The sequence below is a fragment of the Eupeodes corollae genome, chromosome 3 (assembly GCF_945859685.1).
Source record: "Eupeodes corollae chromosome 3, idEupCoro1.1, whole genome shotgun sequence".
NCBI lineage: Eukaryota > Metazoa > Arthropoda > Insecta > Diptera > Syrphidae > Eupeodes > Eupeodes corollae.
Window position 1 is genome coordinate 82930289 of NC_079149.1, and position 288358 is coordinate 83218646.

General features: G+C 34.3%; 11 protein-coding genes and 1 long non-coding RNA gene across 14 annotated transcripts; 7 read left to right on the forward strand and 5 right to left on the reverse strand.

Moving 5' to 3' along the window:
* Positions 1-1182: 1182 nt before the first annotated feature.
* Positions 1183-23364, reverse strand: LOC129950916 (protein piwi). Of its 2 annotated transcripts, none has more exons than XM_056062866.1 (11): positions 23239-23364; positions 23039-23181; positions 17920-18151; positions 7760-8259; positions 7490-7682; positions 7297-7424; positions 3445-3599; positions 3184-3387; positions 2934-3125; positions 2691-2801; positions 1183-2631 (listed from the first exon to the last, which is right to left on the reverse strand). In XM_056062866.1, the coding sequence occupies exons 2-11, from the start codon at positions 23150-23152 to the stop codon at positions 1746-1748; spliced, it is 2715 nt and encodes a 904-aa protein (XP_055918841.1). In that variant the 5' UTR covers positions 23153-23181; positions 23239-23364; the 3' UTR covers positions 1183-1745. The 2 variants fall into 2 exon arrangements, with proteins under 2 accessions (XP_055918841.1, XP_055918842.1); XM_056062867.1 differs by having other exon boundaries at positions 23252-23324.
* Positions 23365-34194: 10830 nt separating this feature from the next.
* LOC129950150 (ATP synthase subunit g, mitochondrial) lies at positions 34195-34873 on the forward strand. The gene is made up of 3 exons (XM_056061987.1): positions 34195-34334; positions 34395-34450; positions 34509-34873. Exons 2-3 carry the CDS (start codon positions 34411-34413, stop codon positions 34766-34768), a joined length of 300 nt encoding a protein of 99 aa, XP_055917962.1. The 5' UTR covers positions 34195-34334; positions 34395-34410; the 3' UTR covers positions 34769-34873.
* A 26304-nt stretch (positions 34874-61177) lies between these two features.
* LOC129950652 (uncharacterized) lies at positions 61178-63123 on the reverse strand. Its single transcript, XM_056062579.1, has 2 exons — positions 62751-63123; positions 61178-61495 (listed from the first exon to the last, which is right to left on the reverse strand). Exons 1-2 carry the CDS (start codon positions 63117-63119, stop codon positions 61178-61180), a joined length of 687 nt encoding a protein of 228 aa, XP_055918554.1. The 5' UTR covers positions 63120-63123.
* A 14788-nt stretch (positions 63124-77911) lies between these two features.
* LOC129952831 (uncharacterized) lies at positions 77912-78590 on the forward strand. Its single transcript, XR_008782396.1, has 4 exons — positions 77912-78039; positions 78103-78318; positions 78373-78438; positions 78489-78590. It is a non-coding gene; the product is annotated as an uncharacterized LOC129952831 (long non-coding RNA).
* A 2894-nt stretch (positions 78591-81484) lies between these two features.
* Positions 81485-81976, forward strand: LOC129952342 (dolichyl-diphosphooligosaccharide--protein glycosyltransferase subunit DAD1). Its single transcript, XM_056064878.1, has one exon. It carries the CDS (start codon positions 81581-81583, stop codon positions 81917-81919), a length of 339 nt encoding a protein of 112 aa, XP_055920853.1. The 5' UTR covers positions 81485-81580; the 3' UTR covers positions 81920-81976.
* LOC129952341 (DNA-directed RNA polymerase II subunit RPB11) lies at positions 81958-92098 on the reverse strand. Its single transcript, XM_056064877.1, has 4 exons — positions 91917-92098; positions 91772-91861; positions 91536-91710; positions 81958-82128 (listed from the first exon to the last, which is right to left on the reverse strand). Exons 1-4 carry the CDS (start codon positions 91967-91969, stop codon positions 82093-82095), a joined length of 354 nt encoding a protein of 117 aa, XP_055920852.1. The 5' UTR covers positions 91970-92098; the 3' UTR covers positions 81958-82092.
* A 6751-nt stretch (positions 92099-98849) lies between these two features.
* On the forward strand, positions 98850-141839 carry LOC129948806 (restin homolog). The gene is made up of 13 exons (XM_056059853.1): positions 98850-99357; positions 107948-108100; positions 108156-108359; positions 108417-108582; positions 108642-108813; positions 108886-108951; positions 109050-109160; positions 113192-113302; positions 118423-118489; positions 123736-128825; positions 128885-129015; positions 141367-141587; positions 141653-141839. The coding sequence occupies exons 1-13, from the start codon at positions 99189-99191 to the stop codon at positions 141700-141702; spliced, it is 6711 nt and encodes a 2236-aa protein (XP_055915828.1). The 5' UTR covers positions 98850-99188; the 3' UTR covers positions 141703-141839.
* Positions 141840-147680: 5841 nt separating this feature from the next.
* LOC129950164 (leucine-rich repeat and calponin homology domain-containing protein) lies at positions 147681-172724 on the reverse strand. 2 transcript variants are annotated; one of them, XM_056062008.1, is made up of 10 exons: positions 172290-172719; positions 166224-166601; positions 165676-165812; positions 165370-165601; positions 165082-165310; positions 164444-165013; positions 164265-164373; positions 159498-159635; positions 159362-159439; positions 147681-149048 (listed from the first exon to the last, which is right to left on the reverse strand). In XM_056062008.1, exons 1-10 carry the CDS (start codon positions 172477-172479, stop codon positions 148884-148886), a joined length of 2226 nt encoding a protein of 741 aa, XP_055917983.1. In that variant the 5' UTR covers positions 172480-172719; the 3' UTR covers positions 147681-148883. The 2 variants fall into 2 exon arrangements, with proteins under 2 accessions (XP_055917983.1, XP_055917982.1); XM_056062007.1 differs by lacking the exon at positions 147681-149048 and adding an exon at positions 153343-155208 and having other exon boundaries at positions 172290-172724.
* Positions 172725-180901: 8177 nt separating this feature from the next.
* On the forward strand, positions 180902-192793 carry LOC129951874 (out at first protein). Its single transcript, XM_056064223.1, has 4 exons — positions 180902-181190; positions 186721-186834; positions 190149-190467; positions 190546-192793. Exons 1-4 carry the CDS (start codon positions 181080-181082, stop codon positions 190827-190829), a joined length of 828 nt encoding a protein of 275 aa, XP_055920198.1. The 5' UTR covers positions 180902-181079; the 3' UTR covers positions 190830-192793.
* Positions 192794-230038: 37245 nt separating this feature from the next.
* On the forward strand, positions 230039-253746 carry LOC129951715 (sialin). Its single transcript, XM_056064012.1, has 5 exons — positions 230039-230342; positions 251354-251589; positions 251661-252450; positions 252506-252792; positions 252867-253746. The coding sequence occupies exons 1-5, from the start codon at positions 230303-230305 to the stop codon at positions 253074-253076; spliced, it is 1563 nt and encodes a 520-aa protein (XP_055919987.1). The 5' UTR covers positions 230039-230302; the 3' UTR covers positions 253077-253746.
* Positions 253747-262383: 8637 nt separating this feature from the next.
* LOC129952224 (5-methylcytosine rRNA methyltransferase NSUN4) lies at positions 262384-272035 on the reverse strand. The gene is made up of 3 exons (XM_056064711.1): positions 271895-272035; positions 271646-271832; positions 262384-263669 (listed from the first exon to the last, which is right to left on the reverse strand). Exons 1-3 carry the CDS (start codon positions 271955-271957, stop codon positions 262423-262425), a joined length of 1497 nt encoding a protein of 498 aa, XP_055920686.1. The 5' UTR covers positions 271958-272035; the 3' UTR covers positions 262384-262422.
* A 3186-nt stretch (positions 272036-275221) lies between these two features.
* Positions 275222-286997, forward strand: LOC129950206 (general transcription factor IIH subunit 3). Its single transcript, XM_056062051.1, has 6 exons — positions 275222-275347; positions 275417-275597; positions 275661-275853; positions 275909-276290; positions 286630-286666; positions 286735-286997. Exons 1-6 carry the CDS (start codon positions 275338-275340, stop codon positions 286793-286795), a joined length of 864 nt encoding a protein of 287 aa, XP_055918026.1. The 5' UTR covers positions 275222-275337; the 3' UTR covers positions 286796-286997.
* The last annotated feature ends 1361 nt before the right edge of the window (positions 286998-288358 follow it).

The window sequence follows — 288358 nt, forward strand, 5'->3', positions numbered from 1 at the left end:
AACTTTTAATTTAATGATAACTTTAAAACATGTGCGTTATTTTCTACGCATAAACTTGTATTTGGGCTTGAGCTAATTTAATGTTACCTTGTATTTGATGCAATGTGTGTAACACTTCCCTGTTTAACTCAATCACATATACATCGTTCAGATAGCGTGATGACATCATCTACAACAGCTCCTCTTGCTATTTAGTCCTCTAACAAAAAAGAGGACATTTATTTGATTTATATACATGTAGGAACCAAGTATAGCCAAGAAGTGAAGTTCCATTGCGTCCGTTAACCTAATGTCCATACTACAGCTCTGTCTCTTTGTATTGAATCTTAAAAATAACTCTTATTGGAAAAGCCGCAATGTAAAGTCGAGTCAGTTAAGCAAAGTCGTATATTATACTTTTTTTTACATTTTTACAAAATTAATTAAACTAATGTTTGGATTTTTGAACTAAATTAAATAATTAACAACTAACTTTAAGTGTTAAACTTAAAATTTAAATTGAATAAAATGAATCAAACGATCATTGATCGAAATTAATGTTTTCTGATTTAAACTACATACATACATTTTTCACCCCTTCTGATCTGGCTATAATCTACAAAGCTTTCATCCGTCCAAAGCTTGAATATAATTCGAATATCTGGGCAGGTGTCCCTAAACCAAGTTTAAATCTCTTAAATAGAATACAAAAAAGGCTTTAAAATGATAGACGAGAGAACTATAATCAAAAGATTTACATCGCTAGAACACCGCCGCAATGTTCATGCTTTTCGCTGTTTTTTCGACATTTTTACAAACAATATTCTGTCGAATTAGCCACATGCACTCCAGCCCTTAAACTATTAAGGCGTAATACTCGTACTTCTAGAAATGCTCAGCAGTTTACCCTTGAGCTGAATTTCGGGCGTTCTGTCAAGTATAGAGATTCTTCCTTAAATCGCACATCGAGAATGTGGAATGCTTTGGCCAGCTCTAGTTTCCCTCCCATTTTGATGTTCAGAAGAAGTCCAATGTGCACCGGTATCTCCTTTTAAATCCCCCTATTTTCCTAACGCTCGCACTTTTTTGTATATATAACCATATAAAGGGTACTAATAACTATTTGAGTGCTTGTGAATTATAAAAAAATACATGTAGGCGAATATTAAAGGTTTGTCCGATTGTAAAAATAAAATATTCAACTCTTTGTAAATAATGAATTTATTTTAATCTAAAAAAATACAAAATAACTTCATTAATGATTGTATTCAATATAGTATTTTAGACCAGGATGAACACATTCAGTCAATACATTTATGATAATTTTTAATGTGAAACAAAGTTTTGCAATGCCCAATATCGTTGCTTAGGTTTAAACCCTAGTAATTAGATTTATGTACCAATACATTGGAGTTTTTTTTGTTAGATTTAAAAATTGTACATTACTTTACTTTGTCCCAAGGTGGTTTTTTATAAAGGTTGATAAATTTTGTGAAAAAAAGAAAATAACACAAAAGAAAATAAGAGATTTGGGGATTATAATAATTGTATAGGTTTTTAATGGAAACCATGTTATAGAAACGAATGTTTATAAATTGTATTTTATGATTTAAAAAAACAAAATACTTAAATCTTATACAATTCATAAGTTAGCACAGTTTTTTTATAATTCATTTTTAGTCCTTGCTCATTTGAATTTAAAAATATAAGTATCTTAGTCTGTAATCATGTTTTTAAAACTTTAAACGAATAAACAGTTCTCGGTATTACAAGTAATACAATTTCTTTTCTAAAGCATTAGACGGAACCTGGAATATATTTTGCGACACAAGAGTGGCAAGTTTTTTAGCGTACTGACAGACGGCTGGTACTCGAGTAGTTCCTGACCAATTGTAGTACAAATGAGTCATTTTGTACGTTAGAACTTGTAATTGGTCTGGAGTTAATTTAATGTTACTGTATACTACATTGTAGCAAGTGGGTGAAACAGTCCCCTGTCGAACTGACTGAGATACTAAATAAAAATCGTACCGTTCGGGTAGCGTAATTACATCATCTACAACTGTTCCTGGTGGGGGATTTCTACCTCTAGAAAAGAAGCGGGTATTTATTTGCTTTGAAACCACAATATAGGCGAACATGAGAGGTTTGTCCGATTGTTCTTTGTAGATTTTCTCTAACTTTGAAACAAGTTCCTTAACCTCGTGCTCAACAAGTTGATTTAGCGAACCTTCACCAACGCCATCACGATACATGAGAATTCGGGCTGGTAGTTTATCATGTTCCCTTTGGTATTGCTTGAGTGCCTTCATAACACTTATAGTAAGTTCATTGGATAGTGAATCAGCACTGTGGCAAGGAGATACTGTACTGTAAAATGTGGCATTTGTTTTCATGTCCATGGACGCCACAAGAGCTCCGTATGCCTTGCTCTTGTCTCTGGTTGCGCGAGCAATATCATAACCAATGGTCATTAGCCCACTGAGCGGAAGTTCAATCATCCAAGGAGCGTATCCCAATTTGCAGTTTATTTGGATTGCAACTTTTGTCGCCACGGACATTAATCCACGTTGGTTTGAGGCAGTTTTGTGTGTTATAACTTGAGTGGGAATTGCTCGTTCTACGCAACTCTTTTTTTTTATTGAACCGTACCTGAGGATGATAAAATATTGTTAAACTACATATTTCGTTCATTAAATCTTTTCACGTACCTATCGGCGTTATTATTCGGCACCAAACATAGAATCAATTGGGGATCATCATTAGCACAATCTTCAATAGCCTTAACGTAGGAATGATTTCTATCGTCAAAAATCATGTTCCTAGAAAATATAACAATAATTCATGTCATTCTTTAAATAAATGAGGAATCTTTTTGTTCCTTATTAATGGATAGGATCTTAATAAAATTTGAGGTAAGTCTTTTAATTCAATCAATAAATACAAATACTTACTCTCTTGGCCTACGAATTTGGAACTGCATACCCGATGCTGCCCGAATCAGGCTATCAACGAAATTCCTAACATCACGTGAACTGCGGTTCGGCGCAATGACTGCCCAACGATCGAGACCACGAGAAGGTGTGGTAAACATAGCATTATCCCGAAATGACCTTGTCCAATCAGCTTGTTCTCCAGCTGTAATTCTTTAAGAAAATTGTGTAAGTCTTCAAAGAATAAATTTTGTCCTCAATTCAGTCTTACTTTCTCTTGTCGAAGAACACAATATTCTGTGGTTCCAAAACTCGACCTTTAATTTCTACCATGTTTCTATCTAATTTCATATTCCAATCAGTTAAGACTTTAACACTGGACTCTGTTTCAAGAAGACGTCGATTGAATACTCGCAACCTTTCTATCCGACGATCTGGGTTCATTCGCGTATGATCAGCCATTGCTCTCATAAGCCTGGAAAAAAAGGAAAATATTTCAAGCATTTGTCGTGTTTCATATAAGGTTACTTACTGAAAATTTGAACGCATCGTGTCTGTAAGTCCAGTTGCTCTGCAAAGCTCAGGAATGAGGATAACGAACTCATCACCACCACCTCGTATTTGTCGATCTTTTGACTTTGATATTAGAAGCGGTTGTTTTGCATCTCTTATACGAATTTTATATTTCTATTTAAAAAAAATATAAAATTATTATTTTTTTTCTTGTTTATTTTTGTTACCGATATTATTTTTCGGATATAAATTATTAAAAAACAAATAAAATACAATTGAGCCAAAATGTTGGAGTGAAACCCTTCACTTGACCTTGAACACATTGAGAATGCTCGTCATGTTAAACCATTATCATTGTACAGGGTCCAGCAAAAAACCTAAAGTATTTTTAGACGTTTATAATTAAAGCTATTTATAAATAAAATGGTATTCCGGGTATAGATAGATAGAGGTCTACGTGCCGTTCTTAGTAATCAAAATGGCGTGGCACGGTGAAAATCGCGCATTTGTCGTAGAGGAGTATATCCGTAATGGTGGTTCTGCGATTACTACTCAGCGAGCATTTCGCATTCGATTTCAACTTGGACGACATGATCCTGTTCCGGATAGAAAAACAATTCAAGTTTGCTTATCAAACTTTAGAGCAACGGGTTCTGCGCTAAAGAGAAAATCGTCTGGCCGACCTTAACCGCACCTGTAAATGCGTCTATCTAGCAATCTCCAAGGCTTTTAGCACTTAAAACATGCAGCAGCCCTTTGATTGTCTGATAGGAGTGTAAGACGAATTTTGCTCACATATCTTCATATGCATCTCTACAAAATGATGATCGCACAAGAATTTAGTGAAAGATTTTGAAACTCGCAGGGCTATTTGTGAAGAAATTCTTCAAAACATTCCCGTTGATTCTGTTTTAATATCATCTGATGAGGCCCATTTCCATTTATCGGGTACTGTAAATAAACAAAATTTCCGATACTGGGCAACAGAAAACCCTCAAGAAATTCATCAACGACCACTTCACAGCCCTTATGTGACAGTTTGGGCAACAAGTTACAGTTAACGCGGATCACTACTGTCACATGATTGAGACCTTCCCCTAACCAAACATAAATCAGTTTACTAGGAACCAAAAAGAAGTCTGTTTCCAACAAGATGGAGCCACAGCACACACTTCACGGCGTTCACTAACCATTTTGAGAGAGATTTTTTCAGAGCTTCTTCCTTCTTTACGAGGAGACACCACCAAGGTCCCCCGATTTATCACCTTTAGATTTTTTTCTTTGGGAACATTTAAAGGCCCAAGTCTACACTCATCGCCCAACATCTTTGGAAACACTTAAGGAGGCAATCGCTCAGGAAGTGGCAGCCATTACACCACAAATGACTGGACGAGCAATGGAAAACTTCCGGGAAAGGCTTCGTAAATGAATTAATAATAGAGGACAATATTTAACGGATATAATGTTTTAAACTAAGTAATTATTTTATTTAATGTAAAATGGCATAGTATTTAATTTAAAAAATTTAGTAAAATTTTTCTGTTAAATTTTTTATTTGTTTGTCATTGCCTTTTAAAATATGGGAGATCTTTTTGCCGGACCCTGTATTACCGAATTAATTTTAATAATATAAAAAAATGGACCTTAGACATAAAAAATACAAAGGGCGTTGTTTCAATGGTTGTGGCGGTTTACGTAGCTGATGATTATTTCAATTGCAATGAATAAGGAGCTGCCGTAATGGAAAATGGCGGGCGCTATTGAGAAATGCTGACTGATTCTTTTGTTTCCAAAAAATTTATCAGCTAACTTCGGATATATTTGGTCCCAGATACACGCCGCAGCTTTTCAATTGATTGCAAATCAAGTTGGTGATAAATTTATTTCTAGAAAAGGTCCTTTAACTGAGCCCCTCACTCGTACGACTTAACATTCCTTGTTTACTTTTCATGAAGATAATGTTGCCGACAAACCACCAAATTTTGAATCATTTTCAGGCAATAGTGAAGCCTTTAATGTCAAGCTAGGGAGGGAAGATCTCTTTGGTGGAATAATCAGGAAATACAGCCTGCACGACAACACTTCCGACAACGGATTCACGCCCATAGATTTTGCTTTGGACAAAACCAGTACGCGTTTTCCACAATTCAACATCCACAAAGGAACTTGGACTTCTCCAGATCAATCTACCGTCAACCAGATTGACCATACTGCGATCGATGATAGACACGCTTCCAGCATCATGGATGTACGAACTTTAAGAGGAGATAACATCGACTCGGACCAATACCTCGTTGTAGCCAAGGTAGCACAACGGATTTCCATACCCAAGGCAAAACAGGGAGGTGCTGGGAGAAGGTACAACGTTAAACGGCTACAATCGCCAGAGATCGTCAAATCCTTTTCCGACCGAGTTACAAGTAACCTCTCTCGAAGTTCTCTGCCGCCAACAGAATGTATCGAAAACCAGTGGCAACATTACCAAGATGCAATCAGAGAAGCCGCCTCTGATTTGCTGGGTTTAAATAGCCACCAACAAGGAACCTCTGGTTTGTTTAGGAATGTCGGCACGCAAAGCGGTGCTGCATAACAGGACTAGAGCTGCTCATGAGCTCTATGACCAGAAGAGGCGATAGGAACACCGACTTCTCATAAGGAAAAAGAGAGGGCATGAGGAGCGTGCGTTCGAATATGTTGAGAGGTTTAAAAGCAGGAATGAAATTCGAAAGTTTTATGAACAGGTGAAACGAAATTCACAGGTACATAAACCTAGAATCGAAGGCTGCAAAGACGAAAGTGGAAAAATCATAGTGGAACCGCAGTCAATGCTGAGAATATGGAAGAACCACTTCTGCAGACTGTATAACGGCGACGACGAACCCAATTCCGCTGTCAGGCAGGATGATCCATTCAACATAGACGACGAAAGCCAACAATCCCGACCTCCCGACTTAGACGAAGTAAAGATTGCCATATCTAAGCAGAAGTCTAATAAAGCCGCTGGAGCGGATGGCTTGAATGCCGAGCTCTTTAAAGCAGCTGGAGATAAGTTGGTTAGGAGCATGCACCAACTTATCTGTAAGATAAGTTGGAAGAAACCATGCCCGATGAATGGAACCTCAGTATTTTTTGCCCGATCCTGAAAAAAGAAGACCCTCTAAACTGCACCAACTATAGAGGAATCAGTCTACTTAACATCGACTATAAAATCTTCTCTGTGAACGTCTAAGCCCATCGTCAAAAACCTGATTGGTCCTTATCAGTTGGGTTTTAGACCAGGAAAGTCCACAGTCGATTAAATATTCACATTACGGCAGATCCTGGAAAAAACCCAAGACTTCGTCTACCGTCTTTTAAAAAATGTACTGTTTGAAAACTAATCTATATTAAAATCACATCCGCATAAGTACAACAAAGATCTTCAATTCGATCTCTTAAAAAATCACAAAAAACTTGCCCTGGTGAATTTATTCTGTGTGGCGATCTATAAACAGCCACTAAAATTATACTAATATTGTTTTTACACACTTTTATTACTAACCACCAAATCATTTTATCCATGGCAAATATTTAAACCTACAGTACCTTTCAAGTATTAGGTTTCTAATAAAAATTAAGCCATCGAGTACTTAACATTCTTTGAAAACAGAGAGTTTTGTCTCCATTTAACACAATTTCTTTTCTAGTATCATATTTTTACTTATTATTATATTCCTAATTTTTGAATGCTTTTTAAATATAATCACAAATAAGACTTTAAGTAATTGAGTTTTTCTTTTATAAAATCTTAACATATATAAAGCGGTCATTACTACGATGATTGGTAAATAATAGACATTTAAGAAATCGTAATGTTATATTATTAACTTACCTGATAGTAGTAGTCAATGAATGACAAGTCCTTTTCTTTGCATTTGAATGTCTTCTTTGGATTAGCAGCAAAATCAATGTCGTTAATTCTGTAGGTTTTATTATTGTAATCCGTCAACACAGTAAGCCCTTAATCAATAAAATAAACTTCCTAATTAATTATGGTCCACAACAATTACCATACCAATTCATACCTAAGACATGCTTTTTGAAATTCTCTTGATAGTCACGGGATTCCTGTGTGCATTTCATCAAAATATCGTAAACAGTCTCAGTGCGCATTACTTTGTGAGTGATTTCTGTGCAGAGCAATATGTCCTGCTCATGTTGCCTGATTGATGTCTGATAACCAGGCCAAAGTTGCATGCGATGTTCTCGCAAGTCAATCTTAAATAGTATTATTAATTGAAGTAAGTAAGTAAAATAATTTATTCAACTAGTATAGTATAGTAAAAATATTATACCTTAGCTACAGCATCGAAAAAGTTTCTTCCAACTAATTGTAACTTAAGACCTTCCATTGCACGACGAAGAATTAAATTTAAAATTTGTAGTGATTGCCATTCTTTCATAGAGATAACTCCAACATATTTCACAGTTATCATGTATTTTTCTCCAGATTTGCTTGTTGTTTCCAATTTTAACAAATCATCACGTAGTTTGGTTGTACTAAACATTTTCATTCCATCGTAAATGTAGCCACCGAATAGTCCTTTGTGTTCTGAAAGAATTCCTCCCCGAATGCGTCGCAATTCGACATCAGGTGAAAAATCAACATGATATTGATAAATCCGCCAAGTTGGAGTTGTAAGCAGTCGGAAATAATTTGCTTGGAGGCTGATTGGTGCACCTGACTTTCCACACTTTGAATCGATTTCTTGTGGACGAGTATGAACGATTTCATAACGTTCGCGTCTGTCTGGTCTACCTCTTTCAGCTTGTCCTCCAACCGAAGGACGTGAACCTTAATATAGGTACAAAAAAAAATAAAATTAAAATTAAAAATATTCACTCACATATTTGTTTTACAATTTTTATTAATTTTATTGCATTAAAGGTCAGTCACAATATTTTCGATGAAAAGATAGCAAAGCTAAGTGTGAACGTCTAAAATCACACGACGTCTTTTCATTAATTTGGAATAAAGTAAGGAAACTAAGCAGAAAAATGAAATCTCATGCAAAACCAATTGGATATGATTTTTATTTTAGTTCAAATCTTCACGAATTTTTGTAATTCAATGCAAGTATGAAAGGAAAATCTCTTGTGGAAAGTTGAAAGGGGTTGATTCGGAAATACAGTCAAACTTCTTTATAACGAATCTTCAAGGGATCAACAAATTGCTTTATTATAAGGAAGTTTTATAAAAAAAAATCGTTATATAGACATTTTTTCTTTTTTTAACTCTGCAAGTGTTATTTTATATTTTCAAAAAAAAATATACAAGAAAACTCATTTTAAAGAAATGTAAAAAATATGCATTTCTCCCCTTTAACGAAACAGGTTTGCGCTTCGACATTTTGGCAACAATTCTTGAACAATGCCAACTCAAACAATTTACCCTGGTTACAAGAGGAGATCGAGCAATCGAATCGAATCGAATTGAGATTTCGATCCAGGTATATGGTGGCACTGAATCGAGGAATCGAATTCAAATGGAATCGAAATGACATTTGGGTTGTATTTGTGTGCGTACTGCTACGTGAATAACTTTCAAATTTTATAACGATGCTCTCAACACAAAGACGAGCGTCAAATTAAATTCAGCTTAGAACCAAAAATACTCCATTTAAATAGAGTATTTTTGCTTAAAACAAACAATATGGAAAAAACTTATCGCACGCACACAAGCAAGACCTCACACACAAATAACTCGATTCCCCGATTCAGGTTTACAAACAAATTTTCGATTCGATTCACCTCTTTCAGTGGGATCGGATAGAGTAATCCTATTTCGATCGGATCCAGGTCTATACGGCGCTAAATCCTAATTCAATTCGGATTCAATCCTCCTTGTAAACGCGGTAATTGACCTGTAGATATGCACACGGTTGCCAGTTCATAATTTTCTTCCTTGGTCGCATGATCATTTCTTATTCCATTTGGTGCTTTTCTTAAGAAATTAAAAAAAAACTCGACTCTTTTCTGAAAAATAAAATGCAAGCCTAAAGTACTTTTCATTTGAAAACGGTACAATAATGTATTTAATTAAATGCACCCCAAAACAAATGCACGATCAGTGAATACACACGCTGAATGCATTCATTTCACAATTTATTGACAGATGGACCAACACACGATAAACAAAAACAAATCTGTTTATCGTGGACCAACATCTCAAAATCATCATAATCTTACGAATAATGGACATGTCAGAATTTTGCGAAAAGGTCGGTTATCATAAAAACAATTTAAATGAATATTGGTTTCGAAAATGAAGTAAGTTCGTTTAAAATTTGATGTTACTTCCTCACAGATGAACATTTTTTAAAATTAATTAAATTAAAACAAAATATAGACTTAATTTTGATACCATTAATAATATAATGCTTGCCAAAGAGCTTCATGTTGAGAAAAATAACTACACCGTTTTTTTAAATCAATTTTATATAAATTTTATTAAGCGATAATATTCGATCTCCTGACATAATGTTAGTATATTGTGGTCTTAAAAAAAAGAGGCTGGGATGCGACCCACACGGATAACTTCCGATCCCGTCTGCCGATTTTCTTGCTTAAATGGTTTGAAAGTTTTCATGTTTTGTTAAAAAAGTTGTCAGTTGAATTATTCTAACAAATTTAAAAATTATCAACACTATTTTCAATATGTAATAGTTTGATTTCAAAATCTATTTTTGTAACGAAATTTTCTAGTCAAAAACCAATTTTAGTAGCATTTAAGTACTATTTTTTTAAATTTAAATTTTTTATGAAAAAACTGACTGTTGGATTCTTAAAAAAAAATTACGGAATGTCGGAAACATTATTTTTAAAAGAAATTAATTTGAAGGCAAAATTTTTTTAATTGTTGAAAAAATATTTGTCGAAAGTAAAATTTTACGATCTTTTCGTATTTTTTTCAAGTTTTTATATTTTATAAAAAAAAAACTATAAATTCGAATTTTCTTAAAATTTTAACGGATGTCAACAACGCTTTTCTTACAATTTCTTCAGAGATATAACCATTTTTGTTCGTTAACAACAACAAGGTAACAATTTTTTTGATTTATAAAAAAAAAACAGTAAATTGTAGTTTTTCCAAAAAATACGCCTTTTTTATCACGATAATACACAATTTAAATCAAGTAACGTAATTGGTTCGTGAGTTATTTTGGGTAAACCATTTTTTTTTTTAATTTTTAATACACACACTCAAATTTTCAATTCGACAAATTGGACCGATTGCAATAATTTACTTTGGGAAATTAAAAACCGCTGCGGATAAACATTATTTTGGTCCTTTTTTGGAACGATTGCTCATTTTATTTTCAGCTTTGGTCATGCAATTTTTTTTTCATGTGGCAACCGTGGATATGCGTAACATTTCTACTACACATCTATGCATACACACATTCACTTTAAAAAAATTCTTCCCAAAACGAGTTCCCTTTTAAAATAAGGAATACAAATCGTAGTAAACAGTGTATCAATTTCATATTCGTACCCCTTCAATAAAAAGTTTGAATGCTTTCCTCATTCAAAATGACCTCAGATACAAAAGTAATAACAAATTGGAAATTAAGAAAGTTCATGGTTGATATATTAAATAGAATTTTTTATAGTTGGTACAGTTAATTTTTCTTAAAAAAATTTAAAGAAAAGAAAAAACTATAGTAATACTGGGTCAATTTCATATTCGTACCCTGTTTTATTCAGTCAAAAAATTTGGCTTTAATATTTTGTAGCATAACCTTTGAAAGTAATTACAGCTTTTAATCGTCTTGACATTGAGCTTACTAATTTTTTAGTTGCTTCCGAGGCTATTTGTGTCCATTCATAGAGAATTTTCTCCTTAAGGTGGTTTTAGTTCTTAATGGTGCATTAGCGGATACTGCGTTCCATAAAATCTCTATCGAAATAATGTCTGATTCCTTCAATTATGTGCAGTTTCAAAACTCCAGTTGCTGAAAAACAACCCCACACCATTACCGACCCACCACCATGTTTAACGGTTCCTCTAGTATTTTGCGGAAGGTATTCAGTATTCGGCTTACGCCAAACCATTTGTCTGCTATCCGAGCCATGAATATTGAATTTTGACTCATCTGTGAAAATAACCGTTTTCCAGAAGTCAAAGTCTTTTGCTTGGTATTCTTTTTCGAATACAAGCCGTTTAATTCTGTTTACATGACTAATAAATAGTATTTTGCGCGATACTTTTCCGTTGAAACCATTTTCACGTATAAAATTCCGCAACGTTTCAGTGCAAAATGGTTTTTCAGGGATTGGCGAGATTTTGTGCCAATTTTGGTGCACTTATCTTTGGATTTTTATTTATTTTACGCACAATTATCCTCTTGTCCTGCGTGTTGAAAATACTTCTTGTCGTATTGTGAGGCAGGTTTTCAATGCTTTTTTCCTTGACAAATCGGTTAACAATACTTTAATTAGCTCGGTTTACTAAAGATGAAATCTGTTTATAAGATGTACCTTCTTGGTGGTATTTTACGATGAGTTCTCAAAGTTCTTTAGAGGTTTTACTTGCTTTTCTTCCCATTGTTGTTAAAATCTGAGACAAATTGTCTACAACGCTTTTAAAAATTCTAAATAAGTTAAGAATACTTTAATTAAAAATGTAATTGAAATTAAAGCTGTTTGGCAACTTAGAACTAACCTGCATGTGGTATTAATGTTCTACATCAAGCCATTTAGGATCAGGAGAACATTCAAAGTTTAAATAGGAGGGGTACGAATATGAAATTGATACACTGTATGTATATTTTCTATTTATTATTTCATTTATTTGATCATAATATTGGTTTAGTTAAGCAAATAGTTTTATTTAAAATGGCCGACCGACTGGCCATTGACCTATAGCAGCACGCTTTGTTTCTATTGATATTTTTGACACTGCTCCCGTTAATTCTATTTTTAGAGTTTAAAACTTCTTTAAAACCTACTATATTGAACCTACGGCACTTTTGTGTTGTCTTGGCGTTGTTTGTTTCCCTACAATCTATCTTCATTAGAAAGGGTATTTGTTAAATAATTTACCAAGCCCTTTATCACTTTTCTATAGTACAACTTGCCAACTGAGTTCACTTTTGCTTTTTGTTTTCGTTTTCTTTGTTTTAAACTTCTTCAACGTTAAAAATCTTTTTATTCGAAAATAAGAATTATTTCATGGTCATTTCTCGGGTGCCACAGAGAAAGTACTTTGACTATTTACACGATACATTTTTGGAGTCGAGGTTTAAACAAATCTACCCGCCGTATTTATAAAAAAAAAAAAAACAGTTAAAATTAATTATTTTGAGATCCCGTGTTTAGGAAAACTCCACAACGGAATACCACTGCCTTTAGTTGAGTTCGAAAAGTTCTTTTATTTCTTCTTATTCCATGGTGTAGTTTTCTAAAACACGGGAGCTGAAATAACTAATTTTAACTACGCTTTCTTTTAAAATACAGGTCATGATCTTTAGAACATAAAGAAGAGTACGATAACGATTTTATAATAAATGAATGGCATAAGCAACAAGGTTTTGAAGTTTTTAAACAGAATTTATGGCACGACTACGTATATTCTCTTTTCAAAAAGACAGGATTCACCAATTTTATTTGTATTTTTGTTTGGTAATTTTTTTGTTAGTACATAGGTAAACAAAGCAATTTTTTGGCTCTTCTTCGCTGGATTTTTAAAAATTATTCAATTCCAAATTAAAAAAACAAAAAACAAATACCTAATTGAAACGGGATAAGTGATTGTCGTCTCGAGAAAGAATAGAAAACTCGAGTTTAGAAGAAACGATCGAACCACTTTTGCCAAAGGGAAATCATTGCTCTTCTTTTTAAATTATTTTTATAAATACAATAAAGTATATTACGAACAAACAACTATCATATAAATAAAGATTAAAGGAAACTGAATAGTAATATTAATAGCCCGGCAACACCTAAAAGGTGTAGGGGAATTCGGTACAAGAATCCGGCAACACCTACAGGATGAAGGGAATACAGTCAGGTGACCAGAAAAACTTTAAGAGTGAAGAGGAATACTGTGAGATACCCAGAAACACATCAGGTGCCCAGAAACACTTTAAGAGTGAAGGGGAACACGGTCAGGTGCCCAGCAACACTTTAAGAGTGAAGCAGAATACGATCATGTGCCCAGCACCACCTTAAGAGTGAAGGGGAATACGGTCAGGTACCCAGAAACATTTAAAGAGTGAAGGGAATACGGTCAGGTACCCAGCAACACTTTAAGAGTGAAGGGGAATACGGTCAGGTGCCCAGCAACACTTTAAGATTGAAGGGGAATACGATCATGTGCCAAGCACCACTTTAAGAGTGAAGAGGAATACGGTGAGGTACCCAGAAACACTTAAAGAGTGAAGAGGAATACAATCAGGTGCCCAGAAACACTTTAAGAGTGAAGCGGAATTCGATCATGTGCCCAGAAACATTTAAAGAGTGAAGGGGAATACGGTCAGGTACCCACCAACACTTTAAGAGTGAAGGGGAATACGGTCAGGTACCCACCAACACTTTAAGAGTGAAGGGGAATACGGTCAGGTACCCAGAAACATTTAAAGAGTGAAAGAAATGCGGTCAGGTGCCCAACAACACTTTAAGAGTGAACCGGAATACGGTCAGGTGCCCAGCAACACTTTAAGAGTGAAGCGGAATACGATTATGTGCCCAACACCACTTTAAGAGTGAAGGGGAATACGGTCAAGTACCCAGCAACACTTTAAGAGTGAAAGGAAATACGGTCAGGTGCCCAGCAACACTATAGTAGTAAAGGGGAATACATTTTGTTGTTACAACACAGCACGCTATGTTACAGCAGTCCAGCAACTCGAGTAGAGAAGGGAAATATCGTGGGAAACTTATGCTTTGGTATCACAATCCTTGGTCATCACATCGACGAATAATTTTCGGAATTCCTTGTATTTGTTTGATTCATAAGGCAATTTTTGTACTAGAACAACAAGTAAATTATAAAAAATTAATCAATTTTGTACTTGGTTTTTGAAATCGGGTATGCTGATGGTATGTTTGTATTTTGATTTGGGAGACAGAGGATGTTTTTTTGTGTATTCCACCCGTGTTGGCATTTGTTTATTTTTAGTTGTTGGGTAGATACGTTCTATAAGTGTAACGCTTTGTTACAGTTTATATAGGACAAAAATGCATCGGAGCTCTTCAAAAACAATGAGGAAGCATAAAGATGCCAAGACCTGGTAGTCAACCTTCCAAAGCGTTTTGCAACCGTGATTAAAAATAAGGGTTCAGTAAACATACAAATAAAACAACGGGCTCAAAAAAAAAGAAAAGAAGAAGAAAAGTAATTTTTAAACTATCCAAATTGAAAAAAATTGAGACTGTTTATAATCGTGATTTCCCATGATATAATCGATTATCAGTATTACCCGTGTTTTGTTGGAAAATGATCCATAGCATAGTAGGATATTACACGAATGACAAAAACAATATCCATAGTATGAATAACATCTTACTGTGGATGGGTTTTCGACATTTATACAAGTCTCGCATGGATTTTATGTGATTTTGTTCTCAAATGTTTGTGCGATTGATATTGCATTCGTATCTCTATAGCGGTGTTCGTTGAGTAGTTCTGCATTTGGAATTATGTATGTATGTGTTTTCCATTGGGGAAAAAAATCAAGCTTTTTCTGTTAATATTATTTAGTTTTGTTAATGAAAATATAATTACTTGGCTTATTTAGCAAGAGAAAACAATAGAAAACATAATTAAGTTTTGCTATGTATCCACCAAAGGTTTATCTCAGTTTAGATTAAATAAATCTTTTTGGTGTTTCCACCTCACAAGAAGATTTAAAAATGATTAAGTTTGACAGCACTTTATAAAATGCAATTGGTATTTCGATGGTTATTATGAAGTGCAAGTGAGATAGTTTGTTTCTTGTTAAACAATGAAGAACTGAATAGTTCAGCAACATATACAAATTGCAATTTTTTTTTAATTTGAATAAATCAAAACTATATTTCTTGTACACAAACATACAAATAAACAGACCATAATAAATTATCTGTCAAACCTACTCCTCCGCACAGGTTTTTCTTCTCAAATTTTGTCTCGACTCCGATCTATGACGGGAATCGAGTCAAATCAAGCTCATTTCAACTCGATTCAGGTATATAAAGACTTGTGGCGATCTTCAAGCTCGCTTCAATACCACATGTTAATGTAGTGGTCTACAATCAAACCCCAAACTTGAAGCAATTGTTAAATTAATTTTTTTTTTATAGAATCTCAATTTCCAGATGTTTTCTTAACATTTCTTCTTGAAAATTGCCCATTTTATAAGTTTTAGTTGTTTTTTTTGCTAAGTTAATTTTGTTCTTCTATTCTGATTACTAAGGATCGTTTTGTTGGCAATTTCTCACTGTACTACGAGTATATACGGAATACCAAAAAAACCCATTTTGCATGTCGTCATTTATAAAATAGTCCAATCAAAGTGAGAACGGGGATTTCATTTAACTTAACACCTTCCTTCCTGGAACAAGAGAAATATGAAAACTATTGTTGCTCTCATATACACTTCACAATTGCACAAACAAAAAAAAGTCACAAACATATGTTTACATCATTGGGATGTAGAAAGGTCTTAAGTTCACATATGGTGTTTCTTTTTGTCCGATTTTGTATAGTTTTCTGCAAATTTTATTTTCGGTCAATTTTCAAATGCATCCCTTTTTTTCTATTCTTTAAGTAAAGCAAAACAAAAGCGATGCAATTATTTTGGTGTAACACCATAAGATACTTTCAAAAATTAAAAATTCCTTTGAAGGGTGTAGGCGTGTAAATGTGTATTTTTAATTTGCAAGGTCACTCGAGAAAGTATTGAATACGTCAATATGTGTTGAAGGCATCCTTACAAATTTTTAGTTATTGGAATTTTAATTTCTATACAAAACAAAATATAGGAATAATCTACAATTATTTCAGAATCTGATAGACGTAAAATCATTCGGCGTATCTTATGTAAATTCTAAAACCTTCATATTACAAATCAAATTCGCAGGATGCCAACAAAAACTTGTGTTTGGCCCCTTTTACAATTTTATTTTATCGGAAAGGCTTTAACTTCTAACCCAGAGATAACACAGATGTAAAAGCTACTATAGAACAATTAAGCTTAATGTTCAAACCACTTAAATGTAATTAATTCAGAACATTTATTTAAACCTGAATATTTGTATTCGCCTTATATTTTTTAAAAATAAAATATAAGAAAAGAAATAGAAAAGATTCAAGAACTTTTAATTAAGACATATTTCATCATAGAAAGTGTGCCAAATAAAGCAAATATTCCAATTGATTTATTGTGAACTTTCGATCGCGAAAACTTTATAAATGTTTGGTTCTTAGAAAAATCTATCTACAAACACATTGAAAATTAAAGTATTATGTATTCATGAACTTATTCTGAAAATACTGTAAATAACACTAACTCCTATTACGAGTATTATCAAGGTAATAAGTCCATCTTCCTTTATTTATAGAAGGGTTTTTTTTATAACTAAGCCAAAAACACAAGACTTGCCGGTCTGCTTATCCAGAACATTGCAATGACAGCGAAATACAGAGCTTGGTATGGCACTACACATTCGCGTAGAAGGGCAAAAGAACTTGTCTCTGTACTTAGCCCACCTCCAGGGTAAACTCTGATAGACATTGCTAGAAGCGCAATTATTAGGGTTAAACTGTCAAAGGGGACAAATGAAGTAAATTTTGCAGAAAGCCCTGGCAGCTAACTCTACTTTAAGAACTAATCGAATTTGCAATAAAAATGCTAGTCTGTCATTACAATTGGTAAATATAAAACTTGCAATAGGAGGACCCGTGGCATGATGATTAGTGCGTTGTACTGAAAATAGATCTTAGGGCCGAAAGGCATTAGTATTAAGTGTTATAGTTTAACTTAGAGTGTCCCTATGGGACCAGTAAGTTAGTTGTAAGTTATGGTTAACAAGGCTAGTTTTATGAATTTTTGTCTAGCTTTAAGATAGGTTTAAGTTCGAATTAATAAAAATGAATTACAAAAAAAAGAAAAAAAGAGCGACCTCTCATGCCAAAAGGTCTTTGGTTCAATCCCTGCCCGTGCCACCTATAGTTTTATTCACGGGTACTGCCGCTGTAAGGATTTAACAAATTCTCCAAGAGTAATTCTTGTCATGAAAAAGTGCTTTCTCAAGTTAACCGTTCGGATTCGGCATATAAATTGTAGGTCCCCTCCATCCCTGCAATTACTCACTCACTGGAATGTTTGAGAGTTGTTAGTCAATAGACCCTGGTTCTCTACGGTCTGTTGCACCACCTAATTTATTTATTTATTTTATTGGAAGGACCTTAATCAGCGATGCGATGTTCTACAAAACAAACAATTTTAATTATACCATTTTAAGGACTTACTTTGAGATAAAGAACGTTCTTGGCGTTCAGGTTTATCAGATAGTTCACTTCGTTCCCGACGCTCAGGTTTTTCAGAATGTTCACTTCGTTCTCGACGTTCGGAATGTTCTCGACGTTCAGGACTTCGTTCACGGCGATCAGATTTTTCATGGCGTTCACTGCGTTCATGATGACTTCTTGAAGAAGTTGATGGACCTTCTCCAGGGGAAGATCTTTTTTGAATTTTATGTCGCTAGAATGATAATTTTATGTTTAATAATTTAAAACATTAATTTTAATATAAATTTAGTTTTATAATAATTAAACCACTGTAGACATTTTAATTATAGATGTTTCTTGTTTCTTTAAGTGCATTATAATATAGAAGTTCATATATGTATGTATATGAATTTGATGGCTAAGATGTGCATGCATACAGCTACAAATGTGCACTTTTTTCTTTATTTTGTACGCGTACTCAAGGGTACCCTTATAATGATTATACACAGTGCGAATAATTAGGTAGGGAGGATAGGATTTAAAAAGGGATACCGATACCACATTCATGTAGTGCGACTAAAAAAAGAATCTCGTACTTTATACTGTGTCCGAAATTGGGCTAAAGGGTAAACTGATGGGCATTCCTAAAAGAACGAGTATTACTGTTGAATCGCTTTAGGGGAGGAATGCAACTTGCTTTTTCATTAGAGCATTGTTTACGGAAGTAGCGATAATATAATGAGAGACATGAAACCTTACGACGGTGCCCGAGAGATGCAAGTTTCAGTCAGACAACGGTCACCTATCATTTTTAGAGCTGCCGTTTAAATTCCACATCCGAAGAACAAGGATGTGAATCTAGAAACGAGTATGAGAAGCTGAGGATACTGTCGTCAGCGAAACAGTTTAATGAATTAGAAGTAGCAGACAAAAGATAGTTTATGAACATATGGAAGAGAGTCAGAGACAAAACGGAGCCCTGGGGCACACCAGCGTTTATTTTGTGAATATCAGATTTGAACCCGTCCAATAATACTCGAATTGGAATTGAACGGTCCGAAAGGTAATTTCTAACCCAACGAAAAAGGGATCCATCAATACCAAATGCACGCATTTTCGATAAGAGAGCTTGGTGTCAAACTCTATCAAATGCTTTTGAAATATCAAGTACAATAATCTTACTTTCTCCAAAACGATGTAAAGATTTGTTCTACTGTTCGGTGAGATATACCATGAGATCACCAATGGACCTATCGCTACGAACGCCATACTGTCGGTCATTAAGAAGCTTCCGTTCTTCTTCAACTCAAATTTCGCAATTGTTCAAATGTTCAATGAAAATAGTGTACAATGCAATTAATTCGGTAAATGCTGACCCTCAGTTAAAAGTTAAAAAATTCGGTTGTGGAGCTGTAGGAGTGTTTCGAAGAGATTGTAGGTGTTCAGAAAATGGCAATCGGGCCTTTGTATCAGCAGGACAAGGAGTCCATCGGCGATAGGTAGGTCGTCTGCTGACGATCAGCGTGTAGGAGTTCATCTGAGTTTCACGTTAGCGGCAAATGGTAGGGACACTAGACCATATTTAGGAGTTAGTGTTTATGGGATCAAGTTTTTAGGACTTCTTGATTCAGGAGCCACTCGTACCATTGTGGGTGGTGACGGGTGGAAAATTTTTAAAGAGTTAGGGCTTAGGTTAGGAAAGAGTAGTGTTGGGTCAGTAGCGTTAGCAGATGGAGCAGGTGTAGGTGTAGCTGGATCTGTTTCTCTACCAGTGGAGGTTGAGAACAAATCCTTTTTGATAGAATGTCTAGTCATTCCGAATCTTCCACACCAGTTGATCTTGGGTGACGATTTTTGGGCACTATCGGGCATAGTCCCGGATTTGAGATCAGGTGTGTGGAATTTTTCGAGCTAAGAAAGATTGGCTTCGATGACAGACATGGTAGCGATTAGGGAAAAATCGGATTTGAACGATTTTGAAAATAGGAAGTTAGAATTAGTGTTAGAAGAACTTTTTAAATCAATGACCGAAGGGTTAGGGTGCACCAACTTAGTTGAGCACAAGATAAGGACGTCTGCGGAACCGATAAAACAACGATATTACCCTGTTTCGCCGGCGATTCAGAAACATATCGATCAGGAGCTCCAGGAGATGTTGGAAGCTGGAGTGATCGAGAAGTCGAAGAGTCCTTGGGCATCGCCGATTCTTCTGGTTAAGAAGAAAGATGGCAGTTATCGGTTCTGCGTTGACTATAGGAAATTGAATGAGGTTACAGATAGGGATGCTTATCCACTACCATTTATTTCAGCTATTTTAGACAAGCTTCGAAACGCGAAGTACTTGTCTTCTTTAGACATTAAATCTGCTTATTGGCAGATTCCAATGGAAAAAGAATTGCGCAAGTACACAGCCTTTACCGTGCCAGGCGTGGCCTGTATCAATTTTGCAGGATGCCTTTCGGCTTGCACAATTCCCCGGCAACTTGGCAAAGGTTTATTGACGACGTTTAAGGTCCTGACTTAGAACCGTTCGTCTTTGTGTACTTGGATGACATTATCATCGTCACCGATTCTTTCGATAGGCACCTAGAAATTTTAAAAGAAGTTTTTAAAAGGTTAGGAGAAGCAGGATTAAACTGAGAGGGAAAAAGTGTTCGAGGATTGTGTTAAGGACAAAGAAAAGTCGAGAAGGAGGAAGTACAATTGGAGGTTATCGAGGAAATCGAGAAAAGAAAAAGGAAATTGGATATTCGAGGATAGAGGTGTGAGGATTTTGAAAGGAGTTAAATTAAAAAAAAAATACAAAAGATAAGTAGCTAGTTTTGTTTTGTTCTTTGTTCTTTTGTTCGGTACGCGTCCGGTGGTTAAAGCCCATTTTTTTTTAAATTTGCTTTTTTTATTATTTACATTTTTTTTGTAATTCGCTAAGTTTTATTTTGAAAACATTTTAGGTTTTAATCCAGGGATCTTCAATCCCACGGTTTCCCAAAGAATAAATTTATAAATCAAAAGTCAAACGTTTCTTATTTTTTTTATTCGCTTCACTCATCATAAGAGTTTTGGAATTTTCTTCTTCGGTTTGTTAAAAAAAATTCCTGGCGCCCACTTTTATTGCAAAGTACCCCACTGTAGATACTTGTACTAACATATTTCTAAATTATAACAATTTGATTGATTATTATAAATCGATCAATATTGTTATAATTTATATAAACAAATTCTTCCAAAATAACCCAGCCCAGCTGAGCAGTCGCGGTTACAGCTTTGTCAACGAGCTGTATTGTTGCACTTTTTTTCGTTCTCTTCTTTGTGTCGCATTCGTACTCGGTTGAGTGCGCGTTGCTGGAATCGTTGCGTGCGTCGTCGTCGTCGCTACGCAGCCGTCGTCGGTTTCGTTTGTTTTAATTGTGATTTTATAATATATTTATATAATAATAAGAGAAAAAAAAAGTGAGAAAGTGTAATCTCGACCCATTTAATACATCTCGTGTTATCATGATCGAAATCAACGAAGAAGAGGCTTGTAAAAAACGTGACTGAATGATTCTCAAATAATTGGCATAAGCAACAAAAAACCGTTGCTATCTAAGAACATGAAGGCTCGATTGAATTTCACGTTAACTAACTAAGGATGGGTTTACATTTTTGAAAAGAATTTTATGGACCGAAGAAACAAAGATAAAACGCATCGGACCTGACGGAAATACTTTTATACATTGCCCTAGAGGTCAAATCTCCAATCCATGCTTCGAAGACGGTCAAACAGTCTGATAGTTTGTGAAGATTTTTCTTTGTTTGGTGTGGGTCCGTTGGTAAAATAAGGTAAAATTAAAATTAAACACATTGAGAGACAATATGGAACTATATGACCAAAAACATTCCAAAATTCAGAGGAACTTTGGATTAGAACTCAAGAAGCGTGGGATTAATTTCAAGCTTTAATAAGTTTGAATTCGCCTTTTTGTTTACTGTACACGAATATTTAATTATTTTATTTATAAATACAAAACAAACTACATCATTTTTTGAAAATAAACAAAGAGTGTGCTATGAGAGCTAAAATATAACCTCAATTTTTTTTTTTAATCGACGCGTCACTTTAACATGATTAGCGTGTCAAAGCCCTTCAAGCTCCCCCAATGGGAGCGAGTAAGCGGAGGTGTAAGAGTGATCTTACTATAATAGTTATTTTGAAACATACAGTACATTATTCTGGCATAATTTTTAACTTTCCATCTAAAGAAAAAAAATCAAAACGTTAGAGAAATTCTAAGATTGTTTGTTTTTTGAATAAACCTTTAAAAAACCTCTTAGAGTTATGTACTGGCACTTTTCAAGACAAGAATTATTTTGGACGAATTGTAAATTCCTCGCTAAAGGCAGTACCCGTGGAAGAGAAACTTTATATGACACAGGCAGGGATTGAACTCAAGACCCCTGGCTTGACGACCCTATGCACTAACCATCACTCCAGGCGTAGATTTATTTTACATTGAGTGATATCGGGAATCAAATTTGAATGAAAGAAGTCCAAGATATTAAATTGTTGTTAGAAATAAAGTTTAATCCATATTTCGATATTATTCACATTGTTAGTTTTAAAGGATAACACAAATGTTGAGGAACATTTTATTAACGATAACCCCGAATTATTGTTTCTATAAACATCCAACTACAAATAAACAACAGAGCTTCTGACTTTTTTTCAAGCACTACGTTTTGATGTTTTTTAATAGTTTTGCATCTATAAATATTTATATTAAAAAACTACTACTGTACAGTTTGTAATCCTAAACACACTTTATTCCCTGCAATTGATCAAATTTCAAGAAACTGTTTGGGTATCACTTTCATGGTACCAATTAAGTCACATCAATTTTGCTAATACTAAGCATATTGGTAGGCATAGCTACATAATTGTCTGAAATATATGCATGCATAATTAAAAATTGTTTATGCAGCACATATTCTCAATACACAATTTTAGGACGAGTGGAAATCAGTAGTACCCAATGTTAATCCAACGTCACGTGTTGATCCTCAAATCATACTCGAATTCTTATTAAAAACATTGACCGCCATTAAAATATCGGTACTTTTATTTTGTTTAGATGGAAATTTAAGGTTCTTAATTTCTTACCGGTTCTTCTGTTGTTGGGGATAAAGTGGATCGTGGACGACGCGATCCCGCATAGTCCCTGTCTCTACTTTCCTCGCTTGAGGTCCTCCTACCTCTGCTTTGACTATCGGACATAGTAAAAAGCAAGCTTTACACAAATAAACCTTGAAAAATGAAACAAATTGAATTTATTTATTAACAAGAATATATTTATTACTTACCAAAATAACTAACTTTCTTGTTTACTCGAATCCCAAATAAAAAAGGCGACGCTTTTCAACGATTGAATACATCTATCTGTCTCCTCTTCTAAGTCTACGAGCTAGCAGCACGACCACTGAAAATAATTCCAGATGGAAAACATTTCTACAAAAGTAGTGTCTGATTTCCAAAATTGAACCAAATAGTGGAGACTAGAAAAAAGTTCTATGTCGCCATCTATATGAGAGAATTAACAGGCAAACAAATGTATGTGCCTTACCAATAATTAAAATTAAAGCTCACTTTAATATTTTACTTGGTTTTAAATATTTTGGCATACAAATAGACTTTTTAATAGTAAGGTTAAGGGCTAACGACGAGTTAAATTGTATTGTTGGGAAACTCAACTATAAACGGACAGTTAAATTAAACTCCATGGTTTGCACTGTCATTTTGACAGCTCATCCAACAAATACTTTGCAGGTCACAAGAGTTGAGATTTGTTACGATTGTTGTCTGAGGATTGTTCGTGGCAATATGTTATAAAAAATAAAGTCGAATAATATTTGTTTTTATATATAATTGTGATTATGTTCTAATAAATATCCATCATTTTAGAAAGTGCTGAAAACCATAATTTAAAAACGGAGGAGATTGTGGAGGAGACGATGGCAATGAAGGAGCTACAAGTCGAAGCAGCTCGCCCACTTGCGTATGTTAGTCTGCTATTACACGATGCCTCAAGACTCACATGAGTGCGAAAAAGAAAGCAACTATAAGAGAATGAGATGCAAACAAAAATTTCCGGTGAGTCTCTGGGCAAATTTTTAGTAGACTCATTTTGACGTTTCTTTTTTCTCATATTCATTTTATGCTTTTTTTTTCATTCGATTTTCTTGTTGCTGGGAAACCAGAAAACTCCATACCGAATTTTACAGGAGAGCGAAAAAACAAAACATTTTAACGGTTAATGTGAACAAAATGGGGGTTCCCAGTTTGAGGGATTGTAGTACCTACTCGCTCAAAACTAAACAGATGGCATCAACATTTTATTTTCGGGTGATTTGGAGCTAAAAATTATTCACATGAGCACGACCAACGAATGAATGAATATTCGTCGATTTTGACATTTCTTTCACATGAGAGTTTTTAATTCGTCGCAAATAAAGTTTGACTTTGACCACCGAAACCAAAACAAGAATGATTTTTTTAGGTTAAGTACGCGCGATTATTTTATTCGTTGGGAGTGTGGATAATGTAGAACGCGAATAAAGTTTGACAGTTCGTATCAACTTCAATTTTTTTCGCGAGAAATAAATTTGTTTTCTTAAATTTATTAATAATATATGATATTGAAAAGTAAAAGTATGCATCATAAATCAAATAGAAACTATATTGCTATCGTTTTGTTAAGAATTTGTGTGGAAATATGTCTTCAAACGTATATAAGCTCACATTTTGTAAGCCATTCGTCGTTCGTTGTTCGCGCTCATGTGAATGCTGCTTTACACACTTTTCTGTTTTCACCGACGATATTTGAATTTAAAAATGTCTGCAGGAATTTGGACACGGGAATCCACATTGGATCTAATAACATTTTTTGAAATGCACCATAATCTTTATAATCTTTGTCACAAGGATTATATTTATAGGTTTGAGAGATGCGATTCTTTACAGTCCATTGTGGATTCAATGTTAACGAACATCCCAAATGTTAACATTTTGCATGTTAAACGGAACCAATTTAGTCGCGAGTTCCGTGAAATAGAAAAAAGTAAGAAGAGTGGCGCAGGCTTGGAAGATATCACCAAACCTAAGCTGTGGTGTTTTGACCAGTTGCTGTTCTTAAAAACATTTTGTCAAACGAAACCTTCGGTTTTGAATGTACAAGAGGTAATAAATTGGATTTTAAACAATTTAGTTGTAAACTTTATTATATTTGGTCTTTTTAGAGCCACGAATTGGAAAGCAGCACTAGCCAAAATTGTGAGACGCCAGAGCCGGATGATAATGAATCCTCAAAAAGAAGTACAAAGAAAAGAGTAAGTTTTTTTTTAAAGTTAAAACTCATAGTCGGTAATTTTATTAATTATTGAATTGCCATAAATATTCTTTATTAGTAGTTTTATTCATGACATTTTTGTTAATTTTTCAGTTGTCTTTCTTAACACTCCACTTGTCCCTCCTGTGTGAAATATTCTGCAAAGCTTTGTCGAATCTTTTCGGCTATGCCTTACGGAAAACAACAAGCTTGTGTGACTAGTTCAACATTCTCAACGCTCTGGATAGACGAAGGTTGTAAATTCTTTTTCTGTCACACCTGGTTGCAAATGGGTATGGCTTCATCAAGTGCTTTTGAAGAGAAAAGCATCGTCTCCAACAATAACAAATGGAAGAATTTTTCCATTTCCAAAAATTTTAATGTCTGGGTATTGATTGTTCGCATCAGCAATGACATCCCTCAATTTGCTTTGCAACAAAACACATGCGTCGTTGGTCCTTCCATTACACCTAATGTCTACATAGATTAACGGGCAAATAGTATCCGCTAAGGCTAATAATGTTATGCTATTGGAGCCTTTGTAATTATGGTAAAGGGCTTCATCTTTTCGAAGGCTTCGGAATAATATATGCTTCCCGTCTAGAGCACCCAGGCAATTTAAGAACTGCCAGCGAATTGCCAATTCGTCAGCAATTCTCTCCCACTCCGATTTTGTTGATGGAAACTTAAAGCAAAATAAATTAAAAAAATTATTCATGATAATTTCTGTTAATAACATATTTTTTGTTTTTCTTTTTAGTATAAAATGCAGTCATCCATTTCAAAGGAAATTGCAGCAGCAACAGGACTATTGCAAAAGAAAGTACAACACAAATCTCAATACGCTTGGTCGGGGAAACAATTCGTATTTGAAATGGATAGGATACAGGACGAACGCGTCAAAAGGAACGCGAAGAACATTTTTTGCAAAGAGAGCGTGCTGGATGTACATAGCTCTTCATCAAACGAACGCCTGCAATCTCAACAAAATGGATCGAGGAGAACTTCCACACCAGATTTACTGGAGCAATCGATGCAGGGTATTTTTGATGAAAGCGACTTTCTATCTTGAATGTATTGACTATTGACTATCTTAATATTATTATTACCATTAACAAAAAATTAAAATTAAAACCATGCTCATTTTTAAATATATAGGGCATAGATTTTTACACAGAGCTCGGCAAACTTCAGGTACAGTTCTACTTAAAAAAGGCTGTGATAGCCGGGTCTGGTAGTTGGTAGTCATGTACGACTCGCCTGTTGCAAGGAACCTCAAGGTGGCTGCTAGTTTTTCTGCCGGTGAGATTGCGTCCCTCATCAACGTGTTGCTTTTAGCTATGTCACCACTGACCATGCCCAATAACAGCTGTGCCTCATCTTCACTGCTATTCGTGTTCATTTCATTAACGGCAATCGATGCACAGTTCAACAGCTTTAATAAATTTTCGGAATCCATTTCCAAAAGCCTATTTATTTTGTTTTATAAATTTTACTTAACTTCCAAAACTATCAAAAAATTAAAGACAACGAAAGGAGCATTCAAAACAAAACAAACAATAATTGTCAAATTTAAGGCATGGGGCAGTCAACGTGTAATAGCGCTTGCCTCACCGAATACAAATTTAAAAGAAACGTCAAAAGTGAGTCGTGAGCCGTGAGTCAACGTGTAATAGGGGAATTATAGATTATTAGCTAAATAATGGCAAATCATCAGTCAAGTGGCTTTGAATTAACGCCGAAATAAGTAAGGGACCGATGGAGCCGCTACAAGCAGGATCGATCTCAGAGGGTGACCGGTGGTGGAAAACCTCCTATGGAACCTTCTGAGATCGATTCTTTTACTTACTCAAAAATTTGTTACTCTCGAACATTTTGGAATCATTCATTATTTCGAACTCTCAATAATTTTAATTTAAATATTGTATAATCTAATTTTAATCAAATATTTTTGTTTTTATGTTTGCAAATTTTACTAATATCAATTCAATGCTGTCTTTTTGACCGAGAATATAGTAGATTTTGCAATAGAAAGCTAATTAGTAAAAGAGGTGTTTATTTTGCAAATTAACTCGCTGTTAAAATTTAACTCAACGATACTTAAACTTGTGTTTAGCGTTTTATTATTGGTAAGGCACTTAGAATTAACATACGAAATAATTTTTTTTAATGGTAGTTGAATATTAATTAAGAAAAACAAAATGAAGTGAGTAGCTATTAGAAATATTTTAGTGAAGGAAAGTTTCATATTGTAAGAAAGATGCCAAAATAAACATTGTTGATATTTATTCCGTTTGGTGCTTCGTCTACATAATTATTAATAAACGCATTATATCCATTGCACAAAGCAGGTAATAGCTATTAGTAAAATCCATCAGTAAAATTTGAAACAGGAGGATTGTGAAATGTTGAAATGATGAGCGTTTATATCAATCAGTAAATTTACGTCATTAAATTTGAAGTTTCTATTTGAAGTATTTGTTATTTACTGTTGCTTTTATCAGTAAAATTTTTAATGATGTGATCGGAACAGTAACAAATAAAAACACCAACAATAAAGCGAAATGGAATTTTGTAGCGTTTGGCAATCAGCTTGTCAGTAAAATTAAATATTAAAATGGATTTATTAATTAAATTAAACTTTAAATGCATTGTTTTGAATTCATCTTATTGCATCAATCTTTTGCTACAAATAAATCTGTAACATGTTCAAAAATTTAAAACAAAAAATTTACTGATAGCTTTTAATGATAGCTATTACCGACCACTAAAACGTTATTTATAAAACTCATGCAAAGTTGAATAGGGCTATAATATACTAAACATGTTTGGAGGTCGAAAAGTGACTTCATAAAGTTGTTTTAATATCTAAATGTCATTTTGGAATGACATTAGACAAAATATATGAAAACGAAATAACTTTTTACTTTGCAAATTTCATAAATAAATGAAATTCTTTAAATTACCTGCCTCTTAAATCAAGAAGTAAGACAATTCAATCCAATGAGCATTAGAAATGAGGATCAAAACATATACAGGCTTTTGAAAGGAAACAACAAGAAAGCCACATTCCAGTATATCTGCATGCAAGGTGCAAGGACTATTACAGAGCCAATACGATGAAAATGTATCTTCGAAAAATTTCCTGAGAAGAAGCGTGGCTGTACGCATCGATTAATGCAGAGCTGCAACTTTAACAGATGTGCATACTTTTTGACATTTATGATGTATAGTTCTGTCAAATCGAAAGTGACAATTGATTGTTTTCATTGAAATTAACTGAGCGAAAGTTTTAGTTATAAAGTAAACAACATTAAAAATTTAAACTATGAGGAAAAAGCAATTCTTATAGGTTTTTCACACCAAACCGAAAACACGGTTTTCGCGAAATTATCTGTTTTGTGCGCAAACCTACATCGTAAACTTAAGTTTTTCCATACATTTTTGGTAAACCACGAGTTTTCGTAAGCCACAAGTTTTGTATAAAACCTCTCGAAAACTAGTTGCAATTCAAAGTTGAACTTAACAAACAAACCTTTCGAAAAATTTAACCCTCAAATTAATGTAAACAAAACAGTCAAAACAAATATTCCATTTTGAAACAAAGTTGGTCGTGGTAAGTAATATTATTTATACAACTTCCTTACAAAATAAGAATAACTGCTCTTTGTTTTTCATTTACAGAATATGAAAAATTTGCCAACGTCGAGAATAAGAGCCCCGGTGACAATTTGCGGCACTGGCGGTTCTTTTATGATTTAATGATCCTCCAGAGTTTCAAACGATCTTTGTTAAGCGAGGAACCGGGATTCACTAAGGCTACTGGCATGACTACCCCGTCTTCGAACTCGTCGCTACAAATATGTTCGACGCTTTCGCTTGCTACCTGGAGAAAGACTTTCCGGTAACTTTGTTCGATTACAAGGGTTTGGGAGAATTGAGAAAGGCGATAAGTTCATTTATGGAGGAGAATAAGTATGAAAGAAAATCTCTTGTAGAGGCTAAGTCGCAGCGAGCTAGGAACATTTGCGCCAAAACATTCAACAATGTGGGAATCGTTATTCCAGTGAATAAAACCACAACAGTGGGCTATCGCCCCTCGATGGACATTGATGCCAACATCAAGAAGATCCTCAGTGCTTTGGACAAGCCAGGCGAGTCCTCAAAGGAAGAAGTCAAAGAGATAGTTATGGAGATATTGTAGCTCATTATAAAAGCTTCAGTGATCGCCTTGGATGAGTGTCATTTTGGTACGAATCTGGAACTAGGAATTGATGCATAAGAAAGGAGACCCTCTAAACTGCGCCAACTACAGAGGCATCAGTCTCCTAAACATTCCATATAAGATCCTCTCTGATGTATTATGTGAACGTCTGAAGCCATTCGTCAACAACCTGATTGGTCCTTATCAGTGTGGCTTCAGACCAGGAAAGTCCACTATCGACCAAATATTCACACTACGGCAGATCTTGGAAAAAACCCAGCAGCTTCAAATCGATACCCACCATCTCTTTATCGATTTTAAAGCCGCGTATGACAGCATCTATAGGGAAGAGCTCTACAGAGCAATGTCTAGTTTTGGCATCCCTGTCAAACTTATCCGTTTGTGCAGAATGACGATGGAGAATGCACGCTGCTCTATCAAGGTCGGAAAAGATCTTACCGATGCATTTGATGTCAAAAAAGGTTTAAGACAAGGCGATGCGACTTCTTCAACATCGTTCTGGAAAGAATTGTGCAAAACTCAACCGTCAACACTAGAGGCACAATCTTCCAAAGGTCCATCCAATTACTCTGATACGCAGATGATATTGACATAATTGGACGATCAAAGCGTGATGTCAGTGGAGCGTTTTTGAGCATTGCGACGGAAGCGAAGAAGGTGGGTTTAGTGGTCAATGAGGGCAAGACCAAGTATATGCTGTCATCAAAAACGGACACTGAACGACGACGTATTGGACAAAACGTGACCATGGACAGCTATAACTTTGAGGTAGTTAAGGACTTTGTCTACCTAGGCACCGCTATTAATGCAGACAACGACACCAGCGCTGAAATCAAACGAAGAATAACTCTTGCAAATCGCTGCTTCTTTGGACTTAGAAGGCAATTGAGAAGTAAAGTCCTCTCTTGAGCATGTAAAATCACCATCTATAAGACACTCATCATCCCGGTTCTCATTTCTGGCGCTGGGCCTGGACAATGTCAAAGAAAGATGAGAGCGTCTTAGGATCCTTCGAGAGAAAAATTCTTTGGGTGATTTTTGGTCCCGTACGCATAGATGGAGAATGGAGGAGAAGATATAACGACGAACTGTACGGGCTGTACAGCGACACTGACCTAGTTAAAAAAATTAAAGTCCAATGACTTAGAAGGCTAGGTCATGTAGATTGGATGAACATCAACACTCCAGCCCGGAAGGTCTTCGAATCCAAACCCAAGGGACGGCGCAGTAGAAGAAGACCGTGACTCAGGTGGCGCACCCAGGCGGGAGAGGACCTCAACCAACTAGGGATTGAGCTGGCTGGAGACGCATGTTGGTTGAGGCCCAGGTCCACCCCGGGCTGTAGCACCACCTTAAGTAAGTAAGCAAGTAAGAGTTCTGGGTTTTATTTAGAGATTCTGGGTTTTATTTAGAGATTTGGCCGTGATTTCCGTTATCCTTACTTACTTACTTAAGGTGGCGCTCCAATCCTGAGGTCACTTTCCACTTGTTCGCGCCACCTGATCCGCGGTCTTCCTCTACTGCGCTGTCCTGTGGATGTGGATTCGAAGACTTTCCGGGCTGGAGCATTGGTTTCCATGCGCTCTACGTGACCCAGCTATCTTAGTCGTTGGACTTTTACCTTTATGGCTAAGTCAACGTCGCTGTACAGCCCGTACAGCTCATGACTCCATCTTCTTTTTCACTCCTCTTCGATGCATAGAAGAACGTTTCTCTCGAATCGACCCAAGGTACTTTCATCCACTTTTGTCATAGTCCATGCTTCTGCACCGTATATCAGAACGGGGATAATAAGGGTCTTATATAGCTACACTTTGGTCCTTCGGGAGAGGCCTTTGCCACCTTAATTGCTTTCTTAGCCCAAAGAAACAGCGGTTAGCAAGAGTTATTTTGCGTTTTATCTCAGCGCTGGTGTTGTTTTCTGTGCTTAGAGCGGAGCCTTGGTAGACGAATTCCTTGACTACGTCAAAGTTACGTCTGTCAATGGTGACGTTTGACCAAGACGTCGGTGTTGTAGGTCCTTTCTTGACGACAGCACGTACTTTGTTTGCCATCATTAGCCGTTAAACCCATTTTTGCCACCTCTGCCTCAATACTCACAAAAGCCCCATTGAGTTGAGTTCTTCCGATTATGTCAATGTCATCAGCATATTTCCGTGATCCATATGTTTTAAAATTACTGTTTGTTTCATTTGTGAGAAAAGTCCTGGATATGCGTGTACAGTATGGTCACCTTACTACACCGTACACGCCACAAGACTCGAAGCCATTTAGAAAAGATTTTTGGGTTTTTGTCTACGATCGCTTCCGTGATTTCACCATATTGATACATTACCGCCTTATTCACAAAGACTTTATCTGATAAATCTTCCTTTTTTGAAAAATCAAAGGATGTACTTGCAGTTTTGTTTTATTGTTGAAATAATAAATGGACAAATTTCATCACCATTAGGTCTTGGTATTTACTTTAGTTGTAGTCGTTCAGGTATAAGACTCCAGAAACCATTGAATATTAATTTTAGCAGATCAAACTATGGTGTACATATTCCCTTAAATCAATTAATTGAAATCTATAAATTTCACTCTTGCATTAATTTACCAAATCTATATATATAAAAATCAATGCCACTTTTCGTTGTAATGTTATAACTCAACAATGTCTTTACTGATTTCCATAATTTTGGTCTTAAATTATTCGTGGCAGTCCAGAGAAGGTTTGTCCGTAGAGAAAATTTAAAAAAAAATCTTCAAAAGGTGTTAAATCAACATCTTTCTATACTCCCATATAAAAGCAATTTGTACTAACACTGATATAAATACCGATTTGTTAATTACCTTGGAAATGTACAACGAAGCTGTAATAATAATTGAAGATATTTGTCTTATGATTGTAAATAAAGCATTAGTACAATTGGTAATGACCGCACCAAATACTGAGATACATGATTTTTTTGATCGTGAATTCCAACGTGAGCAGGAGTTCTATTGTAATGATTTACGTTTATTTGTACAATCGAATATAACCAAATTGAATATTCAACAAAAACCTGTGTAAGCCACAATCATGCAAGCCGTTTCCAATAATACAGGTGGATTAAACAGAAAATTGAATAGGTACTTGCAACTTCGGGAATTGCTGCTACATTATTAGAAGGTGATCGGACCTCATACTCTGCATTAAAATTGCCATTAAATGTACAGGCGATTGATACTGCAACTTGCAATATTTCGAGAAATTCTGCTATGGCAAAAGTTCTGCGATTAACGTCAATTGTTATATGGAATGAGTGCACAATAGCGAATAAAAAATGAATAGAATCATTTAATCGAACGATGCAGGAATTACGCGATAATCAACAGCTGTTTTGGTGGTGCTCTGATATTGCTGTCAGAGGACTTTTGTCAAACATTGCCTGTCATTCCTCGATCAACTCGTACTGATGAAATAAACGCCTGTTTGAAGTCATCAAATTTTTGGAGATATGTACGAAAATTGACACTGAACATTAATATGCGTATTCACAAAAAAAAATAATGCAACTGTCCATGAGTCAAAACAATTGTTAGAAATTGGTGATGGCAAAATATCAATCGACAGTACGAACGCATCGATCACTTTACCGGACAATTTTTGTACAATCTATAAATGAGTTTATTGAATGTGTTTTTCCGAACATTCTTTAAAATTAGAGAAATCATGATTGGTTGAGAGAACGCACAATTTAAGCACCAAAAAACATTCATTTCAATGCCATTCATTTTTAAATTCAAGCGAAACTGCCAGGTGTAGTCACGACATATAAATCAATTGACAGTGTTTTTAATCAAGATGAGTCAATAAATTATCCACTTGAATTTTTAAATTCATTGGAACCGGCTGGTATACCACCACATTGCTTGAATTTGAAAATTGGTTCGTTGATTGTATTATTGCGAAACATTAATCCACCAGATTGGTGGTAAAAAAGTTCTTGCCAAATTTGATTGAAGCAATAATCTTAACTGGTAGATGAAAAGAATAAGTGTGTTTGATACCGAGTATCCGTATGATTACAACTGATATGCCATTTGAATTCAAAAGATTGCAAAACCCTGTGCGTTTATCGTTTGCGATGTTCATAAATAAGGCCCAAGGGCAAACACTTCACGTTTGTGGTGTCAATTTGGAGGAATCATGTTTCAGTTTCAATCAACTTTATGTTGCCTGTTCCAAAGTCGATCTACCCAACTTTTTATTTATTCATGCTCAAAATGGAAAAACTTATCCAACTTTTTTAGACTCATCCCTATAGACCCACCATAGTAAGAGTACCCAATTCTTTTTTATTTTTTAGTTTTTACTCCTTGTTGATAAATATAATATAAACAATATATCATTTGGGTCACTTGGACTTTAAAATAGCTAGCAATTCAAAATATTTGTTTGTTTGAATAAATGAACTTAAAAATAATTATTTTTAATTACTATGCCTTATACGTAGCGAAGCACGTACCGAGCCGCTAGTGATAATATAAAAAGCATATATTGCAAATTAATATTTTTCAACAATCTAGTTTAAGTTTCTAGATTTTAAGTATATATTAAGATTTGTTAAAGTTAGTATTTAACAAATTATAAAAAAAATAAATAAAATGATTAAATATTGAATTCTCCAAAGTAACAATTTGTACGCATGTAAACGAAGAACAACTGGAATTGGTATTTATAAGACTGGAATGTGTTGAAAGGGAAATTTTTATCTATACTGGAAAATTTACAATTTTTTCGATTTTAAACTCAAGTACAAATTTTCAGTACCCAAACTGTCAAATTGTACTGTGCCGTGATTTCAGTTTCCTTGAAGAAAAAGGTAAGTTTTCTTTTATTTAAGAAAAACGCATTTATTTAATCCAACAAATAAATTCTACAGAGTTAGCAAATTGAAAATGGCCAGTATTGCTTCTAAAGGATCTGGTTTGGTAAACCGTAAGTAAATTTTCCTTACCTAACCCCAAAGTGTTATGTAATTATTCGATTTCCTTAGAGCTTATGGTCCAAGCTAGACCACAGTTGGACGTTTTCTTGAAATACGCCAAAGTGGAGCTAACACCACCAACTCCTGCTGACATCCCAGCTATTCGCCAAGGAATTAGCCGACTCATCACCGGTGCTCGCACTGGTGCATGGAAAAATGTTACTGTCCGCGAAGGATGGTTGAACACTTTGGTGACAATGGAAGTATGTTTTTGGTTTTATGTTGGTGAATGCATCGGAAAGCGTCACATTGTTGGATACGATGTTTAAATTAGTGCTTTCGTAAGCCATTTCGTTAATTTGTAACTCTCAGCATCCCATTGTTGGGATGATTTTTTCCATGAAAAGAAACAATAAAGATATAAATTAAACAAACATTCTAAAATTATCAATTAATATTTTAGTATTTAAAGCCATGGCGTTTAAGTTGTTTCAACTAAATTCACCTTTTTTGGAATTATATATGAAGAAAATCTGTGCTATGAATTTCAACCAAAAAAAGTGGAACTTTCTTCCAAACAAAAATATGTTTCCCTAAGTTTGGAGTTACTGAAAAGTGGCATCGAATTTGTTCTTTTATTTAGGTTATGACTGAAGCTACGATATATTAGACTTTTGTAATACAAATATTCTTTTCCTAGTTAGTAAACAATTGACATTTTTAGAATAAATCTATTTATATGCAATTTGTTTAGCCTTGAAATAAGATTCTTCATTGTATGAGCTGTTTCTTTTTCCCTTGATTTTTTTTTATTTTACTTCAATTACTTTCCTATAGTATGAAATTTTTTGTTTTCATGACGTGTTTTGTACTTCTTTGAGTCCAAGATGTTAACAGTAAATTGCTGGACTATTTACTTGTAAGCTTGACCTATCTAAGGACACACATTTTATGAGCATGTGCCACACCCTTTCGTCATGCTTAAAAATGTTATTAAGGACGTTGTAGATAGTTTCTATAATTTTATCAAATTTCAATATAAATCCTTGTTCAAAAGCTCTCTAAAGTCTATTTTTATAGTTTTTGCTTTTATTTTTAACTTGCAATCTTTGTTTCAACAAAATTAAGAGGGATATGAAGATAAACTTTTTAGTAATTTTGACTTTATGCATACAATTATATAAATAGTATGCTAGACCCTTTTATTCAAATGAAATACCCGATGCACCTTTTCCTTATGATGAAATAAACTAAGTTTTGAAAAATCTTAAAGAGCAGAAGTCACCAGGTTTAAATGGGATTACATTTGAACTTTTTAAATACGCTACAAATGAACTGAAGGAACAAATGACAACTGCTTTTAATAATATCGTCGTCGTTCTATGAAAACTCCCTAAGTCCATTTTCCGTAAAAATGAAATAAATACACTAAGTTCATGCAAATGACAAAATTTATATTTTTTCAAAACTCCTAAGCTTAATGATGTACCATTTTTAAATTATAAAAAATTAAAAATCCCAAAATCTATTAATTTGCATGTTGATTTCTTCGTGTGTTTTGGTTTTTGTGTTTCTTTTATTTGCAAAGGCTGGACATTTCAGGGTAGATTATTGTAATATTCGTGGGCTTAGATCGAATTTTCTTTCTGTGTACTCCCATACTGCTTTAAACAGGCCAGCTGTATTGGCACTAAGTGAAACCCAAGTGGGTGAGGATTCCGATCCCACTGAATTCTTTATTCAAGGGTATAACTTGGTGCCTTTATTCTTTTCCCGCCATGGTCTCGCCATATACATTAGGAATGATGTTGCTTATCAGTTTTTGCCACAATATGGTCTCTGCACCAATTCTTTTTTCAATTTTATGTGGTTTAAATTTTCCGTGAACAAGCAAATCATTCACTATTGCTTCCTTTATCGAAGCCCAAATCTAGAAAGAGTATCAACTTCTCGTGAATTTGATGCTTTGTCTGATTCCGTCCAAAGAATTGTTTCGTCCTATCCTCGCACTGAAATCGTTGTTACGGGCGATTTCAATGTATACAATTCTTCATGGCTTCAACATTCGGGCCAGTCAACACCAGAAAGAGTGTATGCTGAGATCTTTGCTTAGTTAAACCACCTAACTCAGCTGGTCAACGAGCCGACTCGAATATCGAATATATCATATCAGCAAATTTCTCGTGTAAAAACTCTCCAGTTAAAGAAAGAGCTCCTAAGAGAACCGTTTGGCAATGCGAGAAAGCCAACTGGGACGGTCTCAATAATTACTTCAGGATCTTTAACTGGTCACTATGCTTCCTCGATAGTGACGTTGACGCCAGCGCTGATATGATCACAAGTTTGATTCTACTGGGAATGAGAACTTTTATCCCGAATAGGGTTAATAGCATCAAACCTATGAAAAACGCATGGTTCGATGCGAGCTGTAAAGAGGTTATTAGGGTTAAGAAGGTAAGTTTCCGTTGTTTTAAAGCCAATCCAACTGAGGAAAACCGGAATAAGTTTAAGCAAGCCAGGAAGGCCTGCAACGCCCATATTCGACGGACCAAATTTTTACATGACCAACAATTACGGCAAAAAATACTGCAATGTCCCAAAGGCAGTCAAAATTTTTGGTCATTTGTAAAAAATATGAGGAATTCTTCCTCTTCCTCGGTTCCTACGCTCGTTGTGAATGACACTCCATTTGTTAGCTCTTTAGAGAGAGCAAATCTCTTTGCTAGGCAGTTCGCCGCCAATTCAACTCTACCAGTGAGTGTTATGACTCCGCCTGTACTTGAGCGAGTTAATGATTCTATGGGGCAAATCTTTTTTCGCACTCGCGAGAGTCCTAAAAGATCTTAACATACACAAATCTGCTGGTCCGGATGGTATCCCCGCTATTGTTCTGAAGAGGTGTTCTTCATCGCTGGCAAAACCTGCGTAAGCTTTTTCATCTGTCCTACTCCTCAGGTCTCGTTCGGAGCGGATGGAAAACCGCATTTGTCCAGCCTATTCCCAAAAAAGGTGAATCTTCCTCACCGTCTAATTATCGACCGATTGCACTTACGCCCTTCTTTCCAAGGTCATGGAAACGCTGATTAATTATCAGCTCAAGAAATATCTTGAAGAACGGAAGCTTCTTAATGACCGACAGTATGGCTTTAGGAGCAATAGGTCCACTGGTGATCTCATGGTTCGACTCACCGAACAGTGGAACAAATCTTTACATAGTTTTGGAGAAAGTAAGATTATTGCACTAGATATTTCAAAAGCATTTGATAGGGTTTGACATCAGGCTCTCTTATCGAAAATGCGTGCTTTCGGTTTGCATGAATCCCTACTTCATTGGATTAGTAATTACCTTTCGAATCGTTCAATACAAGTTGTATTGGATGGATTCAAGTCTGAAAACCACAAAATAAATGCTGGTGTGCCCCAGGGCTCTGTTCTATCTCCAACACTCTTTCTCATTTTTATTAATGATCTCCTGTCTGCAACATCTAATCCAATACATTGTTTCGCTGACGATAGTACTCTTAGCTTTTCATATTCGTTTTCAGATTCACACTCCTCTTCTTCGGATGTGGAACTGCAACGACAAAATATGATAAGCTCATTAAATTCCGACCTAAACAGCATTGTACAATGGGGAATAAGAAACCGCGTGGAATTTAATGCTTCGAAAACGCAATGCTGTCTTGTATCGTTAAAGCGAAATATACCCCCACTGCCATTATCCATGAATGGCACTTGCATCGAGGAAACTGAACATCTCGATATTCTCGGTATGTGTATCACCAACCACCTTTTGTGGAACGATCACATACGCGATGTCGCCAAAAATGCCGCAAGATGTTTGGGTTTTCTAAGGCGATGCAAGAAGTTTTTCTCCCCCTCTGATCTGGCTGTTATTTACAAGACTTACATACGTCCAAAGCTTTAGTATAACTCCCATATCTGGGCTGGTGCTCCTGCAACTTACTTAAGCCTCTTGGACAGTATTGAACGTAGAGCATTTAGACTGATTGGTGGTATTACCATCATAAGATCATTTACGTCACTTGAACATCGTCGAAATGTTTCTTGTCTCACCCTCTTTTACCGTTATTTTAATGGTTTATGCTGTAGAGAAATAGCCAGCTGCATTCCTCCCCTTAAACAGTTCAACCGTAATACTCGCGCTTCTAGGAGTGCTCATCAATATACACCCGAGCCCAACTTCGGTCGTACTGTCAAGTACAGAGATTCATTCTTTAGCCGTACTATGCGAATATGGAATGCCTTGCCACACTCTGTCTTTCCCAGCTATTGCAATATACAGGAATTCAAAACCAATGTGCACCGGCATCTCCTTTCAAACCCTCTCTCCCTTTAATAGTGCTCAGACTGTGTCTACATAATAAGGGTAATATATCCCTTTGAGTGTGCGCTTATTATAAAAAAAAAAACTTTAAATGCAAATATCCCAAAACACAAAAAATGGACTTAGGGAGTTTTAATAGAACGACGACGATATACTGGATACGGGAGCTATACCACCACAGTTTAAAGAAGCAATAATGTTCCTCATGCATAAAAAAGGATATATAGCCGAGCCAGCTAATTATAAAGGAATATCCCTTCTTAATGCATCCCATAAGATATTTACAAAAGTCTTGAATAATAGATTGGCACATTGGATTGAAAGTCAAACACTTATTCATGAAAATCAAGCTGGTTTCCGTAATGGTTACTCAACCGTAGACAACATTTTTGTGCTTCAGGATATTGCTGGCACATTCCTAGAACAAAAAAAGAAATTATTCGTCTTCTTCATTGATTTTATGGCAGCCTTTGATAACATCGATCGAAGAGCTCTGTTTTATAAGCTCTACAATACTGGAATGAGTAATAATTTTGGAAGGGTACTCGAAAACACGTTTGAAGAAAACCGAGCAGCGGTATGGTGTGGAACTGAGACTTTGGAGTGGTTCGCAACAAATATGGGAGTAAGAAAAGGATGATCCTTAAGTCCTTAACTGTTTTCGTTGTTTATCAATGACCTCACAGACTGTCTACCAGGAGGAATAGAGTTTGCCGGGGTGTTATTTAAAGCACTTTTTTGCAGACGATGTGGTATTATTCGCGTACTCGTCCGAATCATTACAGTTGATGATAAAACCCCTTTATATGTGCTGTCGAACTTGGAATTTAACAGTTAACCCTGGAAAGTCAAAGGTGATGATTTTCAAAAAAGGAGGTGGTAGATTATGTAGAAACGAGCAATGGCATTTGAATGGAGAACCAATTGAAGTTGTAAAAAAACTACAAATACCTTGGTAAGCTTGTAAAAGCAAAAACTGCAATATGTGCCGCATGGAAAAGATGTTTTTCAAAGAAATTCATTGACCATACCGTTAAATACAATGTTTTCGTTGGAGGAGTAGAATCGGTGATGCTCGCTATGGTGCACAATCTTGGGGACACAGTCAACATGAAACCGTAGAGAAACTCATGAAATATTATATTAAAATAATTTTTGGACTACCAAGTACAACACCCAATTATATGCTGATAATCGAAACAGGCCTTTCCCCATTATTTGTTAAAACTTTGAAGCTCCTCGTAGATTACATACTGAAAGTTCTTGAGATGCAAGAAGAAAGACTTCCCAAAATGTTTCCCATGAAAGGTATTTAAGGAGAAATTTATGGTTTGGTAAACTTAAGGATATCAAACGGAAGTCCACTAAAAGATATGCTCTATGAACTCATTTCCAAAGTGGATGAACAATATAGGCTAGATTGTATAAATATGGCTACATCTTCCTTTCACCGATTGTTGTACAGCACCCTGAACCACAATTTGTGTGAAAACAATTGAGTAGGTGAGAAGAAAAACTCGTTATGTCCACTTTTTTTTAAAAATGAGTTTTAAATGTAGGTATGTTTGAAGGGTTGGCAGCATTGCACAAATTAAAACTCAAATTTTGTAGCATAACTGCTTAAATCCCTTTAAAAATTCTAGTTGGAAATCATGTTTGGTTTTAAAACTATCCATATCCAGTTTAAAGTTTGCAGCAAAACGTTTCATATCCATCACAGTAGGTATTGTTTTCAAAACACTTCTTCTCTATCATCTGTTTACCGTTGTGCTCAGACAAAATTACATTCTTTTGATAGTGATTACTCTAATAAGATTGATTTAAGATGGATAATCATTCTTTCCCAGTTTTGTCTGAAGGTAGGGGCAAAAAAAAGTGATTAATAAAATCTCTTGGAAAAGGGAACAGCTAAGGAAGAAAAGGTGAGATTTTCAAGCATCAATTTATCAAGTTTATAGCATTTTTGCTTAGGTATTTGCCGAAGAAACTTCCCATAGTGCCTGGTTGCACTCACAAAAAGAAAAATCTTAAATGCACTAAAATTTCCATTCAAGATATTCGTCGTTTTTATGAATCCTTTTATGTAAATAAAGAAAAGATTACACAGGATAATTTCATTTTAAAATATACATCTCAAACAAAGCCAATGAGGATAAGGCGCTCTGGTAATAATTTGAATTGCAACTATGTGGTATTTTGAAAAGTCTAATCATAACTGTGATTTAGGAAATGAAACACAAGAAGTACATTTCAGGGGTATTTTAATTTACTTTGTAAGGTCCAAGAATGATGGCTTATTGCAAGTTTGTCGAACCAGTTTTTTGCATTCAGAGTTTAAAATATATGCAAAAATCATCTCTCAGCTGGAGAAACACCACATGAAAAACGAGGGGGTGACACTAGATCCAAAAAATACCAACGAAAAAAAATGGATGTACAAATTTTTATTAAAAAGTTGCACTGTGTGGATTCCCAATACACCAGGGAACATAGTGTTCGGCAATGTTCTCCAAGCGACTGGAGCGTTAAACTGCTTTGGAGGCAGTACAACAATGCTGCTGACACCAGTCTCAAGGTAAAATATCACTTTTTCTGGGAAATTTTTCGACGAGACTTCAACCTTAGCTTTGACACACCTTTGACGGATGCTTGTTCGGAGTGCATTAGATTAAAGTCTCTTATTAAGTGTTCACCAGGGAAAGAAAAAGTGTTGACAATGGCAAAGTATGCGGTGCATAAAAAGAAAGCTAAGGCTTTTCATGAATTGCTCCAAAAATCCTCTGAAGAAATCTTTAAGTTTTCGTTTGACTGTCAGAAAAATCTAGTTTTACCAAAAGTTCCTAATCAAGCTGCATATTATTCAAGGCAGCTCTATCAGTATAATTTCACAATCTGTGAAGGGACATCAAAAAACAAACAAACATCCGACATTGTTAAAATTTATTCTTGGTCTAAAGATTGTAACGACTTTGTTGGCGTAAAGGTCGATGCTGGTATGCTGGTACCACTGTAGCTCGTCGGTTGGGGTGGTTCTTTGACCTCCTAATCGTTACAAAAATAAATCATACCAGTCTAGGGTACCTATAGGTATTAGAAGGTACGCGAGTGATATTACTTTACCCTCCCTTCCATTGTCGTCTTACTCGCCTAGACGACCCTTAATATTGGTGTCCTTATTTAATTTCTCTTCATCTTTCTAGTTTAGCCACACTCATCTCTTAATAAAAAAATTTACCACTTCATTTCAAATTTATAATATACATTATTTAACTTTATTGACTTTCATTTTCTTCTTATTGTATGTTTAGATTTTAAGTTACGTTACTTTCATATCTTTTACTATTTAAAGCTTACTTTATTAAGTTAAAAAAATTGAAAATAAAAGTTTAATAAAAGTGATACAAAAATTATAGATTAATCCCTGTATTAAATTATTCGGGATGAATTCAAGTACGAGATATATGTAATTTTTAGTAATCTGGCGTAAGTTAATATTTAAATTATATCAAATTGATTAAAGACTCACCGGAAACGAAGTAGAAGTGGCCACTGCTGCTTGTCGATCGGCGTTGAATCCTTGTCGCTATAACTTCTATTTTTCCTTATTCTCTTTCTCCGCAAGATTACTTAACACTTCTTTTCTTTTTTTTTTTATCTTATAGCACTATAATTTTTATTACTTTTTTACTAGCACTTTTATTTCAATTTGCACAATTAAAAAAAAAACTAATTGATTAAGATTTAAAAAAATTAATTATATAAAAAAATTTAAATTATATAAAAAATGAAATTGCAGCTAGCTAGATTTGAACTGCAGGACCCTGGCTTGTTCAACACTTCAAACAGTGAGCTAACCAACTAAGCTATCTTCTTTGTTTAAGATTAAGTGATGATTAATTTCACAAAATTTCGACCAGGTTATTTAATAACCTGGTTATCCTGTTTAATGGTGATTGGACAGCTACTAATTTTCTGCGCGCCTGATATTTATTGGTCACTTCAAGTCCCTAAGGACTTGTAGAGGGAATTTTAGGCTTTTCAAGTTGCCTGTAGGAAAATGCCTGTTTTAAAAAAAACTTATTATTTTAACAAGAAAAACTACAAATTTTCCTTCCGTTTTCTTACCTCACTTCCTATTTTATAATTTTTTTCTCAGTATAAATGTGATGGACGTATCCCGTCTTTTCCTTTTAATTTTAAATTTTAAATTGAATTTGAATTCAACTTCTATATATATATGTATATATTCAAAATTTTAAATTTGCACTATGGATAATGTGATCGTTGCTATGGTCGAAAGGAAAAAGAAATAACCAGGCTTTTGAGCAATGTAAGTACCTCCGAAGGCTCGAAAGCTCGCTAATATTTCTTTGTTCTTAACCCATACTTACAAAGGTCTTTGTTACCAAATTCATAAACTAAAAATCTTTTTCAGTTAAAACGTTTTTTTTTTCTGCCTAGTGTGAGTTTTTCTCAATTCTGCACTTTTCAATTGCGAGAGAAGGTTTTTCATATTTCCCTTGACTTTCGCTCTGAGTTTGTTAACTTGGCAACATTCTCATGATTCTCTTGAGTTTGTCGCTAAGGTTCCTACTTATATTCTACTACTTTTCAATTTTGCCCATCCCTATTCCGAATGTCCTCAGCTGTCAAATTGACAATTCAATTATTTATTAAATGTCAATAACGAAAGTAATTTAGCTTTGAATGTCGTGTTTATTTTTCGAATTTATTTAATTTAATTCCTTATTTAAATAAAATCGGTTACAGGGCTATGCTGGTTTCTAACAATGAATTGTTGGAAACTACGCATATGAACCCACGAGTGTTTTCATCAGTGTAAACTTTGTGTTCAATAAGTAATAATTTTTTTAAGTGCGACTAGCAACTAGATTGAAATTGCATCATTCTCTGACGCCAACTCGGTCGCATTGTTTTTAGTCATTGACCTATGCCTAAATTAAATTTAACGTGGGAGCCGTACCTAACTCCCTGATGTCTCAAGCCGGGCTACTATCAGATAAGTATTTTTGTACATTTTAGGAATGATAAGACATTCTTTGTGAAAAGTTTTTTTGTTTTTCAGGTTACTGCCGGATATCCTTGGCATGAAAAATCCCTATGGGTTTTCCTTCTCTGGTTTCAAGTTCGTACATACACGAACCAACGATTCTTTTCACTCTGGATTTTAGAAACTTGGGTAGCAGTTTAGCATTGATGCCTTGCACAAATTTGCTTTGAGCAAAGTTGCGGTGGAACACTTCCTGTCCTACCCTAAACAGAACCGGCTTTGCACGTAAATTGTATGTATTTTTCGATTTTTGATATGCTCTATCTAAATTAGTTTTAATTTTGTGATGTGCTAGACTTACTTTAGCTTCTTTCGGTAAATACATTGTATCGTGATTGTTTAATGAATTTATATCCAGTAAAATTTTATAAGTCGAGGCGTGCGTAATCATATTTTGATTAAAAAGTGCAAAATATGGTTGACATCCAATTGAATCGTGCACGTCCGACCTTAATGCACACGCTATGCTTGACAATTGTAAGTCCCAGTCGTTCTGCTCCTTGGAAATGAGTATCCTTAGTTTACTGAGGATATTTCTATTCACCCTTTCCGAGTTATTTGCTTGCGGTGAATACAAAGCAGTTTTCAGATGTTTGATTCCATATGCATTCAAGAAATTTGCAAATTCTTTCGAAACAAACTGTCGGCCGTTGTCAGAATGCAATATTTCAGGCGTTCCGAACTGATGGAATACATCACATTCTAAGAACCTAATTATTTTGGCCGATGTAGCTACTGACAAAGCTGTTAAAAAGACAAATTTCGAAAAGTGGTCTAACACAATTAGGATATAAATATTTCCTCGTTTTGTCCTTGGATAAGGGCCTAAAAGATCTATAAATAAACGCTGCATTGGTCTTTCTGTTATAGTCTGGTTCTGGATTGGAGCACGAAGAGTTACATTGGGAGCTTTTACTGTTTTACAGATGTCGCAATCATTAACATATCTTTTTATATCCAAAATCATTTTTGGCCAATAGTACTTTTCACGAATTCGTGCGTAAGTTTTACTAAACCCACTATGTAAAGTTAATTTAGTTTCATGCGACATCTGTATGACTTGTTTAGTTAAAGAATCTGGGAGCCAAAGCTTCCACCGGGAATCCTCTTCTCCCCATTCTCCAGTTCTAAACCGAACGCGCCTATATACATATTTGCCCGAAACAACTAGGTCCGGTAAAGACTCTTGGTTATCGGTGATGTTCTTTCTCAATTTGGAATATTGCTCCGAGTCAAAGTCGTCAGCGTTCAAGTCCACTTCTTCTCCTATTACATTTGCTGAAATCTCTTCGCAGCTTACTTCGGATGGCTGAATCAGTATGCCTTCCATGTCTACTCGCGACAAGGCGTCAGGTACAACATTGAGTGATCCCTTTCTATGCTCAATAGAAAAGTCGAACCCTTGTAGTTCAAGGCTCCACCGTGCTAACCTTCCACTCAAATCTTTGAGTGACATGAGCCACTTAAGACTTGAATGATCTGTTATCACTTTGAAAAGTGATCCCTCAACATAGGCACGAAACTTCCTTATGCTCAAGACTGCAGCAAGGCATTCTAATTCAGTCACTGTGTAATTTTTTTGAGCTTTGTTGAGTTTCTTAGACATGAAAGCGATAGGCCGTTCATTCTGATTCTCATCAAATTGAAAAAGAACTCCACCGATTCCCTCTGATGAAGCGTCGCATTGAATGACGAAGGGCTTTTTGAAATCGGGTTGACTCAAAACCGGGGCTGAAGAGAGAGCTTCTTTCAGCTGGTTGAAACTGTTAAGCGCTTCGGCACTGAATTCAAATTTTTTTTTCTTAAGACAATCAGTAAGTGGTGCTGCTAATTCTGAATAGTTCCTTATAAAGCGACGATACCACCCCGTGAGGCCTAAGAATCGTCGAACTTGCCTTTGTGAGTTAGGTACAGGAAAATTTACCATCGCCTCGATTTTTTCCGGGTTCGTTTTCAACGTTCCTTGTCCCACTATGTATCCCAAGTATTTTATTTCCCGCATGCCGAATTTACTCTTATCGAGGTTTATGGTTAGGTTTGCCCGGCGTAAGCACGATGCTACTTCTTTTAGGATACTAATATGACTTTCGAAGTCAGCGGTACATATTAAGAGGTCATCGAGGTATAGGAACACATTTTCTCTCAGGCGCGATGGCAAGACCTTGTCGAGAGTACGGCATAAGGTTTGAGCAGCATTGCTTAGACCGAAAGGCATAACCTTAAATTGGTAGAGTGGTCTACCGGGAACCACAAAAGCCGTTTTTGGTCGTGATTGTTCCTCTAAAGGAATTTGCCAATACGCATCCTTGAGATCTATACCTGAGATAAAATGTGTATCCTTGATGCGACTTAAAAGACCGTCTACGTGTGGCATCGGGTAAGCGTCCTTAACTGTCACCGCATTAACTTTCCTAAAATCGAGACAAAGACGAACTTTTCCGGGTTTCCTAACCAAAACCAATGGGCAACACCACGGAGGTTACTCTCCTCGATAACGTCTAATTCCAGCATGCGGTCTAACTCTTTGTACACTTCTTCTTGCCGAACCGGAGACAAAGGGTAATGCCCGGACTTGATTGGCGTTGCGTCCCCTGTATCGACAACGTGAAGACCTAGGTGAGTTTTTCCTAAACCTAACTCAACAAAGTTGGGAAACATTCTTTTAACTGCTTCTAACTTAGCTCTTTGTTCCGCAGATAACTCAACCAACTCTGCTTCTTCCTTGAAGTTGAATTCTTGCTCTTGATCTTGAGCAACACAAGCGATTTCACTGATTTGTGGAACTAAGTTGAACTCACTCCAAAAATTCATTCCCAAGTAGACGCTTTGGGTTAAGTTCGGGATTAAATAAAAGCAAAGAGTTTTTGCAATCCCATTGTATTTGGTGACAATGTCACAATACCCGACAATGTCGTGTGAACTACCATCAGCCGTGCGGACATGATTTCTGTAAGGCTTAACCTTGGCAAAAATTCTTTCAACTAAGTCAAAACAATCTTTGCCCAAAGCTGAATTTGATGCCCCGCTGTCTAACAGTGCGAAATAAGATTCTTCGTTAAGACGTACGTTAACGTACATCCTACTATCGCCTTCTAACGAAATTATGGAGTCTACAATTAATTTACGGTAAGCCTTACGATTCTTGTATCGGTCTCTACACTTTTGAATTTTTCGGCTAACTAAAGTTTCTTTCTTTCCAAAAATTTTAGCTCTGACTTTTGCATAATTTAATTTTCGCTCATGCAAAGAATTATGTGAGAAATGGAGAACTGGATGGCTAGAGATTTCTTGATTTTCAACATTTTTTAAAGTTTGGATTGGATCTGAGTTTGAAATTTTCATGGGTGATTCACTGAAGCCGTCTTTTCCTAGATGTTGCTTGGAATGCGAATCTTTTTCAGTGAGTATGCTATTATTATTATTTATTGTTTTGAAGGGCCTGCAAGATTTTTCGTGGGACGGTTCTCCCCGCCCTTCTTTTCGTCCCGACGAAAGTTTTCCGAGTGCTTATTATTGCACTCAGGAGTAGAAACTCCCTTAGCCCCGCAAAGGAAACAAAATAAATTCCTCGTATGAGAAGGACAGTTATAAAAGGAATGCCCTTTATCGTCGCAGTTCCAACAGCAAAAAGTACTGCTTGATCTATTTCCGTGAAGGATAGCGGAAATTTCTTCATCATTTATTTCCGACTTATCGTCTTCTTCCAAGACTACCTCGTGTACTGCCTTGGGGCATCTTTTGGCTAGAAATTTCTCTGCCTGTCTGGCTTTCAACCTTAGTTGCTCCAAAGTTTTGACATCCGAAGACAACAAAATTTCCCCAAGTTTATCTTTTGCGTTATTTCTGAGCACCTCTAACAACTTTTTGCTGTCAAACGGCTCTTTCATACGGTCGTTGATTGTAACGACTGCGTTGTAATACTCGTCGAAAGGTTCCTTAAAACCTTGCTTCCGAGTGAGTAGTCGCATGTAAATGTCGACGTCACCCTCAGGTCGACCAAACTCCCTACGCATTTCTGCTTTGACTTCCTCCAAACTAGCTTCAGTATTTTTTTTCAAGTATCTCCAATACCATTTATTGGCGTTGTCCTTCAAGAGGACATGCAAATTTGCAACGATTTGCTCGTCTGAATAACCTGAAGACTTTTGCATGCGGTTAACTTTAAATAGAAAATCACCAATGTTTGAAAACCCATCGTATTGGATACACCAGCGATCTAGACGACATTTGTCTACGGCATTGGAATTGCTCACAGACAAATTAGCAAATTGTCTTTCTAACGGCGATCTAGTGGCCTGTCTCTCTTGAGACGAAGAACCGCTTACCGGTGCTTCTATAGTATTTTGTACATTATGAGATTTCTCGAAACTCTCTATGCGTTTATTGACGCTTTCCATAAATTCTTTCATCTGCTGGAAAATTCGCATTTGATTGTCCAGCAAACTTCTATCTATCCTATCGAGTAGGTCTTCTTGATCCATCGTGCGGGCCCTATCTATATTTTCTTGACGTCTATTAAGATTGTCATTATCCTGTAAGGCATTGTTTTCTTCTTGATTAGCGCCTTCATTCGCTACACCCTGTATCGATTCCCTATTATTTGACATTTCTGGACTATTATCTACGATTATCGTATTCAACTCCCGCGAAAAATCTAAAGAATTGTCTAAATTGAATCGGTCAATTGTAGTATTAAATCGCCTTACAAAATCCTCGAAAGTTGCTTCAGATATAGCTCGAAGATTATTCCAACTACTAGCTACACTTGTTCTGGGATTTTCCTGGCTCATGCTATTGAGCCTCCTCGTTTTCCAAAAAGATGAATGTAATTTCAAATACTAATTCAAAAAAAAAAAAAACCTCGACTCTGTTTTTCAAACTGTATTGTTCTCTCCAGCAGGCTTGCAACTTATTCAAATTCAAACTAATTTTATAGTTTAATCACTGAATGATTATTAAATTAAACAACTTATTTTAAAAGTATTATCTATAAATTGATAATTATTTGGATTTCTTTTTCAGAAAATTTCATAAAACATAAAGAGATGAGTGTGACTTCACTATATAAAAGATGTGTTGAAAGGATTTAAAGGACACCATTGTTCTACGAGCCAAAATGAAATCAAAATTTAAGTATTCTAGTGGTATGTATCTGAAACTACAAAAAAATTAATATTTAGACAAAATCTCTTTCCCAGGACACCAACGGACGAACCTTTCATCTGCGATGACTCTGGCAAAAAATAATTTATCCTAGTTAAGTTTAAAAATGAGTATTCTGTTGGAAGCACTTTTGAGGACGCTTTCGCTTCCGCGAGTCTACTTCCAACAAAATCTCCAAGCAAGGGCTAATTTATTCGGTCGTTTGAAAACCAATCTTTGATTTATCAAAGACTCGAACCTTAAGTTCCTTCTTGTGTTTTGTTTTTTTGAAACTGCCATATCAATTTAAACTTCCGGTGGCAACCGATACCAAAATGTACTTTCGAGTTATCGTGACTCACAAGAAATTTAAATTGAATTAAACTGGCCTTTCAATTTGTTAAAAAAAATACTATTGTAAGCTAAAAGAAATGTTAATAAAATTGACTAATAATTAAAATGTAAAAATTTGATGTGGCTCAAAAAAAATGTCTCTAGCTTCGCTATCCCTGATAGCGGCTACACGTTATGGGCGCCATTTTGTAACGACTTTGTTGGCGTAAAGGTCGATGCTGGTATGCTGGTACCACTGTAGCTCGTCGGTTGGGGTGGTTCTTTGACCTCCTAATCGTTACAAAAATAAATCATACCAGTCTAGGGTACCTATAGGTATTAGAAGGTACGCGAGTGATATTACTTTACCCTCCCTTCCATTGTCGTCTTACTCGCCTAGACGACCCTTAATATTGGTGTCCTTATTTAATTTCTCTTCATCTTTCTAGTTTAGCCACACTCATCTCTTAATAAAAAAATTTACCACTTCATTTCAAATTTATAATATACATTATTTAACTTTATTGACTTTCATTTTCTTCTTATTGTATGTTTAGATTTTAAGTTACGTTACTTTCATATCTTTTACTATTTAAAGCTTACTTTATTAAGTTAAAAAAATTGAAAATAAAAGTTTAATAAAAGTGATACAAAAATTATAGATTAATCCCTGTATTAAATTATTCGGGATGAATTCAAGTACGAGATATATGTAATTTTTAGTAATCTGGCGTAAGTTAATATTTAAATTATATCAAATTGATTAAAGACTCACCGGAAACGAAGTAGAAGTGGCCACTGCTGCTTGTCGATCGGCGTTGAATCCTTGTCGCTATAACTTCTATTTTTCCTTATTCTCTTTCTCCGCAAGATTACTTAACACTTCTTTTCTTTTTTTTTTTATCTTATAGCACTATAATTTTTATTACTTTTTTACTAGCACTTTTATTTCAATTTGCACAATTAAAAAAAAAACTAATTGATTAAGATTTAAAAAAATTAATTATATAAAAAAATTTAAATTATATAAAAAATGAAATTGCAGCTAGCTAGATTTGAACTGCAGGACCCTGGCTTGTTCAACACTTCAAACAGTGAGCTAACCAACTAAGCTATCTTCTTTGTTTAAGATTAAGTGATGATTAATTTCACAAAATTTCGACCAGGTTATTTAATAACCTGGTTATCCTGTTTAATGGTGATTGGACAGCTACTAATTTTCTGCGCGCCTGATATTTATTGGTCACTTCAAGTCCCTAAGGACTTGTAGAGGGAATTTTAGGCTTTTCAAGTTGCCTGTAGGAAAATGCCTGTTTTAAAAAAACTTATTATTTTAACAAGAAAAACTACAAATTTTCCTTCCGTTTTCTTACCTCACTTCCTATTTTATAATTTTTTTCTCAGTATAAATGTGATGGACGTATCCCGTCTTTTCCTTTTAATTTTAAATTTTAAATTGAATTTGAATTCAACTTCTATATATATATGTATATATTCAAAATTTTAAATTTGCACTATGGATAATGTGATCGTTGCTATGGTCGAAAGGAAAAAGAAATAACCAGGCTTTTGAGCAATGTAAGTACCTCCGAAGGCTCGAAAGCTCGCTAATATTTCTTTGTTCTTAACCCATACTTTCAAAGGTCTTTGTTACCAAATTCATAAACTAAAAATCTTTTTCAGTTAAAACGTTTTTTTTTCTGCCTAGTGTGAGTTTTTCTCAATTCTGCACTTTTCAATTGCGAGAGAAGGTTTTTCATATTTCCCTTGACTTTCGCTCTGAGTTTGTTAACTTGGCAACATTCTCATGATTCTCTTGAGTTTGTCGCTAAGGTTCCTACTTATATTCTACTACTTTTCAATTTTGCCCATCCCTATTCCGAATGTCCTCAGCTGTCAAATTGACAATTCAATTATTTATTAAATGTCAATAACGAAAGTAATTTAGCTTTGAATGTCGTGTTTATTTTTCGAATTTATTTAATTTAATTCCTTATTTAAATAAAATCGGTTACAGGGCTATGCTGGTTTCTAACAATGAATTGTTGGAAACTACGCATATGAACCCACGAGTGTTTTCATCAGTGTAAACTTTGTGTTCAATAAGTAATAATTTTTTTAAGTGCGACTAGCAACTAGATTGAAATTGCATCATTCTCTGACGCCAACTCGGTCGCATTGTTTTTAGTCATTGACCTATGCCTAAATTAAATTTAACGTGGGAGCCGTACCTAACTCCCTGATGTCTCAAGCCGGGCTACTATCAGATAAGTATTTTTGTACATTTTAGGAATGATAAGACATTCTTTGTGAAAAGTTTTTTTGTTTTTCAGGTTACTGCCGGATATCCTTGGCATGAAAAATCCCTATGGGTTTTCCTTCTCTGGTTTCAAGTTCGTACATACACGAACCAACGATTCTTTTCACTCTGGATTTTAGAAACTTGGGTAGCAGTTTAGCATTGATGCCTTGCACAAATTTGCTTTGAGCAAAGTTGCGGTGGAACACTTCCTGTCCTACCCTAAACAGAACCGGCTTTGCACGTAAATTGTATGTATTTTTCGATTTTTGATATGCTCTATCTAAATTAGTTTTAATTTTGTGATGTGCTAGACTTACTTTAGCTTCTTTCGGTAAATACATTGTATCGTGATTGTTTAATGAATTTATATCCAGTAAAATTTTATAAGTCGAGGCGTGCGTAATCATATTTTGATTAAAAAGTGCAAAATATGGTTGACATCCAATTGAATCGTGCACGTCCGACCTTAATGCACACGCTATGCTTGACAATTGTAAGTCCCAGTCGTTCTGCTCCTTGGAAATGAGTATCCTTAGTTTACTGAGGATATTTCTATTCACCCTTTCCGAGTTATTTGCTTGCGGTGAATACAAAGCAGTTTTCAGATGTTTGATTCCATATGCATTCAAGAAATTTGCAAATTCTTTCGAAACAAACTGTCGGCCGTTGTCAGAATGCAATATTTCAGGCGTTCCGAACTGATGGAATACATCACATTCTAAGAACCTAATTATTTTGGCCGATGTAGCTACTGACAAAGCTGTTAAAAAGACAAATTTCGAAAAGTGGTCTAACACAATTAGGATATAAATATTTCCTCGTTTTGTCCTTGGATAAGGGCCTAAAAGATCTATAAATAAACGCTGCATTGGTCTTTCTGTTATAGTCTGGTTCTGGATTGGAGCACGAAGAGTTACATTGGGAGCTTTTACTGTTTTACAGATGTCGCAATCATTAACATATCTTTTTATATCCAAAATCATTTTTGGCCAATAGTACTTTTCACGAATTCGTGCGTAAGTTTTACTAAACCCACTATGTAAAGTTAATTTAGTTTCATGCGACATCTGTATGACTTGTTTAGTTAAAGAATCTGGGAGCCAAAGCTTCCACCGGGAATCCTCTTCTCCCCATTCTCCAGTTCTAAACCGAACGCGCCTATATACATATTTGCCCGAAACAACTAGGTCCGGTAAAGACTCTTGGTTATCGGTGATGTTCTTTCTCAATTTGGAATATTGCTCCGAGTCAAAGTCGTCAGCGTTCAAGTCCACTTCTTCTCCTATTACATTTGCTGAAATCTCTTCGCAGCTTACTTCGGATGGCTGAATCAGTATGCCTTCCATGTCTACTCGCGACAAGGCGTCAGGTACAACATTGAGTGATCCCTTTCTATGCTCAATAGAAAAGTCGAACCCTTGTAGTTCAAGGCTCCACCGTGCTAACCTTCCACTCAAATCTTTGAGTGACATGAGCCACTTAAGACTTGAATGATCTGTTATCACTTTGAAAAGTGATCCCTCAACATAGGCACGAAACTTCCTTATGCTCAAGACTGCAGCAAGGCATTCTAATTCAGTCACTGTGTAATTTTTTTGAGCTTTGTTGAGTTTCTTAGACATGAAAGCGATAGGCCGTTCATTCTGATTCTCATCAAATTGAAAAAGAACTCCACCGATTCCCTCTGATGAAGCGTCGCATTGAATGACGAAGGGCTTTTTGAAATCGGGTTGACTCAAAACCGGGGCTGAAGAGAGAGCTTCTTTCAGCTGGTTGAAACTGTTAAGCGCTTCGGCACTGAATTCAAATTTTTTTTTCTTAAGACAATCAGTAAGTGGTGCTGCTAATTCTGAATAGTTCCTTATAAAGCGACGATACCACCCCGTGAGGCCTAAGAATCGTCGAACTTGCCTTTGTGAGTTAGGTACAGGAAAATTTACCATCGCCTCGATTTTTTCCGGGTTCGTTTTCAACGTTCCTTGTCCCACTATGTATCCCAAGTATTTTATTTCCCGCATGCCGAATTTACTCTTATCGAGGTTTATGGTTAGGTTTGCCCGGCGTAAGCACGATGCTACTTCTTTTAGGATACTAATATGACTTTCGAAGTTAGCGGTACATATTAAGAGGTCATCGAGGTATAGGAACACATTTTCTCTCAGGCGCGATGGCAAGACCTTGTCGAGAGTACGGCATAAGGTTTGAGCAGCATTGCTTAGACCGAAAGGCATAACCTTAAATTGGTAGAGTGGTCTACCGGGAACCGCAAAAGCCGTTTTTGGTCGTGATTGTTCCTCTAAAGGAATTTGCCAATACGCATCCTTGAGATCTATACCTGAGATAAAATGTGTATCCTTGATGCGACTTAAAAGACCGTCTACGTGTGGCATCGGGTAAGCGTCCTTAACTGACACCGCATTAACTTTCCTAAAATCGAGACAAAGACGAACTTTTCCGGGTTTCCTAACCAAAACCAATGGGCAACACCACGGAGAGTTACTCTCCTCGATAACGTCTAATTCCAGCATGCGGTCTAACTCTTTGTACACTTCTTCTTGCCGAACCGGAGACAAAGGGTAATGCCCGGACTTGATTGGCGTTGCGTCCCCTGTATCGACAACGTGAAGACCTAGGTGAGTTTTTCCTAAACCTAACTCAACAAAGTTGGGAAACATTCTTTTAACTGCTTCTAACTTAGCTCTTTGTTCCGCAGATAACTCAACCAACTCTGCTTCTTCCTTGAAGTTGAATTCTTGCTCTTGATCTTGAGCAACACAAGCGATTTCACTGATTTGTGGAACTAAGTTGAACTCACTCCAAAAATTCATTCCCAAGTAGACGCTTTGGGTTAAGTTCGGGATTAAATAAAAGCAAAGAGTTTTTGCAATCCCATTGTATTTGGTGACAATGTCACAATACCCGACAATGTCGTGTGAACTACCATCAGCCGTGCGGACATGATTTCTGTAAGGCTTAACCTTGGCAAAAATTCTTTCAACTAAGTCAAAACAATCTTTGCCCAAAGCTGAATTTGATGCCCCGCTGTCTAACAGTGCGAAATAAGATTCTTCGTTAAGACGTACGTTAACGTACATCCTACTATCGCCTTCTAACGAAATTATGGAGTCTACAATTAATTTACGGTAAGCCTTACGATTCTTGTATCGGTCTCTACACTTTTGAATTTTTCGGCTAACTAAAGTTTCTTTCTTTCCAAAAATTTTAGCTCTGACTTTTGCATAATTTAATTTTCGCTCATGCAAAGAATTATGTGAGAAATGGAGAACTGGATGGCTAGAGATTTCTTGATTTTCAACATTTTTTAAAGTTTGGATTGGATCTGAGTTTGAAATTTTCATGGGTGATTCACTGAAGCCGTCTTTTCCTAGATGTTGCTTGGAATGCGAATCTTTTTCAGTGAGTATGCTATTATTATTATTTATTGTTTTGAAGGGCCTGCAAGATTTTTCGTGGGACGGTTCTCCCCGCCCTTCTTTTCGTCCCGACGAAAGTTTTCCGAGTGCTTATTATTGCACTCAGGAGTAGAAACTCCCTTAGCCCCGCAAAGGAAACAAAATAAATTCCTCGTATGAGAAGGACAGTTATAAAAGGAATGCCCTTTATCGTCGCAGTTCCAACAGCAAAAAGTACTGCTTGATCTATTTCCGTGAAGGATAGCGGAAATTTCTTCATCATTTATTTCCGACTTATCGTCTTCTTCCAAGACTACCTCGTGTACTGCCTTGGGGCATCTTTTGGCTAGAAATTTCTCTGCCTGTCTGGCTTTCAACCTTAGTTGCTCCAAAGTTTTGACATCCGAAGACAACAAAATTTCCCCAAGTTTATCTTTTGCGTTATTTCTGAGCACCTCTAACAACTTTTTGCTGTCAAACGGCTCTTTCATACGGTCGTTGATTGTAACGACTGCGTTGTAATACTCGTCGAAAGGTTCCTTAAAACCTTGCTTCCGAGTGAGTAGTCGCATGTAAATGTCGACGTCACCCTCAGGTCGACCAAACTCCCTACGCATTTCTGCTTTGACTTCCTCCAAACTAGCTTCAGTATTTTTTTTCAAGTATCTCCAATACCATTTATTGGCGTTGTCCTTCAAGAGGACATGCAAATTTGCAACGATTTGCTCGTCTGAATAACCTGAAGACTTTTGCATGCGGTTAACTTTAAATAGAAAATCACCAATGTTTGAAAACCCATCGTATTGGATACACCAGCGATCTAGACGACATTTGTCTACGGCATTGGAATTGCTCACAGACAAATTAGCAAATTGTCTTTCTAACGGCGATCTAGTGGCCTGTCTCTCTTGAGACGAAGAACCGCTTACCGGTGCTTCTATAGTATTTTGTACATTATGAGATTTCTCGAAACTCTCTATGCGTTTATTGACGCTTTCCATAAATTCTTTCATCTGCTGGAAAATTCGCATTTGATTGTCCAGCAAACTTCTATCTATCCTATCGAGTAGGTCTTCTTGATCCATCGTGCGGGCCCTATCTATATTTTCTTGACGTCTATTAAGATTGTCATTATCCTGTAAGGCATTGTTTTCTTCTTGATTAGCGCCTTCATTCGCTACACCCTGTATCGATTCCCTATTATTTGACATTTCTGGACTATTATCTACGATTATCGTATTCAACTCCCGCGAAAAATCTAAAGAATTGTCTAAATTGAATCGGTCAATTGTAGTATTAAATCGCCTTACAAAATCCTCGAAAGTTGCTTCAGATATAGCTCGAAGATTATTCCAACTACTAGCTACACTTGTTCTGGGATTTTCCTGGCTCATGCTATTGAGCCTCCTCGTTTTCCAAAAAGATGAATGTAATTTCAAATACTAATTCAAAAAAAAAAAAAACCTCGACTCTGTTTTTCAAACTGTATTGTTCTCTCCAGCAGGCTTGCAACTTATTCAAATTCAAACTAATTTTATAGTTTAATCACTGAATGATTATTAAATTAAACAACTTATTTTAAAAGTATTATCTATAAATTGATAATTATTTGGATTTCTTTTTCAGAAAATTTCATAAAACATAAAGAGATGAGTGTGACTTCACTATATAAAAGATGTGTTGAAAGGATTTAAAGGACACCATTGTTCTACGAGCCAAAATGAAATCAAAATTTAAGTATTCTAGTGGTATGTATCTGAAACTACAAAAAAATTAATATTTAGACAAAATCTCTTTCCCAGGACACCAACGGACGAACCTTTCATCTGCGATGACTCTGGCAAAAAATAATTTATCCTAGTTAAGTTTAAAAATGAGTATTCTGTTGGAAGCACTTTTGAGGACGCTTTCGCTTCCGCGAGTCTACTTCCAACAAAATCTCCAAGCAAGGGCTAATTTATTCGGTCGTTTGAAAACCAATCTTTGATTTATCAAAGACTCGAACCTTAAGTTCCTTCTTGTGTTTTGTTTTTTTGAAACTGCCATATCAATTTAAACTTCCGGTGGCAACCGATACCAAAATGTACTTTCGAGTTATCGTGACTCACAAGAAATTTAAATTGAATTAAACTGGCCTTTCAATTTGTTAAAAAAAATACTATTGTAAGCTAAAAGAAATGTTAATAAAATTGACTAATAATTAAAATGTAAAAATTTGATGTGGCTCAAAAAAAATGTCTCTAGCTTCGCTATCCCTGATAGCGGCTACACGTTATGGGCGCCATTTTGTAACGACTTTGTTGGCGTAAAGGTCGATGCTGGTATGCTGGTACCACTGTAGCTCGTCGGTTGGGGTGGTTCTTTGACCTCCTAATCGTTACAAAAATAAATCATACCAGTCTAGGGTACCTATAGGTATTAGAAGGTACGCGAGTGATATTACTTTACCCTCCCTTCCATTGTCGTCTTACTCGCCTAGACGACCCTTAATATTGGTGTCCTTATTTAATTTCTCTTCATCTTTCTAGTTTAGCCACACTCATCTCTTAATAAAAAAATTTACCACTTCATTTCAAATTTATAATATACATTATTTAACTTTATTGACTTTCATTTTCTTCTTATTGTATGTTTAGATTTTAAGTTACGTTACTTTCATATCTTTTACTATTTAAAGCTTACTTTATTAAGTTAAAAAAATTGAAAATAAAAGTTTAATAAAAGTGATACAAAAATTATAGATTAATCCCTGTATTAAATTATTCGGGATGAATTCAAGTACGAGATATATGTAATTTTTAGTAATCTGGCGTAAGTTAATATTTAAATTATATCAAATTGATTAAAGACTCACCGGAAACGAAGTAGAAGTGGCCACTGCTGCTTGTCGATCGGCGTTGAATCCTTGTCGCTATAACTTCTATTTTTCCTTATTCTCTTTCTCCGCAAGATTACTTAACACTTCTTTTCTTTTTTTTTTTATCTTATAGCACTATAATTTTTATTACTTTTTTACTAGCACTTTTATTTCAATTTGCACAATTAAAAAAAAACTAATTGATTAAGATTTAAAAAAATTAATTATATAAAAAAATTTAAATTATATAAAAAATGAAATTGCAGCTAGCTAGATTTGAACTGCAGGACCCTGGCTTGTTCAACACTTCAAACAGTGAGCTAACCAACTAAGCTATCTTCTTTGTTTAAGATTAAGTGATGATTAATTTCACAAAATTTCGACCAGGTTATTTAATAACCTGGTTATCCTGTTTAATGGTGATTGGACAGCTACTAATTTTCTGCGCGCCTGATATTTATTGGTCACTTCAAGTCCCTAAGGACTTGTAGAGGGAATTTTAGGCTTTTCAAGTTGCCTGTAGGAAAATGCCTGTTTTAAAAAAACTTATTATTTTAACAAGAAAAACTACAAATTTTCCTTCCGTTTTCTTACCTCACTTCCTATTTTATAATTTTTTTCTCAGTATAAATGTGATGGACGTATCCCGTCTTTTCCTTTTAATTTTAAATTTTAAATTGAATTTGAATTCAACTTCTATATATATATGTATATATTCAAAATTTTAAATTTGCACTATGGATAATGTGATCGTTGCTATGGTCGAAAGGAAAAAGAAATAACCAGGCTTTTGAGCAATGTAAGTACCTCCGAAGGCTCGAAAGCTCGCTAATATTTCTTTGTTCTTAACCCATACTTACAAAGGTCTTTGTTACCAAATTCATAAACTAAAAATCTTTTTCAGTTAAAACGTTTTTTTTTTTCTGCCTAGTGTGAGTTTTTCTCAATTCTGCACTTTTCAATTGCGAGAGAAGGTTTTTCATATTTCCCTTGACTTTCGCTCTGAGTTTGTTAACTTGGCAACATTCTCATGATTCTCTTGAGTTTGTCGCTAAGGTTCCTACTTATATTCTACTACTTTTCAATTTTGCCCATCCCTATTCCGAATGTCCTCAGCTGTCAAATTGACAATTCAATTATTTATTAAATGTCAATAACGAAAGTAATTTAGCTTTGAATGTCGTGTTTATTTTTCGAATTTATTTAATTTAATTCCTTATTTAAATAAAATCGGTTACAAGATCAACGGCTTAAAGGTTCCAACGAAACCGCATCAATTTTATTCTCCTATCTAAAAGGCCTAAATCTCGAAATTTGTTATAAAATTCAGATGTTTTCGGATGGTTGCCCTGGACAAAACAAAAATATAACTGTAATTGGGATGCTAGCAAAATGGCTTCTTGAGCTTTCGCCTCCGAATATAAAATCCATCGAATTCGTTTTTCCAATCGTTGGCCATTCGTACTTACCATCTGACAGGGTTTTCGGTCGCATTGAAAAGGAGCTTTAGAAAATGGACACAATTATTCAGCCAGAAGAATACAAACAAATATTTGAAAAGTATGGACAGGTTAAGACCGTTGGAGAAGAAGTACCCATCTTCGACTTTAAATCTTCGGTTGCCAAAAATGTTAAACCACCTCAAAACGAATCATGCTTTTAAAGCAAAATACAAATATCGTGGTCAAAGGAGAAGTAAATTATAAAGTAGATTCGGGAAGTTTTAAATCCATCAATAAAAAAGGAAAAAGCTTAAGATTAATAACACCAGAATTGCTTGATAATAAGGTCCCAGTAAAAAAAGAAAAGCTAAAAGACGTTGACAAATTACTGGACAAACATTTTGGAAGGAAATGGATAATCTTTTTTATTACAAAAATTTAATTTTTGCTCCTGAACAACTATTTCTTCAAGAAATTCAAAATGATGACGAGGAAACTCCACCAGAGGAACAAGAAGTGTTCACAATTTAAAAAAATATTATTTTCCTTCTGTAACTTTAAACTTATGAATTACCATGTACCTACATATTTTTTTAAACTTAATGCAATATTTTTTGGCAATAAACAATAAAAAAAAAATATTTATCATAAGTAAAGTGTTCCTATTGAATTACCTATTTTAACATTTTTAAGAGTGTTGGTACCAAAAAGTTCATCTCCAAATTGTTTTATAAAGGTTGGTTTCAAAACTCCAAATTTAATATCTAAATAATATCTAATAGCAGCATAAAATATATTTTTCCTTTAAATCACAGCGTACAGAGTTACAAATCTTTAAGCGGCATATACATTGTTCAAATGCTTGTCAAGCATGTGAGAGTGTATTAGCAAATTTTGTTTGACGTGTCATATACACACATCATGCATAAGCTTTCAATCATTTATATTTATTTTAATTTTGAGGTGAATAGACGTGCGGTTGTTTTATGGGGAAAAATATTTTTTTGCGAATTTGATCGTTTCATTTCATTTAAAAAATATAAAAGATAAAATATGAGTGACACTGACGACTGCTGCATTGCTGTGGGACTAGCTCTAGCGTTTAAAAAGAAAAGACAGGTTCGGAAGAAATGTGTGTGGATGAAGGAATGGTTGAAAAAACGAAGCCAGTTTACTCACGAATATCTTCTTAATGAGCTAAGATTAAGTTGTCAAAACGATTTCAAAAATTTCCTCCGCATGGATGAGGAGACTTATCATAAACTTCTTCAAATGATTACACCCAAAATCATAAAAAAGATACTCAAATGCATAAAGCTATACCAGTCAGTCAACGTCTATCGATAACTCTTCGTTTTCTGGCTACGGGTAATACGTTTGCGGATTTAAAATTCGTCAGTGCTATATCTGAGCATTCTATTGGTCGTATTGTCAACGAAACATGCGAAGCAGTTATTGAGGTCCTAAATCATCAGATAAAAGTAAATAAGTAAAACAATTATTCCATACTATTTTTGTTTTATTGTAAGAAAAATACATATGTATGTACATATTTTATAAGATTTTATTGAAATGTTGCAAAAAACCGGGCAGTGTCAGATATTTGTTTATCCGAATATATTAGGGTGCTGGTATGATCGGGAGAAATCACCTGTGTTTGCGCTGATGTTGACTGATAAATCATTAATATTTGGTGAAGACACTCTTGGTTCATTTATTATAAAATTTCGAATTTTACTTGAGGTTGATGAGGAATTTTGAGCAGATATACTATCATTTGAAAAATCAGATACTGATGGATTATGCAGAGATGGAAACGATTTTTCAAAATTAAAAAAAAAGGCATGCGTTTGACACAGGCGTGCATGTCCTGCTAACGACACTTAGATGCATTGAATTTCTGTGCAATCCACCCATTTGAGCTTCAAATAATATGTCGTTGATGAATTTTTCTGCAAACATTCGTTGTGTTTCTTCCAATTTTTTAAGTTTTAATGCCCATGTATCTGCAACTGCTCGAAATTCATTCTTTGGTTCTGACAATCGCTTGGCTGCTAGAATTATTAATTCGTCACTTGGATCTGACTTTTTTCGTTTTCTTGGCGCTTCTGCTTCGACTTCCTTAAAATATAAAAACATACATACATATGTACATATTTAATGTAAGTTTGCGTTGGACATAATTCAATTTTTTCTTCATAGACACCTACATCAAAAGAAGATTGGCAAAAAATTGCGGACGACTTTTTTTATCGGTGGAATTTCCCGAACTGCGTAGGAGCGTTGGATGGGAAGCATATAGCAATAAGAAAACCTGCCGATTCTGGTTCATTTTATTTTAATTACAAGAAACTTTTTAGCATCGTGCTTATGGCAGTCGTCAACGCGAATTACGAATTCGTTATGGTAGATATTGGAGTCAACAGCAGAATATCCGATGGAGGTGTTTTAAGTCACACAAAATTTGGAGTGGCGTTTAATGAAAACACCTTGAATTTGCCCGAACCTAGTCAGCTGCCAATGAGCGACAAGATGCTCCCATATGTTTTCGTTGGGGATGATGCATTTCAACTATCGGAACATCTAATGAAACCATATTCTCAGGCAGGACTAACCGAATAGAAACGAATATTTAACTATCGGTTAAGCCGCGCTCGTCGAATCGTAGAAAATGCTTTCGGTATACTGGTTTCACGATTCGGAGTGCTTCAAAGAACTATACCACTTTCACCAGAAAAAGTTCAAACTGTCGTCCTCGAGTGTTGCTATTTACACAACTTTTTGCGAGCTAAAGCATCAAACCAGTATTTTCAATCGGGCTCTGTTGATCAAGAACTGTTACACAATGGAACTATTGATCAAGGAGCGTGGAGAAGGCAATGTGATATAGCTTCTTTAGAAAATACATTATGTCGAAATTCAACAGCTAACTCAAAACTGATCAGAGAATCCTTTTGCGATTACTTCAACAATGAAGGTCAAGTCTCTTGGCAAAATAAATTCTTAAATGGCCAATAAACTGTGCTAAAGTTTATCTAAATTATAAATCAAATCAAATGGGGTGGCGCAACAGTCCGTTGTGAACCAGGGCCTAGTGACTTACAACTCTCAACCATTCCTGTGTGTGAGTAATGTTGTCAGGAATGGAGGGGACCTACAATTTTATGCCGAATCCGAACGGCTAGTTTGAGAAAGCACTTTTTTCATGACAAGAATTACTCTTGAAGGATTTGTCAATTCCTCGCAAGAGGCAGTACCCGCGAAAATTAATTTTTTTTAAAGTTAAGGTGGCACAGGCAGGGATTGAACCCAATACCCCTTGCATGACAGTCCAACGCACAAACCATCATGCCACGGGTACTACCTAAATTATAAATGCAAATTTCAATAAAATAATACTCACTTCTGTAATATTTTCTTTAACTTCTATACTGCTTCTTGAAGGGCATTTTGCCTCATCATCACGCAAAAAATCCATTGCATCGAAATAAAAAAGTGTTGATTCATTTTCCTCGGTGAGTCCAGAGCCACTCCTCTCCAATCCCGATATTCGTTTTAATTCCCTCCTATAATTTGTTCGCAGGGTATTAATTTTTTGAGATACATCTTTTTTTGTAGCTTCAGGATACTTCTCTTGATATTTTTTGAGACGGTTTTCATATTGGTTATTTTTCAAGTCTCGATTGGCGTATTCTTTCCCTTTTATATTCCACAACGCTGGCAGCGAACGATAGAGTTCAATAAACTCAAAAATGAAAGATTTGTTTTCCATAATTAGTTTTCCGATACCCGATGTTTCCTCTTCGACAAATATTAAAAAATAAGCTTGATTGATCAAGCAATCAATTTCGAATATACATTATGTCAATGTTGTCTATCTGATTTTGCTTCAAGCATACACACATTGTATACGTGTTTCATTTTAACTAATACTCTCTCACATTCTTGACAAGCATTTGAACAATGTATATGCCGCATTATATAGAAACAAGATTAAATTCAGCAAGTACCCTCTATAAGCCGTAATAAGATTTTTCCATTTTACACAAAACGAAATTTTTGGATATGACGAGTTTTGGTTCTCACCTACTCAATTATTTCAGCAACCACAATAGCCAAGAACTAATATCTTCCATCTTTAAAATGAGGGGAGAACTCATAAAGCTTAACTACATACCACATTGTTCGTATTTACCGATCTATTACAGCCTTTGCAACCTCGCGGAGCGAGAAGATGTAGTACACTTTATTGGTAGATGTCCTGTTCCCAAGGAAACTCGTAGATTGTATCTAGGCAGTGATATTCAATCTGAATCTGAAGTAAGAGCACTTTTAAATTGTGAATCAGATGTAAAGCTACTTCTAAACTATTATAAACAAGCAATAACTTACCGAAACAATATTATAAATGGAAATTTTTAATTTCGAAAAATTAAGCTACTATTTATTTTGTAGATGATGTAAGATGTAACTAAAACAAAAATTTCTTTTAATAAGTGGAGTATTTAAAACATTTTTTAAAGTTTTGTTCACTTTACTATACCAAAACAAATTTTACAGTCTTTCATTTACTAAATATCTTCTTAGGTCAGTTAAATGTGTTTTTATTATTATTTTTTTGTTTATTTATTAAAATAAGTAAACCAACTTAAATCAAATCGAATAAGAAATGTAAGGACAGGAAAAACTTTCTGGTAAAATATCTTAAATTAACATAAGCAATTTGACTTTTTAGATTAATATCGAACATAAAAATAAGTTAATATATATTACCAAAATCATTTCTGCCTATCGACGTCTCATCCTCTATTCAAGTTGTTTTACCTTTTGCAAAACCCTGCGAATTAAGCTTAAGCTACATATTTTACAAAAGGTCATAACTTTCAAGATTTATCAACGATGGTATAAAAGAAAAAAAATATTTTGTAGAAAATATATACAAGAAAAGGATAAACAGTTAAAACTACTTAAGTCAACTTAAGAGCCTTCACCTTTTATCTCCTTCAGTAACGATTGTATACTAAAAATATTTAATCAATTCTGTTTTACTTTTACCATTAAAATCGACCATCATCTGAAATCTGATTACTAAGAGAAATGAGGTGGTTAGCAACACTAACCACCATGACTATTCATGAAATGAAAACTATGATGGATCGTGAAATGACAGGCAATAGGCCAGGTAATAAGAAAGGGATTTACGATTGAGGATAGGTTAGGAGCGCGTAGGATTTAATGGCCACCACATAAGGGTAGGCCAGAACTAGAGTGGGAAAAGGGGGTATGGAAGTTGGGATAGAATGTCCACTATAAAGGCAATGGCATGCTCGGCTAAGCTCGCCGGACGAGGGGGGGATCTTACCTTCGTAGATGGACCTCACCTCTTTCCAAAACTAATATTTCATACCATTACTAAAAAAAACTTAAACGATCCCAAAACATTACAATAACACATAACTCTAAAAGAGCAAAAACTTATACCTACTTGCACACTACAACCAAAACACGCCTTTCAAACTAGCACTATACTTAAAGAATACCAAACACAAGACAACCTACACACCGACACACTATTAACAGACAAAACGACATTAATGTTCGATCTGAAACACTACCACCCGATGACACAACATTCACGCCGTACCTGATACACCTCGGGAACGCTGCGGCTGTTGTTGCAGCATGGCCGTACGCACCCAACCTGGAGTTTGACTGACATTTTCTTTCGAACTCCCCTTACAAGTCTGTGAAGCTGAAGTTTACGTTGTAGGACCCGGTTCACTAAAGAGCATTATCCAGCCCTACCAAACCTCCCCTGAAAATTCTAATCAGCACTCCATAATAACTAAGTACTGATCGCCAAAATTTATTTAAAAAGACGTACATATAACAAAAAAAAGTGGAATATAAAAAAAATAATGATATCGAAATTTGAAAATTAGAAAAATTGTAAATTTTAAATAACTTAAGTTTAAAAGGCAAAAGGAAAACACAAAATTTCTACTTAGAAGTATATATGTATGTACCTAGTGCACCTAATCCAAAAAAACAAAAACAGGGACTTTCTCCGTGTGGAGAAGACTTAAGTTCCCTTGTTCTCCCCGGAAATCTACGCCGTCTTCCTTTCAAGCGCTCTCTATAGGTAGCTAAGGAGATGCAAAATGTTACCTTTACTTCGACAGGGAGGGGCCTGGGGAACTTACGCCGCCCCAACGAACTCTACCCGTAATTCTTACTCGGCACAAAAAAATAACGACGCACTCTAGACACATATACATATACCGATAAAAGGAGTTACAAATTTGAATATTTTGTTTTTCTGATGTCACGTTACTAAATTTTTCTTTGTTATATGTTGAACATATATATGTATCTATATATATATATATGTATAAGCGAATCCTAGAATCAATTCGCCAGGAACCGAATCCTTTTCTCCTATCCCACGTTATATATATATATATATATATATAATATATATATATATGTAGATACCAATTATATAAATATAGGTTTGAGATTGGTTTTGGCTAGTAAAGTTACTTGGGGACCCGGGTCTATCGACGGATCATTCCTGGGTTAAGCACAACCTCCACATCACCTTGGGGATGAAATTTGCTTTATCTAGGACCGTTGCTCGCTCCTACGCCAACCACCGCGCCGGCAGCCAAAACTCAATCTCACGTAGTACGTATTTTTGATCTTTTTCTTATTTGTTCCTATTATACTATCTTAACTAAAAGTATAACTCACCCTCAGCTATAATTTCAAACCCTTTTCTCTTTTGTTTGTTTTTGATGTTCAAATGATAGACAGAGGACACAAGCGTCCACAGGTTTTTCTTAAAACCAACCTCTGTCTATCAACTCCTACTCTCACCTCCACGTGGTGAACATCGGGTGCCTAGTACCTCAACTGGAGATTGGGTTCCAACCCCAGTGGAAAGTTGTTGGGGGCAGCAAACGAGAGAGGTGGGGAGAGGTGTTTCCACTAAGGTACCTCTCCTTATCCAGACGGCAGCGGAGGAATTCCCGAGATGGAATCAACGGTGGCGTCTACAGTTCCAGTAAGGTTGAACTACTTAGTGAACACCTTATAGGGCTTCTTCGACTTATTTGGAGCCCAGGCCTGTAAGGAGCGGTTTTATCCGGCTCCCCATCCTTGGAGTTATACTTAGGATCTGGCCCTCCAGGTTGGAGGTTGTGCGTCGGGGTGACTTCCTGGCCACGTAAAAGTTTTCATAGTTGCGAAGCACCAACAAGCCTCGGATACGGACGGATTTACTGTTGACAACCAACGCAAACGAATAAAGGACAACGAACTTCGGATATGCACGTGGAATGTTAGGTCCCTTAACAGACCACGTGTGGCCGAAGAATTAGCGGAGGCCCTAGAACGATATAAAGCAGATATCACCGCCATCCAGGAAATAAGATGGGATGAGCCGGGCAAAAAGAGGATGAAAAACTGCGATATTTACTATGGTGACTGCTACTATGAAAACCAACAGTGCTTATTTCGAAGCGGATTCTTCATCGGAGCCAGACTTAGGCAAGAAGTCTTGAGCTATAGGTGCATCAATGAGCGCCTCATGACCATACGCATCAAGGCTGAATTCGGCAACATTAGCCTGATATGCGCGCACGCCCCCACAGAAGAGAAAGACGACTACACCAAAGATATGTTCTTCGAGCTCTTAGACAAAACATATGAGCAGTGCCCTAGCTACGATATTAAAATAGTCCTGTGCGATTTTAATGCCAAGCTAGGAAGGGAAGACATCTTTGGTGGAATAATCGGGAAGAACAGCCTGCACGACAACACTTCCGACAATGGATTCAGGCTCATAGATTTTGCTGCGGGGCAAAACGTAATGGTAGCCAGTACGCGTGTTCCACACCTCAACATCCACAAAGGAACTTGGACTTCTCCAGATCAATCTACCGTCAACCAGATTGACCATATTGCGATCGACGCCAGACACGCTTCCAGCATTATGGATGAACGAACTTTCCGAGGAGCTAACATCGACTCGGACCACTACCTCGTAGCCAAGGTAGCACTTCGGATTTCCAGACCCAAGGCAAAACAGGGAGGTGCTGGGAGAAGATACAACGTCGAACGGCTACAATCGCCAGAGATCGCCAAATCCTTTTCCGACCGAGTTACAAGTAACCTCTCTCGAAGTTCTCTGCCGCCAACACAATGTATCGAAAACCAGTGGCAACATTGCCAAGATGCAATCAGAGAAGCCGCCTCTGATGTGCTGGGTTTCAAACAGCCACCAACAAGGAACCCCTGGTTTGATGAGGAATGTCGGCAGGCATATGCAGCCAAACAACAGGCACGCAAAGCGGCGCTGCATAAAGGGACGAGAGCTGCTCATCAGCTCTATGAGCAGAAGAGGCGACAGGAACACCGACTTCTCAGAAGGAAAAAGAGAGGGCACGAGAAGCGTGCGGTCGAAGATGTTGAGAAGTTTAAAAGCAGGAATAAAGTTCGAAAGTTTTATGAACAGGTGAAATGAAATGCACAGGTACATAAACCTAGAACCGAAGGCTGCAAAGACGAAAGTGGAAACATCATAGTGGAACCGCAGTCAATGCTGAGGATATGGAAAGGCCACTTCTGCAGACTGTAAAACGGCGACGACAAACCAAATCCGGTGTCAAACAGGGTGATTCATTCAACATAAACGACGGAAGCCAACAATTCCGTCCTCCCGACTTAGACGAAGTAAAGATTGCCATATCTAAGCCGAAATCTAATAAAGCCGCGAATGGCTTTAATGCCAAGCTCTTTAAAGCAGCTGGAGATAAGTTTTCTGCCATAAAATGTGGACGTCTAAAGCCCATCGTCAACAACCAAATAGGTCCTTATCAGTGTAAGTTTAGACCAGGAAAGTCCACAGTCGATCAAATATTCACATTACGGGAGATCTTAAAAAAAACTCAAGAACACCAAATCGACACCCACCATCTTTTCATCGATTTCAAGGCCGCATATGACAACATCTACAGGGACGAGCTGTATAGAGCCATGTCTAGTTTTGGCGAACTCGTCCGTCTGTGCAGGATGACCATGAAGAATTCACGCTGCTCCATAAAGGTTGGAAACAACTTAACAGAACCTTTCGATGTCAAAAAAGGTTTTAGACAAGGTGATGCGCTATCGTGTGATTTTTTTAACATCGTGCTTGAAAGAATAGTGCAGAGCTTACACGTCAACACTAGAGGCACTATCTTTTAAAAGTCTGTCCAATTACTAGCAGATGCTGATGAAATTGACATACTCGGAAGAACTCAACTCAATGGGGCTTTTGTGAGTATTGAGGCAGAGACGGCAAAAATGGGTTTAACGGTTAATGAAGGCAAAACAAAGTTCATGCTGTCGTCAAGAAAGGACATACAACACCGACGTCTTGGTCAAAACGAAACTGGAGACATCTAGCTAGGGACCGAGCTAGATGGAGAAGTTTGATGGGTGAATGCTAGTTCACACAGGACTGTAGCGCCACCGTAAGTAAGTAAGTACTTGTAAACTCCTGCACAGAAATATTCGCAATGGCCTCATTAAAGTGTCAGATTTAAAGATTTAACGTATACATTTACTTTGTCTAACTTTAGACTCCCTCAATAAATTGCTAAATATTTACCAAAATTGCTAACTAGTTAATTGTTAAATTTTGCGCCATTATTATCAAAGACAAATTGTACCGTTAGAAAGAACTTCAAAAAACTTTCTACAATTTAATATTCATGTTCGCCATGCTCACCTCTATTTTTCTTATCAGTGTAGCGACAGCTGACATTTCTTTAATTTTCTTGTTTTCCATTGGTGTACACACATATTTTTGTGGGAAATTCTCATTTCTAAATACTGATATTCGGTCCGTATAAACTACTTCTCCCTCCTGAAAAATATGCAACATTTTGAATTGTGAAAAAGTTGGTACCTTCGTATCTAGAGTCTATGTTTTTTAAACAAAATGTATTTAATACATAGTTATTTAAATATTGATGAAGCCCATTTTATTCGGCTAGAATAGAAAAAAAGCAACAAGAGTACATTTATTTTCTTCATATTTACAATCTCTACACGGAAAATCAAATAAAGTGTAAGTTATTTTGATTAATCGATAATTTATTATTGTAGGTAAATTAAAACAAAAAATATAGTTTGACAATTTTAGTGAGATAAGAAATACTGATTTGTGTTTATTATTTATTTTATTAGATTTAAGTTATTTCAAAAATGAATTATTTTGTACTCCAATAAACCTACTCTACTTCTACCTAGAGTCAAATTAAAAATTCAAAGCTGAAAACTTAAGTTGTTCTTTCTGCCAGTGAAGTTGAGGTAGTCTTAACTATTATTAAAAAAAAGAACTAAAGGCCTTGCTGTTAGAGCTATACCTTTTTTAAAAGTCGAGCACTTATTCATTCATTAAGTATACACATATTATGTAAACAGAAATTATATTTAAGGGGGTCCTCCCATGTATGTATTTTAAGGAATGTTTAGGTTTTTTTTGTACGACCAATAAGTAGATACAACTTTATTAAGTTTATTATCATTTATTTACATAGTTCGACAATATAAATATGAAATTTGAATAAAAAATATTGTAAAGAACACGAGTTACACCGGTGGTGGTGTGAACAACTCCACCTCGAAAAATGGACTCGCACTTCCTCCACGATTTCCGCTGATTGGCTTATCCAAAACAAAAAAAGTAAACGAAGTTTTAATCTGTGAGCTTAAATGCACGGAATGAACTATCATCAAATTAATATACCACAAATTGGACTTTTAGTAGACATTTTGACAAAATAGTCGAGAATTTTGCGTTTTTTTTGAAATTTTTGCTTGTCGATAGTTCATTTCATGTGTTTACATGTGCTGAATCCAACCCATCAAATTTCATTTCATTCGGTCAAGCCATTTTTGAGATACGATGGAGGAAAGTTTAGAGTTTGAAAATCACAGTTTTGAGAAAAACTCGTTTAAAGTTTCAAGTCCTCTTAACTATGAAAATATCAACTTACCTTCCAATCAGCGATGCCTGGTCCATCGAGTATTCATTCCTCTTCTTCTTGAAATTCTTTCAAAGCAGATTGTTCAGCTCTTGAATCAATTCTGGCTTGTTTAACGGCACTTACTCACCGCTCAGAACGTGAGATTCGCTTTTCATCACGTTTCTTAAGTATGGGCTCGCGGCCTATACGGCATCCCATTACCGATATTACTATCAAATTACCTTGAAAACCTTCATTAAAGATTTCCTGAATAGCTTTATCAGTAAGTTTATCTGGTCCTTTTCTACCGATTCCTCTATTTGTTTTATATATTTTAACAGCCCGAAGTTGTATCTTTACAACGACTTCGAATTTTGAAAAACCCCTTTATTACCGTATTCTAGACATATTAAACTAGCAATTTATGAAAAAAAAATCGATTTTTTGAACCCATCAAATGGGATGACCCCTTTACTATACATTCTTTTTCCAAAAAGTGAACAAAAGTTAGGTATTTTGTTTTAGTGACAGAAAAGCCATGTTTTGAATATTGTCCAATATTCTTTTGACATATTTGACCCTTTTGGTAGTATTTCTTTCAAGTATTATTAAGTTTTTCTGAACATTTTATTAAACGATAACAACAATAGGTTATATGATTTGATACAAGTCCGTTTCTTTGTTTTCAAAATACTTGAATCAAAAATTTGATTGGATTAATTTAAAAAATTATAAAATGCAAACAACTATATTTTTTAAAGGGTTTTCCAATAAAAAGCTTCATTTTGAACAGTACATCATAAAGGCAACTATTTCTTTTGAAGTTGTCAAATTTGTTGACGTTTGACAATTAAAAATTATGCCTTTCCTAAAGAATAGGCATTGACTGCTTTCAATCTCAAACAGATAAAGAATTCGGATACCTTTTGTTAGTGTTTTAAGTAGAAGCGAACAGCTTATCCAAAAGAGCTGGGATGTCAAAAAAGGAATTCAAATGTATCCAACCATTTCTAATATATGTTGATATATGATAGAAAAGCTGAAAAATAATAAAATATAAGCCAATATAAAAGTGTTCATATATGCGTTTCGCCCCGAATGTAATGGTTGGGCTCATCAGAAGATGACAACTTGTCTTGACGCATATTTTCTCGAATAAATTGAGATTCCATATAATCCGAGCTACATAGAGCAACTGCGAATTATAAAGATGCTACAAGTCTTCAAAGAAGATACAAAAATTGTAACTATTTTTATTGCAGTCGAATTGTTTTTTCCCCGAACACCGTTTATTTTAAAAAATATGATTTAAAATCATGAAAATGAAAATGAATATAAACATATGCGTTTCGCCCCGATGTAATGGTTGGGCTCATCAGAAGATGACCATTACACCTTGTCTTAACGCATATTTTCTCGAATAAATCGTGATTCCATATAATTCGGCTACATAGAGCAAGGAAAATTTTGTTTTAAAATAATTTTGGACCTCAAAATCTAAATGTTTGTCTGCTTTTTTTGAACAGCTCAAAGTTATTTTTATTTTTTGGCAGCTATCTTAATGGCTACGTTCAATCTCGTTTGGATAGGGTATCTTGGATAGGTTTATTTTGAGATACCTTGTTGAACGAGTTGGATAGGTGTATTGAGATAGCTGTCAAAAAATAAAAACGACTTTCAGCTGTTCACAAGAAGCAGGGAAACATTTAAACTTCGAAGTCAAAATTTTGTAAGATAAAACAAATGTACAGAACATCCTCAAATACAACTTCAACTAACATTTTGTATCTTTTTGTGTACCAACAAATACAAAAAGCTAAAATCAATTTTCAAGTTTCATGATATTCAACCATGTGTTGAATCTGCTGTTCTGTCAGATAAGTACGTACCCCAGAAATTCTTGGATACCTTTGAAATTCAATTTGACATCTCAGCTGTTATTTTACACCTTAAACATTAACAAAAAGGTACCCGGATACCCTATCTGTCTGAGAATGAACGCACCCATTGTAGGAATTCCACTCGTTCAACAAGGTATCTAAAAATCCAACTCTAGATCTAACGAAGCCATTTAAATAAGTAGGAATCTAAAACAAAATCAAAACAAAAATAAATATACGACTGGATCGCACGAAGTTGCTTATACATCCAAAGAGTTTGTTTAATAATATTTCCTGTATTTTAAGATTTAAAAATGCACTTGCAAAATGAGTATTTCTTCGAAAATTTAAAAAAAGTCATTAACTAAAGAAAAAAACTTGATTTATTATTTTGTTTTTCTTTTTGGAAAATGTTAGTGTTTCTTTTCAAATTAATGTTGTAAATACAAAATTTTTGAATTTTGCCTTAATAATAATTTAAGTATACAGTTTTAGTACTTATATGCATTTTGCATTTAAATTTCGTCAAAAAATATTTACCCCTTTTGACCTATTTTTTTAATTCATTAGTTTGTGAGAAAACTTCTGGAGCAAATAAAAAAATATGTTTTATTAAAAGAAGGCATCAAGTAAACAAGTTTCAGAGAAAACTCGAATTTGCGATTTTTCTTCAAAGCATGTTATTTTTGTTCTTTGAAAAAAAAATGCCTTACACAAAACGGCTTAAAACCTTAATTTTTAAGCTTTTTCGACTTATCTAACATGGGAATGTCATGTTGGATTTAAATCTATCGTTAAAAATTTTCTTATACATGCAATACTTGACATATAGTTAGGTTAGGTTGAGGAGCTGACAGTTGATGTCTTTAACGTCACACTTAAATCAATACAGATCCATTGTGATACCGTGAGTATTGCTACTCAAGCTAATAAAAAAACCTATGTGTTCAGTTAGTCAAGCCATTTGACGAATTTCAGAATATTCGTACCTGGCGTACTAGAGAGTTCTTTTAAATTCCCGAAAAAATAGTTGCCAAGCAGTTTCCTCCTTTAATGGGAGAGTGCGGGACAGTGACACAGAAATTGCGGAGTGTCTTCATGCACCTCCTCGTCACCACATCCTCTGCATAGATCATTTGAGCTGATTCTCATCTTTTTCATATGTTAACCTACCAGATTATGTCCGCTGATTATGCTCACAAGAGATCGAAGTTATCCCTTGTGCAGCTGCATAATTATTTCCGTTCTTTGTTTGTTAAAACAAAGCCAGATCTTTCTTGTAGTGACGCAGGTGTCAAGAAGGTTCCACCTTTCATCGGCCTTGAAAGTTTTTCTTTTTGAGATTTCCTGTTTTAAATACAGTAGAGGTGCTAACTAGCTGAGCTTGGCTTACGTCAAGCATTGACCCTAATCTTGCTAATTCATCGGCTTTCTCGTTGCCTAGTATATCGCTGTGGCCAGGGACCCAGCAGAGTCTGATTTTGTGCTGTTCCCAAAGAACCTTAAGCCAGTATGAAACAAGCTTTGATTTGACCTCAGTTGCAGTAATCGCTTTTATTGCAGCTTGGCTATCAATGTAAAAGGTGATATCAGCTCGTGGTATCGCCATCATTGATACCTTCATAGCAGCTGTTGTCACTGCCAGGACCGCCGCTTGGAAGACGCTACTGTAGTTTGGAAGCCTAAGCTTCAGAACAGAAGCCTGCCCCTACACCAGTGTCCATTTTAGAGCCATCAGTATACATATATAGCTATTGACGACTCATTGAGTATGGTATATTATCTATCCATTCCTCTCTGCTTGGTATGGCAGCCTGGAATGGATTATGGACATCAAGTTCGGGTATTTTAAAGTCTGTTGTATTACTATGACCCATAACTTTATGAAGGATCTGGGCAAGTCCTATGGAACTGTTTATCCAGACTTTAGTTTGACTAAGTCTCCGGACACTTTTGGCCGCAGATTTTTGAAAAAGGAGGTCTAGGAGAACTAGATTGAGCATAACTTCCAGTGCCGCAGTTGAAATGGATCTCATTGTCATATAGTTGCTATATGTCGAAAGTAAAAACAAAGAAAAGCTTTTCTCGGCATGATATAAAAATAAAATTCAATAGCCACTAAACCCATAGTATAAATTATTCCCTTATATTATGACCCTTGTTAATTCAGGAAGAGATACTTGAAACGCCATTTTTTGTTTGAATAATAAAGTACCTTGGACACACAAATAAATTAAACTTATTTTGTTTTTACAGCCGCACGTCAAAATTTTGCAGCCAATCACAAAAGTTTAACAACAAGAGCCCATCAAGAGGTGATGGCTCATCCAATTGGGATTCTATTAGTAATACTTGGAGCTGGAATTGCGTCTTCGGCACCGAGCAGGCAAAACGTTGATTTTCTTAGCTTTAATGTTTCAGATTCTTTACGTGACGGTTTGTATATTATTTTTTGAATAGTCAGGATAATTTTCTATAGAGTTTCAGTGGTAAATAGTTGTCAAAATTAAGTTTATAATGGCCAGGTTATATCTATAATTAAGTGTTTGGTACATGGTGGATATGCCTACTGGGGAAGCCAGCCATGAAAAAAAAATGGCATAACGCGCTAATGTGCAATACCTCTTACGCTTACAACAGAACAATAATACACTTTTTAACTTAAACACTCACAAATTTTAAAGTTGGCAACTCCAAAATATCAATGAAAGGACTAAAGGTTGTAAGGTTTTTAAGGTTAGCCTATAGAGTACGCATATTGTTCTAAAAGCTCTTCCTCCTTTTATTCAAGAGTCATAAAACTCTTCAAATACTTTTTTTTGAAAATTGTAAATGAATATTCTGTTTAAAGGACAATTTTTAAAGAGCTATTTTTCATATTAATCTTAAAGACAATTTAACTTGTTTGAAGAGAAATATGAGAGCGAGGTGCGTACTAGCAATATTATGTAAGCGTTAAGGTGGCGGGGAAATTTGCACTTTTCGTTCAAGTCAGTTTTGGACAACCAAATAATACGGATGAAAAATCCACATTTAACATCATAGACGATTTATTGACAAACGAAGAGACACTAAAATGAGTCACTTACAAAAATTAAATATGAATACTGTCCTTTGATTCTTAGAATGTCCTTAAATATTGGAGAGAAAATGGGTCTTGACATTAACGAGAACAAAACGAAGTATTTACTGTCGTCAAATAGAGTCGATTCACACCGTAGTTGGTCAAAATGCGACAGGTACAACTTCGAGGTGGTAAACGAATTTGTTTATCTGGGCACTGCTGTTAATTCTGCGAAATACATTAGCAGGGAGATCAAATGCAGAATTACCCTTCCTAATCGCTGTTTCTTTGGCATAAGTAATCAGTTGAGGAATAAGGCCCTATCGCGAAGTACCAAAGAGACACTGTATAAAACTTTAATCATCCCAGTCTTGCTGTATCTTTGAGAGGAAGGTTCTGCGTACGATATATGGCCCAGTTTGTGTCGACAGCCAAAGTAACATCTGGTGGAGAAGATTTAATCAGGAGTTATACGAGCTGTACAGCGACTTGGCACTGGTCAAAAAACTGCGTCTACAACGCTTAAGATGCCTAGGGCATGTCGAGCTAATGAACATCGAAGCTCCAGCCTGTAAGGTATTCAACGCCAAGCTTGAATTAACAAGAAGCAGAGGCAGGCTTCATCTCCGTTGGAGTGATCAAGTTGAGGCCGACGCACGTCAACTTGGTATTCGAAACTGGAGGCAGCAAGCTAGAGATCGAGTAAGCTGGCGAAAGTTATTATTTGAGGCCCAGGACCACAATGCGCTGTAGCGCTAACAAAAGTAAAGTAAGTAAGTTTCTTTCAAAAAGAGATTGTTGAAGCAAAGAAACAACAGATGGTTTTTAAAAACTAAATGTACATTTTCTAAAGAGGTGGAATCGCTTTAAAGAGGGGTTTTCATAAGAACTAGTAATGTCAATGGTTTAAACATTTAATGATATAAACATCTTCATTTTCTATTTTTCTGGTTTCACAAGCAAGTTTGAAAATAAAAAAAAATAAGGATTACATTTGTAAACCAAGCAATATATCAGTTATATTTTTTAGGATTTATTTAGTTTTCTTTTCAATTTTAAGTTAGCCATTCATGATAGAGCCAAATGGAGCCGGTCAAAAATGGACCGTGTATGATTAAACGTGTGTGATTAAACTGGCTTTGTCAACCAATTATTATTTTCACCAAGTCAAAAATCAATGCTTGGCTTTGCCGTGTGTGGGGAATCAACAACCCAAGCAGCTCTGTCTGTTTACACAATCTTATCTCGCCACCTAACAACTATCTAATAGCCTTCTCACACCAAACCCAAAACCAAGTTTTGGGCAAAATGTTTTCGAAAACCCGAAAATCGTTCACATAAAACATTTACACGTTTTCATTTGACATTTAAATTTGTTTAACACCGGCTGTCAAATTTTGTATTGATAAAAAAATTTGTAAGTTAAAAGTTTTGTTCTTCTCAAATTATTTGTGGAAATAAAATGAATTCTAAACAATTCAAATTGATTTTAACGTAACACCAGGTCGTCTAGAAAAAGAGTTTCAACTGAAGTTTTGGGGACGGGTGGAATGGGCTCACGACATGAACCAACAAGAACTACAAACTCGCTTGGCTGCAGCTTTCCTCTTAGTTCACTTTAACCGGTCCAAACAATTCACTAAGAAGAAGCTAATTGTGTAGAAAATATATCATTGAATCAACAACAAACAAAACTTTTACAATATAAATTAATTTTATAACATTTTCTTCTTCTTTTACAACAAATTCTATGCAAAATACTGAGCTTATGACTATTGCTTCTGTTGGCCAAATGTGCCTTCAGAATCACCATATGTATATTTGGGCTGAAATTCTGAACGATTTCGTGTAGGCCAATTCCTAGTTTCACATTCGTACCAAAATCACACTCATCCAATGCGATCACTGAAACTGTTATGATGAGCTGCAATTTCTCCATGACTATCTCTTTAAATTCTTCCTTTGAGGACTCCTGGTTTGTCCAAAGCATTGAGGGTCTTCTTAATGTTGGCAGGCTGTTCATCAAGTTGCGATAGAAAACTGCTGTGGAACAACGATTCCCACATTGTGGAATGTTTTAGCGCAAATTTTCCTAGCTCGATTTTCTTTTATACTTATTCTCCTCTACAAATGAACTTATCGCCTTTCTCAATTCTCCCAAACCCTTGTGATTGAACGGAGTTACCGGAAAGTTTTTCTCCGGGGCTTTTATTCTCGACGTTGGAAAATTGTCCCACAATTTTTCTGTTGCTACGCAGCTCGCCCAAAGTTTCCTTTTTTGTTTTTTTTTCTCTTCCGTATTCCGTAAATAAAAAACAAAAAGAAATAATTCTTATTTTGTAACAAAATTGTATAAATAATATTACTTACAACAACCAAATTTATTTCAAAATGAAATACTTGTTTTGACAGCAGCCATCAGCTGTTTTGTTTACATTAATTTTATCATAGACATACTATACATGGACTGCTAGTAGCCAACTTCACGATGGTTCCACTTTTAACGGACAAAACACTAGCGCAAAGAGGACTATGCGGAAAATTTGTGTAACATTTATGACACTTGACATTGGAGATTCTTTCTTGTTTTCTCATATGTTTATGTATTTTGTGTTGTGATTTGTGTAGTTGATCAAAATAAAAGAAATTTAAATAAGAAATAAAAATGAAAAAGTGTTCAATTCTAGGATGCATTTCGCATCAATTGAACAGATATGTGTCTTTGTTTTTGTAAGTATATTTTTAAGGAACGTATGATTCCTAGCTAAAATCATATTTTTTACCATTATTTAGACTGGTTCGTAAAGGCGTAGTCAGAGAAGAATGGAGACTAGCTATTGAATCTCTAAATGGCCAGGTGATAGATTCAAGTCGACCGCTCCAGAAATTTTTCACCTGCGATCTTCACTTCTATAAAAAATGTATTAAGACGCTTGAGACTAACAAACGTCTCACAGAGGATGCTGTTCCAACTCTTTTCCCTAACATGCATAACATGATAGAACAAATGTAAGATTAATCATTTATTCAAAACAAATTCAACCTAAAATTTTCTAATTACAGAAAAGAAGAAGTTTAAGACGATCAGGTAGATAACTTTGACGAAGCTTGTTGCAGGATGGAACAAATGTAATATAATTCAGTTTCATTACAAATTCTACATAATTTTCTACTTTTAGGATTGAACCACCAATCGATGAAGTTCAAGATCATCCAACTGATGACTTGGCAGAAGCACCCATCAAAAACGAACAAACTGGAAATAACTTGGATGGAAGGTACTTTTTATATCAGGAAACTCTTCATTTGATTTTGTTTGTATTTATTTATTTATAAAAAATAATTTTCAAAATAAATTTGTAAATTATTTAAAAAGAAGGCAAGACCATTTAATGCCGTTAATAGAAAATATAGAGATAAATAAGTTTTAAAATTTCTTCGCATTTGTTGCGCTTCGATATGCGTTCTTTAACATTAACCAATGGAAAATGAATCGCTTCCTAAGGTACCACCTCGTTACCTTTTATACTGACATAACTTGGAATCCAGGCTATCACAATGTGGCTTCGACTTCACGTTTCGTTTGACAATCGTAAGGAAACGAACGTAATGTAACGTAATGTGACTCCAAACGGAAGCTCTAGTTCAATTATGACTGAAACACATACACGCTTCAGCTTCGTCTACGTTACGGAAGGAATGCTTTGAGGTTGCTTTGAATGAAATTTCTATTATTTCATCCCTCCAAAGAGCAGATATTTAGTTTGTTGACATTTTTTTATAACTGATGAGCTGTCAGACAAAGCAAATGTTCAGATAATTGAACTAGAGCTTCCGTTTGGAGTCACATTACGTTACATCACGTTCTTTTCCTTACGATTATCAAACGAAACGTGAGGTCGAAGCTCCATTGTGATAGCATGCATTGAATTCCTCTGGCTCAACTCGTTAACGTCAGGCGAAGCCGAAGCTAAAGCGTGTTTGTGTTTCAGCCATATATAAAAATTTGCTTTGTCTGGCAGCTCAACAGCTGTAAAAAAATGTCAACAAACAAAATAGTTGCTCTTTGGAGGGATGAAATAATAGAAATGTTATTCAAAGCAACCTCGAAGCTGGCCCATCGTAACGCAGACGAAGCCGAAGCTGAAGCGTGTTTGTGATTCAGCCAAAAAAAACACGCTTAAGCTTCGGCTTAGTCTGCGTTACGTCTGCTTCGAGGTTGCTTTGAATGACATTTCTATTATTTCATCCCTCCAAAGAGCAACTATTTTGTTTGTTGACTTTTTTACAGCTGTTGAGCTATCAGACAAAGCAAATGTTCAGTAAATTTGAACTAGAGCCTCCGTTTGGATTCATATTTCCTTCCGATAGTCAAATGAAACGTCAGGTCGGAGCTTCATTGTGATAGCATGCATTGAATTTCCATGGCTGAACTCGTAAACGACAGGTGAAGATGAAGAGTGTTTGTGTTTCAGCCATTATAGATTGGTATGGTGGTACGTTCCAAGGATTTATATCTGAATAATCTTAATCTACTTAAAAATAATGTTTCTTGAATTTTCTTTTCTACTTTTTTGATTTTTCTTCAAAATACGAGCCAATTGTTAATGGCTTAGTTCAATCTTAGTCAGATAGGGTATCCGGATACCTTTCTGTAAGTGTTTCACGTGTAAAATAACAGCTGATCAAAAACAACAGAGATTTCAAAAAAGGAATCCAAAGAATTTCTGGGGTATGTAGGTATCTGACAGAACAGCTAATTCAACACATGATGGTTGAATTTCAAGAAACTTGAAAATTGATTTCAGTTTTTTGTATTTGTTGGTAAACGAAAACATAAAAAAGGTTAGTTGAAGTTATATTTGAGGATGTTCTGTACATAATAGAGGATGAAGAAGCTATTTACTTCTTCTGCTTATTCGTAAATAAGATCGAAATTCTTCCAAGCTATATCTAGGAATTGTCTTTTCATGATAGTCCTCGTTTCTGTCAGGATAATTTTCTGTTAAACGTAAGTCATTTAAAACCGGAAATTTCGCAAGTAAAGTATTAATCGTATAGAATTCCAATTCCAAAAGAGGAAATTTAACATAGATTACACACTAACGTTATTTCTTATTTATTAAATTGTTACGCACCTATCCATTCATTATCGACCGACTAATCAGTTGAACTATCTATTAAATGTTTTATCTTACAACAATTTTTACTTCAAAGCTTAAATGTTTTTCTGCTTTTTAAAAGCTGAAAGTTGTCTTTATTTTTTGACAGCTATCTCAATACACCTATCCAACTCGTTCAACAAGGTATGAACAAATCCACCTATCCAACACGAGATTGAACGCAGCCAATGTTTTACTTATCATGCAATAAAGTTGTTAATTGCCAAAATTTAACCCAAATTATTCGAAAAACACAAATTTCCAATAAACAAGTTGACTATTGGGCGGTGGAAATCAACTAAGTATTTCGCCTCTGCAACCAACTTGAAGCAACTTTATATAAGTTGTCGGCAATTAAAATGCTCAGTGGTTGCCAGGCTTTTAATTTTATTTTGTTGAAAAATTACGAGTCAGTTCGTAACTCAACCCATGTGTATAACGAGACCTATCGACTTTCACAATGTGAACGTCTAAAGTAGTATTCACATGAGCACGACCAACGAACGACGAATAAATTACAAAATTTGAGTTTATATACGTTTGAAGACATATTTCCACACAAATTCTTAACAAAACGATAGCAATATAGTTTATATTTGATTTATGATGCACACTTTTACTTTTCAATATCATATATTAATAAATTTAAGAAAACATATGTATTCGAAAAAAATTGTAGTTGGTACGAACTGTCAAACTTTATTGCGTTCCACATTATCCACACTCGCACCGAATAAAATAATCACGCGTACTTAACCCAAAAAAATCGATCTTATTTTGGTTTCGGACTTCGGTGGTGAATGGTGTTTGGCTGTCTCTCCTTGTCAAACTTCATTCGCGACGAATTAAAAACTCTCATGTTAAATAAATGTCAGAATCACCGAATATTCGTTCATTCGTGTCGTGCTCATGTGAATACTGCTTTAGGAAAATGTCATGGGAAAGTTTGTTGTCTGCTGGTTCTCTTTTATTACTGAAGACAAATGACGTGGTTTGGTTTTGGTTTACTTGATTAAAGCAAAGGAAGAAGGAACTCATTGTCGTTTTTCAAAGTAAAAACCTCAAGTTAATTGTTTGATTTATATTGTGAATTAATAAATATTATTAAAATGCTCGAAATTAAAAGTGTACTTGAAAAGTTCTACGGTGATTATGTTAACCATACATCGAAAAAACTCAAGATGATCGATGCTTATCTTTTGTACATCTTATTTACCGGCGTTATTCAATTTGCCTACTGCTGTTTGGTAGGAACCTTTCCCTTTAACTCATTCCTGTCTGGGTTCATATCGAGTGTGAGCTGTTTCATTTTGGGAGTTTGTCTACGGCTTCAAGCAAATCCAGAAAACAAGACAATATTTTGTAAAATCTCGCCGGAAAGGGGATTTGTTGACTTCATATTTGCTCATGTTGTATTGCATTTAGTTGTAGCTAACTTTATTGGATAAAACAATGTACATTTTAGAGATAACTTAATAAAACAATATTGCAATTTTTAATCAAAACGCTTAGTTTTATTTTATATCAAAACAAAAATACACGAATAAAGACTTTTTCAGTTTTTTGTAATTTTGGTTTTACAACTATATTTAAATCATGGTTAAAGAGTAATGTTTTGTATCTAATCGCCTCCTTCTTTTTTCTCCTTTATTGCTTCCTGAAAGAAAGGTATTTTTATTTAACAATTAATGATAGTATAGAATTTATTTAAAAGTAATGTGAAAGAATTAGATAAAGAAAACATCTCATGCAAACTCTGCATATCAATATATTTGTTCATATAAGGTGGTGGCCAAATGTGAAGAATAAAGTAATGAATTTTTCTTCACTTTTGGTACCTCTTTCTTAATATCCAACAAGTTAGAATAATATTTTCTTTATTTTGAAACTAAAACAAAATGGGACGTACAAAATATTGTTCTCGCGAAGAATCTGTTTGATTTTGAAATTAAGAGATGAATGCCACACTTTAGGTTTTATTGAAAATTCACTTCTACGTTATCCGTGTGTTGTGGCTCGAATATTAAAGGACTGATATAAACCACAAACTCCAACATATACAAAAAGACGCCCAATGAAAACTTCATCAACCTCGACAGATAAATAGTTAGAGAATCTCTTAATCAACCATTTGAAACATCTTTCTTAAAAACGCATTTTTCATTGGATTTTATTTCCCGAATGATTCGCTGACGTTTGCAAGAAAAAAATGTACAGTAAAAGAAACATACAGCAGTGCATAGAATTCGTAAACTTCAACGAAGCATCAGGGAGTCCTAGAAACTGGAAACATATTTTGTTCAGCGAAGAAAACAAAATAAATTTGTTTGGATCTGATGGCTGATTTATGTTAGAAGGAAAAACAATAAAGAACTAAATCATAGAAATACCATAAGGACGGTAAAGTTTTGTTGCGGTAACGAATGCCGATATAACGAATGATCGATATTACGAACACTTTTTTCAAGTCAATTAGGTATTCTATATAACGAACAAAAAAATTACTGTAAAGGATTTCATATCTACTAACACGTATGTTTATGATAATATTGGAAGATACGCAATTTCCCATTACACAAGTGTTTTTTTTGCTTGCTTAGTTATGTCCTACATATTCGCCTTCGTGTATGTAGACAGTTGCTCTATTCGCTATGCACAAAACTTTAACGGATTTTTAGTCCCATGTTTGTTGTTTTACGTTTTTAAGCGCCGTGAATATTTAACATGGTTTCTCAGTTTCTTGTCTGATGCTGAATAAGAAAGTTATGCAGGATGTCGTCGCGTAAACGTCTTACAATGGAAGAAAAAATTAAAATCATTGACGAATATAAAAGAGGAGTTTCGATTTCGGGCTTTTCGAAGAAGTTTGGAATTCCCAAGTCTAGCATATACACTATCAAGAAAAATGAGAGCAAAGTTCTCGAAAGTCTGAGAAATACCAACAGTGGATCTTTTCGTAGACGATCATTAAAGAAGAGTGAATATTCCAAAATTGTAACCACATTGTACAAATGGTTTATTGCCCAACTTGAATGTCATGTTCCTTTTAATGGTAACATTTTAAAGGCCAAGGCATTGCAGTTTCAAAAAAATACTACCACGGTTCAGTGGTTGGCTAACAAAATTTAAAAAGCGCTTTGGAATTCGACTTCTTAAAGAGTCTGGTGAAAAGCTTTTATCGAGGGGCAGACCTTGTCAAAACATTTAAGAAGAAATTAGCTGAAATAATTAGAGAAAATAAACTCACCTATAATGCAATTTTCAATGCGGATAAAACTGGATTATATTGGAAAAAGCTACCAAATACTACATCATTATGTTCACACTGCAAAACCGAGTGCCCCTGGCAGAAAAATGTCTAAAGAACGTCTTACTTTTCTAGCGTGTTCAAATGCTACAGGTTTAAAGAAAATTAATCCCCTCATCAGTGGCAAATAAAAAAAGACAAGGCCTTTTAAAAACAAACCTTTACCCATTAACTACACCTACTCAAAATCTGCATGAATGAATGCAACTCTCTTCAAAACGTAGTTCTTTCAAAATTTTGTTCCACAGGTTTGAAAAGAGATGCCAAATCTTTAAAGTTACTAAACTCCGTGTTTTTTTTGGGTTGAAGAATTTTTAAGAGACCAGAAACTTTCTATAAATGCTTTATTAATTTTGCACCATGCTCCTAGTAATCCACCAGAAAAAGAATCAATAAAAAAACCGATGAGGGCAAAATTTGGGTGGTGTATATGCCACCAAATGTAACACCTTTCATCCAGCTCATGGATCAAAATGCCATACGCATGACTAAGCTTTTTTATAGACACAGCTTGCTTAGCAAAATTGTGAATTCCGTAATTGGCATAATCAATGCTCTAAAAGATCTTAATCTTTATGATGCTGTATTACTCATTGCTTTGTCATGTTAAAAAGTATCCGCGGTTGTGCTTCACAAGTGCTAGAAGAACATTTTATCTCCAAGTTCAGATGAGAAATTTGATGAGGAGGATGATGTTCCTCTATCATCTCTCCGTAATCAAAACGATATGATCGTTGTAGCAAATGAAGTGGCTCTTATGAAAAATATTTTCCCAGAGGTAAACACAATTTTAAAATGTTTTGTAAGCTATGAAGTCTTACATAATTTTTTCAGACTGAATTCACTACATATGATTTGAAGTCCTGGAATGATGATTATGAGTAATCCTTGAACCCGAAATTATTGATAGCAACAATGTGATGAAAATGCTAGCTCAGAAAATGAAGTTCAAAGAATGAGTCATCACGAAGCTGTCCGAAATTTTGACAATTGCATCCAATGGGCAGAACAAAATGGAATTGAAAACTCTAAAGTCTAAGAAGTCTAATAAATTAATGAAAAATACAAATGTACTTTCTATTAACCTAAAGATTTGTATGAAAAAAATGTTTCGATGCAACGAATTGACTCTGGACATTATATCGTTCGTTATACTGGACCACCACTGTATACAAATTTAGTGATGTTTTTCTTATAATGGATTAGGTCCACCTTTTGAATCAAAAATATAATGACTAATGAAACGTAACTCCAAAAATTGGAAGACGGTTTTCTTATATTTGCAAATATAATCTGAAATATAAACTGACATTCCAGGGGGATAATGACCCCAAACGCACTGCTAAAGTCGTGACAAGGTGATTTGAAATAAAGAATGTGTCACGTTTTACAATGGCCGTCACAATTGCCAGGTCTAAACCTCAGAAATAAATATTAACTTACAATACATGTTACCATTTTAATATTTTTTTTAGACTTTTATGTTAAAATTTTTGGAAAAGCATTTCACTCTTATTATTCTGGCCACCACTGTATGAATGACCAATTAAAAAACAAATGGAAAAGAACTTTTTCAAATTCGTATGAACCCAAAAGTTTTGGTTTAACTGTCCTGAGTTTTTGACAAGAGCAACTTCACTTAACCAGTCCTTTATTTTTAACACAAAATAGTTTAAATAAAAATAAGATAAATTAGGTGGCGCAAACAGTCCTCTGAAAACTATGATCTAGTGACTAGAACACTCAACAATTCCTGGTATGGGAGTAATGTTGTCAGAGTTTGGTCAGTTCTAAGCCAAACAGCTTATTTGGCAAGATTTACTTTTTGAGGCAGTGTTGCTGAATCTCATGATTTTTCATTTTCACTCCCATCTCATGATCTCATGAATTTATTGAAAATCTCATGATTTTTCAAAACTCCCTTCAAAAAAGGTATTGGTGCCGATGAACCTGCAGTGATGATGGGAGTGGACTCATCAGTTCGCACTTATTTACAAGCTGAGGTCCCAAACTTATTTATAATGAAGTGTATTTGTCACTCCTTTCATTTCTACGCTTTATTTGCATGTTTCAATTAACCCTCAAGTACTGAAGACTTATGTTGAGATGTTTATAATTATATTCGAATAGTACTAAGAGAATTGCAGCATTTAAAACTTTTGGAGATGAAGCCAAATAAAATTTTACAGACACGCTGGCTTTCGAGGTAAGAAGTAGTTAATTGTATTCTTGAGCAATATGATGCCTTAAAAGCATATTTTAACAACGTAACAAAAAGTGATAACTTATTATCAAGGAAAACTATTCTAAATATGCTCAATGACCCTGTTAATTATATGTATTTATGTTTTCTTAGTTTTGTGCTAGCGTTTTTTACTAAACTTAACAAATGCATGTAATCCGAAAAGCCCAAAATTCAAGACATGTATAAGGAAGTCACTGTTGAGTTTCTTTTTAAAAAAAAGTTACATCGACAGTAGAAATACTAAAAATATAGATTATATGTATAAATTGTTCAAGGTTTTCAATGTCGTTGTTTGTTGAAGGTACCAAGGAAATATGTTCCAGATTTAACTTCAAAAACAGTGTCTTCATACATATGGAATCTTAGTCAACAACAAATGTAAACAAAAATGTTCAGTACATTTTTCCTCTTTTAAACATTTTCCAAAACTAGTGGCTGAAGATTGTTGTCAAGAGATAAATAATGAACGGAGAATGTTAGTAAATTCAAACATTAAAACAAATGACTAAATAAACGACAACGATATTGAAGAATTTTGGAAGTATGTTCCCCAAATCAAACTGGGCGATGATAGATTGGCATATCCATTATTGTCTAAATTTGTTTTCGAGGTATTCTCACAGCCACATTCTTCAGCCAACACTGAAAGAATATTTTCAAAAGTAACATTACTCAAAACAAAAATCAGGAACAGACTTGAAAAGGATGCAATAATTGGACTATTCATTCCAATGACTTTACTAAAAATCATAGTTGTTTTGATTTCAAAGTCACAAAACCATTAACCGACAAATATTTTAGTAAAGTTTATAACCAATAGTAATGATTTATGTATGTGGATATAATAATTTCTAAAATATCACTAAATGTTGTTTAAAATCAAGCAAATTTGTACAAGAAAGATGGACTGTCGAACACTGAACGAGGTTAGGTTAGTTTGATGGGCTGGCGATTAACTTCTTCAATCAACTTGCTTCACTTAGATCAATGTATATCCATTGTGATACCCTGAAGTGTTGAATTGCCCTTTATTTAACCTATGACATCTGTGCGTTTGATAAAGCCGTATATGCTGTTTATCTTCGCGACAATCAATGAACAAAAAAAATTACTTTCACCTCAAAACAAAATCCAACAGTATTAAAACTTGGCACACTTACTAGGGGATGTCTGGTGATGACCCAAAAAAAGTCCCCAAGAATCCGACGTGAGCTCTATCGACAGTTAAGAGAAACATGAAGTTTGTTTCAGTTTTTCACGTTTATCTCGAAAACTATTTGTCGTATCAAAAAATGTTGTTCGACAAAATTAAAGCTCATTAAATTTTATAAAAAAGCTTCAGTGAATTTTTTCGTATCTCTTATAGTTTATAAAATAACTCTAGCGGCAGTAACGAGAAACATAGTGATTTTTCGGTTTTTCGGGTTTATCTTGAAAACAATTTGTCGTATCAAAAAATAATTTTCTATGACTAAATAAATAAATTTGTTTGCGTTTTGAGAACACTGCATAAGTCTTTAATTTTGGTCCTAATGCATCTTTTAATCCGTTTAGTTGAACAAAAGGACACATTTTGAGGTAATCGGGTATTTGTTAATATTAACAAAAAAATTAAAATCTACTTAAATAGTCATGGCAAAAGGACAATGGTACTCAAAAGATAAACGAAAAATAATTTTGCAGATGAAAGACAAGGAAAGGACAGTTTCTGACATATCAAAGCTTTTGGAGTGCTTCAGAAAAATGTTTTACAACGCGCTTCAGCATTTTGAAGAATTTGGAACCATTGAAAACATCGAGCAATGTCCTCATAAAATTAAGACTACATCAATAGAAGACAAAGTAATTTATCGTTTGCCAAGCAAGGATCCGTTTCAGAGCTCTAGTGCCATCCGCAACGAACTGAAAGAAAATTATGATGTCAACATATCATCATGGACGGTAAGCCGCCGATTAAATGAATAAAACGAACGTGGTTGCGTTGCCCAGCGAAAGCCACTCGTGCAAACAAAAACTTGAAAACCAGATTAAAGTTTGCAAAAACAAATTTGAACAAACCACTCATTTTTTGGAAAAACGTGCTTTGGAGCGACGAATCCAAATTCCGTGGGTTTGGTTCACATGGAAAAAGTATGTATGGCGTCCACAGAATATGCAACATAATCCTCGATATACTGTTAAACATGGTGACGGGAATGTTATGGTCTGGGCTGCAGTTTCCTGGCACGGTGTTGGTCCTATGGTAAAAATTGACACAAAAATGGACCAACATGTGTACAAAAGTATCCTAATACACCATATGATTCCATTTTCAGAAGAAAATTTACCACTTCTATGGAGATTTCTACATCACAACTTGTGAATACTCGTAATTGCTTAGAGGTCAATAAAATTAACGTTCTAAAATGACCACAACAATCGCTCGATGGAATGATGTGAAACATCAAATTGAAAAAAGAAAGTCGAAAAATTTGCAAGAATTATGGCAGTTGATTCAAGATGCATGGTATGTGTGACAACGATGTGTCGCTTTAGTTGAAAGTTTGCCTCGAAGATCCAGTACAGTCATAAAAAACAAAGCATTCCTTACCTAATACTGAATCCTCCATAATGTTAAGTTGCATACATTAAAAGTTATCCATCTAAAACTTAAAGTGTGCTAAACAAATGTTCATGTAAAAATGTTTCAATTCCCTTTTTACAGGGGCCCTACTATGTAACTCGATTCTACTTTTGATTCTATTCGAAACTCATGTCCTATTCTACTTTCAAATCGTACTACGTATGAAAGTAGAATCGGATGCCTGTTATACCAACTTGTTTTCAAAAAATGTTGTACTTTCAAACGATTATCGAGTTGTTTGACAATTTTAAAAACCAAAATAAAATAAAACATTTAATTTTTGTACAAGAATAATCATTACAAAAATTGACACTGGTGGAACTTGGTTTAATTTGTAAGAAAATGAAGAATTGTACGAACAAATAATAGAAGAATAAGAGATAATTTCAATGTAAATATAAAGGGTGATTTTTTAGCTATTATCTTTTTGGCAACACTGGTTTAAACGGCTGACGTATGTTTCGTGTTTTGTTTTAATTTTACCATGAATCGTTTTTCAAACAAACAACCCTTGCTAATTATTGAATTTTATTATCAAAATGCGTGCTCTGTTAGTTCATCGCGCGCTTCTTTCATTTTTTAGTCAGTTTAATCAAACCACTGAAGCGGCTTTTCGGGCTACTGTGACTAAATTTCGCACCAAATTTACATTGTTGGACATTAAACCACCAACACGCTTACGTAGAGTGTGAACTGAAGAAACCATAGCAGCTGTATCGGCCAGGGTTAATGATGACCATCGTCGCCGATCGCTACTTGGGCTGTATCTCAACAACGTGGAAAATTTTGCGGAAGGATTTTGGTGTGATGGTTTTCAAAATACAGCTTGTGCAAGAATTGAAGCCGAACGAAAAATTGTGTTTCAAAGCATATTTTTGGCTCAATGGGTACGTAAATAAGCAGAATTGTCGGTTTTGCAGTAAATATCGGCCAGAAGCATTGCAAGAGCTACGAATGCATCCAGAAAAATTCACAGTTTGGTGCGGTTTATGGGCTGGTGGCATCATTGGACCGCAAACTTCTTCAAAGATGATGCGAATCGTAACGTAACTGTGAATGGTGAGCGCTACCGTGAGATGATATCCAACTTTTTGTTTTGCCCAAAATGCATGAGCTTGACTTGCATGACATGTTTTCAACAAGACGTTGCCACATGCCACACAGCACGCGCAACAATGGACTCATTTCACATTCGGGACCTGTCAATTGGCCGCATAGATCCTGTGATTTAACGCCTTTGGACTATTTTTTGTGGGGCTATGTTAAAGCTCATGTCTAAACAGACAAGCCCGCTTCAATTGATGAATTGCAACAAAACATTGAAGTATTTATTGGTGAGATACAGGCTGAAATTTTGGAAAGAGTATACCAAAATTGAACTAAGTAGACCGATCATTTGAGGCGCAACCAAGTCGACATTTGCATGAAATAATCTTCAAACATTAAATCATATGGACTGTACTATCGATTCAAATAAAGATTTCATGCATTTTTCTGAACTTTATGTGTTTCTTTTGGAAAACTTTCCTTTAGCTTTTAAAAAATCGCCCTTTATGTAGAATATTTGAACCCATTCTTAATGAAATATATACTTTTGTTTTAGTTTTATTAAGAGCTATCATCTTTCTAAAGACGGATTTATGTTCTTACTTAACACCATATCATCCGACATGACTGCTCGCAGAAGACAAAATGCTATTCCGATTATCATTAAGTTATCAGCAGCATTGAATTTTTTGGCAATAGCAAGTTACCAAAACCAAATCGGTGGTGACAAGAACGCTGATTGCACAGCAAAAGATTTTTTATTTTATTAAATAAGTGTGTTAAATTCTTGTCCACCACTCTGTATGTTTTGTAAAGTTAATATTGAAAAGACCATAGACAATTTCAAAAAGGACAAATACACTTGAAATGATGTAGTACCTGAAGAAATAATAAATACGAAAAAAAATCGCTTTCTGAAATCTTAACATCTTATTTTCCAAAACACAATACATCCCTAAACAATGGAGAAAAAACAACCATAACAATTTATACTTTTTTTTTCAAAAACAAGGAAGTTTTCAACTAGAAACAACCTAGGGAACAGGCAGGATTCAGAAAAGGTTTCTCAACAACAGACCACCTAAAGACGATGAATCAATTAATAGAAAAGTGCAATGAATTTTGACAATAAATATACTCTTATTTAAAGACTTCAATAAAGCATTTGACTCTGTTGAACACCATCCTTATGGACATTCTTAGAAAACCGAAATATGAATCCAAACGATATTTAGACTGTCAAAAACAATGTAGCACAAATAAAAACAGGGGTTAAAGAACTTAAATTTAGAATAAAAAGAAGGGGACCCACTTATATTAGTATATACGTAGTAGTAGATAAAGACGAACTGGAAGACAATTTACCACATGAGCTGTAAATATACAGGAGATTACAACAGAAATCATTAGCTTATTCAAAAACCATGGACTACAAGTTAACAAAACAAAAACAAAAGTTTTAACAGACTACGTCAGAGAAAATATAATTCTGGACGGAGAAAAATTTAATGCGTGGAAGACTACATATACATACTTAGACATATACAAAATGTTAAGGACCAAGAAAAGAAAGAAATTAACAGACGTAGAACTTTACTAAAAAATCACTTGACCAGCTAAAGATCTGTCAGGCAAAAATGGAAAGAAAAACCCTAATTATTAGACCCAGCGAAAGAATAAGTCATGATTAAATCCAAAACCAAATATTTATCCCAAAAATGAAGAGCTCCTAGACAGGTGTTTCTGTAGATTCGGATTGTTTTTTGTTTGTTTTGTATTTGCTAGTTGCGGCTGATGTTAGGATAGATTTCTAATAGTTTCGTTTAATCTTTACTAACATACCTTAAAACGCTCTTCGAAAAGTGACAACTCAGCTAGTAAATCAGTGATTGCGTTCATAAAGGCTTCTTGCGGTGAATAGTCAGGAGTTGTCTGTATTCTTATAACGAATTTGTGCTCCAACGGATGAGGTACTTTGTATCCAGCGAAAAGAACATTTGGGTCCTTTAATAATTGACTAAAGACATATTAAATAAGAAAAACTATATTATTATTTTAAATAAATTCAGTTTCTATACTTTCTGATCATGTTTCCGAGGGTATGGTCTTCTTTGTTTACAGTAAAAATAGCAGCATTTGTTACTTTGGTATCCAATTCCTTCACGATTCTAAAATAACAATTATAATTAGTTATCATTCGGTTTGTTTTATCAGTTTACTTACTTTTTTTCACCTTCGTAAAGAAGAAAAGATTCAAAAGTTGGTGGAGCATTCATTGTGGGTTTTTTGAAGAAACAAACACGAACCAAATCCAAATGCCAATATCAATACACCGCGGTTTTAGTTAATTCCAATTTTTGTTTCGTGATTCCCTAGGTTATGACAGCTAACACCGAATAACTCAATTTTACAAACAACCTTTAACCATTCCAGTCAAAAAAAGATGACGTCAAAGATTGGAAGACATCGTATGAGGAAAATAATCAGCTGATCGTATTCCTTATATGTGTGAAACCTAAAAAATCTCTATAGGCGATTTATTTTTTAACTCTAAGGCACTATTCACATTAGCACGACCAACGAATGAACGAATAATCGTCGATTTTGACATTTCTTTCACATGTGAGTTTTTAATTCGTCGCAAATGAAGCTTGAATTTGACAATTGTTTTTTTTTTTTTGTGTTTATCATTATTGTGTTTTGCTTTGAAAACAAACAATTGAGAAAATGCGGTCGAAGCCTTATTTGTTTTAAAAAGAAGTTATTTGTGTCCTTGATTATAAACTAATAGGCTTTTGACACCAAACCAAAAACACGGTTTTCGCAAAATTATCGGCCTTGGCCGAAAACCTACATCGAAAACTCAAGTTTTTACATACATTTTTAGTAAACCACAAGTTTTATATAAAACCTCTCGAAAACTATTTGCAATTCAAAGTTGAACTAAATAAACAAACCTTTCGAAAAATTGAGCGCTCAAATTAATGTAAACAAAACAGCTGATAGCTGCTGTCAAAACAAATATTTCAGATTGAAATAAATTTGGTCGTGGTAAATAATATTATTTATACAACTTTCTTACAAAATAAGAATTACTGCTTTTTGTTTTTTGTTAACAGAATATGTAAAATTTGTCAATGTCGAGAATAAAAGCCTTCTTTTATGATTCTCCAGAGTTTCAAGCGAGGGAATCGTTATTTCAGTGAATAAAACCACAATAGTGGGCTATTGCAACTTGATGAACAGTCTGCCAATATCAAGAAGATCCTCAGTTCATTGGACAAACCGATCCTCAAAGGAAGAAGCCAAAGAGATAGTCATGGAAAAATTGCAGCACATCATTACAGCTTCAGTGATCGCTCTGTATGAGTATGATTTTGGTACGAATCTGGAACTAGGAGTTGACCTTTTCTGCTCCGGTCATAAGGACCTACACGAAATCGTTCAGAATATTCTCAACCCCTCCTATAAGTTGCTCGGGCAGCCCCAATATACATATGGTGATTCTGAAGGCACATTTGGCCAACAGAAGCAATAGTCATAAGCTCAGTATTGTGCATTGAATTTGTTGTGAAAGCAGAAGAAAATGTTTTAAATAAAACGAATTTTTATAGTAAGAGTTTACCTTTTTGTTGATTCTATAATATATTTTCTAGACAATTAGTTTCTCCTTAGTGAATTGTTCGGACTGGATGAAATGAACAAAGAGGATAGCTGCAATTAAGTGACCTTGTATTTCTTGTTGGTTAATGTCGTGAGCCCATTCCACCCGTCCCCAGAACTTCAGTTGAAACTCTTCTTCGAGACGACCTAGTGTTACGGCCTTGTCTGCGCTGATATGCTGCTCGATCATAGCATCGGAAAGTATTATCAACTCAAGGGTGTTGATGGCAAAGAAAAATCCTTAGGAGAATGTTTGCACTTCAAGAATTTAAAAAAAATATATTCTTGAGAAAATAGATACCATATAAAACACTGCGTGAAAGAAAGTACTTGAATATTTTCATTTTATCCGCATCCGAGACGGTCTGTGGTGAGTTTTTTGTATGTTCGTAGTGAAACGTTTGTTAAACAACTCAATGACGGGGTCCCATTCGTTCTATTGGAGCTCGTATAGATCTTTGTCTTCCTAAAAATCAACTTGATAAGTACCTACATAAGGCTAAAGTTTGTATCTTGCATTTCCAGATCCTTTTGTTCATTGCAGAGTATATCGAAAGTTCTGCATTTCGTTCTGAAATATAGTTTGAAATACTCATCATCGTTTACTAGCATTTCACAAATAATTTGAGAAGAACAAACTTTTTGCTCACAAATTTAACTTTGAAGGAGAAGAAGAATGATTTTTTTGGTTAAGTGAGCGCGATTATTTTATTCGTTGCGATTGTGGATGATGTGGAACGCGAATAAAGTTTGACAGTTCGTATCAACTACAAATTTTTTCGTGACGAATAAATTTGTTTTCTTAAATTTTAATATATGATATTGAAAAGTAAAAGCATGCTCCATAAATCAAATGGAAACTACATTGCTATCGTTTTGTTAAGAATTTGTGTGGAAATATGTCTTCAAACGTATATAAACTCATATTTTGTAAATCATTCGTCGTTCGTTGGTCGCGCTCATGGGAATACTGTTTAATGTCTTGATTTCCTTTGTGTTAAGCTCAGAGCTAATTATAAATTAATCCTGAACACAGAGTAAACTCACGAAGATGTTGTTCAATGAAGGTTTAATGTCAACCTCTTGAGTAGAATTATAATTTTGTTTGGATTCAGTTGTCAACATTTTGGTTGACAGCCACCAACCGTTGATTTTTATCATTAAAAATAAATAAGTGAAACTAAAACTTTTCCTCCAAATATACATATGAGCAAAGTAAGAAAAACAACTTTTCCATTGCAATTTCAGTATCCATGAAAAACATCTGAATATTTAAATAAGACTTAACTCACCAAACTTCAAAGGTTAACTCAGAGCTAACAACAAGATTATAATAGACTGATAAGTATATTTCAGGAGTAAATTCGAGTTTAACTCTGAAACTAGGATGATTTCGCACTGAAAAACTGATACTAAGCAAAGGATGAATAGATTGAGGAATCGAATATAGATTTCGATCCAGATGACAATCTAGCTCAACTCGATTTCTCAATTCAGGTGTAGATTCTATTCGATTCATCTTACCTAATGGGATTAAATAGAGAAATTCGAATTTCAAAATCGGATTATAGCTATGTTTAAAGAGCTGCATTTGTCTAATCTGGGCAGAAAAGTGTTGCTTCTTGGTGTTTATTGAGAGAGTTTATGAATTGGCTTACACTTCTCTGCCCTGGGCAGATAAGTTTAGCTTCTTGGTGTTTATTGAGAGTTTCTGCATAGTCTTACACTGGTTAGCGTTCATTGAGCTGAACTATCACACTCTACTTCTCTAAAATGTCAAAATCAGCAGATATCAATTTTGGATTATATATTGTTGACCAATTAATTCGAATACGGTCCAAGCTTTGTGTTTTTGACATAAATGTTATTAATTATAAATAGATTAGAGCTGAAGCGACGGACAGACCCGTCAACCTGAATGATTGAAATACATTAAAACAATGCCTTCCTGACTCACTCCGACCGCCCCCGCAGGGGTTTTTAATAAATAAATGTTAAATACTCTGGTGAAGATTTAAAAGTTTTAAAATTTTGAAAATATTTTGTATGTTTTGTTCGGAAGGAACCAAAAGGAGATTTTTTAGATTACAGTTAAAAAGTTTATTACAAATTTCATTGATTTTCGGGCAGTCTGTAGTTAAATGGTTGATGGTCAGCTGGATATTGAGTTGGCAGAGGTGGCAAATGGGTAGGGGATCTTTGTTGAGTAGGTGACTGTGGGTGAGCTGGGTGTGTCCAATCCTCAACCTGGTGAAGCATTTGTTCATGATTGCAGGCGTAGAGGTGGGGTAGATAACTGGGCTGCAATTTTGGTTGATGGAAGAATAGTGGTGATGATAACGAGACCAATCTATTATTTTTTGATAATTTTAAAATATCGTTTTTGGAAGGTTGGTATATTGATATTGCTAAATTTTAAGAAATTAATTCGATTATTGAAAAAGAAATATTAATTGAATTATTTAACTAATAATAATTAAATAACTCTTCTAAAATTGTATTTTTTAATTTTTCTCTCAATTCTAATTGCACCGAATTTTCTTTTTTTATTTTTCTTCTGACGTTTGACGTTTTTTCATGAATTTAGTCTGAAAATGTTTATGAATTTGATGAACACAACTCATAGTGACTTTCAACTTTCAACCATTCCAGTGTGTGAGTAGTTTTGTGAGGGATGGAGGGATCTTCAGTTTGTATGCCGAATTAGAACGTCTAATATGAGAAAGCACTTTTCATAACAAAAATTACTCTGAGTGTTTGTCAATTCGGGGCAAGAGGCAGTACCCGTGATAAAAATTGTAGATGGCACTGGCAGGAATCGATCTCAAGACCTCTGGTATGACAGTCCTACGCACTAACCATCACGATAGTCTGGTCGCAGAAATACATATTTATAGCATTTTCCATGGGTAAATTCAGATTTCCGTCGAAAATTGATTTTATTTTCGGTGCACTTGGAACACTATTGGAATTGTTTTTTTTTTTGTTGATCATTGGATTAGTACTTCATGTACTTTCATCTAAATTTTTTTTATAATTTCTTTAATTTTCCGAAAAATCCAGAACTGCAGATTTGATCTTAAATTAAAAATAAATCAATTTATTTTACCCATGGAAAACCTAAATAACTGCTCTGACCTAATTAGGCTTTCCACAACAAACCCAAAACTGGGTTTTCGGCAATAAGTTTTCGAAAACCCGAAAATTGTTTACACCGAACATATTCATTTGACATTTAAATTTGTTTAACACCAGCTGTCAAATTTTATATTGATGAAAAAAACATTTCAGAATGATCCCCAGAACTTTCAATATACTCTGCAATGAACTAAAGGATCTGGAAATGCAAGATACAAACTTTAGCCTTATGTAGGTACTTATCAAACTGAAAAAGGAAGGTAAAGATCTATACGAGCTCCAAAAGAACGAATGGGATCCTGTCATTGAGTGGTTTAAAAAACGTTTCGATACGAAAATACAAAAAACTCCCAGTATATCACCACCCACCGTCTCGGATGCGGATAAAATGAAAATATTCAAGTACTTTCTTCCGCACAGTGAAGATGTTCTATATGGTTTGTATTCTCCCAAGATTCAATTTTTTGCAAATTCTTTAAGTGCAAACATTCTCCTAAGGATTTTTCTTTGCTGTCGACACCCTTGAGTCGATAATTCTGTGTTGTGATAGAGCAGCATATCAGCGCAGACACTAACTCGTCTCGAAGAAGAGTTTCAACTGAAGTGCTGGGGACGAATGGAATGGGCATTCAACAAGAACTAGAATTTTGCTTGGCTGCAGCTATTCTCTTTGTTCACTTCAACCGGTCAGAACAATTCATCAAAGAGAAGCTTATTGTGTAGAAAATATACGATAAAATCAATAAAAACAAAACTTCTACAACAAAAATGAATTTTATTTAAAACATTTTCTGTTTTCTTTCAAAACAAACTCAATCCAAGATACTGCTTATGACTATTGCTTCTGTTGGCCAATATGCCTTCAGAATCGCCATGTATTGTGGCCGTCCGGCGGGGTTCAGAATATTTTGAACGATTTCGTGTAGGTCCTTATGGCTGGAGCAGAAAAGTTCAATTCCTAGTTCCAGATTTGTACCAAAATCACACTCGCCTGGCTTGTCGAAAGCACTGAGGATATTCTTAATGTTAGCATCGCTGTCCATCAAGGGACGATAGCCCATTTTTGTGATTTTATTCACTGGAATAACGATTCCCACTTTGTGGAATGTTTTGGCGCAAATTTTCCTTAGCTCGCTGCGACTTAAGGCCCAACTATAATAGGCATAAGCTATCATATGCTCGCATAAGTAAACGTGCGAATACAAAGAATCTCAATACGAGTGAACATAATGGAGTCTAGCTCCGTTTCGTTCAATTTTTCTTAGTTTCGTTAACTTAAGCACACTTAAGCAAGAGCGATCCCAGTCGCTCGCCGCATAAGTAAAATCTGACATTTAGATACGTGGGCAAAATTGCATTATGGTCGTGCAGTAATTTCGATAACTTAAGTGAATTATCGTTGGGTTTTTGGCATGAGCTTATGTTTGCTTATGCCTATTATAGATGGGCCTTTAGCCTCCGCCAGAGATTTCCTTTCATACTTATTCTCCTCCACAAATGAACTTATCGCCTTTCTCAATTCTCCCAAACCCTTGTGATTGAACGGAGTTACCGGAAAGTCTTTCTCTAGGTATTAAGCGAAAGCGTCGAACATATTTGCGGCGAAGAGTTGAAAGACGCATCCCTTGGAAACGTCATTACGAACTATGAGCAAGTCTTTCTCGTCCTTGGGTTCGTCACCGTCACGCCAGTAGCCATTGTGAATCCTAGTTCCTCGCTTAACAAAGAGCGTTTGAAACTCTGGATGATCTCAAAAGAACCGCCATTGCAGCAAATTCGCATCAGGGCTATTTTGTCGACGTTGGCAAATTTTTCATATTCTAAAACAAAAAGCAGTAGTTATTATTTTGTAAGAAAATTGTATAAATTATATTAGTTACCATGACCAAATTTATTTCAAAATGAAACATTTGTTTTAACAGCTGCCATCAGCTGTTTTAGGTTTGGTGTGCAAAGCCTTTAAAAAGAAAAAACGCCATGAACTACAATAACTTAGTTTCCGGCAACTTAAAGTTGGAAGTTGCATCTAAGTTGCTTTCCATCGGTCACTAGGGAACTTCTAGGAACTTTTAAGAATTCCTGTTTTTTTTCATTTTGTAACCAATATCTTTTTTTTGGAAAAAGACCTACTTTTAACAACTCTATTTTTGTAGTCATTTAAATCCTTCCATATAAGCTAATTAGGCCGTGAGCAACTTAAATTGCTCGGGGGATGAACCTTAAGTTGCAAGCCTAGTTCATTGTTCACTGTGTTTACTCCAGTGTTAAATAGCTATAGAGCATGTTTTGTCTACTGGAATGTTAAGTATCTCTTGCTCTCAAATGGAATGTTTTTAATATTTGACATGTAATGTAACGTAATTTACAAGTAAGCAGATGCTGAAGCAAATATTCAGCTCCGCTCCGCATTAGCTTAGAAAAATTAAATTAGGAAGATCGTGTTGTTTTGTTATTCAATTTTGTTATTAGTTTTTATATCTAAATGTGTTATAAATATTATCGTCATTCTTTTTAATTTGTACATTGATATCAAATTTTGTTGATCCAAATAATTATAAAAACTGTTATTTAATTATTCCTGTTTGTCTTTTAATTTTTCAATCGAGAAAAAAAAACAATTTTGTGCTTATGTGAAAGTAAAAATTATACACAAATAAAGTTATACACAATAAATTAATATAATTAAGTTATAAAATGAGTGGGAACAAAGGTGATTCCGACATATCAAAGAAAGATGAGTCCAAGGAGCACACCAGTCAGCTTAAGCGTCCGACCTTGAGCAAAATTGGCACCTACACTGCTCCTAAAGTCGCCCAGGAAAATCGTTCGGATTCTGTGTCTAGATCATCGACATCTTCAAGAGGTAGGTATCTACCTGATATATGTTGTGCGTCTCTAACAAATGACTCAAACTAATTATAATCCCATTGATGAATTATTTTGATTTATTCAACACATAATTTTTATAAAAAAAGTATTTATTGAATAATAGAATAATAATAAAAATCATGACCTCATATACCAAAAATTTTAATTTATTCTCTGATCAATATTTAAGCTATATTGATTCCACTTGATTATTATGGTATATATCTACACACATTAAAAAAGAACAACTTTGCCACGTTTCGAAGTAGATCTAGTAATTTAAATCTTGATTTGTTTATAACTTACTCATTTACATTTCATAACAAAAACAAATATCTTACACATCTCTATGAGTGTGCGCTATTGCCTAGTTATACAAATAAGTAAGTCGGCTTTGAGTGATGTAGGCGTGTGATATTTTCTATGCTGGAAAATTGAACATGCCAAAAGGAAAACACTGACTTGAATTTGCACCCACAAGCTTGTGTATTGCTAGTCGTATTCGTGAATAGCGAAGAATTAGCTCATGTACTTGTATGACTCCTTGTTTGGTTGATTGCATATAAATTTAATTTTTCATATAATTTTCAATGCCTCCCTCACTCTGAACTGGTTACAAAATACTAGTGACCTAATATGGAACTAGAATTTTTCCAAGGTTCAATTATTTATCAATTCACTTATTAATTTTCTTACGGATGTACTGTAGGTCATAAGTCCAAACGTTTTTTCGCTACAACATATCATAATATATATGTGAACTCTGACCAACTTTTGATTTTATTTTGACTCATAGGGAATTCAAAACTATCAAGTACAAAAGACTTAAAGCAGATCTGTACAAATAACACCCAAATAGTGTTACACTAATGACCTACATCGTATGAAAATAAAATAAGAAGAATACATCATTATCTTGAGAGAGATTAAAGTAAAGAAAGTTTATAAGTCAGTCAGAAATAAAATAATTTATAATGCTATTGTTCAAATAGAAACATTTGTAGGATGTAATTAAAGCGAAATTGATTTTGAAAATAGTGATTAATGTTATGAAAACATTTAAATTGCTGGTTTGAATGTTGCGGTTTTTAATTATAGCTCAGATGAACTTAGAAATGATTTGCATTAATTGTAGGTTTGTTTGTTGTACGTAACCCATTGTTGACCAAGATTTTCTTGAATACAAAAATGTCAGATGTCCGTATTTTCTCAGATAGTCAGGCTGCTATGAAATCTCCGGACTCTGTCTCTACAATCTCTATAACAGTCCATAACTGTCGATCATCTCTAATGGAGATTGCACATTTTGCTGTGTGCCGGGTCATAGAGACATTCCAGGTAGCTGTAAGGCAGATGAATTCGCCAGGAACGGTACAGTGAATCCCACCCTACCACGTTTGGCACATACACACATTACCACGTGTCAGGTCAAAAAAAACAGCTGGCCAACACTGGATTTAAAACGTTCAAGGTGCCTGCTCTCTCTAAGCAGATCGCATATAAGCTCGATAATAGGTGTCATAACCGGACACTGTCTAATAGGAAAGCACGCCACGAGACTAGGCGTATTCTCAAATGACTTTTTCAGAAGCTGTATGGACGAGGAAGAGGAAGAAACGGTTCTTCATCTTCTCTGCACATGCCCTGCTCTAGCTCGAAAACGCAAGAATTACCTAGGAGAATTCTTCTTTAACGATCTAAATGGTCTAAATCATATCAGCATAATCAGCCATGCAAGGGGTCTTGGGTTCGATCCCTGCCTGTGCCACCTTAATTTAAAAAAAAAAAAATTTTCGTGGGTACTGCCCCTTGCGAGGAATTGACAAATCCTTCAAGAGTAATTCTTGTGATGAAAAAGTGCTTTCTCAAATCAGCCGTTCAGATTCGGTCTAAATTTATAGGTCCCTTCCATTCCTGACAACAGTACTCGCACACAGTAATGGCTGAGAGTTGTAAGTCACTAGGCCCTGGTGCCCAACGGACTGTTGCGCCACCCAATTTATTTATAATCAGCCTCTCACGTTTCGTAAGGGACTCAAACTGGTTCTATTGAGCTTAGGAGGAAGCCTCAAGATGCATGTGGTATCACAATGGGCCATTAAACTGGCCTAAGTGTGTCGGTTTCCATCTTAGACAGGCTTTCAACTCTAGTCCTAGTGAAAGTTGTTTGGATTTTTTCTGTTCTAAAAGAGTAAACTTCATACGAAGGACAGCAAATAGTATTCCAATACTCAAGAGATCTAATAAACACGTAAAACAGACAATTCAAAGGGTATGGATCACAGAACTCTTTTGAATTCCGTAAGATAAATCGCAACTTAGTTAACTTTAGTTAACTTTTACTACTAAAAAATCAAAAATTGCACCAAGAACGTTTTTAGAGGTAACTGTTAAAAGAAATGTACAGGGTTACCCATTTTGCGGTTTTAAAAGTAAACGTAAATAAAACACATACATATAAAATATTTTTTTCCATAATATTTCGTTTTTATTATAAATTTTGAACGTTGAAATTATGTGTGAAACACTACGTCATTTACTTGACCACCACCCGAATTTTTCTTTTGGGGTACTTTTCGACCACTTTTCAACGCATATTAGGCTTGATGTACATATATGGTATATCAGCCATAACTTGACCAATGTTGGTTTTTAATTGCTCACGAGTTAAAAGTTTATATGCATAAAGACAGTATTTCTCGTAGCAACACCAAAAAAAGTCCAGCTGTGTCAAATCGGATGATCTTGGTGGGTAGTTGTTCGCACATATTCTTCAAGTCGTATTCTTCAATAGCATTTAAAAAAAAAGTCAGCAAATGCTGCTCATGTTTACCCTGTGAAAACTGTGCTTGCACTGACAAAAGTGACTTATTACGTGAAGTCAATCGTAAAATCAAAGCACATAGACTAAATGACTGGCAGAATTACCAGCATTTCTACAGTTCCATCAACATTGATAAATCCTAACCAAGCTATCCAACCTCAACTACGACTAGGGCTCTTACACATCAACACCTTCTAAAAAAAAAGAAAACCCTCCAACTTGTGCAGGCTTCCAAGCAATCATGGACGTTAATCACATTCTAGCAATCGGTGCATGCAAATACCTAACACAACACACATCTAACAACCATCGAGATCCTAGGAAACTTCGATCCAAATAACATCAGAAAAATACACAACTTTACAATCCCACATAACTTTAAAACATAAATATTTAATTTTCACTATTTATACTATTTGCTTTTTACATTCTTTAGTTTAAAACCAAAAATACACAAGCTTAATTTTTATAAAGAGTCAAAAGCCTCTGCAGCTAAGTCTCTTTACAATATGTATTAACTTGTAAATTTTAATTTATAGTTCATTAATTTTAATAAAAATAATAAAGTCGGCTATCATATGACCATAATCCTCCCAATTGACGGTGACAGTTGTTTCATCGTTGTTTTCAAAGAAGTAAGGTCCAATCACCTTTCCGTACAAAAGAGCGCACAAAACAGTGATTGTTTGTAGATGTAATGGGCTATCTTCAATTACTTGAGATTCTACGAAAACCAAATACGACAATTTTGTTTATTAGATGTAAAAAATACAATTTCATAAACGTGTAAATATTGATATCGGCTTCTATCCCTTAATAGAGTACATAGGTTTGAAGAATACAAAACTATTGTTTACGTTTATTTGTGCGTGGAATTTGATTACGGAGCGGGTTCTTTGTTGTTTTATCACGAGTAGAATATATGGCGTGTGTGTTCTGGTATCGATCAAATAATCTGTTTTTAGTAAATATTATAATAAGTTGTATTAAAGTCCCCAAAGAATTAATAAGCCAGTCAAAACTCAGCTAGTTACAATTTTCAATAAATCTCAATTTACTTGAAGAAAACTGGGTTCATGTGCTTAATTGCTATTGTACATTTTACCATATACACCTGTTCAAATTTTTATGACTTCTATTAAACCCAATAGCAACTTTAAATTTGTTGTTATCTTAATTTATAAGCGAACATAATTTTTGAACTAAGTTTCGTGCAGATAAATTCAATATATGTACAGGTACACTTTTTATTTTTTGTTACAAAATACAATATTAAATGGATAATATAAAATAGAAAGAAAAAATAACCCAGAAGTATATTAAGAATGGTCTCTCCTTGAAAAAATATAAGAGAAACGCTGTCTTTCAACAGTATTTCGTCTGCTTGTCTTGCGTAAATTATCACCTACAGTGAGTGCCATTAATATTCGTTTTTTGTTTGTTTCTTTCTTAAAAACACTTTACTTTTAACTTAAAAAAGTTAAAAACTAGTTTTTCTTTAAAATATTACGTATTTCATAATTTCATTATCAAATATAAAATTCTCCTATCACAGTTTTAGTTGCCATACTCCTCCGAAGCGGCTTAACCAATTTCAATGAAATTTGGCATATACATTCAGTAGGTTTGAGAAAAGGTTTTTATCTATTTTTTACATTCCTAAGTGCTATGGTTTAATTGCATCAAAATCGTAGAAGTTGCAACGATCTTACGATAGTATTCAGTGACGCTATGTACAATGAAGCATTGATTGCAATTGAGGATCTTTGCATTATCATTGCCAACTTACCAGTCATTTCGGTATACATTCACCAAATCAAAATGCATCTTATTTTATAAACACACGTGAACTACAATAGAATACTAGAGAAATGGCAGCGATTGTCGCTCGCAAATCCCTCACTAAGAACAAAAAACCATTTATGTCCATTTTTTTTATGGATGCACCAAGTGGATCAGGCAAAAAACATTCCTTATTTCGCCAATTTTTTCCTAAAATACGATCAGATAATGGTATCGCATTGGCTGTTGCGTCATCTGGTATTGCGGCAACTATATTGGATGGGAACAGAACAGCTCATTCAGTATTTAAACTGCCACTAAATATTCAAAATAACCCAGACACGGTGTACAATACAAAAAAACAATCATCCATGGCCACAGTGCTGAAACAGTGTAAAATTATCATCTTGGATGAATGCACTATGGTACACAAACATTCGCTTGAGGCGTGGAACAGTACATTGAAAGATATACAAAACAATCACAGACTATTTGGCGGCACTCTGTTACTCTTTTTAGGTGATTTCAGACAAATACTCAACATTATTCCGCGTTCAACGTCACCGATGAAAATTTCGTTGATTTAATCAACGCGTGCTTAAAATCGTCGCCAATGTGGCGAATGTTGAAAAAGTACAACTGAAAATAAATATGCGTGTTCAAATGCTTCAAGGTCCATCGTCTGAAACATTCTCAAAACAACTGTTAGAATAGTGCAGGAAAAAGTTACTACAGATGAAACTGCATGCATAAAATTATCGGTAGATTACTGCAAGATTATTGATTCACAAGATTCTCTACAAATATTAAACTTTCTCGAAAATAATTTTGTTTAGCGATGCAGCTAATTTTTGAATGAATCATTGACCAGATATTTCCCGATGTACACAGACAATATATAAATCATGAGTTGTTGGCAGAAAGAGAAATTTCAGCAGCAAGAAATGTGGATGTCAACGAATTAAAACTCAAGGTACAACATTTGTAACCAGGAGACTTGGTGTCATACAAATCTATTGATAAAGTTTGTGATGCTACCGAAGCTGTAAATTATCCAACTGAGTTTTTGAACTCATTGTTTTTAAAAAGCATGCCACCGCATAATTTAAAACTGAACCCGGTTGTATAACGGCACGCGAAGCCATTATTTTAAATGGCAAATTCCGAGGTGAAAATATATTATTACCGCGAATCCCTATTATACGCACAGATGTTTCAATTCAATTTAAACGCCTTTAATTTTCAATTAGATTGGAATTTGCAATGACTATCAATAAATCTCAAAGCCAAACGACAGACATCGGTTCAGATTATCACACGGACAATTATACGTTGCGTGCTCTGGAATGGGCAAACCATCCAGTTTATTTGTATTGAGGAAAGATGGGATCACAAAAAATATTGATGCTGTTTTTTTTGTAATATTGTTTGGTGATTTGTTATTTTAATCTTTTGGCACCGTTTACAGTGCCCTATACCCCTTCCCCACTTATATACTACACCCTTATACACTTACAAAAAGTTATCTATTTCTAGGAAAATATTCCCTAGAAATTATTTATATGACAAAACAACGTTTGTTGGGTCAGCTAGTATGTACATATATACATTTTTTAATTCAAATAGCAAATCAATAATATAAAATAAATAAAAAAATAGGATAGCTCAAAAAATAGCACTTCATTAATATTCGTTTTTTTTACATACTTATATTAATTTTGTAATTAATCTTTCTTACCATTGATTTTAATATTTCGTTGGATACCCTTGATTGGAAAAAATCCCGTCTAGTCGCTTGGGCTTGGGTTTTTTATAATTGTTTGCAAGTATTCAATGCCTACTTTGTTCCATTCTTCTTAAAGCCTTGAGAGACTTATTAACGGAACAGGGCTTTCGCGAACTCGAAGGTCCAATTCATCCCACAAATTCTCGATTGGGTTAAGGTCTGCAGGTTATGGAGGTGTTTGAATAACTTTTGGACAGTTATACAGAAGCCATTTCCTTGCAACATGCGCCTTGTGCTTCGGGTCGTTGTCCTGGTAAAATTTGAAATTCCTAAGCCCATTTTCTCAGCACATTCCTTAAATTTCCTTTTAGGATCCTCAAATAGTATTCTTTATTCAATATATCGTCTTTGAATAATAAATTTCCCATGACTCTTGCCGAAATGCACCCCAAACCATGATGTGCCCGCCTCCAGGCTTCACTGCTTTCAAGCTCTTCATTTGGTTTGCGCCACACCATAACTCTTCCTTTTTCGGGCAACTCGACCATTGTACCTACCCATTTGTCTTTATGGTTCGGCGTACCGTTGATGCAGATACTTTGTTTTTGCATTCCATTTACAATTCTTGCACAATTTTTGGTGCACTATAAACGAGGATTCCCTTTAATTTTTCTTAATATAAGCCATTCTTCTTTCGTCGTTAACTTTTTTGGTTGACCCATCTGCTTCTTCCTTCTCTTTTATACCTCCTGAAAATATCACCGTCTGTATGCAAATGTCTAGTGAACACTTTAGACAAACTGTTAATCGGAACAAGTGTCAAACTCAGCAAAGGAAACAAAAATCTGAATATTAATGAAGCGCTTACGTGTGTCCTTTTTGTGTTGTTCATCGTATATCTCAATGCAGTTAAGTGATTGCACCATTTTTTTTTAATGAATTATTTTGGTAATAATATACTAATTTATAAAATTACCAAATAATATGCCTAAATTAAAGTTTTACTACAAAAAAAAACACCCAAAGTATTTTTAAGAATAAAAACCGAATACACTCACTGTAATTATTGTTTTGTCCTCTTCGTCAAAATGCGTCACACACATTTTACCTTTTATGTCAAAAATTTGACTCAATATGATAAGAAATACATATATAGTGCTTCTGCCGGCTTGCATATAATTTACACAGTTATTTTACTGCCACTGTTAAAATATTAGAAGATGCAGAATAGATTCATTTCTCGAAGGTTTTCGGTAAAGCAAACCATACAATTCTATGCTGGAGACACAAAAATCTGTTATTTTGGGAAACTCTGCAGCAAAATTACTCGAAAACTATCTTTCTGACAGACTTCAGTAATGTAACTTTTTCAAACTCCAGTCGATACTAGACGACGACGACTTGTTAAAAGTCTAATCATACCCCTCGTAACATGCTCTGAAGTAATTTATTCTAGTGTTGACTGTTGATTCCTTATCCAAACGTTAACTTCAACTAGCGTTCAATGAATCGATTAGGTTCATTAATGGATAGATAATGGTAGATAAGATCAGAATTCCAGTATGGTACGTTCTTTTTTTACGAATACATTAAATCGCTATATTGATTTCCAAAACTAAATTTTTACATAATCTTTTAACTATTCAAAATTATGAAGAACTTAATTTTGCCTGTTCACTAAGAACTTAAAGTCTAGTTCCAACACGTTATCACTATCTTATTCGGTCCATTTATTTTTTATTTATGTATCAAATCTAACTCTAATGCCAATTGAATTGAAATATACTTTACTTATTCTTAGTTTTTGGAAATTGATCTTGATTTTATTTTATTTTTAAATATCTTTTAACGTCATCAAGAGGGTATAGTAGATGGTGCAATGCTTACATTTTGGTGTGACGGGCCACTTTTACAAATATATTTATAAACGACGAATCGGGAGGAGCAAATAACAATTTATTTATGTACCATAAATTCTGAAATCAAATCTGAACCTTTATATAAAATGTCTTTATATTGCTTCTCTGTCTTTATCTAGTAATCTAATTTGATATACTTAATTCACTTCCCTCAAATTTGTTAAAAGTTTAAGTGATTTTCATGATCAATAAAACAATTATCTTGATAACTCCTTAACAATAAGGAAATGACAAAATATAACATAAATCTTTTGTATGCATATTGATATTCCAATTAACGGGCTACTTACGAGATCGCATAATCTTATGAACTATTTTATTTTATCTTTTTCAGACCATGGAACTATTCTAACAGCAGACACTGAGCAATTTATAATTGGACAAAAGGTTTGGGTTGGCGGTATAAGCCCTGGCCAGATTGCTTATATAGGCGAAACACATTTTGCACCTGGAGAATGGGCTGGTGTTGTTTTAGATGAACCTAATGGTAAATTAGTTTTTTTTTTATAAACTAAATCAACTAAATACAAACATAAATTTAGGCAAAAATGATGGGTGTGTTGCTGGGAAGCGTTATTTCCAATGTGAAGCAAAGAAAGGAATATTTTCAAGGCTCACACGGTTAACGCTTTATCCTTTGGAAGGTGCTGCTGCTAAACCAGCAAAAAATTATTCACCTGACCGTTCCCGAACTGTATCTCCAACACCTAGCACTCAAAGTGTTCTGAATAGGTCTATGGGAGGAAGTATGTTTAATTATTTGTATCTCCTCATTGTTGTTTAACTTTATATTGTGAATGTAGGACACGGGTTTACATTGGGTGACCGTGTAATTGTGTCATCAGGCTTTGGAAGCCGACCAGGAATTCTAAGATACCTGGGTGAAACACAGTTTGCATCGGGTAATTGGTGTGGTATTGAACTAGATGAGCCAAATGGTAAAAATGACGGATCCGTCGAAGGTGTCAAGTAAGCTTTTTTAATTAAATTTATATGGAATGCTTTCAATAATGTTTTTCATTTAATAGGTATTTTGAATGTAAACCAAAATATGGTATTTTTGTACCAGTTGCAAAGGTTTCACTTTCTCCATCGGCAAAGAAATCGCGTTTGTCTAGAGCTTGTTCAAAAGAATCTCTTACATCCGTTGGAACAATGAACAGCATCGCTACCACGAACACCTCAAGACTAAGGATGCAGGTAAAACTTAAAACATTTATCATTTTCTTACTTAATATTATCTATTAATTATTATTTTACGAAAAACAATAGCGCTATTCAATGTCATTGAAACAACAACCACCTCAAAGTGCATCCAAGAGTAGTTTTTCCATGCAGGTTCGTACATAATTTCTGTGAAGCATAAATACAATAATATTAAAATAGAAAATTAAAATTAAAAAAAGTAAAACATTTGTATTATTTTATCTATTTAGGATTTACTTAGGGAAAAGCAAAACCACATTGAACAGCTCATGATTGAAAGGGACATGGAACAAGAAGATGCACAAAATCAAGCATTGCAGTTCCAAAAAATTATCCTTGAGGTATGAAACTAGTTTGTTGAATTATATCACACTTAATACATTTTTATTTATTTGGGCATCAATGGAAGATTTTCTATTAATTCATTTGTTTAATATCATTTAATCATATTAAATGCACTTTAAATTTATTTTTGAAGAGAATTGATTTTTGACAGATGATTGTTTAATAAATAATATTTATCAAAAAGAGTTTACTTTGACTCTTTCCCTGATGTTTCATGAGCGAGTAATTGACAATCAGCTACAAAGACTTTTACATTTTTTAATTGAATGTTTCCATTGCTAAGTTGTTGGGCAGTATAAAAAGTCTACTCGCTTGTGTAGCCTCCGAGTTATTTTTAAAACGTTTGTTCAAATAAAATAACTACTGAAAAATGATTGAAAATGAATAAGATTAGGTCATACTTGGAATAAAAGTCATTACAAGAAAAAAATTATCTTAACTAGGATTAACTAGTATTTCGTAGTGGCTGAAAATAGATAAAATACAAAAATGTGTTTTAAAATAATACAACATAATGACCCAAATTATGTAAGTTGCTTTAACTGTTTCCGACAATACAACAAAATTTGTTAAAGAATAAATTAATGGGTCACTTTATTATATACAGTGGCTCCTACGACTAATCAGACAAAGAGAGTGTACATTTTTGCAATGCAATTTCTCCAAGAAAATATATAGAAGTAATGGAACTAATCATCATTTTAAAACATAATTAAGCTCTAAATAAGTTAAAATAAAACAAAGTTATAAATAAGTTTAAGAACAAAAAATCTATAATTGAGCCTCTTACACATAATCGGACATCAGCTGTTTTTGTACTGTAGTAACTCCGTAACGGTACGGAGACCTTTACCAATATTTAAGATAGTTTCTTGCTCCAAGTCGAAATGACACCAACAGAAAAACAAACGTCTTGAAATTCGAAAATTGGTTTTGTTGCATAGCTTGGAGACGTTGAATCAGTACGAAAAATAGCAAACACTGTGCTAAAGTGCCCTTCATTACATAAAATTCATGATTTAAAAACAAAAACAGGATTCATAATATGTAAGCAGAAAAGTAAAAGGAAAGAAGCTAGAGACGTACAACGAGAAGCATCTTTTTAGGCTAGTCAACTAAAATTCCTTTTCCGGAATCTCTAAAGTTTTTTTTTGAAAGAAACCACAATTAAAGAAGTCAGCGAACGAAACCAACTGAAGAAGAAGTATCGCCATCGATGTAATGACCGAAATGGCCGTGCAATCTAAGTAGCTATACTCTGAAAAAATAGAAATGAAAAACTAATTTTTGCTAAATTGAATTGTAAGTTAACCATTAGACATATTACAATATTATAAATGAGGTTTTTTCACGGAAGCGTCAGATGAAAGAATGTATGTATGGCGAAAAGCAAATAAAGAATTTTCTCATAAGCATACTCGGTCTACTGCATGGCAGTTGGTTTGTAAGGATGTGTTACAAGTTCTGGTGATCAAAACTAACATTTTGTGGAGGGTGAAATGTATCAAATGGCTAACATCAAGATTTTGAAAATTCGTGGTAAACTCGGATTACAAAACGATTTCATCTTCTACCCAACACATATCTTTGACAGAAAAGTCGTGGTTATTACAGAAAAGTCGTGGTTATTACAGAAAAGTCGTGGTTATTACAGAAAAGTCGTGGTTATTACAGAAAAGTCGTGGTTATTACAGAAAAGTCGTGGTTATTGTATAACTGCCTTAAGGTGTTTAAAACACAGAAAAAGTCACTTGACCTTAATGCCATCGAGTTGGTCAAAAGAATTTTAAAAACATTGAGGACCTTAAGATGTACCTTCAAGGCGAATGGCAAACAATAATTCCTCAATTATGTTAAAAACATTTCTCTTTAATACCTCGACGCCTTGAGAAAGCCATTGACTCGAAAGGATACGCAACTTAGTACTAAATAGCATCCGATTATATGTGAGGTGTTAAATTAAGGGAATTGATGTAAAGAGAGCTTCTTTTGTTTTTAATATTAATTTGATGTTTAATGTCTCAAATTGTAATTTTGGCTCATTTCAAATAAAAATATGTTAAAATGTAGTAAATATAAATGGTTATAATGTTTTACACTCTCTTTACATCTTCTTAAAGAGAATGCATTGCGAAAATTTATATTTAATGTGTCCGATTAGTCGTGGGAGCCACTGTACATAAATAAATTCATACTACCTACCGAAAAATGTATTGGCCGTTAGGTAAATTAACTTACTCCAATATACTGATACGACAATAAATAGGACCTTTACGTATTTCAAAAAGATTAATTGATATTGAAAACATAGCTTTCTAAAAATTTCAATCCTAAAATATAATCAAATATCGGAGCATTTAATAATTGTATTTCGTTGTTGTCGCCACTTGGCTTTTTTCGAATCGTTCATTAATAGTTCTGTACAATTGTTGAAATTGGTACAGCTAATTAAATAAAATAAATTAGGTGGCGGAGAACTAGGACCTAGTGACCTAGGACCATCCCTGTTTGCGAGTAATGTTGTCAGAGATAGGAGGGACTTACTGTTTTAAGGCTTTTTTGAGAAAGCACTATTCATGACAATAACTCTCTCTTGAAATTTGTCAATGGGCAGGTTTAGGCGACATAAGGGACTTGAAAGTGAGGCAATTTTCTATTATCTGATTGGCCAGCTGCCAAAAAAAGGCTTCCAATTAAGGTAACTTTTTTGGAAAGTTGTCTGGAAAGTTAGTCAAGAAAATTCTCCCAAGTCAAGTCAACTTATGTCAAAACTGACAACTGATCATATTTTTTCATTCAAATGAAAGCTAAGCTTTATTACTCTATAATTAATTTATTGTCTGCACAATTCCATTTAATTTTTTCTGTAAAAGGGCTCCTTGTCAATTTAAAAAACAAGTAAGTAATATTTCTCTACAATACAAAAGACAAATCGTAATGGACTTGTTGCTTGTGTTTGTAGTTCTTGTTCAATGAACTTAATGCAGAAGTTTGTGATGTTAAGTTCTGAATTTAAAATTCATGACACTTGGAAAACTATCTAGTTGGCTTGGTCAAAATGTACGTTTAAAGAATTAAGTTGACTGCAAATGAAGTCCCTTGTGTTGCCCAAACCTGCCCAAACTTTAGATGGCACAGGCTAGGGCTGAACCCAAGACATCTGGCAATCCTACGCACGAAGCATCAAGAATTTTGCTTATTCTTCATGGTATTATAAATTTAAGCTTCATTTAACTACTTACCAAATAAAAATTGTAGTTTTAATTTCATTGATAGAATAAACTTCATTACCTTATTTTAATGAATTTCAAGAACGTCCTTCGATTTCATGGAAATGGTTTCATACGCTATTTATCAGATCTCAAAAATCAGCCAATAAAACTGAATTTTCTACACACGTAATATTGAGCATACTCGCTTTTACCTACAAAGCGAGTTCTTCAAAACAAATTGGCGGTGTTTTCTGTAAGGTTTAAGGTGATTAAACTCAAATTCACTTCATACATTGCGTACGGCACTTTCGATTTATATTCATTATTAACAAACAAAACAAAATAAAATACAAATCGCTTTATTCATAATGTTAAAAATAAACTTAACAATAATGTTGAGTAGTATAAACCAAGAAATATTTTAACTTGGAACTCAATTTCAAAACAAATTACTTTAGACACACTGACAATGGCGTCCAATGAGTTTTGTCCGAACGAGGCCCCCTTAAAACTGTTTGATACGACCTTTTCAAAGAAAATGGAAACACAACTAACCACGCTAATGAATGAAACACAGAAAAGCAAATATACAAAAAGATATTATTTTATATCAACAAAAAAAAACAACAACAACTACAACAAAAACAACAACATGTAGAATGTTATACAATTATTTAGTACAAAAATTAATTTTTTTCTAATAAAGCAAAGTAAAATCTACTGGTTTTGTTTTTTTTATTTTTTGTACAATTTAAAGTTAAACTTCTGAACTTATAAATGTTTTTGTTTTCTAATAAATTTAATTTCATTTTCAGCTTAAGTCAAAAATTGATAGTTTGGAAAAGAATTTGGAGGAAGAAAAAAATAAAACCGAAGATTTGCAGCTTTCAATCGAGGAAGCTAACTTTTGTGGCGACGAGTTAAATGTAAGAATAATATTTTTTTTTTGTTTACAAATGCACGAAACATTCTTTGTGTTATGCGTACATATGTACATATTTATATATTAAATAACGAAGCATTAATAATTTTTAACATATTGCAAACAGTGGTGCAAAAAAGGGATAACTTTTGAAGTGATTTAAGTGGATGTAACTATGACTTTTATGGTGAAAACCTCGTAGATCTCGAAGACCTCAAAATATTCTTAAAAAATTACCTTCACAATTTTAGCTACAACTTCATTATTGAATAATCTTACAGTGAATCAAAGTAAAACTCGTATATTATGCTATTTATTTTAAGAAAATATACAAGTTAAAACAATTAATTTAAAAAAAATAGCAAATCTACAGTAAAGACGATGACCTTTAATTTTTATATAATATTAACCAATAGTAGACAATAGACAAGTTTTCCTCCAAAAGTCAAAACAAAATATCTCAAAATGAAATTTGTAACATGCGCTTAATGATCATAGTTTGTCATGTTTAGTTACTTTGGAGGGAAAAACAGAGTCGGCTAAAGCATTCCACATTCTCGATGTGCGATTTAATAAAGAATCTCTATACTTGACAGTACGCCCAAAATTGAGCTCAAGGGTAAACTGAGGAGCATTTCTGGAAGTGCGAGTATTACGGCTGAATCGTTTAAGGGGTGGAATGCAACTGGCTAGTTCAACAGAACATTGTTTGTAAAAATATCGATAAAACAACGCTTTAACGACAGGAGACAGCATTGAGTTTTTGATGCATTAAATTCTACACGGTTTTTGATTTCCCATTGTAGAATGCTGTCAAGATCAGAAGTTAAGTTCCACATCCGAAGGACAAGGATGTGAATCTATAAATGAGTATGAGAAGCTGAGTGTACTGTCGTCGATGAAACAGGTTAATGGATTAGAAGTGGCAGACATAAGATCATTTATGAATATAAAAAGAGAGTCGGAGAAAAAACGGTGCCCTGAGGAAAACCAGCATTTATTTTATGAATTTCAGACTTGTAACCATCCAATACAACTTGTATTGAACGGTTATAAAGGTAAATTCTAATCCAACGAAGAAGAGATTCATCAATACCAAAAATATCAAGTGCAATAATCTTACTTTCTCCAAAACGATGTAAAGATTTGTTCCAATGTTCGGTGAGATGAACCATGAGATCACCAGTGGACCTAATGCTACGAAAACCATACTGTCGGTCATTAAGAAGCTTCCGTTCTTCGAGATATTTCTTGAGCTGATAATTTATCAGCATTTCCATGACCTTGGAAAGAAGAGACGTAAGTGCTATTGGACGACAGTTAGAGGGAGAGGAGGATTCGCCTTTTTTAGGGACAGGCTGGACAAATGATATTTTCCATCCGCTCGGAAAGAGACCTGTAGAGTAGGAAAGATGGAAAAGTTTACGCAGTGGTTTTGCCAGCGATGAAGAACACCTCTTCAGAACAATTGGGGAGATACTATCCGGGCCAGATTTGTGTATGTCTAGGTATTTCAATACTCTTGCAACTGCACGAGTACGAAAGAAGATTCGTCCTCTGGGCCTCAAGTAATAACTTTCGCCAGCTTACTCGATCTCTAGCTTGCTGCCTCCAGTTCCGAATACCAAGTTGACGTAAGGGCTGGAGCTTCGATGTTCATTCGCTCGACATGCCCTAGCCATCTTAAGAGTTGTACACACAGTTTTTTGACCAAACCCATAATATACTAGTTAAATTAAGATTAATTTTGGAGGAAAAGTTAAAAATGTTTTGTTTTTTGTTCAATACCTTGGAATTATTATTTTTGGTTTAATTACAATGTTAAATGTTACGTTAAATGAATTGAAATGCGCCATAAGTTCGGTAATAACATAAAAGAAAAAAAAAATCGTTAATATGCATTTGATTTTTGAGCGTTGAATGTTAAGATTGAATGCCTCTGCCCATAAACTTCTTAGAACTAAGGCTTAAGAGTTTTCAATTCCATTTTGTTTTGCCCATTGGATGCAATTGTCGAAATTTCGGACAGCTTTGTGATGACTCATTCTTTGAACTTCAGTTTCTGAGCAAGCATTTTCATCACTATTATAATCCACAATTTCGATTTCTTCAACATTGTTGCTATCAATAATTTCGGGTTCAAGGATTACTCGATCTGCATCATTCCAGGACTCCAAATCATGTGTAGTGAATTCGGTCTGAAAAAATTATGTAAGACTTCTTAACTTACAAAACAGTTTTTGCAATTTAAAATTGTGTTTACCTCTGGGAAAATATTTTTCATAAGAGCCACCTTATTTGCTACAACGATCACATCGTCTTGATTACGGAGAGCTGACAAAGACAAAGGAATATAGCCTCCTCATCAAATTCCTCATCGAACTTGGATTTTTTTTTTTACTCTCTGAAATTCGTTATTTTGTTCGTTATATAGAATACCTAATGGACTTGAAAAAAGGGTTCGTAATATCGATCATTCGTTATATCGGCATTCTTTATACTAGACCACCACTGTATTATCAAAAGGTCCTAATTCCCCTAATATTATTCAACATGTTCTTAATTATCCAAAAAATAGAATCATTTATATGAATCGCCTTACTAAAGCCTCGGTAGACATCATTGAACGCAATTTAATACTATTGATCTATCAATAACTAATTATTGTACAACCAGATTAATTTAATTCTGTCTTAAGTTAAATAACTGTCCGCGTCACAATCTTAATCACAAATCGATAAAAAAATCGATCAATGCTTATCATCACTAAAATATCAACATCGATGGAAATACTTTAATTAATAACAATACCCGTGTTAATGGTGGGATGTTCAAAGTTAAGTTAATGTTGATGTGAAAATAATTCTCGCGAAATATTAATCTATAATTTAAATTTCATCATTTAGGTCCTATTACGAATTCCATCATAATCGAAAACGTTTACGAATTCCGAAAAAAACTATTGCCAAATACATTCGTGAAAGGGTTTTTGGAATTCGTAAAAGTTTCCAGCTAAGATGGAATTCGTGACAGGCCTGGGGTGGCTTGATGTCACTTAATTATTGGCACAGGAAGCTATTTAAACTTTGATGCAACATTTTGAGCCTTGGACCTATTTTTTTTTTCTATTTTTTTTTTGTTTAGTATATGCATATATTAATTATCAAACATAGTTAGTTTGATTAAAATAAGTTTTTCAGATTTAAAGACAAATATATTAAAGTTAGAAAACACCTTATTTCTCCAGCACAAAATTATTAGCACAGTATGTTAGCCTTGAAATAATTATAGCTTTCTGACAGTTCTGTCAGCCAAATTAAAAACTGCAGTTACATTTATTCAAACAAAAGTTCTGTTTGTGTGGATAACAGTAGTTATTTTGAAAAAAAAATTGTTTTTTGCAAAAATAAAATAAAATATATTACAATGGGGCCAAAAAAGAAGGAAACCACCGAATCGAAAAGAAAAATAATTACCTACATATGTACATGCATAATCAAGGCAGATCATATGCAGTGATTTGACAAGTTATGGACACGAGCCGATACACAATTCGCAGCGTTGTGCACCGTTTCAAAGGGGAATCAAGCTTCAAAAGTGCAAAACATTCTGGTCGTCCTCGGGTTTTGAATGCTTGTGAATGCAGCCGCATTGTACGGAAAGTGTAAGTTAACCCTCAAATTGCATCAACTGAAATATGTAGCTGCTAAAGTCAACTTATAATTTGGGAAATCAGTTCACCCTATGACGATTAGAAGAGTACTCCATGAAGCTGAATACAACGCACGTATTGCTAGGCGTAAGCCAATGATTTCGCCAGTTAACCAGAAAAGAAGTTAGGTAATAGGTATATGTCAAAGTGCGGAAGCAAGCCAAACGCTTTTTGGGATGATGTACTCTTTTGGCACACGCAATAAAACATGGCGGTGGAGGAGTGATGGTATGGGGGTGCATGTCTGCTGCGGGCGTGGGCGAGCTTGTTTTTGTCGACGGAATTATGGACAAAAAAGTTTATATCAACATTTTGATAGAAAACCTGAAAAAAGTGCTGCAAAGTTGAACTTAACAAGCTCGTTCACTTTTCTGCACGACAATGACCCCAAACATACGGCTCACGACGTGCGTATGTGGTAGGCCTATAACATTGCGCATGTGCTTCCACACCCACCACAATCCCCGGATCCAATCCAATTGAGCATTTATGGGAAGAGTTGGATAGACGCGTAAAAAAGCGTTTGGTATCTAATGAAGCTCAACTCAAACTAGCATTGATAGAGGAATGGCAAAACATTGGAAAAGAAACGACCAAAAATTTGGTGCATTCTTTGCCAAGGCGTTTGGATGATGTAATAAAGGAAAAAGAGCCTCCCTACTAAGAAGTAAAACTAACTTATGTATGTTTATTTCAATTACTCTGTTTAAAGATTTAATAAAAGGTTAAATATTTTTGTGCTGGGATTCCACCTCTGTTTAAAAATGTAAAAGGTGATGCAAAATTTCACCATTTTCAAAATCTAATCTAGTGTTTGTAGATAGATCACAACGAAAAAGATGCTAAAACCATTTTAATTAAATGTTGAATCAAATTATTTTATTTTAAAACTGTAAATACTGATTTGATTGCATTTTTTAGATTATAACTTTCGGATTATAAAGATTAATGTAAATGAAAGGCTTAGATAAGCGAAGTTGAAATGTTTGTAAAAACAAAGAATAAAATCCGAAAAGGCTTTAGCAAGGCAAACTAAATTCACTTTTTGGATAGCTAAGGACATAAACTGTTGTGAGACAAATTTTCAGCGTTTAAGGAATATGACAATCATGCTTTTTTTTATAATTGTTTACTTATTCTTGCAAGATAATTTAGAAGACTAGTTTCGTCGTTTTGTTATTTGTACATAGTATTCCAAATATAAAAAAACATCAGCTTTATATCAATGATTTCATTAAATCTGTCGTTAGCTCCCAGACTAATAAAAATGTGACGGCAAAGGGTAAAAATAAAAGTTATGCTGTTTTGTTTTTTGTTTAATTTGTACAACATTTGACATTTAACTTATGCTTCAAATTTTCTATATGATAACCAAATATATTGTACTAGTTATTCCAGAACCATCATTTCAGGCACAAACTCAAGTGTACAAAGAAAAAATTACCGACCTAGAGCAGAGGCTGCGGGCAGTTACTTCAGGTAAATATAAACACTTTACTATATTGTTCGAACCGTAGTGTATTTTGTATCAAATAAATAGTATAGTAAGAATTCCATTAAAATCAATGAGATTGAGACAGATTTTTTAAATTTATAAAAAGCACATCAAGTTATTTTGTTCAGAAACTGAGAGAATTTCCGTTCCCTACACTGTGCTTCAGTTATATAAAGTGATAAGCAGGGTTAGGATTTTTTGACCTAAAAAATTGAAAAATGGCACAACAAAGCACTTAAAAAGGCAAAGAAAAAGCATTTATTAAAAAATAGTAGGAAAATAAACAAAAATATATTTAATTATAGTAGCATTGGACTACCGAGAGTTTTTTAAAGTTCACAGGTAGCAATCTTCTTCGGTTGTCCCGTTAGAAGGGCTACTAAATGATCTCTCAACTTCAGCTGAAACGAGTGGAGCCCATCTAAAACTTTCAACATTATTCACTTCAATGTTTCCTGGAAGTTTGGAATACAAGTCGCCGTTTATTACAGAATTTATCTGCTCAATCGGTTTTAGCCCTGTGTTTTCATTGGAAACGGCAGTAAACTTCTTCAACACTTCTTCTACAATGGGCACTTTTAAAATAAATTAGGTGGCGCAACAGTCCATTGAGAACAAGGGCCTAGCGACTTACAACTCTCAACGATTCCTGTTTGCGAGTAAAGTTGTCAGAGAGATAGGATAGAAAGCACTTTCCATGACAAGAATTACTCTTGGAGGATTTGTGAATTCCTCGCAAGAGGCAGTAGCCCTTCACACTAACCACCACGACATGGGCCTTTTTGCTTTTTTAAAATTTTCTTCACTGTCTTACAAAACAGGCAGCACTTCGCCAATTGAAGTTTCTTGATGAGAATATTGTTAGCTTATATTATAAGTAGCTACAGAAACTCAAATATACCTGTTTTTGTAGGTCTTTGAGAATATGTTTTTTTCGGATCGACTTAAAACTCAAAATTGACTTTAATGCACTCCAGCTGCTCTTGCAGATCTTCATCTTTAATAAATTTGTTTTCAAATGCAACACAGCTTGCACCATCTTCGAAAGCGCTGACGATAATATGCTTCTGCCTCTAACCAAGTACCCCAGCGAGTTAAAACCTATTTTAAATGTAAATTGAAAAATACAACTTCAAATTCAGTTTCAAACAAACTTACAGGTTGAGGTGGCAGTGTCAATTAAGGTTCCATATCCTTAAAAATAGCACAACAATCGTATCGAGTTGTCAAAAAGCTGGGTTTTTAACTAAGATTCTCAACGGTATGCTTTCGCATGTTCCCATTTCTTTTAATGATAAACCAATTAAAAGATATTTCTTAACAAAATTTAATAAAAAAGCATAAAAGGTAGAAAAAGGCCTCAATGGCGAATAAAGGCAATTATGGTATAAAAAATCAAAATAAAATATATATATATTTGCAATCACCAGGGCTTAAAACATGACTGTCGAAATTCGATTTCATCTTCCGTTTGACCAAAAAAAAGGAAAGTTAATAAAATCCTATCCCTGGTAATACGAGTAAGTTAATATGACTTTAAGCTATTTAAAAAGCTCGATTGCTTTAAAGAAAATGTTTAAAAAGCCGCTTAAAGGTCAAACTTATGAAACTTTTCACCACTAAATTTGCTTACTTAAGGTGGCGCTACAGTCAGGGGCGGACCTGGGCTTCAACCAACATGCGTCTCCAGCAAGCACGGTCCCTAGCTCTCTCCAGTTTCGCACGCCAAGTTGGTTGAGGTCTTCACCCGCCTGCGTGCGCAACCTGAGTTGCGGTCTTCTTCCACTGCGCCGTCCTCTGGATTGGGTTCCAAGACATGACGCTCTACATGACCTAGCCATCTAAGCCGTTGGACTTTAATTCAGTGTCAGTGTACAGCCCGTACAGTTCATCATTATATCTTCTCCTTCATTCTCCATCTGTGCGTGCGGGACCAAAAACCACCCGAAGAATTTTTCTCTCGAAGCATCCAAAGACGCTCTCATCTTTCTTTGACAGGATCCAGGCCTCAGCTCCATAAATGAGAACCGGTATGATGAGTGTCTTATATATGGTGATGTTCAGCGCTGGTGTCGTTGTATGTGTTAAAGCGGTGGCTAGGTAGACAAAGTACTTAACTACCTCAAAGTTATAGCTGTCCATGGTGACGTTTTGTCCAAGACGTCGTTGTTCGATGTCCTTTTTTGATGACAGCATATACTTGGTCTTGCCCTCATTGACCACTAAACCCCATCTTCTTCGCTTCCGTCGCAATGCTCAAAACGCTCCACTGACATCACGCTTTCATCTTCCAATTATGTCAATATCATCTGCATATCCGAGTAATGGGATGGACCTTTGGAAGATTGTGCCTCTAGTGTTGACGGTTGAGTTTTGCACAATTCTTTCCAGAACGATATTGTATTGAAGAAGTCGCATGACAGTGCATCGCCTTGTCTAAAACCTTTTTTGACATAAAATGCATCGGTGATATCTTTTTCGACCTTGATAGAGCAGTGTGCATTCTTCAACGTCATTCTGCATAAACGGATAACTTTGACAGGGATGCCAAAACTAGACATTGCTCGGTAGAGCTCTTCCCTATAGATGCTGTCATACGCGGCTTTGAAATCGATAAAGAGATGGTGGGTATCGATTTGAAGCTCCTGGGTTTTTTCCAAGATCTGCCGTAGTGTGAATATTTGGTCGATAGTGGACTATCCTGGTCTGGGGCCACACTGATCAGGTTGTTGACGAACGGCTTCAGACGTTCACATAATACGGCAGAGAGGATCTTATATGCAATGTTAAGGAGACTGATGTCTCTGTAGTTGGCGCAATTTAGAGGGTCTCCTTTCTTATGTATCGGGCACACTATGCTGAGATTCCACTCATAGGTCATGCTTTCTTCCGACCATATTTTGCACATGAGTTGGTGCAAGCTCCCTACCAAGTCATCGCCTGCTGCTTTGAATAATTCGGAAGCGATGCCGTTAGCCCCAGCAGCTTTGTTTGACTTCAGTTTAGATATAGCTATCTTCACTTCGTCAAGGGCGGGTAGGCGGAATTGTTGATCTGCGTCGCCGAGGTTGAGTGGTTCTATCTCCTTTACAGCGGTATTCGGTTCGTCATCGCCGTTATATAGTTTGGAGAAATGGTCTTTCCATATTCTCAACATAGACTGCGACATCTACTACGATGTTCCCCCGATCGTCTTTACAGACTTCGGTTCATAGCTTGTACCCTTGGGAGATTTTTTTTTACTATTTGGTACAATTTACGAACTTCATTTCTGTTGTGACATCCCTCTATCTCCTCTCTTTTTGTCCATCTAAGAAGCCAGTGTTCCTCTCTCTTCTGCTCGTAGAGCTCGCGAGCAGCTCTGGTCCTTCTGTCGAGACTCGATCGGAAAAAAACATGGCAACCTCTTGCGATTGTAGCCGTCTAACGTCGACATTTCTCACAGTACTTCCTTATTTTGGCTTGGATCGGGATATCCGTAGCCGTACCTTGGCTACAACGAGGTAGTGGTCCGAGTCAATGTTGGCCCCTCGGAATGTTCGGACATCCTGTATACTGGAAAAGTGTCGTGCGTCGATCGAAATGTGGTCAATCTGGTTGCAAGTTGATTGATCAGAAGATTTCCATGACCCCTTTTGGATATTGGAATGTGTGAACTGCGTACTAGCTACCAGAACGTCTCGCCCGCAGCAAAATCGATCAGCCTGAATCCTTTGTCGGAGGTGGTGTCGTGCAGGCCGTATCTCCCGATTGTGCCACCAAAGATGTCTTCTCTTCCTAGCTTGGCATTAAAATCTCCTAAGACAATTTTAATGTCAGGGTACTGCTCCCAAGAGCTCGAAGAATATGACTTTGGTGCCTTCATCTTTCTCCTCTGTTGGGGCATGCGAGCATATAAGGTTTATATTGGCTAATTTAGCCTTGATGTGGATTGTCTTGTAGTACCCGTAGCATGATGGTTAGTGCGTTGGACTGTCATGCAAGGGGTCTGGGTTCAATCCCTGCCTGTGCCACCTTAATTTAAAAAAATAATTTTCGCGGGTACTGCCTCTTGCGAGGAATTGACAAATCCTTCAAGAGTAATTCTTGTCATGAAAAAGTGCTTTCTCAAAACTAGCCGTTCGGATTCGGCCCAAAATTGTAGGTCCCTTCCATTCCTGACAATAGTACTCGCACACAGGAATGGTTGAGAGTTGTAAGTCACTAGGCCCTGGTTCACAACGGACTGTTGCGCCACCCCATTTGATTTTTTTTGATTTGTGGATTGTCTTGATGCGCTCGCTCACACTGTTGAAACTCAAGACTTTTTGCCTGAGTCTAGTTCACAAATCCACACACAAATAGACGCTGTCTTTGTTCTCGGTAGCAGTTGCTGTAGTATACATCACAGTCCTTTAATTTTGAGTTTGCCCGGACAATCCCATCGCACTTCTTGGATGGCGGTAATATATGCCTTGCAGCAGTTTAGGGCTTCCGCTAATTCTTCGGCTGCACGTGGCCTGTTAAGGGACCTACCATTCCACGTACAGATCCGAAGTTCGTTGTCCTTATTTCGTTTGCGTGGGTTGTCAACAGTGAATCCGTCCGTATCCCAGGGTTGTTGGTGCTTCGCAACTAAGGTATTTTGTACGTGGCCAGGAAGTCACCCCGACGGCACAACCCCCAACTTGGAGGGCCAGATACTTAGTATAACTCCAAGGACGGGGACCTGGATAGACCGCTCCTTAAAGGCCTGGGTTCCAAGTATGTCGAAGAAGCCCTATAAGGTGTTCACTAAGTAGTTTAACCTTACTGGAACTGTAGACGCTACCGTTGATTCCATCTCGAGAATTCACCCGCTGCCGTCTGGAAACAACTTTCCCTCTCTCTCTAGTTTGCTGCCCCCAACAACTTTCCACTGGGGTAAGAATCCAATCTCCAGTTGAGGTACTAGATACCCAATCAATATCCATTCAATCCATATTTTAGTTATTTTACTTAAACGCAATTGAATCCAAGAGCAAAACAAAAATGTCAAAATGAGTTTCTGGACCTAATTAATTTGATAAATCTTGAAAAAAGCAATGAATGAATGAATGAATGATCGCGGACATTTAATACAACTTCCGGTTGTCGTAGTGTTTTTGAAAAATAATATTTGAAAATATAATTAGCCCGCAATAGATTATAGAAATAACTTTTATTTATTTATTTTTTAATAAAAAAATTAATATAATTACATTTTTAAAAGGTGAAACAAATATACAATTACCAGTTGATCCTGTGAAAGAAGAAGTTGTAGTCAAAACTGAGGTTACTTCTACTCCTGAAAGCAAATATGATATTCAGCAACGAAACAATCAGTATTCATTCAACCAAAATGAGAAATCTAAGCTTGATAACCATGAAGAGATAAAAGCTCTAAATGATTTCCGAAATCTATTTCAGAAAATAAAAGACTCGAATAATTCGGAAACGAATTATCAGGAACAACTAAATCGATATATTAAGGATCCTGATGAAATTCGCCGAGTTCATTCTATTAAGGTGCCACTGAACCAAATGGGCGATACATTTTTAAAAGATTTATGTGAAAGTCTAGCTGTGGTAATAAACGAAATTAATTCACTATCCATCGAAAATAAAAACATTTTGACAAAAAGTATAGACTTCGAAAAGGCTTTGACAGATAGAAATAAGGAAATAGATCGCCTTGAAAATGAGAAAACTGACATTTCTAAAAAACTTGAAAGTGTTACAGTCAATTACGAAAGCTTATCGAAAGTTAATGAAGAAATGCAAAAAGAAAAGAACGTTTTGGAAGAAACAGTAAAACAACTAGAAAATGAGAAGAACCTAGCGTCGGAAAAGCTTCAATTTTTAACATCAAATTGCGAACAGTTTGCTGAGAAAAATAAGCAACTACATCAGGAACTTGAATTGCAACAAGAAAACACTAAGCAAATCGAGAAGGAAAAACTAGGTGTATCGCAAAAGCTAGAGGACGTTCTCTTGAATTGCAAAAGTTTGTCCGAGATCAATGAAAAAATGCAGGCAGAGTTAAAAATAAATGCAGAAAAATCAAATCTACTCAAAGGAGAGCAGCTCGATGTTTCTCGTAAGTTTGAAGACATTTCGTCAAAGTGCAGCGGCCTAGCAGAACAAAACGAAAATTTATTGAATGATCTTCAAAAAAGTGAAGACAAATTGCGTTTACTAGAAACTCAAAAACTGGAAGTGCAAGGCGAAAACACTGAACTTTTGGCAAAACTTAATAACTCAACAGAACTCATTGGAAAACTTCAACAACAACTGCAAGCGGGTGAAGATAATTCATCTCAGTTGAAAAAGGAAATAGAAGATATTTCGCAAAAGCTGAATGAAATGTCAACAAACTGCCAAACTCTCTCAGATGAGAACAAGAAACTTGTAGAAGATCTTAACACCAGTGCAGAAAGGTTGAGAAATGTAGACGAAGACAAAACCGGAATTCACAAAACGTTGGAAGAAACTTCATTGAAATGTAAAACTTATGAAGAACTTAACAATACGCTAAAACAAACACTTACAAAAAGTGAAGAAAAACTGAGTCAGGTTCAAGCTGAAAAAGAAACTATATCTGCAAGTCTTGAAGAGTTAAAAACAAACCACAAGAGCTTGTCTGATCTAACTGAAAAAATGAAAGAAGAATTGTCTACATGTTTGGAAAAAATTAGTACACTTGAAAGTGAGAAGTTTATTTGTTCTCAAAAACTCGATGAAGAGTCAAAAAAATTCAGCGAAATTACTGAAGCTAATAATAAGTTGCAAGCGGAACTTAATGCATACGATGAAAAGTTGAAAGCAGCTGAAAAAGAAAAGTTTGACACCGCCGTAAATTTTGAAGAAATTAAATTAAAATATGAGAACGCATTGAAACACACTGAAGATATAAATCTCGATTTGAAAACAAGCAACGAAAAGTCTAAGCTCTTTGAATCCGAAATCTTTGATATTTCACAAAAGCTAGAAGAAGTACAATCAACTTTGAAGTCGACACTAGAGCAAAATGAAAATCTGCAACAAAAACTTAAAACAGCGGAAGAAAATTCGATTCGCATTGAAAAGGAAAAGTTTGAAATATCAAGAAACCTTGAAGAAATGTCATTGAGTCAGAAGACATTATTAGAGCAAAACCAAACTATGCAAAACAATCTTAAAGCCAACGAAGATAAAATAAAACTTCTGGAAGAAAATAATTTCGACATTTCACTTAAGCTCAAAGACGCAGAATCAAATTATGAACTTTTATCTGATGTCAAAAACAAATTACAAGAGGAATTCTTATCTAAAAACGAAGGAAATACTTCTTATTGCAACAATTTAATGCAACAAAACGAAAAGTTGCAGCAAGATATAAAGTCAGTAGAAGAACAAAAGAAAGAGCTTGAACTGGAAAAATTCAATCTTCATCGGAAGCTCGAAGAAGTTACCTTGAATATGAAAAGCACATCAGAGTCAAATGAAAACCAGCGACAAGAACTCCAAGCAATCAATGATAAATATAAACTTCTCGAAATTGAGAAATTCGATATTTCTCAAAAACTCGAAGAAAGTTCATCAAAGTATTGCAGTATATTGGAGACTAAAAACGAGTTAGAAGAAGAATTAAATTTGAATAAAGAAAAGACCAAGCGACTTGAAGAAAAGAATTTCGATACTTCTCGGGAGTTGGCTGATCAAGCAACAAAGCTTCAAAGTTTATCCGAAGAAAGCTCGAACCTTCAACTTCAATTAAAGAATTTGGAAGAGAAACTCAAAGAAGTTGAGGCACAAAAGTTTGAACTTACAGGAAACCTTAAGAAGGTAACATCTGATTCTGAGAGTTTATCCGAAGAAAATACACATTTAAAACAGGAACTTTTAGAAAAGAAAGATGCTCTTAAACAGATTGAGGAGAAAGAGTTTAAACTATCCCAGAAACTCGATGAAGCCACCATCAAAAACGAGGGATTGACAGAACTTTCTAATAAGCTGGAGCAAGAACTGCAAATCATAAAAGACACCTCAAAGCAATTAGATGTACAGAAAGGTGACGTTTGTGAGAAGCTCGAAAGTCTTACAATTAATTGTAAGAAACTGGAGAATACCAACGAAAAATTGCAAAAAGACTTAGAATTGATCACTGAAAAATGCAAACTTAATGAATTGGAAAAGGTTGAAATTTCTCAAAAACTTAGTGAAATTACAACGAGTTATGGTGATTTGAGTCAGGACTTTGAAAACCTAAAGCAAGAACTCAAGAAAACTGAAGAAAAAACCGCCCAACTTTCAACGGAAAAGGATGACATTTCTGGAAATCTTGTAGATGCCACACTTCAAATAGCCAACTTATCAGATTTAAGTGAAAGTCTGCAACAGAAAAACAATATAGCTGAAGAAAAGTGCAGACAATTTGAAGTAGGAAATTTAGAAACACTGCAAAAACTCGAAAAGGTAACAGAACAAAACAATAAATTAGAACAAGATCTAAAAGCATTTGAAGAAAAAGTTATCAAACTTGAAACAGAAAAATCAGATTTATCTGGAAATCTCATAGACGCCACGGTTGAATGTAAAAACTTGTCTGATCTGAATGAAAAGCTACAACAAAATTTGAAAGATAACGAGGAAAAATTCTTAAAACTTGAACAACAAAACTTAGAAGCATATCAAAAACTTGAAAATTCGAATCTGAGCAGTGAAAGTTTGAACGGTCTTATTGGTGACATGCAGCAAAAATTAAAAGCTTACGCGGAGAAAGAAATTGCGGGGCAAAACGAAAACAGTGAGTTATCTGAAAAATTGGAAAAAGCCACCAATAGTTGTAAAAACTTATCAGAACTGAATGAACAGCTGCAAAACGACTTGAAAAATAACAAGGAACAAATTGAACGCTTTGAAAAAGAACACTCAGAACTTAAATCTATTCAGAAGGATCTATACGAACAAAATGAAAAACTCCAAAAACAAATTAAGTCCTTAGAAGCTCAAAACGTTATTTGCACAAATGTTAAAATAGCAGAAGAGCCAATTAATCCTAATGTTGAAATTGGAAATATATCAAGTATAAGCGCATTATTAGAAACTGTAAAGTCTGAATTGGAAACAGAATACTTTAGGGATGTTTTGAAAAACAACGATGCCTTAAGAAATTTCAGTCAAAACATTTATAAAATTGAATCTTTTCTGAGTAAGGCTCAAAAATCCAACGAGGATACATTGAACACATCTATCGATTCAAATACTGAGAGAGTTCTTTTGGATGATTCCATTTCTAAAGCTTCTTCAAATACGAGTATATTAGAAAAGCGCAAGGCCCACCAAAATGTTCACAATGAATTTGTAATCGGACGACTTCATTTAGGTAACCAGCTTCAAGATATTTACCAACTTATAAACTCAATCAAAAGCCACATACAAAATTTAGATCAAGACATTCAATCATTGCCTTCTCAAAACGGAATTCGAATCGAAATGCTAAACTCTGCCGAGGAAAAATCATGTAAACTAAATTATGATTTCACAGATCTAACTCAAAGGTTCGAAGCTCTTGTCAAGATAAACGAGAAATATCCTTCCTTAAAGGATTCAATATCTAAGTCTATATTAGACGAAGCCAAAAAGAATATTAAAGAACAGGAAGTTTCTATGGAATTCGACCCAACTGATGAAATAGAGTTATTGCAAAGTATTGTTATCAATTATCAATTAGTACTGAAAGCAAGGGATGTTGAAATAGCTAGTAATCTCATTGCTAAATCAAGTCTTGAACCACTTTCTCCCGAAAAGAGTTCAAATGAGAGCGTTTTAAAAAGCCTTCAAACAGATCTTGAATCGACAAGGAAGTTTATCAATAAATTAGAAGAGTTAAATTTTATTTTGAAATGTTTGCGCTATTTTCAATTTAAAATATCTAAACAAAATGCCAAATTAAATGCACACTTAAATCGTCTGAAAAATGATAAAGATAGCTTAGAAGATATCTGTAAAGTGACTCTACAACTGAGAGATGCCGAAAAGCAGCTTATAGCCGAATGCGCAGAACTAATAAAAATACTTGTTGATAGTATGGAAACTTTTGAAAATTCGAAACAATCCTTAAACCAATCGGGAAATATGAAAAATCAACTTACGGTTCCAATTTCCAGTATCGACAAGTCGATAAAAAAATTGAATAATATAATGAATTCGAACTCTGATCTTTTGGAACTGCTCTGCAAAAAAGTTGCCAGCATTGAGGAAAAGATGTCCGATGTTCGCAGCAGATCTTTACTAACAGATATCGCCAAATTAGACACAAACACAAAAATAGAAAATAAGGTAAGTTGCTTTGTTTTTTTTTTTTCAAAATGTTTATTAATTTAATAAATGCTTTGTAGGTTGAAAATATGGACGAAAAAACGGCACAAATTAACTTTCTGCATTCAATTATTGCTGACATGCAACAGAAAAACGATAAACTAAAAGATAAAATTGAAACCTTAGAATCTTTTTCGAGTGATAATAAAAAGTAAGTACTGAATAAATTGTACAAAATACTAACACAATTATGGTTTTATATTAAGAGATGTTTAAAAATGTGTTCTTTGGCGTTAGCTAAAAAGGTCTTAAGTTAAAAAATGCGTTTTAGGTTCTTTATTTGGTGCAACGCCCTTTTTTTGTCTCTTTCGCTTAATACTAACAACTTGACTCCATAACAATTTTTAAATATCGTATTACTTCAGCCTATAGACAATAAAACAGAAAAGTTCGTATTTTTTTATATTAACGTCTCAAGTTCATTAAGTTTGTGTGACCTGTTTCTGACTTAAGTTCTTTTTATCTACCTGTTATCTAATCTAGTGAAACTATAAACAAAAGAAAAAGATATTATTTGTTTGATTAAAAAAAGGTACTAGTTATCATACAAAATTCATACTCTTTGTAAATATGTTTTCCATTCCATAAGAATTTGAGTTCTTAATTGTATTAATAACTGTCTAGCAAATCACCAAGAAACAATATTATATTTTGGCAGCCAAACCAAGCATTTCATTTCAATTGCGTTCAATTTATGGGCTGTTCTAAGTTTTAATTTTACAAATACATATATCCACAAAACCACAAACCTTCTAATTGTAATATTTAATAAGAATTTGGGCTATTTAACACGTTTTCTTAAATAACCACAAAGTCTGGACATATATAAAACAATTGTCTGCTTTTTTCTTAAAATTTGTTTCGATCTAGTAAATCAGTAACACAGTTTTACACTTCTTAATAAATCGACAATTTTCAACAACAAAAGAGAATCGGAATTTTGGTCTAACTATAACTCACAAATGAAATATTGTCATTAGAGATTTTAGCTTAGTACATAATTTGTATAAAGAAATAAATCTATAGACCATGAAGTTAAGGCAGTATATTGCAACAAGATTGAAATAAGATTAAAAAAGAATCGCAATAGTGTTCCATTAAAATGAAAACGAATCTATTAGTCATTTACATTAGCTCTTTCAGCCACGGATTTACAAAGACTACGTTATAAAAGTTATACACGTCTTTTTACTCAATAATAGTTTTATTATTTACAAAAAAATAAAATTTTGAAAATTCAACAAACTGTTTTTGAAAAATTAGGTGGTTATTTTACTAACCACCGTGGCGCTCAACCTTGTACATACGAGTAAATAAACATAAGTAAGAATGAAAAAGATAATTTCACTACATGATAAATAAAAGGACTACATATTTTGTATGAAAATCCGCGAAACATTTTTTGACTTTTGCGAATACAAAGCGGGACTTTACAAGTGTTGCATTTCCATACCGTACATAAGGATTTGTTGCTGCATTTCGCACATCTTCATGAATTGGCCCATTGTTGTTGGTGCAAATTGCTTTCTGTTCGTAAATTGTTCGAAACTGATCGCTTGTGGACAGAAAGACCCAGTGCCTGTCCAACAAGTGAAAAATTTCGATGCCACCATTTGTGGGAATTCCTGTCGATGGCATATGTACTTTTTAGTTGGTCACATTTTTTTTTTACATTTTAATATATTGAACCATAAAAATTTATATACATTTGGCTTAATTCTAACATAAATAATATTTAACAATAACTTTAACTAAAACATTTGTTGGCACAAAGGGGGCCTAACTTTATACATTGATGAAATTCAAAAATTTAACATGTGTTTAACATGAAGTCGATGGCTAAAAAAAAAGTGTCGTTGGCGAGGTTCATCTCGGGTTGTTCAGTCCCGGTTGTCCTGATGGAGGTTGGTTGGGTGTGGCGGTGTTCAGCCGCGGTAGTATGCTGACTCCAGGCCAGCATAGAAGGAGACGTCGTCGTCAGTGGAGAGTTTGTCCAAGATATCCATACCACAAAGGTATCTCGGGTCCGGGTGTCGTTCCTGATTGGCCATCCTTCTCATTAATTGGTTAGGGTGGCTGGCGACTTTGGTGATTATCTTCCTTGCTGCCTGTGCAAGGAATTGGTCAAGTGGCTTGATTTCAGCTTCTTCGTAGACTCTACTATTGCTATAGTGCTTCTGTCGTCGACTCTCGAATTGTAGATCGGTGCATATCCTTAGTATCTTCCTCTCGAAGACATTAAATCTTTTCATTGCAGTTTTTGATAAGGTGAACCATATCGGAAAACCGTAGGTGATAACCGGTCTTAGCAGTTGTTTGTATATCAACATTTTCGTTGGTTTACTTAATCCAGTTTTCTTCTTCAAGAGAGGATGAACTCGATGGAGTGCGATGTTGGCTTTTGTTATCACAGCCTTAGAGTGAAGGTTGAAGCGTAGCAACTCATTGAAGTGTATTCCCAGGTATTTGGCAGATTTCTTGGCTTTAATCCTTGATCCATCCGGGAACGTCAGAACAAGTTTTCGGCCCACTGCCGCCGATCTACAGCGGCTGTTGTTGGTGACAGGTCTTCGGAAGCATACCAGTTCCGATTTGGAGGTATTTATCCTTATTCCCCACTTCTGATAGTACTCGTAAAGTCTGCTTATGTGTGCTTCTACTCTTCGGGCTGCGATAGTAGGAAACATGGAGGACGAATAGGTGAGTGAGTCATCCGCAAACAGCAAGTTCTCACAATCCGTTGGCACTGGCTGGTCAGATGTCATCAGGCTGTAGAGGAACGGTCCAAGTTTCGATCCTTGGGCGATTTCAGCCTTTACGTCTCTAATCGTTGACTTGCAACTGTCTATTTCTACGAAGAATTTTCTAAAAGAAAGAAAAGAAAACAACTGTAGGGCGTAGCTTTTAAAATAATTATCAAAGAATACTCTATTATTCTTCGATTCTAAATTTTCGCCAAATTTTCGAACCAACTTGCCGGCGAGATCGGACCATGTTTCCTATTTTTCCGGTGTATATTTCAAAATCTTAACAATATCCAGACTCCGCACACTTCATCCAAACCTTATATTCTCGCTTTATTATCTTTTTTGGCATATACTGCTTTAGAAAGTTGAACCCTTTGAATTTGATCATACTTTCATGAATAGCAATGTTTTTTGAAGAGTTAAAGTTTTGATCAAAAATTCGTTGTAGAATGTCTAACATTGGCCTTACTTTATAGATTTTGCCAAAACTAGCATTGGTTCTATTAGACAACCTTTCGTTGAAGGTTGATAGGTATGTCACCAAGCACCATCATAGCTGGAGGCCCATCATTGCACTCGTCGTCTAGGTCTTAACTACAAACACTTTCATCATCTGATGGAATATCTTCAAGAACAAAGTCAGCAATATCACCTTCATTCAGAACACGTGGCATTTTGCAAATGTAACATTCAATTCTGTTGAAGACATTATTGAAATAAAACCTTATAAAGTCACAGTGGTCAGTTAACTAATCACCATATTACTCTTGTTTTTTTTTTATAAAAAAAACGAATAATTTAAAATTTAGTGTTATTATAAATCAATCAAATAAACACTAAATTACAAAAAAAAAAACACTAAAATCATAACACCAGAAGCACTCTTACCTTTTTTACAGATTTTCAAAACTTAACATTGACAAAAATGACACTGAACGTGTTTTGTAAAAAATCTTACAGCTCATATGGTGCGTTTCATTTGCAGAGATTCCGCAACGTTCAACGAAAACATACCAAAGTACACATATAAATTAGAATTATACCGTTAGGTGAGATTGAAATACACTGCCAATCACTAGGATGAGGCCACATATTTTTCAACCGATTTTTGGTCCGATACCTGTTGGAATTTGTTTAACCCGGAAAATTTTACTACATGAGAGTAGGTACATATTTTCTTAAAACAAAGTGATACAATTATAGGGTTAATTAGAAAAGACCGTTGGAATTTCCATACATTAATGAATGAGCTACCTAAAAAGGATATAAAAAAGTGAGTCACTAGGATGAGGCCATTGCGAATATTTCTTTGTAGAAGTTCAGATCAGCAATTTTTTCAAAATTTGGGTTACAGTATTTAAGAACGTTTTACAAATAACTATTTTTATTAAATTTCAACTACAAATGGGTTCCGGAAAGACGTTGACAAGCAGAAAGAGGACGAATCGATGCTTTCAAGGAAATGGGACTCTCAAGCCGAGAAATAGCAAGGAAGCTGAACAAAAGTAAGACAGTTGTAAACAACTATCTTGCTGATCCTCAAAACTATGGAAAAAACCAAAAAGGACGCACAGCCCAAGCAACAACGTCCCGAGAAAAGCGGTTAATTTTACGTATTGCTTCAAATTCTACTCAATCAGCTACTAAAATAAGGTCCAAAAGCGGAGTATCAGCCAGTATTTCGACAGTCCGAAGGATAATAAGAAAAGATGGTACTATCCAGAGAAGAAAACTCAAAAAGAAACCTGTTCTAAAGCAAGTACACAAGGAGCTGCGAATGAACTTTGCAACAGAACATGTCTCTTGGAGCAGTCAATGGAAACGCGTCGTCTTTTCGGATGAAAAAAAGTTTAGCCTTGACGGCCCCGATGGTTACAACTTTTATTTCCATGATTTAAGAAAAGAGGAACTAATTTTGGGAAGACATCACAGCCGTACATCAGGTGTTATGGTGTGGGGAGCTATCACCTACTATGGCAAAATCGAATTGGAGTTTCTTTCTCCAACAATGAACGGAAACAGTTACAAATACTTGTTGGAACGCTCATTTCCGAAGATGAAAAATATTTTTGGACCTCTGCCTTGGATTTTCCAACAAGACAATGCCCCCAGCCACACTTCCAGGGTTGTCAAAAGCTGGATTTTATCAGAAAACGTAGAGCTTTTGCCATGGCCACCCTATTCACCTATTAAGGACTCCTTAATTGAAGCTGTCCGTGATGCCTGGGACGAGATTTCACTTGACTATTTAAAAAAACTTTATGATTCCATTCCAAACCGTCTAATAGAGGTCATATCGAAAAATCGGGGGCATACTCATTATTAATTGAGAAAAACTTAATAAATAAATATTTGAAAACCAAAAATTGTAAACATTTCTTTAATTTTTTTGATATTTTATAAGATTTTTCATGTGGCCTCATCCAAGTGACGCACTTTTTCATACTGTTTTTAAGTAGCTCTTTAATTAATGTAGGGACATTCCAACTGTTTTTTCTATTTAACCCCTTAATTTTATTAGTTTTTTTAAAGAAAATATCTACCTACTCAAATGTAGTAAATTTTTATTGGTACGAAATTTCCAGCAGGTATAAAGAACGAAAATCGGTTGAAAAATATGTGGCCTCATCCTAGTGATTGGCAGTGTATATTTTAAATACCCGCAAATAGGTGGTTAGTAAATTAACCACCATACCTGAAAGAGTTTTAACTGAATAGACCTTAAATAAAGTGACTTTTATACCATTGACTAATAATAGGGAATAATATCATCATTGACGCATAATACGGAATAGTATGTAGGTACATTATAGAATTTAGAATTTTAGAATTTTATTAATCACGATTAGCTAACATTGTAAGAACATAAATTCTTATTTATAATATAGCTTTAAAGTGTGCAGCAGCTACGGCATTTTGTATCACAATAAATATAAGTTAAAATGTTAAAACATCAATTTACAAAAAGAAAGAAAGAGAATAATAATAACAAAAATATTAATACGAGTAAGAATAAGTACTTATACAATTTTATAAAAAGATGAATTTAAAAAATGTATTATTAATTGTTTTAATTGTAATTAATTGCTAAGGTACAGTTTTAATTCATTTTTTAATTTCTTTGCGCAATTTAAACTTCTTATTTCACGTGGTAACGAATTCCACATTCGTGAGGAGTTTACAAAAAACTGGCGTTCAGATGTCGCACAACAAAAACGCTTGACCAAAACTTAAGCGGAACGATTTGAGTTTAGGAATCTTATCTCATTATAAAGGTATTCAGGTTGTCGGGTTTGAAGAATATCAGAGAAAAAAGTTAAAGTTCGATATTTGAGAAAATTTGTAAATGTCATTCCGAGAAATTGAATCACGTAATTGGATATTCGATCAAAACGTCTAAGTCCATAAACATAACGAACAGCACAGTTAAAGACGACACTAAGTTTTCTTTTGCTTTCGAAGTCAATTTTGCAGAAAATTTCGCAACCGTAAGTGATTAAAGGAAGAAACAACGTTTTTATTAAAAGAACTCTGATTTTTATTAGAATTAAATATTGAGATGGCCAAAGCATACGAAGGACACTATAACACTTACCCACAGTTCTATTGATATGGTCCTCCCAAGTCAATGTCATATTGAACAAAACACCGAGGCTTACAGCTTTGTCGACATACATGATGGCATTTTCTTTGAGAGCAACTTGAGGAAAATATGACACATCCATCTTATTCCTAGCGATGACGATGCATTTCGATTTTATCGGGTTAAGTAGCAAGCAATTTTCAATTGACCATTGATCGATTCTTTTTAAATCTTCGTTAATATATGGAACGTAGTGTTCAATCATCCCTAAGGGACAACTTAGGTAGAGCTGAGTGTCGTCGGCATACATGCGAATGGAACAATTTTTTACAATACTAGGCAACTCGTTCTCATACATTGAAAAGAACAAGGGGCCTAGTATTGACCCTTGTGGAACACCATTCGCAACAGGTAAGAAGATCGATTTTTGTTGATTATGTTCAACCGTCTGTTCACGTTCTGTTAAATAAGAAAACAATAGATCGACTGCAGAGGAGGAAAAATTGAAATAATTTGAGAGCTTAAGGCAAAGAATGTTGTGATTTACCATGTCGAAGGCCTTAGAGAAATCGAGAAGAATTAGGAAAGTAACGTTGTCCATATCAACTGCTTTTCTAATATCCTCAGAAACACTTAACAAGGCAGTCAAGCAGCTATTTTTCTTTCGAAAGCCAGATTGTCTTGAGGTCAATAAGTCAAACCGTGATAGAAACTCGTTTATTTGCTTTTGAAGTATTCTCTCGAAAACTTTCGACAAAAAAGGCAATTTAGATATAGGCCTAAACTCATCTCCTTTGGAATTTTTTGGTATAGGAATAACCTTTGCTTTTTTCCATAGAGAAGGAAACTTACGTGTTCTTAAAATGGAGTTAAAAATGAGTGTGATGAATGGTAGCAAGGTAGGGAGAACAATTTTTAAAAACTTAGGGTGCATCATATCGAGTCCTACAGCGTTAGATTTTATCGATAGAAGGGCCTCAACTACATCCTCCGGGGTAATGGGAGAGAAGTCGAAAAGGGGTGTATTAGGCCTAGCATTTGATATATTATTCTCCTATGAATTAACCCGGTGTGGAAAATGCGAGGTGCCTGTCGTGCTTGAGACGAAAGATAAGTTTAGGGCATTTATGTCAAGCAAATCTGTAGATTTTTTATCGAATTTACAAATTCCTATGTTTTTCAGATTCTTCCAAATCTCTTTGCTTCCCAATACGGCATTGAAACGTGTTGAATATGTCTGAGCTTTGGCCTTGCGTATCTCCCGAACAATTTTGTTTCGCAGTTTGGAATAATTTACATAAAAACTGTCAATGCGAAATAATTTCCAGCGTTTGAAGAATAAATCTCTTTTTTTAATGAGAGAGAGAATACTTCTCGTTATCCACGGTTTGCTATTTGGACTGAAAGTTTTAGTGCTTAGGGGCACATGACTATAATAAAGTTCATTAATTTTTTCAGTAAAAAATTCTACCTGCATAGAGGGCGAAGATATATCTAACAAAGAGTTCCAACTAATAGTATTAAGATTTTGTTCCAAGACGGCGTAGTTCAAATTACGGAAATCCCTGTATTCGATGGTATGGTTTTGCCTATGTCTTTCAACGTGGAAATCATAAACTAAGAAAATAAGGTCGTGTTTTGAAAAACCTGGAGCAGATAGTTAATCGTAGTGAATAACTTTATTTCGATCACATACTAAAAAAAGATCCAACAATGAAGGATTACCATTATTAGGGAAATGTGTAGGCTCAGAAGTTACAGAAAATAGATTAAGCGTCAGAAATTGGTCATACACGTTATTTTCCTCTAAGATATTGCAGTTGAAATCACCACTTAGGATTATGTTAGAGTACGAAATTGAAACCTCTTCTAAAATAGAGATAAGAGGATAAATACAAATGTTTCTGTTGGGTCGATATACTGTTCCCACTAAAATTTTTTCTTGACCATTCAAAATTTCTACGAAAGCGAATTCCATTTCACTTTCGTTACAAGAAACAGCTATCTGTCTTGATTTTAATGTTTCTTTGACATACATGGCAACTCCCCCACCTCTGCAGCGTACTCCATTTGAACGATATACCTTATAACCTGTGAGAGAGCATATGTTGTTGTTTTGAGATTCAGAAAGCCAAGTTTCAGATACACAAACCACGTCAACCTTAGAACCTTCAAATGTAAAGCGAAACTCTTCAATTTTACATAGCAAACTTTGTGCATTGATGTGAGATACTCTAAGGCCAGTTTGATGTCCACTCAAAATATTAATCATGGTGCGCAAATTAAGATCACCCATCGCAAATGAAAACAATAAAATTTAAAGTGCACAAAGAAAAAACAAAGAAGATTTACTGTATGCTAAAAATCCTTGAAAGATAATGTATTGTAAATATAATTGAAGTTGTAAAGCTTAGTAGGAAGTTAAAGACAGTAATAAAAAATTAAAAAAAAAAATTATAGAATAAAAGCAGAAATTTAAAAAAAAAATATGAATATATTATAAGAAGGTATTTAAATATTAAACATTATATTTCAGAGTTGGCAACCATATTCAAATCCTCCAAGCAGTCGATCAGTTGAGCTTCTTCATTCATAAACCGCTTGATGTAAACATCTCCTCTCGAAACAAACACAGTGCATAGTTTTTTGCTTTCTCAGAGCCATTGCATGCTGGTATATTGACAGATTGTTTTTCGTTAAGATTATAGAAAAATTGTCCCATGTTTGTACTCTACCAACAAACTTCTTCCTTTTAACAGAATATATTTGTACTTTGCTTATTCGAGAAAGCGAAATGAATTTTTTTGTTTTTTTGATAGTATATTTTAATAAAGTCCAACGTTCAGCTTGCCTATGTATAAGCGAACCGCTTCGGATGGCCCCATCTGCGGCACTGGATACCTAATACCTCTTCATATACTTATGTAGCAACCAAATAGCTGGACACTCCGTAGTTTATAAGTATTTATAATCAATTCCATAGCAAAAAACATCCTCTAACTGCAATTTGTTAGAAACTTTCATATTTCTATACCTTCCCGATCTTTTTGGGAAGATAGGGCAATCCTGGGAGAAATCCATCGACGGTGGAGGTGTGTACTCTGAATGACTGAAATTAAGTCTCTCATTCCGCCTTCCCAATCATTGTGGCGTGTTCCAGGCGGAACTTTTGGCGATAAAAGAAGTCTTGTCCTGGCTTAAAGAAAACGTGATATATATCAACATCTAATATCCGAATTTTCTCAGATAGTCAGGTCGCTATTAAATCCCTGAGCTCTGTCTCTACAATCTTTATAAAAGTCCATAACTGTCGATCATCTCTAAGGAGATGGCACAACAGTTTAATATTCACAGTTACTGGGTGCCAGGATCGATAATCGGTGTCATAACTGGGCACTGTCTAGTAGAAAAGCACGCCACGCGACTAGGCGTATTTCTGACCTCTTCCGTGCATAGCTCAAAAACGCAAAAATTACCTTGGAGAATTTTTCTATAACGATCTAAACGATCTCAATCATATTAACATAATCAGTCTTTCACGTTTCATAAGAGATTCAAATTGGTTTCATTGAGGTCAGAAGAAAACCTAACAGGCCTATTCTGCTATTCTAATATTTATTGCTATATTTAGAATATTTTTTTATAAATAAAAGAATATTAGCATTTTTGGAGGACGGAAGACACTTTTTAAAATTTTTCCGAAGCTCTCTGTTTGATGATTATCTTATTCCTCTCTTGAAATTGGAATAAAAAGTCCAATACTGCCCATTTCCAAAAATTATTTTGTTTAGATGGATTGATTAAACTTAATTTTTGTATGAATTAAAACAATTTATCCAACATTACCAAGATTTTTACATGAACAGCTGTTTATTTGAATGTCAAATTGGTTTGGGATAATGTAGTTCACCCGATGGATAGCAGAATGCAAAGGCAGTGTGAAAGGGAATCGAATATACGATCCACGTGAATATCAGAATAGGGCTGTAAGATTCCCCTTGAAAGATGGTTAAGTTTTAAGTTGCAACGAAATCTTGTAGAATCAGTTGCGATAGTTTGCACCTTTTTTATATTTATGTTGGGCCCGATATCCTGGTGAGAATATGACCAATTTAATTATTGATGGATAGTCCATATAAATCGTGCATTCCATAATACCTCATCACTTGTATATAACTCGTTTCTGGTTAGACGCACCATTTTTCTCTGAATGAATTGTAGTTTTTTTTTTTTCATGAACTACCAAATAATGTATTTATATGAAAGGTTATTAAATTCTCTTCGAAAAAACTAGTGAGACGGAGCCAACGGTTGTTCTGATCTCGTTATTCCTACTAGTGCATTATTTACAAAAAAGGAGGAGTAATAGTGTGGGGGGTTGGTCACCATACTCACCTGATCTTAACATCATAGAAAACCTTTGGGGATGGCTGACGCGTCAAATTAATGAAGAATGCAAGCAGTATGAAAGCTGTGAATAGCTTATTGACTAAGGTGATTGTTGATAAATAACAATCAAAATGATCGAATCTGTTCTACGCAAGGTGTTAGTAGTCAAATTGATAACTAAAATATGTTTATTCCGAATAGAGCTACCAGACGTTTACACAAAAGACTCAAAAGACTGGAACATGTTCTTAGTTCACTTTGTTTCTTTAAAAAAAACCATACATGTGGCCGACAAAGCTTACGACATTGGAAAAAAGGAAGAATTTAATTAAAAATCAGCCAATTTGAAACTTTTGTTAAGATATTTTATAAGAATCAGTTTAAAATTTCACCAAGGCAACAACGATTTTTGAATCTGAAATTGTTCAATCGAATTCAATTGAGTTGAATCATCTTACACAGACGGATTAAAAATGATAGTCAATTTGACTATCAAAAAAATAATAGTAAACTATCACCTTAGCCGATTGTACGAATCACTTAAAAGTAGAATTTTTGATGTCATTCCGAGTCGTGGAGGTTGTACGAAGTATTTAAACTATGAAAAATAACCATACAAATAATAAAAAGCAAAACAAATATTATAAATCGATCAACTTCTTTTGTGTTAACTTTAAACAGGTGCGTCTAAACAAGTGAACCGATTTATTTGGGCTTTTTTTTGCACTAGTTGTAAGAAAGAGATCAAAACAACCGTTGAGTTCGTTTCACTTATCTTGAATTTTGTTTTTTTTTCGAAGAGAATTTAATAACCTTTCATATAAATGCATTGTTTAGTAGTTCATGAAAAAAAAAACAAAAGAAAAACTACAATTCATTCAGAAAAAAATGGTGCATCTAATCACGTGAACCGCACTGTAGGTAGACCAGTTACATACATTTTTGACATTAAATTCGTCTACATTTACATCATTATTTGTTTTTTTTCTAAATTATATTTCAATGCAACTCCTTTCGTCGGTAAATATTAAGTACATTATGTATGTACGTACATATTTACATACATTAATATGATTTTTTATTGAAAGTTATAAAATGATCTAATGACACATAAACACAGACCTCCATTCGTTATTTTTGATAATTTTAATACGAAATTACATAAATCCTGACAAGCAATGGTTGAGAGTTGTAAGTCACTAGGCCCTAATTCTCAACGGGCTGTTGACCCACCTAATTTATTTATTTATAAAACTAAATTTAAATTGCAATAAGTATTTCTTAATATTATGGATGTTAAAGTTCCTTAAAAACTTTGTTACAATGCGGACTTGATCAGATTATTTAAAAAAGTGCGTATACGCCCAAGTGTATATCTTGAGTATTTAACCCCCGTCGTCGTAGTTTTCGAGTTACAATATTTATGAAAGTAAATTTTTATTGTTATTTTTAACATGAAGTTATCATGACCATAGTTGCAACTGATAGGAATTGAATTTTGTTAGTTTTTTATAGCTTAACTGCGCCCCTAAAGTCAACTAGGTTTACATGAATTTGCATGTTTTAAATTGTGGATCTTATGTATAAGATTTTTCCTATTTTATAATTATACATTTGAAAAATCAGTTTGTTTCTTCTAAAAAATGTATTTATTTAACATTATACATTAATAACTAAAAACGTTTATTTGAAACATATGTTTGTATATGAAACGACGCACGTACATATCAAGTATTTTTTTACTTTTAATTAATAAAAAAAATATTGTATTTGTTTCCTTTAGATCTTTTATGTATGAAATGATTACTAAGAGAAAACCAGCTCCACGTATGTTTTGCGATATTTGCGAACAATTTGATATTCACGAAACAGAAGATTGTCCAATGCAAGAATCCAATGGTGGGGAAGCCTTATTTGAACCCGTCGAAGTGGTGCAAGATATGAGTGATAGCGATAAGGCCAGAAAGCTTCCTGCTCCGAGAAAGTATTGTCAAAATTGTGAAGGTAATTTCTTTGATTTTTAGTTTTGTTTTCTTTAAATATGTATTTAATCATACTCTTTATTTTAGTTTTCGATGATCATGAAACAGAGGACTGCTATGCTGGACTAGATGATTAATGTTGATGTTTATTTTATTTTGAAAAAAAAACGTGTTATTTGGTTTATACATAGGACTTGTATAGTTTATATCTAGATGCATGTTTTTGAATAATTTCCTACCTACCCAAATAGAAAATATATTTATTTTTGAAATATTAAGTTTGTTTGCTTTGCGAGATTCTAGAAAAATACAAAAAAGTAGTCGAAGCTATCATCCACCCGTATGACTGGAATATATTATTTTCTCATTTTCAATTTCATTTAATTTAATAACACTTTCAAAGCTTTTATAGAGTGAAGGGGGAAGACACCAAGATTGTTTAGATTAAAAACATGTTTGCACAGAGAAAAGTCAATAGAAAGTTTATGCTGTGTAAGGAAGTCTTTGAATGGAAGTTAAAATTCATTTTATAATACATATTAAATTTAACAATTAAGGGGTAACAGAATCACTTAACTTTACCTTAAAAGCGGAGTTTTTTTTACACAATTTTATATAAATTAAATAGGTTAAATAAAAGCAATCCGATAGGATTCTTAAAGTCAATATGCATAAACACACATTAAATTAGTGTAACTAAGGTGGAAACAAAACTTTAGTTAAGTTTAAGTTCTTGAAAATTGGATGTACCTGCTACCCTGCTGTAAGTTATGTTACCAATATCAAACACAATAAAATAAGGAGTTGTTGTTCTTTGTACTTAACGTTATTTTATTTATTCATTTAAAATTACATTTACATTAGCTTGAATACAAAATTTGTTTCATTCAAAAATTCAGTACTTACACTATGCCCGCCTGTAATCGCTGTGGTAATGACCCATAAGGTATTAAGACTGTCGGCACTGCTAGAATTACGGGTGTATTCATAAACGTCAGCCTAACTAAGAACTGCAATATATTTATTCATAAAGTTAGATTTTCGATCGAACTAACCTAGTCAAACTGCAGTACCTACCGTTTATAAACGTCAGACTGACGTCAGCGTCGGGCAGATTGTGCAGCTAAATTTGTTGGCTCCAGAAAGTGCGGGAATTATTAAAATAATTTTTACAACAACAAGAAGGACGAAGCGGCACTGACTCGTAAAGAATTTAAGTAATGGCAAATATTTTGTTAATTTTTTGGTAAGAATAATTAAAATTATTATTTTTAATGGTTCAGCAAAATTTGTTTGACAGCCTTTTTGACCTTTTTCTTTACTGCAGACGTTCTGCATTTAGAGTGCGTTCAAAAATGCATCAGAAAAGAAATTCGATTGTACTTACGCAAATTTTCTGCGTTTATGAATACACCCTACCTATCTAATGAGTTCAGTGAGTTTTCATGAAGGACACACTATCCAATTCCAACTCCCAAATTAATCTAAACGATCCAATATTTAGGTTCTCTAAGACTTGTGATCTTTACTCTAAGGCAATTTTCTGTAGGATCTGGAATGTTCCATTAATTCACATCCATGACTGAGTATTTTTAAGACCCTTTTTTGAGAAACTCTCTTTCGTCTCTACATTTTTTACCAAAATTAAAGTGATGTTACAATTTTATGTGGGCCGCCATTAAAGCATTACAGAAGTCTTCCCATTGTTTGAATTCTTGGTATTCAAATCGAAAAATAAATATTTACAGTATTCCAGCAGAGAATCGGAAAGAGATTGTGCTTACACGGCCACGCTTCTCACAAAATTATATGTGTCATTTTTCAAAAATACTCTTGTGGACATTTATCGTACGAGTTTGACATTTTCAACGTACACCCAAAATTGTTTTGGAGGTTTCTCTGAATTTAATGATACAAAATTCGTACAAATCGAGACAAATCCATTGCCGATCGGTTACCTTCAAAGTTCAGAACACAACAAAAATTTGTACCCTTAACTTGTTTTTTTAAGAATTAGCGGACAAATATACCAAAGACACAGTGTGACCTTAAGAACAAAAATAAGGGGTTAGAAAAAGGTGTTGGTATACTATTCTTGAATATTGCAATTACAGGGAATGGGAAAGACAGAACATGGTAATACTCTCCAAATTAAGAAAAAAATGTGTATGTGGGCTACTGTTTTTTTTTCCGTCTTAAAAGTCCTTACTCGAATCGGGTAAAAACCATAATTTTCAAGTTTTGAACTCAATCGACCCAATGGTCTGGGCTGTAAGAGCGAGGATAGACAGACAGACGGACGGAATTAAGGAACCTATTTTTTGTAATTCTCTACCATCGTAAAGTCATGTTTGATTAAAATCTCGAGTTAGAATTTTTCTGCGAATGCAATACTTGCCATATAAACTACTCAAAACAAATAAGGCCCACTAAAGATTTATTTTGTATTTTGCTAAAACAAATACTTAATCGGAGAACAATATCCAAGCCCAGCATTTTGTTGTAAAGATTACATGTGTATAATTCCATATTAATGCTTTGAACAACAATTTTACCTTTGCCTCTAAGTGAATAGGCAAAAAAGTCGGTCGTTAGAAAAAACAATCAATGCAAAAATTATTGAATTTCATTTCTCAATCTGATTCTTGAAGGTGATTATAAGGTTCGGTTCTAGACGCCATTTGGATAATGAAAATACAATGGTCGCATTCACAAAACTGGTAGCTACGTAGTCAAGGCATTCTGATTGGCTAAACCTTTACCTAACTACAAAAGTAGTTGAAATTTCCCTTCCGACGTAGTGTAAAAATTTCGGCTACAGTTAGTGCACATTGGTTTTGACATTTCACAATCAGCTGTTCGGTAAGGACACAAGAATTCAAAATGAAATGAATCTTTCGGAATTTTAATACAAATATAAATCAATCAAACTATATCTTCTATTTTATTGTATTGTATTTAAAAAGGAAAAAAAACAATTTAAACTTCTGAAAACACAAATGTTTCTTGTTTTCTATATTTGTATTTGTCATTAATATGACAGTTCCGGATTGACTAGCTATGTAGTGCAATTTTGCATTCACAAAGCTAGTTGAAATTTGACTAGCTTTGTGAATGCGACCAATTATAGCGGTTAACATGCTGGTATGAAGGGATGTTGCAAATGGAATCGGTATGTCGCGGCGAGATATCCGAAACGTGTAAAAACGTTTCCAGGAAACCGGGAGTGTAGTTAAGGAAAAATTCGAGCCACAACTCAGCAAGAAGAACGGTACATTCGAATAACTGCTGGTCGAGAGCGTACTGTAACCGCCCGAGCTTTACAAACTCAACTGTGCCAGTCAACTGGCACTCAAGTCAGTAATAAAACCATTCGCAGTTGACTCCACGAACATGGTCAAGGTTCCAGATTGCATGTTATTCTGTCGAAACTTAGACTGGTCCATCGGCAAGAGTGATTAAAATACACCCGTGGCAATTACATTAGACCACGGACAACTGGCTATATGTATTCTTTATAGACGAATGAAAAATCAAATTTTTGAATGATGACAAACGAGTACGAGTGTGGAGAAGGAGAGGTGGACGTTTTAGTGATCAGTGCATTCACGGAAGTGACTGATTTGGGGGATCCAGTGTTATCCTACGGGCTAGTATAAGTCTAAGCAGAACAGAGCTGATTATCCTGGATGATGGCACCGTTACCGCGGCCAATTGCATTGAAATAGTAATACGACACGTTGTGATTCCTTTTTAACAAAGAGATGGCCATGTGTTTGTTCTTATGCAAGACAATAGTCGCCCACATACGGCTTGTTTTACGCAAACAGCTCTTTCTGATTTCAAAATTATACTTTTACCAAGGCCAGCAAAGAACCCAGACCCCAATCGGATCGATCATTAATGGGAGCAGTTTAAAAGAAACTTCAAAGAAATCCAAAGCTGTGTCAACACTAAGCAGGACCTTATAAAAGCATTAAAAGCCTGTTAGGAGCTTATACCCGAACAAAATGTAATGCTTCTGATCAAAAACGTAACAGATGGCCTTATACAGAGCATACAAGCGTCAAGGGGCCCTACTCGCTACTTAGCAAAATAAAAGAACAAGACATCATAGCAACAAATAGAAATGTGTGAAGTTTATTTTTTTTTAATCTCCCTATAAAATGTTTTTTTTTTCAATGTAACTTGAATAAACAAATTTGCCGGTGTTAAAAGTGTCTACACTATTACTTAATACTTAGCTGAAACATAAACCAACAAAAAAACAACATAAACACCAATTTTTTTCAGACGAAAGCCAAAAAACTATGTGGGCCCTATTTTGTTTTGAGTAGTTTTTTTTTTTAAATCATAAAAAGAACATACGGAACTAGTTTTTTTAGGATTCTGAAGCTGGTCCAACTTTTGGAATAAAAGAAAAAATAAGTGTTATTTTTTTGGCGAATAGGATATATGTATATGTATGTATATATATCTTATACCTCTAGAGACCGTATACTAGTTGTTAAGCGGTTGGTCTACGAAAGATTTTCGTTCATAGTGCAACAAAAGCTTTACATTGGGATTAAGATTCCTTACTTGAGAAGCTAGGCGGAATATATCGTCGTCGTTCTATGAAAACTCCCTAAGTCCATTTTCCGTAAAAATGAACCAAATACACTAAGTTCATGCAAATGACAAAATTTTAATTTTTTCAAAACTCCCTAAGCTTAATGATGTACCATTTTTATATTATATAGAATTAAAAATCCCAAAATCTATTAATTTGCATGTTGATTTCAAACTTTAAAAGCAGGGAGTTTTAATAGAACGACGGCGATATTATAGTACAAAAACGCCTGAAGATTTCTAAACATACTGAAGACTAACCGTGTTTTTTTGGCATTCTATAAATAGTATAGTAGAAAGTTACCAAGAAAACCCATCGGCAGTAGCTAGATTTTTGTATTTAAAAATGATTACAACTGAAAGAAGACCTGGCAGAATAATAATAAAAAAAACGCAAATAGATGGAAGTTTTGTGAAAGTAAAAGTTAAAGTTAACTTCAGCAAAAAAAAACTAACTAAAACTAATACAATGGACAATTTTCAAAAAGAAATGGTAAGAAAAATCTGGAAATTGAGATTCTATAAAGAAAAGTGTATTTAAGAACTGCAGCTTTGACATAAAATAAAAACTTCAAGAAGGGGGTTTGTTCGTAGACTACTACATTAACATGTGATGTTGAAGCGTGCTTGATGCTCGCCTTAATTCTTTATATACCTGAATCGACTTTAAATGAGCTTGATTCGACACGTTTCCGGTCAAAATTTGTGAAGAAAAACATGCGTGGAGGAGTTGGTTTTACAAGATAATGCATTATAGTCTGTTTATTTGCATGTTTGTGTACAAAAAGTATAGTTTTATTTTAACCAAATAAAAAAAAATTGCACATGGAGTAAGTAGCATATTCTTATACTATTCAGTTCTTCATTGTTTAACACGAATTAAACTATCTCACTTGCACTTCATAAGAAACATCGAAACACCATTTGCATTTTAGAAAGTGCTGTCAAACATCGTTTTTAATTCTTCTTGTGCGGTGAAAACACAAAAAAGATTTATTTAATCTAAGCTAAGATAAACCTTTGGTGAAAACATAGCAAAACTTAACTATCTTTTCTTTTGTTTTCTCTTGCAAAATAATTAATCCATTTTCATTACCAAAATTTAATAATATCAATAGTAACAGATTTGATTTTTTTCCCAATGGAAACAAATGCACAACTACTCAACGAACACAGCCATCGAGTTACAAATGCAACCAATCAATCCTACCAATATTTTAGAACGAAATCACATAAGATCCATTCGGGACCCGTATAAATGTTAAAAACCCATCCGTAAGATTCTACTTTAACTTTTATCGGTAGTATTCATACTTCGGATTCTGTTACTCATGAAAAATCCTACTATAATATTGATAGGTTTTCCAACATAACACCTGAATTGTATGATATTTTTTCTCACGTATGCATACAAATGTTGTAGGAAATGTTTAAAATAATAAACTTTACTTGTGTTAAGTTAAATAAAACTCTTGTTTTTGATTTCTTCATTTTATTATTAAAACAATTTAGAAAAATTACCTTTACTTTTTGTTTTCAAATTTTATGTTTATGTTATTTATTCGTAAGTACCTAAGACTAATTCTAAGAACAGAATGATTTTTTAATATTAAAATGGCCATTTTCATAAATACTGAGCGAAAGTTTGATTACAAATAAATACAAAACTAAGAATAACACAAATAACTTAGGTACAATAATTTAAACAACATGCATTGGGAGAATATCAAAATCAATTTTAATACCTTATTGTTTTATAAAATTGTTACCAATTAGTTCTTAAACTAAGAATAAGTTTTAGGTTTTTTCTTAAATAAAAACAAAATTGCAAATTGAAATATATGTATGGTAAGTCAAAATAGAATACTTCTTTCTTTGGCTCTAATAATTTACTATATTATAAATTTATGTATAAATGCGTACATTTATTTTTAGTTTAAATACGAATACGATATAATAACAACATACTATTCCTTACTCGTGACAATTTATTATTACAAGATATTTTTTTTCAATTCCTGAAAAGCTTTGATAACTTATACAAATGGAAAAGAACCTAATAGTGATTCTTAAGTTATTACATTTTTGGAAATACGTACTAAGTTTGTCAAATATTAGTATGAGAAGTTCTATAATAAATGTAAGGGTTTTAAAATATACATTTCTACACAACAAATAAAAATGTTATAGTTAGTAAATGCTCTTTTCATTATCGTTGAGCAGAGTTTACGGTTCATTAAAGAACATATCGACTTTTCTCAATAAATAGCTTTGATAAGTACACAAGGTCTTTAAATATACATTTGTACACAAGCAGAGTTAACGGGTCTCCAAAAGAACATATCAATTTATCTTATCAATTGCGCCTTGAAACATTTCACAAACAGAATTTGAATAGATTGTCTATGTTTTGTAAAACGGTTAACCATTCAAAGTACAAATTATTTTTTAAGAACAAATCAAATTTATATCTTACAAGAAAATCATGATATGATTTAACGTCTTAACAGAAAACAAACAAACAAAGTTTATATGGTCTTACTTATTAATAAGAGATTTCAAAATTGCACCAGTTAGCAAATAGAATTCAATACATAGATATGTACATACAAGAAAAGCAAAACAAAAACTATTTTAATTAAAAAACATCTAATACAATATCAACATTATCAGGAAAAGAACCTATATTTTTGAGTAATGGCTTTTTTCATACGAGCGGTGAGGGCGATAAGGATGTTCTTATTAGCCTAGTTGGTGATCCAATATTGCTATCATTGCTTCCTCGATGCAATCGAAACAGCTCGCAAACCGTTATTGCAACTTGTACAACTCCTTTTCCTTCGAGAATATCTGCTGCACAACAAATGAGATTCTGAAATGAGCGAAAAGTTTAAAAAATAATGAATTTTTAGGAAATAATGTAAGGGATATTTATGTAGTCTTATTTTATATATCGTTTTATATACAGCCAAGTGAGAGTGTTATTATTTTAATTGTTATCAACATTCACGTTCTTGTTTCGAAAGCTTATATATGTACCTACTTCTTTACAGTGGTCCTCAGACCTATTAAGTACGTGGGTGGCCCATAGCCGGAAATTGGTCTCAACTATTTCCATGCTCCATTGTACATGATTTCCGGCGATGCGTTTCTATGTCTCCCGACTCTTCTTATTTCTTGAGTTAGCTTAGGGGTGATGAAAGGGGATGAATTTCGAATTTTCTTGGAGGGTAAGTGTTCAAAAAGGGACACGCGAGTAAAATAAAAATAGGAAAACTCAATACTCTGCAAACAAACTTTTTACTTCTAAACAGTGATTCTTAAATAAAATTCTTTCTGAATTTCTAAAATAAATTAAAAATAAACTGGAGCTTGTTTTTAAGAATATTTGAATTGTTTTTCATCCAATGTTTTCTATTTTTAATGTCTAATTAGTTTCTAGGTTAGATATATACTTCTATAGGGGGCAAACAGCATTTGTTTAATGAAAAAGGGAGAATGCTCCACGTAAAGTGACACGTGTTGGTTTCTCTTAACCAAATGCTTTTTTCCAATCCACTGGATATCTATGTATACGTATAATAGAGTCTGCCCCGTTTCTTGTTGCAAATACGTTCTTTGCTGGAAATATTTACGAGTTGATTATCAGTCCATGTTACTTCTCTTTCCATCCTTGTTATTTGATGGATATTCATGGTTTTATAAAAGAACATATGGGTAGTCTAGATATTTCAGGTTGCTTCAGAGATTCCACCGTATAGTTTCTGTTCATGCCAAAGCTGCCCTTAGCACATCGCTGGTCACGAATAAAAACGGCAACAGCATGCATAAATTTTTCATTTCACTGTGGACTTCAAACTCGGATGAAAAAGTAACTCTCATTAAGACGTTACAGTTGGACGCATCATAAGTTGTGTTTATAATAGTGTTACATTTATCCGGAACAACCCTCCTCCACAAAGAAAGCCAGATAAACTCTTTGTTAAAACCGTCGGAGCTTGGGACTTTTACAACTAGCGGAACGTCGAAGAACTCCCAACCCCTGACAGCACTGTATATATTTTATATCCTAGTATACGTTAGCTAAACGTTAGAATCTATTTTAAGTTAAACTAAAGCAGGAATTGTTGTTCACAAACTTTTATTGCTGCAAGATCATTCCCTTTGATTCCAGAGCACCGTGGAACCCAGAGTAACGGTATTACTCTGGGTTCCACGGTGCTCTTTTCTTTTGGAAAATATTGTTTCGAATTTTTGTGATGGTTGTAGTACAGTAGTACCCGTGGCATGATGTTTAAGTGCGAGAGGTCTTGGGTTCGATTCCTGACTGTGCGACCTAAAGTTTTATTCATGGGTACTGCCTCTTGCGAGGAATTGTAGGTCCCCTCCATCCCTGCAATAACTCGGAATGGTTGAGAGTTGTAAGTCCTAGGCCCTGGTTCTCAACGGACTGTTGCGCCACCTAATTTTTTTGTAGTACAGTTGCATTTCCGCGTTCCGAAACGATTGCCAGTCCTGTCCCAGTGTCAGATTTTGAACCGTCTGTATAAACAAGTGCCATGCATCCTTTCAGTATTTGTCCTGTATTTCGAAAAATATTTGTGTGTTAGTTTCAATGGGTGTGCCGTTCTTCTGGGTTTTTCCAGCTTGGTATTAACGATGTTTGCCATGGGGGTTTGTTACCAAGCTTGAGCGCAGTTATAGTTGGAGCAATACCAATATAACTGGAAGATTTCGGAGAGATGTTAATTTAAAACTTATTTGGCATCTTCAATTATTGGGGATTAGTAAAATTAACAAATCTTTGGTGCGAGTCAAGCCGATATGAGATCTCTGCGATGATCAATTGATGAAAGACCTAGGATGTTTTTTTCGCGCAATTTTCTGTATATTGCCAATTTTACTACATTAAGTTCAGCTAATTTTTTCTTAAGTAACAAACAATGATCCTTAAAGCTAAATTTATTATCAAAAATAATACCTAAAATACTGAATGTGTTTACATTTTTAATGTTGTTTGAAGATAAATATAATTTAAACGATTGCTTTTTGCGGCCAAAATAATGAGTCCCCAAAGGGAACATAAATTGTTTAGGTTTAATAAGATGTTATTAAACATTTCTTTGGGTTGATAAATGTCATTGAAGTTTGATAACAAAATCAAATCATCAGTGTAAACACGGTGACTTATCTTTTTATATTTGGCTATTTTTTCAATTATATCGTTGTGTGCAATTATGAATAGGGTCAAACCCTTGGGGCATACCATTAGGTAAATTGTAAAAAGATAAGTAATTATTTTTAGCTTTCACTCTGAACTGTCTGTCTGTTTGTAAAAAAACGGTTTCATAAATGAGAACATTTTTCGTCCTATTTTCCATTGTACCATTTTATTCAGGACTACGTGAATGCGAAACCTTTCGAAGGCTTTTTCAAAATCGAGGAATAGGATCGAGATATGATTTTTGTTTGATAACGCCGGGCTAATATACTCATAAATATGCAAGAGAGCTCACTGAGCGCTCAGTTGATGGTACACGCCTAATGGCTACGTTCAATTTCAGACAGATAGGGTATCCGGATACACCTACAACAGGTGATCAAAAACAGCTGAGATGTCAAAAAAGGAATCCAAAGGTATTCAAGAATTTCTGGTGTATGTAGGTATCTGGCAGAACACCTGATTAAACACATGGTTCAATTTCAAGAAACTTGCAAATTGATTCCAGCTTTTTGTATTTGCTGATGCAAAAATGTTAGTTGAAGTTGTATTTGAGGATGTTCTGTACGTAGACGATGAAGATAGGTTGGGAGTTTTCTGTCAAACGTAAATCGTTTAAAAGATTTCGCAAGTAAATTATAATCGTATAGAATTCCAATTGAGTTAAGAGGAAATTTAACATAGATTAGGTGTTACGCACCTATCAATTCATCATCGTCCGACGAATCAGTTGAACTCTCCATTAAATGTTTTATCCTACCACGATTTTGACTTTGAAGCTTGAATGTTTCTCTGCGTTTTGTGAACAGCTGAAAGTTGTTTTTAATTTTTGACAGCTATCCAACTCGTTTAACAACGTATCTAAAAATCCACCTATCCAAGATACCCTATCCAACACGAGATTGAACGAAGCCAATGGTAATGCGTCCATGTTTAAATGCTACTTGGTTTAGATTTAAATAATTACTTTGTTTCAATGAATCAGATAAGTCGTTTCTAAGAGTTTGTACACTTTGAAGCATAGATATTTGAGGGTCAGTGGATTTATTAGCAGGCTTGGGGATCTGTATTGTGCTGTCTGCTTTTAAACGTTCTGGTATTGTGCCTTCATAAAAGATAGAGTTGCACAGAAGCTTTTTTTAATACAAGGTATGAGATGCGATCATACTCTGGTTTTTACTTTTTAGAGTCGCCAAACAGCTTTCAAATTCAACAGAACACATTTTTTTCCAATGCATTTAGCTGAAAAAAAGCTGATCGGTATTGATAGCTAGAAAGGTTGTTTTAAAGGGGGAATCATTTAAGCAGAGAAGAATACTCATGTGACTGTTATCCTTCACTTAACTTACATACATTTTAAATCATTAATGCCAATATGTTTTAAAATTTATTCGTAACACATAAAAAGAATTTGACGCATGTATGTACATATTTTAAATTTATTGAAAAAAAAATGTAAAAAATTCCCAATTTTGCAAAATCATCATCAAAATTGTCAAAAACTTTTTTCTAACTATGGCTTTAAACTTTAAGATGTGAAATATTGGAGAAGTTTTGAGATGGGAAAATTGCGGATACCAAAGTCGTTTGGCAAAATTTTATTTGCCATGAGTTACAGAAATACAAAATAAATTTAGTTGTTGAGAAAACCATTTACAATGGCAACCACAAACACCTTGAACAAATTATTACACATAGCTTTAAATTTCAGACAGTTTAGGATTTTGCTCTTACCAATCGGTTCTTCTTCGGGTTAAAAAACCACTCAAGTGTCATTTTATATAATATTGTTAATTTGCTTTAAAGAGAAACCCACGCTATTCATGTGAAGTTATTTGTTTTCTTCGACTTTAAAGATAAGTTAAAATTTCAAACACCTCAATATTTAATTAAATTAAAAGTTTTATTTTATTTTAAATTTATTTGATGTTAAAATACTTTTTGATTTTTTTCACAAAACACTCGTGTTTCTTTTATAATAATATAAATATAAATGCATAAGTTCAGACAAATTTTTAAGCTCACTTTCATATTTTCTTAAGACAATAGATTACTCAAAAATAAAAATCTATATCTATGTTAGCCTGAATTAAAAACGCGAATAATGATACACAAAAATGTAATATATATTAATTATGTGTGTTAATTTTTCAAAATAAATATATTAAACTTCATAAATAAACAATAAATACAAACTAAAAAAATAAAAAACAAAAAGCTTTAGAAACCAGTTAACAATAAAAGCTATGTGTGTTGATAAATGATAATGAAAAGGTTAATGTTAAAAATAAAAAATTATGCTAGGCGCTCATCATCGATGTTTTAAATGCAGATAGTTTTCTTTTTGTGCTTTTACACAGATTAATTAAAATTTAGATTTGTTCGAATGTGAAATAAAGCTTATTCGCACCTAGCTTTACCTAAATGTTATAAAATTATTTCACTTTACTATATTTGTTTACGTTGCCGTTTTTTTTTTAATTGGTTAGCAAAATTCAGACTCCAATATCTAGATAAATATTCTCAAACTGATTAAATACATATATTTTAATTAAATTCTAATGTATTAGGAATAAAATCATAGTTTACAGCAGAGGTGTATAATAACATACCCAAATAAGCTCTATTTATAAAATTAAATTATTTGTCATTCAAAAAACCTTCGTTAAATTGGTTCGATTTTGTTTTTGAATAAACGACCAACAATTAACTCTCTGTCTTTGAATTGATTAATGATCACTAAAAATCTATGTAGAATATAAAACTATAAATACTTCGTTAATATTGTGTCTTCTGTTTCTCTTTCTTAGAAATTTACGTTTTGAAATATATTACGAATACTTTTATGCTTTTTCCTCTAACTAACTTCATTTTATAAGGCTATAAATAAATATTAATCTGGAAGTGGAAATATCACTAGAAGAACAAATGTTGCAATGAAGACAAACGATAAAACAACAGTAAGGATATTAAAGTCGTGATTTAATACTTGATCTTCCTTTTTAATGTTAAAGTTATCTTCATTGTTTGTTTGGTAAATGCTATAAATGCTTTTTGATGTGGTATTGGCCTCATCAACCGGACTGCTTCGCGAAACAGCTTGGTCTTCAAAGAACTCTATTCTTTTTGTAATCATCTTAGGGGTATTGCTTTTATCACTGATAGCAGCATTAAGGCAATGTGAAACAACGTTCTGGGTTTCTCCAATAATTTCATTGTTATTTTTGGGATTAATTTCGAGTAGTTTAAATTTGACTGTGTTAAGATCATTAACTTTGAGGACAAGTGGTAGCTTCTCATTGACAATTTGATAACTATCAGCATCAGTTTCTTCTATAGTTTGTAATTGGCTTTCTTTACCACCGCTGCCATTAACTTTTATGTTACAGTTATTATTTGTTAAATTTAATTTAATCTTTTGGAAAGTTTTTATTTTAGCATGTCGAAGAAACTTTCCCAGCTGACTGCTTTTTGTAACAACTTCTTCTTCGTATCCTAATTGATCCTTCGATGTGGTCATCTCACGCATGGAATTCACTTTGTTTTCCCAATTTTCTGTCAATTGCATGTTGGTTGCAGGCGATGATTGATGTTCTTCTTCAATTGATTGATGATGCTGTTCTTGAAATTGATGATCTTCTTGCTGTGATTGTTGATGATAATTCCGGAAATTTGCATCAAAAGAAAGAAGAGCTGATACTGTTTTGAAAACAGCAGATGGATTAGGCAGCACCGGCGGTTGTAAATCATCATTCTGTGAGTAATTTTCATCTTGGGGCGAGACAACATCTTCACAAGAGCATATCAACTCCTGCAACCAACATCAATTACAGATGGGTTATTAGCAATAGCGTTTTTTTCTTATTGTATTTTTTATTTATGTATAGGTTGAAGGAATTGTGAAAATATTTTATTTCAACAAAAAATGCTTTAGATTAACATATTTTTATAAAATTTGGCCAATGAAGAAACATTCTATAAATATAATTATGTTATACTCAATAACAAATTAAAATGCATCCCGAGTTTGTGTATTCAACCAAATAAAATGTACGTAATCGCAACAAGATGCAGCTTAGAAATATGTAACGATGATTTTAGATTGAAATGTCAAATAAAAAAATGAATTCCCATACAAAACTGCTTTAAATAATAATCATTGAATGAATCAAGTTTTAAATAAGGAATTCTCAAGAAAAGGTGATGTTCTTAACTTTTTGACAAGAATTATTGCCACAACCTAATTTGGTAAGTAATTTAGCAAGTTGAGTAAATTGTAGAAAATGTCAAATTTTCGAAATCAGATATCAGCGGGTTTCTGTATACTATATGTCTTGTCATTTGTCGGTGTGCTTCAAAACACACCGATGTGTACGAGTATAGGGTAAACGTTGGATACATACAGTTCGCTATAATGGAAATCTGGTCTTAAAAAAGTAATAGCCCAATAAACTGACTTAAGAATGAACAAAATCCGTCAACTTCGAACATAAGGTCATGCGAGATTTGTTTCAAGTCAAATAATACTCAACTTCAAATACGACTTCTAACTTTTCACTTATGGGAATATAGAACAAATTCAAGTCCTTACTAACGTTATGCCTTTATTACAGATTGTAAGTTGTTCGACATTATTTATGTCCATAAGTAACGTTTAAAAATAAATATTGTACAAATCTGCTGTGACGATCTAGAAATACAATCCCTTCAAACACATTTCGTGTTTATTTAGTTGCAATCAACGGCAATAGATTTAATACCAACATTTTATCCGTGTAAAATAGTTTGGGACTTAAATTACAGTAATAATGAAACTCGTCTCATAAAACAAATAAATTAGGTGGCGCAATAGTCCGTTGAGAAATAAGGCCTATTGACTTACAACTCTCAACCATTCCTGTGTGCGAGTAATGTTGTCAGAGATGGGTGGGACCAACAGTTTTTAATTTAAGAAAGCACTTTTCATGACAAGAATTACTCTTGCACTACTTGGCAATACCTCGCAAGAATGAGTACCCGTAAAAAAATCTTTAGATGCCGCAGATGACAAAGATTGAACACAAGACCTCTGACATGACAGCCCTACGCAATAACCATCACTCCACGATTACTACTCGTCTTAACATCATTAGTGAATATGTTAAAAATACTAAATATAATCACCACCAAGCACGCCTCAAACAGCCAGTTCAGTGTTCATATAAAAATTCATCAGTATAGAAAACTCAATGAGTCTATTTTCAGTTCGGGAAAAAAAAACTTTGAATTCGTCTGTTTTAAACAAGAACTAGCCTCCCCAACATAGACAACGAATTGTGGAACAATGCATTGGAGAATAAACGGTTGATAAGCATTCTTACACCAAAATTGAACTCAATTAAAATGACATATGTCCGATACCGCGTTTACAAGAAGAATTGAATCAGGATTTAGCGCCGTAATCGAAATAGGATTACTCGATCCAATCCCACTGAAAAAGGTGAATCAAATCGAAATTTTGTTTGTAAACCTGAATCGGGGAATCGAGTTATTGGTATGTGAGGTTTTGCTTGTGTGCGTGCGATAAGTTGGTTTTGTTTCCTTCTTGTTTATTCTAAGCAAAAATATTCCATTTTAATGGAGTATTTTTGGTTCTAAACTGAATTTAATTTGGCGCTCGTCTTTGTGTTAAGAGCATTGTTAAAACATTTTAAATTTATTTGAAAGTTATTCACGTAGCAGTACGCACACAAATAAAACCCAAATGTCATTTCGATTTCATTTGAATTCGATTCCTCGATTCAGTGCCACCATATACCTGGGGTGGAATCAGCTAAGGTGATTGTTGATAAATGACAATCAAAATGCTCGAATTTGATCTACATAAGGTGATAGTCAAATTGATACCTAAAAAGCTATCATAAAAAAATGTGATAGTCGTTTTAAAACAAATTTGTTTATTCCGAATAGAGCTACCAGACGCTTACACAAACGACTGGCAAATTTTCTTAGTTCACTTTGTTTCTTTTAAAAAACACATTCCTGTGACTGACAAAGCTTACGACATTCGAAAAAAGCAAGAAAAGTAAGAATTTTATTCAAAATCAGCCAATTTTAAACTTTTATTTAGATATTTTATAAGAATCAATTTAAAATTTCACAAAGGCAACAACGAATTTTGTAAATTTGAAATTGTTCAATCGCATTGAGTTGAATCATCATACACAGACGGAATGAAAATGATAGTCAATTGGACTATCAAAAAATTGATAGTCAACAATCACCTTAGCCGATTCCACCCCTGGATCGAAATCTCAATTCGATTCGATTCCTCGATCTCCTTTTGTAACCAGGGTAATAAACAAACACTAAAAACACTTTTATCTAAAAGCTTTTTACATTTTATCAGGCTTTTTAATTTTTTCAATTTCACCAAGCTTAAAATGGGAAATTTCAAGGAAATTCTCTTCACGACCCTGTAAGACTAAAACCACTTTTTTCTTTATATTAAGCGAATTGTGTGAGAAAAAATGAGAAAGCATTATGGTTTGAAATAAATGAGATTAATGCTATATGGTGTGTTACTTTTTGTACGATGCGGCAAACAATTGATTTTAAGATTTTAAACATACATATCGTAAATAGCAATTGATTTAATGCACTGATGGGTTTATTTGGGTTAGTTTAATGCTTTAATGATGACCAAACAAACTCAACAACCGATCTACAGATGCTTTGGAAAGTTGTAACCTCGTTTTGAAATCAATATCATCATATTTTGAAAATGGATTCTTGTTAACGCGGAGTACTCTTGAACGGCGAATAACTATGAAGATGACCAATCTAATATTCTAATTAAAATTTAAAATCACAGAAATGATATTACAAATAGTTACGCAATGTTAAATTTATTTACCTATTCATTCTTTATCTCCAAATATTGAGGATACAAATTTTACAAAACAAAACATTGGCTGTCAATCTGGCATTTTCATTTGACACTTTTAAAATTTAACGAGCCAAAAATGGGTATTTAGTTTTAAAAGGTGTTTAAAAGCTTGTTTACTTTTAAAACGCTTGGTGAAACCATTTTATAGTTTAAAATCCTGTTAAATGTATAAAAGTTGTTTATGAAATTGGGCAATAGTATTATTGAAGTTCCTTTGATTGTTCAAAGCAGTTATGATAAAGTATTAAGCTTTGAAATTTTGCAATATGTTTAGATCTAGGTAATATGTATGTATATACATTAACTTGAATCATAAAATTAAAATCTTTTTAGAAAAATGTTCTCCTATTCCAATTAACTCTAGCTTAATCGATAAGATGGTCAGCAAAAATCAAGCATTTAGAATATTTAAATAAGTTCCAACGTAAAAGCAACAAAAACAACGACTCAAAAAATTGCAATACAATAAGTTTTGAGGTAAAGAATTTGCTCCACATCTTAAGTATATAAAGTGTGCCTTCGTGTTTTTAGCATTTCTTCAAAAATATTTAACTATCGATGAATATTTTTTGTTAAAAGATGAAAACAAAATATGATTGCTTCATCAATTTAAACAGAAAGAACACCATTCACTATATTAACGAAAAATAATATTTTCCCAACATTTTTAAACTACAGACTTATATCTACTGTAAGTTTTTAGTTTTTAAAGAATAAAAAGAGGAAAAATAAGCATTTGTTAGCCCTAACAATAGAGAGAATTGATGTCACATTTGTACATTGGACCAAAATATATTAATCTTAAGCAATTTTGTTAATTCAGATTTTTTTTTTTAATATAATAAGGGCAATTTTTTCAATTGTCAGTTAAACATCAAGTTGTATTTTGTTCTTCATTTAAAACAAAAACAAAACCTGGTTATTATTTATTCTTCTGAAAGCTTACTGAATGTTTAATTGATAATTGAAAAATTGGTTTTCTAAGTGAATTAAAGGACAAAATACTATAATAACACATAATATTATAATAACTCACCTCATCAACGCCAATTTTACGACAGGCATCTAAAAAATTATCAACGTTTCTGCGACATCGAGCCATAGTTAGTTTAGACTAAAAACAGTAAAGACTTTAGTAAATAAATAATTATTTTTAAATGTATAAAACTCACAACGCCGGGTGATGGCACATGTATGCTAGCCACAGACCTTGGCCGAACATAGTTCGCTAAGTGACAAAGAATGACACCATCTGTCAGAGCAGATGCCATATCTTCAGGTAAAATCGTTTTGAGACGGACTTGGATAATCTGTAAGTAATAAAAACATAAAATGAAGGCAATCAAATAAGTATTGAGCATAAAACGTTTAAAAAGTTGTATTTTATTTTCAAAAAAGGTTTTAAGACCCTAGATCTAATTTTTTTGGACAAAAAAAACTATTTTTATTTAAAACATTATCAGCCAATTTAGTTAATCTGTGGGAACGCAGGGCGATTTATTTAATATTTAATCATGTACACCCTATACCTAAATTATCAACCATGTATTCATTCTGTTCATTTATGTATACTAAATGTCTTTCAAACTTAAAATGAATTGTTATATATAAGAAGAATAGCTCATAATAAAAGTAGATGTTAAGAAGAACGGTCTAGGCTTTGTACATACGCACCTACAAATCTATCGAATGTTTGCTTAAAGTTCTTAAGTTAAACAATAAATTTTACGCCACCTAATTGGTTGCTATCCAATTGTGATTCCTGGCATACGTCAATCTTTAGTACTTCTTGAAGATGCTGTCGGCAGCAATAAACTGTCGATTTAACAAACGCACTGCTACTAGCAGTTATAGAGTCGTAATTCTAGTAAAATATCCGATAACAAAGCGGATAACAAAGTGAATAAACAACCCACCAACACCTAAGCCAACAAAGTCTAAACAAAAAATTGCTGAGCAACCTGAACAAATATAGAATTTTAAAACGAACGCCCTCCCAAACTTATCCATCATCTATGTCTCCAGCCTCAACATGTTAATACTTCTATCTGCTCTCCTCGACATCAACAAGTAAATATTTCTAGCTACAGTAATACAACTCCTTTTTTTACACTGTAAGACCTAAATCACAGGATCAAAGAGTTTTCTTAAATCTAAATAATCGTGGACATATATCCTTAACACCACGCCTACCACAACTCTTACTCCTACACCTAACCCTTTATTGATTAACCTTACCATATTTAATCCCTTAATATCCTCTTAAATTACTTCATTTATAGATTCTCTTTTGCAAGACCAACTCAACTTAACTCAAAAAACCGTAAATTCTGCTAAATGTCGTTATGCTCTCTCTAGACTAAGAAAAGAAAAATATAATAACATACGTATTTTCTTAGTCTACCTCCACGATAACTCGTATTCGAAGATTGGGTAAAATATTTTGATTCATCCGAAAATTAAGTTTATTCAATCCACTTAAATAAATAATTTGTGTAATTTTTGAAAATGGGCAGTATTTGACTTTTATTCCATTGTAATAAGAGAAATAAGAGATCCTCAAACAGGGAGCTTTGGAGAAATGTAAAAAAGTTTCTTCCTTCCCCTAAAAATGTTAATATCCTTTTATTTATAAAACAAATATTATAAATTTAGAAATAAATTAGTTTTCATTTACATATTGCTTACAAAAACTAACAAACCAGACATCAAATGAAAAATTTGGTGCATTTTGTATGCGGACCTGAATTGTATAGAATGAATGCTTCCACGTGAATAGAAGAATACCTCGCAGTATTATCGACTTTACCGACATACACATATTCACTTCGAATGAAAAGCAGAATAATGATTAGTGAAAATTCAAGTAAAATTCCCCCCGATGAATAGCAGAATAGGTTTGTTTTATGTCTCCTCAAAAAATGGCTAATGACCTTGATTCTTTCGGACATTACATTAAATCAAAGCGCATATCGCACTTGCAAAGTAGTAAACCCGATTACAAAATATCTTTTCGTTCCTAAATTACTTTCTTCTCCCAAACTTCCCTTTACCTTTTATTATAAAAACGTTACGGGTCTTCACTCTAAAACTTAGACTTAGTTTCACAACAGTCTCATGCCTCACTTTTAGATATGTTGGTTCAGACGGAATCGAATTTAATTTTTAGCATAAGAAATCTCGTAGGAACCCTCAATATTATTTATGGAACTAGTTTTTAGAATATATTATAAAGACTATTACAAAAGAAAAACTAATGGAGCAAAGTTCAAGAACTAGCAACGAGATTAAAAAAAAACAATCCTACAAAAAACAAAAAAAATTACAGAAACAAAAATAAAGGAAATTCTTAGAACTACAAAATCAACAAAACGAAGAGTAAAGAAAAAGAAAATCACTGAAACAAAGAACTCAAAACAAGACAAAATTAATTGACATTAACGAAACCGCTAAGAGTTTCTTTGAATCACTATTAAATTCAACACATGACATTGCTTTAGAGTTTGACCACTTTGATGACAATTGATAACAACAATATATTTCTTCTTAACGAAATTAAAGTGTCATCTTCGATTGATATTTTAAAAACTGAAAAAAGTGCAGGCAGTTATAGAATTAAATCTGAAATTCTAAAATATGGAAATGAAGCTCTGACACCAGTAATAACAAAATTTTTAATTTCTATATTGACACAGCAACGAATAACTTAGAGAATGGCAACAAAGTAATATAATACTTTTCCACAAGAAGGGAAACAAAGATGAGATGAATAATTACAGACCTATAAGCCTTATATCGACAATATATAAACTTTTCTCGAAGACTATATATGCAAGAACAAAACAATCAATGAAAGACAATCAACCACGAGAGCAAGTAGGATTCAGAGAAGGCTTTTTAACCATTGACCACCTTCAGACTTTCAACCAGTTAATTAGAAAACAAAATTAATTCGAAAAACCACTTTACCTGTTTTATCGACTTTGAAAAAGCTTTTGACAGCGTGGAACACAAAAGCATATGGACAGCACTAATTAATCAAAAGATTAACCAAATAACCATACCTTTATCAGGACGTTCAGGAACAGATGCAAGAATAATACCGCTAAAATAAAAACGGACAGAATAGGAAAAGAATTTTATTTGAAAAGAGCAAATCAACAATGCAACTAGTTGCATAAGAAGTGCCGACAAAATTCATGCAATGCATAAATTCACAAAATTTTCAGCAAGAATGCAGCAGATATACCATATCAAAAAAAAAAGTAGGTGCCTATAAAAAAGTATGACAAAAATAATTTCTTTGAGTTTTTGGTTTTTTATTTTTTTTTCAAAATGTTGACTTATTTTAAATATTTTGAATACAACAAACTCATTCATTCATTTATGAAGTACTAGCTTTTACCCCCGACTTCGTCCGCATTATAGATTTTTTGGAAAACCTGAGCTGTACTTTTTTGTACGTATGTTTTAATTGTGCTGAGATGTTATGAGGCCATCCTAGGTGTGATTGTCATATGTTATGTTAGGTAAGGTTAATACATTTTGAGAAGAAGATAGGTTACTGAAAAACATTTTTATATACGACGTTTTTTTTTACTTTCTTGGCCAGAACGTACAAATTTCGTGGGTTTGAGACTCGTGATACATATGATTTTCCATGAGAAAAACAATTTTTTTTTTAAATTTACACCTGCAACTTTCAGGGTTTGCCCCTGAGCTTTATCTTTTGTTATTGCCAATTCTGCTTTCAGAGGAAAGTGCAGTCTTTTAAACTTAAACGGCATATTGGTTGGAATTATCGGAATGCTGGGAATTAAAACATTTTTTCCTTTTGCTATTCCAGTCATGATTATAGGTTTTTTAAAGGTTCTATTTAAATTAAGTAAGTATTATAACGATTGTCGTAACTATTTACATTTTAGTTTTATTTTTAGACTAAAAGGAACCAAAATAAATAGAAATATGCAGATGAACTAAAAAAACTAACTTAAAACCACCTACCTACTTCTGGTAAATTAAATGTATGTATTAAAGAAACAATTACATTTACACGATAAATAAAATATTTGCAGGATTTCTCTGCAATTTGCATGGTCAGACAATGCACTCAGTGATGTCCTCCCCCCGCGCCGCAGTACCGTCGCCACCACCTGCCTCGTCTACCGAGTGCGACGCCCGCCCGCGCCTCAGCCGAAACAGAACTATCAGAAGTAGAAGACAGACCCAGTGAATTATTTGTTGTCGTGTTTGGCGATAAAAGGTAGAGCATAGCAAAGTTTAGGTTTAAAATTATTATTTGTGGAACTTGGTGGGAGCCACAGTTTGCGTCTAACGTTGGGGACTTGAAGCACGTGGCGCGCGAAACCGCCATATAATACTTGTATGATACCATACCAAATTTCATGGAAATTGGTTCAGTAGTTTAGGCGTGATTGAGTTACAGACAGACAGACAGAGATACTTTCACATTTATAATATTAAGTATTAGTATGGAAAAAAAAATACTATGGGTCATTTGATCAAAGAAAGCACATCAATAAATGGCCGGAAAAATCACCCTAGAGACAAAAAAACGTAGTGAATGCAGGTGTTCCGCCGCCAGTGAGGCCAATGCAACCGAAAACTAAATCACATTCATTATTCTTAAATACCTTTCTGGAGTCATAATATTAAACTTCCATCAAATGTTGTGATGTTTACATTCAGAGGGTTTAAGCTTGAATTTTATTATTGTTTAAGTTAAGGTGCAATCTGTGATATTTTTTAACTGACAAAGGAAAGCAATAACCTGATCTATGTGTATGTGGCCTTATAGACATTAATTTCACTATTGAGTCGTTTTTTTTTTACCACGACAGAATCCTCAAATTATATCCTTTTAATCATATAGTTTCCTATGAGGAAGAACAAATACAAAATAAAAACAAAGCACTTACGTTTCTAAGCTGAGTCATCAACTCCGTTTCTTCCCGTTGTCTATCAAACTCTCTTCGCATAGTAAAGCTTAATTTATCAGTGGGAACATCTTGATTCCATGTAACCGACCTTTAGATTAGAAAAAAAAAAACTTTTATAATCAAGGGAATGATTCATGATTTATATAATTATATCTTACCTATTTGCTTTGTTTTGTGATACGAACTTTTGTTGTTTGGTTACCATCCCCGGAACAAATTTATTTCGCACAACTCCATTCGCCGGATTAGAATTATTATTAATTGCAATATCACCATTTCCTAGTACTTTTATGGGACTACTTGGTTTAACATATCCTAAACATTCACCGTTTGCATGTGGACTAGATGTTTTATCTTTTAACTTATTTTGAAATACTGCAGACATCAGTTCTGTATTCCTTGATGGAATCACTTTTTGGACAGGCTTCTTTGGTGTACAAACTGGTTGTTCCTCTGTTGTGCTTGTGTCAGTATAACTGTTCACACTTTTTAGTTTTTCTTCCTTGCTTCGAGAATCTTGTTCATCATAGGAATTAGAATCGTTGTCTTCATTTCCTTCATATCGACATTTGGATTTAGCTTTATAAACACTTGAAATCTCTTGATTACGTTGTTGTTTGAGTGCTTCTTTGTACTCTCGATATGTTTGGATATTTCCAAGATGTTTATTATTTTTCTCCGTATACGGATGGTTTTCTCCAAGCATGTCATCCTCTGGGGTGGATCCACTATACAAAATACAAAATGTACAAAAATTCAAATGTGTAATGGATTATTTAACTTCAATAATCTTTACCTGCTCGTGGAACTTGTCTGAGAATAAATTATAACATCGTCATTGAGTTGGTTGTCTGGGGAAAAACTTGCTTCCAAGTTTTGCTGGTCTTTGATCAATTGTTCTTCTGAAGATGCAACTGGTTTAAATGTAATGTCATCGCTACTTGTGTCTGCATCTAAAACAAAGTTATCCACAACGGAAGGAGGTAGTATTTTTCTTGGCGATAGTAAATCAATTTTGGAGTTTTCTAGAGGAAAATTAATTAATCTCAATTTAAGATCGTGAATTTCTTTTTCTTTAATTTACTATTTGGTAGGTCATGGGACCAGCGTTTATCCATTCCATCGCAGGTACTATATCCCGAATCGACTTGGTATCTTGGGTTTCTAGTCGAGTCAAATATACTGACATTTTGTTTTGGTGCTCTTCTTAATGTTGTATAACCATCGTAATTTCCACCTGCTCGACATCCTTTTTCATCTTTTGTCGCTTGGGTTTCGAGGAATTTAAATATGTGCACAAGTCCTCGAACGCAAAGCTATTAGATAATTAGATATAATCATTTTTGAAGACAAATTATGCATGTACTACTTTAACCAAGATTTAACTTACACTAGCTGGAGGAGATGTGAGGGGATTGTTACCCAAATTAAATTCTACAAGGGTATTCATTTGACGTATTTCTAACGGAAGACTGGCTATGCGATTATTACTCACATCTAGAGATACCAATGTAAGACATGCCAATTCTAATGGAAAATAAAATAAACATATTTTAAAGAGTTATTATCTTTAAAATGTACATGAGTGTTAAAAGATATAGAACCCCACTTTATGTGGAGCTCCGATTTTATATTTTGTATTGAAACTCAGATGGTATGTGTGGGCTTGTAACTGATTTAGGAACTGTTTTACTTAAAAATATACTTTCAAATGATTTTATTTCTAAAATAAGAAAGGAAATAATTATTTATTTAAATATAGGGGAAAGGCAAAAGAGTTATGAAAGACGGGTTTTTAATTTAATTTTATTAACAATAGCAAACCCTTTCTAACACAAATCTTATTTTAAACAATAAACGAACAAAAAATTCAAATTCGAGCCGCACTTTAAAAATTCCAAATATAAATATTTATTTAAAATTAATCATATAAATTACCTCTTGGAAGATATAGTATTTGGTTGTTACGTAACGAAAATGATTTCAAACTTCGTAGTTCACCAATTCTTGCCGGAAGAGCTGTTAACTGATTATAGGAAGCATCTAAATCTGTCAGCTTATCCATACGACCTAATTCATCTGGTAATGAAACCAATCTATTGTTGGATACCAACAATACTTGCAAAGGCATAAAACATAATTCTTTGGGGAGAGTGGAAAGCTGATTGCTACGTAAATCCAAATAAGTAAGTAAGTTCAAATGTTTCACTGATTCAGGAATATGTCGAATGGTATTATGATATAAGAGGAGTGTTTCGAGGAACGCAAATGTTGTAATTTCTTCAGGTAGTTCGCAGAATCTATTTCGTGATAAATCTGAAAATAGAATATACACATTAAGTTAAGAAAATGAATTTGAATAATTAAATAATAATTTGTAATTAATTTATATAACAATAACTTTTTCGCTAGAAATATATTTGGAACAACATTTTGTAATAATTAAATTGTGAACTGTGTACTAGCACGATTAGGAATGAAGCAAATCATTATTTAATAGTGGCTGTCCAAGATGGAAACGGACTAACTTAGGCCAGTTTAATGGCCCATTGTGATATGATTTAGATCGTTTAGATTGTTAAATAAGAATTCTCCTAAGTAATTCTTGCGTTTTCGAGCCAGAGCAGGGCATGTACAGCGAAGATGAACTGTTTCTTCCTCTTCCTCGTCCATACAGCTTCTGCAAAAGTCATTTGAGAATACGCCAGACAGTGTCCGGTTATGACACCTATTATCGAGCTTATATGCGATCTGCTTAGAGAGAGCAGGCACCTTGAACGTTTTAAATCCAGTGTTGGCCAGATATTTTTTGACTTGACACGTGGTGATGTTGTTCCACCTAGTGCCTGAGAAAATACGGATATCAGATGCTGATAACACGCTTTGTTTTAAGCCAGAACAGGACTTCTTTTATTGCCAAAAGTTCCGCCTGGAACAAGCTACAATAATTTTGAAGGCGAACTTAATTTTAGTCGTTCAGAGTACACACCTCCACCAACCCCTTCTTTTGTATTTGAACCATGTGTATAAAAATAGATTGACTCGTTTTCCAGGAATGCCCAATCCTCCCAGAAAGATCAGGGAGATGTAGATATCTGGCAGTTTCTGTCGAATTGCAGTTGGGGGATGGTTTAGTCTGTGCGCTTTGGAATTAATTCTAAATACCTAAGAATAAGGGAGTGGCCAATGTTGTTGTTAGTTCCCTTCTTTATTAATTTTATACACAATTTAATCACTTTACCTATTCAATTTATAAAAAAAATTATAAAAATAAGCATTTAAGCTGTTTTCTGTTCTAAAGCGATATTGTTTACTTTGAAGAAAAATGGCACACAGAGTGTTAAAAAGGGTTCCTTATCTGTCATTTTCTGTTGAAATGTTTACATTGTTTAAAATCCGCCAAGACAAAGTTTTTAAACGTTTCTTCGTCTACTTTGAACTATTTTTAAATAAGATTGTCTTATATGAGTAACTTGTAAATATGACATATTATTGGCTATTTCATATTTTCGTCTGTATAATTTTTCTTTTTATGGAATAAAGAGGGTATAGAGATAGAGTAAGTTTTCAAATACACGAGATGTGTTCAAAAAGTACTCGGAATTTTTAAATTTCACGGGTCTGGAGAGTCCGAAGGTCAACATTTTTTTTAAATTGTGTTGGTATACATGTCCCTACAGTATGATGCAATTTTCAGCTATATTCACTGTTTAATTTGTCTGGGGTAGTTGCTAAGGTTCGACGTGTTCTTATGAGCTCGACGATTTTTGCAAAATTCATTCCAAATCAGCTGAATTTTGACCAAAAATACAATCGCATGAACATCGCTTAGGAGCTGTTAAATGACGTCACCGACGATCCAAGTTAGCTTGAAAGGGTCATAACTGGTGACGAAACATGGGTGTACGGCTATGGTGTCGAAACCAAACCAAATCGTCCACCTGGAAGCATCCAACGTCACTAAGAGCGAAAAAAGAACGTCAAGTTCGATCAAATGTGAAGGTTTTGCTTATTGTTTTCTTCGATTATAATGGCATAGTGCACCAAGAGTTCTTACCACAACGTTGTATGGTTAATAAGGAGTATAACCTTGAAACTATGCGACGTTTGCGTGAAACAATCCAAAGAAAAGCTCAGATTTATGGAAAAACAACTCATAGCTTTTGCTGCACGATAACGCACCTGCTCACTCGTCGTTGCTTGTTCGTAATTTTGTTTGGCCAAAAAAAATACCGTAGTTATGCCCCAGCCTCCATATTCACCAGATATAGCTCCGTGCCGTGTGACTTTTTCCTGTTTTCAAAATTGAGGAGACCCATGAAAGGAGGGCGCTTTTCATCAATTAAAGAAATAAAGGCCGAATCGCTGAGAATGATCAAGGACATATCAAAAAGTGAATATCAAGAGTGTTTCGAAGATTGAAAAAAACGCTGGCATAAGTGTATTATATCTGGGGGGTGTCGGTCTACTTCGAAGGGGACCACATTTATGTAAACGAATAAATAAATATTTTTTTGAAAAAAACGAAAACTCCGGGTACTTTTTGATAACACCTCGCACTTTTCCTCGTTTTTGAAAGACAGTATAATGAAGAGATTTCCAAGATAATTTTAAAAGGTTTTTTCGTGAGCCAGGGTTTAATTATATATTACAAATTATTCTCGCTCCCTAAAATCAACAATAAGCGAGAAAAGCAAGTCAATTTTGTGGATACCCGATTATTGAGGGTGATCAAATATCGATTTAAAAAAAAGTTTAAGGGAATCTTCGAGTCACAGCTCGCAAGTTCACGGCAAAAAAGAAGACCGAACTTCTGGTCTAAACATCAAGTATTAAGGGAACGAAGACAATGGAAGGCCTTCGTTTCCCAAGCAAAGTACAAAGACAAGGATCAAGAGCCTGATAAAATAAAGTATACATTTTGAGAGTTATCTAGTAATCTAAAAATGATTAAAGTAATCATAACTCTTTTTCGTCGTCAACATTTAAGTCTTTTTTTTATTTTCCTCTTATTACCAAAATAGAATATTAAATATTTTAAATTTAAACATAAATCTAAACACAACAAAATTAACTTAACAAGATTTATAATACAATTTATTTATCTAATATTAAATTATCATATTTAAGTTTTTTACATTTGGAAGATAAGAAGAAGGCACAATCTGTTGCCAAAGACAAGAATCGAAAGTACCAAAAGAAATTCAAGATATAAAAGGATTTGACATTTTACATTATGAATTGTTGATAATTTAAATTAATGAACGGAAAAAAGAGTAAACTAAACATTAGATAAGAATCCTGATAATATTATTGATTTTATTGAGGTCAAAGCAAAAAAGCCATTTATGTATGTTTTTGTTAAAGAACCGAGTTGAGCGAAAAGTTTAAAAATTGATTAGTAATGTGCACTAAAATTATGGCAAGGTTTCTATCGTTACTGTGTAAGGCTTAAGCTGCTATATTGTGACTTAAAAGATAGCCACTTCTATCAAAAAATATTTTTAAAACGTTATAGAAATAAAGAGGAAGAATACCAGAGCTTACAAACAATGGAAAGCGTTGCTCATATTTTGTTTTCTTCCAAATGGTTCTAATTAAATTCTTTTGCAGTGTGAGCACTAGGAAAGGGAGAGAGGGGTTGAAAGGAGGTGTCGGTGCACATTAGTTTTGAATTCCTGAATAAAACTCTAATTATCAGCTCAAGAAATATCTCGAAGATCGAAAGCTTCTTTATGACCGACAATACGGCTTTCGTAGCAATAGGATCACTGGTGATCTCATGGTTCATCTCACTGAACAGTGGAACAAATCTTTACATAGTTTTGGAGAAAGTAAGATTATTGCACTTGACATTTCAAAAGCATTTGATAGGGTTTGGCACCAGGGTCTCTTATCGAAAATACGTGCTTTCGGTTTTCATGAATCCCTCCTTCATTGGATTAGTAATTACCTTTCGAATCGTTCAATACAAGTGGTATTGGATGGATTGAAGTCTGAAAACCATAAAATAAATGCTGGTGTGCCCCAGGGCTCTGTTTTATCACGAACACTCTTTCTCATTTTTATTAATGATCTCTTGTCTGCAACTTCTAATCCAATACATTGTTTCGCTAACGATAATACTCTTAGCTTTTCATATTATTTATTTTTTTTTATATTATTTTTCAGATTCACAACCCTCTTTTTCGGATGTGGAATTGCAACGACAAAATATGATAAGCTCCTTAAATTCCGACCTAAACAGCATTGTACAATGGGGAATAAGAAACCGCGTGGAATTTAATGCTTTGAAAACGCAATGCTGTCTTGTATCGTTAAAGCTAAGTATATCCCCCTTGCCATTATCCATAAATGGCACTTGCATCGAGGAAACTGAACATCTCGATATTCTCGGTATGTGTATCACCAATCACCTTTTGTGGAACGATCATATTCGCGATGTCGCCAAAAATGCCGCATGATGTTTGGGTTTTCTAAGGCGATGCAAGAAGTTTTTCTCCCCCTCTGATCTGGCTGTTATTTACAAGACTTACATACGTCCAAAGCTTTAGTATAACTCCCATATCTGGGCTGGTGCTCCTGCAACTTACTTAACCCTCTTGGATAGTATTGAACGTAGAGCATTTAGATTGATTGGTGATATTACCATCATAACATCATTTACGTCACTTGAACATGGTCGAAATGTTTCTTGTCTCACCCTCTTTTACCGTTATTTTAATTGTTTATGGTCTAGAGAAATAGCCAGCTGCATTCCTCCCCTTACACAGTTCAACCGTAATACTCGCGCTTCTGGGAATGCTCATCAATATATCCTCGAGTTCAACTTCGGTCGTACTGTCAAGTAGAGAGATTCGTTCTTTAGCCGTACTATGCGAATGTGGAATGCCTTGCCACACAGTCTTTCCCAGCTATTGCATCTACACGGAAGTCAGAAAGAAAGAAAGCTTTGCCAGCGGGCGAAAGAAAAACTGGTGGTTGATTTTGAATAACCCTTTTCAAATTTTCTTCTTAACATAACCTATAATATAACCTATAAAGAATATTTGAAAAAGATTAAGAAGTATTTTTAAAAATCTTTGTGCGTATTTAGTTGAAGCGGAGTGTAGCTTTACATACATATAATATATTATATAAATGATTTTCCAACAAAAGAAAAATTGGATGGTTCATTTTAAACACAGATTATTCATTCGGAGAGTTGTTGGCCCATTATGTAAAGAAAAACGTTCAAGTAGGCGCTACAATCCATGAATTGTCACAATCTACATCGAACCATAAACAGATATTAATACAAAACTTAAACTAGGTAAACGTTATTGGGAGCGGATTAGGAACACCGTTTTTATGCCGGAGCTCTAACGCTGATGTTGATTAAAACAAATTCTAACAAAAACATGAAGACTCATAAACTCAAATATAAGATAACACAAATGTTTTCTTTTAGATTTTTGCATTGAGTCCAAAATGTTCTTCATTGTTTCATATTTGTATACCTAACTTATGTTTATTTAAAACTATGAATTTTATACTTAGCAGGAAATTACTTTCCAATTACTGATGAGGATGGCATTTCCTGTTCTTACTTTTAACTTTAACCAATGCCTTGTTTCATCCTTGAATCTATTTCCAGTAAGCAACCGAAAAAATACTAAAAATAATTAATTATTTTACTATACACAACTAAAAGATTCAAAAGGTTACGAGAGAGGTTCGTGAGTTCAATAAAATATCGATATTGATTAATCAGGAAATGCAAATGGTAAGGTTCACTCATAAGTCATTGATGGGTCATTAAACTCACGTAGCTAATAAACTAGAAATTCATTCATATTTCAATCTTATAGACCAAATTAAATTTAAATAAATGTAATAAATGAAGTAAAATAAAATTGTAAATTAACATTCGTAAGGGGATTTCACCCCAATGGACAAATAATTAATTTCTTTTTTCAGACACCACACCCAAACATTTGAAATGTGGATTGAAAATGCACCCACCTGCAATTACAGTATCCGACAAATTGTATTTTGTTGCGGCTTTTGGAAAATCTTTTAATTTGCGATTTGTTAAGATTAGCTCTCCGCTAAGATTGGCTTCTTCCAAAATTCGTTCGAGGGATCTTACTAATTGTGAATGTCCAGTGGTGGTCGAATTATGTATTCGACTGCAGTGCAGAGTTACAGCCATTGTTGTTTGATAAAATTAGCTTTTTTTCCAATTGGTCCAAATTTATGATTAGTTTTAGATTTTTAGTTTTTAATAATCATCTTTGTTGTGAAAATTATATTTTTAAGTAACTATAAAACTAATTTTTCTTCGTCTAATATTTTTCGGCAAAAATATACAAGAAGGTGCCGTCCGTATTGCCGTTTTCCGATCCCGATTGAATTGCCGTCCTGTATACATTTGCTTTACATACAATGTGGAGTGTGGACTGAAAAGATAGACAATGCATAAGGCAGGGGTGTGCACTGTGCAACCCCGATTGCAATAGTGGATTGAGGAATCGAATCCAATCCAAAGGGAGATTTCAACCCAAGTATATTTTCACGATGGGTTGAAAGATTAAGCTAAAATCGAATTGAAGTTACAGCTTTGTATACAAAACCAGCTGTTTTCTGACAGATTGAATTCTGTAAATAAATAAATTAACAAATAATAAATAATAACAAAATTGACACCATGGAACAGAAGAATGTTAAAAGTATTCAAAAAGTTTAGCATTTGGCGTTTTATTTTTAAGCGCAGAGCAGATAACTTATCTGTCAAAAACGATTTGTAAAAATTCTTAGACTTATTGACAGTTTATTACTCCAATGTATTTCATTAATAAGTCGGAGAGCTCTTGTGATCAAACTATGCTCAGAGCGTACTTGATGTGCTCAGGCTATACTCACTAGTCACAGCCCTTCTCTGAGCTTATAGAGAAAAATGCTTTTAAAATCGAGGAATCCGAATTCAGATCCATTTACATATACAAGGAGTTTAATCCTGAATCATTTCCAGTTCAATTTTTCATATAAACGTAGAGGGGCCAATATGAGATACACAATTTTCCATTGACATTTACCGTTTCTACCCTGAGTGAATTTCTTTTTTTATCTTTTATAAGGCTTATATCTGAAAATTTTCTTTCTGCTGTTGCACTATTATTGGGGCATTATATACAAATGTCTTTTCCGTTTTATTTTGGGGAGTAGTTTTCGTCCGTGGGTAGAGTAGCAATTGACTCTGAAAATAGTAAAATACTACTATAGTAGCAAAAACGACAGCAGTGGATGTGAGTATTAAATGTTACACAATTTTTCCGCATAGCAATCTTTGCGCTAGTGTTTTGTCCGTTAAAAGTGGAACCATCGTGAAGTTGGCTACTAGCAGTCCATGTATAGTATGTCAATGCAATTTTCATATTAAATTATATCAGCTGTAATCATAGCTAACAATTGGCTAGTTTATATTTAGAAGATCTCCGATAATAGGAATAGTGGAATAGTAATTGATTTAATATTTAATAGTGGCAAGCAAAACGAAAACGATATGAACTCGAACAATCGATATGCATCATCTGGCGGCAATAATACTAGCAACGGTGGAGCCTCCGTCCAAACCAATGGTGTCAGCGCACAAGGATAAGCCCCCAGTGGTGGCAGAGCTGATGATTCAATTAACTCACACACCGGGTAGGACGGCGATCAGTTCCAATGTGTAACGTTGCATGGCAACGTAATAAGGAGCGTTATCCCACCCGGTAAGGGAATTTCAGTCAACTACAAGGTAAATCAGGGTTTCGCTCGTCCATATAGTGCTCCAGCTCCGGCAGCTGCCCCCAAATCACCAACCTCATATCCACCACCATCAGCTGCAAACAACAACTGGTGCAGCAACAGCCAGCAAATAATATGTATGCTTCCTTGCCAAGGAGCAATGCTGGTCCCCAAGAGCCTAACACTATTAACGCTCCAAAACAGACATTCCCCATTACCTCGTACACATTACCACGCAGGAAGCCCACGCTTGCAGATCTAAAGCCTACGCAAGTAGGTATGCAATTGGAACAGAAAGCTCAGCAGCGACTTAAACAGAACAGTGTCAATGTTCTTCAACAATGGAAGCATGTCTCAATCAGACAAAGCATCACATGAAGAACTTGTTGCAAAACTCCACTGTTAAAAGTCAAAATATGACAACAAACCCAGAGGTGAAAACGGCTCTAGTAACAATTCCCATTCCACCACCCCAAGATCCGATGGCTTTGCAACAAAAAGCCCAACCACAGACCCCAGTCCAGGTTCCGGCTGCGCCCCTAGCTGCAATCCAATCTTCAACCACTGAACTTGTGCCCCTAGAAACTGTGATCTTTCGCAATAAGAACAAACGCCCCAACAAAGACGGAGAGATCTCTGTGGAGTGTGGGCTCAAGCCAACGACCGGCATTCATACATAGAACGCGATGAGTCCATATCAGACACCCACCATGTCAATCCTCCGGTTTATGAAATTTCAGTAAAACCTACCAGGAGAACAGCTGCTGAGGACGAACAGGGAATCGATGAGACTAAAGCTGTTGTAAGTCAGCTTCACAAGGACGGTAAGCGTCCTGTGTGTTGTCAATGTGAGAAGGAGATCAAGTCGGGACCTTTCATTACTGCTTTGGGTCGCATCTGGTGTCCCGACCACTTCATGTGTATCAATGGTAATTGCCATCGTCCATTGCAAGACGTTGGATTCGTTGACGAAAAGGGCGACTTGTACTGCGAGTATTGCTTCGAGAAGTACTTGGCTCCAACTTGCAGCAAGTGCAATGGAAAGAAGGAAGGCATTTCCATCCAGAGTGCTTCACTTGTGCAAACTGTGGCAAGCTCTTTGGCAACACTCCATTCTTCCTAGAAGAAGGTCTGGCGTATTGTGAAGCTAATTGGAATGAACTCTTTAACACTAAAGCATTATTCACATGAGCACGACCAACGACCAACGAATGAACGAATATTCGTCGATTTTGACATTTCTTTCACATGAGAGTTTTTAATTCGTCGCGAATAAAGTTTGACTTTGATCACCGAAACCAACACAAGAATGAATTTTGTAGGTTAAGTACGCGATTATTTTATTCGTTGCGAGTGTGGATAATGTTGAACGCGAATAAAGTTTGACAGTTCGTATCTACTTCAATTTTTTTCGCGACGAATAAATTTGTTTTCTTAAATTTATTAATATATGATATTGAAAAATAAAAGTATGCATCATAAATCAAATAGAAACTATATTGCTATCGTTTTGTTAAGAATTTGTGTGGAAATATGTCTTCAATCGTATATAAACTCACATTTTGTAATTCATTCGTCGTTCGTTGGTCGCGCTCATATGAATACTGCTTAAGTGCTTTGCATGTGGGCAATAACTATCACAGTCAATGTTTCAATTGCACATAATGCAAAAAGAATCTTGAAGGACAGAGCTTCTACGACAAAGGCGGACGTCCATTCTGCAAGACCCACGTGCGTTAAAAAAGCCCAATGTCAACAATTTTGTGTCTTAAACCACTTCAGGGAATGTGCATATTTAAACCGGAAAAACAGTTAAAGAAAACAGAAACTATATTTTACTCTTATTGCTTAGCGCTTATTATTTTATTAATTTTAATTAAAGAACAACAAATGTGTATGTTTTTATTATAAACAAATAAAAAAAAAGAAGTCAATTGTGTTTTTGTTCTTATAAATATCCATCATTTTAGAAAACAAAACCAAATCAACCTCTCCAAAGAGCAACAACCTTTTACTTACTTACTTAAGGTAGCACTACAGTCCTGTGTGAACTAGGGCCTCACCCAACAAACTTCTCCATTTAGCTCGGTCTCTAGCTAGATGTCTCCAGCTTCGCGATCCAAGTTGGGTGAGGTCACTTTCGGGCCGGAGCATTGGTTTCCATGCGCTCTACTTGACCCAGCCATCTAAGCCGTTGGACTTTTACACTTCTGGCTAAGTGTACGTCGCTGTACAACCCGTACAGCTCATCGTTCCATCTTCTCCTCTACTCCCCTTCGATGCATACGGGACTGAAGATCACACAAAGAACTTTTCTCTCGAACCGAACCAAGGTGCTTTCATCCACTTTTGTCATAGTCCATGATTCTGCACCGTATAGCAGGACGGGGATGATAATGGTCTTATATAGCGACACTTTGCTTATTCGAGAGGACTTTTCCACTCAACTGCTTTCTTAAGAAAGAAACAGCGTTTAGCAACAGTTATGCTTCGTTTGATACCAGCGCTGGTATTGTTTTCTGCGTCTACAGTGGAGCGCCTAGCTAGACGAAGTCCTTGACTACTAAAAAAGTTACGTCTGTCGATGGTAACGTTTTGACCAAGACGTCGCCATCTGCCTCAATACTCACAAAGCCCTATTGAAATCACGCTGAGTTCTTCTGATTATGTCAATGTCATCAGCATATGGTAGTAATTGGACAGACTTTTGAAAGATAGTGCCTCTAGTGTTGACGTGTGAGCTCTGCACTATTCTTTCAAGCACGATGTTAAAAAAATCACATGATAGCGCATCACCTTGTCTAAACCCTTTTTTGACATCAAAAGGTTGTGTTAAGTTGTTTCCAACCTTTATGAAGCAGCGTGAATTCTCCATGGTCATCCTGCACAAACGGACGAGTTTGGCATTGATGCCAAAACTAGACATGGCTCTATACTGCTCATCCCTGTAGATGCTGTCATATGCGGCCTTGAAATCGATGAAAAGATGGTGGGTGTCGATTTGGTGTTCTTGGGTTTCTTCCAGGATCTGCCGTAATGTGAATTTTTGATCAACTGTGGACTTAGTTGGTCTAAAACCACACTGATAAGGACCTATCAGGTTGTTGACGATGGGCTTTAGACGGTCACATATTACGGTAGCAACATCTGTAACGTCTAATTGCATCACATACAACATACAAGAAAAATGGTAGTATTTCATATATGAAGACAATTTTCTGATGTCAACATTTAACATTTATTGATCCAAACCTACCTGAACCTGTGCCATGCTACGAATACTTGACTTGGATTCTTTATTTTGATAGGAGTGGAAATCTATACATTGTGGAAAGCTAGCAAAATCAAACAATTTTATTTTTACTGACGCAGTTTCGGAGGGCTCACTGATTAATTTGATAGAGTCCTTTTATTAAGAGGGCAAGGCCCTAATAAATTTCTCTACAATTGCTGACGTTCTGTTGGGAAATATTTTGGCAATTACCTGGAGAAGAACAACATTTTAAAACATTGAATATGTATTTCATAATTTTGACTTGCCATCATCCTTCTGGTAAGATCCTGCGGCAAGATATAAAGTCATTATAATTAGTTCAATTGAAATCGCTCCACCTCTGTTGACAGCCGAACTGATGTTTTCCTTAAAAAGATCAGAACTGGAAATGCCAGTTCTTGCCAAAAAAAAATGTATTCCTGTTGTGTCGAAAAAACTCTAAACCGTCATATTTTGTAAATGGTTCAATTTTTTGTATACACTTTTTGCCTCCTTGTTAGAAGCAAGGACTGCAGAACAGCATCTTAAAAGATATTTTTATTTTCTATAATTAAATCGTCTGAATCCATATCGGATTATAATTTTCAACCAATATTAATGTCAAATCAGTTCTGCCTTTTTTAAAGACAATGTAGTAGTTATTGTAAAAGAGGACTACTTAGTAAAAAACGTGTTTATTTTGGTTATTAGTTTATACGTAAATAAACTTGAATCAAGGATACATAAATGTGTGTTTAACAATTTATTATTTTCAAGGCCTAAAATATACATACGTATAAAAGCAGATACTTAATTTTTGATTTCTCAAGAATTCTGAACGCAACGCTTTGAGGACACAGCCACTTTGACAGATTGATTATGTTTATATTTTTAATTAAGACCACACAAAAGTAAAGTGCAATACTTATCTTTAAAGGGAGAAGCAGATTAAAACAGCACCAGATCCAACAATTTTATTTTTTTGATTCAAAAATTAGTTTTTTTTTCACACTTGGTGATATTTTTTTTTCTAAAATTTCGTATCATTTCAAGCTGTTTTTCAATAGGAACAGTGTTTTCACATCAAATTATAAAAAGCTTTACAGAACAAAACACAATTTCATGAATCTAACTTGAATAGGTCTAAATGTATAACTTCAACTTCTTTGCTATTTGCTGTGCTTTATGTCTTATAGGCTTTTCATACCAAGTCCAAAACCCAGTTTTTGCCGAAAAACTACATCGAAAACTGAAGTTTTCACATACATTTTTGGTAAGCCACAAGTTTTCGTAAACCACACGTTTTACATAAAACCTTTTGAAAACTAGTAGCAGTTCAAAGTTAAATTAAACCCTTCGAAATATTCACCGCTCAAATTAATGTAAACAAAACAGCTGATGGCTGCTGTCAAAACAAATATCTCATTTTGAAATAAATTTGGTCCTGGTAAGTAATAGTGTTTAGGCTAGGCGCGCACATGAGCATTATAGACTTATATGAGAGTCCGAGCACTTGCAGAAACCATTCTATAGCCCATTCCACCAACATTTTAGTTTGTGTTTTGACACAAACTAGACGATCACCTCAAACCAATTCCTTAGTTTGTGTCACAAAGAATTAACAGAATATGGAAGAGGAAAAAAATAAAAAAGAAAACTTTGCGGAAGCCAAGATGAAGAGTACCTGCCGGAACTTTGGGCCGAAGAGTAGTGTAAACTGTTTGTCTTTTATATTAACGAAAAAAACCGTCACCCCTTCCGGAGGTTCACCAATGGAATGGCCTTTATTTAATAAAAACCACACAATTGTTGTTGAGCATAAAAACAACAATCTTGATTTCGTTGTGGAGGACAGCCGCCCCTCAGGTAAAGTATTGATAAATAAATAAACAAATTGAAGTTTTACTATGTGCATATCTATTTTAGATTTCAGAGGAGATACCATTAGATGCATTTCCGACTTCTGGTGACTCGAGAAGGTACTCTTCATTCCAATATAAAGATGAAGGGAAAGTTCTGTCCGTTGAATGTAAGTCCTGTTCTTCGTGCGCTACTCCGTCAAGGCCCCAGGCTGCAAAAATAGTAAATGTGATGAAGAAAATGTACTTAAAATTGAAGAACAAATACAGGGTTTTATAAAAGACTCCAAAGCTTTGGACCTAGAGAAGTAAAAGATTGCTATCTCAAAGGATTTTGTCGAAGAGACAAAACTCTTTAACGAAAACTTTTTTAAAAACGTTTCTAAAATAAAAAGTGCGTAATCTAAATGTTTGTTAAGTGTTTTTTTAGCGTTGAAAATGTTATATTTATGTACCTACAAGAAATATTTTGCTCAATGGGAGAAGACGGTGAAGTGTGAGCTATACAAAATCACCACTTCACCATGCGTTGCGACGTCACGCTCATCGATATGTATTTAATTGTTATAACAAGTGTTATACGTTCTCAACCGTGCTTTCTCGTTATGTTGCGAGAAGAGTGAGAATACGGACAGGAAAGATTTTGGAAAAAATAAAAGACTCTTTATTTAACTTGTTTAAGTTTTAATTTTAGTTTTATTATCTTTATTTATTTAAAACAAAGGCCCGCTGTCTTGAGCTAGGCTGCAACCTTGTTAGATAATGGATTATTTTAGTTCTAATTTGTTGAATGTTATGGTAAATCTTTCTGTAACTTTCTTAAACTATTCCTGACTTTTTATACTTTTTCTTTAACCAATTTTCCTCAATACACATGCATTCCTCCAACTATCATCCACCAACCGATGATTACACAATCGGTTCTATTTGGTAATATTGACCCACTTGAAAATATTCAATAATTACTTGAGACCTGGTTGGAATTTTTAAATATTATATAAATTCATAATATTCCGAACTGTTGGTCACAAAAGTGCCGCCGCATCATATTTCACACATACCCACTTCACTCATAGTGTCGACCCTTGCTGCGATGCATTCTCAGCATTATTTAGTATGGGTATTCCTCAATGCCTGCAATTAGTGCATTGGATTTGTTTACAATCCGTTGGACATTGGATATTTATTACTCATAGCAGTTTATGGGTTTTGACGTAGCTATGACGAGTGGGTATTATGATGACCTTGTGACGATTTGTTTGTGAGTCAATGTATATAGTGTATATATCAGTGATTGAAGTGTTTGGGAAAACGCACGGCATTAGGGAAAATGTATATGTTGGGGGTTGGTATGTAGTGCGATCACTACACAAGCAAAACTTTGTTCACATAAATTTCTTTGTCGATTACCATTTTCAATTGCATAAATTTGATGCTTTCTTTTCTTTGGAAGTTCCAGGATTTGCAAAAGAAAACTACGTTTTTTTTATGATATAGGCATTTTTCTTTTTATGTATTAAAATCTATTTCCATTGGATAGAATTAATTTTATTTTCACAAATAATTTGAAAAGAACATAACATTTTACTCACACATTTTTTCATCAATACAAAATTTTACAGAAACTTTGTTTACTTCAAACTGAAGTTGTCCATTTTGTTCAGGTAAAATTAACTCAATTCCGTTTCGAACGCTGCCATTTCGAAATGTCATTTTTTCGAGTATCAAAATGGGTCGGCGCTGCTTCTGTCACAATAACTTAACTTTTTTGTATGTTTAGTGAGAAGTGAAATTGTGAAAAACAAGAGAAATAATTTTTATTTCCTTTGTAATGTTTTTTTTTTTCTCTAAAAAAGAACTTTGCTTCTCGGTTTGACTGAAACTAGAAGCTAATTATTAATACTACTCACAATGAATAATCTAAATAACGATAAAAATAAATACCTTGTACTGGGGGTAATTATTCTTTTCATCGTATTGTCAAATGTACAAAGTCAACTTTTGATAAATATTCAAAATCAGGTAAAAATTATTATAAATATTTTGTTAAGTAAATAGATAGTTCAAAGTGAAATATTGATTCAATCTGTATGTTAATATCGATAACACTATTTTGTTTTTATTCTAAGATCAAGAGAGTGAAGGACACTTGAATGAAATTCTTTTGTCTGAAAAAAACTAAACTTTAGTTTATCGAATTGAAGATGATAACACTTTAAATGTTATTTTTTGCATATAAGTTACATCTTTGGGTTTGGTGTATAATTGATCGTATCCAGCATTGGCTATCATTCATTAATTGGTGCGAAAGATGTGTGTACATGTTTGATATATTGTTCGGGGATTACAGACAGATCACTATGAGTTTCGAGCACTGTCAGTTGATTTTTCTCTTTGAAAGAAGTTCAAAGGCCCTAAACAACTGATTAGTGGAATGCTTTAAATGTGCAAAAGAAATAGTAGCTTGTTTTCATATCAGATCTATCTGTGCATTACTGGAATTATGTTGAAGTGCGAACTTTATCAGTGTTTGTAGGTTGATTAACAATTAGGGCATAAAGTTTATTAAAATGAAGTCAGAAGTTCTTGTTGAAAACAACATTTAAGTTTGACATACTAAGCAACGTTTTTGATTGAAATTATAGCAATTGATTAGTTTCATCATACCTACTTAATTTGTTGATCATAAACAACAGTGTAGGACCTAGAATTGGCCTTTTTTATAGTGTTTAAGGCGGTCTTACTAAAATCTTTCAACAGGTTTACAAAGCATTTAAATGGCAGAATTCGTTATATACATTTGTTAATAACAACTAGTTTAGTTAGTTTAGTTTTATTGACTTCAAAAGATACAAGAACAAAACATTATATTGTTAATTGTAAGATTACACAAGTCTTTAAATGGTTTGGCCGAAGGCCGTCTACCAGACTGACATTTTTTTTAAATTGATAGATACGAAAAAAAAGCTAATTAGATGCAATTCAATAAAATAATCTTTACAATTTTCAAACTTTAAAACCTTAAAATTTTTCCTCAACTATTCTGGTTCTTTAGCGAAGAGCGTTCAATGAGTATTCATACAGAAGGTCCCAACAAAGTTCTCCATTCAAGATGTTGATCGTTTCTTCTAAACTGTGTATATCTATCCCAAAATAGCGCTTTCGGAACTCCTTTAGTATTGGACAAACTCCCAGAAAATGAAATACATCTTCGCGTTTTTTGCGAATGCATAAATCGCACAATATTATCAATTGTGGACGGTAAGGAAAGTAGTTCAAATTGATGAGATGACCTCTTACTTTAAGTAACAAGCTGATTTTTTGTGAACTGTTTTTGGCCAAGAAGTAGGTGTTGTGGTTCAAGAAATGGTTAACTGTACTGTAGTTCTTACTTACTTACTTATCTGGCTCACAATCCATGAAGGGTCTCAGCCTGAGATACTGCAGTCTTCCATCGTGAACGTTCCCTCGCATGCACCCTCCAGTCACCGAGACCAAGCGCTGTGGCATCCGCAGTCACTTGTACCGTAGGTTCGGTCTTCCTTGTCGTCTTGAACCTGAGGGCTGCGCTGAGAATACTTTCTTGGCTGGACCGTTGTCCATTCGCTCGATGTGGCCAGATCAATGTGGTCGTTTTTCTTGGCCTTCTGGACTACATCCACATCTTGGTACAGCTCATACAGTTCTCGGTTGTATCTTCTTCTCCAAAAATCCGTCGAAGAATTTTTCTTTCGAAAGTGCCCAGTATCAATTTCCCTTTTTTAATTATCGTCCAGCACTCGGCGCCGTAGAGGGTTGGGTACGATTTGCCGATTTTTAAAATGTCGATTTAAAAAAGTCGACCATTATAATGTCGATTGTCGAAAAGTCGATTGATAAAAATACCCACCGAACAAAATGCTGACTCTTATAATGTCGATTTTGAAAATATCGACTAGTAAAAGGTCGACAGTGACAAAGGGAATGATGTTCACATGCATGCGGCGATCAACAAGTCACTCTCGGTTTACTTGTAATGTTTACATTCGCCGCATGCATGTGAAATCTCAGATAAAAGCTTACATTCATGTTTTTTTTTCTTTACAACAGTCGACATTTTAACCGACAACTTTTCAGTCGACATTTTTTGTAGTCGACATTTAAATGGGCAATTTTTTTTTGTCGATCAAATTTCAATCGACATTTTAAGAGTCTGTAAAGTTTTCAGTTGGCCAGTCGACATTTTTTTTGTCGACCATTCGTACGCCACCCCGCCGTAGAGTAAAACTGGTAAAATTAAAGTTTTGTATAGCAGACACTTTGTCTTTCGAGTGAGGAGTTTTGAACCCACTTGTTTGGCCAAACCGAAGCAGTAGTGGTTGGGTAGTGTAATTCTTCTTCGGATCTCAACTAAGGTTTCGTTCATGGGATTGATGTTTGTTCCAAGGTAGGTGAACTCCTTAACTACCTCGAAATTGCTGCTACCAACAGTGACGTTTTGTCCTAGGCGGTGGACAGATGTTGCTTTGTTTGTTGATAACATGTACATTGTTTTGTCCTCATTCACTTCAAACCAACTAGTTTCGCCTGTTCTTCAATCATTATTTCTATGTCGTCCGCATAGCCTAGGAGCTGGGTGGATTTGTTGAAGATAGTGTCCCCCGTGCTCACACCTGCCTTACGCACTATCTGCTCCAGAACTATGTTGAAGAAGTCACATGACAACGCATCTCCTTGTCTTAACCCTGCGCAAGTTTGGAATAACAATAACTCGGATGAGCTATTACCCATTTGCACACTGCACTGCGTATTGTTTAGCGTCATGCGGCACAAATCCCGAATCAAGACATCGCCATCATAAGCTCTTGGCGGTGGATGCTATCATAAGCAGATTTAAAGTCCGTTAAAAGATGGTGGGTTTCGACTTTAAATTAGTTGGCCTTTTCCAGGATCTGCCTCAGTGTGAATATTTGGTACATCGTTGTTCTGCCTGGCCTAAAGCCACACTGGTACGTGCCGATATTTGTGTTGCAGGTTCTGAAACCAGAAGCATCGACCCTTTAAAGAAACGTCGGGTGTTGTTATACTGATTTTCAGGCGATCACTTATTGGTTTGAAATCAATGACTTTCGATCTAAGCCGATTTCCCACGACGAATCCGCATCCAAATACTCGTATATAAAATCATCTATAATAAATGTCGTAATTCTTTCTATTCATTGTACCAGATCCTATTTATCGCATTTCCTGGATCGCAGTAATATCTGCCTTATACTGCGAGAGGACAGATTTAAGTTTCTGAATTGCACCTGGAGTGTAGAGGGTTCTTTCATTCCAGGTACAAACTCTCAATGCGGGTCTGATTACCATAAGAGGGGGTTCATTATCCGAGGCTGGTATCTCTCTCATAACTTTCAAGTTTTTCACTGTGGAGGGGTTGTTAGCCCCTCGCACTAACCTCCAAGTTGGGCCGTTGATAAGGAGCTTTTTTTCCCCGATTTTGCACCCGCGCTTACAAGTTTTGCAAGTTATATCTAAAGATATAACCAGTATCCGGTGGTTACCATGAGGAGGTAAAGTAAACACTTGGTGTGTAGGAAAAGTTGCAGCATAATCCCCCAGATCCTACTGTAGTAAGATCTGTAGTAGAGCAAGAAACTATTGTAAATGTAAGCAAAAGTTTTCCTTAATTTTTATTTAATACTATTATTAACTCAATGTTTAATATTTATGTACAGCTGTCAACAAAATAATAGCAGCGCTATTTTTTTCTCATTTCTTTTTATTATTATCTTCTTTGTTATTGATTTTTTCTCTCTAACTTTAGCTTTTTCTGATACTCTTATTCTACGCTTTTATTATCACCATCAATCATATCAATATGCATTATATCAATAAAATAACGGCACTTTGTTTAAAAAATTCTTAATTTTGGACACACAAAATAATAGCAGCGTTAATGCATAAAATAGTTAAAATCAATAAAATAAAGTATAATTCAACTAAAAAAGTTAACAAACAGTGAGTATTTTCTGCAAATATCATTTTCTGTTATTTTGCGAGTTTTTTTGTTAAATTTATTAGACAGTGGGACGAGAAAAACATTGCAGTCAAGAGCTACGCCAAATCATACGCCAAATGAGGAGCGCCGGACAATCGTACAGGCAAATCGAAAAAATTTGTACGTTTCTGCAAAGCTGATCCATAATGCCATCAATTTTGTGGAAAAAGTGGAAACCAGAGGTCGAAAACGCAAATTGGAGGACGGGGACCATAGGCAAATAGTCAAAATGTTAAAGAAAGACCCCTTTAAATCAGCTGTGAAGATAAACCAAGAGCTCGAACTCAATGTGAGCGATGAGACAGTGCGTCGCACTCTTCGCACAGCTAATTTGAAGGCATGCCACCCAAGAAGAAAGCCACTTCTCTCCAAACGTCCTCTGGTTCAACGCCTTGCTTTTGCAAAAAAGTATGGTGGTTGGACACGAGAGAAGTGGCGGAACGTCTTGTTTTCAGACGAAAGCAAAATCGTTCTTTTTGGTGGCACTGGGTCTAGAAATTTTGTTTGGCTTCCACCGAACACAGAGTTCTAGCCAAAATACACCATGAAAACAGTCAAGCATGGAGGCAGCAAAATTATGGTTTGGGGTTGTTTTTCGTACAATGGTGTTGGGCCCATAAAAAAAATTGATGGCATTATGGATCAACATGCGTATGTCCAAATTTTGGAGAAAGTGATGCTGTTTTACGCTGAAGAAGACATGCCTCTCAGATGGGTCTTCCAGCAAGACAATGACCTAAAGCACACAAGCCGTATTGCGAAAGAGTGGTTCCCGCGTAAGGATATACAGGTCTTAGATTGGCCAGCGCAATCTCCAGACCTAAATCCCATTGAGCATTTGTGGGGGATGTTAAACGTGGCGTTGGCAAGCACAACCCCAAAAATCAGGCAGAATTGTGGACTGTACAAAGTATGTGGAGGGGAATACCCATAGAGCGGTGCAATAAACTGGTGACTTCAATACCATGAAGATGTGGTGATGTTATGAAAGTGAAGGGTTATTGTACAAAATATTAATATGTTAAATAAATTATATTAATTATAAAATTTGATGAAATTATTGAATAAAAGTTAATTTTTTGAATATTTATAAAACTGCTGCTATTATTTTGTGTGTCCAAAATTTGCAATTTTTTAAACAAAGGGCCGTTATTTTATTGATATAATGCATATTGATATGATTGATGGTGATAATGACAGCGTAGAATAAGAGTTTCAGAAAAAGCTAAAGTTAGAGAAAAAAAAGCAATAACAAAGAATATATGATAAAAAGAAATGAGAAAAAAGTAGCGCTGCTATTATTTTGTTGACAGCTGTATATATTTACATTTTAACAACAGTTAGCATATAGTTAGGAGTAGGACAAACACTTAAATTGTATAATTTATACTGATCTGTTTTTTTTTTTTGTCAAACATAAATCTAAATTTTCTTATTAGTTTTTATTAATTAATGTCTTTTTATCTTCAAGGTAGACACAAATCTCAAAAAATATGTATTTTTTTATTACAGGGTGGAGAAGTTATACAGGAAACTATTACATCGAATGTAAGCGACGACCTAGTTACACTTGAATTTCAAAGAACTGACGGTACTCTTATATCGCAATTGATCGATTTTAGAAATGTAAGTTCATAAAGATAGTATAATTTTTTTTCTTAATACAAAATATAAAAAAAAATGTCAATCACTGGCACAACAGTGTCCATGCTCCTATCCCACGGCCTGGCTCTGAGAAACTTTTATGCTTATACTAGTATTTGCTTCTATGCCTTTCTAAGATTAAATGGCCTGTCTAAAAAAAAGTGTTTTTTGCAGTGATGATAAAAATGGCTTTCATATCTGCAGTTTCTTAAGCTTATGAAAATCAGTTGTTGGCAGCCATAAAATGTTGAAAAATAAAATTTCCATTAATCTTCGTTCAAGGTTAAAATCAAAATAAGAAGAAGAAAACGCTAAAAGCATTGTCGCAAGTTGATAAAAGGCGCTTTGTAAGCAAATTCAATTATCATCTTTAAACAATTTAATGAATTACACGAATACAATCTTCGCAATTTGAGCAATTCAAAACAAACAAGTCTCATTTGATCAACTAAAACATTCAAAAAGATTAACTTTTGTAAACAAAGTCAATGACAAATTTATTTAGTTTTTTTATGTACAAATTTACAAATTCTATATACAAAAAAACATCATCTGAAATTGTTCCAATTTTTAAGACTACGTTCTTACTTTGCACTGATGATTTTTCCGGAAAGAAAAATTTCAATTTAATGCAAAATCACACAAGTTCTTCTTCTTTTAGATCTTTCTGTGGCACGATAGAAGCAACTTCTGAAGTCTCTAGGTACGGAAAATTCTGCTTGAAAAATCCAAACGGCTCCTGGACAAATTCAAGGAATGAATCGCTGAACTTACTATTGAACACTCACTTTCCTAGTAGTTCTCTTACCGAAACTTGCAACAATTATATACGTTCAAGTTCCAATACAACATATCCACAAGGTCTGATCACAGAGGACAAGCTACAATGGGCTCTCAACAGCTTCAAACCATTTAAATCTGCAGGACCAGATGGGATAATACCAGCCGAGTTACAAAAGACTTCTGACATAATTTCACCAATCCTTAAGGCAATTTTTACCAGCTGTCTTTACCTGGTCCATGTTCCCTCGGTATGGAGAGATGTTAAAGTTGTTTTTATACCGAAAGCAGGTAAATGCTCGCAAGTCAATCGTAAAGATTTGCGACCTATAAGTCTTTCATCATTCCTTCTTAAGAACTTGGCAAGTATTGATACAAGACTTCTGTCTTCGTCTCAACATGCCTACTGTAAAGGTAAATCGGTGGAAACAGCGTTACACACTTTAGTACGCACCGTCAAATATTCCCTCCATCACTTTGGTTGCTTTCCTTGACATCGAAGGTGCTAGTGGTGAATGAAATCCTAACTAGTCTCTATGCGGAAGGCTTCAGAGTGATAGCCTATGCGGACGACGTTGATATAGCAGTTTCAGGAAAGCATCTAAACACCCTAAAAGAACTCTTACGAAATGCCTTGGACAGACTAATACTTTAGGCTGATCGGTGTGGACTGGGTGTTAACCCACACAAACCCGATTTGGTATTATTTTCGAGGAAATGCAAAATTCCATTTGTCAACCTTCCCTATATTAAAGGAATCAAATTAAAATTCTCAGACGACGCTTAATACCTGTGACTTGTCTTATATAAAAAACTAAATTGGAAACGCAACGTACAGGAAAGAGTCAAAAAAGCTACTGTAGCTATTGGTAATAAATCGGGCTTACAACCAAGAATCACGCATTGGCTATACATATCGGTAATCAGACCGATTTTAATGTACACGCAGTATGGTGGAATGCTTTAGGGAAAGGTATAAACAGGGATAAGCTAAATAAGGTCCAACGTTCAGCTTGCCTATGTATTAGCGGATCGCTTCGCACTGGACACCTTACTCTACCTAACACCTCTTGACATATTTAGCAAACAAATAGCAGCAAGCTCTGCTATTCGCCTCAAAGCTTCGTCGCAGTGGACTTACAACAATATTGGCCACTCTGTAAATCTTAGGTATTTAGAATCAATTTCAAGCACAGACACTACTCCATCCCCAACTGCAATTCGACAGAAATTTCCAGATTTCTATACCTCAATCAATCCATTTCTATACAGATGGGTCAAAAACAAAATAAGGGGTTGGTGGAGGTGTGTTTTCTGAACGACTGAAATTAAGTCTCTTATTCCACCTTCCCAATCATTGTAACATGATCCGGGTGGAACTTTTGGCAATAAAGGAAGTCTTGTCCTGGTTTAAAGAAATCGTGATATCGACATCTGATATAGTCAGGCCGCTATCAAATATCTGGACTCTGTCTCTACAAACTCTTTAACAGTCCATAACTCTCCAGTACAGCCCATCCTACCAAGTTTGGCACGTACTTGTAAACTGTTGCTAATGCAAGACGATGTGAGGAGGTCAGGCACCAGTTGGAACAACATCACCACGTGTCAAGTCATAAAAAACATCTGGCCAACTCTGGATTTAAAACGTTCAAGGTGCTTGCTCTCTCTAAGCAGATCGCGTATAAGCTCGATAATAGGTGCCATAACCGGATACTGTATAATAGGAAAGCACGCTACGCGACTAGGCGTATTCTCAAATGACTTTTGCAGAAGCTGTATGGACGAGGAAGAAGAGGAAACAGTTTTTCATCTTCTCTGCACATAACCTGCTCGAAAACGCAAGAATTACCTAGGAGATTCTTCTTTAACGATCTAAATGATTTAAATCATGTCAGCATAATCAGCCTCTCACGTTTTGTAAGGGACTCAAACTGGTTCCATTGAGCTTAGTAGGAAGCCTCAAGGTTCATGTGGTATCACAATGGGCCATTAAACTGGCCTAGGTGTGTCCGTTTCCATCTTGGACAGCCACTTCAACCTAATCTAACCCTTATGGACAAATTTAATTCTCGATACTTAATTGTTCCAATTTTTAAAACTACGTTCTAACTTTGTAGTGATGACTTTTTCTGAAAGAAACATTCCAATTGAATGGAAATTCACACAAGTTATTGGTCGGAAGCATTTATGAAAAGCTTTCAAAAAAATACTTTCTGCAAAAATGGATACATTTAATATAATGCCCACCAAACTTTTATCCAAATGAACAGACCATTTGGGTGAACTCAAAAGAAAAAAGGCCAAAAATATGCACTTATTGTGGTCAAGTACATCAGCTAAGTTCATCCCTTAACTAAGTTCAACCCTTTATCAAAAGTGAGGTTGTAACGAACAAGTATTAAAAAATTATACTGATTTAGTCTTATTACTTATTACTTCAAAGTATTTATATAATAAATAAATATAATTATCTGTTTAACAAAAATTTAAATTTGTTACTTTTTTATTTTTAGGAAGTGAAAGTCTTAAAAGCATTAGTTTTAGGAGAAGAAGAACGTGGTCAAAGCCAGTACCAAGTCATGTGTTTTGTGACGAAATTTATCAAAGGCGACTTTATTTCGGCAGATGCCATGGCAAAATTGCGTCAAAAGAATCCAAGCACTGTCCGAATACCAGAAGAAGATAAAGGAAAAGAAATTCTAACAATGACATCATGGATACATCTGAATAAATCCACGCCAATTACAAGGCATTTATCTGGATTGTGTTCCGAGGCAGCTGATGCAACTTATGTCCGGGATATTGATGTAAAAGCATGGGCAGAGCTTCCAGGTAAATATAAACTTACTAAACCATTGCAGAAAAATATCGTACGAAAATATATTATTGGGTTATCTTTTGATCAAATAGGATCATCAATATCCAGCTTAGAAGCTGCCACGCAATTGTTTCCCGACAGTTTATTATCGCACTGTAGTGAAGTAACGAGTTTTTGGGCACCCTGCCTATGTTCATTGGAAATGTGTATAGGTTGGTATCCATGTGGGCTTAAATATTGCAAAGGGAAACCGGATCAATCAAATGGCAACAGTCAAAACTTGGCAAATTATCGCTGTGGCATTAAAACATGTCGAAAATGTACCCAATATATTTACTATGTACGGCAAAAACAACAGTGTCTTTGGGATGAATGACGAGTGCTGAATTTGTTGCTCGATAATTCTTCATCCCTATGTACTGTTGTTGTTGCCAATCGACTTGCAGCGACACTAGCAAAAGCCCAAAGAAGGAATATCGTTCGACAATTAAGCCTTAACTATTGGGATGATTATCTTATTAAACATTACCATTATCCCTATCGTCACCATCAACATTATCGATATCAACAATTTCTAAAACTGTTTCTCACTCGATCGCTGCCACCCTTGATAATAATATTAAGCATATTTTGTATACCAAAAAAACTTGCATTAACAAAATGTTAAAAAGTAAATTTTTACGTTTTGTTTTTGTAAATAGTGTTTATGTATAAATAGTTATTTATAATATATTGATATTGTTTTCAGTTGGTAATTATTAAGACTTCAAAACTCGTCCTTAAGCTTTTAAGTTGTTGTTCAGAATTTACAACTACAGTTATTCGTCTAGAATAAAAATGGGTCCAATTATTGAGATGGTAAGGATTGAAACAATTGCTTTGTACCTTTATGCTTGCATACATTTAATTTACTTTGATTGGTTTTTGGAAGAGTTCACATCTATTGAGCACTCATGAGTAATGACTTATGAAATTATGACTAATGTATAATTTCTGTCCTAAAAGTTAAAAATTAAATTGAATGTTCACAATGGCAGATAATTAAATGTATGATTTTTACTTCACAACTTCGGTGTTTGAATTATTTTTACTTATAGACTTCGTTCAATTTAAAAGCAAATTATATTCTATTTATTTTCTATATTATGACGAAGCTTTTATTTCCTTACACGTTTAAAAAAAATATAATCCTTACGAAGACTCAATTGCCCAAATAATTACTTATTGTTTAAAGTCTGTGTATTTGATCGGAGAGTTCTTTTGAATTACCAATAGAAAACATTTTATCAATATTAAAAATAAGATTGCACAAAAATATTAGTAGATATATAGCATTAACTATATATACAGTGTATCATTTTCATATTTGTACCCCTTCTATTAAAACTTTGAATGTTCTAAGTTAAGTGCATGTTAAGTGTGTATTCATGGTTGATATATTTTATCAATTTTAATGAAATGATAAGCACTACTGCAAAACTAGATCACTTTCGTATTCGTACGCCTAGTTATAAGTTGCCAAGCCACTTTAATTTCAATTGCATTTTCTATCAATTTAAAGTATTCTGAAGTCATTTAGAATTTTCAAAAGGTTTTAAACAATTTGTCTCAGAGTGTAACAACAATGGGAAAAAAGCTAGTGAAACCTATAAAGAACTACGAGAACTCATCGTAAAATACCACCAAGAAAGTAAATGGTATAAACAGATTTCATCTTTAGTTAATCGAGTTAAATCAGCGGTTTAAAGTATTGTCAACCTCAAGGAAAAAAGGATTGAAAACTTGCCTCGCAATACGACAAGAAGTATTTGCAACACCCAGGACCAGAGGATAATTGTGCGTGAGATAAATACAAATCTAAAGAAAAGTGCACCAAAATTGGCACAGAACCTTTGCCAATCCCTGGAAAAACAATTTTGCACTGAAATGTTGCGGAGTTGGATACGGGAACATGGTTTTAACGCAAGAGTATCGCGCAAAAAACCATTTATTTGTCATGTCAACAGACTTAAACGACTTGTATTCGCCAAAGAATAACAAGCAAAACACATTGACTTCTGGAAAACGGTTACTTTCACAGATGAGTCAAAGTTTAGTATTAATGGCTCGGATGGCAGACAAATGGTTTGGCGTAAGCCGAATACTGAATACCTTCCGCAAAACATGGTGGTGGGCCGGTAATGGTGTGGGGTTGTTTTTCAGTAGCTGGAGTTGTGAAACTGCACATAATTAAAGGAATTATAGATCGCAAGATTTACATAGATGTCCTGAAGACGAATTGAAAAGATAGTGGTGCACAAATGGGTCTAGAAAACAACTTTACTTTTTGCCAGGATAAAATATATGTACAGCTGTCAACAAAATAATAGCAGCGCTACTTTTTTCTAATTTCTTTTTATTATATTTTCTTTGTTATTGCTTTTTTCTCTCTAACTTAAGCTTTTTCTTAATACTCATATTCTAAGCTTTCGTTATCACCATCAATCATATCAATATGCATTATATCAATAAAATAACGGCACTTTGTTTAAAAAAATGCAAATTTTGGACACACAAAATAATAGCAGCAGTTTTATAAATATTCAAAAAATTAATATTTTTTCAATAATTTAATCAAATTTTATAATTAATATAATGTATTTAACACATTAATATTTTATACAGTAACCCTTCACTTTCATAACATCACCACATCTTCTCGGCATTGAATCCACCAGTTTATTGCACCGCTCTATGGGTATTCCCCTCCAGCCGTGGTATAGCCGTCCACAATTCTGCCTGATTTTTCTGATTGTGCTTGCCAACGCCACGTTTAACATCCCCCCACAAATGCTCAATGGGATTCAGGTCTGCAGATTGCGCTGGCCAATCTAAGAGCTGTGTATCCTTACGCGAGAACCACTCTTTCGCACTACGGCTTGTGTGCTTTGGGTCATTGTCTTGCTGGAAGACCCATCTGAGAGGCAAGTCTTCTTTAGCGTAAGGCAGCATCACTTCCACCAAAATTTGGACACACGCATGTTGATCCATAATACCACCAATTTTTTTTATGGGCCCAACACCATTGTATGAAAAACAGCTCCAAACCATTTTTTTGCGGCCTCCATGTTTAACTGTTTTCATGGTGTTTTTTGGCTGGAACTCTGTGTTCGGTGGATACCAAACAAAATGAACCCAGTGCCACCAAAAAGAACGATTTTGCTTTGTCTGAAAACAAGACGTTCCGCCACTTCTCTACCAATACTTTACTTTTTTTGCAAAAGCAAGGCGTTGAACCAGATGATGTTTGGAGAAGAGCGGTTTTCTTCTTGGGTGGCATGCCTTCAAATTAGCTTTGCGAAGAGTGCGACGCACTGTCTCATCGCTCACATTGAGCTAGAGCTCTTTGTTTATCTCCACAGCTGATTTAAAGGGGTCTTTCTTTAACATTTTGACTATTTGCCTATGGTCCCCGTCCTCCAATTTGCGTATTCGAATTCTGGTTTCCACTTTTTCCACAAAATTGATGTCATTATGGATTAGCTTTGCAGAAACGTTCAAATTTGTTTGGATTTGCCTTTACGATTGGCCGGCGTTCCTCATTTGGCGTATGACTTGGCGTAGCACTTGGCTGCAATGTTTTCCTCGTCCTACTGTTTAATAAATTTAACAAGAAAACATGCAAAATACCAAAAAATGATATTTGCAGAAAATACTCAATGTTTGTTGGCTATTTAAGTTGAATTATACTTTATTTTATTGATTTTAACTATTTTTTCCATTACCGCTGCTATTATTTTGTGTGTCCAAAATTTGCAATTTTTTAAACAAAGTGCCATTATTTTATTGATATAATACATATTGATATGATTGATGGTGATAACGGAAGCTTAGAATAAGAGTTTTAAAAAAAAGTTTAAGTTAGAGAGAAAAAAGCAATAACAAAGAAGATATAGTAAAAAGAAATTAGAAAAAAGTAGCGCTGCTATTATTTTGTTGACAGCTGTATAAACATACACAAATCTGCTTTGTCCGGATTGTATCCCCGCTATTGTTCTGAAGAGGTGTTCTTCATCGCTGGCAAAACTACTGCGTAAGCTTTTTCATCTGTCCTACTCCTCAGGTCTCGTTCCGAGCGGATGGAAAACCACATTTGTCCAGCCTATTCCCAAAAAAGGCGAATCTTCCTCACCGTCTAATTATCGACCGATTGCACTTACGTCCCTTCTTTCCAAGGTCATGGAAACGCTGATTAATTATCAGCTCACGAAATATCTTGAAGAACGGAAGCTTCTTAATGACCGACAGTATGGCTTTCGTAGCAATAGGTCCACTGGTGATCTCATGGTTCATCTCACCGAACAGTGGAACAAATCTTTACATAGTTTTGGAGAAAGTAAGATTATTGCACTAGATATTTCAAAAGCATTTGATAGGGTTTGGCATCAGGGTCTCTTATCGAAAATGCGTGCTTTCGGTTTGCATGAATCCCTCTTTCATTGACTTAGTAATTACCTTTCGAATCGTTCAATACAAGTTGTATTGGATGGATTCAAGCCTAAAAACCACAAAATAAATGCTGTTGTGCCCCAGGGCTCTGTTCTATCTCCAACACTCTTTCTCATCTGCAACATCTAATCTAATACATTGTTTCGCTGACGATAGTACTCTTAGTTTTTCATATTCGTTTTCAGATTCACACCCCTCTTCTTCGGATGTGGAACTGCAACGACAAAATATGATAAGCTCATTAAATTCCGACCTAAACAGCATTGTACAATGAGGAATAAGAAACCGCGTGGAATTTAATGCGCAATGCTGTCTTGTATCGTTAAAGCGAAATATACCCCCCCTGCCATTATCCATAAATGGCACTTGCATCGAGGAAAATGAACATCTCGATATTCTTGGTATGTGTATCTTGAAAAGTGTGTGTCGCACAAAAATGCCGCAAGATGTTTGGGTTTTCTAAGGCGATGCAAGAAGTTTTTCTCCCCCTCTGATCTGGCTGTTATTTACAAGACTTATATACGTCCGAAGCTTGAGTATAACTCCCATATCTGGGCTGGTGCTCCTGCAACTAACTTAAGCCTCTTGGATGGTATTGAACGTAGAGCATTTAGATTGATTGGTGATATTACCATCATAAGATCATTTACGTCACTTGAACATCGTCGAAATGTTTCTTGTCTAACCCTGTTTTACCGTTATTTTAATGGTTTATGCTCTAGAGAAATAGACAGCTGCATTCCTCCCCTTAAACAGTTCAACCGTAATACTCGCGGTTCTAGGAATGCTCATCAATATACCCTCGAGCCCATCTTCGGTCGTACTGTCAAGTACAGAGATTCGTTCTTTAGCCGTACTATGCCTTGCCACACTCTGTCTTTCTGAGCTACTGCAATATTCAGGAATTCAAAACCAATGTGCACCGACATCTCCTTTACACCCCTATCTCCCTTTCCTAGTGCTCACACTGTGTCTACATAATAAGGGTAATATATCCCCTTGAGTGTGCGCTTATTATAAAAAAAAGGACCCAAAGCATAAGGTGAATGCAACCCGAATGTGGATTCTCTTTAATTGCAGCAAGGTTTTTGAAACCCCCCCCCCCACAATCACCAGACATTAATCCGATAGAGAAATCATGGGACGAACTGGATCCGCAAATGCACCATTAAGAACAAAAACCACCTTAAGGAGAAAATTCTCTATGAATGGACACAAATAGCCTCGGAAGCAACTACAAAATTAGTAAGCTCAATGTCAAGACGATTGTAAGCTGTAATTACTTCCAAAAGTTATGCCACAAAATATTAAAACCAAATTTTTTGACTGATTAAAACAGGGTGCGAATACGAAATTGACCCAATATTACTCTAGTTTTTTCTTTTCTTTTAAAGTTTTCAAGAAAAATGAATCAACCATGAACTTACTTAATTTGCACTTTGTTAAAACTTATGTATCTGAAGTCATTTTGGATGAGGAAAACATTCAAACTTTTTGTTGAAGGGGCACGAATATGAAATTGATACACTGTATATACATATATACATATACATGAATGTATGTATATTTTTATATAAATAAAAACAAATATTAAAACTAATAGGTATGTATTTCAAAACATTAACAAAATAAGCCGTAAAATATCGTTTTATAAATTACCCATATGAATTAATTATCTCGATGTTACACTACTTTAAGTTTTAAAATTATCAAGTTGAAAAAAGAAAAGAAAAACAAATTAATTTCCGAAACAAATTTCTCCACTCTCTGTGATCTTATTCTTATACTACAGTATTAAATGTTCTTTTTGTAATTATATTTAAGTCCATTGAATTGAACTACTTTGATAACGAGATACACTGTTCGAAATGTCCTTACATTAATATAAATCATGCTTATTGATTAAACATCGTCCTAATCAACAAAGTTTTATCTTCAAATCAGATGTTTGTTTACTTATAATTGGTCGAAATAACTTGGTAAAAGTACCTACTCTCTTTTTACACAGTCCTTTTGAATTTCTTTACAAAAATAACCCAATTCCTATAGCTCCTTTAAAAATATTAAATATAATTGGTTTACACCAAAAACAAAAATAGTATTTATATTATCTAATAATAATAATTAAGCATAATAATTGTAAATAGCTTAGAATAAATGTATATATGTATATAATAACTAAATACAAAATAAAATAAACCAATCGCTCTTCCTATACAAATTTTCTAGATCAGTTAAACTTTTCATATAGAAAATTTAAATTTTAGTGCATACCAACTCTGAACCACAATTAACGAGTCGTTGTACTGCCTTTAACCAACAACAAAAAGAAAAAAGTTCTTAAACATTTTGCACAAAAGTGCCATCGTTATTTTTCTATAAAACAAAATACACGATTTCCATAAGAATAGAATAAAATGTTTACGTCTATCCAAGTTAAGGTGAAATTTGATAACAGATTATTTTTATACAAGTTGTTAAATTTTTTCACCGAAAGATGTTTTTCGTCCGTTATACTGTTGTTTAAATAGTTTTGAACGTACTTTTTTTCGGAGGTAAGACAATACTATAAATATCCTCTTTCACTTTGCTACAATATCTTTTTTGTTTATATCCATTCCATTCAAGTTTCCTTAATAATTTAAATACAGTGAAAATAAACGTTTCTACTATTATGTACTACTTTTATCCCTCTTCTTCTACTTTTACCAATATAATTGTTTTATATTAAAAACCAAATATAACAAAATATTCGGTAGACGAGATAAGTCTATAGAAATCCAGTCTTAAAAAACGTACAACATATAAATTTATAAAGTATCGAACACAATAATATTTTCTAGAAAACGAACAAAATTATAAAGATTTGTAAATTCTATTTGTACAGAAATGATATCGAATTTAATACTAACATTTTTTAATTAAAACAAACAAACAAAAAAACTTATAAATATATATAATAAATAAAAATGTATATTAGTTGGTGAAAAACAAACTAACATCTAATAATATATTATTATCTTTTTCGTTCTAAAACCATGTTGTAGGATTCGATGTAACAAACAAAATTTTTGACAATATAATAATAATGTATGCTTAAATTATAAATTTAATTTAGAAATTATTAAAATTTTAATGAAAACTAAACAATTTAAGTCGTCTTCTTGTAAGCCCCATGACCATAGTAAATTTAAATGATCGTGGTATATAATGTAAATGCATAAATAATAACAATAAAAAAAAAAAACAAATATTAGAAATAAAACAAATCATAATCAAACGTTGAAAATTATATTTCTTTTTCAGGGAGTTTGTTTTCGCTTCACATGAGCTTTACTTATGGGATTTTCTATGGCAAAAATAAATCAATTTGTTCTTGATCTACTCGTAGATATGTCAAAACACAAATTTCCCCTCTATTTGCATTGGATGGGGGCTAAATTAATTGATTTATTTTTGATTTAAAATATATTAAGCTGGGAATTTGACAGCTCCACCGCACTCCATAACACGTACACGAATTAACACAAATAGGATAACAAACAAATTAACAGATCCAATTTTATTCCATGCGAGACAAAAAAAAAAACAATTTTTAAAGGAAATCTTAATTTTACCCAAAATTAAAATAATTAGGCAGAGTATCAACTTCTCGTGAATTGTATGCTTTGTCTGATTCCATCCAAAGAATTGTTTCGTCCTATCCTCGCACTAAAAACGTTGTTACGGGCGATTTCAATAGTTTTTTTAATTATTTTTTATTAATTCAATCTTAAACCTATCTTAGAACTAGCCTAATAAACCATAACTTACAACTAACTTACTGATCCCATACGGACACTCTAACTATAACACTTAATACTTATGCCTTTCAGCCCCAAGATCTATTTTATTTCCGTTTAAATTTTATTTATTTTTGTATATATTAGAAAAATTGAAAAAAACTAGTATCAAGATCGTTTTTTTATTTTTACTTAAAAACTTCTTAAAATAAGGTCCTTACTATAAAACTTAAAACTACGAGTACCTTAAACTACCTATTCTACCTATAAACTACTTAAAACTAGAACAACCACAACAGCAAATCTAACTATCTAAAATTTTTGTTTTTCATATTTTTTTTTTATTCCGAAGGAGCTCTGCTCCGCCTTGTGCCATGACGTCCCAATTGTACAGGAGTCGCCTATCCACGGTTCGTCGTCTGACGTGGTAGATTAACGGAACTGTTAATCTATCCTGTATCAGACCGCATCTATCTAAAAAGATTAAAGCTTCTGGTGGAATGAAGCCGCTCAAGTATGCACTCTCAAAATACTCGTCGTTCGGATAGAACGCCCCGAAAATTAAATAAGACCTCGAATGAGTTTTATCACGAAATTGTCAATTCTGTTGATTCGAGCCCCGTTGTATAGAACCTCGTTAGAATAGTAATGCACATAAGAAGATTCGGCTGTTCGATATAAGCCGGTACAGCATCGTAAACACTGCCGCTCGAACAACCAAAACTTCTCCATCTGGGAAGGGGCAACGATGAACCACACAGGACAACCATAAACGATCATCGGCCGTATGAGGGCCATGTATCAAATTACCTTCACTCTGGGGTCAAGCCGACTGCTAAAAAACAGCCGTTTCGTCAGAGCGAAGGCTCCTCTGGCCCTGGTCAGAGTAGCATTTATATGTCTGTCGAAATATAAATACTGATCTAACCAGATACCGAGGTACGATGACCATTTTGCGCCAGTTCTTGCACGTATCCCTCGTGGCCCCAGCCAACGGAGTCCGGAACAGAATTGTCTCCGACTTCTGGACATTTATTTTCAGTTTCCAGTCGTCGCAATACCGCTGAATCTTGTCGAAATCACGCTGCAAGAGAATTCTAATAACCTCAACCTTTTGGGCCGTTCTGTAGATTAGATCGTCGGCGTTAGCAATTGCCTTTGTAAGACTACCTATCAGATCGCTGGTGTAAATGCTGAAGAGAATCGGCGAATTCACCGCTCCCTGTTAAAGACCATTTTTAATTGAGAATGTTGTGGTAGAAGTTACATTGCCACTTTTGACAACAAACTTTCTACCGTTAAGCATATCATAAAGTATATACAACAATAGCTTGCTTATACCAAGCCTGCTTAGTTTCAGGTAAGGACCCTCTAACCATACGGTGTCAACGGCCTTTTCCAAATCAACCAGAACAGCTCCTGTGCATTGTTGTTTTGATTTATTCCATTGGATATCAGAAACGAGTTTAGACGCATCATGAATTGTGTCATGACCCGCCTTGAACCCGTACTGCTTATCCGGAATTATTTTGTTATCCGCAGCCCACTTAGTCAGAGCCCTTTTAATGATTTTTTCGAAAACTTTGCTGATGCTCGGAAGAAGACTTATCGACCGAAGATTTGACGGGTTGGAGTTGTCCTTTCCCTTTTTCGGGAGAGGATGAACCACAGCGGTCTTCCAATGTGCTGGATAATATGCATTATTCAGTGCATTGTTGAAGAGTGTGGTGTAACCATTTGTATAAAAATGGATTGGCGATCACTCTGAAACCCTCAGACGGCTCAAACAGCGACACAAAAATGATCCATTCGATGGATTGATGGTTAAAGAAAACAAAATTTGTTCATTCAAAAATTAATGCCACTCAAATTGATTTTAATAGGAGTGACGGATGGTTGCAATTGCAACGTTTAAGAAGCGTTATGGTGTCCGTTTTTTTACATAATATTAAACATTTAGTTATTGGAAAAAACGAAAATTTAAATTACGTTCAAATCGTCACTGGTCCTACAAGTGCCATTTTTGAAAATTGGTTTCACTATGCAAAGACTTTAAACTCAAATATATCTTTTAGGTCAGAACTTTTCAAAAGCTCTGCTGTTGATAGATGATGCTCCATCTCATCCTCTCGAAGATGAATTCAAATCAGACCATGACTTAACAACTGCCATATTTATGCCAACGAATGTCACGAATGTCATGTCAAAATGCCATAAGACTTACAAAACTTTTCTACAGAAACAGCCTATTGGCATCAATTGTAGCCACAAAGACTGATGTTATTGAATCTCTGAAGAAATTGATTCTATTTGCAATCAGCTTGGTTACGCTTTGAAAAGAAAACAGTACCAAAATAACAGTGGATATCCCACATTTTGAGAGAAATGTTTTGTTTGATTCCCTACAAGAAAGCACCAATGAACTTCTTCGTGCAATTAATCCAAAGCAGGTTTGAAACGAACGAGGTTTTTATAAGTGATGAAAATGAAAGTGAAAACAATATTCAGGAAAGATCACACATCAGAAAAGAGCCTAGTGAAGCAATCCACATTTTCAACGAAGCTTTGGAATGGGCGGAAGATGGAATAGGTAGCACTTATTCTCTTATTATCATCCATTAGTTTTTTTTTTGTTTCGGTGGCATTACTTTGACATTAAAAACGAAAAGCTATTTTAAAAAAATATTTTTAGCCATGAAATAACAACTTATACATTATTAATGTAGTCAAAGAAAAAAGTGCACTGATGAATACGCTCTTAGCTTCAAGTATCTTTTTCATAGGAATTGAGGCCAGCAGTATTTCGTAATTGAAATCAGTCTCCTTGATATTATCCTTTTCCAAAACCGAAAACAGTTCTTTTGCAGATAAACTATTAAAAAAAAAGATCATCTTCCTTTATTGATGATGTTTGAATTATTTTTTCTCCAGAAACACTTAAATTAAGTTTTTTAACTATTTCTTCATGTGTTCGACCTGTTTGCTGGGGGAATGGTGACGATAATTATTATTGTTCGCACTGAAATCGTTGTTACGGGCGATTTCAATGTACACAATTCTTCATGACTTCAACATTCGGGCCAGACAACATCCGAAGGAGTGTGTGCTGAGATCTTCGCTGAGTTAAACCACCTTACTCAGCTGATCAACGAGCCCACCCGAATATCAGACGTGGAAGATCGAGCAGAAAACTCTCTTGACTTGTTTCTTACCTCTGACCGTGATAAGTATACTGTTAGTGTTCTATCTCCTCTAGGCACATCTGACCATGTTGTTATATCAGCAAATTTCTCGTGTCAAAACTGTCAAGTTAAAGAAAGAGCTCCTAGAGAACCGTTTGGCAATACGAGAAAGCTAACTGGGACGGTCTCAATAATTACTTTAGGATCTTTAACTGGTCACTATGCTTCCTCGATAGTGACGTTGACTTTGATTCTCCTGGGAATGAGAACTTTTATCCCAAACAGGGTTATAAGCATCGAAACTAAGGAAAACGCATAGCTGTAAAGAGGTTATTAGGTCGAAAGAGGTATGTTTCCGTTGCTATAAAGCCAACAGTACTGAGGAAAGCCGGAAAAAGTTCAAGCAAGCCAGGAAGGCCTGCAACGCCCATATTCGACGGACCAAATTTATACATGAACAAAAATTACGGCAAAAAATACTGCAATGTCCCAAAAGCAGTCAAAATTGTTCGTCATTTGTAACAAACATGAGGAATTCTTCCTCTCCTCAATGACGCTCCTTTTGTTAACTTTTTAGAGAAAGCTAATCTCTTTGCTAAGCAGTTCGCCGCCAATTCAACGCTTCCAGAGAGTGTTATGATTCCGCCTGTACTTGAGGGAGTTAGTGATTCTATGGGACCAATCTTTTTTCGCACTCGTACAGTGGCAAGAGTTTTTAAAGATATCATCATTCATAAATCCGCTGGTAATAAACCGCTGCGTAAGCTTTTTCATCTGTCCACTCCTCAGGTCTCGTTCCGAGCGGATGGAAAACTGCATTACCAAAAAAGGAGAATCTTCCTCACTCTCTAATTACCGACCGATTGCACTTACGTCCCTTCTTTCCAAGTTCACGGAAACGCTGATTAATTATCGGCTCAAGAAAGATCTTGAAGATCGAAAGCTTCTTAATGACCGTCAATACGGCTTTCGAAGCAATTGGTCCACTGGTGATCTCATGGTTCATCTCACCGAACAGTACCAAATTCTTACATCGCTTTGGCATCAAGCTCTCTTATCGAAAATTCAAGCTTTCGGTTTCCATGAATCCTTGGTTCATTGGATTAGTAATTACCTTTCGTATCGTTCAATACAAGTAGTATTGGATGGATTCAAGTCTGAAAACCTTAAAATAAATCCTGGTGTGCCCCAGGGCTCTGTTCTATCTCCAACACTCTCATTTTTATTAATGATCTCCTGTCTGCATCTCCTAATCCAATACATTGTTTCGCTGACGATGGAACTTTTAGCTTTTCATATTCGATTTTAGATTCAGATCCCTCTTTTTCCGATTTGGAACTGCAACGACAATCGCGTGGAATTTAAACCCAATGCGGTCTTCTATCGTTAAAGCGAGATATAAACCCTTTGCCATTATCCATTAATGGCACTTGCATCAATGAGACTGAACATCTCGATATTCTCGTTATGTGTGTCACCAACCACCTCTTATGAAACGATCACATACGCGATGTCGCCAGAAATTCCGCAATGTGTTTGGGTTTCCTTAGGCGATGCAAGAAATATTTCACCCCTTTTGATCTGGCTGATATCTACAAGACTTGTGTACGTCCAAAGCTTGAGTATAACTGCCATATCTGGAATGGTGCTCCTGCAACTTACTTAAGACTCTTGGATAGTATTGAACGCAGAGCATTTAAATTAATAGGAGATAATATCATCATAAGTCCATTTACTTCGCTTGAACATCGTCGTAAGGTTCCTTGTTTGAATCTTTTTTACCGCTTAGTGACTGACAACTCTCAATCGTTCCCGTGTGCGAGTACTGTTGTCAGGGATGGAAGGGACCTACAGTTTTAAGCCATAGTATATTGTGAATAAGTTATAATGTACAACATTCAAAATCGTAAATATTGTTAAAGTTAATTAAATAAGTGACATTCATGGAAAATGTATAGTTTACGTTCATGGTTAACTGAATGATCATATAAGGTTTGTCTTTAAATCAAAAATACAAACCAACTGATGTCATATACAAAATAAATTGAAGTCGGACATCAAACTCAAAAATCCGGAGATGACAGCCCTGATAAGTCAGAGTAGTGAAAATTGTAATTACCGTGGTAAGTTTTCGTATTCATTAAAATTTAGTCAATATATCGAATGTTTTTATAATAAGTATCTTTTTTAATAAGTCTAATAAAAAATAAGCTTACAGCAACAAAATAAAATAAAAATACCATTCCGTGTCATTTGCATAGTTTTCAGTTTCTTACTGAAAGATATGAAAAGTACACTATTTATTATAATTAGCTATTAGTTTAAGGAGAGTATCACTGTTGGTATTTTTGGGACATTAATATTCTTGAAATTCATGCTAAAATCTCAATTCTGTTGCACCTCAAGCAAATTCACTTCTAAAAGTAGATTTCTTCAATTTAATTAAGACTTTAAAAGTTTTTGCTTAAGTAGGTTATCAATTTTGAAAGAAAAAACACTTACACTCATTATGTGCATCATACAAAAATAAGTTGGAATTGATGTCGATTTCGGTTATTTAAAGGAAATTTTGGTTTGTGTTAAGAAAATGCAAGGATCTAGAATTGTATATGTATAGGTAGATATATCGAGCCCTTCCCGCCGATTTATCGTAAGCGCCAAAATAAATTTTATCGTAAACGACAAATCAAAAACTTACTGCTGGTCCTTGAAACAACTTGTACCCATAGTCAGTATTAGAAATTATTAACTATTCTTAAGTTAAGACATTACAATAGCCTTCAAGTCTCTATAAATTACTAGCAAATTTTAGTAATTAAGTTCTCTTTTTTATTGAAAATGTCGATTACGATAAAATGGCGGGATGGGCTCGATATTATTTCTGGTTTTATGAAATGCGATTAAGAAAATAGAAAATGTTGTCAAATTAACGATCTGCTATTCAAGGATCTTATTCAAATAATTTAAAACGCAAGTTTTTTAAAATTTTAAATGTTGTGAATACCTTTAAATTTAATACAAAGATTTTTGTTTACAGGCGTACCGCATTTTTTGTGAATATCGTTCAATTACTAACAAATATTAAAATCTTTGCTTATACGACTCAACGACCTGGATTATTCATTATTTAAAAGTAAATGAATTTGGGCGGCTAGACTGCTATACATTATGGCCACATATACGAGTATACCTCCAATCTCTCCTAAAAACGTTTATGAAAACTTAATTAATTGTATAGACAAAATAAACGATCAATATTGAGCCACAAGACGAGTTACTAGTCTTAGGAGATTTCAATCTTCCAAACTTGATCTGGACTAAACCGAGGCATGAGAACTATCTATATCCTGTTAACATGTCCTTCACCAACAAATTCTTGACAATTGACGGCCTTTCCTCATGTGGACTAAGCCAATTTAATGGGATTGCCAACAACTTCAACAAAATATTGGACCTTATATTCTTCTCGGACACACTTACTCGTAATGCTTATATTGGGGTTAATTCAGCCAATACCCTACTTGTCGAATAAGACCGACATCACCCAGCATTAGACCTATCTTTTAATTTAAATGTATGTAATGTTCCTAATCGCTCCAAAGAAAATCTTGAATCTAACTTTAAAAAATGCAGACTTAATGAACTTTTCAATCTGTTATGTAATATTAACTGGAATCATTTGTTTGAGAAATGTGACATTGATGCTATGTGCTATAAAGTCTACTGTGTTATCTTTAACTTTTTTTTATGAGACCACACCATTGCGAAAACCGCGCAATATTTCTAAATCTCCTCCATGGTTTGACTCTTGCCTAAGAAACTTAAAAAATAAAAGAGACAAGAGCTAGATTAAATATAATAAAAAAAAGCTGTTAATGACTTGGTAAAATATAATGAGCTAAGAAATACGTTTATTGACTATTCAGATATTCTTTATAATGACTTTATTTTAAATACTGAAACCGACATAAAAAACAACCCAAACAACTTTTGGAGCTATGTTAATAGTGAGAGAATTACTGACGGGTATCCAAACTGCATGTCTTTCAACAACGAACTAAGCCATGACTCTGAGAAACTTTCAAATATGTTTAGAAATTTTTTCAAAGATGCTTTCGATGTAGCGAACTCCTGTCAAAGGCCTGAGTCATTGGCCCTCTCACAAAATTTCCCTTATTTGAATTCAATTAATCTTTGGATCTCTAAAGATGAAATCGTTCTCAAAGCTTCAGAACTTGACGTTTGTTAGAGCCCTGGTCCATATGGTTTACCTTCTTATATTTTGGAAAAATGCGCATCCTATTTATCCTATCCTCTTCATATTCTTTTTATTGAATCGCTCAAATCTTCAATTTTTCTTGAAATTTGGAAGAGTTCGTACACAACACCGATACATAAAAAGAGTAGTAAAAATGAAATACTAAATTATCGTCCCATTGCAAAACTGTCCGTCATGCCTAAGTTATTTGAGTCTATCATTTAATTGTAAATCTATAATTTGTGATAGTCAACATGGTTTTGTTCAAAATAAGTCAACAGATAGGTAGGTAGGTAGAAATGGCGATCTCAAGGCAACCTAGCCTGAGATCCAATTAGCGCTGTAGTGCGCCGCCGTTTTGATACCAAAAACTCGTTTGACCTTTGATTGAAAGGGATAGATTGATAGAGAAGCTTCATAGTGATTATGTTAGAGCCATTTTGTCCCATTGGGAAAAAAGATTAGGTCTTTAATCTTTGTCTCAGATAGCTCATCGAGTTCTTGAAATAATGCTTTTCCAAAGTATTTCATTCTAGTGTTTGCCAAAGCAGGACATTTGCAGAGGAAATGGATTATCGTTTTACTTTCTCTTTGGTCACTACAGCTACGGCAAAAGGTGTTGTAAGAGATACCCAACTTCTCTGCATGAAGTCCTATAGGTCAATGTCCGGTACAAACCGCAACAATCCTGGATATGTCATGCCTTGGCCTGTATAGAAGATCGTTTGTACGGGTTTTGTTATAGGTGGGCCATATCTTCCTAGATATAATGCAGTTGGGCAAATTGCTCCACCTTCGGTTTGATTCAGTTTCGTAGATAGAAACGATTTTAGCCTTCATAGCACCAAGAGGAATGTTAACCATTTCCGCAAGTGAGCTATGAAGGGGCGATCCTTGCCTGGTTAGCTCGTCAGCCCTTTCATTTCCCACGATACCACTATGGCCCGGAACTCAGATCAGGGTGACACCGAGGTTAATATTCAGGCTCGCAAGCTCATCGCGACATTGCTGGACCAATTTAGATGAGGATATGGCCGAGTTAATGGCCATATCCTCATCTAATAGCCGCATTTCAGTTTTGATTTGGGTTTTGTTTAAGTATCTTACATGCCTCCCTTATTGCCAGCAGTTCAGCCTGAAAAACGCTAGTGAAGTCAGGAAGCCTAAAGGATTTGGCTACATTTAGGGACTCAGAAAAGATCCCAGAACCAACTCCACACTCCATCTTTGAACCGTCAGTAAAGATGGTTGTGTCGAAACCTATCGACACGATGTCATCCTCCCAATCTTCTCTCGATGGGAAAATAACCTTAAAACCCTTACTAAGGTTCAAAGTAGGAGTGCAGTAGTCAGTGTCTACCGAGATAATATCTGAGGGAATCAATTTCGTAATGTTGCTGTGACCATAAGATTTTGACAACCAGCTATTTGATTCCTTCAGCCTACTAGCGCTGCAGGAAACTATGTATTTAATAAAAAGGTCGATTGGTAGAAGATCCAAAATAACGTTTAAGGCGTCCGTTGGGCAAGTACGCATGACCCCTGTGGTGCCCACGCAAGCTGTTCTCTGAACCGTCTTTAGCTTATCAATATTATAGGCTTTGCTAAGAGCAGGCAACCACACAATCGAACCATATGTTAAGATTGGACGTACTACGGCTGTGTACGTCCATAAAATCATCTTCGACTGAAGTCCCCACTTTTTGCTCAAAGTTTTGCTGCAGGCGTAGAAGGCAACACAGGCCTTCTTAACCCGTACTTCAATATTTAGTTTCCAGTTTAGCTTAGGGTCGAGTATAACTCCCAAATATTTTGCACTGGAAGACAGTGATAGGATTTGACCGTTGAGTCGAGGTAGGGTGAAGGGCGGTACTTTAGTTTTGGTGGTAAATAGCAACAGTTCAGTTTTACTTGGGTTAACTCCTAGTCCTCAACTCGTGGCCCAGTTGCTAACTTTCTTCAAAGCTGCCTCCGTGATTTCACTAATCACAGAGGTGTGCTTTCCTGGCACCAATAGCACCTAATCATCCGCGTAGGCTACCGCCTTCACTCCACATCTCTCTAATTTAACGAGAATTGTATCTATGACCAGAAGCCATAGAAGAGGCGAAAGGACACCACCCTGGGGTGTTCCCCTAATCACGTGTTTTGTTGCGATTGTATTGCCTAGAGTGGCTCGAATCTTCCTACCACTGAGCATGGAAATAATCCATTCTCGAAGTGTTCTACACCGAACTTAACGAGCGATTCTTCTATGGATTCTGTAAGGACGTTGTTAAAAGCACCTTCTATGTCTAGGAAGGTGGCAAGAGTAAATTCTTTATAATGGATTGTTTGTTCTACAGAACGCACTTATTTATGGAGGGCAGTCTCCGTAGATTTGCCCTTAAGATAAGCATGCTGAGAGCTTTCGAGAGGTCGTCCAACTAGGATTTCTCTAATATTCGTTTGAAAAACGGAAACAAATTGACTGTGTCTTCACAGACGTCAGTAAGGCCTTTGATAAATTGTGCCATAAAACATTAACTTCCAAACTGAAATCGCAAGGCCTTAACAATAAATTTGTTAGTTGGGTTTCGTCGTACTTATATAATAGATCATACAGAGTAGTTTTAGGAATGAGTGGTCATCATATTTTTATACCAACTCTGGCGTACAACAAGGTAGCCACTTAGGACCTTTACTGTTTATTTTGTACATAAACGATTAAAAATAAATAAATTGGGTGGCGCAACAGTCCGTTGTGAACCAGGGCCTAGTGACTTACAACTCGCAACCATTCCTGTGTGCGAGTACTGTTGTCAGGAATGGAAGGGACCTACAATTTTAGGCCCAATCCGAACGGCTAATTTGAGAAAGCACTTTTTCATGACAAAAATTACTCTTGAAAGAATTGTCAATTCCTCGCAAGAGGCAGTACCCGCGAAAATTATTTTTTTAAATTAAGGTGGCACAGGCAGGGATTGAACCCAAGACCCCTTGCATGACAGTCCAACTATTATGCCACGGGTACTACCTTAACGATTTACCTTCATTAAAATTAAAATTTTCAAACGTATTGACAAGATGATCTAAATAGTTTTCGCGAATGGTGTTTTATAAAAAAGCTTAAATTAAACATAGAAAAATGTAAATCAACGTGTTTTACACGCAAATAAAAATGTTTTGACTTTAAATATCAATAAAACTCTTCTTATTTGACTAAACTCTCTACTTTCTCTGACCAAGGTATTCTTCTTGACGCAAAATTAACCTTTACAAAACATTATAACTATATTATTAAAAAAACAAATAAGACACTCGGATTTATAAAACGGTTTTGACAAGATTTTCGCGACCCTTATATTCACTTCTTTATATTTCATTTGTAAGGTCAATATTGGAATATGGCTGCATAATATGGTCTCCCTTTTATTCAGTCAATATAAACAGAATAGAAGGAGTACAAAGAAGATTCATGCGCTTCTGTCTCCGTTTCTTCCCATAGGCTCACGCTCATAGACCTTCCATCGCTTTCTAAATACAGAGAGTACATTCAGCTATGGTTAGGTTAGGTTATAGTGGCTGTCCAAGATGGAAACGGACACACTTAGCCCAGTTTAATGGCCCATTGTGATATCACATGAATCTAGAGGCTTCCTCCTAAGCTCAATGGAACCAGTTAGAGTCCCTTACGAAAAGTGAGAGGCTGATTATACCTATATGATTTAGATCGTTAAAGAAGAATTCTCCTAGATAATTCTTGCGTTTTCGAGCTAGAGCAGGGCATGTGCAGAGAAGATGAAGAACCGTTTCTTCCTCTTCCTCGTCCATACAGCTTCTGCAAAAGTCATTTGAGAATACGCCTAGTCTCGTGGCGTGCTTTCCTATTAGACAGTGTTCGGTTATGACACCTATTATCGAGCTTATATGCGATCTGCTTAGAGAGAGCAAGCACCTTGAACGTTTTAAATCCAGTGTTGGCCAGATGTTTTTTTTTGGCTTGACACGTGGTGATTTTGGTCCTACTGGTGCCTGCCCTCCTGCCAAACGTGGTAGGATGGACTGTACTGTACCGTTCCTGGCGAGTTCATCTGCCTTACAGTTACCTGGAATGTCTCTATGGCCCGGCACCCAGCAAAGGTGAATATTAAACTGTTGCGCCATCTCCATTAGAGATTATCGACAGTTATGGACTGTTATAGAGTTTGTAGAGACTGAGTCCAGAGATTTGATAGCGGCCTGGCTGTCGGAGAAAATACGGTTATCAGATGTTGATACCACGTTTTCTTTGAGCCAAGACAAGACTTCCTTAATCGCCAAAAGTTCCGCCTGGAACACGCTACAATGATTGGGAAGGCGGAATGAGAAACTTATTCTCAGTCGTTCAGAGTACACACCACCACCAACCCCTTCTTTGGTTTTTGAGCCATCTGTGTAAAAATGGATTGACTCATCCTCCAAGATCTGGTAGGTATAGAAATCTGGAAATTCCTGTCGAATTGTAGTTGGGGGATGGTGTAGTCTGTGTGCTTTGGAATTGATTCTAAGTACCTTAGAATTACGGAGTGGCCAATATTGTTGTTAGTCCACTGCGACGAAGCATTGAGGCGAATAGCCGAGCTTGCAGCTATTTGTTTACTAAATATGTCAAGAGGTGTAAGGTAGAGCAAGGTGTCCAGTGCAGCAGACGGGGTTGTGCGAAGCGATCCGCTTATACATAGGCAGGCTGAACGTTGGACTTTATTTAACTTATCCCTGTTTATACCTTTCTCTAAAGCAGTCCACTATACTGCTACACCGTACGTTGAAATCGGTCTGATTACCGATGTGTATAGCCAATCCATGATTCTGGGTTGTAAACCCCATTTATTACCAATAGCTTTTCTGCAAGAAAAGAGAGCTACAGTAGCTTTTTTGACTCTTTCCTGTACGTTGCGTTTCCAATTTAGTTTTTTGTCTAAGACAAGACCTAGGTATTTAGCCTCGTCTGAGAATTTTAATTGGATTCCTTTAATGTAAGGAGGGTTGACAAATGGAATTTTGTATCTCCTCGAAAATAAGACCAGATCGGTTTTGTGTGGGTTAACACCCAGTCCACACCGATCAGCCCAAAGTATTAGAATGTCCAAGGGATTTTGTAAGAGTTCTTTTAGGACATTAAGATGATTTCTTTTCATTCATTCAGCTATGCTTTATTATAAAATTAATCAATTGGTCAGTCAAGTGACCATCACTTTTGGAACAATTAAACTTTATAAATAAAGCCGTTCAAGTATTAGAAGACAAGTTCCTTTACGTCCTACATCAAGCAGATCGATGGTAAAAACAGTCCCCTCAACCAATTGATTACAGTTTACAACAAGTATTAGTTTTTGGTATATTCCGTAAGCGATGATTTTAAAAGTAAAACATTTAAAGTAAATTTGGTCAATACTTCAGTTTAGCTTCTTTTTTTGTTTGCAAATTACTTAAAGCATTGTAAATCTATTAAAATTAGTCTTAAGTTCATAAATAGAAAAGGGCTAGGTTAGTGTTCTTGTAGCACTTTTAGCAAAAAAGTTCAAATCACTAACATGCTAATTGTAATTTTATATATAATAAAGAAATAATTTAAAATGTAAGGTTGGTCATATTCATTAACGTAGAACGGGATCCGCCATTGATAATGTATCAAATTCATCCTAAGATAAAAATCATATCTTCCATATTTTCTTTCTGACTTTGCAATAATGTTATATATTTGATATTTTACAAAAAAAAAATCTAAAACACTCTCTTGAAACATGAAATTTTAGTACATTGACGGGTTTGCTGATGACAGTGAAATTGTATGGTGAACAAATTTATTGTTTTGAGTTTTAGTCGTAAAAACTTTTTGACTTTCAATCTCAAATCTTCACAGCTCCACAGCTCCACAAAAACAAGTTAATTGACATTTAATTTAAAATTTAGTAATTTGTTACCAATTCAAAGCTGTTCTATATGCTTTTAAATAAAATGTGAACAACATTTCTCCTCAAATCACGCTCATAACTGAAACTTATTTAACAACAAAATGTTTTGAGGAGGAAAGAAATTATTATTTGCTCATTGAATGGGTAACCCATTACAACAATCAACGTAAATAAACCAATTACTTCTCGAGACCGTACAAAATTAGTTTAAAATCGATAAAACCGAATAAAACAATCCAATGCCCGCATGTATTCAATCAATTTATTTTGTATGGCTATTATTGAATTTTGTTTCTTTATTTGAATTGAAGATTCAATATTATGACTTGAATAAATTAATGTTAATTTTTTTAAAGCAGGTACTTACATAAATGTACGAAAATTCTTTTTGGCATTGCTACGTCAAAGAAACAAATACACAATTGCTGAATTAAATGGTTAAGTTTTATATCATTTTAATTTTTGAGAATTTGGTTTGTAAGAGATATAAGAAATTGTAATTTTTTTTCCAGACTATAAATTGTTCGTTTGAATGCCAGGAATGTTTAACGATTTTTTTAATTTATCAACTTGTAATTGAAACTACACATTAGTAAACTAATTTACATTTCTGGGTTTCCGGCGAACCAATGATTATTCGTCCATAGCGCAAGAACCAGAAGAGATATCGATTTCAAATAAATTTTGTTATACAGATAATAAGGCAGAAAGATGCAGAAAGGGCTCTCAAGAAAATTGCGGGGGTGGTTTTTTTACTATAGCAGTTTGAAAAAAAGGTGAACATTTTGGTAAACCCTAAATATCTTAAGAACCAAAAACGCTAGAGACTTGAATTAAATTTTATATAATAGATTGTAACGTGATACCAAACAGGTATATTTTTTGAAAAAAATCAATATAACGGTTTTTTTTTTAAATCAATAAAACTGAAAAAAAAATTTGTCACCTCCAAAATTTTACGACCGAAATATGATTTTATCTCTAAAATAATTTTGTGCAACGAAGAATAATGTTTTTGACATCTGATAAAATTTTGAGAAAAATCTAATTGACAGTTTTTTTATAAAAAATAAAAATCTAAAAAAAAACATTACTCAAAGTTCGTAAAAATTGAATATCGATTCAAATATCTTTTCAAAAACTTGAAATTAAGGCTTCAATTTTATTTTATCTTATAAGAAATATTGTTTTTAACATTCTGAAAAATTTTGAGAAAAATCGAATTGACAGTTTTTTTTTACAAAAAATAAAAACCCAAAAAAAAATTTATAAAAGTTGGTAAAAATTGATTTTCGACTCGAATATCTTTTCAAAACTTTGAGATATTGGCTTTAATTTACTTTTATCTTTCAAAAAACTTTGTTGTCAACATACAATTAAAGTTTGAAAAAAATCGAATTGACAGTTTTTTTACAAAAAATAAAAACCTAAACAAAAAATTTATAAAAGTTGGTAAAAATTGATTTTCGACTCAAATATCTTTTCAAAACTTTGAGATATTGGCTTTTATTTACTTTTATCTTTCAAAAAATCTTGTTGTCAACATTCAGTTAAAGTTTAAAAAAAATAGAATTGACAGTTTTTTTACATAAAATAAAAATCTAAAAAAAAAATGTATAAAAGTTGGTAAAAATTGATTTTCGACTCAAATATCTTTTCAAGACTTTGAGATATTGGCTTTTATTTACTTTTATCTTTCAAAAAATCTTGTTGTCAACATTCAGTTAAAGTTTGAAAAAAATCGAATTGACAGTTTTTTTACAAAAAATAAAAACCTAAAAAAAAAATTATAAAAGTTGGTAAAAATTGATTTTCGACTCGAATATCTTTTCAAAACTTTGAGAAATTGGCTTTAATTATCTTTTATCTTTCAAAAAATCTTGTTGTCAACATACAATTAAAGTTTGAAAAAAATCGAGTTGATAGTTTTTTTTACAAAAACTAAAAACCTAAAAAAAATAATTTATAAAAGTTGGTAAAAATTGCTTTTTGACTCAAATATCTTTTCAAAACTTTGAGATATTGGCTTTAATTATCTTTTATCTTTCAAAAAATCTTGTTGTCAACATACAATTAAAGTTTGAAAAAAATCGAATTGATAGTTTTTTTACAAAAAATAAAAACCTAAAAAAAATAATTTATAAAAGTTGGTAAAAATTGATTTTCGACTCAAATATCTTTTCAAAACTTTGAGATATTGGCTTTTATTTACTTTTATCTTTCAAAAAATCTTGCTGTCAACATTCAATTAAAGTTTGAAAAAAATCGAATTGACAGTTTTTTTACAAAAAATAAAAACCTAAAAAAAATGTATAAAAGTTGGTAAAAATTGATTTTCGACTCAAATATCTCTTTACAAATTTTAAGTTTTGGCTTTAAAGTAATTTTATCTCATAAGAAATATTTTTGGTAAAATTTTTAAAAAATCGAATTGACAGTTTTTTTTACAAAAAATAAAACTCTAAAATAAAAACAATACTAAAACTTGGTAAAAATTTACTTTCGGCTCAAATAGCTTTTCAAAACTTAAAAATATTGGCTTGAAACTTATTTTATTTCACAGAAAATATTGTTTTCGATATTCAGTAATTTCAATATAAAAATCCAACAGTCCGTTTTTTCATATAAAAAATAAAATCTACAAAAAGAGTACGCAAATTTGGTAAAAATTGATACGAGTACATAAAGACAAACTTTTAAGCAAGACAAATCGACAGACGGGATGGGAAGTTATCAGTGTGGGTCGCATCCCAGCCTCTTTTTATTTTTTGGTTTTATTAGATTGTACAGTTTGAATATCGCGGTTTTTAAGTTTCTAAATGGGTCTAGCCCTCCTATTAATCCGGGCCTGGGTCTATGCAAATAAACCACAATCGCCCGATACCCTGAAAGTGGACATAACACAGGCCATCGCACACATTCAGCCGGATATATGCGGAAGAGTCATTGAAAATTGGACCATTCGGATCTGTGCTATCGTAGAAAGCCGAGGAGGTCATTTGAATGATGACATATTCCACACTTAATGCCATAATAATTTTGTGAATACCTCACACACAGCTGGTTTTATTCCATTTCAACATCTACCCGCCCTAATTGAAAAACCCTATATTTAAAAAATCTTCGTTAGGGTAAAATATGCCAGTGAGCGAAAAAGAGCGATATTTTCGCGTTTTTTCTGATTTTCGGTCATGTTACCTTCGGTGTTCCATGTTGGAAATTTTGAATATTAATAAGGTCAACAAAATTAACAAGTACTTAACAAATCAGAAAGAGTTATTGAACTACTAATAATTAAAAACAAAAAATATCATTTGAATAAAAAAAAAAAAATGCACGACTGGGTCGCACGAACTTGCTCCTGTATGCAAAAAGTCTGTTTAAAAAAGTACTTATATAAGATTTTAAAATACACCTGTAAAATAAGTTTGTCTTCAAAGATAAATGCCATTTGATTTGTCAAAAAAACCCGCAATTCATTCACTCATCACATTGCATCCCGCAAGTGAAATATACTTGTAAGCGTACTTAACGAAAACAATTGTTTATGTATTCAACTATTTCGTTCAATTGGATAGCCTTATTTTAATTTCATATTAGAAGAAGCAGGATGAAAAGTAAATTATCTGAAGATAAGAAAGAGGAAGAATATGTATGTTTAAATTTTGAAGCTATCGCCTATTGGTTATGTAGTTAGGTAGGTGTCTAAAACATAGAATAGTTCAGATAGATCGAAGATATTAATACTTGATAAAATAAAAAAATAAATAATTTGGGTGGCGCAACAGTCCATGAAGAACCAGGGCCTAGTGACTTACAACTCTCAACCATTCCTGTGTGCGAGTAATGTTGTCAGGAATGGAGGGGACCTACATTTTATATGCCGATTCCGAACGGCTAATTTGAGAAAGCACTTTTTCATGACAAGAGTTACTCTTGGAAAATTTGTCAATTCCTCGCAAGAGGCAGTACCCGTGAAAAGACTTTAGATGGCATAGGCAGGGATCAAACCCAAGACCTCTGGCATGACAGTCCAACGCACTTTTTTTTTTTTGTTCAAATTCATTTTTATTAATTCAATCTTAAACCTATCTTAAAGCTAGACAAAAATTCATAAAACTAGCCTAATTATCCACTCTAAGTTAAACTATAACACTTAAAACTAATGCCTTTCAGCCCTAAGATCTATTTTACTTCAATTTATATTTTATTTATTTCTGTATTTATTAGAAAATTTTGAAAAAAAACTAATATCAAGATCCTTTTTTTTTAACTTAAAAACTACTTAAATAGTCCTTAATATAAAACTTAAAACTAACTTAAACTACCTATTCTACCTATAAGCTACTTACTACTTACTAGAACAACCACAGCAGCAAATCTAACTATCTAACATTTTTGTTTTTTATATTTTGTTGTCTTTTTTTTTATTCCATGTTTTTTTTTAATGTTTTTTTTTGTATTTTTTTTTTGTATTTTTTTTTTTGTATTTTTTTTTATTGTTTTTTTTTTTGTATTTCTTTTCGTGCCACCATGCCTATTCTACTTAAAACTAAACCCTTAAACTATAAAACAAGTATGTAAGCCGGCCAAGGCTTAAAACCCCATCCCGACTACCCAATATCAAGTGCCGATTGAAGCCACCAAAACTGGTTCTCCTGCTTCACCCTATCAGTTCGGTTCCGTTTGGACACAGCCCTACTGAACCGAAGGAGCTCCGCTGCGCCTTGTGCCATGACGTCCCGACTGCACGGGAGTCGCCTATTAACGATTCTTCGTCTGACGTGGTAGATTAACGGAACTGCCAATCTATCCTGTATCAGACTGCATTTGTCTAAAAAGAGGAATGCCTCTGGTGGAATGAACCCGCTCAAGCGTGTACTTTCAAAATACTCGTCGTTCGGATAGAACGCCCCGAAAATTAAATTGTTGGTCGAAGACATAGCTCTTGCAATGTGACCTCGAACGAGTTTTATCACGAAATTGTCAATTCTGTTGATTCGAGCCCCGTTGTATAGGACCCCGTTGGAATAGTAATGCACATAAGAAGACTCGGCTGTTCGATATAAGCCGGTACAGCGTCGTAAACACTGCCGCTCGAACACCCGAAACTTCTCCATCTGGGAAGGGGCAACGTTGAACCACACAGGACAACCATAAACGATCATTGGCCGTATGAGGGCCATGTAGCAAATTACTTTCACTCTGGGGTCAAGCCGACTGCTAAAAAACAGCCGTTTCGTCAGAGCAAAGGCTCCTCTGGCCCTATTCAGAGCAGCATTTATATGTCTGTCGAAATATAAATACTGATCTAACCAGATACCGAGGTACTTCACTACACTTTTGCTCGCTAAGTCCAACGCACTAACCGTCATGCCACGGGTACTACTTGACAGGCACTTTAAAATAGATTGTTGATTAAACAAATCATATTCATTAATTTGATACACGGCCATAGTTGGTAATTACATAAGTTATAGTTATAAAAATACATAAATATGTACCAAATGCATTAATTTGGATAAAAGATATTAATGTAATTAAAGTTTCGTCAAAATAATTTACTTTAAATATAGTCAAAATAATAAAAAAAAATATTTTAATATTCAAAATTTTACCTGACAAATAAGTTTGTCTTCAAAAATTTACATGCTATTTTATAAATCAAAACACCGTTGATTTTTCAAATTATTTTTTTTAAAATCGTTAGAGCGGTTTTTTTTTTAAATAAATTTTTTATATATAAAATTTTTCAATTTTGTTCTAAAAATATTTTTGGTATGCAGTTGTTTAGAAAACAAAAATATACGCTTTACATTTGAATTTTGTAAAAAAAATATTGACCCATTTTTGAGATATTGAATTTTGAAAAAAAAAAAATTCAATATTTTTTTCAAAATCCAAGCAATAAAAAAATGCACTTTTAATAATCGAATATTATTAGGCAATATAAGAGCTTAGCTTAGAAAAAAAATTATTGAAATCAGTTCGTAAGTTGCTGAGAAAATTAAAAAAAAAAAAACAAAATAACGGTTCTATGAGCGGTACCTTTCCTGAGCAATACAAAAATATGGTTTTCTTATAAAAAGAAGCCAAGTTAAAAAATAAAATTTTAAAGAAAATTTAAAGAAAATCTATCGGGTTGTTTTTGAGAAAATTCGAATTTTCGTTTTTTGACCAAAAAAATTGTATGGTGGCCACTGTTAGTTTTGATCTTAAAAAAAAAATGAAAAAAACGCCTAACGCGAATCTGCGCAAAACCTTAACTTCCAAGTTTGAACTCAATCGACCCAATGGTTTAGGCTGTAGGAGCGTGGACAGACAGACAAAATCGACCGGACGGAATCGCGGGACCCACTTTTTTCGACTTCTCTACCATCGTAATATCATGTTTGATTAAAATCTCGAGTTCGAAATTTTGCACGAATGCAAAACTTGCCATATAGTTCCTATATGTCGCAAGTAAAAATAAAGATATTTTATCCTATCATATTGACTGTCCGTTTTTATTGTCTCTTATAAATTTGCATGCTCCAACTCAAGTGCTAAGGAATCGTTATTTATTCCATGAGATACTTCATAGAGTAAATTATGCTGTTAACGAGCCAATATCTCGCTGTGTCAGAGAAATTAACCAAATATCTGTTTTATTGATTTTAATTTTCATTTGAGTAGGAATACATTTAAAAATATGCTCAGCTTATTCTTTGTGGTTAATTGACTAAAATGTATGTTAAGACAAATTTTGTTTTTCGAAAGTCTGTAAGAGTTATTATAATCTTTAATTGATAATAAATTAAAAAAAAAAAGTATTGCCTAAGGAACGGTTCATCTGCAAACAATCAACGGTTAAAACTACTTCTAGTGCATGTTGTTGTTTTAATTTGGGTTTACTCTGACCAACTGTCTCTGTGTCTATTTTAATGTCCATGAATGTGTAGTAAAATTAAAGTATAATTAATACATCTTAAGGAGTTTAATATTTAAAAAAATGTGTATAAAATTAATGATATTGCTTATTTCTTTGTTTTTAGTTTTCTCAAGCTCTAACCAAAAATCGAAGCCATTTTGGATTTTTTAAACCAATCTAATGAATATGCGTATACCTAATAGTTTTCAAAAAAAATTATTTCTTGAATTAAAAACACGAACATTTTATTCCTGTATCCTATATTCTATATCTATCTTATACAAAAATGTCTACCTATGTTTTATACCTATTACCCTTTTCCGAAAAAATGGACATATTTTTTGGTCGCGTTGTGTGCTGTGTACTGTTTGTTATGCTCTTCATCATTTTGTTCTCTTATAATGTGGACGTGATCTCGATCATGCTGGGATTCGGATACACACAATATTTATAATTTTTTGAAATGCAAGAAACACAATAGGTGGTGAAAATGCATAGTATACCTATATTTTTGTGAATGATGCATCGATGAAACCATATACATACATATGAGTAGATATATGTATATATATTTATATTTATCCGATTAAAGTAGACAATAAAGGTAGACGCTTGATTGTCAGCGTCATCGTGTAAATATGTACAAATGTATTTATATAGGAACTCGTTGAGTATAAATATAGAAGAAGGGGTACCTCTGTGCAGTCAGCCGTTCACTGAGTTTCCTGTTTTATTTAGAATACAAAAATTGAGTGAAGTAGCATTATATGTACTCTACAGTTTACATGAATCAAAAAATCAATTATAAATAACGTTCCAAAATGTTTATTTTCCAATGAAACATATTCAATATCTTAACAGTTTGGAACGATCCGGTGAATTGTAAGTATAGATAGTTATAGATTTAAAAATGTTTTGATTTTTCAATCGAATCATTTTTGTCTAATAAATTTACAAAAAAACATATGTACACTATTTTGAAGCATTTAATAATTGTTTTTGGATATGTTAACAATTAGGTAGGTAACTAACCTACCTATAATAACAGGTGTTTTTCTTAGACCTGTGGTTTTCAATCTGGCAATATTTTTTTCGGAGATGGTCTTTTTCACAGCTTACATCATTTGAAAATCAAGCAAAATTGTTCAGTTCCATACAACCAACGAAACAATCAGTTTTAAAGGAAATTGTTCTTTTGGATCGTGGGCCTGTGGTGTGGCTTCCAAGATTGTACGAAGTCACTTGTCTACGCAGATAAGTCCGAGACGTGTGAGGCCTTATTACTGACAACGGCACCAGAAAATGGTAAAAAACTATGACCCTTGTGCAAAATTTCTTTTAAAATTAAAAATATTTTTGAGTTTTAAGAATTATCTCTGAAACTATAAAACATAGTTTTCAGTTTTTGATTAATCATTGATTAGAGCACAATTTTTATAAAACTGCTTAAAAAATGCTTGTATCAAGCTCCTCTATCTATATCTTGTTGCTAAAGATATCGTACTCTTCGCTTTTTGAGGAACGCGTGTTGGCTACTTGCTCGAAAGCAGTTTTAAAAATTAAAACCACTGGTCTAAAAAAACGCCCTTAAGTTAATAGCTGATAGAGCAGGAGTTTCCTATTTTTTTTTTAACGTAAGGAGGATCCCATTCGCATGTTTGTAGTGATAATACGTAGATATATGTATACATGTGTAGTAAGTATTAATAATTCAAAGAAGTTCTCTGGAGTTGAAAGTCAGTTTTGTAACTCCATGTAATAGGCAGTTTAAAGCGCCTATAGTATACAGAGCAATTAAATTTTCCAATAAAGTCAATTTTCACTTAATTTACCTCAGATTCCCCTTCTTTACGAATTTTCTTACTAGATCTTTAATCAAGTTTAACGTGGGTACCTGCAAGAAATTAGTTTGCTTGATGCATTGTTCAAATTTAAGGAAATTCAATAAATAAATGTGAGTAACATAATTTTTGAAATCTCATCTTACTTTACTAGCCCAGTAGGGTAAAGTAGGATATCGTCGGTTGACAGGTAAAGTTCAGTATGTGCGTTTAGAGTGGATTGGAGATAATGAGGTATCAACTAATAGTTTAAATTTCTATTTAATAAGCTTTCAATAAAGTTCACAGTTAAGAAAGTAAAGTAAGGTTTTAAAATTATGATAGACCTTAACTTTTCGCGTTAAATGCAATAGTTTTTAAAAAAATACCAAAAAACTTACATAATGATTTTTTCTTGCCGGATTGGCAGCCGCGCATAGATTATAATGAATAAAAAATCTTTCGAATAGTGAGTAACGTTGATATTTTTATAAGATAAGTGTAAGGAAATAACTATATAAACATTAACAATATAAAAGGAAATACACTATTCATTTTCAAAATCGCTTTCATCATAAGAGGGCTCTGGTAAGCGCTCGGCATGCGTCAAATTTATAGTAGGCAAACTTTTGAACCATGGAATGACTTCCTCTGGAATTAAGCCAGCATCGCAAAGTTTTATAAGGACTGCCTTTTTGGCTGAGGAAATCGGGTAATAATCGACGTATGCAGATTTAAGTCCAAATATTTCCCTCCTGCGACCTCTTCTACATACATTAATTTTTTGTATTCAGATGTATGATCGTATCTGTAAAATAAAGTTTCCGGAAATTCTTTTTCTAATTTAAGGCACTTTATTTTGAGCCAAGATACTTTGTCACCGCTTTCATCTTTGTTCTTAATTGTGTTGGCTGCCAGTTCATGAAGATTTAAGAAATCCGTAAACTTTAAGAGATGAACTTGATATCCACCTTTACTTTTATCTGTTTTAACTGATCTGGCTGATTGAAAAATGCGTGTCCAATCGTGCATTGCATAGGCGCTTTTGTTTTTCTTGGCCGACTCAATTGCAGAATGCATGGAGTCACACTCCATGTGTGAGTGTCCTGACTCTAAGAATTTAAGTTCCACTCTATTAAGGTGACTTAAGTTTTGAATATCATACTTCAAAACAGCTGCCACTTGTTGGTTTCTGTTCTGACCACCACTGTTCTGTCACAGAACAGTGAAACATCATTCACGCTTGTGGGCAATGTTTCCAGAAAACGGTATAAAATTGAGCCTATCTCATTACTTCCTCGCTTACCATTTAATTCGTTCCACGTGTAACAATGAGCATCTTCTCCACTTCTAACATAGATTGTCAAATTATACACGCATATTTTTCTTGAATAATAAAACAATGAAACACTTGAATATGGCAACTGCAGAACACTTTGCAAGTCAAAAGTGCAAGTTATGAATTTGGGGTCATCAATGCATCTCATTTTGTCTATGTTTTTGGCTTCATTGCATTGGTTTTTCGCATCAAATGCATTGAGTATTCTGCTTCCCGTTCACATTTACCTTTTTCAGAAGCTTGAGCCAATTTTGCACACATTGCGCAAAGGTCTTTTTTGGTTTAAAAAATGAGTAGTTGTAGTTGTTACTAAAAATTCTCCTATAAGATTTTTCACTGACAATTTCAGTAACATTATGCATCTTGCAAAAATCATTTCGATACAGGTCATACATTTTCCAAATGGACAAACTACTGTCAAGATTCCATATTTTTGTCGATTTCCTCACATAGTGGGATTCCATGACTGGAAAGCTTTCTATGTGGCTCTTTACTAAAGCTATTCCATCTTCGCTTGTTTTATTTCCCGGAACTTTTCGGCCTCTTTTATCATTTCCAGTAAAAGATCCAAAATTTGCACCTTTGATAGCAGTATTGTCTGATCCATTTGAAACACAAAGCGTTTTCTCAAAAAATCTTGCACATACTCTGTGCCTCTTGTTTTTGTTTTCTAAAAAGTATCTTTTAGATATTTGTCGCGATTTTTCATTGTTGGTGTTTGCCTTCCTGCGTTTTGGAAGCTCACTTTGTACAAATTTTAATATAAAGTCTTTTTGCCTGTTATAGCTTAAAAAACCCCAATACGTTGCACAAATTGCTTGCCTATCGGCCTAAGAAAAAAAATGAGTGCATTTGAACTTACATTTTGAGCAGTCTATTGCTTTAGGAGCCTTTGCAGGTTGTTTTTTTTGTTTTGTTGAATAGGGGAGACATTTTGCTCAAAGTGATTTTGCTACATTGGCCTTCCAGGTTTCTGGGTGATTTTGTTTTCGTCTAGTTAAGAGATCTCCTTATTTTCAGCCATACCTATTGTCTAAAAAATCAGAGATTTCAGATTCTTCGTGCTCTAAATTGGGCTGAAAAGTTGGATCTTCATCCGAATTACCACTTAAATCCCTCTCCTCACTACTGCTGTCATAATCGACAAGCCGAATTGCATTGTTTTGAATCTGCAAAAGTGATGACCAGCAAATAAATATATTTTAAATTAGAGATGCAAGAAAATAAAAATTACCGTGAAACCTACATTTATTTTTACTGGTTCAAATACTTCATCGTCGTCCATAATTATGTGACTCTGCACTTCCTCAGCAGGTCCTTGGTTCAGAGGGTCAATACTATTTATAGGTATCTACCTTTTGAATTATTCATATTAAGGTAATGATACTTTAACCGTTAATGTTATAATAGTTTAAACCAAATTGTCAATTAACTGCACAAAACCCGAAATCTTGCAATTTAACTTCAGACTCAGATCAAAAAGGATTTGAAGAAAATTATTTAAATTCAAAAAGCTATGATTGGAAAAAAAATCAAAGCATACTGTACAAATAATTTTTTTTTAAGGTTCACGAAGTACGGCTATAGAATACAGTATTTGCAAGTAAAAATCATTAAGTACGTAAATGATTTTTTCCTGCCGCAAAACGTAAAATTTTACAGTTGATGATATTTCAAAATTTGAAACGGATGCTTAGGACCGTTAAAAACACATAATGAGTTTTTCCAAGGATAGCTTACCAAAAAATTGAGTCATTGGCGATATAAAGTCATTTTCGTTCTAAATTGCACTTAGTGATTTTACCTGTCAACCGACGTATCAGAAGCTGCAAATGCCTTTCCTCTTGGTGGTTGTAGGGTTAAGAAGATTTAAATGTTCAAACAAAAACGGCTAACTTGAGTTGTAGCAATTAAAAAAAAAAGTTCAACGTTTTTTTCTGCACGTATCTCTGTTAAAGTTAAAAGGCACAACAACAAAATTCAGCGCAACCATAATGTAAGCAAAATTAAACGTTCTGCTACAGCTACATTCATCCTATGGCCCTGTGGTGTATTTCACAATGTATTCACTTTTTACAATTTCTACGTATTTCTCTTCCCACTTTCTAAAATTTAAGAGAACCCTATTCATTGGTCATACTCTTCATTCATTAAAATCGACAGTCACATAAATTCATATCACAAATATGGTGACCATTTTTGAAAATGAAAAGAAAGACAAACGCTATATTTATTTAAAATATTTATAATTCAGGTATGTATCAAATACTTCAATACTTTACTTAGGTTACAGTTGAACTGAAAGGAACAATAAAATTTGTTTATTTGTATTTTTCTTTGCAATATGTTTTTGTATACAAAGAGTGTAAAATTTAAGATAAATAGGTAAAAAATGTTAAAACTCAAAACGTCTCCTGAAACAGACTTCAAAGTTTAGAAACAGAAACAAAAATGTTCAATTGTATTTATTAATCAAAAAATTGAGTCTACATTTATTTTAAAGGTTGCTCAAGAAGTTAATATTTTTAAAAAAGGACGGAAATCCTTCAATCGGGGAAGGTTCACAAAAAATCGTTTAAACTTGAAAAAAAAAAAATAGTTTTTTTAAAGTATCAGTAACAGTTTGCAATTCATTCACAGTAACAAAAACTAAATGTCAATAATAATTGTTCATTGTTATTTTAAAGAAGAAATAAAACGCTTATAATATAATGTTATGGCCAAGATTGTAGATTTATTTTTTGTTAAGGGAGTATTCTGGTCTAGAAATAAAAAAAAAAATCGATTTTGTTTTCATATTTTCATAGTTTAACTATTTAAGAATATGTCTACGAGAGGATTTTCCAAATTCAAATTATTTTCGGAGAAATAAGTATTTTGCTGAGCAGCCATCCAAATCGGTTGGGCTGCAACTAATGGAACAAAAGACATAATGGGGTACTTTAAACGCGTTTTTCTCAGAACTGTCTTTTTGAATCTGATACCCGCGATTTCTCAGGTTCCGCCTAACCGATTTACTTGAAATTTTAAGAGAGTCTTTTTTAGGAACTTGTCTACGTCGGAATTACGGTCATCCCCAAATTTTCATTTTTACTATTTTTAACAAATCGAGGAATGTTCAAAAGAGTGGTAAATTTTTATTTTTTTTAGGCAGCCGCCATTTCGTAAAAAAAATGTTTGTAACTTTTCCGTAATTCTAGACATTGCGACATTATTGTAGATTAATAATCTTTTTTAGTTTTTTATTTCAGATTTCTAGGAGAGTTTAAATCGTGGGTATGGTCACGCACCAAATTTTTAAGACGCACTACTCCATCAGCTGAAAACTAACGGAATTTTGATTTTTTTTTTTACTTTTTTATTTTTTTTTTGTATGCTTCTAATGTGAATTAATAATGTATAAAAAAATGTATGGTAAAATTGTTGCTTGCTTTTTTCTACAGCACTTCAAAAATTACCTAAAATTCATGTCTCTAGACCAGAATACCCCCTTAAGATAAAAGTTTGACATTTTGTCTTAAACATGATTTTAGGCAAGAACCCGCCGCTACTCGAATCATCCGAAAGGCCCATTATGAGCTCACCAAAAGTTTCTTATAATCAATTGATCATTTCGTGGACTGTATGGAACCGATTCAATATTTTGGTAATAAATTTGAACGATTTGCAAACTTTGTTCAGAAGTAACTCTATTCTTTTTTAAATGGCAAACCAAATTGAGTATAATTGGCGTGAAAGCTATTTAAAAGTACTGACTCTGGAAAATGTATTACCACACGTTTAAAAACAAGGACATTAACGGTTGATTCCTTGACAAAGTTCTAGTCTCTAAAACTCGGTTGAATTATTACTTATTTCTTTATCAAGCGTTAGAACTCTGATTTAGATCTAAATTTGAGATAGAACTCTGATTTAGTAGACCCTCAAATTTGTAGATCTAGGATATTATAACTCGGTTAAGCAATGTTTGTACTTCTTCGAAAGGCATACTTTTTTATATTTATTCCAGGTATGCATTCATTTTGAGACCACAAAGATTTGTATGTTCAATAATAAAATATTTTTCAGAATACATAAACATCGACGATTTGCCAACAAGTTGTAAGAGACATCAACGATTTGCCAACAAGTTGTAAGAGTTGCATAACGTAACATGTTGTGGTCACTGACCGTTACCTAAAGTGTAAAATTTACATAAGCATTTAAACCCATTCAAATATTTACTTTTCGTGTGCTTTATTCTAGTCTTACAGATTTTGTTCATCAACGTACGCATATAAGCGTTTATATAGAAATTAAAGGTATTTAAATTATGTATGTCGTGGAATAACATCCAATCTCAAAAAATCAATATTCCCAGTGACAACTTGACCAGATAAACGTGTAGGTAAATCTCTTTATAGAAGATAAGATGCCCGTTTTGACATTATGTCCGTCTTAAGAAATATTTAAACATACTAGCATCTTTCTTTGCATTTTTGATCTCGGTAAGAATCGTTTGGCTGAATTTATTTAACACACGTTATACCAAATGTTTAAGATTGCAAGATTCGAAACCAAATTCAACCCGAATATATGTACATATGTATGTACATGTGTACATTTATCAATAAAGTATAATTTTATACAACACAAATCTTAAACGCAGTCCAATGAAACACGAAATCTCAATTCAAAAAAAGTTACAAAACAAAATTCAAATCCTAAAATAAATATCCGCTCCAACGAAAGCTGGCAGTTTTTTTAAATTTGCTTTGCAAAATATCGAAATTTATAGTCAGAACTATCTACGGGATGATACAAAAATAGTAAAAAGCACGTTAGAACTCAGTGTTCCATTCAACCAAGATCTAACATTTTTAGAACTCAAACATTATTTTGAAGTGAAGAAAAATTCGAGTTCTAAATATTTCAAAAATTAAGTTCTATAGATAGAAAATGGGCAGGTTCAAACAACATAAGAGACTTTATTTGCAGTTAACTGCATTCCTTGAACGTACATTTTGATGAAGGCAGCTAGTTATCTTTTTAAGTGTCATAAATTTTAATGCTGGAACTTTACTTCACAAAACTCTACTTTCAGTTCATCGTACAAAACTATCGGAAACATTATTGTCTACAAAACACTTCTCAGGCAAGCTACAAGTCCACCACGATTTGCATTTTGTATTGTAAATGAATATAACTTATTCTTTTCCAATTTTACAAGGAACCCATTTAAGCAAAACATTAAATGGAATTATGCAGAAAATATATAAATAATAGAGTAATAAAGTTCGCCTTTTATTTGAATGAAAAACGTGATCAATTGTCATTTTGACATAAGTTGACTTGACTTGATAGTTATGGACTATAGAGATTTTTCTTGACTAACTTTCCAGTCAACTTTCGAATAAAGTTTTCTTAATTGGAAGGCAATTTTTTTATACTAGAAACTTGCCTTAATTTCAAGCCCCTCATGTCGCCTGAACCTGCCCAATTACTACATCGATTTTTAACTTCCCATAGGAAGTTATTGTAATGGGTCCGATTTGTCAAATTGAAAATTTCGATATTTCTCGACGTTTCAAGGTCCCTAGAGTCGAAATAAAAAAATAATCTTTAGAAAGATGTCTGAGCGTGCGTGTGTACGTACGTTCGTACGTCCGTATGTCTGTATGTCCGTGTACGTCTGTACGTCCGTACGTTTGCGACGTTTTTTTGTCGTCCATAGCTCAAGAACCAGAAGAGATATCGATACAGATAATAAGGCAGAAAGATGCAGAAAGGGTTCTCAATTCTCAAAAAATTGCGTTTGTTGTTTTTTTACCATAGCAGTTAGAAAAAAGGTGAAAACTTTAACTAACCCTAAATATCTTACGATCCAAAAACGCTAGAGACTTGAATTAAATTTTATATTATGTATTGTAACGTTATACAAAACAAATATAGTTTTTGAAAAAAAATCCAATGAATGGTTTTTTTTCTATAAATAAAAAAAACTGCAAAAAAAATGTCACCTCGAAAATTTTACGACTTAATTTATGATTTTATAATGTGTTTGACATCTGATAAAAAATTTTAAAAAATCGAATAAACAGTTTTTTTTTAATAAAAACCAAATGAAAACATTACTCAAAGTTAATAAAAATTGAATTTCGACTTAAATATCTTTTCAAAAATGTGAGATAAAAACTTATTTTATCTTATAAGAAATATTATTGTCAACATTTACTAAAATTTTGAGAAAAATCGAATTGACAGTTTTTTTTTACAAAAAAATAAAATTTAAAAGAAAATTTAACAAAAGTTAGTAGAAATTGATTTTCGACTCAAATATATTTTCAAAAATTTGAGAACTATTGTTTTCAACCTTTGGTAAAATTTTGAGAAAAATCGAATTGAAAGTTTTTTTTTATAAAACATAAAAATTTAAAAGAAAACTTAACAAAAGTTAGTAAAAAGTGATTTTCGACTCAAATATCTTTTTAAAAATTTGACATTATGGTTTCCATTTTATACTTATAAAAAATATTGTTTTCAACATTCTGTAAAATTTTAAGAAAAATCGAATTGACTGTAATATCTTTTCAACAATTTTAAATCAACTTATTTTAAATCATACGAACTATTGTTTTCAACATTCGGTAAAATTTTGAGAAAAATGGAATTGATAGTTTTTTTTTTATAAAAAATAAAAACTTAAAAGAAAATTTAACAAAAGTTATTATTATTATTAATCAATTTGATTTACGACTCAAATATCTTTTCAAAAATTTGAGATTTCGGTTTCCAGCTTACTTTTTCTAATTAAAAGAATTGTTTTTAACATTCTGATTAATTTTGAGTAAAATCGAATTGACAGTTTTTTTTACAAAAATTAAAAACCTAAACAAAAAAATTAATAAAACTTGGTAAAAATTAATTTTCGGTTCAAATATCTTTTCGCAACTTTGAGATATTGCCTATAATTTACTTCAATCTTTCAAAAAATATTTTTGTCAACATTCAGTAAAATCTTGAAGAAAATCTAATTGACTGTTTTTTACAAAAAAACAAAAACCTAATAAAAAAATAATACTAAAACTTGGTAAAAATTTACTTTCTTCTCAAATAGCTTTTCAAAATATAATAATATTGTCTTCGTGTTTTTTTTTTATTTCGCAGAAAATATTGTTTTCAATATTCAGGAGTATCTTTTTATAAGAATCCAACAATCCGTTTTTTCATATAAAAATAAAATCTACAAAAAATAGTACGCAAATTTGGTAAAAATTGATGTTCGGTTCTTGATATCTCTCAAATTAATGTCATTCATCCAATTTATAAAAATTTAAGAAATGCTACTAAAATTGGTAAACATTTGTTTTCGAATAAAAATCTATTTAAAAAAACTAGATTTTCAAACTTAACTATAAGATATTGTTGGTAATTTTAAAATTTAAGAATAATTCAACTATCAACTTTTGTACCCCAACACGCAATCCTTCAAACTTTTAAACAAGACAAATCGACAGACGTAATGGGAAGTTATCAGTGTGGATCGCGTCTCATCCTCTTTTTTATTTTATTTTAGAACTTCGTCAAAAATTTAGCCATAAGAGGGAAATTCAGTTAACATTTATAAAATTACTATCCAATTAAAAATACGACACCGAAAAAGAATACAGATGGTCACCGTAAAGTGATGACAGATGAGATGGCTCTTCGTCTTCAGCGTTTAGCTCAACATCAACATACCTTAGATACACATTTTTTCTCTTAAAGGCTAACAGAAGTCTCACAAGCGTAGAGGCCCACGCTATATACAAATATGTATATATGTACATACGAGATATGCCGCGCCGCGCCGCCGAATGAATAAATGTATCTACTTCCACAAAATCCACCGGCATCAGTTTGTTACCAAATGCTATTAGGAACTGTTGAGTAGTTATTTAGTCCGATTTTGGAGGCTTTTGCTTCTTGTGCGTGAACGCGAACGTGAATACCGATTCCGATAACCTAGTGATTAATGAATTAAAAATTGTTTGGAAGCAAAAAAAAAATAGTAAAACTAAAACCAAACAGTAGTTTTGAGATTCAGTGTTAATAGATGTTTAAATTCTTTTAAAAGTTCATCTGATTGATTGTGTTCAAAATAAAAGTGTACAGTATGGTTGAAGAAGTCCCAGCTAAAGGGAACGTTCTAGGAAGTGAGTATGAGTGTATATCTGTTTGTTTATTCCATAAGGACCAAGTCATCAGTTGACCTTTATTTCATTGAAGGTCACTGGGAGTGCGTTTTTTATTTTCATTAAAGAAGGATGCATTGCAAACATCACCTACACCTATGATTAAAATATTTATTTATTGTGAAATTTATTAATAAACGTGTGTAATGTTAATTGTTTCCAAAAAAAAACATTGTGCTTCTTCTGTGAAGGTCATTTAAAAGTCTTTTATTTTGGATAAAGGAATTTATCAGAAATTAAAGCGCCTATGTAGATATGTAGGTATGTCATTACAAGCTGGTGGGTGCGATAAATAGACATGGAAGAATGATTAAAGCTATGAATTATTTTTAGGCACCTATCTACAAAAATAAAAACCACTTGTGGCTTTATTTCTTCCAAAATAATGAGAAGAAGCTTAATTTTGTTTAATACTAAAATAGATGCATTGTGTATTGTGAACCAACTTGCATTTATAATAAAATAGGTCACATATTGTAGAAAAAGAGTTTAAGAAAAAGTTTGAAGAAATATTAAGAAGGATAAGGCATCATCTGGTTTCGAATCGAGCTAACTATGACATACAGTGGTGGACAAGAATTTAACACACTTGTTAAAGAAAATAAAAAACCATTTAATTTTCAATTTGTTTTCTTATTATGAAATTAGTTTTATTTTATTTACATTGCATATACACTTGTGGTCATACAATTAAGTCATTTTATAGCATTTTATAACTTTGACGACAAAGTTTGATGACGGATTTGTATAGAACAGTTAAAAACAAGCATTTTTTACTATGGGAGGGGGGTTCTATCTCACCCCGTTTAGGCGATAGGAGCAATTTAAAAAATATGTACATTAAATGGAAAAAATAACGGTAGTACTTACAATTAAATATTATACCTTTTTTTAAAGCCAACATTTGTGTCTATTAGCTTGTTTTTAAATCAAGTCAAAACTATGCATAGTTTTTGAAAAAAATAGTTTTAAAGTCAAAATAAGTAAAAAAAAAGGGTTAAAGTGTAATGTTTCAATACTTCAAGATTAATTACCACTGTTTTTATTTCAGAATTTATTGCTCTTATTTGTTTCTGATTAAAAACTGAAAAGTAGATGATTTAATGTCTTTTAGTTTTTGAGAAAATTGTAAATTTTCAAAACAAAATATTTCAATTAAATTACTTTTTCCTTGCTTAAGTATTAACGTAGGATTATTTTGATAGTAATAATCGAATAAGGATTAAGATATATTCATCTTGCACGCATTGCAACTTGCACCCACCCCAAATCCTATAGTGTAGCCAAGCATGGGGGTTGCAGGGGGGCAGCATGCCCCCCGTTATGCATCTCACCGTTTGCATCGTAAAGTCAACTAAAGCAATTCATTTAGCATAACCCAGAATGCACCACGAGGAGGTAGAATTGCATTGCATTCCGTGTCCCAGTCAGTTAGTCTTTAAGTAAGTCAGGAGTTAGTAAAAATAGGATTGAAATGGACATGACATATGTACATACGTTTATGTATATAATATCAATAATTTTTTCAATCCAGCTTATTTAAATGCAAAAGAAACTTCACATGCACTCCATCTTGCACCCACCGAACCTTGCTCCCTCCTTACCTTGCACGCACTTCAACTTGCACCCAGCCCAAATCCTATAGTGTAGCCAAGCAGGGGGTTGCATGGGGGCAGCATGCCCCCCCTTACAGACCCCACTGTTGCAAATCAAATAGTTTTCAGTTTTTGATCAAAAACAAATAAGAGCAATAAATTCTGAAATAAAAACAGTGGTAATTAATCTTGAAGTATTGAAAAATTACACTTTAACCCTTTTTTTTTTACTTTTTTTTGAAAAAATTTTGACTTTAAAACTATTTTTTTCAAAAACTATGTATAGTTTTGACTTGATTTAAAAACAAGCTAATAGACAAAAATGTTGGCTTTAAAAAGAGTTATAATACTTAATTGTAAGTATTACCGTTATTTTTTAATTATTTTTTTTTCATTTAATGTACGTATTTTTTTAAATTGCCCCTACCGCCTAAACGGGGGGAGATAGCTCCCCCCCCTCCCATAGCAAAAAATGCTTGCATTAAGCATTAAGAAAAATAAATTCCATAATAACAATAGTCATTTCTTTAACAAAAAATTAAATTTATAATATAAGTGTGGACATATAATTAAGTCACCCGAAAAAAATAAGAAAAATATGAAGAAAAAAAACATTTTTTATAATTTTTTTAAGCGCACCGTTAATAGGATAGCCTTTCTGGCTTGATGTCGCGGATATTCTCCTTGGCATGGAGGCCACCAAAACTTTGCATTTCTCTACGCTAATATTTTTCCAGTCTTCCTGTAAAATACTCCAGAGAGTAGTTTTGTTTGTTGGTTTTTTTTCAGCAACTTTTTTTTTTTTAGAATGCCCTACAAATTCTCTATGGGGTTTAAGTCTGGTGACTGCGCTGGCCACCCCAAAACATTCACTCTACTTCACTTCAAAGAAAGATTTCACAACTCTTGACGTGTGTTTGGGGTCATTATAATGCTGGAAGATCCATCCTTGGGGTAATTGGTTCTATTAGTCGCTGAGAAGATTTGTGTCCAGTATATCCCGGTAGTCAACACCTGTCATTTTGCCGTTTATTTGACACAGCGGACTGACACTATGGCTTGTGAAACACCCCCAAACCATTAAAGAATCTCCATGCTTTATGGTCTTTTTGGTGTATTTTGGGTTCAGCTCAGCATTTCTGGGACGTCTTACATACGGCTTGCCATCATTTCCATAAATGTTGTCCTTAACCTCATCACTCCATACCACTTTACTCCACAAGTCTTGATCTTTTCTGACGAGGTCCCTTACAAACTTGAATCGGCTTTTTAATTTTTTTTTGCAGAACCGCTGACATCGTGGCTTTCCTCCAAAACAGCCCTTATTTGAGTGGATGTTATAAAGGGATCTTTCTTGCAAATTTTTGTGATGACCCTGTCAATTCGAGGACGGTTGTCGAATGAACCGAATTTTTTAAAGTGGTTAATAGCATTGACCACTTTACCTCTAGATAAAGTGGTTGTATTAACCACTTCGGAAATTTTGCTTCCCATATTATTCACCGTTCCTCTGGAATGGAAGATTTATTTTTGCCCATATCTGAAATTGACTATACAAATTGAAAATTTTAAATCAAAAATAAATTAAAACATAATTTAATATTGTAAATAACAATAACAAAAAAAGACATTAAACTTACCTCTTTGACTCAGTAACATAAACTGACTTAATTATTTGGCCACTGCACATATCACATATTCGTATTAAAATTTACCGTTATGTGAAAAAGGAAAAAAACCTTTGTTTTCAAAGTACCATTGTTGTAAAAAACCATCGTTGTAAAAAAACAATAACAACATTAGTTGATGCAAATGTAAGACAAACAAATGTTTTAAATCTTCTAAAAATGACTTAATTATATGGCCACAAGTGTATACAGCATTATGTTTTCATAGTACTTCATAAAATATGTTTAACATCTTTAAGAAGAAAATAGTATGGAATGTAGAAACATCAATTTTTCGCCTGGACGCGAATTTAGCACATTTAACAGTTTCTTGATACAATTTTATTTACCGTTATCAATTCTAAGTTTTTTTAGTATTTGGTAGGGAACCCTTTATTTTGCAGTACAGAAGCAATTCTTCTTAGCAAACTTCAACCAATTGGAATTGCATACCAAGCATTTTGAATCTCCTGACACAATTGTGTTAATCGGGTGATTGTGCTGGGCACTTCAAAACGTCGATTTTATTCACCTGCACTAACTTTGAAGTCTGTTAAGGGTCTTCTGCGTAGGGTATCATATGATCCAACAGGATATCTCTGTACACGTTCTGGTCGATTTTGGTGTCAATTTTTAAGATGGGACCAACGCCGGCCGTGCCATGAAAAAGCAGCTCAGACGATAACGTTGCCTCCACCGTGTTCCACAGTCTTAATGGTGTTCCTTGGATCATATTCCCTGTTTTTTGGACGCGATACACATTTTTTTCCATTCGATCCGAACCGGCAGAATTTGGATTCATCGCTCCAGAACACGTTTTTCCAAAAACCAATTGGTTTTGTCTAGATGAGCTTTGGTAAACTGTAACCCAGATTTCAGATTTTTTTCTCTGAGAAACGAACCCACGTAGATTGTTTTCATTTGATCGGCGTCTTATGGTAATTGAGGAAACATTTATTCCATAGTTCGTAGAAAGTTCGCTTCGAATGGCACTGAAGGTCTTAAACGATAACCTATAAATAATTCTATCTTCATTTGTAGTTGTCATTCTGGCCCGGGGGTTTTGTTTAACGTTTTCAATCACTCCAAAGTTTTTAAAATGATGAAGGGCATTATAAACCAGCTTCCTGGAGCATTCTAACAACTTAGAAATATCTGTTACCGTCCGCCCTTTTCAATTCATTTTCAATATCAGACTTCTTTTTTCCTTTGAGCACCATTTTCCTTTTGCCATGACTAATTCATTAAAGGAATATTTAATTATCAAAAATTATTATTTTCTTTAAAAAAAACACAAAAATTAAAAATATACTCTTTGATTGTAAAACGGGATACATTTAAGTCCAACTAAAAACAACGCAAATCACAAACAATCTTCATTTTTCGCAAAACGGTATTTTACTTTTCAATCATTTACACATTTTTATTACCATATAAGGTAGTCATAGTAACAACATAAAAATGAACCGTTACTTGCAAGTTATAAAGAATTGAAAGTAGAAAAATACTTGTATTCTTTTCAATGTGCTAAATTCGTGTCCACCACTGTAGGTAACATACAGTGATGAAAAAATATAACAATAACAATATTAAAAACAATAATTCTTACTTAAGAAAAAGGACCTGGCAATTCTGCCTGATTTGACATTTTATAATACAAGAAAAATATTAAAAGTAAAATAATTGAACTAAATAATTAATTTATTATTTAAAAAATGTTAAAAAATTTAAAAAACCAATAATAGTAATACCCAATTTGCTTGCAGCACAGTTTGCTGTTAATTCGACCCTACCGGAAAGTGTCATGAGTCCTCCTGTTCTTGAGAGTGTAGATGATTCTATGGGACGAATCTTCTTTCGCACTCGTGTAGTCGAAAGCGTACTGAAAGACCTTGACATACACAAATCCGCTGGCCCAGATAGCATTCCCCCTATTGTTCTGAAGAAGTGTTCTTCAACGCTGCACTTGATTTTCAAAAGCATTTGATAGACTTTGGCATCAAGCTCCAATAAACAACTATTATACATAGAGCGACTTGCTCCTTCCAATAAATTCTGAAAACAGCTCCTCAAGTCACCCGGGCTAATATCAGAGTGAATGCGCACATTCTCCCCAAATCCAGCTCCTAGATCCTCCCACTTTCTGACAAGATTCCCTTTCGATAAAATGATGTTTTTCAGGATCAGCTTAGGTAGTCTTCCCTCTTCCATCTCCAAGATTTGTAATACATAATCAAAATGTAATTTAAGAACGTTCAAAAATAATGGTGAAACCGATGTCTCTAGATGCAACATGTAATTAGGTGTATTCGAAGGTATTTGAAAAATCCGTTTAAGAAAGAATCCCAGAAACCTTTCTACATCATCGAATTTGGAATATCCCCATACTTGCGCACCATACAGCAATATAGAGACTGCAGTTGCTCTGAAGAGTTTGATCTTCGCGCTATGGTCGACGTTTTTATTATCGATGCAACGACCCCAAACTGCTGAGATTGCTCTTTTTGCCTCAGATAACTTTCACTGAAAGTGTTTTTTCATATTAAGGTTTGGGGTGATCAACATAACTAGATATTTGTACTCCCGTAGAATTTCAATATTTTGACCTTGGTATTTTCACTTTTCATTCCGAGAATATCTGCCGCCATCATTTCTGAAGATCATCATTTTCGATTTTTCCAAATTAACTGAAAGATTCCAAAGATTTCGAGTCGATAAGTTCTTCCTTGTTTTAAGGCACTCTGCATCAAACCATTTTTCTTTAAATTTGATTTTACGACTTGATGTACTACTAGCTGGTACTGAATCCCTAATAAATAAATAAATTGCAAGTGTTTATATTTTGTTATGTTTTTTAGCTTTTATTAGAATTTTTATAATGTGTTATACCACCAGCCTTCAAAATAACTTCAAAAATTATGTCTTTTAGGGATTTATAAAGAGATTATGAGAAAGCCAACTGGGACGGTCTCAATGAATTCTTCAAGAACTTTAACTGGTCACTATGCTTCCTCGATAGTGACGTGGATTCCAGCGCAGAAATGGTAACAAATTTAATTCTTTGTGGAATGAGAAATTTTATCCCGAATAGGGTGAAATCTATCAAACCCAAAGAGAACTCATGGTTTGATTCGAGCTTTAAAGAGGTTATTAGGTTCAGAGATGTAAGTTTCCGTTGTTATAAAGCCAACCCGACTGAGGAAAACCGGAATAAGTTCAAACAAGCTAGAAAGACATGCAATGGTCAAATTCGACAAACCAAATTTTTGCATGATCAGGAATTAAGGCAAAAAATACTACAATGTCCCAAAGGTAGTAAAAATTTCTGGGCATTTGTAAAAAACGTACGAAACACCACGTCATGCTCGGTCCCAACGCTCGTCCACAATGACACTCCCTATGTAAGCTCGATTGATAAAGCACATTTTGCTGTACGACGCTACCGGATAGTGTTATGAGTCCTCCTGTTCTTGAGAGCGTAAATGATTCTATGGAACGAATCTTCTTTCGCACTCGTGCAGTCGAAAGAGTACTGAAAGACCTTGACATACACAAATCCGCTGGCCCATAAAGTGTTCTCCCTATTGTTTTGAAGAGGTGTTCTTCAACGCTGGGAAAACCACTGCGAAAACTTTGCCATCTTTCCTATTCTACAGGTATATTCCCGAGTGGATCTCAAACTGCATTTGTCCAGCCTGTCCCTATAAAAGTAATCAACTTTCAGTACTCGGTATGTATATCACAGATCACCTCTTATGGAATGATCACATATTCGATATTGCCAAAAATGCTGCTAGGTGCTTAGGATTTCTCCGACGATGCAGGAAATTTTTCACCTCTTCTTATCTGGCTATAATATACAAAGCTTTCATCCGTCCAAAGCTTGAATATAATTCGCATATCTGGGCAGGTGCCCCTAGAACAAGTTCACCTTTATCTCTCACCCACAGTGTGTAGTATCCAGGAGTCCTAAGTCCTCGAACAACGGATCCCACAATCCACGGCTCTTGGATCAGGACAATGTGTTCCCCATTTCTTGCCAGGCGGAGAAGAAGTGAGGCCGAGGCCTTTATGAAGTGTTGGAGATTAATCTGTACTAACTGCAGTATTTTTGCTGCATTAGGCAGATAAACCTATACCACGGTTTTGTTCTGATCCTCTGAGTCTGAGGATGAACCCAAGAGTTCATCCTTGCTCAGAAGGATCATGTTAAGGTCGTCCTCAATCTCCATTAAGGAGAAGAGGGTGGAGTAGCGATTGGAGAGGGCATGGGTGCATCGTCACGCTCTGTTAGGAGAGAAGACGACGTCCCAGGCCCACCATTCGCTAGTTCACCTTCGGTTGTTTTTGGAGCCCCGCTATCCGCGTTAACCTCTTCTTTTTTATAGATTCGAGTTTTAATGGATTCGAAGCCATATTTTATAGAACCCTTATTTAAGGGTAGAGGAGGCAAGAATTCATTATTGAGTACCATAATGGCACTCCTATAAAGACCCCTCACTTTCTCTAGCTTGGCTATCTTAGCCACTACTCCCTTCTCTGTGTTGGCCGCAGGAGATACGGCAGCAGGCTTTGACGCCAAGCTGACGCCCGGTCCTGAAGAGATACCGGTCTCATCGTTCTTTTCATTTTTGTTTTTGTACATCTTTGGTCCCACGAGATGAGAGAAAAGAGGTCCGTCTGCACAGAGATTCGGATGTACAGATAAGGCTAGTTAATCCGGAGGTCTCGAGAATCATATAACTTATAGCTTCGGTCGATAATTCATTATTGAAATAATTAACTTCTGATGGTAATTGGTGATTAACGTTCCTATAGGTGTTCCTGGAGGATGTTGACGAAGCTTTAGAGAGATGCTGATTGTAATTTCTTTCAACAATTTTAGCAGTAACATTTACAAACATAGAGCTCCATTTATCTACATTAAACTCCAATAATGTTAAGTTACATAGCTTCATGTGAGATAGCTAGCTGACTCCATTCTTTGAAAGGGGTGTCATTAGACTGCAGTAGTCTTAGGAAGATGGATTTATGAAGATTTCTTCTATCCCTCTTCATCACTCTTATTAAATAATCCGAGTTCATTTTGAGGTTTTGAGTATATATTGGCATCACGCCAGACTCCAAGTAAATAGCATAATTTGGTGTTGAATAAGGTAATCTAAACAAGCGTTTGAAAAAATGTCTTTGAATTCCTTTAAACTCCTCAAAAACCAAGAATCCATAAACTTGAGCACCGTAGCACATAAAAGTTTCTTGAAAAAAAAAACCGATATTTTGACACAAGATCGATGGCAAAACAACTTTGGCCATAATAAACCAAACGCTTTTGTTGCTTTTTTGTTTAGCAAAACTCCAAGATATTTAAACTCTTGTACTACTTCAATACGTTCATTATTGAGTGACCAATTCTCTTCCGGCAGCCTTAATAGAAACATGTGTTTTCATCATGGTTTTGTGGAAACAACTTTTTGCTTTCACTTAATGGTAAAAAGTTTGAGGCCAATGATGGTTTCGCATGGAAAAAATAATAGAAACAAGCTATTTTAACTGTTATGCTAACTTAAGGGTCAGTTTTTAATTTATGGAAATAGGGGTATGAAGTTTGTTTATTAGTTTGTCAAATATTTTATTTTCGATACTAACTACATTTTTTAAAAATCGTCTATAATTTTAATAAGAATATGGGTCTTGAATTACATTGTACTCATTTTGAACGCGAAGTGATAAAAATACTAGGACAAGCTGAAAAAGTGATGGTTGAAATTGCAAAAACCTTTAACTGTTCGAAGAAAGAAGCATTTGAAACTTTACATTCACGCCTAAAGAAGAAACAAGAGGAAAAAAAGATAAACTTCTTCGCGTTTTGATACACCATTGGTAAGAATATGTAAGAAGAAACCATTTCTTTCTTTAAGACAACTCAAAAACGGAACAGTTATACCTAGAACAATTAGAAACCAACTTATAGATGCTAGTCTTCCTGATAGGAGTCCACGAAAAGTGCCGTTTTTTAACCAAGAAAAACATTATACAAAGACTTACCTTTGCAAACAAACACTTACACCGTTCTTATTGGAGTAACGTTGTGTGGTCGGATGAAACGAAGATCAATTTGTTTACTTCCATTGGAAAAATGTACATATGTGAGAAGACCAAAAGACAAGAAGTTTAACTCAAAATACACAAAGAAAGACAATGAAGCACGGTGCGGTGGTGGTGAGAATATAATGATTTAAGGGTACTTTTCATCATCTGGTGTAGGCCAATTATTTTGGATCAAGGATAAGATGTGCGATGTGGATTATATCCGCATCTTAAATTCATTTATGCTAAGATTAACTAAAGGATAATGACCCGAAGCACCCTTCAAAATTGGCTAAACAATACTTACAACAAAACAAAAACAATGTTATGGAATGGCCATCACAATCCCCGGCCTAAGCCCCATCGTTCGCTCCAAAAAGAAATACGAGGTGTGGTCAAAAATTCAAAGGGAATGGTACTCCCTTCCTGTAGAGACATGTGCCCATTTGTTGAATTCGGTAGGGCGAACAGTGGAGGCAGTTATTAATAATAAGAGTGCCACTACAAATACTCAAAGAATTTGAAATACTTTTACCGTTAAGCTATTTTCTCGCTACAAAAAGAGTACCAATTGCGGTAGCTCTTTTTTTAAATTGCGATTTTCTAATTTTTGTTTTCATTTTTATTTATTAATAATCTGTAGACTTTTTTTAATTTTTTAACTTCCCATAGGAAGTTATTGTAATGGGTCCGATTTGTCAAATTGAAAATTTTGACATTTCTCGACGTTTCAAGGTCCCTAGAGTCGAAATAAAAGATTTTTAGAAAGATGTCTGTGCATGCGTGTGTACGTACGTTTGTACGTCCGTACGTTCGCTACGTTTTTTTCGTCGTTCATAGCTCAAGAACCAGAAGAGATATCGACTTCAAATAAATTTTGTTATACAGATAATAAGGCAGAAAGATGCAGAAAGGGCTCTAAAGAAAATTGCGTGGGTGTTTTTTTTACCATAGCAGTTTGAAAAAAAGGTGAACATTTTGGTTAACCCTAAATATCTTACGAACCAAAAACGATAGAGACTTGAATTAAATTTTATATAATAGATTGTATCGTAATACCAAACAGGAATATTTTTTGAAAAAAATCAATGTAACGGTTTTTTTTTAAAATCAATAAAACTGAAAAAAAAATTTGTCACCTCCAAAATTTTACGACTGAAATATGATTTCATCTTCAAAACAATTTTGTACAACGAAAAATAATGTTTTTGACATCTGATAAAATTTTGAGAAAAATTGAATTTTTATTACAAAAAATAAAAACCTAAAAAAATGTATAAAAGTTGGTAAAAATTGATTTTCGACTCAAATATCTTTTCAAAACTTTGAGATTTTGGCTTAAATTTACTTTTATCTTTCAAAAAATCTTGTTGTCAACATTCAGTTAAAGTTTGAAAAAAAATCGATTTGACAGTTTTTGTACAAAAATTTAAAAACCGAAAAAAATATTAACAAAAGTTTGTAAAAAATGATATTCGACTCAAATATCTTTTGAAAACTTTGAGATAATAGGTTCTTACTAATTTTTTCTTATAAAAAATATTGTTTTGAACATAAGGACAAATTTTGAGAAAAATCGAATTGACAGTTTTTTTTTATAAAAAATAAAAATCTAAAAAAAACATTACTCAAAGTTCGTAAAAATTGAATATCGATTCAAATATCTTTTCAAAAACTTGAAATTTAGGCTTCAAGCTTATTTTATCTTATAGAAAATATTGTTTTCAATATTTAGAAAAATGTTGAGATAAATCGAATGGATAGTTTTTTTACAAAAAATAAAAACCTAAAAAAAAATTTATAAAATTTGGTAAAAATTGATTTTCGACTCGAATATCTTTTCAAAATTTTGAGATATTGGCTTTAATTTACTTTTATCTTTCAAAAAATATTGTTTTCAACATACCACTAAGTTTGAAAAAAATCGAATTGACAGTTTTTTTTACAAAAAATAAAAACCAAAAAAAATGTATAAAAGTTGGTAAAAATTGATTTCCGACTCAAATATCTTTTCAAACTTTGAGATATTGGCTTTAATTTACTTTTATCTTTCAAAAAATCTTGTTGTCATCATTCAGTTAAAGTCTGAAAAAAATCGAATTGACAGTTTTTTTTACAAAAAATAAAAACCTACAAAAAATTTATAAAAGTTGGTAAAAAGTGATTTTCGACACAAATATCTCTTTAAAATTTTAAATATTGGCTTCAAAGTAATTTTATCTCATAAGAAATATTGTTTTCAACATTTGGTAAAATTTTTAAAAAATCGAATTGACAGTTTTTTTTAACAAAAAATAAAACTCTAAAAAAAAAACAATACTAAAACTTTGTAAAAATTTACTTTCGACTCAAATACCTTTTCAGAACTTAAAAATATTGGCTTGAAACTTATTTTATTTCACAGAAAATATTGTTTACGATATTCAGTAATTTGTATATAAAAATTCAACAGTCCGTTTTTTCATAAAAAATAAAATCTACAAAAAATAGTACGCAAATTTGGTAAAAATTGATACGATTACATATAAACAAACTTTTAAGCAAGACAAATCGACAGACGGGATGGGAAGTTATCAGTGTGGGTCACATCCCAGCCTCTTTTTTAATGTAGGTATTATCGTTGAATAGTTATAAATTCAATGTAATTATTCAATGGTATTATGTTTCACTTTCGATGTAATAATTTGAATATAAAGTTCATAAATCGTAATGAATAGGTATCTAACCACATTTGATTGGTCACATTATAAGAAATAATGCAATAACACCATATTACTTGTTTACGTCACTGTGTGTTGAAAATAAAATAAAATTAGATATAATAATGAATAATAAGTATGTACATATGTATGTACTTATGTACATATAATAGAACCACTCGCATTTTCTATGAAATTAAAAAATATAGGATAACAGTTAGGGAATAAGATCTAAATAGATTTCGAATATCCAAATAAAGGGTGATTTTTTTGAGGTTAGGATTTTCATGCATTAGTATTTGACAGATCACGCGGGATTTCAGACATGGTGTCAAAGAGAAAGATGCTCAGTATGCTTTGACATTTCATCATGAATAGACTTACTAACGAGCAACGCTTGCAAATCATTGAATTTTATTACCAAAATCAGTGTTCGGTTCGAAATGTGTTTCGCGCTTTACGTCTGATTTATGGTCTACATAATCGACCAAGTGAGCAAACAATTAATGCGATTGTGACCAAGTTTCGCACTCAGTTTACTTTATTGGACATTAAACCAACCACACGAATGCGTACAGTGCGTACAGAAGAGAATATTGCGTCTGTTTCTGAGAGTGTTGCTGAAGACCGTGAAATGTCGATTCGTCGCCGTTCGCAGCAATTGGGTTTGTGTTATTCGACCACATGGAAGATTTTACGCAAAGATCTTGGTGTAAAACCGTATAAAATACAGCTCGTGCAAGAACTGAAGCCGAACGATCTGCCAGAACGTCGAATTTTCAGTGAATGGGCCCTAGAAAAGTTGGCAGAAAATCCGCTTTTTTATCGACAAATTGTGTTCAGCGATGAGGCTCATTTCTGGTTGAATGGCTACGTAAATAAGCAAAATTGCCGCATTTGTAGTGAAGAGCAACCAGAAGCCGTTCAAGAACTGCCCATGCATCCCAAAAAATGCACTGTTTGGTGTGGTTTATACGCTGGTGCAATCATTGGACCGTATTTTTTCAAAGATGCTGTTGGACGCAACGTTACGGTGAATGGCGATCGCTATCGTTCAATGCTAACAAACTTTTTGTTGCCAAAAAAGGAAGAACTGAACTTGGTTGACATGTGGTTTCAACAAGATGGCGCTACATGCCACACAGCTCGCGATTCTATGGCCATTTTGAGGGAAAACTTCGGAGAACAATTCATCTCAAGGAATGGACTGTAAGCCACCAAGATCATGCGATTTGACGCCTTTAGACTATTTTTTGTGGGGCTACGTCAAGTCTAAAGTCTATACAAATAAGCCAGCAACTATTCCAGCTTTGGAAGACAACATTTCCGAAGAAATTCGGGCTATTACGGCCGAAATGCTCGAAAAAGTTACCCAAAATTGGACTTTCCGAATGGACCACCTAAGACGCAGCCGCGGGCAACATTTAAATGAAATTATCTTTAAAAAGTAAATGTCATGAACCAATCTAACGTTTCAAGTAAAGAATCGATGAGATTTTGCAAATTTTATGCGTTTTTTTTTTTTTAAAGTTCTCAAGCTCTTAAAAAATCACCGTTTATTTATTTCTTTAAATTTTATTATTTGGTAGCGTAAATAAAGTCACCTAAAATGTCCCAATTGGCTTTTTGTCCGGCCGCGTGTAAAGAAGGTTCAAGTAAGATCATACTCGAATATTTATGGTACAATAAAAATGAGTACAGTGACGGATAAAACAATAGGACCACTTTTAGGCAATTTATTTCACTATCGCTTAATTTAAGGTAGTAAACTTTCAATTTGATCAACTTTAGAGTTGCAAGTTAAGGGTAAAAGCAAGTAAAAGTTTATTTTTATTTTCTAATTTCTTCTTCTTTCTTTATTCTTTATTTTTATCCATATAATATATTTAAAAAAAAAAATAATATGAAAGATTTACATGCATGGCTTATAAACCGTCTGCCGAAATCTAATCCTAATTTCTTTCTTAAGGGCATGTCTCATGTAAAAAAATTGATTGGTGCTTTGCGCTTAGCTTTGTAGCCTTCACATTTTTTTAAATATTTAAACGAAATAAACGGGTTTTGATTCAAAATATATTGGGCTAAATATTTATAAAGGAATAACAAATTTAAAAAAATTTGTTGTTCCTTAACAGCACTAGAATCACTAAAAAATCATTAAATTCAGGTAGTTACTTGCGAAAAGCAATTGGGCAGTGTGTTAAATATGATTTTTTATTTTTTTTATATTTTTTTCCAAAAAACAATACATTTTTATAAATAGCACCGATTTTTTTTTAATTTATTTATTTATTTCAAGAAAAATTGTAGAAAACTATGAAAAAATAGGGTAAATTTGCATTGTGGCATAGGTGCAATATTTGATAAAACTTCCAAAGTATAACAGCCAGCTAAGTCAATTCAACTTTTTTTTTTTAAATTCTAAAGATATGTGCAGATATTTGCTTTTAATTTTTTTGTTTAAATAGTTATAGTAACTTTTTTAGACAAAAAAATCCAAAATGAACTGATTTTTTTTTTTTTAGTTTTAACTTTTTTTTTTTAAAAAAAAGGACCATATATATTACTGATACTTACGACTTTGAAAAAAAAATATTTGTCGCAACATAATTAAAAATGCATTTCAATGTAACAACATTTGTGGTACAATTGTGAGGGATTGGGAGCTTATATATTTCCAAAATATTTTGTTTGGCATTTTGTTTATTCTATTTAAAAAAGTAAAAAGTTTTTGCGTCTACTATTTATTTAATTTAATTTTTATAAAAGAGGTCTATTTTGCATTTTTTAACAACAAATTTCTTTGTAAACACACACAATGAAGTTTCCAGTTCCCAAGAATGCCACTGCAATATCAGCGCTTAGGAAGAGAATTCATTGCAAAAGAATTTCGCCCGCCCATTCTCTCAAATTTTTTTTTTCGTTGTTGTTGGTCTCATGGCTCGTTTAGTTTTTAACTTCCCATAGGAAGTTATTGTAGTAGAGGAGCCCAAGAAGGGATTTTGGGATTTTCTACAGCTCGGCAGATTAATATACAGGGAGGTACCTAGTATCCCATTGAATACCTCCACCAAGTATTAGCACTGTATATGTGGCCGCGAGTCAAGGATAAAGGATCAGATTAGTAAAAAAAAATTGATCATCTGAAATTCTCGAGCGCGTAAAATTAAGGTAGGGTAAGTTAGTTATATGCTAAAAAGTGTATGTATTGTGTATGTAAAGGCAGGCGGGTTACAAACTTGTAAAAAAAACGTCATCTTGACTTTCTCGAGTGTGGCTAATTTTTTTTTATTTTGAAGGTAATAATTCAAAGTTTACAAATAATACATAATCTGACGATTTCCGTTAGCCGAAGTGAGGGGAGGGGCAATTTAAAAAAAAAAATATTATTTAAAATGGAAAAAATAATTATAAAATAACGGTGATACTTACAGATTTATACATTTTTTTAAAGCCAACATTCTGTTTTATTAGCCAGTTTTTAATTCAAGTCAGAACTATGCGTAGTTTTTGAAAGATTTAATTTTAACTCAAAATTTGAGTGAACAAATTAAAAAAAAAGGTTTAAAGTATAATTTTTCAATACTTCAAGATTATCTACCACTGTTTTTATTTCAGAATGTATTGCTCTTATTTGTTTTTGATCAAAAACTGAAAACTAGATGATTTTATTTCTTTTAGTTTTTGAGAAAACTGAAAATAACCACAACTACTATTTTAATTTAATTCTTTTTTTTTTTTGCTTGAGTGGTCTTATTTTTATAGTAAGAATAGTAGGTGTGAGTGTGGGTGTATGCAACAGTGGGATGTGTGCGAGTTTGGATGTAAGCCACACGGAGGTGTGTATGGGGGCATGCTGCCCCGTACAACCCCCCTGCTTGGGCACACTATAGGATTTGGAGTGGGTCCAAGGTGCAGTATGTGCAAGGTCGGGAGGTTAAAAGGTGCGATGGATGCAAGATGGGGTGCATGCAAAGTTTCTTTTTCATTTAAATAATAAGGTTTTAAGAAAAATTTATTTATCTCAAATACTCAAGCAAGGAAAAAATAATTTAATTACAAAATTTGTTTTTTGTAATTTTCAATTATATCTTCAATTTGTTAAAAGATTTGACAGAAAAAAAATCTTTCCATTGTCAGATTAGGCGAATCCGTCCAGATAATCGTCAGATTAAGAGACAACACGTTTAGGGTTTATACATGAACCATATATGTATATCAAAATCTGAAGCGCTCGACTATTTCAAAATGGCTTTTTTGCAAGTTCTAATAATGGCCGCAAGTTTAGGTCACATCCAAATCGTCAGATTATTACATAAGAGCGTTCTTTTAGGTTCACTTAACATCCCCTTTGAAAATCTGACGCGCTCGGTAAAATTTTGTTTTTTACAGTTTTCAACCCTTACGTACGACCACCCCACTCATGAAAACGGTCAGATTAACATACGTATATTTTCAAAAATACGTAGAACATGGATGCTATTAATATCTGACGTCCATGCAACTGTTTTTTTTTACATTTTTGAAAACTTATAGCCGCTCCCCCCACCGATGAAAGTGTATATATGATATAACATTTGTTTGTTCTTATCATCTAAGCTTCGCAATCCAATAGGTCTCTTTGACGCTCCCCTACTATTGTAATGGGTCCGATTTGTCAAATTGAAAATTTTGATGTCTGTGCATGCGTGTCTACGTACGTTCGTACGTCCGTACGATCACGATGTTTTTTTTCGTCGTCCATAGCTCAAGAACCAGAAGAGATATCGATTTCAAATAAATTTTGTTATACAGATAATAAGGCAGAAAGACGCAGAAAGGACTCTTAAGAAAATTGCGTGGGTGGTTAATAATTTTGGTTAAGCCTAAATATATTACGAACCAAAAACGCTAGAGACTTGAATTAAATTTTATATAATATATTGTAACGTGGTATCAAAGAAGTATATTTTTGAAAAAAAAAATCCATCTAACGGTTTTTTTATAAATAAAAAAAACTGAATAAAAAAAATTTGTCACCTCCAAAAATTTACGACTAAAATATGATTTTATCTCCAAAAAATTTTGTGCAACGAAGAATAATGTTTTTGACATCTGATACAATTTTGAGAAAAATCGAATTGACAGTTTTTTTTTTTATAAAAAAATACAAATCTAAAAAAAAACATTACTCAAAGTTGGTAAAAATTGAATATTGATTTAAATATCTCTTTTAAAAACTTGAAATTTAGGCTTCAAACTTATTTTATCTTATAAGAAATATGGTTTTCAACATTCTGACAAATGTTGAGAAAAATCGAATTGATAGTTTTTTTTACAAAAAATAAAAACCTAAAAAAATTAATAAAAGTTGGTAAGAATTGATTTTCGACTCAAATATATTTTCAAAAATTTAAAATAATAGCTTCTAAATAATTTTTACTTATAAGAAATATTGTTTTCAACATTAGGACAAATTTTGAGAAAAATCGAGTTGACAGTTTTTTTACAAAAAATAAAACTCTAAAAAAAAACAATACTAAAACTTGGTAAAAATTTACTTTCAAATCAAATGGTAAGTTTCAAACTTATTTTATTTCACAGAAAATATTGTTTTCGATATTCAGTAATTTGTATTTAAAAATCAAACAGTCCGTTTTTTCATAAAAAATAAAATCTACAAAAAATAGTACACAAATTTGGTAAAAATTGATACGATTACATATAAACAAACTTTTAAGCAAGACAAATCGACAGACGGGATGGGAAGTTATCAGTGTGGGTCGCATCCCAGCTTCTTCTTTTGTTTTTATTAATCCAATTATGAATTATCATAACATACATAATGTTATTGCTCACGGAAAGTATATTAAAACATTATGAAAAATCGTTCTGTTTTAAAAGCAGTATTCAGTATTTTAAATACACTATTAGAATCCATACATTATTTTGATCATAACCCGTTTTGTAGTTATCGCATCTTGGCAAGGGCGGGTCAAACACTTAACATAAAGATACGTTTTTAAGCACCGATTAAAAGTATTCTTTAATGTTCTCTTAAAAGGAACTTGGATGACTCCTACATAAGAAAGCATTCCAAGATAACAATAGTTAGAAATGTTAAAAATGATGTTAAAGCGTATCTTATTTCCAAAACTAATATATTCTGTTCTTGTTGGCATTTCTATTTACTTACTTACTAAAGGTGGTTTTAAAGTCGGGGTGGACCGGGGCATCAACCAACATGCGTCTGCAGCCAGCTCGGTCCCTTGCTAGCTGTATCCAGTTTCGCACGCCAAGTTGGTTAAGGTCTTCACCCAACTGCGGGCGCCACCTGAGTCGATCGCAGTCTTCCTCTACTGCGCCGTCCCTCGAGATTGGATTCGAACACCTTCCTGGAGCTGGAGCTGGAGCGTTGATATCCATTCGCTTGATGTGTCGCTGTAAAGTCCATACAGTTCGTCATTATATATGTTCTCCATTCTCCATCTATGCATACGGGACCAAAAATCCCCCGAAATATTTTTCTCTCAAAGCATCCTAAGACACGCTTATCTTTCTTTGACAGGGTCCAGGCCTCAGCGTCATAAATGAGAACCGGGATGATAAGTATCTTATAGATGGTGATTTCAGATTTTTGAGAGGCTTTTTCGCGTCCGTCGCAATGCTCAAAAACCCTCCACTGACATTACGCTTTGATCTTCCAAGTATGTAAATATCATCTGCGTATCCGAGTTGTTGGATGGACCTTTGTATACGCGGCTGTCATACGCGGCTTTAAAAGCGATAAAGAGATGGTGGGTATCGATTTGAAATTTCTGTTTTTTCCAAGATCTGCCGTAGTGTGAATATTTCTTCCGACCATATTTTGCGGATGAGTTGGTACATGCTCCCTACCAAGTCATCGCCTGCTGCATTTCTATTTGTAAATGAGAAAAACGCTACACAAAAAAAGATACAGAAACCCAGAAAATGAAAAAGTTCGCCAGAAGAATTAGTTATGAAGAATATTCTGGCTTTTTGGACTCAATTTTCGACAGTCTATTATTACAACAGCTATCAGTCCGCTTACTCGTAGATTGGAGCTGTTGCTAGAATACAGATTCTAAAAAAATACTGTTTTGCGTGAACCCTTCTTTTTCCTTAACTAGTCCCGTTTTGCCCGGCGATGATTGCATTTACCAAGTTTTCGTCATTGAACATGGTAAAACCGAGGTTCTAGGATCGCCACTGCGATATGTCGCTACGCAGGTAGAAGTGGTGCTGCAGGACTCTATTCTCCAGGTCGTGATTTGGACAAATGCTAGGATTATCCTTGTACACTTGCTAGAAAGCAGCCCCCACGTCCTTTGCTTTTCCTGCGGATCTTCGATAACAAAGAATTCATCGTCTAAGACGGCGTCTTCTGGATCTATTCCTGCTATCAGAAATACGTCTCTGTTCTCTGTCGTCCTCTGGAACTTAAGGCAAGGAAGGTCGTTTTGATCATTTCTCCTAAGGATCTTGTTAATTTACGGAAACATACTCGGCTCACTTGAATTAACGGCCCGAATTTTCTTGTCCCAGTACAAATTAATGTTCAATCGATAGTTTTCTTTGATTAATTAACGTTTTTTATCGACGACTTCAATGTCCTAACCTCCAGATTAATTGGGTCAATAAACCTCCGGTACAAATGTTTAAGCCTTGTCAGAAGTCTACTTTTGCGTCAGTAAAGTGCATTTGTACTCGCGTTACGGTACAAGTTCGCGGTGTCTCGTTCCTTGTATTTCGTCATAGTTCTTTCCATGGTTCGATGGATTGTCTCGTTCATTTGTTGTTAATATCCGTTAATATCGGTATTTGTCATATTCCTGTCGATTGGTGGGGATATGTTTCTAGACCGAAGTTCTCTCTAAAGCGTTGGTAAAGCGCGGCCAGTGAGTCTTACTATAATTGTAAGAATGCACCGGCACGTACTCCTCCAACTCTACAAGCTTGTTGGAAGCCTTATTACGTTGGCGAGTCCGTCCATTAGCAAAAGGTCCAGATAGGCACCGCTCCTTGGGAATGGTGGTCTATCAGTAGCCAGCAAGTCGACCATATACTCGGCATTGTACTGGACAATCCAGTTAAATAACTGGTTATCACGAGGATTTTGGATTTGATTTCCCCAATCTGCATGTTTGGCATTTAAATTACCGGCCATTAAATAGAAGTTTTCTTCCGAGTTCAGTTGCAAGCACTGAAAAAGTTTTCCGAGCTCTGTTGTAAATTGAGCTGGCTGAGATGATTCCGGTGCATAAGACGCGATCGCATACAAACGCTTTTCCTGGTGGAGAGGAATGCACACGATACATGCCTCAAGAAGCTGAAATCTGCGTACTTCACTATTGTATATAAGTTTATAACTAATGCCTTTTTGTACGAAAAAAGCGACCCCATTGTGTAGAGTTTGGCCGGTCCCTTCGTTCGATATTGTAAATGTTGAGCGTCAATTTATGTCAATTTTAGCTTAGTTTCAAAAACACATCAGGACTTTGGTCTTTCAGCAATTGGAATAAGTTAGCTCTACGTTCGAACCTAATCAGTGAATTTACATACACAGCAACGATCCTTAAGGGCCTCTCCGGCAGCGCGCTCTTAACCTAAAAATTGCGTAAAGCTTGGCAAAATGGTGTAGATGGGATCTACCCTCTTCGCCTGCTCCCTGATCTGGTTTTGAAGACCATATATTCCAATGTGTGTAGGTATACAAAATAAATAATTAAAAAATATAAGAGGGGTCGCAATATAGTTTTGAATTCAAAGGAAAACAATTAAGAATTATAATTAATTAGTATCATAGTTATTAGAAAAAAAGTGAAGTGCAATAAGACCACACAAAAGCTTTATGAAATATTTCATAACAATTTTAGCACGAACGCATTTTTCAAAAATACTATTAAAACCTATTTTTTGAACAGGATGTGTTCCCGCAAGATATATTCTAGCCGTTCTTGGATCTTTGGGTATGGCTATCGTATATGGTTTAAAAGTAAATCTTAGTGTTGCGATGGTAGCTATGTTAAACCACACCGCTATTGCACTCGCCTCATCGCATGGGTCTGCCCACAATTTATTAGGAAATAACACCCATAATGCAAGCTTGAATGTCGAAAAATGTGCCGCTCCTGATGATGATGGATCTGGTGAACCTCAGGTAAGAATTTTATTATATAGATGTAAAGCCCATTAGAAAGAGATTTAATGCTTTAATTGAACTTTATTAAGGACGGACCGTTTGACTGGAGTGAGCCACTACAAGGAACACTTCTTAGCTGTTACTTCTGGGGCTATATTGTTTCTCAAATTCCAGGAGCCCGAGTTGCTGAAAACTATTCAGCCAAATGGGTGATGTTCTTTTCCGTCGCGATCAATGTCATTTGCACACTTCTAACACCGATTATGACCAAAATCCATTACGTTGGCCTCATCATCTTACGTGTACTGGAAGGCATTGGCGGAGGTGCAACATTTCCTGCTATGCATTGCATGATCGCTGCTTGGGCTCCACCAAACGAAAGAAGCGTTATGTCTACCATAATTTATGTGGGAACAGCTTTTGGGACGGCAAAGTCGATTCTAACGGCTGGAATACTTGCTGGCAAATTTGGATGGGAGTCAGTTTTTTACGTGATGGGAGGTTTTAGTTGTTTATGGATGATTCTATGGGTCATCCTCGTTCAAGATAGCCCCAACACACAATCTCTTATAAGTTACGAAGAACGTGAAATGATCAATTCACAACTTGGAACAACAGAATCTAAAAGCGATGAGAAGAAACACCCTCCAGTGCCGTGGAAGAAGGTTATGACATCTGTTCCATTTTGGGCCATCTTAATCGCCCATGTCTGCAGCAACTGGGGCTGGTACATGTTTTTGATTGAGATTCCATTCTATATGAAGCAAGTTCTACAATTTAATGTTTCAAAGAATGCCGTCGCCAGTGCCCTTCCCTATTATCCAATGTTTTTGTTCAGTATTATTTTGGGAAAAGTTTTAGATACTTTAAAAGCAAAAGGTAAATTCAAGAACAATTATCAAGAACACTATTGAAATTTTTTTGTTCATTCTAGGCTACTTTTCAACAACGGTGTGTAGAAAAACAGCAACCAGTTTTGCTACTTTAGTTCCTGGAGTATGTTTGCTAAGTCTTTGTTATATCGGATGCCATCGGGATGCAGCTGTAGCATTTATGACTTTTGGCATAATTGGAATGGGTGGAATGTTTTCGGGATTTTTATCCAACCATATTGACATTGCGCCTAACTACGCAGGAACTCTTGTCGCACTTACAAACACTGTAGCCACACTTCCGGGAATTGTGGTACCACTTTTTGTGGGATTCATTACAAAGGGAAATGTGAGTTAATAAAATTTAATATAATATTGAAAGAACTAAAATTAATAATTTTGCCTTTTTAAAATAATTATCAGCAAAACATCGGAGCTTGGAGAGTTATTTTCTTTGTAACGATAGTCTTATTCGCTATTGAGTTCATTGTATTCACACTATTTGCATCCGGGGAAGAACAACCATGGAATAAAACTTCATCAAAAACTGATGCAGAGCAAGTTGAACATAATGAAAGTACGCCCCTGAAAAATACTAACGCATCTTGCCCAGCTCCAGAAAACAATATTTAATTTTAAAAAGTACTTAAGACATTGTATAGTCGTCGTTCAATGAAAACGTGCAAAAACCATTTTTCTACAAGTTGACATAATCTCATAATTTTTGTTTTAGTCAAACTCTTAGATGTTAGAATGTAAATTAATTTCATTTTCAAAATTACATAAATGCTCATTGGTTAAAATTAAAGAGTTATTTTTAAAGAACATAATATCATAAGAGACCATCTTTATTCAAAATTAAATCGAAATCAATAGAACCGTTTTTTAATAATTCAAAAAAAGAAGAACCAATTTGTTATTTACCAAAAACTTATGTATCAAAATTGGTTCATTGTTATTATTTAAGTTCACACACATCCTTGCGCCACAATTATTTATTACAAGTTATTAAAATGGCCCTGCTGATTGAGTTTCCATTGAACGACAATTAGATTATGTATTCAGACAATTTGTATTAACATTTAAATATTCTAAAAACTCAGAAATGCAAGAATGTACTTATAATCAAAAGGCTTTGTGTACTATGTATTTATTTTATCTTAGATATATTGACAAATGTAATGTATTTATGTCCTTTTTTTACTTTTTTAAGCAGAAACTTATATTTTAATTTCAAATCTGTATATTTACAAGTAGTTATGATTTTGTATACATTTAAAAATAATAAATTGTCAAAATAATGTTTGCTTTTGTTTCATATTAAAGTAATTATGTATATACACTTTTGGAGGCATGGAACTAAACAAATTTCAACAGCATATTACTAATTTAAGTTGGCGGTATATTCCGGGATAGACCTGGGGTTTAACCAACATTCGTCTCCATGTAGCTCGGCCAATGGCTACCTACCGGGCCAATGGCTACCTAATAGCTAAAATGCCAACTTTAGTTATTAAATTATTTAGAACACTGTTGTCCAGCAAGGTATGGTCTTACTATTTAATTTGGATGACTCACATGAAAGCATTCCAAGATTCCAACAGTTTTCTAAATATGCCATATTTAAGATCTTAAATGCAATAGCTTAGAGGGTTTTTGGTGCATTAGGCGTAGAAATGTAGGAAATTGTTTTGAAATGTTGCTTTTTCCAAAAACACAACAAACTTTTCTTGTTTTCATTTCTATTAAAGCAAAGAAGGCTGCAAAAATTTAAAGATCCAGAAAATGAGAGAGGATCTGATATTTAAAAATGTCGGGCTTTTTTTGATGTAGTTTTTTTCGAAATCAATTTCCGGGTGTCTCTTTTTACTCTCGTTATCAGTCTGCTTACTCGTATTTTGATCTTACAAATGCGTCAACAAAACTTAAAAATTGTAGAGACAAAAAAATTTGATTCTTGAATTCAAGTAAGTAGCTGCATTTAAGTACATAATTCCTCTAAAAAAAAATTTGATTAAAACAAAGTAAGGTAAGTAAACAAATAAGTTTTGAAGAAAAGTTTTGTAGTACTCAAAAATTACACTTTTCAAAGCTTTTATATCAATAGATATGAAACGTTTATTATGTTTTTCACTTAGCCATTAATTTAACAAAAGTGTCACTTGTTTTTTTTGGGACATTTGTATTATTGAAATTCGTGTTTGAATCTCAGTTCTAGAGCATCCAAAGCAAATTCACTTCAAAAGCAGATTTTTTTAAATTTTTAAAATCTTTTGTATTCAGCAGAAAACCCAAACGCGAACTTGCTAATTTCTTCCAAAAAGTCTGTTTAAAAATATTTCCTATATTTTATGATTTAAAAATGTACCTGCAAAATAATTATTTCTCAAAAATTTAAGTGCCATTTTATTTGTCACAAAATTTTTTGAAAATCATTTTAAATTTTGTCTTAAAAATATTTTTGGTATAAGCACTAAATAAAGAGCTTATAAATATATGAACATTTTGCATCAAAATTTCCTCAAAAAATGTTGTCCCCTTTCTAATATATCGAGTTTTGTAAAAAAAATTAGTATTTTATTAAAAATCAAACAAAAATACATTTTTGATCATAAAAATCATCATGAATTTGATCATTGACAAGAGCACATAAAAAGAAGAATTTTGAAATCGTTTCATTAGTATTTGAGAAAACGTAAAAACAAAATTAAGGTTTTTTGAATGGTACCCTTCTGGACCAATACGAATATGTGTTTTTCTTGTAGAAACAAGCCAAATGAAGAACACACAATTTATAGAGAATGTTTTAGAAAAATCATATGTTTGAACCAAAAAAATTGTATTGGGACTGCTGTTATTTTAGGTATTAATAAAATAAAGCAAAATTCCTTACGCTAATCGGCTGAAAACTTTAATTTCAATCAACACAATTGTTTGGACTGTAGGAGCCAGGAAAGACAGACAGACGAAAGGAATCGGGGTAGCCACTTTTTTCGGCTTCTCTACCATCGTAATGTCATATTTGATTAAAAACTCTAGTTTGAAATTGTTTACTTATGCAAAACTTGCTACGAGTATATAGTTCCTATATGTCGCAATAAAAATCACTTCAATAATCACTATTTACATATGTGTGTCAAAAAAATGTAATAAAATAATTGAAGGCAACTTTCAGGAATTTAAAAGCAACTTAATATAAAATTCATGATCTCTTATTCAAGGTTTCTTCTTAAGAACCTGAACATTTGCTCTTTTTCTTAGAAACAATTTTTATAAAAATAATTTAAAGCATGACTAAAGTTTTTTTCAAATTCTAAATTGAGCGAAAATCAAAATTTGAGTTGTTTTTGACAGCGAACCACTTTTTGGTGAATGTCGTTACTAATAAATCTTTAAATGAAATCTTTACTTATACAACTTAACTGTTATAAGCTTTTTGGCTCATGTGACCCCCCCCTGCATCGTCAATTGGTCAAAAGTTGATGAATTTGTGCTGTTTTTTTTTTGGAATAAGGCTGAACATCCGATTCATATTATGTTCTTGTTCCAATCTTCAGTCAAAAGTAGTACTTTTAGCAACAAAGTTTAAGAAAGTAAAACATAAATGTTATTTTCATAGACAAAAAATAAATAATTCAAAATATAAGGGGGGTGATATCCATTAACGCAATACGATTAGTTTTGAATTAAAGGGAATTCCTGCGAAAAAGCAAACAAATTATCTCCCAAGGGGGTCATGACCCCTACAGCCCCCCCTGGATCCGCCATTGGGATTCTCTTTTGATACCATGTACACGTTTGACCTATGTATTGCAAAATAAAAAAAACATTAACTCTTAGATTTGTATATCAGAAAGTTCATCAAGATCTTTAAGGAATGCCCTTTCGAAGCTTAACAGTCTAGAACTGGCCACGGCAGGACATTTACAAATAAATGATGGAATCACAGTTTCCCTTTCATGTTGGTCTCCGCAGCTACAGCAACAAGTATTGTGAGGGATACCCAGCTTGCTATTGCAGTGATCCTGGCTATATCATGCCTGAGTCTCGTTCGTTCGAAAGTAGTCAAATAGATACATAGTATCAATTTTTCGAATTCGAGCAATTTCATTGTAGAATGGAGTTACATAGTAAGGCCCCTGGCTATATCATGCCTGAGTCTGCATAAAAGCTCAATAAAACGGTTTTTGTTATAGGTAGGCCATATCTTCTTAGAAATGGTACAGTATGTTAGAGTGTTCCAACTGTGGTTGAATTCTGTCGGAAAAATCAAGAACATTTTGATCTTCATACCTCCAAGAGGAATATTTACCCTATCCGCATTAGGCCGTTCATTTTAATCAATACCACTATGAACTGGAAAACTGGAATCCAAATAAAAGTGATACGAAGGTTGATTTTGAGGCTATATAGTTCATCCTGATATTATTGGACCAGTATAGAGCATGTTGTGGCCGAATTGATAGCGCCATAACAGCCGACTTGCTGTCAATTTGAGTATTTTGCATGCTTGAATTCAGCTTGCTTAGAAACACTTAAGAACTCAGAGAAGAGTGCCGAACCAACTTCACACTCCATCTTTGACCCGTCAGTAAAGATAGTGCTATCGAAGTGTTTCGTAACCTTGCCATCCTTCTGATCCTTCCTCTCAGGAAAGATGACTTTAAAATCTTAATGAGGTTTAAGGCAGTGGTGCAGTAGTTAGTGTCTGTCGAAAAAATACCCGCAAGAATCAGTTTGATTTTTCAAACTTTAGCGCACTGCACGATACTAAATAGTAGTGGTAGTATTAAGCAGAAAATTGATTTACATATTTGTTTTAAAAATTCACAAAGTATAGCATTGGCTTTTATCGTCAGCCAGAAACAAAGAATTTAAATTTGTATACAAAGACTCCAATGTGTTCTTATTAAATGTAGGTTTAATTTCAAAAAGAAAATTGAATGCGGTATTTGATCATTGTTTATTAAAAAGCTTGGTTGATAATTTATTTTGTATTGTTCAGTGCCGTGCGGACGAAATTGAACAATGGTGTCCAGTTTTCACCATTGAGAATTAAAATGATATCATCATTGTTGAGGACGTTTTTTCCCCAGAAAGCGCGTCGAATTGTCTGAAGGATAGGGCATCTTCCAATGAAATGCGTTACATTTTCAGTTTCTTGGAGAATGTGCACCGAATGTTGTCGTTGGAGCCATGTGGTTGGTAATTTAAAGGCAACAATTCCTCTATGATTTTGAAAATTAGGGCCTTTGTACCTGCTGATAGGATATCGATCTTCGAAATAATTGTTCACACCCATGTCGTAATTTAATTTTCCATATAGGATTCGGAACTCCTCTATACCTGACCAAGAATCCACTCTTTAAAGAATTGGGAATTCCTAGAAAGCAGATGTCTAACGATTATGTAAGGTAGCCGATGGTTTGGTAGCTCTGTAACTTTTAATAAATATTGCAAATGCATCTTCAATGTGAAGATATAGAGTGGTGCCACTCCTGTCTCTAGATGCAATTAAAGGTAGGTGTATTTTCTAGGAGCCAGAATATTTTTTTAATAAAGTATCTTTAACGTTTTTCTACCTCCTCACACTGCGCATACTAAATACTTAATGTGTAGACCTACTGGTATGAGGTGCAGAATAATATATAAGGCCTCTGTTGGGCAGGATCGAAGGGCCCCTGTAGTGCCGACACTAGCTTTTCTTTGGACCTTCCTAAGTTTCTCAATATTGAATTTCTTATTTAACGCGGACCACGACATAATCAATCCATAAGACAAAATAGGACGTACAACCGGTGTGTCCACAAAATCGTTTGCGATTGAAGGCCCCACTTTTCAATAAAAGTTTTTCTTCAGGCGTGAAAGGCGATGGAGGCCTTCTTCACCCCTTCTTCAATGTTAACTTTCCAGTTTAGTTTGGGATCTAGAATAAATCTTAGGTATTTCGAGTTTGAGAATAATGACAGGATTTGGCCGTTCAGTCGGTTTATGGTGAAGGGTGGTAATTTATGGGTTATTCCTTGAGTAAAATAAATCAATTTATTCTTGATACAGATCTGTCAAAACACAAATTATCCGATTTAGCATTCCATGCATTTCTCTAATGAAAGCTGATTGCTCCCTCAAACAATTCAATGAGACCAATTTCGGACGTAGTTTTAAGTTTTTTTTTTCTTGTTCGCAATTTATTTATTCAGCTTAATACAAGCTTTCATAACTAAACTTAACTTTACACTTGCTTACCATTTTTTTTTTAAGTTCTTGTTATCAGTTTTCAACATTAATTCATGTGGGCCCTAATTTTGATTTATAAGACTTAAAATTACAAGGGACGAGGAACTCGGACTCAAAAAGGGAAAAAGTAAAGGGTATCTTTCAGATGGGATTTGGAAATGTTAAAATCGAAGACTACCATAGCAGCGTTGCATTGACGAAGAATTCTGGACATTGGTTCAAAGTGCCCGTAATTAGTGCGATGATGAGGGATATAGAAAAGGGAAACAGATCGCAGATTTCGAGGGTTGGTGTTAAGATGAATATCACTTAGAAGTGCCGAGGAATCTATATTGCCCATTAACAATTGGTGAGCAAATAATATATCAGCGTTTTTGCGTCTAATATATAAGGGCTCAAACCTATTAGTTTTAGTCGATCGGCATAAGGAAGCAAGTTGGATGTATCATCCCCGGGGAGGCCACGTAAGGCAAATCGGACGAAACGTATTTGAACATTTTCAATTCTGAGTGAATGGTTTTCATAAAAGGGAGACCATACTTGGCATGCATATTCAAGATGAGGACGGACTAGGGAAATGTAAAGCCCTTTAGTTACTTAGGGGTTGGAAAATTCTTTTGACCATCTCTTAATAAAACCGAGAGATCTATTAGCTTTATAAATAATTTGGTCAAACTAGGAATGGAAATTCAGGTGTTTGTCACACATAATACCAAGATCTCTAATGGAATCGACTACGTTGACGTCGTCATTAAGGAAGTAGTATACTCTATGAGATAGGATTTGTTTGCGCGGAAAGATAATTTGTTTACATTTACCTACATTTAACTCTAGGAAATTATGCATGCACCAAACAAAAAAGATATTAAGATCATTTTGTAAAAGTAAGGAATCAGATGGAGTAGAGATAATCTTAAAAATGTTCTTATCATCCGCAAACATTAGGATATCTGAGTTTAATTTAAGACAGACATCGTTAACAGATAAGACGAAGAGAAGGGAGCCAAGGTGACTAGCTTGTGGGACTCCAGAAGTTGCATGTATAGGACTGGAGACTTAGTTATGGAAAAGGACTTTATAAGTTCTATTCGCAAGATAGGAGCTTATCCAGTTTATAAATATAGATGGAAAGCCTAGGGCTCTTTGTTTGAGATAAATTATCTCATAGGATATTTTATCAAAGGCTTTGCTATAATCAGTGTATACAACATCGACTTCTTGTAGTTCTCAAGGGATGAAAAAACTTATATATATATATTCAGTTAAGTTAGTCGTAGTGGATCTACCTTTAAGAAAACCATGTTGAGCGGGGGAGAATAAAGGCTTTCAATGGAAATAAACGGAATCATAAACTAAGCTTTCAAAAAGTTTTAGAATGCTTGAAAGTTTAGCAATAGGTCTATAATTGTTAATTTCAGTTTTATTGCCTTGTTTATGAATGGGAAATATAAATGAATCTTTCCATATACATATGAGGAAACACACCTTGGGAAAGAGAGAGTTCAAAGAGTGCAGCTAGAGGCTTTGCCAGAGAATGCATACATTTTTTTAGAACGCCATCAGGACCAGGGCCAAAGTTTTCTTTGAGGCTTACGATTTTAGCAAGTACCATTTCTTCAGTTATTGAAAACTATGAAAGAGAGGTTTGAGTGCAACCAACTAAATAACTAAAGTAGTGTGGATCAGGATCATGCAGATGTTCAGTATACGATTTGCTAAAGTAATTAGCAAATAGATTTGATATGGTAGGTGGAGGCATCTTAATTCAAAGTCGGCTGAGCTAAGTAGATTGTTAAGTTTGGAGAAATCAGCCCTACGAAAATCATAACAGCAATTCTCCATTTCGAAAAAGTTGTTTAAGGGGAGGATGATAGCGATCCAAGGTTGAGAGAAGGTGAGGGCTCGCGGAGATAACACAGTTATCGCAATCAGATGAGAATATGAGATCGAGGTGTCACAATCAGGCAGACGATCAATGAACAGCGATTCAAATTCAGAAGAGATGTTAGTTGGAAAGAAGGAAGTCTGATCATCTGAGGTGGACCAATTGAGATGGGGAAGACTACAGTCTCCAAGAACGATGATAAAATCATTGGAGGATAATCAATGGCATTAACAGCATAAAAGACAAAACATAGGGAGTGTAACCTTAGCTGATACACCTTCAAATTTGATTGAAGTGGGAATACGGAGTAATGAACTTTTAAAATCACATCACGACCGTGTGTATTACTCGTATATTCCACGACATCCATTCGATAGATGGAATAGTCGTTAGTGAAGAGTTCAGTACTAAGGATATAAGGTGTGAGGCTGGTTTCGGTTAGGGCAAAGATGTCATAAGGAAGGTTTTGGGAGTTATTAAAGACGGCAGACGTTTTAAACCTTAATCCTCTTACATTTTGGCAGTAAAGGCTAAGACATTTAGGTTTAGTGGTCTTCAGGTTAGGAGCGATAATATTTCTTCATATCTGCACGGGATTTTTGGATATGAGATAATCGTTTTGAAGAGATAAACGACGCAAAAGAGGTTAGGTCTTCTCTCACTTTTTGAGGAGACATTTCAAAGCCATCATAAAATTTCAAGAATATTTCCATTAGTGCATCACGTTTGGTAGGGAGGCCTTCTTTGGAGATTAAAACCTTTGTTTGTATTTGTTTAATCTTCAAAGCAAACAGAATCTGGAAAGCTAAGTAAAGACGAACATTATTGTAGTTTTTGTGGTCTCTAAGACGGGACATAACATACCGATCATTAGTATTGGCCTCAGATAAATGTTTAGTTTACTTAACTCATTGGGTTAAGGAATTCTTGTGATTCTTGGGAAACTGATGAAAAAGAAGTCGGGTTAATGGTGTGAGAATAAATGAAATCTGTATACGCAGGTGTTTTAGCAGGAGCATCAACCAATGGAGGGCAAAAACCAAGACCCGTGTGAGAAGGTTTAAAAGAAACTCGTTTGGATGGAGGCTTTACAGAGGTAGAAGAAATTTTCCGTTTAAGGGACGAAAGTTGGTTAGAGAGAGAGTTTGGAAAGATTTGTGTTTTAAGAGTCCAGTTAGTTTCAATATTTTTTTTTGGGATTAGGTTTTTAATTAGGTTTGGGAATAGGTGTGGAATTATGTTTGGATTTGTTAGACTTAATTGAATTATTATTACTACTCATTCTGGAAAGCCGCATTCAACCAATTCGTATATATCCTCTTGGGTGATCCAGTTATATTTGGAGGGAATCAGGAACTTGAATCTTCTTCCAATACACGAATTAAGAATGTGCACTTCTATCTCATAAACATAAATTTAGGACAAAGCTTTGAGACTCCTTATATGCAATTTTAGAGTCTTAGTGAATTTTAAGTAATCTGTATTTCCTTCTCAAAGGAAAGACAGATTACTTAAAAAAAATGAAGCAGTGAAATTGAACAAGAATAAAGTTATGTTGCCTATACCTTCAAACAATTATAAAGTTTTGAATGCAACTTTTGTAACAGGTGTAACTTCTGTAAATTTCGAAAAATACTTTTTAAATTGAATTTGTTGCTCACACTGTCCACACAAAAAAGTGTTTTTAATATTTTTACATTTTAAAATCACATAATGATGAGGTTTGAGTTAAACCCGAACCCAATTTTCACTGTTTTGTTAAAGATTAGCCATTAAAGTTATAGCCATTTGAATACAAAAATCTAACAAAACACATAATTATTTTTAACGAAAACTTTAATAAATAAATTAACATATTTAGTTTCTTGTAATTTTACAAAAATATGACGGTCCGAAATTAGCAGGTAAAAACGGTATGACCATTTGTCCATATTTCAAACCTTTGGGATTTTCAAATTTGAATATATCACTAAACAGTTGAATTAACAAACTTAAATCTTTCACTGTAACGGTTATTCCATGTTCATTGAATGCTCCTTGCATCGCCATATGTACCACACCATCATTTTGGATTGGACTAAGACTACAAGTTGAGTAGACAAGGCTTCCACCTGGTTTTAAAAGTCGTATACAATTTGTCAGAATAGCGGCTTGAAGCTCTGGAATTCTCAAGCGTTCCTTTAGTCGCGAAGTTCTGAAGATATTATTGTCATTTTCGTGCAGAGAATGTCGATCGGTTGTACATGGGACATCGACCAAAATTTTGTCGTACATTTCATAGTCTTCAATTGCACGAGCGTCCCATTGTGTCAACAAACAACGCTTACCAGACCACAAGTTGTTGAAATCAATGAGGTATTCATTCATTACCTTTCGAATTCGGTTAACTCTACTCTCTTGTAAGTCGTTACACACAAGAATATCTGGATGCATTGTCTCAAGCATAAGGAGGGATTTTCCGCCTGGTGCAGCGCATGCATCAAGAACTCTTTCTCCAGGTTGTACGTCTAAGAATAGAGGCGGCAATATTGACGATCCATCCATTAGATAATGTGAGAGCACACCAGTGACACATTTAAATGGCGACTTAAATTTTGTACAATTTCCCATTTCATAAGTGTAGAGGCAAAGACTGTCAGGATATGCTAATTTCGTTTCAAGTTCGATCTTCAGAGGGAAATCTGTGGTGGTTTGGTAATATTTATAGTAATTCGATTCTGGAACCCAATCTTCCATGCCCTTGATTTTAGTTGCTGGAACATAATCATAGAGACCACCGGAATCACTTTCAGTATCAACAATTCTTCGAGTATCAAGTTCAGTGTTTGTCTGAATTGCTCCTTCAAGTGATTTATTTGTGTTGGTTCCATTGTTGGCCTCTGTTGATTTATTTTTTGAATTAAAAGGATTATTATGATTAACTTTGTCTTCCTTATCAATGCTTTCGGGGTAAACGGATTGCTTTTCTTGGTCTTCTTGTTTTTTTAATATTCCCCGAACACGTTCATCTAATTTGTAAATTGTTTGATTTGGTGTAAGGACGGCATTTTCAATTTCACTTCTTTCTTTTGCCAAGGAAAAAAGAGATTTAACATTTATTGCTCCTAGAATGAAAAATGAAAAATAAGGTATCAAATATTTACATGTTTCAATATTCATTTTTTAAAGATTTGATTGAAAAATATAACTTTCAAAACTTTGTTAAAACTTTTATAATAATTTGTATACACTGCCGGTCATAAAATTAGAAGCAGGTATTTTCGAAAAGTAAAATAGATGTGTCTCCCGTTACATAATGGATTCGAAAAAAACAACTATGGTAAATGAAGGACTATTTTGTTGACAACAAAATATACAATTTGGGTATAAGAGAGATTTAGATTACGACACTTTTTATGACAAATTGTTAATTGATTAGAAGCAGTGAATAAATCGACGTTGTTTTGTGAAGTGCATACATTTTTTTTTTGAAAAAGGGTAAAATTTATAAATGAATTGTTGTTCTTGATTGAGTATTAATAGAAATGGGCAACAAAAATGTTCGACAGTGAAGCAAAGAGCAAGAATAGATGTTTATTGCTCTAAAGGTCTTCAATTCTATGCTATAGCCAAAAAAAAATCAAAGTGATCATTGTGTCAGCAATCAGTTAAAAAACTATCGTCTCTCACGAAAAACTTTATAAAAAAAACACTTCCTCTGCCTTAAGACTTCGCGAACCGCGAAGTATCATTAGAATAGCGTCAAATTCAGCTTTATCGGTAGCTTAAACTAAGGAGGAAGCTAATGTTAAGGCCAGCGTATCCACTGTTAAATACACAATTCGACATGCTAAGCACTTTAAGCACCTGAAGTTTAAGAAAAAACCACCACATAATGACGCAAGGAAGAAGCAACGCTTGTGTTTCGAGAAAGATCACATGAGATGGAATGTGCAAAATGGAATGACCGCAAATGATTGGCGGAAGGTTATTTTTTCCGACGAAAAATTTAACCTATATGGGCCAGATGGTTTAAATTATCATTTCCATCACCTGATGAAAGAGTAGTGATTTTTAAACCGTTACTACACCTGTTATCGTCTGGGGCTCAATTTTACTGTATGGCGCTATAGAATTGGTAGTCCAAGATACCAAATGACTAGGAAACCCCAATATTATCGAGCTTTTTGGGACCAATTCCATGGATTGATCAGCAGCAAAACGCTCCCATACACACAGCCCGAGAGGTAAAATCCCTAATTGCAAACCAAAACTTCCTCTTGCTGCTTTGGCCACCATATTCCTTTTACCTTAACTAATTAAAAATGTGTGGGACTAGCTTACACGTAAGGTACATGAGAGATGGGATGGTATAAAATTGGCCTGCAGTGAGATTTCTCAGATCTACTTGATTTTTTTTTTTTTAATTCACAAGCACTCAAGGGGTTATTAGTACCCTTTATATGTTTATATTTAAAAACAGTGCGAGCGTTAGGAAAATAGGGAAGGATTTAAAAGGGGATACCGGTGCACATTGGTCTTAAAGTTCTGAACATCAAAATGGGAGGGAAAAACAGAGTTGGCTAAAACATTCCACATTCTCGATGTGCGATTTAAGAAAGAATCTCTATACTTGACAGTACGCCCGAAATTGAGCTCAAGGGTAAACTGATGAGCATTCCTATAAGTGCGAGTATTACGACTGAATTGTATAAGGGGTGGAATGCAACTGGCTAATTCGACAGAACATTGTTTGTAAAAATATCTATAAAACAACGAAAGGCATTTTAAAGCCCTTTTTTGAATTCTATCCAGGAGATTTAAACTTGTTTTGGGTGGCACTTGCCCAGATATGCGAATTATATTCAAGCTTTGAACGGATAAAATTTTTGTAGATTATAGCCAGATCAGAAGGGGTGAAAAATTTCTTGCATCGTCAGAGAAATTCTAAGCACCTGGCAGCATTTTTGGCGATATAGAATATGTGATCATTCCATAAGAAGTGATCTGTGATATTCATACCGAGTACTGAAAGTTGATTAGTTTCCTGGATGCAAGTGCCGCTCATGGATAGCGGTTTGAGTTTTCGAAGCATTAAATTCTACAAAACGTCACCATGGACAGCTATAACTTTGAGGTAGTTAAGGACTTTGTCTACCTAGGCACCGCTATTAATGCAGACAACGACACCAGCGCTGAAATCAAACGAAGAATAACTCTTGCAAATCGCTGCTTCTTTGGACTTAGAAGGCAATTGAGAAGTAAAGTCCTCTCTCGAGCATGTAAAATCACCATCTATAAGACACTCATCATCCCGGTTATCATTTATGGAGCTGAGGCCTGGACCCTGTCAAAGAAAGATGAGAGCGTCTTAGGATGCTTCGAGAGAAAAATTCTTCGGGCGATTTTTGGTCCCGTACGCATAGATGGAGAATGGAGGAGAAGATATAACGACGAGCTGTACGGGCTGTACAGCGACACTGACCTAGTTAGCAGAATCAAAGTCCAACGGCTTAGATGGCTAGGTCATGTAGAGCGGATGGACATCAACGCTCCAGCCCGGAAGGTCTTCGAATCCAATCCCGAGGGACGGCGCAGTAGAGGAAGACCGCGACTCAGGTGGCGCACCCAGGTGGGAGACGACCTCAACCAACTTGGCGTGCGAAACTGGAGACAGCTAGCTAGGGACCGAGCTGGCTGGAGACGCTTGTAGGTTGAGGCCCAGGTCCGCCCCGGACTGTAGCGCCACCTTAAGTAAGTAAGTAAGTAAATTCTACACGGTTTTTGATTCCCCATTGAACAATGCTGTCAAGATCAGAATTTAATGAGCTTATCATAAGGACGTGAATCTAGAAAGGAATATGAAAAGCTGAGGGTACTATCGTCGGTTTAATGGATTAGAAGTGACAGACAAAAGATCGTTTATGAATATAAGGAAGAGAGTCGGAGACAAAACGGAGCCCTGGGGGACACCAGCATTTATTTTATGAATTTCAGACTTGAAACCATCCAATACAACTTGTATTGAACGGTTTAGAAAGCTAATTTCTAATCCAACGAAGAAGAGATTCATCGATACCAAAAGCGCGCATTTTCGATAAGAGAGCTTGGTGCCAAACTCTATCAAATGCTTTTGAAATATCAAGTGCAATAATCTTACTTTCTTCAAAACGATGTAAAGATTTGTTCCACTGTTCGGTGAGATGAACCATGAGATCACCAGTGGACCTATTGCTACGAAAGCCATACTGTCGTTCATTAAGAAGCTTCCGTTCTTCAAGATATTTCTGAAGAACTGAAATAAAATTAGCGTTTCCATGACCTTAGAAAGAAGGGACGTAAGTGCAATTGGACGATAGTTTTAGGGAGAGGAGGATTCGCCTTTTTTAGGGACAGGCTGGACAAATGCAGTTTTCCATCCACTCGGGAAAAGACCTGTAGAATAGGACAGATGGAAAAGCTTACGCAGTGGTTTTGCCAGCGTTGAAGAACACCTCTTCAGAACAATTGGGGGAATACTATCCGGGCCAGCGGATTTGTGTATGTCAAGGTCTTTCAGTACGCTTTCGACTGGGAGTGTCATTGTGGACGAGCGTTGGGACCGAGCATGACTTGGTGTTTCGTACGTTTTTTACAAATGACCAGAAATTTTGACTACCTTTGGGACATTGTAGTATTTTTTGCCTTAATTCCTGATCATGCAAAAATTTGGTTTGTCGAATATGACCATTACATGTCTTTCTAGCTTGTTTGAACTTATTCCGGTTTTCCTCAGTCGGGTTGGCTTTATAACAACGGAAACTTACATCTCTGAACCTAATAACCTCTTTACAGCTCGAATCAAACCATGAGTTCTCTTTGGGTTTGATAGATTTCACCCTATTCGGGATAAAATTTCTCATTCCACAAAGAATTAAAGGACCGTCCCAGTTGGCTTTCTCATAATCTCTTTATAAATCCCTAAAAGACATAATTTTTGAAGTTATTTTGAAGGCTGGTTGTATAACACATTATAAAAATTCTAATAAAAGCTAAAAACATAACAAAATATAAACACTTGCAATTTATTTATTTATTAGGGATTCAGTACTAGCTAGCAGTACATCAAGTCGTAAAATCAAATTTAAAGAAAAATGGTTTGATGAAGAGTGCCTTAAAGCAAGGAAGAACTTATCGACTCGAAATCTTTGGAATCTTTCAGTTAATTTGGAAAAATCGAAAATGATGATCTTCAGAGATGATGGCGGCAGATATTCTCGGAATGAAAAGTGAAAATACCAAGGTCAAAATATTGAAATTCTACGGGAGTACAAATATCTAGGTATGTTGATCACCCCAAACCTTAATATGAAAAAACACTTTCAGTTAAAGTTATCTGAGGCAAAAAGAGCAATCTCAGCAGTTTGGGGTCGTTGCATCGATAATAAAAACGTCGACCATAGCGCGAAGATCAAACTATTCCAAGCAACTGCAGTCTCTATTTTGCTGTATTGTGCGCAAGTATGGGAATATTCCAAATTCGATGATGTAGAAAGGTTTCTGGGATTCTTTCTTAAACGGATTTTTCAAATACCTTCGAATACACCTAATTACATGTTGCATCTAGAGACATCAGTTTCACCATCATTTTTGGACGTTCTTAAATTACATTTTGATTATGTAATACAAATCTTGGAGATGGAAGAGGGAAGACTACCTAAGCTGATCCTGAAAAACATCATTTTATGAAAAGGGAATCTTGTCAGAAAGTGGGAGGATCTAGGAGCTGGATTTGGGGAAAATGTGCGCATTCACTCTGATATTAGCCCGGGTGACTTGAGGAGCTGTTTTCAGAATTAATTGGAAGGAGCAAGTCGCTCTTTGTATAATAGTTGTTTATTCGAAGCGCAATGTTCGCAACACGGTATGATATATAGCTAGTTAAACTTAAATCTTCATGAATACTTTCTAAACTGATTTCCACTAAGCATGATAACTTTAATATTAAAACTAAGAGGAGGAAATAATTAAGCTCAATTACATTTCACATCGGCCTGAATTGACAATTTTGTGCGACCTTTTTAACCTTAAGGAGAGAGAAGATGTATACCATGTCATTGGAAAATGTCCCATTCGAAGAGAATTGCGAGTAAGACACTTTGGAAAAACTTCTATGGATATAAACGAAGTCCTGTGTGTTTTGAATGGCGAAGTAGGCTGGGAGGTTTTATATAGATATGCAGTACCGGCGCTTAGACATAGATCACAAATTATTGAAGGCAATTTTTAAAGCAACCAAAGCTATGAAATTTTAAATTGTATTAAAAATATTAAGTTTAATTAAAAAGAAATATCATACTGGTAGACGGCCCAAGGCCAAACCTTAATAATCTTATGTTAAAAACAATTGTTATATTATATTATGCAATCAATAAAGATTTCTACTACTACTGTGGAGTTTAATAACTGTAGTGATCGCACTACATACCAACCTCCCAACATATACATTTTCCCTAGTGCCGCTCGTTTTTCCAAACACTTCAATCACTGATATATACACTATACAGTATACATTGACTCACAAACAAATCATCACAAGGTCATCATAATACTCACTCGTCATAGCTACGTCAAAACCCATAAACTGCTAGTAATGAATATCCAATGTCCAACGGATTGTAAACAAATCCAATGCACTAATTGCAGGCATTGAGGAATACACATACTAAATAATGCTGAGAAGGCATCGTAGCAAGGGTCGACACTATGAATGAAGTGGGTATGTGTGAAATATGATGCGGCGGCACTTTTGTGACCAACAGTTCGGAATATTATGAAATTATATAATATTTAAAATTCCAACTAGGTCTCAATTAATTATTGAATATTTTCAAGTGGGTCAATATTACCAAATAGAACCGATTGTGTAATCATCGGTTTGTGGATGATAGTTGGAAAAATGCATGTGTATTGAGGAAAATTGGTTAAAGAAAAAGTATAAAAAGACAGGACTAGTTTAAGAAAGTGACAGAAAGATTTACCATAATATCCAACAAGGTCGCAGCCTAGCTAAAGACAGCGGGTCTTGGTTCTAAAAGAAAAATAAAAATAAAATAAAAACTTAAATCTATCATCTAACAAGGTCGCAGCCTAGCTAAAGACTGCGGGCCTTTGTATTTAAAAAAAATAAAATTAAATTAAAACTTAAACAAATAAAATAAAGAATCTTTTATTGATCTATTCTTTCTGTCCGTATTCTCACTCTTCTCGCATCATAACGCGAAAGCACGGTTGAGAAGGTATAACATAACGTACGAGTAGTTATATTCCTAAACAATGAAGGTTGACTGAAGTTTAAAAAAAATATGGAAAACTCTGAAAATTCAACTAAATCAAGACTAATTGTTTCAATTTAATATAAAGAATCATAATTTGTATGTTGTCAGTTGATGTCCGGTCCAACATAAATACCACATGGATCGTATCTGATACTACAGCATTTTGTTGTGACTTAATGCCAACATGTGCATGGTCGTGGAAAATTGTTTGTACTTAATACTCTTTGAGATGATTGAAATAAACTATTACAAAAAATAATTTGTTTAAGTTGGTTGAATAATTTGGTTAAGCTAAATAAACAAAGTAGTGCTAAAAAGAAGACTATTTATTTAATACACTGCCAAAACCATCGCATGGTTTACTATTCTTTGCCCATAATATAAGATTACGCTCTTATTTTTGGGAACTAAACCCACACTTTGTTTATTTAATTCGCTAAAAGGGTAAGTAAAAATTGAAATTATTCGGCAACCATGTTGTTAACGGCTATTATTGGGTACTTGTATAAAAGTTCGTTTATATTGGCGTCTCTAAAAACATAATTGAAATTGTCACTGTAATGAAATACTATTGCAATTAATTTGTGTTGCCATTGCAACTTTCGCTGCTAAATACTGCCTAAAACCCCACGATTAAAAGCATATAAAAGCAATGACATAATATCTCCAAGGAAGATAGACCTAATGCACTTTCATGTTGACTTGTGTTTTAGTGTAAACATCAAAGGCAACTTTTCTCTATGGGAAATAAAAGTTGAGCAGTTCTTCTCTTAGTCTAAATATCATAGATATTTGATACGTTGTTAAGTCACATCGGACGTAGTTCTTTTGATAAATATTGTAGTCCAGCTTGCTGTACGACATTCTATAAATGGATTCTGTTGCTTGCAATGTGCTCCTCCGGCTATATTGATCTTCTACTGCAGCAACCAATTGGTACAGAAAGGGTTTCCACCTAAGATAGTCTTCAGGTGTCAGATTTATATCTTTTTCTTCAGGTAGCTCTAATCACTCTTGAAACCAACCTGACTTTTTCAGTATCACCGGCAGTGACAATTTCGGTCAGACGCTCATCTGACATCTGAAAAACCTTACATATGTAGTCAACATTCAATTTCAGTGTTTTAATAAACAATGGAGGATTCCCGTTTTATAGTATTAACATGTAATTAGTTGGGTTATGTGGTAATAGAAATATCCTCTTTATACTTTGTATTTACTGCTGTGAGCTGAATGGTTATTACTGAAGATGGTTCTCCATGCGACAATAATTGTAGTTTTCGCTTTTTGCACTTTATCCACGAGATGTTTTTCAATACTGTGTTTATTGGTTATATTAATGCCGAGATATCTATATTCTTCAAGTACCTTAAATCATATCCTAATTAATTTTTGTCCAAGTTTTATCAACTAAGTAATTTCAAACCAATTCAAAATTATGTAAGTTATAAGTTACACAACAAATTAAAAGTTTGATAAGATGTTATTGTAAATTGTGTCTACTGTTGGCAGAATAGACTACCAATATTTACTAAGTGTAATCAAAATGTATACATTTTAAAATAGAACAAATCATTGCATTTATAGAACTGGATTTCCTAGCTTCTACGTATTGATGCTTTATAATTACAATGTAAACCGATTTGGTAATAATTCTTAAAATAAAGCAAATTGTTTAAAGACCATTTATGTATATGATGATTATAAAATACATTCATACATAACATGGTCAAGGTTAAGAATTGGTTCTTACGATTAAGGGCAACACAAAAACAATACCTTACCAGTTGATTCTAAAATATGGCATGTTTTTTCGATATCACCGAAATTGTTGACCATTGCAATATATTTTTGTTCGGAGAGAAGAGCAGCCCGAATATTATTCCATCGTACTCCAAAAACTGTTCCATAGAAGTCGTCGAAATTCTCTAGGACACGCTCTGTAACAGACTTCTTCTTTTGCACCACCGACTGTCAAGTATTAATTTTAGTTGTTTTAAAGTTTGGATAAAGAATTCATGTAATTAAACTACCCAACGTTGTTTTCCACCCTTCCATCGTCGTTGAATAAATAAAATGTTGCGGGTTCGTAACATTTTAATCCTTTAGTTTGATATTAATTCGAGTGGTCGCCTTGCTGCTACCTGCCGGTCCAAAACAAAACACATGTCACAATTCACAAAATACAAGAACAAAAAGTGACGTTTAGGAAAGCTGTCATTGCCTCATGGGTGAGTTCAGCACATTGCGTGGCCTATTTCAGAGTCACTACATCTTACAACAAAATCCTACAATTATGAGCACATCAGTTATAACTTTTTTAATCCAAAACCCAGTTATCGGCAAATTTTTTTAGAAAAATCAAAAATTGTTCACACTGAAGGTTTGAAATTTCAATTTCTGCAATCTTTAAATAACAGTTAAGTCCTTTAATTATTATTTTTTTTAAATAAAAGCTGAAAGCTCAAGAATCTATTATAAGAAAAAAAAGTCGTTTTCGTTTGCAGATTCTGGAAGAAAAACTTTATTTTGTTATGAGATTGTGCATTTTAATTTTTATTTCTTCCGAAGTGTACTTGTTAGTTAATAGGTCTTGGTTTTCTGTGAGAATTTGGCTCACCAAATTTATTTATTTTAACATAAATTCAACTCTTTCTGCGAACGTCGCCATTTTATTCATACCACAATACACTTTTTTTGTAAGAATGCTGCTAAATTTTATTATATGATGTGTTACAACAATATATTAACATGAAAAAAGGAATTATTTTAAAATTTGTCGAGTACGCAGCTGCAGTCTTATGATCTGGAGCTGTTTTTTATACCATGGCGCTGATACCATACCTAACTTCTTAAAAATCATGAATGAATAAATTAATACCCAAATTAAGAAAAACTACAAAACATCATGATTCGATACGAGGACGATACAACTAAAATATGAGTATCTCGATCAAATAGAGACATAAACCACAAAACAGAAAACCAAGGCAAGGGTTTTGAGATAAGAACATACTATGTAGCGGTTTGCTCAGTTATTCGAGATAATTATCATAGAAAATCCGTGAGTAGATATCAAATTGAAGGTTTGGAAGGCAAAACCGAAAAATCAATGAGCTTGAAAAAAGACAATGAATTCTAAACAATGCTAACGGCTTGATGACTTTGTGCAACGCCACGACGCTGCTATACTATTATAATACTATTAAATTCCCAACAAAATATTAATAAATTACTTATTTTAAGTTTCATTTATTTCTGCTTTTCGTTGCTCCCTTAAACCAGATAATATGGAATAATCGGGAAAAACAGCCTGCACGACAATACTTCATACAACAAATTCCGGCTCATAGATTTTGCTATGGGGCGAAACGTCATGGTAGCCAGTACGCGTTTTCCACACCTCAACATCCATAAAGAAACTTCGACTTCTCCAGATCAATCTACCGTCAACCAGATTGACCATATTGCGATCGACGCCAGACATGCTTCCAGCATCATGGATGTACGAACTTTCCGAGGAGCTAACATCGAATCGAACCACTACCTCGTTGTAGCCAAGGTAGCACTTCGGGTTTCCAGATCCAAGGCAAAGCATTAAGGTGCTGGGAAAAGGTACAACATCGAACGGCTACAATCATAAGAGATCGCCAAATCGTGCGATCGAAGATGTTGAGAGGTTTAAACGCAGGAATGAGGTTCGAAAGTTTTATGAACAGGTAAAACGAAATTCACATTTACATAAACCTAGAACCGAAGGCTGCAAAGACGAAAGTGGAAACATTATAATGGAACCGCAGTCAATGCTAAGGATATGGGAGGACCACTTTTGCAGACTGTATAACGGCGACGACGAACTGAATTCCGTTGTCAGTCAGGATGCTCCATTCAACATAGACAACGAAAGCCAACAATCCCGTCCTCCCGACTTAGACGAAGTAAAGATTGCCATATCAAAGCTGAATTCTAATAAAGCTGCTGGAGCGGATGGCTTGAATGACGAGCTCTTTAAAGCAGCTGGAAATAAGTGGGTTAGAAGCATGCACCAACTTATCTGTAAGATATAATTAGTATTGTTTGCCCGATCCTGAAAAAAGGAGACGCTCTAAACTGCATCAACTATAGAGGAATCAGTCTACTTAACATCGCCTATAAAATTTTTTCTGCCGTAATATGTGAACGTATAAAGCCCATCGTCAACAACCTGATAGGTCCTTATCAGTGTGGTCTTAAACCAGGAAAGTCCACAGTTGATCAAATATTCACATTACGGCAGATCCTGGAAAAAAAAACAAGAACACCAAATCGACACCCACCATCTTTTCATCGATTTCAAGGCCGCATATGATAGCATCTACAGGGACGAGCTAAACAGAGAGATGTGTAGTTTTGGAATCTCTGCTAAACTCGTCCGTTTGTGCAGGATGACCATGGAGAATTCACGCTGCTCCATAAAGGTTGGAAACAACTTAACAGAAGCTTTCGATGTCAAAAAAGGTTTTAGACAATGTGATGCACTGTCGTGTGATTTTTTTACTATCATGCTTGGAAGAATAGTGCAGAGCTCACACGTCAACACTAGAGGCACCATCATTCAAATGTCTGTCCAATTATTGGCATATGCTGATGACATTGACATAATGGGAAAAACTCAGCGTGATGTCAATGGGGATTTTGTGAGGATTGAGGCAGAAGCGGCAAAAATGGGTTTAACGGTTATTGAGGGCAAAACAAAGTACATGCTGTAGTCAGGAAAGGACATACAACACCGTCGTCGTCTTGGTCAAAACGTCACCATCGACAGGCGTAACTTTGAGGTAGCCAAATAAAAATGCGTTTGCTTGTGTTTTGGAGGAGATCAAACATAAATACAAAATAACCAGCGGTCCTCCAAAGCAGTTTTCGCAACAAGGACCCCTCGAAGTACTTCAGAGAAAATTTTGTTTGTATCTGTCAAAAATGAAATAATTTCTTTCAATTATATAAACTTGAAAAATAACGTTCTTCGAGCCTAGTTTGTCATAGGAATTTTGAACTTGTTTATATATGCCGTGGAATTCTTGAGAAATCGAATCATACAAAATTTGTGTCTAGATATGTGCAATCTTCATATCTCGTTTTCATAGAGAATTTAATGAACATGGGGCATTAAATTTAAAATATTTTTGTAGACGTTTTTGAATCGTTAAATTGAAGATTTATTTTTGCGTGTCATTTTAATTGCATTTGAATTCGATCTTTCGATCCAGCACCGTCATATTCTAGTTTCTCAACTCGTATTCGATTCGATTCTTCAAACCACTCTTGGAACACCCTCAACAGCTGTGTTTGAGATTGTTGCGATGTCAAAATGACAATTTATGATTTCAATCTATCTTATTCGCATTTCGCAATCCACAAGGAACGTCAAAATATAAGACATCTGAACGTAAACGAACGAATATTTAAAAAAGTTGAAAGTTAAACCAAAAACACTATGGAAGAAGGTTGGTTAATATATAAAAATAATAATATTTATAAAACTTATTACGACATTTGTTTTAATTTTATACCAGATCTAAATAGTGTCAGTCTACTTGTGATAGTGCTGGACACAAATCCATCACTACGTATTCTGCGCCAAAATCCTCAAAACTTAACACAACTAATAGATTCAACGATAGCATTTGGAAATGCCCATCTCATGCAGAAAACTCAAAACAAATTGGCTGTACTCTCATGCCATCATAATGCCAGGTACCTATATTTTTACAACTGAATAAAATAAAGTGATGAAAATGATGAGAAAATTTCATTTAGTGAATATCTCTATCCCGTGACGAGTCCTATGGAATTCCGTCAGGTAGATGGTCAATACGAAGCGTTTACTTTAGTGGAGAAAACCATTAAACAAAGATTGTTCTCAATTATGAACTCTGCTCCAAAAATAACAACACTATGCGAATCCAAGCTTGCTGGATGCATGACTCTTGCATTGTGTCATATAAATAATGTAAGTATACCGGTCTTAAGTTAGAAGTTTTCTAATTCAATTGTTGCTTTCAAAGGTCCTTCGACACAAGGATGATAATATTAATATTAATTCAAGGATCCTAGTCATAACAGGAAGCAACGAGTGCGCGTCACAATATCTAACCTACATGAATGTATTCTTCACAGCTAGGAAGCTGAAAATTGCACTTGACGTTTGTGCAATAGACAAAACCTTAAAGCTGTTTCAACAAGGCTGCGATATTACGGGTGGCCATTATCTAAGACTTCCTCAAATAGAGGGCATGTTGCAGTACCTGCTGTGGGTATTCTTGCCGGATCCTCAATCGAGGAAAAAACTTGTATTACCTCCAGCAGAGAAAGTTGACTATCGGGCAGCTTGCTTTTGTCATAGGGAAGTTATCGATATTGGATATGTTTGTTCAGCATGTTTGTCAAGTAAGTTTTAATGAAATAGTTTAAAATGCATTGTTATATAAAAATGCCATCGCAACCCCTTTTTTCTGCAACCACAGCTTAGACAACATCTTTTCTTCCAATCATAAAGCATCATTTTTAAGAAATTCGCCTGGAGCTGTTCAAAAACTTTAATTTTTTCACCAACTATTTAATTTAGAAAAAAATGTTGAGCGTTACACTATTTTTATCATCTGTCCGTAAAACTGTTAGCGTATGTCAAAATCATTGAGACATTAAGTAATTGCTTGACTGGCAAAACCACTGCGTAAGCTTTTTTATTTACTCCTGAGTTTTCGTTTCGAGTGGATGGAAAACAGCATTTGTCCAGCACATCCCCAAAAAAGACGAATTTTCCTCAACATTTAATTACTGACCGATTGCAAATATGTCCCTTCTCATGGAAACGCTGATTAATAATCAGCTCAAAGAATATCTCGAAGATCGGAAGCTTCTTAATGACCGGCAGTATGGCTATCGCAGCAATAGATCAGTGGAGCAAATCTTTAAATCGTTTTGGAGAAAGTAAGATTACTGCATTTGATATTTCAAAAGCATTTGATGGGGTTTGGTATCATTCTCTTTAATCGAAAATGCGTGTTTTCGGGTTTCATGAATCCCTCCTTCATTAGATTAGTAATTGCTTTTCGGACCATTCAATACAAGTAGTATTGGATGAATTCAAGTCTGAAATCACAAAATAAATGCTGGTTTGCCCAGGGCTCTGTTCTACTCCCAACACTTTCTCATTTTTATTAATTATCTCCTGTCTGCAACTTCTAATGCAATATATTCACCCTTTTTGTGAAGATCAACTATCAATTAATAATTGAAATTTTTCAATCAATTTTATTAAATGGTATTGTGAGTGTCAACTGTCAATGAATTGTTTTTACATTGTGGATTTGTATCAATAACCTATTGTGAAGAAGGGATTCTCCACAAAAGCTGGAGCACATTGAAAATGGAAAATAATTTCTGTAGAGCTGAATATAAACTGACAATATAAGCTCAGTACATACTAAGAAGCCGAAAGTCGTTGCGTCCATTTCGGTAATCTGTTGCGATGTTTGCTTTCAGTGCGGACATATTCCATATGTTCGAATCGTGGGATGCTCCTGGATGTTTAGCATCAACATATTTAATACACATTAAATGATCACACACCTTTAAAATGCAATTTAAGTTTTTCTTTAATTAAAAAATGTATCTATTTCAAAATACTTACAATCAAAGCATTAAGGCTATGGAATCCTTTTCGGTTGTAATACAAGTGTAGAAAATTTTTGTCTGGGCCTATGAACTTAATGTGTGTACAATCCAAGCATCCTACCACGCCCCTTTTCTCAAAATAATAAACTTTTGCCCTTCTTTCTTCCTCCTTAGTGTGATGGAACTTTATCCATTTTGGGCACACATAGTTTTCAATTACACCAAGGACTTCCTTTAGGACAAGCGATGTAGTTGATTGGGCAATACCAAGATTAAAGCCGTTTTCCAAACTAAACTGGTAGGTCCCATGTGCACAATATCTTAGCACTGTTGCTAGTTTTAAAATATTCGGCACGGCTCGAATAATTTTTCGGGGCTTTAACTTGTCCTCTATTTCTTGGAAAAGATCATGAAATGCATCCTTGGATAGCCGAAAGCTTTTTAAAAACTGAAAACTGAGAAGATCACGTACAAATTAAGTTATTTGTGTCTGAAAATCAAAACCTTTATACTCACATTTGGCTTTCCAGTTCCAAAGGATTGGAAAACTCCTTCGAATTCTCGCCATTTTAATGAGTCATTTTTTATTTTGTTTTTAATTTTATTTTATTTGCTTTTAAAACTTCTGTCAGTTGCAAGAATAATAAAATAATTTTGAAGTCATTCACAATAGCACAATATTTTGTCAATTGATTTTCACAATATCGATTTTGATTTGAATTGATATAGTCTATCAACCGTCAAACGGTTGATAGTTGATCTTCGCAATAGGGCTGATTGTTTCGCTGAAGATAGTTCTCTTAGCTTTTCATATTCGTTTTCAGAATGACATCCCTCTTTTCGGGTGTGAAACTGCAACAACAAAATATGATAAGCTCATTAAATTCCGAGCTAAACAGCATTGTACAATGTGGAAAAAAAATGCGTTGAATTTAATGCTTCGAAAACCCAATGCTGGCTTTTATCGTTAAAGCGAGATAAACTCCCCTTGCCATTATGCATGGATGACACTTAAATGAGACTGAACATTTCGATATTCTCGGTATGTGTGTCACTAACCACCTCTTGGGGAACGATCACATAGGCGTTGTCCCAAAAAATGCCGCAAGATAAAACTTACTTAAGCCTCTTGAACAGTATTGAATGTAGATAATTTAGATTGATTGGTGATAATACCATCATTGGAACATTTACGTCGCTTGAACATCGTCGTTAAGTTTCTTGTCTCACCTTTTTTTACCATTCTTTAAACGGTTTATCCTCTAGAGTCGGGTTTCCCAAAGTGTGCTCCCCAGAGATAGTTTGTCTAGTACCTACTAGTGCCACAGTGATCGATGCTTCAGGAAAACGATCAGTTAAAAGGGTGTACCACGAATCATATATGAATTTTTTGCTGAGACAAGTGGAACAAACCTCAATGCGTAATTTGCCGCAAAGTGTTGTCGAACACTGCAATGTTTGCAGCAAAAATCAAACGTCACTTTGCAGGGTTTCATCCAGATTGCAAAAGCAAACTGAGTGATTTCTTCAAAAGAAAGTATGCTAAACTTACTAAATCTCAAACCATTATAACTTATCACTAAAAAGCATGAACGAAAGTGTGTTGATGGCATCCTACTTGTTAAGTTTCCGAATAGCGCAAACTGGTGGAGCCCATACCATTACTGAAAACTTAATAATAAAGACATCGTTGAATGTTTGTTGGGTTAAAAGGCCAAACAAATTGTTGACAAATTTCCTTTGTCAAATAACACAATATCAAGACAAATCGGAGACTTAGCGGAGAATGTAAAAGATACTTTACTTTACGAGTAAGTCACAAAATTTGCGCTGCAAATGGATGAAACAGCGGATGTTGCTGGGTTGGCTTTTAATAGTATTTGTGCGCTACCAATATCTATAATCCTTTCAAGAAGATCTGCGCTTCTGCAAGCCGCGCGCCACCGTTCCCAGCTACTACAACTGGTGCGGACATTTTTAATTTGATTGAAATTTGTTTTATTATGCAAATGACATACAATGGGTTAACTGCCTGGATGTACGCACGGACGGTGCCAAGGCCATGACTGGAACAACGTCCAGTGCAGGATGCACCAGTAGCCATTGCGATCTACACCTTTATGCCTTCGCAATGAATAAAATGCCGGTCTACCTTAAAGACGTGTTGGACGAAAAAATAATTAACTTTATTAAATCACGGCCAAAGAATACAAGGCTTTTTAAAGTATTGTGAGATGACATGGGTAGTCTACATACGTCTTTACTTCTTCACGCAGAAGTAAGATAGCTTTTTTCGCGGAAAAACACTGACGCGGCTATTATATTCGAAATGAGAGCTGAAGTTAGGACCTTCTTCATTGAAGACATCTTTATTTTGGGTGACATGTTGCGTAATGAGCGTTGGTTATTGAAATTGGCGTTTCTGTCAAATATATTTAAAAAAATAAATGATTTGAGTGTATCACTTTAGGGACTGCGTGATAAATGTAACTGCGAAAAATGGCATATGTGCAACGAAGTGCTCTGCATGAAATTTCTGACGCAAAAAGTGCTCTGTGACTAAAAAAGATTGGAAACCGCTGCTCTAGAGATATAGCCAGTTGCATCCCTCCTTTTAAACAATTCAACCGTAATACTCGAGCTTATTGGAATGCTCATCAATATACCCTCGATCGATGATAATGTCAAGTACAGAGATTCGTTCTTTAGCCGCACTACGCGAATGCGGAATTCCTTACCAAACTCTGTCTTTTCCAGTCATTGCAATATTCAGGAATTCAAAACCAATGCGCACCGACACCTCCTTTCAATCCCTCTCTCCCTTTCCTAATGCTCACACTGTGTCTTTGCATAATAAAGGTAATAATATCTCCTCGTAAACAAATCTTGGTCAACTTATAGCCAAAGAAAAACGTACAGGCTGCACAGGCGATCAAAGGTTTTTAACAAAATTATACAAGTCAAGGCATTTGACAAACAAATTTGTCTTCCACCATTCGTTTTAAAAACTCTCCCGTATGACTGAATGTAAAAAGACAAATAGTCCAGTGACGTGAATTCACATGATCTTGGTAGTTGGTGGCCAGTTGATATCGACACGACGAGAAATTTCGCAGCCAGGAAGTGTCTTTTGCAATAAAGCCATATTCCCTCGAGTTGTGTGACATGTGGCACTGTCTTGTTGAAACCATATATTCTCCAAGTCAAATTCTTCACCAGCAATTTATTTATTTATAAAAAACAAACAGTTATCTTAAATTGCTAAGTTATATCGCTGATATTGATTTTAAAATTTTAAGCAAGTTTACGATTTAAAGTAAAGTTTTAAAATTATTTTTAGAATAGTTTCTTGATTTTGTGAATTAATATTTGTAAGTAGTTCGTAATTGTTCTGATAATTGTTAGATAAAAGATGGTTTATGTGGGCTAGAAACTGTGTGATGTCCATTGTTTCATTGCAAGAGGGCAGATCGAAGTATTTTCCCTATTCAAAAGATGTTGATGAGTCGGAGAAGTGTGGCCTAAACACACACGAACAAAATTATTAATTGCTTCTTTCTGTGTGAAAATTATAGGTGGTTTAATCGTTTTTAAGAGATCCGACTTGCTAAACGTCTTGAACAAAATCGTTGCTTATTTACTAACAGAATAAGCAGCTTTAATTTTAGATTTGTGTGCTATCTTAATAACTATATTTTTAATTCTTCGCATACGACCCAGTGACTTTTTGTGTTGCAAGCAGTATTTTTAGGATTTAAAGAATATTCTTTTTTAGTTTTTGAACCGTCAGAGAATGTGCATTTTTTCATGTATCGCCCCCCCCCCCCCCCCCTTAACACAATGTTGAGAACACCAAAAGGAAGACAAAACAAATTTTCAGCTTACTCTGTCTCAATCGGAAGTAAAACTCTTATGTTACTAAACATTAATTATCTTTTTTATTTTATTCGAAAAGAAGAGACAAAATAAAGTCAAGTAAATATCAAAATATGATTATAATTTCATTTAGAGGTGTGAAAAAATGGACCCATTCTTTTGCAAAATATTTTAACTTTACTCGTAGACAAATCAACTTATAGCCATAATCAAATGTACAAACATAGGCGTTTAAAGGCATGAACAAAATCATACAAGTTGTAACGAGCCGCTTTGACTGTGTGGGGTCTTAACTGGCATAATTGAACCCATAGTTTAGCGGTTGCGAAGGTTCTTTGACCCTGGACTCATCACAAAAAAATAAATATGTAAATAATAAATAAAATAAAAGCCAGTCTAGCATCCCGGTGGTAGTGATACCCGAGATATTTTGCTTAGCCCTCCCTACCTGGTTGTCTTCCTCGCTAAGAACAACCCCATTATTTGGCTTCTCCTCCTTACCCTTTCTTCTCCATTTCCCCCCTCACTCTCCCATCCCTTTCTGTAAACAAAACTTATACCATCATCCTTATGGTTTTAAACTTCATAAAACTTCCATTCTGTTCTTTAAAAAAATAACAAAATGTTTTATTATTATTATAAATATTATATATAGCCCAATTCTAAATATTCCCGGGGAAAAGAACTCCTCGGGAAACTAGGTAAGATGTTTTTCCCTTCGAAATCGGGAATGGGGAATTTTGATTTTCGAATCAGCTGTTCCGTATTGTTTGATAGGAAAAATAACTCGCGAAAAAAATGTTCATCATTCAAATTAAAAATGATTTAAAATGTTTTCAATCGCGGCAAGGATTTTACGTGGAGAATATGAAGAAAGTGAATATTGTAAAACCAAGGACTATTAGAAGATCATTAAGAGATAGTGCGAATCCCTTGGAGTTGCCTCAGTAAGGCTGTAAGCATTCATTAGTTTAATCAAATGTTGTCTATCATAATTTTAAGAAACTCATTTTTCCTTAGGTTTCGAAAGTATTATAGACTAAACAAGGTTTCCTTTAAATACTTGTTGCATGTCCTCATCATGTCGAGTAAACCAACAAAAAAGCGTTTTGGAATCAAACCAATCATTAAATTGGGCGCATGTTTACGTTTTTTTGCTGAGGGAGGGTATCAAACTGGGGTTGGAAATGAAGAAAAGTGATGGTATGGCTCAACCTAGTTTCAGCAAGGTGATAGCTTGAATTTTTAGAGTTTTTCTTTTTTTATGGCGAAATAATCTTCATTACTTTTTTTTTATTCATATATTTCTGTTAAGAGCTCGGTAAACTTTTGTGGTATTTCTTCTAATTTCTTTAGTTTCTTCAACTATACCCTTGACAGTCTCACCTAACTCCCTTTAAGTCTTAAGTTCCTCATCAAAAGCTTCTGAGGCAGTCCTTTTCTTTGTACTATTTGTACTCGGTGGAGGATAACCAATTTGCGTTGTATTATTTACTGGTGTTGATTCTGGTTCGTTATACAGGGCTAATTCCTGGTCAACTACAGGTTCGTTTTCCGGAGGTTGAACATTTTCTTTTTTTACCTTTTCTTTTGTTTCCAGGCCAAAAGTTTTTGCTGTTACACCTTCTATCGACTCTCTCATTCCAAAGTCGTATACAGCCTGTTCATATTCGGAAAGTTTTTGTTCTCTGATTGGTACCATTTCTGGTCTTAAGGTTTTTAGCAGCCTTAGCTCTATCAATTTTTTTTTTGTGATCACTCCACACCTAAAATAATACGCACATATTAATAATAAATTATCGAACTTTAGTTTAAAAATTTACCTTTTTCCATTCTGATATGTTTTTGCTTGGTGGCCCAGATGAATTTATTTAGAATGCCTACTTTTTTCTCGGAGAATTTTTCCCAACATTCGAAGTAAGTTTATAATAAGGGAAAAGAGAAAAGGGAAATAAAATTTACGGGAATTTTTCGTTAGGAATATGAGAAAAGGGAAATATTTCCCTGGGAATCTTTATTTAGAAATGGGCTGATAATAAATGCTTTGATTTTAATTTACAAGGTGGACAACTAATTAGAAACATTACTTGCTTCTCATTTCCACATTCACTTTATCAAGTGTGACTAGAATAGCGGTATCCAAAACGGTGTAATGCAAGCGTTATTAGATAATTGTTTGAAAAAGCATCATTTGTGCATAAGTCTTTGCAAAGTACACAATAAAATCAAGGTAGAGTGTAAAAAGTGTTCGTTTCAACTGGTCAACTAATTAGAAACAGTTAAATTACATTTGATTTGGGTGAAATCAAAATAATCTTTTTTTTTTGTAAAATTCTGAATTGTCTGCAAACGTTTTAAAAGAATAATTTTTTAATTTTGGTAATTGCAATGGGAAAATTAAAGACCTGTGATCCTCCTACAACAAGGATAGCGATTTTTGAGCTTTGGAAGATTAAAATGTCCTATAGAGCAATTGCATCTCCAATGAACTGTTCTGTAAAGAAAGTTTTCAATGCAATTAAGCATTTTCAAAACTTCGGGACTGCTGAAAATGTACCTCGTAAAAAACGGGCACGTAAGACAAGCTGCCAAATAGATCGAGCAATTAGTAGGCTGGCAAAAAAAGACCCAAAAATAAGCTCCACAGAGATACAACGCCAACTCTCGGTTGCATTCGATGTCCCGATAGGGCCACGCACAACCAGAAGAAGATTGGTAGAAATAGGATTGCATGGTCGTGTTTCTCGCAAGATACCATTAGTAACCGCAAGGCAACGTAGTCTTAGAATAGAGTTCGCAAGATCACACGACAACTGGACAAGAAACGCATGGAAGTACATAGTGTGGCGTGAAGAAACTAAAATAAATAGGATCGGCCAAGATGGTGCACGTTATGTCCGAAGGCCAAAAGAAACAACGTTCCACCCTTAATACGTTTTGCCAATAATTAAACATGGAGGCGGCTCGCTTAACGTTTGGGTTTTTTTCTCGTGGTGTGGAGTTGGCCCAATCCATCGAATTGATGGAACGCTGACAGCCGTTAAATACATTGACATTCTTAAGGACCGACTAGTGGATTGGGCCGATGAAAACATGCCAGTGATATGGAAATTTCAGCAAGACAACGACCCCAAGCACACTGCTGGAATTACGAAACAATTCTTTAGGGACCAATCGATAACAGTTCTGGAATGGGCATCATCAAGTGCAGGCCTAAATCCGATAGAGCATCTTGGGGCAGATGTTAAAAGAGCTGTTGCTCTCAAAAATGACTCCAACAATGATGTTCTTTCGAAGGTATTAAAGATAATAATAAGCTGCTTGGAAAGCTGTACTCGTAGAGCAGTGCAGGCGGCTTATTTCATCAATGGAACGAATATGTCGGGAAGTTTTGAAGCAAACTTTGTTCCTAATTAGTTTTCCAGGAATAAACGCTGTGTTTTTCTCAGAAACTGCCATATGAAATAAATGTTATGTTTGGGAAACATTGTTTTAAGTTTAAAAAATATATTTACAAAAAAAAATGTTTGCACAAAAAAAAAAACAAAAAAATACAGAAACTGCTTCAAGTGTGAATTCAAATTGTGTTTCTAATTAGTTGTCCACAGCTGTATGTAGTGAAATTTCAATTTAAATTTTACAAAAGTTCAATTTATCTCAACAAAAAACTTGCTTATTCTCTTTAAAATTTAACTCCGACTTACCCGTTCCTTCTGGTGTAGTGGCCACTGCTGCTGGAAGACAGGGGTCGATAAATATGGTTAATGGCTCGACGAAAGTATTCATTTTTAACTTAAAAAAAATTATAGTGATTTTATTTCACGTTTCCCGAAACGTATCTCGTCTAAAAGATTTTCGGTTTTGAACAGACGTACTTTTCACCACAAAATTTAATTTAAAAGTAAAATGTAGTTATGTCAAAACAAAAAAAAAATAAAAATTTAGATGAAAACAATATATTTGGAAGCAGGCGTTCCTCAAGTGTTTTTTTTCGGCGCCTAGACTTTAACTTTGAGGTGTTGAAGGTTCAACATGAGCTTGGCCACGTGATCCTGTTGGGTTGGGTTATCCCAACAGGATCAATCGATAATCTTATCGAGTTTTAATCTATCCTTCAGGATTCCTTTCAGGAGCTTATTTGTTAGAAAATTTAATTTTTATTTCTTCTTAAGCAACACCAAATGGAATTTTAAAAAGGTTTCCGTTAAAAAAAATCTAAAACTTTATTTTAAAACAAAGTTGATATTTAGACTTATGTGAATTCTAGCTGCAGATGCTACTCTTACACTTTCTGTTTTTAAAGAATAGTCTAGACTTCTTAGCTAACCTGCGGACTACCCATTTTTATATTTTAGAGAATCCAGCAAAGCTCCTATACCGTTATGGTTCTCTAACTCACCAGCACACGAATCCCAATCCCCATCTCACGCTTCTGAATCTAGCGCGGATTTATCTTTTCTTGTAAAGTGGAAATGTTGCGTCTTAGAAACTCTACTCAACCTAAGTATCTTAACAAACATTTCTACCTAACCGCTTCTGTATCTACAACGATTATTTTCAGGTAGTAATGTTTGCCTGCTTTTCGTTGCGTATTTAAAGGATACTGGGTGTCGGGTAGTTTGAAATTTTAATTAATTCTAGGATAGGTATCAAAGTCAAGTCCTTTTTCAAAAAATGTATTCTACCACTATTCGTTTTAAAAAATCCCGTATGACAGCATAGTATCAACAAATCGACTGTTTTCTAAAAACAAACATTTAACTAAGCCTATAGTTCACATTATTAAAAATAATATTGGCAGAAATTAAGTGCATCTGCGAGCTTTTTATCGAAGTTTTGAAAAAAGTCAAAAAAAACGGTTTCTTTTCATTAAATTTGTAATTAACACGCAAGATTTATATTTGTTAATACCCATTGCATGAAAACATATAGTTCAACAAATGATACTGCAAAACGAAAGTTTTCAAAAAGCACCTATTTAAAGAGAGTTATTTTAAATTTCAAAAACCCAAATTGGATTAAATTCACATTACACGATTATGTCTAAATATTTAATACAAACATAACTCCTAAAAATCTTTTAGAAAACGTGTCTTTTTGGATATTATTACTTTTCAAAAAACAGACTTAAATGGGGTGCCAAACACCTCAGACAGACCTAAAAAAAACTATTGTTTTTTTTTCCTTACGATACATTTTTAACAACAACAATATATTTTTTCTTTTATTTCAGTTTTCTGCAAGTTCAGCCCTATCTGCACCACTTGCCAGTAAGTTATTATATTAATTATAAATATTCAATTTGTTCATTTTTAAAAACAAATATTTCTTTTTCCAGCACTGTTTTCAAAACACCAGGCCCTCTTGCATTAAAAACCAAGAAAAGAAAAAAATTCTAACATCATCAATTGTGTTCCTTTGTCTGCCTGCTTAAAATCCTGCATTCAGATTGGCAGATATTAAATTTGCATACCTCCTTGATGAAATCTAAAAACTTATTATTTAGCTTTCATTCTTTCTTTGTTAGTTTTAAGTAATTAATATTAAAAAAAAAAACAAATTTTTCATAAATATAATGTTAAAGAAAACCAAAATGTCTAGTAAAATCTAATTTGAAAATATTGTAACGGGTGGCCAACAGAACCTGCCACAGAATAAAACAGTGAGTCCCTGAGGTCATTGAAAATCGGAAAACTATAATAATCGGTGCATAGAGAAAAAGGGTAGGAAAAAATGACGTATTGACACTTTTAAGTGATTTTTTTTATAAAACAATGGCCAGGTTCAGACAACGTAAGGGACTTCATTTGCAGTCAACTACATTCTTTGAACGTAAATATTGGTCGCATTCACAAAGCTAGTGGCTACGTAGTCAAGGGATTCTGATTGGCTAAATCTAACTACAAAAGTAGTTAAAATTTCACCTCCAACGTTGTGTAAAAATTTCGGCTACAAAGTTAGTTCACACTGGTTTTGATGTTTCACAATCAGCTATTCGTTAAGGACACAAGAATTCCAATGAAATGAATCTTTCGGTATTTAAATACAAATATAAATCAATCAGGCTTATTCCGTAAGGCGTTGAACGCCAAAAAAAAAACGACAGTGTGAACTTGGTATTACGTAAGGCGTTCAACGCCAATTAAAAGTAATATATTATATCTTCTATTTGGTTTTATTGAATTTAAAAAAAAAAACTAGTTAAAGTTCTGAAAACATAAATGTTTCTTATTTTATATATTTGTATTTGTCATTAATTTGGATTGACTATTTGCAATTTTGCATTCACAAAGCTAGTTGAATTTTTACTACGTAGTCACTAGCTTCGTGAATGCGCCCATTGTAATGAGTCCGATTTGTCAAATTAAAAATTTTGACATTCCTCGACGTTTCAAGGTCCCTAGAGTTGAAATAAAAGATTTCGCTTTCAACTTCCTCGTTTTGAATTCGACTAATTAACGAATTCGAAGGCGAGTTTGAAATGTCATAATGTTTGTTGGCAAGTTGAATCCGATAGCTTTTTTTGGCGGATTCACAGGCGAAAGAGTTTTTATTATTTTTCAGTGTTAGATTTCGTGGATTATTTCTTTATTTTAATTTAAAAATGTGAGTTAGCTTTATTTTAATTTTCTTATAAATTATCCACAATAAAATATAAAATTTTAAAATTCATTCAAGGAACGATAAAAACAAGCAAACAAATCGACATCAATTTTTGGCTCTAGTCAAGTTTATGAAAAAATATAAGGGCATTGCAACGGGAGCACACGTCGGTCCTGAATATCGGGCTAAAACAAATGAACTGTGGGACAATATTTCAAAAGTTTTAAATAGCCTAGGACCCCCTCGAAAAAATGTTGAAAGCTGGAAGAAAGTATGCATACATTTTGTTTTTTTAACCCTATCATGCTATGATTTTTTTTAGGTTTGGAAGGATTTCAAATACAATATAAGAAAAAAAC

What these genes read in the sequence shown, in the direction of transcription:
- LOC129950916 (XM_056062866.1), bottom strand. Translation starts at nt 23,152, where the DNA reads ATGTCCGATAGTCAAAGCAGAGGTAGGAGGACCTCAAGCGAGGAAAGT. An exon ending in TTTTCGATGCTGTAGCTAAG is followed by an intron (nt 7,683 to 7,759) that starts GTATAATATTTT and finishes ATACTATTTAAG; the next exon opens with ATTGACTTGCGAGAACATCG. An exon ending in TTTCAAAAAGCATGTCTTAG is followed by an intron (nt 7,425 to 7,489) that starts GTATGAATTGGT and finishes TTATTGATTAAG; the next exon opens with GGCTTACTGTGTTGACGGAT.
- LOC129950150 (XM_056061987.1), top strand. Translation starts at nt 34,411, where the DNA reads ATGGCCAGTATTGCTTCTAAAGGATCTGGTTTGGTAAACC. An exon ending in AGGATCTGGTTTGGTAAACC is followed by an intron (nt 34,451 to 34,508) that starts GTAAGTAAATTT and finishes CGATTTCCTTAG; the next exon opens with AGCTTATGGTCCAAGCTAGA.
- LOC129950652 (XM_056062579.1), bottom strand. Translation starts at nt 63,119, where the DNA reads ATGGAAAACAAATCTTTCATTTTTGAGTTTATTGAACTCTATCGTTCG. An exon ending in TTAAAGAAAATATTACAGAA is followed by an intron (nt 61,496 to 62,750) that starts GTGAGTATTATT and finishes TAAATATGTACA; the next exon opens with TATGTATGTATGTTTTTATA.
- LOC129952342 (XM_056064878.1), top strand. Translation starts at nt 81,581, where the DNA reads ATGCTCGAAATTAAAAGTGTACTTGAAAAGTTCTACGGTGATTATGTT.
- LOC129952341 (XM_056064877.1), bottom strand. Translation starts at nt 91,969, where the DNA reads ATGAATGCTCCACCAACTTTTGAATCTTTTCTTCTTTACGAAGGTGAA. An exon ending in CTTTACGAAGGTGAAAAAAA is followed by an intron (nt 91,862 to 91,916) that starts GTAAGTAAACTG and finishes TTGTTATTTTAG; the next exon opens with AATCGTGAAGGAATTGGATA. An exon ending in TTTTCGAAGAGCGTTTTAAG is followed by an intron (nt 82,129 to 91,535) that starts GTATGTTAGTAA and finishes CCTTTCTTTCAG; the next exon opens with GAAGCAATAAAGGAGAAAAA.
- LOC129948806 (XM_056059853.1), top strand. Translation starts at nt 99,189, where the DNA reads ATGAGTGGGAACAAAGGTGATTCCGACATATCAAAGAAAGATGAGTCC. An exon ending in TCCAAAAAATTATCCTTGAG is followed by an intron (nt 109,161 to 113,191) that starts GTATGAAACTAG and finishes TTTCATTTTCAG; the next exon opens with CTTAAGTCAAAAATTGATAG. An exon ending in GCTGCGGGCAGTTACTTCAG is followed by an intron (nt 118,490 to 123,735) that starts GTAAATATAAAC and finishes CATTTTTAAAAG; the next exon opens with GTGAAACAAATATACAATTA.
- LOC129950164 (XM_056062007.1), bottom strand. Translation starts at nt 172,479, where the DNA reads ATGGCTGTAACTCTGCACTGCAGTCGAATACATAATTCGACCACCACT. An exon ending in CAGACAAGTTCCACGAGCAG is followed by an intron (nt 165,014 to 165,081) that starts GTAAAGATTATT and finishes TATTTTGTATAG; the next exon opens with TGGATCCACCCCAGAGGATG. An exon ending in ATGTGCCATCACCCGGCGTT is followed by an intron (nt 159,440 to 159,497) that starts GTGAGTTTTATA and finishes TACTGTTTTTAG; the next exon opens with TCTAAACTAACTATGGCTCG.
- LOC129951874 (XM_056064223.1), top strand. Translation starts at nt 181,080, where the DNA reads ATGAATAATCTAAATAACGATAAAAATAAATACCTTGTACTGGGGGTA. An exon ending in TGATAAATATTCAAAATCAG is followed by an intron (nt 181,191 to 186,720) that starts GTAAAAATTATT and finishes TTTTTATTACAG; the next exon opens with GGTGGAGAAGTTATACAGGA. An exon ending in AATTGATCGATTTTAGAAAT is followed by an intron (nt 186,835 to 190,148) that starts GTAAGTTCATAA and finishes TTTTATTTTTAG; the next exon opens with GAAGTGAAAGTCTTAAAAGC.
- LOC129951715 (XM_056064012.1), top strand. Translation starts at nt 230,303, where the DNA reads ATGGTTGAAGAAGTCCCAGCTAAAGGGAACGTTCTAGGAA. An exon ending in TAAAGGGAACGTTCTAGGAA is followed by an intron (nt 230,343 to 251,353) that starts GTGAGTATGAGT and finishes TTTTTTGAACAG; the next exon opens with GATGTGTTCCCGCAAGATAT. An exon ending in ATGGATCTGGTGAACCTCAG is followed by an intron (nt 251,590 to 251,660) that starts GTAAGAATTTTA and finishes AACTTTATTAAG; the next exon opens with GACGGACCGTTTGACTGGAG.
- LOC129952224 (XM_056064711.1), bottom strand. Translation starts at nt 271,957, where the DNA reads ATGTTACGAACCCGCAACATTTTATTTATTCAACGACGATGGAAGGGT. An exon ending in AGGGTGGAAAACAACGTTGG is followed by an intron (nt 271,833 to 271,894) that starts GTAGTTTAATTA and finishes AATACTTGACAG; the next exon opens with TCGGTGGTGCAAAAGAAGAA. An exon ending in CCATATTTTAGAATCAACTG is followed by an intron (nt 263,670 to 271,645) that starts GTAAGGTATTGT and finishes TTTTCATTCTAG; the next exon opens with GAGCAATAAATGTTAAATCT.
- LOC129950206 (XM_056062051.1), top strand. An exon ending in TCATGCCATCATAATGCCAG is followed by an intron (nt 275,598 to 275,660) that starts GTACCTATATTT and finishes AATTTCATTTAG; the next exon opens with TGAATATCTCTATCCCGTGA. An exon ending in CCTATCTGCACCACTTGCCA is followed by an intron (nt 286,667 to 286,734) that starts GTAAGTTATTAT and finishes TTCTTTTTCCAG; the next exon opens with CACTGTTTTCAAAACACCAG.